The 258,787-nt window shown below is 37.5% G+C and overlaps 1 long non-coding RNA gene across 3 annotated transcripts; it reads right to left on the bottom strand.

Moving 5' to 3' along the window:
• Positions 1-37,123: 37,123 nt before the first annotated feature.
• Positions 37,124-205,022, bottom strand: LOC118147328 (uncharacterized). Of its 3 annotated transcripts, none has more exons than XR_013526108.1 (5): positions 182,572-182,644; positions 179,560-179,643; positions 157,114-157,194; positions 140,622-140,740; positions 37,124-37,516 (listed from the first exon to the last, which is right to left on the bottom strand). It is a non-coding gene; the product is annotated as an uncharacterized LOC118147328 (long non-coding RNA). The 3 variants fall into 3 exon arrangements; XR_013526107.1 differs by lacking the exons at positions 37,124-37,516; positions 182,572-182,644 and adding exons at positions 86,685-86,991; positions 204,812-205,022; XR_013526105.1 differs by lacking the exon at positions 37,124-37,516 and adding an exon at positions 86,685-86,991.
• Between the last annotated feature and the right edge of the window lie 53,765 nt (positions 205,023-258,787).

The raw sequence follows: 258,787 nt of genomic DNA, 5'->3' as shown, positions 1-258,787 counted from the left end.
AATGTTTGCTTTTAAACTGTGACATTTACACAGTATGTCTGGCCATTTTTTGTTTTCTCCACAGCTATAGAGAAATGTTGAAAATGTGTGAAGGGGAAAAAGGAAATGCCACAGGCAAAGTGATCTGGTGTTTTCCAGAACAACTTCTTCATTTTTTTCCTCACTTTATTATGATGCATTTAATACTTACAAAATAATCAACGTGTGAGCTATGAGTCAGAATAATAAACATATTACCTAGGAAAATACCTTTCAGAATAGTTGCTTCAATCCTTGAAATGTCGGTAATTTTTCCTGATTCCATTTCCCTTCCTTACTCAGAGGTAACCACTATCTTTGTTTTTATTCCCCTGCTTTTCTTCATAGAATTACCACATATGTATATGTCCCTAAACAGCATATTGTTTAGTTTTGTTCTTTTTGGGCTTTATGAAAATGGTGCTACACTGTATATGTTCCTGTGAAATTTGCTTTTCTCAGACAACAGTTCTTTCTAAAATTCCAATAAGAGTGTTTGTGGCTGTCATTCCTTCATTGTATTGCTGCATAGTATTCCATTATATGGGAAATCTATTATTAAACTAACTACCCTCCTGTCAATGTAGATCTAGAGTGTTTACAGGCTTTTTTGTTATGAATTGCCATAAATATAAACCTGCTGTACACATTTCCTGTGATTCTTTAAGTTATTGTGTCCAATAGGATAACCACTAGATACGTAACTATTCAGCACTTGAAATGTGGCAAGCTGGGATTGTTATGTGCTCTACATATAAAATACACATCAGCTGCTAAAGACTCAGAACAGAAAAGGAAAATATCTAATTAATATTTTTTATACTGATTACATGTTGAAATGATACTTTGGTTATATTGGGTTAAATTAAGTATATTATTGAGAGTAAGTTCACTTTTTTCACTATTTTGAATGTATCTACGGAGATTTTTAAATTTCTTGTGTGGCTTGTATTAAATTTCTATTGGACAGGGCTGATTTAGGGTATGGATAATGTATTCTTAGGAGTGGAACTCCTGAATCCAAGGGTAATCGTAATCAGTTTTACAAGATGAGGTTAATTTTACTTTCAAATGGTTGCACTAATTTAAATTCTCATTATTAGTGTATAATCCTCATTGTTCCACATTCTTTTCATATTTGGTATTATCTGATTTTTAAATTTTTGTCATATTGGTGATTGTAAATTATATTTCATTTGGCTTATTTGAAATTCTCTGACTACCATTTCAGGTAGATTTTTTTCCCACATATTAGTAATTTATTTTTCTTCTTCTGGAAAATGCTTCTTAATATATTTTGACCATGTTTATGTGAGTTTTTTTGCCTCTTGTTGAATTTTTGTAGATATTTTTAAATGGAATCTTTGTTCTAATCTTCCTCACAGTTTATGGCTTGTATTTTCACTTTCTTTCTGGAATATTTTGATGAGCAAAAGTTCTTAATATTAAAGCAGTTGTTAAAATTTTTTAAAACTAATGAAATATTTTCCTTTTGTGATCAATCCTTGTTTCTCTAGCCCAAAGTAATAAATATATGGTTCAAAATTTTACCTTCTACATTTAAGTCTATAATCCATTAGAAATTGCTCTGTGTATGTGTCTTGGAAGTATAATTTCAAATTTTCCATATGAATAGCCAATTTTTGACATCATGTATTAAATAGTCCCTTGTCTTTTGACATGTAATGCTTCATCCATAAATATAGTAAAATACGTCTATGTAAGGTTTTGTTTCTTGTTTATCTTTTCTGTTCTAGTGTTATATTTATCAGCAAATTCCCATTGCTTCACTTATTATAATTTTATGATCCATCTCTTTCTCTAGTAGAGCCAGAACCCCTTCCTTAAGAGTATTAGTTCTTCTTGGCCTTTGGTCTGTCACATAGATGTTAAAATGAGCTTACTGATTTATTTTAAAAACGTCTTGAGATTTTGATGAAATTGCATTCAAACTATGTGTCAATTTAGGGTTAATTTATGTCTTCATGGTATTTAATCTTCTAACCCAAAGTCATCGTATATCACCGACCTCCAAGTTCACTTATTAGTTCTTCTTTAGTGTCTTTAAAGCAAGTTTTATAATTTTTCTCAACAAATGACTTATCTATCTTTTATTAATTGTATTCTTAGGTAAAATATATATGTTATAGTACTGTTTTTACTATAAGGATATCTTTCTAAAACTGTATTTTCTAACTATTGTTAGAGAAATGAAATAATTTTATACCAATATTTTTATCTAATTATATTTTTAAACTCTTACTAACATTTTGTCTGTAGACTCTTTTTAGTTTTCACTGTAAATAATGATATAATTTTTAAATAATGAGGTGTTGTATCTTTTATGCTAATCCTATACATTTAACTTTTTTATTCCTATTTACTGAGATCACTAAGATCTCCCATACAATGCCTAATAGAATACGTTCAATAGTAAGCATCCTTACCTTATTTTTTATTTTAAAGTGACAGTTCCCCCATTTGAATATCCAGTGGCTCAAGGCTGTAGATTTTTGGTGGATACAGTCAGGTTAGGAACTGTTCAGTCTTTTATCACTTTGTTGGAAATTGTTATTAGAAATAAATGTTGAATTTTCTTCAGTTATTTTCTCCATCACTAATATGATCATTTGGTTTTTCCCCTTTTAATGTTAATATGGTAAATATGTCAGTAGATATTCTAATGCTATATTAGTTTTGCAGCCCTGTGAAAAATCCAGTTTGATCTTTACGTTATTTCATTTTCAAACAATGCTAAAGGTAATTTGCTGTTACTTTGTTTAAGGTTTTTGCATCGATATCCAGTTATCCAGTTCTTATCCTACTTAGCCTATCAACTGCATTTGATGAATTTGGTCACTCTCCTTTTCCTCCTGCATATCTGGTTACTCCTCAGTCAGCATTACTACCTCCTCCTTAGCTTCCTAACTCCACTAGTGAGTCAGCCCCCGAATCAGTCCTTGGATCTCTTTTCTTTTCTATCTACACACACTCTCTTGGTAATGTCACCAACTTGCATAGCTTTATAAACCAGCCATTGACTGATGACTGTCAAATATATAATCTCTAACCTGTGCCACTCCTCTGAATTCCAGACTTTTATATTGAACTGCCTATATGATATCTCTCCTGCATGTCTAATTGACATCCAAACGTTGATCTATCCAAAATGGAGCTTCTGTTCCTCCCACAGCCTCTCCTTTTAGGAGATGACAATCCATCTTTCTGGTTGCTTGGACCAAAAACCTTGGCATCTTGCTTGACTTTAATACTTTGCATTCAATCTGTCAGCAAATCCCATGGACTCTCCTTCACAATAAATCCGGAACCCAGCCATTTCTCATCACTTTGACTGCTACCACCCAGTTCCAAGCCACTGTGATTTCTCACTTATGTTTTGTAATAGCTTCCTAACTTGTCTCCTGGCATTTGTTTTGCCTTTTCAGTCTATTGGCATCATAAATGTCAGAGTGGTATTTTGAAAATACAAATCGGCCAAATTCTCTTCCAATATTACATTATATTTTAAAACTCTTACTAATGTTTTGTCCATAGACTCTTTCTGGTTTTCATTGTAAATAATGATATAATTTTTAAATAATGAGGTGTTGTGTCTTTCATGCTAATCTTTATACATTTTCCTTTTTTATTCTTATCTACTAAGATCACTAAGACCTTTTATACAATGCCTAATATAATATGTCCAGGCCGCTCTCTCACTCATAGTAAAAAATGAACATTTCTTATAATATCTTTGGTGTCCACCTGATCTGGCATCCCATAGCTCTTTAATCTTATTGCCCGCTGTGCTCCTTCAGTATCATTCTGCTTCAGCTACATCACCCACCTTAGTGAAACTATCTAGGCATCCATCAATCCCAGGCCTTTCTTGTTTTCTGTTTCATCTGCTTGGAATGCTTTCCCTCCAGGAAACACATGGCTCCTTCCATGACCTCTTCCTGGTCTTCACTGAACTCTTTCTTTCTCCATGCCATACCTATCTAAAATTGATACTCTTTTCCGCTATACTCCCTCTCCCCATTTATGGTTTTATTTATTTTCCTTATTATTTATCATAATTTAATATACTATGTGTTTTATTTACTTATTTATTGTCTTCTTCCAGCAGAATGTAAGCTCCACGAGGTACGGGTCTCTGTTAACATTGGTAAAAATTACATGTGTGCCTGAAAACTAAGTGTTAGTTACAACATTCTTCATATTCATATTCTTCATTCTTCATATTCATTAATTAGTCTGGCTAATATTTAAATCTTCTCTATGCTTATTAATTTTTTGTCTATTTGATTTATATATCACTGAATATGTTAATATCTCCCACAAATAGAAGGATTTGCCAGTTTTTCCTCATAGTTCTTTCAGTTTTTGTGCTATATTTTTTGGGATATCTTAGGGTAGTACAAATTTAGAATTATTACATCTCTCAGGAAAACTGAACCTTTTTTTCATTACGATGTAATCTTTAACTCTGGTTTTACATGTATTTGTGGGAAAGCCTATTTTGACTGGTATGATATAGAAATACCACATAGATATCCAGGCTAATTTGCCTCATATATTTATTTCATCCCTTTATTTCAACATTTCTGCTTCTTTATTGTGAGGTTGTTTCATCTAAAGGGTGTATATTCCTTGAATTTTTGTAATCAAGTCTGACAGTTCATGCCATTTACCCAGAGTTCAGTCTATTCTCACTTACTGCAATTTCTAAAATATTTTATTTTTACCACCTAATTTTTAAGCTTTCTATTTGTGTACCTGTGTCTCAGATTTTCATCCTTTCTTACGTTATTTGAATTGATTTATTCCCCCATTCCATTATCTCCTCTTCCTCATACATATTTGGAAGAGATACACTCTACTTCTATTTTTAATTTTAAAAATTCTAACATCCGCACTTTATGTACTTAAATGTAAATTTAATTAAGAGTTTTTTCTTTCCTTCAAAAGTATAAAAACTATAGAATAATTTTCTATTTATTATAAGATAAAGTTATAGAGAGAATGTGTGGACTGTGAAAGAGATATGAAGGAATAAGAAGGTTTCCACTGACTCTCTCTCTACTATATTTTTCTACTTCTCTTCTATATTTTTCTCCATAGAATTTATCATCCTTTGACTTTGTTGTTTATTGCCTGCCTTACTCCTCTAACATGCAAATTTCACAGGGACAAATTTTTTTAACAGTTTGTTTACTCTTGTTTATTCAATGCATCATTTAGTTTTTGCTTGTAAGTGCTCAGCAAATATAGTTACTTTTATGAATGCTTCAGTTGCAAACACATACTTCAAACCTACCTGATATTGTTGCTTAGCCTTTAAACTCTTACTTATTCTTAACATCACTAATGACATTCCTTGGAAGCTTTAGTATAGGTCTGTGGATAGCAAAGTCTCCAGAGGCACCTGCTCATGTGAGGCAGGAACTTGAATATCTGGAAGGAGGGATGAGGAGCTGGACAGTGGTGCTATGGGGGTCACAGACAAAACAGGACAGTGGGACCCAAACACTTCCATGATAATGTTAGTACTTTAACACCTCCAGGAGGAGGTGCCATAGAAACCCCTGTTACAGCTGCATTTCTGACTGTACATGTGTTTAAATTTTGGGCCCCACAGATCCTATGGCATTGCTCACTAAGCCTTTATTCTACTTGGCTGTCAGAATGCCATCCAATCCCTACCAGTTGGCTCTGGCAAGAAAGTTTGTTTATTCAAATAGCAAAGAAGAAAAATATCTCTTGCTGCCTCTCCCTCCTCCATTTGTTTTCTCCATGTGTCTACTTACTTGTTTCTCAAAGGTAGGGAGAGGGATAGGCTTGCCTTTTCCAGCACTCCCTGAAGGTCCTGAAACCACTTCTAAAAGGGGAAGTCCAATGGATAAATATATTTGCATAGTTCACATAGATTATTAGAAATTGTTAATTTTATTTTTAAATATTTATTTTTCCACACTCTGCTTGTCAGCATGACTACTGATGTTTCTTTGAGTGGCAGGGCCGCATTTGACCCAGGCAAAGAGATAAAGCTGTGTGGTCAATGAGCCACATGTTTACAGCCTTTTGCAGAAATGGCTATAGCCTTTGGGTGTTTCTTTCCCCAGGGGTTACTCCTGCTGCCTAATCCCCACTGACAATTGAACTCATAAGAATTATTTCCCAGGTCTTAGTTGTGAGCATCAAGGAGGCAGCCAAGGTTGTCTAGGCAATCCCCTCCTAGCTTTATAATAAGGGATTGTTTCCATCTTCAGAGCTGCTTCTAAACTTAAGGAAAGCACTCATAATTTATCTGAGTGCTAAGAGTCAAAGGTTCATTGAGTCATAGAGTATTTCAGCTTTCAGACTGATATTTTGGCAGTGGATATCCTACCTCTGGGAACTGGGAAACAGAAGAGAGCGTGTGCTTCCCTGATCTCTTTGTCTTGTTTTTGTGTATGCATATGCAATTCCTTCCCTAGTCATTTGGTTCCAGGATGTTCCAGAAGGAAGAAATATCAGAAGCCGTTATGCATTTAATTTTTCTCTTTTAAGAAAATTCAATTTTGCTACACTCTGAATAAAAGAAACAAATGCATGCGGTGGAGATGAGAATAATTATAAATAGTAAGTAAGCAAATAGCTGTGAGTCATAGAGGAAACTCATAAATGTGTTGACCATGGATGTAAGGTAGTAACTTGAGAGGTACAGTAGACCTAGCTAGAATTTGCAGAAATTTTGTTGAATATAGATCCAAATGATGGTATAAAAAAAAGTGTGACTTGTTGATGAAGGATGATGGAAAGAAAAGGAAATGTCAAAAATCCCCAAAGCACAAACTATGTCACCTCCAGATTGATAGCTATGCCATATCTGAACCGTTATGTATCCCTATTCTGGCCCATGTGTCCTCTGTCCAAAACACACACTCTTAACTGCTTAGAGTGCTATTGACCACTTACCGTGTAGCCAAATAAAAATTGGGAGTTAGTCTTAGCAAGAAAAGGTCATCACTTTCTGTTGTCCCTTTTCTTTGTTTTCTAGTCCCCAGATGGTTATTATAACATTCAGTTTCATTGCATTTCTTTCCCTATTTCCTCAGTAAGGAGTTTGGGGAGGGAGTCTCCGGAGTCAAGACAAATAGGAGACTGGAAGTTCTATGAGGCTAAATGTATCATATGTGAAAGTTGTGGATGTTAGACATGCAGTCCTCAGAAACGTACCTGCTCATGCCTGCTTTGTCTAGCTCAGCAGAGTTGTGGACTATGGATGAGGGGTTAGTCTACCCTGATGTCCTCTTTTCTCTGGATATTGTTCTTTCTCCATTCTATTCTGTGATCCTAGTAGGACTTTCTATCATAGCACCCAGTCTCATTGGCCATTGGAATAGACATGTGACCAAGATCAGCAATTTTCTTATAGTATCCATAGTGCCTGGTTGAACTGCCTCTGCATTTTTTAACAGAAAACTATGAACTGAGGTTTCCTCAGTTAGATGATACCACTTTCTGTAGAAGGACGGAATAAAATCAGAGAAAGTAGATTTAAAAGCTGGATGTACATGTAAATTATCGTATCAGCATCAACTTCTTATTCTAGTTCACATTGGTCCCAGAGCTGCCCTTGTTCCCTTAGTGACACTTTTGTTTCTGTGAGCCCATCCAGTCAAATGGGACAATAAGACCCTTTTAGTGTGAACCACTTTCCATTGAGTTTCTGTTACATAAAGATTCCTGAAAAAATATAAATCACTCATTAGAAGTAGAGTATTATCAGGTCCTAGAATTTGGAACTGTTTGACTTTAGGTAGTGTATGATTGATAAGACTGCCTTCTTGTTGGGTGGAATGTGATTTTACTGTTATTTGATTCCATACCAGATGGGTGAATGCTTGCCTTTCATCTCTCGGTGTCATGTATCAATTAAACATACCAAGACAGAGCCATTAAGGACTTGGGAAACTCTTGTAGGTTTATTAGAGAGTGTTGTTTTTTTTCTTAGTTATCTGGGAGTCCAAGTGAAGAAACAAATCTTATTGGTAGCTGACATGACTAAAAAGTATAAAAGAAATAGCATTCAGTATTGTTGGGATAAGCCCTTTCCACCTGTCCCCAGCACCCTTCTTGGTCCTGTCCAAACTCCATCACCTGCATGAATTGTTTCCTAACTACTCCAGCCCACACCTTTATTTATTTATGGGTTTATTCTTCAAATATTTACTTAGCACTGCGCATAAGAAATTGGGCAACATGCCGACATTTCTACTGCCTCTATTGTTTCTAGGACATGGTCTTTTAATAACACAGTTTCTTTACCAATGTTGCCGTTTAAGAACATAATGAAACCTGAAATCAGTGGCAGCTGAATGAAGGAGTTCTGGCCTTGTGATAGTCCTATGAATTCAAAAGAACCACAAAAAGCAAGATACAGATTCGGCAATATTAATTGAGTACCTACTATGTAAATTTGACATGACTTCTGCCCTCAGGGAGTTCTTAGATTCTGGGAGAATTGTTAGATTCACACATGGGGGTCATTGTGAATTATCAGGAAAACTGCCTTTTGGGTTTTTCTTCACAGGGATTATATTTTCATTCTCTCCTAAAAGCAAATCAGGCCAAGAAACTGATGATATATTCTGAACATTTGGGCAAATGACAAAGCCACAAAATCACTATGTGAACAGAAAGAAACATTTTTTGCTGCTGAATAAAACTTATTTGTGGGGTTGGTATTCAACTCTCGCTACTATACATTTCCTAGTTCTCTGTGTTCTTACAATAAGACGACCAACAGTCCATTCCAATGACCAAATAAATTTGTAAGTTTACTGTTATTCATTCATTTATTTGTTCATCAAGTGTTTATTAACTCATGTTATGTGGCAAGTTGTATGTCAGGTGAACCACAGGCAGCACAGAACTGAGAGTGAGGAAACTTAAATGACCAATCCTGTTTTGCAGCTGAGTGACTGTGTGGTCCTGGGTGAATCATAGAAATGCTTTGAATCTCAATTTATTTATTTGTGCTTCACAATTATGTAATTAGCCAGGAACATACATGAAATAGATATCTGTGAGTTCAAAATGATATAAATAAATGGTCAAATAAGTGGGGGAAAAGAGGCAGATTAGAATAATTTTAAATAACAAATGTAGAAAGACTTAGATAAAATTATCCTTAGATGATTGCTGCAGACAAGATCCACAAGTAAATGCTAAAACTTTACATGGGATATTTGCATAGCCTCAAAGTATCTCCCTCCTAGTATTTATTAAATAGATTGGTGATTTTAACATGTCTACAGATTCTTTCATAGTCCTTTTTTCAGGAGGTGGACCTTAATTCCTCTCTCCTACAGTGTTTGCTGGACTCAGGCTCCCTCTAATAAAGGACATAGGAAAGATAACACTTTTAGGTGGAGAAACCCAGCAGATACCACCGCAACTAAGTGATATGGTTAACGTCACCAGTACTGTCATACTACATTGTGTAGCCCCTGAAGAAGAAGGCTTCATTAATGAAATGAATAAGATACATTACTTTTGTGGTATGTTTTCCCAAAATCTATAACTTAACCCCACTCTAATCCTGAGAAAACATTAGACAAAACCAAATGGAGGAATATTCTGCAAATACCCAACTAGTTCTTTTCAAAGGTGTCACAGTCATGAAAAACAAAAACTGTCAATAAAAAATAAAAAAATAAGAAACTGTCACAGATTGGAGAAGATTAAAGAAAATGCAATGTAGTATTCTATATTGACTCCTAGAACAGAAAAAGGATTAGTGGAAACCAGAAAATTTTGTGAAATCCGAATAAAGCCTGTAGTTTAACTAATAGTAAGTACAGCATCAACATTTATTTCTTAGTTTTGATAAATGTTTCCTAGTTACATAAGTGTTAATATTGGGGGAAGCAGGGTGAAGGGTTGATGTGAATTCTCTAAATTATCTTTGGAACTTTTCTGGAAATCTAAATTTATATAAAAATAAAAAGTTTAAAAAATATTGTATATTACAAAGTTGTTTAAGGAACCTCTTAAATAATATTTGAAAATGCCTAGAAAAGATCTAGTATCATACTTAAATATAAAACAGCATTTTTCTTTTTTTATTAGAATTTAAGTTCTGGGGTACATGTGCAGAATGTGCAGGTCTGTTCCATAGTTATACACATGACACAGTGGTTTGCTGGATCTATTACCCCATCATCTACATTAGGTATTTCTCCTAATGCTATCTCTCCCTCAGCTCCCCACCCCAGAACAGGCCCCAGTGTGGGTTGTTGTTCCGCTCCCTGTGCCCATGTGTTCCCACTGTTCAACTCCCACTTATTAGAGAGAACATGCAATGTTTGGGTTTTCTGTTCTTATGTTAGTTTGCTGAGAATGCTGGTTTCCGGCTTCAACCATGCCCTCAAAAGGACATGAACTCATCCTTTTTTTGAATATGTGCCACATTTTCTTTATCCAGTCTATCATTGATTGGCATTTGGGGTTGGTTCCAAGTCTTTGCTATTGTGAACAGTGCAATAAACATACATGTGCATGTGTCTTTATAACAGAATGATTCATAATCCTTTGGGTATATACCAAGTAATGGGAATGCTGTGTCAAATGGTATTTCTAGTTCTAGATCCTTGAGGAGTTGCCATACCATCTTCCACAGTGGTTGAACTTACACTTCGACCAGCAGTGTAAGAGTATTCCTATTTCTCCACATCCTCTCCAGCATATGTTGTCTCCTGACTTTTTAATGAATGCTATTCTAACTGGCATGAGATGGCATCTCATTGTGGTTTTAATTTGCATTTCTTTAATGACCAAAGATTATGAGGTTTTTTTTCAGCTGTTTGTTGGCTGCATAAATGCCTTCTTTTGAGAAGTGTCTGTTCACATCCTTTGCCCACTTTTTGATGGGATTGTTTGTTTTGTTCTTATAATTTTGTTTAAAGTTTTGTAGATTTTGGATATTAGCCCTTTGTCAGATGAATAGATTGCTAAAATTTTCTCCCATTCTGGAGTGAGCTTGTTCACTCTTATGATAGTTTCTTTTGCTGTGCAGAGCTCTTTAGTCTAATTAGATCCCATTTGTTTATTTTTGCTTCCTTGACATCACTTTTGGTGTTTTGGTCATGAAGTCCTTGCCTATGCCTATATCCTGAATGGTACTGCCTAGGTTTTCTTCTAGGGTTTTTATGGTATTGGGTCTCATGTTTAAATCTTTAATCCATCTGGAATTAACTTTTGTATGAAGTGTAAGGAAAGTTTCAGCTTTCTGCTTATGGCTAGCCAGTTTTCCAAACACTATTTATTAAATAGGGAATTATTTCCCCATTATTGTTTTTGTCAGGTTTGTCAAAGATCAGATAGTTGTAGATGTGTGGTGTTATTTCTGAGGCTTCTGTTCTGTTCCATTGATCTATATCTCTGTTTTGGTACCAGTACCATGATGTTTTGATTACTGTAGCCTTGTAGTATAGTTTGAAGTCAGGTAGCCTGATGTCGTCAGCTTTTTTTTTTGCTTTGGATTGTCTTTGATATGCAGGCTCTTTTTTGATTCCGTATGAAATTTAAGGTGTTTTTTTCAAATTCTATGAAGAAAGTCAATGGTAGCTTTCCAAATTCTATGAAGAAAGTCAATAGTGATAGCACTGAATCTATAGATTACTTTGGGCAGTATGGCCATTTTCACAATATTGATTCTTCTTCACCATGAGCATCGAATGCTTTTCCATTTATTTGTGTCTTCTCTTATTTCCTTACGCAGTGGTTTGTAGTTCTTTTTGAAGAGGTCCTTCACATCCCTTGTTAGCTGTTTTCCTGGGTATTTTATTCTCTTTGTAGCAATTGTGAATGGGAGTTCATTCATGATTTGACTCTGTTTGTCTATTATTGGTGTATAGGAATGCTTGTGATTTTTGCACATTGACTTTGTATCCTGAGACCTTGCTGAAATTGTTTATCAGCTTACAGAGATTTTGGGCTGAGATGATGGGGTCTTCTAAATTTACAATCATGTCATCTGCAAATAGAGACAATTTGACTTCCTCTTTTCCTAATTCAATACCCTTTATTTCTTTATCTTGCCTGGTTTCCCTGGCTAGAACTTTCAATGCTGTGTTGAATAGGAATGGTGAGAGAGGGCATCCTTGCCTTGTGCCAGTTTTCTAAGGGAATGCTTCCAGTGTTTGCTCATTCAGTATGATATTGGTTGTGGGTTTGTCATAAATGGGACTTAATATTTTGAGATGGTTTCCATCAATACCTAGTTTGCTGAGAGTTTTTAGCTAGAAGGGCCGTTGAATTTTGTGGAAGGCCTTCTCTGCACCTATTGAGATAACCATGTGGTTTTTGCCATTGGTTCTGTTTATATGATAGATTATGTTTATTGATTTGTGTTGTTGAACCAGCCTTGTATCCCAGGGATGAAGCCAACTTGATTGTGATGGATAAGATGTGCTGCTGGATTTTACATCAATGTTCATCAGGGATATTGGCCTGAAATTTTCTGTTTTAGTTGTGTCTCTGCCAGGTTTTGGTATCAGGATGGTGCTGGCCTCATAAAATGAGTTAGGGAGGACTCCTTCTTTTCCTATTGTTTGGAATAGTTTCAGAAGGACTGGTATCAGCTTCTCTTTGTACCTCTGGTAGAATTTGGCTGTGAATCCCTCTGGTCCTGGGCTTTTTTTGACTGGTAGGCTATTAATTGCTGCCTCAATTTCAAACCTTGTTATTTGTCTGTTCAGGGATTTGACTTCTTCCTGGTTTTGTCTTGGGAGGTTGTAAGTGTCCCGGAACTTATTCATTTCTTCTAGATTTTCTGGTTTACTTGCACAGAGGTGTTTATAGTATTTTCTGATGGTAGTTTGTTTTTCTGTGGGATTTGTGGTGATATCCCCTTTATAATTTTTTATTGCATCTATTTGATTATTCTTTTTTCTTTATAGTCTGGCTAGTCGTCTATCTGTTTCATTGATCTTTTCATAAAACCAGCTCCTGGATTCACTGATTTTTATGAAAGATTTTTTGTGTCTCTCCTTCAGTTCTGCTCTATTCTTAGTTATTTCTCATCTTCTGCTAGCTTTTGAATTTGTTTGTTCTTGTTCCTCTAATCTTTTAATTGTGATGTTAGGGTGTCGATTTTCTGTCTTTCCTCTTTTCTCTTGTGGGCATTTAGTGCAATAAATTTCCTTCTAGACACTGCTTTAAATGTGTCCCAGAGATTCTGGTACATTGTGTCTTCATTCTCATTTGTTTCTAAATACATCTTTATTTCTGCCTTCATTTCATTATTTATCCAGTAATAATTCAGGAGCAGGTTGTTCAATTTCCATGTAGTTGTGCGATTTTGAGTGCATTTCTTATCATGAGTTCTAATTTGATTGCACAGTGGTCTGAGAGACTGTTATGATTTTTGTTCTTTTGTATTTGCTAAGGAGTGTTTTATATCCAATTATGTGGTTACTTTTAGAATAAGTGTGGTATGGTGTTGAGAAGAATGTATATTCTGTTGATTTGGGGTGGAGAGTTCTGTAGATGTCTATTAGGTCTGCTTGGTCCAGATCTGAGTTCAAGTCCTGCATATCCTTGTTAATTTTCTGTCTCATTGATCTAATATGGACAGTGGGGTGTTAAAGTCTCCCCCTATCATTGTGTGGGAGTTTAAGTCTCTTTGTAGGTGTCTAAAAACTTCCTTTATGAATCTGGGTGCTCCTATATTGGGTGCACATGTATTTAGGATATTTAGCTCTTCTTGTTGTATTGATCCCTTTACTGTTATGTAATGCCCTTCTTTGTCTCATTTTATCTTTATTGGTTTAATGTCTGTTCTATTAGAGACTAGGATTGCAACCCCTGCTTTTTTTCTTCTTTTCATTTGCTTGTCAAATATTCCTCCATGCCATTATTTTGAGCCTATGCCTGAGAAGGGTCTCCTGAATACAGCACACCAATGGGTCTTGACTCTTGAATACAGCACACCACTGGGTCTTGACTCTTTATCCAATTTGCCAGTCTGTTTCTTAATTGGGGCATCCAGCCCATTTATATTTAAGGTTAATATTGTTATGTGGGAATTTGATCCTGCCATTATGGTGCTAGCTGGTTATTCTGCCTGCTAGTTGATACAGTTTCTTCATACGATGGTCTTTACAATTTGGTATGTTTTTGCAGTGGCTGGTACCAGTTATTCCTTTCCGTGTTTAGTGTTTCCTTCAGGAGCTCTTGTAAGGCAAACCTGGTGGTGACAAAATCTCTCAGCAGTTGTTTGTCCATAAAGGATTTTATTTCTCCTTCACTTATGAAGCTTAGTTTGTCTGGATATGAAACTCAGGGCTGAAAATTCTTTTCTTTAAGAAGGTTGATTATTGGCTCCCACTCTCTTCTGGCTTATAGGGTTTCTTCCAAGAGATCCACTCTGAGTCTGATGGGATTACCTTTGTGGGTAACCTGACCTTTCCCACTGGCTACCCTTAGCAATTTTTCCTTCATTTCAACCAGAGTGAATCTTGGATGTGTCTTGGGTTGCTCTTCTCAGAAAGTATCTTTGTGTTGTTCTCTGTATTTCCTGAATTTGAATGTTGTCTTGCCTTGCTAGACTGGGTAATTTCTCCTGGATAATATCCTGAAGAATGTTTTCCAACTTGGTTTCATTCTCCCTTTCACTTTAAGGTACACCGATCAAATGTAGATTTGGTCTTTTCACTTAATCCCATATTTCCTGGAGGCTTTGTTCATTTCTTTTCACTCTTCCTTTCTCTAATCTCATCTTCTTGCTTCAGTTGATCTTCAGTTTCTGATATCCTGTCTTCTGCTTGATTGATTCAGCTATCAAAACTTGTATATGCTTGATGAAGTTCTTGTGCTGTATATTTCAGCTCCATCAGGTCATTTATGTTCTTCTCTAAACTGGTTATTCTAGTTAGCATTTCATCTAACCTGTTTTTAAGGTTCTTAGCTTCCTTGCATTGGGTTAGAACATACTCCTTTAGCTTAGAGAAGTTTGTTATTACCCACCTGCTTCTGTTAGTTCATCAAACTCATTCTCTGTCCAGTTTTGTTCCCTTGCTAGCAAGAGTTGTGATCCCTTGGAGAAGAGACATTCTGGCTTTTAGAATTTTCAGCCTTTTTGCACTGGATTATTTCCATCTTCATGGATTTACCTACCTTTGGTCTTTGAAGTAGGTGACCTTTGGATGGGGTTTCTGAGTGGACATCCTTTCTGTTGATGTTGAAATTATTTCTTTTTGTTTGTTAGTTTTCCTTTCAATAGGCCCCTCTGCTGCAGGTCTGCTGGAGTTTTCTTGAGGTACAGTACAGACTCTGCTTGCTTGGGCATCACCAGTGGGGGCTGCAGAACAGGGAAGATTGCTGATGTTTCTTCCTCTGGTGGCTTAATCCCAGAAGGGTATCCACAAGATGCTAGCCAGAGCTCTCCTGTACGAGGTGTCTGTTGGCCACTTTTGGGAGGTGTCTCCCAGTCAGGATACATGGGGTTCACGGACCCACTTGAGGAGGCAGTCTGTCCCTTATCAGAGCTTGAAGGTTGTGCTAGGAGATCCGCTGCTCTCTTCAGAGCTGCCAGGCAGGGCTGTTTACATCTGCTGAAGCTGTACCCACAATCACCCCTTTTCCCAGGTACTCTGTCCCAGGAAGGTGGGGGCTTTATTTAGAAGTCCCTGAGGGGCTGCTGCCCTTTTTCTGAGATGCCCTGTCCAAGGAGGAGGGAGTCTAGTGAAACAGTCTGCCTGCAGAGGCATTGCTGAGCTTCTGTGGGCTCTGCCCAGTTCTAACTTCACAGCAACTTTGTTTACACTGTGATGTTAAAACTGCCTATTCGAGCCTCAGCAGTGGCAGATGCTCCTCCCTGCACCAAGCTTGAACATCCCAGGTTGAACTCATACTGCTGTGCTGGCTGTGAGAATTTCAGGGCAATAGATCTTAGCTAGCTGGTCTTGATTGGGGTGGGACCTACTGAGTCAGATCACTTGGCTCCCTGGCTTCAGTCCTGTTTCCTGGGGAGTGAATGGTTCTGTTTTGCTGGCATTCCAGGTGCCACTGGGGTATGAAAAAAAAACTGCTGTGGCTAGCTTGGTGTCTTCCCAAACAGCCATCTAGTTTTGTGCTAGAAACTGAGGGCCCTAGTGTTGTAGGCATTGGAGGGAATCTCCTGGTCTGTGGGTTGTGAAGACCATGGGAAAAGCTCAGTGCTGGGCTGGAATATAGGGAACCATCCCTAATGGCTTCCCTTGGCTAGGAGAGGGATTTTTTTGACCCCTTGTACTTCTCCAGTGAGGCCCCCACCTTGCTTTGGCTCACCCTCCTTGGGCTGCATCCACTGTCCATCCAGTCTCAATAAAATGAACCAGGTACCTCAGTTGGAAATGCAGAGATCACTGCCTTCTATGTCAATCTTGCTGGGAGCTGCATACTGAAGCTGTTCCTATTTGGCTATCTTGCCAGCAATCCAGTTTTTTTCTTTTTCTTATGGGGAAATAGAAAGAGTAGACAGCCAGGATGGCTGCTGGAAAAAAGAAATAAAGGAAAATATTTTAAATGACATTCTTACAGGTCCAAAACCATTTTATGACTCCTGCTTATTAGAATGTCAGCTCCGTGAAGGGAGATGACTTTGTTTTGTTGAGGGCTGTATACCCAGCCCTGGAGCAGTGCCTGGCACACAGCAAGTGCTCCATATACATTGTTGAAGAATGAATGAATAAATAAATTAATTAATGCTGTTCTATATAGGTCACTAGGTGAGGCAGTATTGGAATGTGACAGCAGCAGTGAGGAGAGATTATAAACCCACCAAATTATGCTTAGGATGTGGGAGAATAATCTGGTAGGGGTGAGGGGTGAGGTTTAGGTCAGAGCAAGATGAGGGTTATTAAAAAACAGGAAGAGTGCGTGAGCGAGATATTTTGGGAGAAGCCGGACTAAAAACAGCCAGAAGAAAAAACAACAGTTAAAATGCAGAACTTGAGGTGACTCAGCATCTGGAGCAGCTCTCCTTTGGCCTTTTCCAGAAGTCAGACTGCTCCTTTCTAAGTTCTCAGTTCCTCATATGATGAACTCAAGGGTATTCTCCCCTCCACAGAAGACCCCACTACTGGAGGTATGGAAAAACTGCTATCTGAATATAAACAAAACCCTCTTGTTACAATTAGACAGGGATATGCCCAGGTACACAACACCCTTCATCCCAGTACAATTAGGAATATGGATTTACGCCCCAAAATGGGTTCCAGCTCCTCAAAGAAAGCATCTTCCGCACTCATTTGGGGATGAGGTGGAGGGTATATTTCACCTGCCTTCACGTAGTTGTCTAAATTGCAGAGATTGCTATATTCTTTCAGAGTTGGGGTATGCCGTTTAGTATAGCAAAACAAAGTGCAAGCAAGAGGAATAAAAGCAGAGTCCTGAGTCTTAGACAGGCAGTTCCTTAATTGCAGGGAACATTTCAACCGTGTTTTCTAGTTCGCAACTGTTTACCAGCGCTGGGGAGCTCATTCTGCAGGTCAGCCACTGGGCAGGTCCTGGCTGTAGTGTTTCTTGGTGAGGGGGACTCTGTCCCCTACAGAGTCCATGGCAAGACCACAGTGGCTTTGGTACCATTATCAGAGGCCCCGCAGAGCACTGTATCACCATCTCTCTCCATTTATGTAAGACAGAATAATTAGCGTTCTTTGCCTTCGTCAGATTGATTTCATTTCTGAGGCTGAGCTCTATAATGTAAGCTAAGGCCTGCTTCCAGGCTATGACCATTAATGTTGAGTTGCAGTTTCCAGCAGAAAGTTTTTCTGAGAGTTGGTAGCTCAGCTGTTTCATTTCATAATGGGTGGGAATGTGGCAGGCGGGCTGTCAAACCTGATGCAAATGATATTTTATAAAAAGTGGTTTAAATTGGCTGAAGCTGTTTTTAGACTGATCAGTTAAAAAATATGTAGGGCATCTTTCTGACTTGCAGGAACACAGCTCCCAAGAATTGGATTTTTCATCACATACTTTGTGAGAGGTTTGTAGGTGGGCACGGGCTCCTCAGAAAAAGCAGATGAGGACTTGTTAATGTAGGAACATGTAAATTGGGTTCAGGCTGCCCTCCGTTAATTGAAAGGGTTATGTGAGCTAAGAAGGGAGAAAAGGAAAGCTGTATTGGAAGGAATACACTTGCATGCCCTAGAGAAATAAGCCTTGTACTTGGTTCTCCCCAGGCTATTAGAAGAGTTGCAGGAATTCTGCCCCAAGACACAAGAGGCAGTGTTTCTTTAGCTCCTGGGATTACAATTGCTCTCATTTTTGGCAGGACCTGAAGAAGCAAGTGATGTTTTGACCCCTGATAAACAGACTTCAAGAGTAGCACTGGCCGGGCGCAGTGGCTCAAGCCTGTAATCCCAGTAATTTGGGAGGCCGAGGCAGGTGGATCACGAGGTCAAGAGATCAAGACCAACCTGGTCAACACGGTGAAACCTTGTCGCTACTAAAAATACAAAAAAATTAGCTGGGCATGGTGGCGCACGCCTGTAATCCCAGCTATTCAGGAGGCTGAGGCAAAAGATTTGCTTGAACCCAGGTGGCGGAGGTTGCGGTGAGCTGGGATCATGCCATTGCTCTCCAGCCTGGGTAACAAGAACGAAATTCCGTCTCAAAATAAATAAATAAATAAAAGAGTAGCAGCAGCAACTGTGGAAGGTTACCTTTCTGAGTTTTGCAAAGAATAGTGCTCTTGAGATAAGCAGAAATTCAAAATTCCACTGAGGAACTTTGGAATTTTTTTTTGAGACAGATTCTTGCTCTGTCACCCAGGCTGGAGTGCAATGTTGTGATCTTGGCTCACTACAACCTCCACCTCTCTGGTTCAAGTGATTCTCATGCCTCAGCCTTCCAAGTAGCTGGGATTACAGGCGCCTGCCACCATGCCCAGCTAATTTTTGTATTTTTTAGTAAAGATGAGGTTTCACCATGTTGGTCAGGCTGGTATTGGACTCTTGACCACAGGTGATCCACCCACCTCAACCTCCCAACGTGCTGGGATTACAGGCGTAAGCCACTGCGTCCAGCCTCTAATTTGTTTTATATTAATATCGGGGCTATCTAAATGCCTTTCTTCTCCTCCTTTCTACTCAAATCCTACTCTCAGCCATTTTCCTGGGTCTGGGCCAGTCTAGATACAGCATGCATACTTTATCTTGACCTGCCAACTCAAGAGACACGCTGCTGAACAGAATGCAACTACTGCTTTGCCACTCTTATTAAGTCTGTGGAATTCGGCTCTTAGGAGCCCATAGCTTGTATGTAAATTTAGATGAGATGCAAAATATGGAACATACATATATTTGGCTTCACATAAAGTAAATGTTGGAAGTTTGTGTGGAAATGGTTAATATGTAAATGTCTACAAAATCTCCCTCCTCTTTCCTATTCTCAGAAATTCTGTGTTGTTTTATTTGGTTTTGCTCTGTTTCTTTCATGGATTCTTTCTAGGACTTAGAGGATGGAGAATTTGAGAGGCAGAGGAAGAGAGGACCAGAGGGAGATAAAAATAAAGTTTTAAGGGTGGCTTCAGGTGGTTTTGTGGAGAGGTGTGAGAGCAAGGGCAGAATATGCAGCTTGCAGGCTGCAGAGGGAAGTTTTTCATTTAAAAATTTTAGGAATGTTGCTATTGATTGCAATCTTTTGCATTGTGTTAGGTGTTAAAGAAAAAAATAAGCATTGGAGCTGAACTACTTTTTAATTACTTTGGTTGCATGGACCATGTTTTTGCTTTTAACTGCAATCCCATTTTGCTGCCAAGGCACGTGGATCATGTCCACGTGTCTACTGTCTTCCTTCCTTCAACTTATGTTAGGCAGAGTAAACGTTGTGGTTTGAGACTTAGAGAAAGGAGAAGTTTATTTGGGAAGATAAAAGATGGGAACAATTTATAGAAGTTTGGGTGTTCACTGTGATGGTAACCATGGGTACAAGAAGTATCGGGAGAAAAGACTAACACACAGGAGCTTCAGTAGATCCAGTTTCCTGCCATAGCTGATCTCCTGTGTGTCTGGCATTGCAGCGTATCCAAATGCTGGCCTCAGCCTTCTTGGTGTTTCTTTATGTTCTATTGCAACACTCTTACTTGCTTCCTTTAGGCTGTTCTCTCTCATTCTTGCACTTCTTCCTCAGTTCTGGTTACTTATCTGTCTTGGCTCATGCTATCACCATCACTTGGAAACATATTCTCAAGAACGTAAGCTCCAGTGATCTATACAACTTTTTCAGGTTCCCAAGTCCTCATGATCTTTCTATATTCATTGTACTCCTTTAAGTACTGACTATTTTACACAGTTTAATAATTAGAATTATCAGATGTGAGAGTTGAATGGGCCTTTAGAGACCATATCTAGCCATCTCCTTTCATTTGTCAGATGAGACAACTGAGCTTGGAATATATGTTAACATGTTTATGAGTTGAAAGTTGCTGTAGAAATAGTATTTATTATTCTTTGAGTGGTAGAGCTGCATCCAGAAGCTCAGTCCCCTGACTCCTTTCTGCTCTGTTATATCAAGCTGCCTCTACTAAATTGCTCTCATTCTATGTAAGCCTTGTCTGCCCAGCTTGCGGTGAGAGAACATTTAGAAGGAAGCCTCATCTAGCACCTACCATGTGACAGCCACATTTATTACCAATACTCTGTCAGATAATATATAATTCTTATTTTTACAAATGAGGACAATAAACTTCAGAGAGGTTTAAACATTTTCCCAAGGTGACACAGAAATCTAAAGAATCAGCATTCAACTGTAGACTTATGTAACTCAAAAGCGGTGTGTCTCCTTTTTCTTTCCTCTTTATCATGTTCCTTGAGGTCACAATGATTTTTCTCCTTTTGTTTCTCTCAACATTTATGTCATTTTTGGCCATAATATATTATAAACCTCAATCTTCTACTTCATTGATGGCTGAGTCCTCCACGGAAAGTCTCTATGAACCTTTTTTTTTTTTTAATGAACAATTTCCAAGGAGGATTCATTTCACAAATTCTAACAGTCCATAATCATTTAAAAAATCATCAACAGATTAAAATAACTTCATGTGCTATGGCTCTCTGGAGAAAGATATGAGAATTTGGCTCATGCTTTGTACTCTTTAGTTGAAAGTTACTCTTGAAATATAAAGGACAATTCATCTTACTTTATAATGGGTGAATTCTGCATGATGATTGGCAAGCACAGAAATGAGGTCGGGAGCTTTAACAGCTAACACTGATTGGAAGATGAGTTGCTACCTGCTCCATCACAAGAGCGTAGATACTGACAACCTCCCTTCTGCACAGTGTGTAAATGGCAATGACCCGTGAATGGTGGGCTTTGGTCAGCTCAAGGGGTTTCCTGCTTTCCAGTGTCATTTTTCTTTTCTTTTGAGACAGAGTCTCACTCTGTCATCCAGGCTGGAGTGCAGTGGTGCTGCACTCTCAGCTTGCTGCAATCTCTGCCTCCTGGGTTCTAGCGATTCTCTTGCCTCAGCTTCCCGAGTAGCTGGGATTACAGGCATGTGCCACCACACTCAGTTAACTTTGTATTTTTAATAGAGACAAGGTTTTGCCATGTTGACCAGGCTGGTCTCGAACACCTTACCTCAGGTAATCCACCCATCTTGGCCTCCCAAAGTGCTAGGATTACAGGTGTGAGCCACCATGCCCAGCCTCTGGTATCATTGTTCCTCTCCTTCAGAGGACCTTCTTACTGAGCCTGGACATTTTTTCCCTGGATCCCGCCAGTTGGCTTCATGAGATGAGATGCACCACGTGACACCTTATCCTGAGGCAGCCATAAAGAGGTATTAATGTTTCTGTTCTAGGCCAAACCTACACTTTAAGAGGGTTGTTAGAGGTGATGCCTTTAATCCTAAAGACTGAGTGTAATTTTGGATTCTTGGTAGAATGAGAGGCTAGTGAGAGGCTAGTTGTTTTTGGATGAGTCTGTAATTAAGCAGAGGAAAGGGAAGGAATATGTATTTTAGGCCACAGTATCCATTGATTACTGTACATTGAAAATATACCCTAATTTGTAATAAAGTAATAGTGGCTGTGAGCTAAGTGGAAAATGTCCAAATTAGGGGGCATTTAACATCTGATGAGAGTCATTTTGAGTCATCCTTTGTCCTGCTTGCAGACCGTACTCTATGTGACTTCGGCCTCTTTTTGTCATTTTCCTAGGTAGGTATCACTGCTACTGATGAGTAGCAGCTACACATTCACCTGGCCTCTTATCCTTGCCTTATTTTCTTTTATTCTTTCTGTGGCAATGACTAGTGAGTGATTTAACCTCAAATGGTAATCTACACATTCAGGAAGGGCCCTCAGGCGTTCAATATACATAACAGGGTACCCTTCATTCAATTTTATCTGTCACCCATCTTTTCACCTAATGGTATGAGAGTCTATTTGCCAGACAATTGCAGTTTGGACTATGATTTTGAATAATATCTCTGGCAAATGGGTTTCTTCAGCCTCTGGGAATAGCATCTCCTTATAGCTCCCCTGATGCCCTAGTGTTTATTCTTTTCACTGCCAAAGTGCTCTCCCATTCATCTGAACCGTCAACTTTCCCAATAGCCTGTCTTTTAAAATAGCAACCATTGTCTCTCCATGTCACCTGAGGACAGAAAGGTATAAAGTACATTTTCTGCTTCTATAGCATGCAGCTGCTAGGAGAGGAGTTCTTGACCAGGGCACTTCTCTATCTAAAGTGATATTGTAGAATCTTGGCTAATTAGAGAAAATTGGGTAGCATGATGGCTAATGCATTCTCCTTCTTTAGGTTGGAGGGTTTGTCCCTTGACATTCCGTCACCAACCATTTATTTATGCCTATAGTGTCTATCTTGGGTGCTGAGGGGCTCTGAAGCAACTTAAAACATATCCTTGCCCTTAAGAAGTTTATGCCTGTAATCCCAGTAATCCTAGCACTTTGAGAGGTGAAGGCAGGTGGATCACGAGATCAGGAGATCGAGACCATCCTGTCCAACATGGTAAAATCCCGTCCAGGTGTGGTGGCGCATGTCTGTAGTCCCAGCTGCCTGGGAGGCTTGTGAGGCTGAGGCAGGGAAATCGCTTGAACCCAGAAGGCGGAGGTTACACCAATATCTGAGCTGAGATATCACCACTGCACTCCAGCCTGGAGACAGAGGATGACTCCATCTCAAAAAAAAAAAAAAAAGTTTACAATTGAATTCATCTATTCAAGAATATGTGTAGGCTACCTATTATACACAACACATATGTCAGGGTATTAAGTGAGTAATATGTGGGCTTATTGAGGGATCACATGTAGTAAGATTAGTTATACACAAAACATACAATACCTTATGCAGTAAATGACACAATAGTGTATTACAAATGTTCAGAGGTAAGGATTACTTAGCTGTCTTGCATATACACCACATTTTTCATGTACAATGTCAAACTTATTTTGCTTTCATCTTTCCTACCCCAATTTGCTCCTCCTTTTGTCTTCTTCAAATAATGTCAATCAAGCCAATGGGACTAAAATATCAATCTTTTCCATCTTTCTCTTTTACTTTCCCTTTTTAATCCAATTTCGTCAATTTTATATTACACTTGTCGCACGAGATAGTTTCCTTCTTCTCTTCATTACCCTCCCCTTCTCCAAGGGTGTTCTCTTTTCATCTGTAATTAGGGTTCTTAGAATGATTTTTCAGTGATTATCTGTATATATGGTTATGGTTCTGTGGGCCACACAGTCTCTGTCACAGCTACTCAGCTTTGCCATAGTAGTGCAACACAGGCATACCTAACACGTAAACAAATCAACGTGGCTGTGTTCCAATAAAATCTTTTTATGAACACATATAGTTTACATTTGTTCTTCCTTTGTTGTTTTAAAGTTAAAAATGTAAAAACCATTATTAGCTCGCAGGTCATACATAACAAATGGCAGGCCAAGTTTGGTCTACAGGATAATTCCTGGCATACAGAGCCTTGATCCCTCCTAAATTCCCCAATGACTCAGTACTTTCAGTTTTTCATCTTCTCCCCAATCCTTTGTTTCTGCCACAAAAGACCATTAGCCTGTATCTGTGCATGCCATATGTGTTTATATTTCTATGCCAATGATTTTTAACCCTAGGTGCCACATGGGCAAGAATATCCAATAGTGAATCACCGAGAATCTTCTCAGATCCCTGATACTGACCCAGGAGACTGTGTTTCCTGTTTCAGAAAGCTACATCCCTGTGAACATCCCATTGTTACCTCCCAAATTATCAAGAACAGTAAAGGGTCTGAGATTTTTATCCCTTTTGCATTCACCCACGATCAGGAATTTGTAAAACTTTCTCCCATTCGGACTTTATTCTTAAAACAACCTGCTGAGATTTCTAGTGAATGTCCATGCATTATTTTGAGGCTTTTATGAATTCAGTTATGCCAAGAGTTCCTTTTCCTTGCCTTTATGTACTCCTGCAGAGTTACTAATACACAGGTCCTATCGTTAAGGAGTTTAAACTCATTTACTAGTATTTTGGAGTTCCTGGTGATAGCTTGTCACTTCATTTTACCGCAGGAATTGTGGGTTCTTGGTTTTCTAGATGATCTGCTTTTATGGGAGAATTTGAGGAGACTCAACAACTATGATGCTGTGTAGTCTTCTCAGAGTCCCGTCATTCTTTTCTTTCACTTCTAAAATCTATTGCCCTTCATTATTTTTTATTCTCTGAAGTTTACGTTCAGCCTCAAGACCTTGCTTAAAACATTTCTTATTTTCTTTTGTTCCATTTCTAGTTTCTACCCAGGCATCTTTCCCAGAATATGAACATTTTATAAGGTGCTATAATATGAAATGTCATAAATGATATCTTAATTAACTAAAATTCAGTACCACCTGAAGTTATTATTCATTTTATACTAAACCTTCTCTTTTAGGAATGAATTAAGTAATTTTCTATAATGTGTTTCTCTATCATTCAATGAAAGCTAAAAAGTAGCCTAATAACAATGACAGAAAAAACTGTCAAGTTATACTTTATGGTGAGTATTAGTGTCTTTAGCTATTTGTAAAGTTAATGAATGGCCAAATCACCTTTGAAAGGCCATTGAAACAGAGAAATACCATGGTTTTTCTGGCTTTTTATCTAGCTATTGGAACCTAATTTATATGCAGAAGCATGTAGATTCTGTCAAGCCTCATTGATTTCTTGAAGATACAAAAATACTGAATATTTATATCATAAAGTCCTCTTTTAAAATATAAGCTTCTATAATATTATGTTTTTATGTTGTAAAATCTCTGAAGATATGCTGAGTCCAGTGTAGCTATCTATTCTGAATAAGATGAGGCTTTATTAGAAGTATGACCTGTGTGAATATTATATTAGTGTTCGTTGGTGCTATAACAATTTACCACAAACTTAGTAGATTAAGACAACACAAATTTACTGTATCACAGTTTCGATTGGTCAGATGCTTGAGTGGGCATGACTGGACCTTTTGCTAAAGTTTGACAAAGCCTAACTCAGGTGTTGGCAGAGCTGCATTCCTTACTGGCACTTCTGAGGAGGAATATGCTTCAGAGCTCATTCGGTTTATTTCTTGAATTCAGTTTCTTGCAGGTCTTTGAACTCAGGTCATTGTAATTCTGCTGGTTGTCAGCCAAGGACTGGTATTTGCTCCTAGAAGCCACCTGGATTCTTTCATGTTTTCCAAGTAGTTCTAAACATGGCAGGCTGAGTCTCTCCCCTGATTTGAACCTCTATGACTTCTTATTCCGCTTTTCTCTTGTCTCCGGCTAAACGGCATTCTCTGCTTTTAAGGACTCGTGATTAGATTTGGCCACCAGATAATCCAGGAAAGTCTTCCTGTTTTAACATTAGTAACCTTAATTATATTTGCAAACTTACTCTTGCTGTGTGATATATTCTGATACCAGGGTTTTGGCATGGACTTCTTTGGAGTAACATGCTGTACAATATTGCTACTATCTTTATTTCTTCATGGCTAGAAAACCTGTTGGGACAAGAATAATAATTAACAACATGAAAATAACTTATTTATCATGACACAAGAATCTTCACATCACCTTCTCTTCATCATCCTCATGAACATTCCATTTCAGACTGTGTGTCTGATGTAGATTAGATAGTTAATAGGTATAGCATAGGTACCAAGGAAGGCCTTTATAGAAACCATTGGTTGGTCAATGTTTTCTGTAAAGGCCACAGACAACTCTACACATATAGTTTCTTTTCAAAACCTCTTACATCTTTGTTATCAAAAGAAAGGATGGAATATCAAATTCCCCTGGCAAATGACAGAGAAATTTGTTCCTAATTACCCTAGGGAATAAAAATAATGGCTAAAATGTATTGTGCCCTTAATATTTACTAGACTGTTTGATTCTGGTAATAAATTCTTCACATTTATGATCATATTTGATACTCACAACAACTCTGTTAAGTAGATATTATTCCCTCCAGTATAGAGATAACGGAGACATGAAAGAAGTTCAGAAATATGCTCAAAACTAGTAAGTGGCAGAGTTAAGATTTTAAAATCCAGATGTAAATTCCATGCTGTTTAGAAAAACAGTATTTTTTTTTTATTAAAGTTATACATGAAAATATTTTAAAGAGTTATATAAGACTTGTTGCTTACATAACTTTGCAGGGACATGGTTGAAGATGGAAACCATCATTCTTAGCAAACTAACACAGAAACACAAAACTGAACACCACATCTTCTCACTCATAAGTGGGAGTTGAACAATGAAAACACATGGACACAGGGAGGGGAACAACACACACTGGGGCCTGTCAGGGGGTGGGAGGTTAGGGGAGGGATGGCATTAGGAGAAATACCTAATGTAGATATGTAGATGATGGGTTGATGGGTGCAGCAAACCACCATGGCACGTGTACACCTATGTATCAAACCTGCACGTTCTGTGCTTGTATCCCAGAACTTAAAGTATAATAATAAAAAAAGCAGAAAGCCTTTGCCCACATGACCACCCTGTTCAACTCTGAAAGCTTTTTTAAAAAGCCCCCATTTTACACTCCTGTTGGAGAAATTCTCTCAACTTTTTAAAAACTATTCTATTAAAATTTTAAATGCATTTGATCACAGTTTTAATTTTCAAAAGTTTTTTTTCTTTAAATGTTCCTTCTCTATAGCACATTGTTCTCAGTTCTCTGAGGATATTAAAGATATATTTGTATATTATTTTCTTCTTTTCTCCAAGTTGCTCTTCTCTGTTTATTTCTGTTTCTGCCTTTCAAGTAGAGATTTTTCTTAGTTTTCTACTGATTCATGGCTCTGTTCCTATTGAAGAGGATAGAAGCTGTGTCTGCATGGACTGGTAAATTGTGGGCTTTATTGCATAGTATTATCATGAGACATTTTGTGGGCTTTATTGAGTGGTGTTATAATAGGGAATAACTCATGTTACAGTTAGTCTTTTTCACATTTCTACTCTGACCAGTGCTAACTGTCCTCCAGATCAGAGATTCTCCTCTCTGGAGGATAAATCTCTAGTCTTCTTATAAGAAGGACATTCACTAAGTCAGAGAGATGATCTTGGAATCTAATCACTTTGTAACCGAACTTGGAACTGATCCACTTGCAGTCCCACTTTACCCCCACTTCTGGGGAACAGAAGGTAATTGATAATAGATGATGCCCCTTTCTGAGCCTTTCATGGTATTCTGCAGTATGCATCTGGTTGCTTTTAACGTTCTTTTCTTCATTTAAAATTTAACTTTTTGGTTTTGCTTCCTTGCTTTCCTACTTTCACAGTGTTTTGCCACTGCCTCCTCTCCTTGTCTTTATGAGTTTATGTCTTGTGAAAATTCCTTTTCTACCACTTCAGGAAGTGATAGACTAGGAGCAGAGGGGAACACTTGTACTCACTCACTCTGCCATCTGCCATCTTTCACTGGCATCTGAGCCAATTGCATTATTGACCCAGGCCTGTTATCCTCTCATACCCTACCTACTCAGTTGACATTGGCAGTCTGAATTGTTCAATTAGATGAACAAACAAGGATAAAGGGTAAGGGTAAGAAGAAAGGCCCTTACTTACTCCAGGGCCTTGTAGAATACACTGGTGTTGAGTGCAGATTTTCAGATGCAAATATCGACACTCACACTTTCCTCCCCAACAACGGCCTTTAGAAGTAGCTGTAATGCTACCACTCCTCTAAGTTTAGGAAAGGCTCATACAAGGAGAATGAATATTGTGGTCAAGTGTTCTCTATGCTCTTTAAGGAAGAGAACGAGAGTCATGACTAATTGTGTCTCCTCAAGAAGAAAGAAAGCTAATTACATGTATACATCTAGTCTAAGCATTAAAGCAAGGTATCCAAGTTTTTCTCTCCTCAGCAGGAACATGCCATTAAAAAGTTACCAGGGATTCTGAAGGGAGATTGGAAATTGATGTGTTACAGTAATCAGTGGAAAAAGTTTAATGGAAAAGCTTTAGTTCCTTTGAATCTGTACTTTTTCTTGAGCTGATTAGTCATTTAATAACTGCTCTCTAAGCACAAGCTCCAGGCCAGGAGGAATGTGAGGCCCATGGTGTGAGAACTAAAAAGAGATAGAGAGTAGCATCTACCAGAGTGCTCAGAACATTTTGGGCCTTGCTAATCTTTTATCAAATTCAGAACGTGAGCGTTTTTCCCAAATAGCATGCTGTCTAAACAGTGTAGCAAAGGCCTTCTGTGAAACTGCATAGATGAAACAAAGATTTAGATAGTTCTAAAAAATTAGAGCAATAATAGGATAAAAGTTAATTGCTAGCATGATTCTTCCTATGCATGCCTAAAAAAGTTGACCAAGTTGGGGGGAGAATAATTGTCCATGGAAATGTTACATAAAATATTCAAGGCACTGAGTACTGTCTTGTATGGCTAGAGATGACAGGATTACATACGATGACCCTTGAACAACATGGATTTGAACTGCATAATTCACTTATATGCAGATTATTTTTTAATAAATACATTGGAAGATTCTTTGGAGATTTGTGACAATTCAAAAACATTAGCAGATGAACTTCATAGTCACATATGTCCTGATCATATAAAATAAACATAGATACTAGTCATTTTATCATTTATTACCATAAGATATATACAGATCTATTATCAAAAAGTTAAGTTTATCAAAACTTAGGCACACAAACACTTATAGACTGTACATGGTGCCATTCACAGTCAAGAGAAATATGAACAAATGTAAAGATGCTTTATTAAATCATAACCACATAAAATTCACTGTACATAATGTGCTATAATAATAATTTTGTAGCCACCTCCTGTTTCTATTGTGGTGAACTCAAGTTAGCTCAAGTATGTGCTTAAAATGCTGTGTGAAGCTAATCATCTCCTTATGAGCAATGTCTCCAGTAAAAAGTTTTTGCATATTTTTCATCTTTGTTTAGTACAAACATAAACCTTAAATAACAAACACCATGGTACCCATACAAAGTGCCACTAGTGATGTTAGAAGTGCTCCCAAGAAGCAGAAAAAAGTGCTTTACAAGAAAAAGTTGAATTGTTTCACATTACAAGAAAAGGTTGAATTTTTAAAATATATATTTTATTGCATTTTAGGTTTTTGGTACATGTGAAGAACATGCAAGATTGTTGCATAGCTACATACATGGCAATGTGGTTTGCTGCCTTCCTCCCCATCACCCATATCTGGCATTTCTCCCCATGCTATCCCTCCCCAACTCCCCACCCCACCATGTCTCTCTCCTAGTTCCCCTGTACAGACCCCAGTGTGTGATGCTCCCCGCCCTGTGTCCATGTGTTCTCATTGTTCAACACCTGCCTATGAGTGAGACCAGGTGGTGTTTGATTTTCTGTTCTGGTGTCAGTGTGCTTAGAATGATAGTTTCCAGGTTCATCCATGTCCCTACAAAGGACATGAACCCATCATTTTTATGGCTGCATAGTATTCCATGGTGTACATGTGCCACATTTTCCCTGTACAGTCTGTCATTGATGCGCATTTGGGTAGGTTCCAGGTCTTTGCTATTGTAAACAGTGCCGCAATGAACATTCATGTGCATGTGTCCTAATAATAGAACGATTTATAATCCTTTGGATGTATATCCAGTAATGGGATTGCTGGGTCAAATGGAATTTCTATTTCTAGGTCCTTGAGGAATCATCACACTGTCTTCCACAATGGTTGAACTAATTTACACTCCCACCAACAGTGTAAAAGTGTTCCTATTTCTCCACATCCTCTCCAGCATCTGTTGTCTCCAGATTTTTTTAATGATCACCATTCTAACTGGAATGAGATGATATCTCAAGGTAGTTTTGATCTGCATTTCTCTAATGACCAGTGATGAGCATTTTTTCATATGTTTCTTGGCCTCATATATGTCTTCTTTTGTATAGTGTCTGTTCATATCTTTTGCCAACTTTTGAATGAGCTTGTTTTTTTTCTTGTAAATCTGTTTTAGTTCTTTGTAGATTCTGAATATTAGCCCTTTATCAGATGGGTAGACTGCAAAAAATTTTTCCCATTCTGTTGGTTTCTGGTTAACTCTAATGATTGTTTCTTTTGCTGTGCAGAAAATCCAGAGTTTAATTAGGTTCCTTTTGTCTATTTTGGCTTTTGTTGCCAATGCTTTAGTGTTTTAGTCATGAAGTCCTTGCCTATGCCTCTGTCCTGAATGGTTTTGCCTAGGTTTTCTTCTAGGGTTTTTATTGTGTTAGGTCTTATGTTTAAGTCTTTAATCCATCTGGAGTTAATTTTAGTGTAAGGTGTCAGGAAGGGGTCCAGTTTCTGCTTTCTGCACATGGCTAGCCAGTTTTCCCAACACCATTTATTAAACAGGGAATCCTTTCCCCATTGCTTGTTTTTATGAGATCTGTCAAAGATCAGATGCTTGTAGACCTGTGGTATTGCCTGAGGCCTCTGTTCTGTTTTATTGGTCTATATCTCTGTTTTGGTACCAGTACCCTGCCATGCTGTTTTGATTACTGTAGCATAGTAGTATAGTTTAAAGTCAGGTAGTGTGATACCTCCAGCTTTGTTCTTTTTGCTTAGGATTGTCTTGGCTATGTGGGCTCTCTTTTGGTTCCATATGAAGTTTAAGGTGTTTTTTTCCAGTTCTGTGAAGAAGGTCATTGGTAGCTTGATGGTGATAGTGTTGAATCTGAAAGTTACTTTGGGCAGTATGGCCATTTTCACAATATTGATTCTTCCTAACCATGAGCATGGAATGTTTCTCCATCTGTGTGTTCTCTCTTATTTTGTTGAGCAGTGGTTTGTAGTTCTCCTTGAAGAGGTTCTTTACATTCTTTGTTAGTTGTATTCCTAGGTATTTTATTCTCTTTGGAGCAATTGTGAATGGCAGTTCATTCTTGATGTGGCTCTCTTTCAGTCTGTTATTGGTGTATAGGAATGCTTGTGATTTTTGCACATTGATTTTGTATCTTGAGACTTTGCTGAAGTTGCTTATCAATTTCAGGAGATTTTGGGCTGAGACAATGGGGTCTTCTAGATATACAATCATGTCGTCTGCAAACAGAGAAAATTTGACTTCCTTCTTTCCTAATTGAATACCCTTTATTTCTTTTTCTTGCCTGATTGCTCTGGCTAGAATGTCCAATATCATATTGAATAGGAGTGGTGAGAGAGGGCATCCTTGTCTAGTGCCAGATCTCAAAGGGAATGCTTCCAGTTTTTGCCCATTCAGTATGATATTGGCTGTGGGTTTCTCATAAATAGCTTTTATTATTTTAAGATATGTTCTGTCAACACCTGGTTTATTGAGAGTTTTTAGCATAAAGGGCTGTTGAATTTTGTCAAAAGCCTTCTCTGCATCTATTGAGATAATCAAGTGGTTTTTGTCTTTGGTTCTGTTTATGTGGTAAATTACATTTATGGACTTGAGTATGTTGAACCAGCCTTGCAACCCCAGGATGAAGCCTACTTGATCATGATGGATAAGCTTTCTGATGTGCTGTTGCAACCAGTTTGCCAGTATTTTATTGAAGATTTTTGTATCTATGTTCATCATGGATATTGGCCTGAAGTTTTCTTTTCTTGTTGAGTCTCTGCTGGGTGTTGGTATCAGGATGATGTTGGTCTCTTAAAATGATTTGGAAAGGATTCCCTCTTTTTGGACTGTTTGGAATAGTTTCAGAAGGTGTGGTACCAGCTCCTCTTAATATGTCTGGTAGAATTTGGCTGTAAACCCATCTGGACCTGGGTCTTTTTTGATTGGTAGACTATTAATTCCTGCCTCAACTTCAGCCCTTGTTATTGGTCTATTCAGGGTTTTTACTTCTTCCAGGTTTAGGCTTGGGAGGATACAAGTGTCCAGGAATTTATCCATTTCTTCCAGGTTACTAGTTTATGTGCATGGAGTTACTTCTAGTAATCTCTGATGGTGGTTTGTATTTCTGTGGAATTTGTGGTGATATCCCCTTTGTTGTTTATTGCATCTATTTGGTTATTCTCTCTTTTCTTTTTTATTAATCTGGCTACTGGTCTGTCCATTATGTTGATCTTTTCAAAAAACCAGCTCCTGGATTTATTGCTTTTTCGAAGGGTTTTTTTTTTCTGTGTGTCTCTATCTCCTTCAGTTCTGCTCTGATCTTAGTTCTTGTCTTCTGCCAGATTTTGAGTTTTTTGTTCTTGCTCCTCTAGCTCTTTAAATTTTGACAATAGGATGTCAATTTTAGATATTTCCTTGCTTCTCATGTGAACATTTATTGCTATATATTTTCCTCTAGACACTGCTTTAAATGTGTCCCAGAGATTCTGGTATGAGATTCTGGTGTTTTCGTTCTTGTTGGTTTCAAAGAACATCTTTATATCTGCCTTCATTTCATTGTTTATCCAGTCAACATTCAATAGCCAGTTGTTCAGTTTCCATGATGCTGTGCAGTTCTGAGTTAGTTTCTGAATTCTGAGCTCTACCTTGATTGCACTGTGGTCTGAGAGATTGTTTGTTATGATTTCCTTTCTTTTGCATTTGCTGAGGAGTGATTTACTTCCAATTATGTGGTCAATTTTAGAGTAGGTGTGATGTGGTACTTAGAAGAATGTATGTTCTGTGGATTTGGGGTGGAGATTTCTGTAGATGTCTATTAGGTTTGCTTGGTCCAGGTCTGAGTTCAAGTCCTAGATATCCTTGTTAGTTTTCTGTCTTGTTGATCTGCCTAATATTGACAGTGGAGTGTTAAAGTCTCCCACTATTATTGTGTGGGAGTCTAAGTCTCTTTGTAAGTCATTAAGAACTTGCTGTATGTATCTGGGTGCTCCTGTATTGGGTGTGTATATATATTTAGGATCGTTAGCTCTTCTTATTGCATTGATCCTTTTACCATTATGTACTGTCCTTGTCTCTTTTGATCTTTGTTGGTTTAAAGTATATTTTATCAGAGACTAGGATTGCAACTCCTGCTTTTTTTTTGCCCTCCATTTGCTTGGTAAATATTCCTCCATCCCTTTATTTTGAGCCTGTGTGTATCCATGCATGTAAGAAGGGTTTCCTGGATACAGCAAACCGATGGGTTTTGGCTTTTTATCCAATTTGCCAGTCTGTGTCTTTTGATTGGGGCATTTAGCCCATTTACATTTAGGTTTAATATTGTTATTTGTGAATTCGATCCTGCCATTTTGATGCTAGCTGGTTTTTTCGCCTGTTACTTGATGCAGTTTCTTCATTGTGTTGATGTTCTTTATGATTTGGTGTGTTTTTGGAGTGGATGGTACTGGTTTTTCCTTTCTATGTTTAGTGCTTCTTTCAGGAGCTCTTATAAAGCAGGCCTAGTGATGATAAAATCTCTGAGTAATTGCTTGTTTGTAAAAGATTTTATATCTCCTTTGCTTATGAAACTTAGTTTGTTTGGATATGAAATTCTAGGTTGAAAGTTCTTTTTTTTAAGGATGCTGAATATTGGCCCCCACTCTCTTCTGACTTGTAGGGTTTCTGCTGAGAGATCTGCTGTGAGTCTGATGGGCTTCCCTTTGTGGGTAACCCAACCTTTCTCTCTGGCTTCCCTTAGCATTTTTTTTTTCATTTCAACACTGGTGAATGTGATGATTATGTGCCTTGGGGTTGCTCTTCTTGAGGAACATATTTGTGATGTCCTCTGTATTTACTTGACTTGAATATTGGCCGGCCTTGCTAGGTTGGGGAAGTTTTCCTGGGTAATATCCTGAAGAGTGTTTTCCAGATTGGATTCATTCTCTCCGTCACATTCAGGTACACCTCTCAATCATAGATTAGTTCGCGACCGCTCACCCTCCACGCTGTTGCTGGGAGGTGCAATCCAGAGCTGTTCTGACTCAGCCATCATGGATCCCCTCCAGTTGAATTGTTTGATATGCACCGTAGATTGAGATCTGCATTTGTGGTTGCTCATCATTTCAAGATAAAGGAATTCAGCGTAAGGACCATTACACATAAAACAAAACCAGGAAATTAATAAAGCCATTGCTGTAGCTACACCAGCAGGCACAAAGGCCTTGCAGTTTTTGCAAAATACCTTTTTAATCTCATATTAAAAATTCATGTTGGTGCTGGATTGCTATAAGAAAGGTACAGACTCTAGGAATAGACTCTAATATGATTTGAGAAAATGTGAATTTATTGTATGACAACTAAAAGCCAAAGCAAAGTGAAGAATCTAAAGCTGGAAGATTTGATGAGGGCAAAGCATGGTTTAATTTTTTTTTTTTTTTTAGATGGAGTCTCACTCTGTTGCCTGGCAGGAGTACAGTCATCTCGGCTCACTGCAACTTCTGTCTACTGGGCGCAAGTGATTCTTCTGCCTCAGCCTCCATAGTAGCCTATAGGTATGTGCCACCACGCCCAGTTAATTTTTGTATTTTTAGTAGAGATGGGGTTTCACCATGCTGGCCAGGTCTCAATCTCCTGACATCATGAACTGCCTGCCTCGGCCTCCCAAAGTGGGGTATTACAGGCATGAGCCACTATGCCTGGCTGGTTTAATATTTGTGTAAAGAGATTTGGCTTAAGAAAATTGTCACAATAACAGGAAAAGCAGCTTCTGCTGACCAAGAGGCAGCAAGGTTCCTAGATGCCATTTAAGGAAATCATTGAGGAGAAGGAATATCTGCCTGAACAAGTTTTTAAGGCAGATAGAAGTGCCCAATTTTTTTTTATTGCATCTTAGATTTTGGGGTACATGTGCAGAACATGCAAGGATAGTGCCCAATTTTTGATAAAAGCAAGACAAAAGGCATTTATTAGAAAAGAAAGGCATAAGCACCACGATTTATGGCAGGAAGGGGTTAGCTAACTGCCCTTATCTATAAAGCTGCTAGCAACTCAGCCTTAAGGGAAAGAGATAAACGCCAGCTTCCAATCTTTCAGTTGTACAACAAGAAGGCCCGGACAACAAGAACTGTTTTTCTGGATTGGTGTCATTGATGCTCTGTTCCTGAAGTCAGGAAGCACTTTGCCAAAAGAAACTGCCTTTTAAAGTTGATTTGATCCTACACAATGTCCCAGCCACTCAGAACTCCATGAGTTTAACCCAACATTAATGAAGATTACTTTTAGAACATGCATCCTTCTATGACATGGGCCCTGAAACTAAAGCAAACAGCAGATAAAACATTAGTACCTACAGAAACATTTTTAGAGAAATGAAAAAGCAAAACATCAGGCAGAAATTATGATGTATTTCCATAAAGCTACAGGGAGTGTGCCTGCCTCTCCTGCTTCCCCTTTCTACCTCCTCCACTTCTTCCATCTCTGCCACCCTTGAGACAGTAAGACCAATTCCTCCTCTTTCTCAGACTGCTCAACGGAAATGACAAGGATGAAGACCTTTATGATGTTTCACTTTCACTTAATGAATAGTAAATATATTTTCTCTTATTATTTTCTTAATAACATTTTCTTTTCTCTAGCTTACTTTATTGTAAGATACAGTATATAACATATATATGTTAATAGACTGTTTATTAAATTGATCAAGCTTCTAATCAACAGTAGACTCCTAGTAAGTTTTGGGAACCCCTAACTCCTGCATTGTTCAAGGGTTGACTATATTTGGAATCTCAAAATTTTTTTATGAATGAACAAGGGCAAAAAAAAAAAATTGTATCTTAAAGCATTCATTTCTAACTAATTTTTCCTACTTTTTCTTAATGAAATGGGGATAAAACATTGGTATACCAGGCTTATAACAATTATATACAAGGCATTTCTGAATAAACTGTTTTGATTAGATTAACTGTATTGTTCAGCCAAAACCCCACTAATATAACAGGTTTGAGTGGCCTTTGGAAATCTTAAATGCTTTGACTTCAACTTTGGTGAAATCAATGTATTCATGTAGTTGTCTTGTTATCATGTGAATACAGTGATAATTTAGGGCTTAATTTACAAGAATAATATAAGGTGCCTGAGAAATTTTATACCGTGAATCTTGTGATAATTTTAGTCTTGAAAAATATATGCCATTGCTCAAAGGAAAATATTTAAACTGGTTTAATATGAGTGGCAGACATTGTTTATTGGCACGTAATCTACATCCACCATTCTACTGGTAATACTTTTATCAGACCCTCTTTTTAGCTGGGCTCAAGGGAAAGTCTTCCCATGGAAGATCTCCAAGACGTGTTAGAAGTCAGTCTGCCTCTGCTGCAGCTGAGGTAGAAGAGCCAACCATGGTTGCAGTAGGGTTGTACTTCCTGTTTAGTCCTTTGGTGGCACCAGCAGCAAGTATCGTCCTTTGGGCTCTTGCAAGGGCACTGGAAGCTGCTTGATCTCCGGGCAATATCACCCTCTCTCTTATGCATCCTTAGAACTTCCAACATGTTTCTAACTTCTTGCATAGTTAAATTTCAAAAATTTAATTATGGAGAGTTAAATTTTTCTCTCTGTAAGCTATACACACTGTTTTCTGTTTACCTCCCTGAATACTGGCTGATAAAAACCAGAATTCCTTAAAACTATAGAAAAGTGTTTTTCTATGATTTCTGGGTGTGGGCTTGATGCTCTAGTTTCTCTAGCTATTGGTCTTCTAAAGAAATTGGTCTTTTTGAAGGTCATATATTTAAATACACAGATATTATTTTTATGTAATCAAATAGTCTTCAATCTTATGCTAGTTTATATTGTATATAGATATACCACACTTTATCTACTTTCCTACTGTATAAGATATATAGTTAAGCATTCTTGATTTAGTTATCTGTTGTAGCATAATAAATTACCATCAAATTTAGTGGCTTAAAACAATATTTGTTATTCCACAGTTTCTGTGGGTCAGAAATTCAACATGGCCTAGTTGGGTCCATTCTTTCTCTGGGATTCTTTCAAGGCTGCAATCGAGGTATTGTCTGAGGCTGTAGTTGCTGGCAGGATTCAGTTCCTCATAAACAAATGGACCAAGTGCCTCACTTCCTCATTGGTTATTATCCAGAAGCTGCTCTCAGTTTCTTGCCACATGGGTTTCTTCATAGGAGCGCTCACAAAATGGTGGCTGGCTTCATGACAGAAAGCAAGAGAGGAGAGAAGAGGAGAAAAGAGAAGAGAAGAGAGAAAGAGAGGTGTCACACTCTTTTATAGCCGAATCTTGTAAGTGACATCTCATCCCTTTTTTCATATTGTATTTGGTAGAAGCCAGTCACCACGTGCAGCCCATCTTCAAGAGAGGAGGGATTACACAAGCACTTGAATGACAGTAGTCAGGGATTGTTTCAGCCATTTCAGAAGGTGCCAGCAACGTTACTTTCCTAAATAAATGGTCAATTTCTTGCTTTCTCCTTTAGTTAAATATTGATGAAAGTTGGGCTTGTGTATGGTATAGAGACAATCTATTTAGTTTCAGTGACTGAACACATAAACTTATAAGCAGTAATAACAGACAGCAGAGCAAATAAAGACACCTTTCCTTTTTTACCCTAGAATATACATTTATGTCTTGTGATTGCAGTTAAAACATCATTAGTTTTTAGTAAAATCACCACATCAATAAATCACCTTAGCTATTACCAGTTTATCTGAGAGATTTTCTTTTGTTACAAAGGAAACTTAGGATCTTCAAGTCAAACTTCACTCTGGGATTAATCCTCTAATGGCTATAGAAACAGAAAATGTGCCACCTGCAGACTTTTTGATGAACCGATCTCCATTTCTGCTGGGCGTGGATATGTCTGTTTTTAAAGGGATCTTTTAAAATTGCATCATGCTTGCACTTCAGTCTCTTCCCTAAATCCTAATAAATAGCAAAGTGCTCTCTTTGGATGGGGGCACGTTTCTACAGTCAAAGATGTTCACATGGAACCCCCATGCTATCTCTTAGAAGTCCTGCCAATGCTTTCATCATTTCAAATCTAAAAAGGGCTTAAAGTGACTTCGTTAAAACCCTCTCTATGAAAGCTAAAATCCTTCAATAAGTCAGAATGAGATGTACAGCTATATAAAGACACAAGAGTTACATGATCTTCCAGGTAGGAAATGTCTTACCTATGTTTTACAGTATTATGTTTGAAGAAGAAAGTTTTAATATAAATTTGATATATCAGAGTATCACCACACACATTTTAATTATACACATAAAAATTTGGTGCACGCATTTGCCCTGCATGAATGCAGAGACAGGATTATGTAGGCAGTTTAATTTGAAGAGCAGTGGGCAAACCAATACCCTAAAATATCTGTAGGGTAGTTCCCTCTTATCTGCTGGAAATATGTACTAAGACCCCCCAGTGGATTCCTGAAACCAGGGATAGTACCAAACCTTGTATATATACTTATGTTTTTCAATCTGTTAACCAACATGGCTACTAAGTGACCAGTGGACAGGGAGGTTATACAGTGTGGATGTGCTGGACAAAGAGAAAATTCATGTGGGCTGGGGAGGAGACAGAGCAGGAGGGTGTGAGATTTTATCATGCTCTTCAGAATGGTGCACAATTTACAATTTATAAATTATTTATTTCTGTAATTTTCCGTTTAATATCTCTAGACCATGGATGACCATGGATAACAAACCATAGAAAATGAAATTGGGTGAGGGGGGAATACTGTACTTCCAGTTTCTGTTATTTAAGAGGCAGCCCTCTGGATGAATTTACTGTCTCCTTTGCAAATGCAAATGCCTCTGGAAAAAGAAAACAAGTAGTAAGTGATTTTCAGAATCTAGTATCTTGGGGTAATTTCATCATTTTCTTTTCCCTGTAGGACTATTCTTGACAGATGGCAGAAGGTGAAGGGAAGGGAGCTGATTGCTTTCCTGAGACAACGAAGAGTGAGACTCATAGGGAAGGTAGGTCATTAGAGGTAGATGGCACACTAGAGGGAGATGAGTCAGGCATTTGTTTCTGTGTTGGATACTGTGTTAGGTGTGATATACACATTGCATATTTCAATCCCACATCTGTCTTGCATGGCTAGACGGGGTAGAGCTGGGGTTCAAGTTCAGCTCTGACTCTAAAGGCTGTGCTCTTTTCATCACACTTTCTCAGAATAATTCTGCATGTGACGTGTGAAGCCCCAACGATAGAACTGGCAACTTATTTTGTTAAGTGTATGTAAGTTAAAGTCAGAGTGAGAAAGCCATCCCACATTAGAAATAAAATGTTTGCATTACTGGCTTAGAGAAGAAAGAAAAGCTACTCACATTTGGATCCATTTCCCTTTCCCAGGGAAAATAATTTGTTTGGTTGTTGTAGATTTTCTGTCTTGCATGGTCTAGGTCATTTGGCATAGATGGCTCAGGGAATGGTGAGGGGCCACATTTGCTTCTGTGCCTCCTCACCTTCCTGCAATTGTCAGACCAAACTATGTCCTCAGAGGCAGAAGCAAACAATAATTGATGCTTATATAATAATCCTGAGACATCAATCAAATGTCAAGTTGTGTTCATTGGCTTATATACAAGAAGGCAAAAATATGCATCCCATGTTTCAGAAATAATTTTGTTTACTTTTCTAAACATTGGTGCCTAAATACATCAATGTTAACTCATGCTTTGACATATTGCTTAATTATAAAAAATGTCTACAAGGCACTTGGCTTGATTCTCATCCTCAAAGATTACTACTTTTGCTCGTTTAAAAAGTATTTATCAGAGGTGGCTGGCAAGATGGCCCAATAGAAACAGCTCTGGTATGCAGCTCCCAGCGAGACTGATGCAGAAGGCAAGTGATTTCCGCATTTCAGCTGAGGTTCATCTCATTGGGACTGGTTGGAAAATGAGTGCAGCCCAAGGAGGGCAAGCTGAAAGAGGGTGGGTTGCTGCCTCATCCGGGAAGTGCAAGGGTCTGGGGAATTCCCTCTTCTAGCCAAGAGAAGCCATTAGGGACTGTTCCCTCCACTCTGGTGCAGATACCGTGCTTTTCCCATAGTCTTCACAACCCACACACCCGGAGAATCCCTCCAGTGCCTGCAACACTAGGAGCCTGTGTTTCCTGCACAAAACTGGGCAGTTGTTTGGGAAGACACTGAGCTAGCCACAGCAGCTTTTGTATTCATACCCTAGTGGCCCCTGGAAACACCAGCAAGACAGAACCATTCACTCCCCAGGAAAGGGGTCTGAAGCCAGGGAGCCAAGTGATCTGGCTTAGCGGGTCCCCCTGTGATGAAGACTAGCAAACTAAGATCCACTGGTTTGAAATTCTCACAGCCAGCACAGCAGCCTGAGTTTGACCTGGGATTTCCGAGCTAGGTTGGGAGAGGGGCTCCACCATTGCTGAGGCTGAAGTAGGCATTTTTAACATCACAGTTGGGAAGTTTGAACTGGAAACAGCCCATGGAAGCTCATCAAGGCTTCTGAAGGCAGACTGTGTCACTAGACTCCCAGCTTGCTGGGCAGGGTATCTCTGAAAAAAAGCAGCAGCCCATCAGGGACTTCTAAATAAAGCTCACATATTCCTGGGACAGAGCAGCTGGGAAGAGGGGTGGTTGTGGGTACAGCTTCAGCAGTATTAAATGTCCCAACTGTGCAGCTCTGAAGAGAGTAGTGGATCTCCCAGCATAGTGTTAGAGCACTGATGAGGAACAGACTTCCTCCTCAAGTGGCTTCCTGCTCTCTGTTTATCCTGACTGGGAGACACTTCCCAGAAGCAGCCAACAGATACCTCATACAGGAGAGCTCTGGCTGGTATCTGGCAGGTACTCTTCTGGGACGAAGCTACCAGAGGAATGAACAGGCAGTAATCTTTGCTATTGTGCAGTGAGCCCTTGCTGGTGATTCCCAGGCAAGCAGGATATAAACTGGACCTCAAGCAAACTCCAGCAGACCTGCAGCTGAGGGGCCTGACTGTTAGAAGAAAACCTAACAAACAGAAAGAATTAGTTTTGACATCAACAGAAAAGATATCCATTCAGAGAGCCCATCCATAGGTCACTGACTTTAAAGACCAAAGGTAGATAAATCCATAAAGATGGGAAGAAAATAGCACAAAAAGAGGCTGAAAATTCCAAAAACCAGAACACCTCTTCTCCTCCAAAGGATCACAACTCCTTGCCAGCAAGGGAACAAAACTGGACAGAGAAGAAATTTGATGAATTGACAGAAGCAGGCTTCAGAAGTTGGGTAATAACAAACTTCTCCTACCTAAAGGACCATGATCTAAGCAAATGCAAGGAAGCTAAGAACTTTGAAAAAAAAAAAAAAAAAAGGTTAGATGAAATGCTGACTAGAATAACCAGTTTAGAGAACAACATAATTGACCTGATGGAGTTGAAAAAAACAGCATGAGAACTTCATGAAGCATACACAAGTTTCAATAGCCAAATTGATTAAGTGGAAAAAAGGATATCAGAGACTGAAGATCAACTGAATGAAATAAAATGAGAAGATAAGTCTCCAAGAAATACGGGATTATGTGAAAAGTCCAAATCTACATTTGATGAGTGTGAAAGTGAAGGGGAGACCAAGTTGGCAAACACTCTTCAGGATATTATTCAGGAGAAATTCCCCAGCCCAGCAAGGCAGGCCAACATTCAAATTCAGGAAATACAGAGAACACCACAAAGATACTCCTCAAGAACAGCAACCCCAAGACATGTAATCATCATATTCACCAATGTTGAGATGAAGGAAAAAATGCTAAGGGCAGCCAGAGAGAAAGGTTACCCACAAAGGGAAGCCCTTCAGACTCACAGCAGAAACCCTATCAGCCAGAAGAGAGTTGGTGGGGGGGTGGGGGAAGCAATATTTAAAATCCTTAAGGGAAAGAATTTTCAACCCAGAATTTCATATCCAGACAAACTAAGCTTCATAAGCAAAGGAGAAATATAATCTTTTATGGACAAGCAAATGCTGAGAGATTTTGTCGCCACCAGACCTGCTTACAAGAGCTCCTGAGGAAGCACTGAACATGGAAGGGAACAACTGGTACCAGCCACTGCCAAAACAGCACTTGTAAAGACCATCTACACTATGAAGACACTACATCAACTAACAGGGAAAATAACCAGCTGGCATCATAATGGCAGGATCAAATTCCCACATAACAATATGAACCTTAAATGTAAATGGGCTAAATGCCTCAATTAAAATACAGAGACAGGCAAATTGGATAGAGTCAAGACCCATCTCACATACAAAGACACACATAGGTTCAAAGAATAAGGATTGGAGGAAGATTTACTAAGCAAATGGAAAGCAAAAAAAAAAAAAAAAAAAAAAAGGCAAAGGTTGCAATCCTAGTCTCCAATAGAACAGACTTTAAAGTAACAAAGATCAAAAGAGATAAAGAAGGGCATTACATAATGGTAAAGGGATCAATGCAACAAGAAGAGCTAGCTATCCTAAATATATGTGCACCCAATATAGGAGTACCCAGATGCATAAAGCAAGTTCTTAGCTACCCACAAAGAGACTTGGACTCCCACAAAATAATAGTAGGGGACTTTAACACCCCACGGTCAATGTTAGACCAAAGAAACAGAAAATTTATAAGGCTATCCAGGACTTAAACTCAGATCTGGACCAGGTGAACTTAATAGACATCTACAGAACTCTCCATCCAACATCAACAGAATATACATTCTTATTAGCACCACATAGCACTTATTCTAAAATCCACCACATAATTGGAAGTAAACACTCCTCAGCAAATGCAAAAAAATGGAAATCATAACATTGCCTCTCAGACCAGAGTGAAATCAAATTAGGACTCAGGATTAAGAAACTCACTCAAAACCATACAACTACATGGAAACTGAACAACCAGCTCCTTAATTACTATTGAATAAATAATGAAATGAAGGCAGAAATAAAGATGTTCTTTGAAAACAATGAGAACCCAGACACAATGTACCAGAATCTCTGGGACATTTTTAAAGCAGTGTGTAGAGGAAAATGTATGGCACTAAATGCCCACAAGAGAAAGGAGGAAAGATCTAAAATCCATACCCTAATGTCACAATTAAAAGAACTAGAGACACAAGAACAAACATATTCAAAATCCAGCAGAAGACAAAAACTAAGATCAGAGCAGAACTGAAGGAGATAGAGACACAAAAAACCTTTCAAAAAATCAATCTAGTAGCTGGATTTTTAAAAAATATATCAAAAAAATAGATAAACCACTAGTCAGACTAATGAAAAAAAGAGAGAGGAATAAAATAGATGCAATAAAAAAATGATTAAGGAGATATCACCACTGATCCCACAGAAATACAAACTACCATCAGAGAATACTATAAACACATCTATGCAAATAAACTAGAAAATGTAGAAGAAATGGATAAATTCCTGGACAAATACACTCAAGACTAAACCAGGAAGAAGACAAATCCCTGAATAGAACAATACAAGGTCTAAAACTTAGGCAGTAATTAATAGGCTACCAACCAAAAAAAGTCCAGGATCAGATGGGTTGACAGTCAAATTCTGCCAAGGTATAAAGAGGAGACCAACATCATCCTGATGCCAAAACCTGGCAGAGAACCACTGAAAAGAAAATTTCAGGCCAATATCCCTGATGAACATTAATGCTAAAATCCTTAATAAAATACTGGCAAATCGAATCCAACAGTACATCAAAAAGTTTATCCATCATGATTTTGTTGGCTTCATCCCTGGGATGCAAGGCTGGTTCAACATACGCAAGTCAACAAATGGTAATCCATCACATAAACAGAACCAAAGACAAAAACCACATGATTATCTCAATAGATGAAGAGAAGTCCTTCAACAGCCCTTTATGCTAAAAAAAAAATCTCAATAAACTAGATATTGATGGAATGTATTTCCAAAAAAATAAGAGCTATTTATGACAAACCCACAGCCAATATCATATTGAATGGGTAAAAACTGTAAGCATTCCCTTTGAGAAGTAGCACAAGACAAGGATGCCCTCTCACTACTCCTGTTCAACACAGTATTGGAAGTTCTGGCCAGGGCGATCAGGCTGGAGAAAGAAGTGCAGGCTATTGAAACAAGAAGATAGGACGTCAAATTGTCCCTGTTTGCAGATGACATGATTGTATATTTAGAAAATTCCACTGTCTCAGCCTAAAATCTCCTTAAGTTGATAAGCAATTTTAGCAAAGCCTCAGGATACAAAATCAATGTGCAAAAATCACAAGCATTCCTATACACAATAATAGACAAACAGAGAGGCAAATCACAAATAAACTCCCATTCACAATTGCTACAAAGAGAATAAAATGCCTAGGAAAACAACTAACAAGAAATGTGAAGGACCTCTTCAAGGAGAACTACAGACCACTGCTCAGTGAAATAAGAGAGGACACATACAGATGAGAAACATTCCATGCTCATGGTTAGGAAGAATCAATATCATGAAAATGGCCATACTGCCCAAAGTAATTTATAGATTCAGTGTTATCCCCTTAAAGCTACCATTGACTGTCTTCACAGAATTGGAAAAAAAAAAAACAAAACACTAAATTTCATATGGAACCCAAAAAAAAGCCCACATAGCCAAGATAATCTTAAGCAAAAGAACAAAGCTGGAAGCATCATGCCACTTGACCTCAAACTATACTACAAGGCTACGGTAATCAAAACAACATGGTACTGGTACCAAAACAGATCTAGAGACCAATAGAACAGAACAGAGGCCTCAGAAATAATGCCACACATCTAAAACCATCTGATTTTTGACAAACCAGACAAAAACGAGCAGTGGGGAAATGATTCCCTATTTAATAAATGGTGTTGGGAAAACTGGCTAGCCATATGCAGAAAGCTGAAACTGGATCCCTTCCTTACATCTTATACAAAAATTAACTCGAGATGTATTAAAAATTTAAATGTAAGACCTAAAACCATAAAGAAAGAATACCTAGGCAATATCATTCAGGACGTAGGCATGGGCAAGGCCTTCATGAGTAAAACACCAAAAACAGTGGCAATAAATGCTACAATGGACAAATGGAATCTCATTAAAGTAAAAAAGAAACTATCATTACAATGAATAGGCAACCTACAGAATAGGAGAAAATTTTTGCAATCTATCCATCTGACAAAGGGCTAATATCCAGAATCTACAAAAAAACATAAGCAAGTTTACAAGAAAAATACAACCCCATAAAAAAGTGGGCTAAGGATATAAATAGTCACTTCTCAAAAGGAGACATTTATGCAGCCAACATATGAAAAAAACTCATTATCACTGATCATTAGAGAAATGCAAATTAAAACCACAATGAGATACCATCTCATGCCAGTTAGAATAGTGATCATTAAAAAATTAAGGGACAGAGAACCAATCCCAGATGGCCAAATAGGAACAGCTCTGGATCGCAGTTCCCAGAGAAAACCCAGAGGGTGAGTGATAACAGCATTTCCAAACAAATTTTTACTGCCAACGGACCAGGAGATTCCCAGGCAGAAAAGCACCACAAGCCTCCAGTGTGGCTGTTTCAGCTGACACAGCATGTCTCTGCACAAAAACTCACACAAATATGGGCACCTTTTCAACTGGCAAATGGAACTCGTGGGAGACAGAGTTGCCTGTGCAACTTAAAAAATAAAAGGGGGGAGTGAAACAGGGAGCCAGGTGATCTGTCTCGACTGGTCCCACTGCCACAAAGACCTGAATCTTTGTAATCTAAAACGCTCTGGATTGAGAGTGTCACAGTCAGCACAGCTGGACCTGGGATGGTCCACCTCTGTTGGGGAAGGGCATCCACCATTATGGAGGCAGTCAGCCACTACTGAGGCAATCTGCCATTACCGAGGCAGTTCTAACTATACCCCTATAAACAAAACTGCAAGGAGGTTCACACAGCAGCTGGGCAGAGCCCACAGCAGTTCAGCAACACCTCTGCTGGAAGATTGTGAGTAGGCTACCTCTTCACTGTGCAGGGCATCTCTGAAAAAAAGGCAGCAGGATGACAGAAACTTATAAATAAAGCCCCACCCTCCCAGGACAGAACGCCTGGGAAAAAAAGGTGGTTATGAGTTCCACTGCAGCAGACTTAAATGTACCTGCCCAGTAGCTGTGAATGGAACAACAGAGCTCACAGCTCAGCACTTGAGCTCCTATAAGGGACAGACTGTATCCTCAAGCAGCTCCCTGACCCCCATATATCCAAAGAGTCACCTCATAAAGGAGAGCTCAGGCTGACATCTGGCGGGTATCCTTCTGGGACAAAGATAGCAGAAGAAGAAATTGCCAGCAACCCTTCCAGTTCTGCAGCCACTGCAGGTGATCCCCAGGCAAGCAGGGTCTGGAGTAGACCTCCAGCAGTCCTGTAGCAGAGGGGCCTGACTGTTCGAAGGAAAACTAAGAAACAAATAGAAATAACTTCATCATTAACAAACAGGACATCCACTCAGAACCCATATGAAAGTCATCAACTACAAAGACCACCGGTAGATAAATCCACAAAGATGGGAAGACACCAGCACAAAAGGGATGAAAACACCCAAAACCAGAACACCTCTCCTCCTCCAAGGGATCACAACTCCTCACCAGCAAGGGAATGAGACTGGATGGAGAATGAGTGTGATGAATTGAAAGAAACAGGCTCCAGAAGGTGGGTAATAAGAAACTTCTCTAAGCTAAAAGAACATGTTCTAACCCAATACAAAGAAACTGAGAACCTTGAAAAAAGGTTTGATGAAATGCTAATGAGAATAAAGAGCTTAGAGATGATATAAATGAATTGACGGAGCTGAAAAACAGAACATGAGAACTTCGTGAAGTGTAGACAAGTTTCAATAGCCAAATTAACCAAGCAGAAGAAAGGATATCAGAGATTGAAGATTAACTCAATGAAATAAAATGAGAAGGCAAGATTAGAGAAAAAAGAATAAGGGAAAATGAACAAAGCCTTCAAGAAATATGGGATTCTGTTAAAAGACCTAATCTACGTCTGAGAGGTGTAACTAAATGTGATAGAGGGAATGAATCCAAGCTGGAAAACACTCTTCAGGATATTATCCAGGACAACTTCCCCAACCTAGCAAGGCAGGCCAATATTCAAGTCTAGGAAATACAGAGAACACCACAAAGATATTCCTCAAGAAGAGGAACCCCAAGGCACACAATCTTCAGATTCACCAGGGTTGAAATGAAGGAAAAAATGCTAAGGGCAGCTGGAGAGAAAGGGCAGGTTACCCACAAAGGGAAGCCCATCAGACTCACAGCAGATCTCTCAGCAGAAACCCTACAAGCCAGAAGAGAATGGGGGCCAATATTCAACATCCTTAAAGAAAAGAACTTTCAATCTAGAATTCCATATCCACCCAAACTAAGTTTCATAAGAGAAGGAGAAATAAAAGCCTTTACAAAGAAGCAATTGCTCAGAGATTTCATCACCACCAGGCCTGCTTTATAAGACCTCCTGAAAGAAGCACTAAACATAGAAAGGAACAACCAGTACCCGCTACTCCAAAAACTTACCAAATGGTAAAGAGCATTGATACAATGAAGAAATTGGATCCACTAATGGGCAAAACAAGCAGCTAGCATCAAAATGGCAGGATAAAATTCACACATAACAATATCAACTTTAAATGTAAATGGGCTACATGCCCCAATCAAAAGACACAGACTGGCTAATTGGATAAAAGTCAAAACCCATTGGTGTGCTGTATCAAGGAAACCCATCTCACATGCAAGGATACATATAGGCTCAAAATAAAGGGATGGAGGAAGATTTACTAAGCAAATGGAGAGCAAAAAAAGCAGGAGTTGCAATCGTAGTCTCTGATAAAATAGACTTGAAATCAACACAGATCAAAAGAGACAAAGAAAGACATTACATAATGGTAAAAGGATGAATGCAACAAGAAGAGCTAATGATCCTAAATATATACACACCCAATAAAGGAGCACTCAGATACATAAAGCAAGTTCTTAATGACTTACAAAGAGACTTAGACTCTTACACAATAATAGTGGGAGACTTTAACACTCCACTGTCAATATTAGACAGATAAACGAGACAGAAGATTAACAAGGATATCCAGGACTTGAAATCGGATCTAGACCAAGCAAACCTAACAGACAGTTACAGAAGTCTCCACCCCAAATCCACAGTATATACATTCTTCTCAGCACACCACACCACACCTACTCTAAAATTGACCACATAATTGGAAGTAAATCACTTGCCAGCAAATGCAAAAGAACAGAAATCATAACAAGCAGTCTCTCAGACCATAGTGCAATCAAGTTAGAACACAGAACTCAGAAACTAACTCAGAACCACACAACTTCATGGAAAATGAACAACTGGCTCTTGAATGTTGACTGGATAAACAATGAAATGAATACAAAAATAAAGATGTTCTTTGAAACCAACGAGAACGAAGACACCAGAATCTCATACCAGAATCTCTGGGACATATTTAAAGTAGTGTCTAGAGGAAAATATATACCTATATATACCCATATGAGAAGCAAGGAAAGATCTAAAATTGGCACCCTATTGTCAAAATATAAAGAGCTAGAGGAGCAAGATCAAAAAAACTCAAAACCTAACAGAAGACAAGAAATAAATAAGGTCAGAGCAGAACTGAAAGAAATAGAGACACCAAAAACCCTTCAAAAAATCAATAAATCCAGGAGCTGGTTTTTTGAAAAGATCAACAAAATAGACAGACTGCTAGCCAGATTAATTAAAAAGAAAAGAGAGTAATCACATAGATGCAATACAAAATGATAAAGGGGCTATCACCACAGATTCCACAAAAATACAAGCCATCGAAGATTACTACAAACAGCTGTATGCACATAAACCAGTGAACCTGGAAGAAATGAATAAATTCCTGGACACTTGCATCCTCTGAAGCCTAAATCAGGAAGAAGTCAAAAACCTGAATAGACCCATAACAAGGGCTGAAGTTGAGGCAGGAATTAATAGTCTACTGACCAATAAAACCCATGTCCAGATGCGTTCACAGCCGAATTCTACCAGACATATTAAGAGGAGCTGGTACCACACCTTCTGAAATTATTCCAAACAATCCAAAAAGAGGGAATCCTTTTCAAATCATTTTATGAGACCAACATCATCCTGATACCAACATCCAGCAGAGACTCAACAAGAAAAGAAAACTTCAGGCCAATATCCATGATGAACATAGATGCAAAAATCTTCAATAAAATACTGGCAAACTGGTTGCAACAGCACATCAGAAAGCTTATCCATCACGATCAAGTAGGCTTCATCCTGGGGTTGCAAGGCTGGTTCAACATACTCAAGTCCATAAATGTAATTTACCACATAAACAGAACCAAAGACAAAAATCACTTGATTATCTCAATAGATGCAGAGAAGGCCTTTGACAAAACTCAACAGCTCTATATGCTAAAAACTCTCAGTAAACTAGGTATTGATGGAACATATCTCAAAATAATAAAGCCATTTATGACAAACCCACAGCCAATATCATACTGAATGGGAAAAACTGGAAGCATTCCCTTTGAAATCTGGCACTAGACAAGCATGTCCTCTTTCACCACTCCTATTCAGTATAGTATTGGAAATTCTAGCCAGAGAAATCAGGCAAGAAAAAGAAATAAAGGGTATTCAATTAGGAAAGGAGGAAGTCAAATTGTCTCTATTAGCAGATGACATGATTGCATATTTAGAAGACCCCATCATCTCAGCCCCAAATCTCCTGATACTGATAAGAAACTAAAGCAAAGTTGTGGGATACAAAATCAATGTGCAAAAATCGCAAGCATTCCTATACACCAATAACAGACTTAAAGAGAGCCAAATCAAGAATGAACTGCCATTCACAATTGCTCCAAAGAGAATAAAATACCTAGGAATACAACTAACAAAGGATGTAAAAGGACCTCTTCAAGGAAAACTACAAAGCACTGCTCAACAAAATAAGAGAAGATACAAACAGATGGAAAAACATTCCATGCTCATGGTTAGGAAGAATCAATAGTGTGAAAATGGCCATACTGTCCAAACTAATTTATAGATTCAATGCTCTCCCCATCAAGCTTCTGATGACCTTCTTCACAGAACTGGAAAAAACCACCTTAAACTTCATATGGAACCAAAAGAGAGCCCACATATCCAAGTCAACTCTAAGCAAAAAGAGCAAAGCTGGAGGTATCAGGCTACCTGACTTCAAAGTATACTACAAGGCTACAGTAATCAAAACATCATGGTACTGGTACCAAAACAGAAATATAGACCAATGGAACAGAACAGAGGCCTCATAGGCAATGCCACAGATCTGCAAGCATCTGAGTTTGACAAACCTAAGAAAAACAAGCAATGGAGAAAGGATTCCCAGTTTAATAAATGGTGTTGGGAAAACTGGCTAGCCATGTGAAGAAAGCAGAAACTGGACCCCTTCCTGACACCTTACACTAAAATTAACTCCAGATGGATTAAAGAGTTAAACATAAGACCTAACACCATCAAAACCTTAGAAGAAAACCTAGGCAAAACCATTCAGGACATAGGCATAGGCAAGGATTTCATGACTAAAATACCAAAAGCATTGGCAACAAAAGCCAAAATAGACAAATGGGATCTAAGTAAACTCCAGAGCGTCTGCACAGCAAAAGAAACAATCATTAGAGTGAACCAGCAACCAACAGAATGGGAAAAATTTTTTGCAATGTACCCATCTGACAAAGGGCTAATATCCAGAATCTAAAAACAACTAAAACAGATTTACAAGAAAAAAAAGCTCATTCAAAAGTGGGTGAAGTATATGAACAGACAGTTTTCAAAAGAAGACATATATGAGCCCAACAAACATATGAAAAAATGCTCATCATCACTGGTCTTTAGAGAAATGCAAATCAAAACCACACTGAGATATCATCTCAGGCCAGTTAGAATGGCGATCATTAAAAAATCTGGAGACAACAGATGATGGAGAGGATGTGGAGAAATAAGAACACTTTTTCACTGTTAGTAGGAGTGTAAATTAGTTCGACTATTGTGGAAGACAGTGTGGAGATTCCTCAAGGACCTAGAAATAGAAATTCCATTTGACCCAGCAATCCCATTACTGAGTATATATCCAAAGGATTATAAATCAGTCTATTATAAGGACACATGCACACGAATGTTCATTGCAGCACTGTTCACAATAGTAAAGACCTGGAACCAACCCAAATGCCCATCAATGATAGACTGGACAGGGAAAATGTGGCACCTATACACCATGGAATACTATGCAGCCATAAAAAAACGATGAGTTTGTGTCCTTTGTAGAGACATGGATGAACCTGGAAACCATCATTCTAAGCAAACTGACACAAGAACAGAAAATCAAACATGGCATGTTTTCACTCATAGGCTGGTTTTGAACAATGAGAACACATGGACACAGGGAGGGGAGTATCACACACTGGGGTCTGTGTGGGGGGTGAGGAGTTGGGGAGGGATGCCAGATATAGGTGATAGGGAGGAAAGCAGCAAACCACATTGCCATGTATGTACCTATGCAACAATCCTGCATGTTCTTCACATGTACCCCAAAACCTAAGATGCAATAAAATATAAAAAAAATCAAGGGACAACAGATGCTGGAGAGAATGTATTGAAATGGGAATGCTTTTACACTGTTGGTGGGAGTGTAAATTAGTTCAGCCATTGTGGAAGACAGTATCTCAATTCCTCAAGGATCTAGAACTAGAAATTCCATTTGACCCAGCAATCCCATTACTGGGCATATACCCAAAGGATTATAAATCATATTATAAAGACATATGTACAGGTATATTTATTGCAGTACTGTTTACAATAGCAAAGACTTGGAACCAACTCAAATGTCCAGCAGTGATAGACAGATAAAGAAAATGTGGCACATATATACAATGGAAAACTATGCAGCCATAAAAAGGATGAGTTCATGTCCTTTGTAAGGACATGGATAAAGCTGGAAACCATCATTCTCAGCAAACTGACACAAGAACAAAAACCAAACACTGCATGTTCTTACTCCTAAGTGGGTGTTGAACAATGAGAACACATGGACACAGGGAGGGGAACATCACACACTGGGGCCTGTCAGGAGTTGTGGACCTAGGGGAGGGATAGTATTATGAGAAATACCTACCACAGATGACGGGGTGATGGATGCAGCAAACCACCATGGGATGCGTATACCTATGTAACAAACCTGCACATTCTGTACATGTACCCAATAACTTAAAGTATAATTTTTTAAAAAAGTATTTATCAGGCACCTATTGGATTCTAAACAGAGGTGTAGAGGCTAGAAATAAAGCAGTGAACAAAGTCATCTGAGACAAGAAGAAAAATAAGGCAAAAAGTTAAAAAAGGCTAGATATGGTGTGCAGACTTCTAGCACTATAGGATTGCGGGGAGGAAGACCAGGAGAGCAAGCAGAGAAGAAAACCAGAGTGTAGGGGAAAATTGGGCTTGGAGAACTTTTCACTTGGTGAAATAGAGACAGATTTTAATTTCCAGAAAGTTCAAAATGTAAACTTAAAAAGAAATCTAACTTATTGTTTCATAATGGCTCATTCACACATCCATCTCCACAGGTAGATCAGTTTGCTACCATCCATCCATCCATCATCCATCTATCCATCTATCCATCATCCATCCATCATCCATCTATCCATCTATCCATCTATCCATCCATCCATCATCCATCATCCATCCATCCATCCATCCATCCATCATCCATCCATACAACCATCCACCTATACATTCATTCTTTCAATAAATACTTGAGTGCCTACTATATGCAGGACAAAAGGTTGAGTTCTGTTAATATAACAGAGAATAAAAAGGGAAAACCTGCCTCTCATTGAAAGATTTACATGTAACCAAGTGCTACAGAGGAAAATAACAAAGGATTATTTGACAGAATACCTACCTATTGGAAGGCTTATTTTAGGAGGTGGCATTCATGCTTGAAACATGACACATGACAAGGGGTAGCTAAGTGAAGACATAAGATAAATGCATTGCACACTCAGCATCGAGCCTTCATTGAGAACAAAGGTGAGGATGGGATTGGCATATTTAAGAGGGGAAACAAGGCCAGTGGGGCAGATACATTGGGAGTCAGGGTGGCAATCATACGGGATTGGAGAATGGGGCAGGAATCAGACTGCTGTTGTTTTGTGAGTCATGTTAAGGGGCTTAGATTTTTATTCTAAATGCAGAGGTAGTCACTGAGTGGTTTTAAGCAGGCGGTGATCCAATTTATGTTTATAAATATCATTTGGCTACTGTGTAGAGAATGGATTGAAAAGGGAAGAGAGTGATGAGAGACTTCATGGAGGCTTTAGCTACAGGCCAGGTGAGGACATCACAAGGTTTTCACCTGGCAAAAGTCACATCATAAAAGTAGAGTCCATAGTCTAACTTGCTTCCATTTATCTGAAGCACTTTTTAAATTCAGAGATCAACTGAGCAGTGGGAATTGGCTTTTCTGGAGATCATTCTGACCCAATAAATATTCAAAGTCAGTGTCTAACCCACACTGGGGTCTTCATTCCTGGCTGTCCAATACTACTTCTCTTCTTTTGTCCTCCTCCTCCTCCCCCTCCTTCTCTTTGTTGTTATTATTTTTTTTGTCCTCCTTGATTCCACCAAATAACATTTTTTATCTCATGCTACATCTACTCCCTCATATTCCAACTCAAACATATTTTCAGACATCCTAGTCAAGTCAAAGGGTAGAGACTAACCATGGTATGTACTATGCACAGAGCAGGACAGGAAATAGTTCTTATATGATCAATGAGATTATATCACATTCACCATATAACAACATGCATAAGAAAACAGCTAAGTGATGAGAATTATGATTGCCAAAGGAGGGTGAAGTCAATGGGTGAACTAGGAGGTAAGAGGAGGCAGTTGTTATAGACAGGAGGAAGGTTGGCCTTGAAACTGTCTTATATCAATCATGGACCAAGTACAGGGCCTATGAGAAAAGAGAAGCAAATCCTGATCTACTTTAAGGGCATCTACACCAAAGGGAGGCATGGGAGTGGATGTCTAGGACACAAATTCCCTAGACTGTGTCTTAGTCTCTAACCCTCATCATGAAGGCCTGATCTTTATGATCTCATCTAAACTGAATCACCTTCCATGGGCCCCATATCCAGATACCACCATTATATTGGGGGTTACAGCTTCAACATAGAAATTTGCGAGGGACACCATTTAGTCTGTAGCAGGTTGTGTCAGGTCCTCTAGGACATGTCACAGCCCTTTATACTTTCTTTTCACAATAATTGTGAAATATGCATATACATTATGTGATTATACTTGTTACATAAAATGTAATATTTATATTTATTTGTACAACTATTTAATTCATGTCTGTCTCTTCCATGAAACTAAACTCTATCAACACAGTGACTGAGTTCTTTGCTCATTATTCTATATCTAACAGTTTAAATGATAGGTACTCTACCCATATTTGCCTAATGAATATGTTTAAATATGAAGCATAATATAAATTTGTATTAAAAAACATTTTGTGGTTCTTCATTAATATTTTACTCTTTACATGTGTTATAATTCATGTATTTCATTGCTAAGAAGCATTGAAAACACTGCCCTATAGAACTACCCAGGAATTCCTCTCTCTATAAACTCTTCTATCATTTGCATTAATGGCAAATGGACAAGAATTTAAAGTGTTACATAAAACCCTCCATAGCTTATATTTGATAGCTTCTATTATAAAAATCACTTTTAGTCCTCTGGGCTAGAAAACCCTAGCCAGGCACACAGGACCCCCCTACAATCTTGTTTCAATCTACTCTAACTTTCTCACTTGTTCTCCTTCAGTCTGCTGACTCCTCTGGAGACTGTCTGCTGGGTTACCTGTTTCAGAAACATGCCCTACAATGTTGTCTTTGCTGCCCTCCTAACCCTAGTGATTGCATTCCATGCTGAGCTTTCCCCAAACTTCACATCCATAATTCTATTTAATTTTCTCAATGATCCTATGAAATAGATATTGTTATACAAATTTTAGCTGAAGAAATTGTAGGTCAGAGAAGTGAAATAACTCACCCGAGATAATGACATGGCTAATAAGTGGCAGACCCGAATCTCTACCCTAAAGCCTGTATCCCCAACATAATAGCTTCACTTTTGAAAGAAAGTCTCCACCCAAGTCTACCGAAATATTTGAGGCCCAAAGTGGATCACATTTCCTCTATAAAGCTGTTGCTATACACTTTAGTTCAGTGAGTCATCTCTTTTTAAAAACAGTAAAACTTACCATATGTACCTCATGTACTAGAACTTCTTTTAAATTCTTACATATAAATTACCTTATTCAGTGCTCTCATTGACCTTATGAATTCGGATAACACTTTAACAGACAAGAAGCTGGTTTCAAAGTGACGGAGTCATTTCATTGAAGCTCTCAGAGTTAGAATAGTTCAGAGAAAGGGTTTAAACCCAGATCTGTCTGATCCTCGATCTAGAGCTTTTACCCTCTTGTATAACATCCCGCTTTAGCAGTACCACCTGCCCCATCAGGCCTGGCTGGTTATGGGATAACATTGAGCATTTAAGTCATTAATGTCTAGAAAAATTTAAATAATGACAAAGGATGACCAACACAAACAACACAGATTCACGTTAAAGAGTATAAACTAAGTGTTCCTATTAATTTGCTATTGGTACTATAACTACCACAAACAAGGGGACTTACATTGTCACCCAGTTGTTATCTTACAGTTCTGGAAGTTAGAAGTCCTAAAAGCAAGGTGTTGGCAGGGCACAGTCCTTCTGGAGACTCGAGGAGCGAATCTGTTTGTTTGCCTTTTCTGGCTTCTAGGAGCTGCCGACATTCCTTGGATTATGGTTTTATTATCTATCTTCAAAGTCAGCAGTGTATTATCTTCTAATCACTTTCTCTGTCTCTGACCTTTATGCCTTTTTCCTAAAAGGATTCTGATTATTTTGGGCTCATTTGAATAGTCCAGGATAATCTCCTTATCTCAGAATTCTCTGCTTAATCACATTTTCAAAGCCCCTTTTGCCAGATAAGGTAACATATTTATGTTTTGGGGATTAGGACGTGAACATCTTCGGGGTACCACAGCAGTGGTGGTGTATAGGGCATTCTGCTTCAATGGCTAAGGAAAAAGAGTTATGGACTTTTTTTTTGGATCCATATAATGGCATTGTTATTTTAGGGAAACAGAATAACATGAATAATTGGAATATTCCACAGGAAAAATAAAGAGCTATAATGGTGAGATTTTAGGCACTGCTACCTGCAACATTTTCCAAAAAAAATTCCTGTTGTATTAACTCAGAACACCAACCCAGGAAAAATACTCAGAGAAATTTCTCAATAATTCCTTGCTAGGGATATAGGTGTGGTGATCACACATCCTCTTCATGAACCTCGTGTTGGAGTGCTAGGAGTGGAGATGTGGCCAAATAGCAGGGCTGGGTCTGCTTAGCACCGCTCCAGCTGAAATGGGCACACCCATTTTTTAAGTTGTAGAGGTGTGACATCCAAGGGACTGACCTACTTGTCCAAGTTTTCACTGAAAATAGGTTGAATGGTTGGAACTAAATCCGTGGTTACTCAACTCTCAGTCCAGTGCTCTTTTCCAGCTGACTCACTGAAATCAAGAAATGTTTTAAAATGCAATGGAGAGAAAAGAGGTGTGAGCTAGGAGCGAACAGAACAGAGTACAGAAAGAGGACTTGTGTGGGGAGTTACTGGAACACCAGATTTCTTTCTGTGCTTCAGTTCTAAATAGGGCCCCACCTTCCATAATCTCCTCTTGGTTCCTTTTTCCTCTCCAAGAAAATGACAGTCTTTGGTGGGGCCCATGGTATTAATGCTTCGCACAGGAAAGGCTAGAGTTGATGGAGGAGTACAGCAAATGCTTTTGCTCTCACCTCAGTCCTGTTTGAGTTGTTCACATGACTTGGAAGTAAAATGGTTAGAGGGGCAGACAAGTTTCTTCAGCCAAAGAAAATGTTTCTGTTTGTTATATAGGATGTATCATGGTATCCAATTTCCACATGATTAATATTTTTGAAAGCTGGACTCTAAACCTAAGGTTACTTTACCCTTTGTAATTCTGCAGTACAAGCAAAATGCAGAATACTGATTTTTGTTTTTTTGAGGTTTCTATATCAAGCACTCAGAACAAAGATATAGATGTAATTCTAGCATCTTGCAAATAGAGATGCAAATAGTAAAAGAAAGAGATGGCAGGCATTTGCAGAGCAACCTAAAGGAAATAAATCTCTTAAAAGAATATTTGGGTAGTTAATTTTAACTACAGGAGGTGTTCTTGGAGTTGGGTATCTGATTATTGCATTTAAGATCTTGATATTCACATTTGGTGAAATGGGTAAGATAACACTTGAACAATGTTGGTTTAACAAAATGTATTTAAGTCTTAAGAAGCTACACATTAACAATTTCCACTCTGGAAGACAGTTATGGCTACAGCATAAGATTTGCTCCAGACTGTACAATGTTTCCTAGATATATTTATTTTATCCACACTGACACATTATGTCTTATTCATCCATAATGACATGGCAGAGCTGATGGGCTTCCCATTCCAAGTGAATTTGCCTTGAAAAGGAGTCTGAAGGGAATGATAGTCTACTGTAAGTATTGCAGAATCACAGGTAACAATGGAGAAGATATTTGGGAGAAACAGGATTTTCTCCTGCAAACTCTATCTTATATCCTGGTATCCTGGTATTACATTCTTCCTTACCACCAAAAGGAATTTAAATGTTCATTTCTCTCAGTGTAATATGTAAGTACTTTTCTAATGCCTCAAATGCTGGAATGCATTCTGATCTGTTAACAGTTGACTTGGGAATGGACTACCAAAGATTGATCAGCTATCATTTTCCAGTGCTAGGGCCAGGGCCGAATCAGCAGCCTAACGACCTACGAGCAGCTAGAACATCTGGAACGACATCAGAGGTGTAAAGAAAACAATTTCTCATGGCCAGGTCTCAGACTAATTCAAACACAAACAAATTCGAACTGATGATAAATTCACTTTGGCTCTCACTCTTGTGTTAGAAGCATCAAGTCTCTGCCAGGACAACTAGTATGGCTGAAGGGAGAAAGTTAAAACAGCAATTAGATGGCACTAATATGGCTCCAATAAAATCTCTCTCCTGGTTTGGAGTCTCTGCCTGCCAGGGCTCTTGGCCACCTTCCCAGGGCTTAATTGCATTTTGCAAGTAGCCATGGCACACTTGCCACTGTATCTCCGTAACTAATTTCAAACACAGTCCTCATATCCAATTCAGTAAAAATGAGCTGAAATACCTCTGACAGAAAAACGAAAGTGTTATCTAGTTTAAAGATTGGTTCAATTAAGAGAATAGGTGGTTCTGGAGGGGAAAGAATAAGGGGGCAAAATAGACAAATCATAGCCTTGAATTCTCAAATTTTCAGTAAAGCACTGTAGAGGAGTGGTAAATGATAAGATTTGAGACATGGCCATTGTTTAATGTTTATGTACATTTTTAGGTGGAAAGGATTTTAAATGTGATTTGACCTTGTGGTAATTGGGGGGCATTAGGGCTTAGCAGAAAGCACACTCTTATTCTGGCGACAACTGGCTTTAAGCCAGATAAACTGAGTTTTGTCTCCTCTGTGCTAGTTACTAAGTATATGAACTTGGAGAAGCTCCTTGAAAATGCCATATCTGCCTGGCATGGTGGCTCACGCCTGTAATCCCAGCACTTTGGGAGGCTGAGGCAGACAGATCACCTGAGGTCGGGAGTTCGAGACCAGCCTGACCAACATGGAGAAACCCCATCTCTACTAAAAAAATGCAGAATTAGCTGGGTGTGGTGGTGCATGCCTGTAATCCCAGCTACTTGGGAGACTGAGGCAGGGGAATCCCTTGAACCCAGAAGGCAGAGGTTGCAGTGAGCTGAGATTGTACTACTGCAGTCCAGCCTGGCAGCTGAGCAAGACTCCATCTCGAAAAAAAAAAAAAAAAAAAAGAGAGAGAAAAATGCCACATCTCCATTTTCTCACCAACATATTGAGGATGAAAAAAATGTCTCATCTAATCTGTGGGGCTGGTTTCTAAAATACTTATGAAATTACAAAGTAAGTTTAAGGTCTTATATTAAAATCTAACTAGTAAATATTTTCAGTATTTCTTGCAAAATAAATACATGTCCATCTACTGCAGTCATCTATAGAATGATGAGGAAAGCTGGAGGAAGGTAAAGAAAATGGATGAGTTTTATGGAAGACAACGACATGGCCAAGGTAAGCACATTGGGAATTCACCTCTTTGTGCCAATTCTAGTAGAATAGGCAACTCTTATTTTTCCATTAGTCAACAGTGCAGCTAAATGGAGCTGCAAGTTTACCAGTTGACAACATCTATTGAGAACTTATGGTATATTTAACACGATACTACCCATTGTGGGAATTACAGAACATTCTAGTTTCTTTCTTTAAGGAGATTATAATCTAGCTGAAGAAATAAGACCCAGACAGTATGTCATAAAATGAGAAAATATATAGTAATAATTAAGTTTACATTTCAAGAGCAGTAAGAGTTAAAGTCCTAAAGAGAAAGAAAAAAAATTAAAAGAAGATTTAAAGAGGCATCATAGAGAAGATAGGATCTGAATAGGACCTAAAAATATAGTTATGATTTGAAAATAGAAAATATGTAAAATATGAAATATTTAAAATATGAAAAGCTTAGATATTTCAGTGGAGGAAAACAGAGTGAGTAAAAGTATAGAGGAGAGAATAAGGATGATGGAAAGAGAGGTGGCTATATTAAATAAAATGTGACTTATAAACTTTGTTTATAGCTCCTATGTAAGCAGATATGGGGAAGTTTCCTATCCAAAAGGCATTGGCTCTTAAAGACCTATACCAAACACCGACTATGTAATTCATGAATGTCTGAATCTTCCTAAAAGATAACAGGAAGGATGGATAAAAAACTGACCTGAACATAGAATATTTCAAATGCAAATGAACAGATGAAAATTAAAAGACCAAATCTAAAAAGAGCAAGAATCAACTGTCAAAGTCAAGTTAAAGAAGCAAGAGTTCAAAGTTCTGAAATCAAGGTCTAATGAGTTCAAGTAAGAGCAGAATCTTCAGAGAGACGGGGAGGTCCTGAGTCTTTGTCTTCAAGGCCAGCTAATCATCGTAACTTGCATTTATGAGCCAAAGTAAGATATTTGAGAGTCTGACTCAAAGACCTGGGGTGGAGCTGGGAGGCCATTAGGTTAATAATAGCTCTCAATAATCAAATTTCTCATTGCAACATTAACCCTTTAAGATCCAAGACACAGGAAGAATGTTTTTATGCTCACAGAACCCAAAAAAACCATAAAGCCTGAAAGATGCCTTATATAGTCTTATTGTATTTCAGATGCATTGTGAATACTAGTATGTTTGGAGGAATCTATGGAAAGATTTAACTCTAATAGTCCAGAAGAAAACAATATTTAAAGTATGTTTTGGAGCATCAAACTTTGACTTCCAACAGTTACAGGGAAATGTTAATCCCTATAATCTCCCAGATCATTTGAGATAATGGGAGACCTTTAGGGAGAAAAACAGAATTTTACAAAGCAGAGTGTCTGCCATGAGTGTCTACAGGGTAGCCTTAGATAGATTCAGAAATTCTGTGCAGCTTTGTCCAGAGAGACCAGCATCGTTACGTGGAGTCTATCAATGCTTTTGCAAAGGTAATGCTTACCGTACTTTGGTCTTCTTACAGCAACCTCAACCTGAAGACCAAGTTTGGCAGAGGTAAAAAGGAATAAATTCAGGGAAATAGTTGTGACAAAGCCTATTTGCTTTATTAACAAATGTAGAGAAGACAAGTCAGAATCTATGAATTAGACTGTTACATAAAATAATGATCTGGATTTAATTAATCTGCGTAACCTTTCACCCTTGATACCTTTGGCTCTATCTTAGCCGTAAAAAACCAAAGAATAGATGAGCAGCCAACACATCAATTGAATTAACATGTGAAAAAAAAAATCTAGATTCTTACTGCATGCCTTAAACCAAAATAAATTCCAGATGGACTGAAGTTTTAAATATAAATAATAGAAGCTTGAGAGCAATAGAAGGAGTGGGTAAATAATTATGTTATACTTGGTAAAGGAGAACTGCCTAGCCATATCTCCCAAAACAAAGCTCATAAGGGAAAATAGTGATACATTTGATAACATAAATATTTTGAATTTGCCAAGGCAAATAAACTCACAGAGACAATAAAAAGGCAAGTCACAGTCTGGAAAAGCATTTATGATACATGTAAGAAATTGATTTTCTTAACATTCATATATATTCATATATATATATATGAGATTATAAAGATTTTTCTTAATATTTAAATAAATTGTATAGGCCAATGACAAATGATAGCCCTAGAAGCAAAAATAAAATAAATCAAAAGAGATAATATTGTCACTAGTGATCAAATAAATGCTAATTAACAATAAAATCATATTAAGGCTTTGAGATTATAAAAGAAAAATATCTTGTGTTAATAAAGGTATGGTAAAAAGACAATTTCATATACTGAAACAATAATGGTTGGATTTTATTTAGTAAGTGCTGTGTGTCAGATCCCACTTTACATATGTATGTATATTTTCTCATCTTCAGAACAACAATACAATATGATATTTTACCTATTTTTCAGATGTACGCATTAAGGAAAGTTCCAGAAATTGCCCAGTGCCTTCAAGCAGATGAGGTTGAGCTAATATTTGGACCCAGAAGCTACTAAGAGGCCATGTTTATAGCTTTCATCACTCAAAAGCTACTTTCAGTTGTGGAAAATATAAATGGGTAATGCCTTTCTAAGAGACAATTTGGCAAAAATCAATTTAATTACGAAGGTTGTTATACATTTAACCCACAAATTCTTCTTTTTGGAATATAATTATGTGAGAAAAATATAAAATTACATGTGCAGAAATATTTGTTATAGTATGGAGCATAGTGAGAAGATAATGAAGATATGAACAAATTAGGAAATGGCATGTAAATGTAAAGAACAGCTATAGTGGAATATTATGTAGATATTAAAAATGATGTTGAAATATATTTAATGATCAGAGACACACATTTTGAGTTCCAAAGCCTGGCATAAGCAGTCCCTGTATTCAAATTGCTGCCAAGTCCGATTACAAGCCCTTTTGATGGTATTGACATTCTTATTACTAGCATTTATAGAGCTCTCTATGTACTAAGCATTTATAAACAAAAAAGTATTTTCATTGCCATGGACTTTATATTCTAGTGGAAGGGACTGACTAGAATAGAATAAAAAGGAAATATACAGTGTAGATAAGGACTAAAGAGAAAAACATAAAGCATATGCAACATTGGTAAGGACAACTAAAATTGACAGAGAATGACCAGGGGCTCACAGAGAGACAGCTCACAAAAAAGAGCTCATAAAAAAGTCGACTTTTTAGCAAACAACACAAATCACAAGAGGAAATGGAAATACAGCGTCATACTAATTTTCCTGAGTTCTGACACCTAGTTAGAACAAAAGGTAGAACACAAGTACTCTGACCCTACTATGCTATAAATGGAAACTTCAAAAGAATATTATCTAATTGATTAGTACTACTTATCTATGGATGTTGAGACATGCTGATTCTTTTGAAAACTACCATGTTTGCTGATGTATAGGATGCATGTTGTCTTTTTAGTGATGCTTTACATGATCATTACCTTGGTGAAGAAACAGAAGAGTGGCCTATTGGACAATTTTTGAGTAGATTTCAAGGCACACTAAATCTGACTCACATCTTTGGCTTCTGCTGTAGTTGCTGTACTCCAGCTCCATATTTTCATTTTTATAATGATAACATTTATCTCCTAGGTACGAAGTCTCCAGAGTGGCTTCTCCTGTGGGCTGCTGGTACAATCACACCACTATGACTAAAGCCACTGGATTTCCGCTTTCTATGCTCTCTACTCCTCAGGGCCCATGTTGAATTAATGGCCAAACTGAATCACTTTTACTTTCATCATCTTCACACATATGTCCTCTGTTTTCCATTGTCATGACCATGGTCTATTTAGGCTTTAAATTTCTCTCTCTCTCTCTCTTTCCCTGAGATAGGCGTGGCACCAATCTCTCTATTCTCTCATAATTTATCCAGGAAACCACCTTCAGACCGTCCAGTTAACAGCTCAATTCTCACCAAACCTAATCAGATCATCCTCCTGATCTTGTTCATTCGATGTGGCGCCAGTTCCCAGCGTTAGTGTAAATTCCTCATTGTGACACTCATGACTAGAAGTGGCTGACATTTTTCACTTATATTTTACTTTCCATTGTATATGTTTCATAGCCCAGCCATGCAACAGATAACAATGCTCGCCAACTAATCTCCTGTCTCCCACTTTATGCAGCTTTTTGCCATTGAGCAGGCCATATGGCTCGTTCCGGTTAATTGGCTGTTAGCAGAAAGAACATACGTTATTTCTGTGCCAGAGCCTAGAAGAACAGGTGTGAGTTCTCCATGCTTCTTTATTCTCTTTCTGAAGCAACAGGAAAACTGCACGTTTTGGATCCTGCAGCTACAAAGTGGTGGAATCTGAGATCTCATTGATCGATGATGAATATAACATGTGAGCAAAAAACAAACATTGATGTACGTTGGTGTGTTGTGCTACTGGGAGTTTGAAGTTAATTCGTTACTACACATAATCTAGCCTCTTTAAACTAGTACATCAAGCAAAGTGGATGAACTCACCAATTCCTGCACCACGTTGTGATTTCCCTCATTCTTACCATTGCCTTTGTGTATCTCTCCACTGAGAACATTTTTCTCTGAATGATCAATTCCTCCATCCCCACAATGCCTTATTCTAGTTATTGACATTTTTACTCACCCTTCCAGAACCATCTCTGACATTAATCACGTCTAGGTATTTGCCCAATCAGATGTCATTTAACTTTTTTCTAATCATAAGGAGGCTTGATAGTTAACTTTTTTATTGCTATTCACAAATTCTGTCTCATCTTATGGTTACTGGTATACTTATTTTTCCTCTCTGTTAGAAAGAAGGTCCTTCAGAGGGCCTGAGTTATACTTACATGTCTCACCTGCACAGGCCTTTGTATCTAGGTTTCCTGGAAAATATTTGTGAAACTGAGTTGAAGACTCAGAGTGTTCAATATAATTTTCAAAAATTCTACCCTAGTAACTATTTTTTATATTTAGAGAACTATCACCTACACATTGATTTTTATGCAGATTCTATTACTTTCCTGTTTCCATCCTGACATGGTGAACTCTTTTTTCACTATTGTCTTCTCTGGGCCTAGCATGTTGCTTGGCACAAAATCAAGTGCTAGAAAACTTATGGGTGAATAAAGAAGGATTCAGTACATAAAACCCTGCTGTATTAAAAATTGCATTAGCTAACACCTTATTGCCTACAAGATGTCTACAGCTGAAAAGAGCATTTGAGATATAAAATTAGAGTTTTAGAAGTAATAGTGACTTCAGAATATGAAAAATGAAAACTAAATTTAGAAGAGGGTGTTATATTTTATAAAGGATTCTCATGTATGTTCTCTCAGTTGATTGTTGAAATCATTGGCTGCAGTAAGCAGATATTAACCCCACTTTAGAGATGAAAAAACTAAATCATAGAAAGCTTCAGTGACTTGCATAAGGTCAAACAGCTGGTTAAAAACTTTCTCAGGTCTCTTAATTCCAGGTCCACTTCTCTGCATTCTACTTGTTATTACCTTTATCTAAGTTCAAGACAAGGGACATCTTTAGGATCGACGTCATGCCTGTGTAATGTGATATCTTGGCAGCAGAGGCTAGGTAAGTACTGTAGCTGAAGAAGGCATATATGTACGCTCACACACGCACACAAACGTAATTATACAAGCCTCCTCCAGTCTGGGCCAAAATAGAATTAATCCTGTGTTCGTTGCCGGTGAACGCGGAATCCTTCCATCTCAGTGTTGTGTTTAAGAATAAGTCAGTTTACATGCTCTGTAATTGAATGTCAGGAAATATGAAAATATATTGTTTTATTGCTACTGTTCATTGATTTATCGAAGTGATTTATTGTCGATGGACATGCAGTACAACAAATCACTTCGCTGACACCATCAACTGCCTTAACTAGGTTGTCAGTTCACGACATTAAAGGTAATGGATAGTGATTATTTTACAGTAATGGGTTTAATCAGCACTTTGAATGACTTAGCCGTCATGTCAGAGGAGAGCCAACTCATCATTTATCAAGGCAGCATTTTGTTTACCAACATCATCTATAATTCACTTGATTGTTGACAATCATCAGCAAATACCTCTCAGGCAAAGCCTTATCAGAGATGGAAATCTGCACAGCTGCAGCATGCTATGTTACCCCAAAGGGCTGCCTGAACAGACACAGGCAGGGAGGCATGCTCTTACCCTGGCCCAGAGAGGTAGCTTCCACCAACTGGACTTTTAGTCTTTTCAGAGGGTAGGATTCTTTATGTTTCCATCTCCTCAACCCCCTGATCCCAGAGGATCTTCAGTAATGCAGAAAGGTTTCAGGTACAAAATCTATGAAGGTAGGAAGATAAGAGGCACATGATCTTGTGTTAAGCTTGAGTCGTTCAATGTAGCTAAATACATCATCCTGGCTCTGCCACTTGTCACAGTAGAAGCCTGAGCTGACCCTCTAATGAAATATCAGACATGTTTGGGCAGGTTTGGTGACCCAATGGGACAGACATAGGAGTCTGTTTTCATAAGAGATTTTACAGCTTCCTACAGGAAAGCTCAACAAAATGCTAGGACTTCTTTTAACTCTTTGAGCACCTGAAATTTATCTCTAGGGGGAAAAACACATGCATTCAATGTTCTACATATAATTTTAGTGATTTTTCCCTAAAGTCTAGCCCTGGGCAGTAAGGTAAAGTAATTAGGACTTGGATTCTGGAGGGAAGCACACTTGGCTAGCACATCTGCTTTGCCTGTTGCCAGTTGTGAGACCTTGGGCAAGTGACTAAACACCTTTCAGTTTCACTCTTTACTGGGCATGTTATGCAGCGCATGCACAAATCATACTCTCTTTGGTGCTGAAGGGAGAAGGAAAGTGTGGAGACAGGCTCGCCTGGGAATCACAAAGGAGATATTCCAGAAATTGGAGCCTGAAGAGTTGAAGATAACTTTGCCTACTTCACCATGTAATTGGGGGCTGGCCTGGATAAGCAGTCTTTTATCTACACAAATCCCAAGGAAAGAGGATCACGTCCAGGAAGGAGGGACTGTTGAGAATGGCCACTATGATGCTGAAATTACCATCACATTCCTGTGCCAGGATCAGGAGACAAACATGTACTGACCCCTGAAGGAATGGCATCCTCTGACCCCTGGAATAGTGGCAGGGATTTTTTTAAAAAGGTGAAAAAGAGACCGCTAAATCCCGGTAGAAGAAAGCGATGATGCCGCTCGCGTAACAGCATGCACTTTATTAAACATTTCTTTCCACCTATTTCATCATCTGCAAAAAGCTAGAAAATATTCAGATTTAAACAACCAGTGTAAAAAAGAGAGGCCAATAAAGTAAACTTTTATTGCTTTTGAAACACCCCCATTTCTTTATACCTTTATATGATGCAACACTAGTTGTCTGTCTCCGCCCTGGCTCCAGGAAATATTAACTTGAAAGTTTTCCCTCTGCCAAAACCATTTTGTCTTATCTCTGGATTATAAGCAGGACACTCAGGAAGGAGGTAGAGAAGAATAAGGGGTCAAAATGAGTTTGTTCACGAGTAAAAGCTGCTAGTGCAGAGATGTTTCCTCATTTACTAAACTCCTTCCTGCCACAGGCTCCTCAGAAGTCTCCAAAATGAGAGTACGCCCACTCAAACACCAGTACATTCCACTGGGAAGGAATGTCCCTTAACAAAAGCAATGTCACAGGTCAGAAGATATGAGAAGTTCTCATAATCAAGAAGTATATACTACTTTCTCTCCTGCTGCAAGGGAAAGGATGGAAGCTGGGCTTATTAGTCCCTTCTCATGATGCTAATAAAGACATACCCACAACTGGGTAATTTATAAAGGAAAGAGATTTAATGCTCTCACAGTTCCACATGGCTGGTGAGGCCTCACAATTATGGCAGAAGGTAAAGAAGAGCAAAGGCACATCTTACATGATGGCAGCCAAGAGAGGGTGTGTAGGGGAACTGTCCTTTATAAAACCATCAGATCTCATGAGACTTATACACTATCATGAGAACAGCATGGGAAAAACTCAACCCTATGATTCAATTAGCTCCCACCAGATCTCTCCCAAGACACATGTGGATTATGAGAGCTACAATTCAAGATGAGATTTGGGTGGGGACACAGCCAAACCATAGGACTGGGATTGCCCTTTTTCTCTGAAAATCCAAATGCTCCATTAATTAAAATTTGAAGAAATTTAAATAACCAAAGTTTTCTGTTCAAGTGCTACACACAAAGCTCAGAGGTTCTGAGAGATTTCAAATAGTCATCACTGTTTTGAGAGGCTGCACATACATAAGAAAAGCCACAACATAACCAGGTGATCAAACAGATTTACAAAGAGGAGATATTAGTGTGGGCTGAACAAGCCTTTGGAACAAAGCGGGCCTGGAGGAAACAATCGACTACAAAAAAGGTGAGGAGAATCAAGAAGACAGAAGCTGCATCAGCAAAGCTTTGAAGATGGAATGTTTTGAAGAATAAGGTGATCCTCCTGAGGATAACTTGATTTGGCCACAAGTATGTGTATTTAAATTACTTCCTGAAAGCATGTTAATATTACTGTAACTTTTGATGAATAACACATGACTCGTATCTAATTTTCCATCCTTCAGAATTGACTGGAATGGTGCAGTAGAGCAAAGTTGTGACAAATGGCAGTGTTGCAAATTTCCTTTCGGAAGAATGAGGGCGTGACCATTGTCTCCAAGTGGTACTTTTGCTATCAAACATGGATTGTTTAGACATTTTAACAATTGGACCATTCTACATTTTGGACAGGATATGTTAACAGTTTTTTTCTGAACTAACTATAAACTTTTAATAGAAATATAATGCATCCTATATATATTCATTATAGATTTTTAAATGAAGATTAAAAAATGAAGAAAAAAATATTTGTAACCTCCCTCTTTTCTCTCCCAAAGATAAATATTTTTACGTATTTATTTCAGACTGTATGTGAGAGAACGGATGTGTATTAGAATATGATGATAAAGGATATGCAATGTGTGGTAGATTGTATGTTTCCCAGTGTGTCAACCCTCCATGGAAGCTATCCCCTAGTAGAGTGTCCCTTCCCACGCTGACTCTGAGGTTAGCTGTGTGACTTGCTTAAATCAATAGGACATCAGCAAACAGAAGACTTGGTCAGCTCCAGATCTAGTTTTCTTGAGAATAAAAGACCACATTTATAGAAAAGTCCAGTCCTCCCACTTGTCCCAGATGAGCCAGGCCTCGAGTACCCTGTGGCCGCATTGCATAGCACTGCTGCATGAGTCATCCCACGAGAATCCCACAGAATGGCTTCTTAGTCAACCAACAAATTATGAGATATGATATATTGTTATTTTAAATCACCAAATGTTAGAGTGTGACTGATGCAGTGTTTTAAACCTGATTTCTCATTTAGTGTACTGTGAACATTTGTTTTTGCTCTTAAGTAGAATTCAGAAAGCTAATTTTTAAAATAATTTTATCACATTCCATTACAACATGTACCATAACCTGTTTAACTAATGTCTCATTGTTTGACATGCTTACAATTAATTTTTAATACCCCATTGGTGACTCCCTAATGCCACTTCCACTATGTCAACTTATTTTAAAACAAGCTTATATATAATTACCTTCTAAGCTCTTTGAGAACAGTAGCTATGAATAAATAAGCGTTTCTCCCTCTTAAGCTCTTCCACTGTGCAAGGCAAATAGTGCTCAAAATATTTTTTGAATAAAAAAATGAATAAATATCCTTATAAATTAGTTAGAAAAATAGCATTTAAGAATAGCCTATACATTTTAATACAATGTTACATTCAGGCAAAAAATTATAGAGAAAGCTTGCTGTTGGTAGACTCTTTTCTCCCACTTCAAAGTTTCATGCTGTCCAAAACACTAAGAAATGAGCATTTCTATGAATTCATTGTTGTGGCATGAAAACCTATTAATCCCCTGCCCCATTCTTTCAATGTCTTGTTTAGAGTGGAGGTGACAACCAGCTAGCACAGTGAAAACATTTCTACTAAATTGATACTCTGCTCTGTTTACCATCCCCAACAATGTGTATGTTCATGAAGAAATAGTTTGTATTTCCTCAAATCGTACTACATTTACCCATGTTCTGACATTTATGACAAGAAAATACTTCGAGACATTTACTTTTTTAGAGTTTTTGTTTCTTTAGTTCACTCTGTAAATAAGGATAATTCAGAGATGGGCTCATTGTGTTTCTCAATAAATTACTGTCTATCATTAAAGTTAATCCAATATTCAATTTAGGTTCAAATTGAAATGTTTTAAATAGGTAAAAGAATCAAGATGACAATTCTTTTCCCATTAACCTTTAGGGCAGTTTCTTTTATATTGTTTCCTTTGGATAAGGGAAAGTACATTGTAATCTTGATTTTAAATTAGGGTTTAAAGCATATTTAATCCCCAGGTTAAAGCATATTAGTCACATTTAAGAGAAAATGAACAACCTTAAAGATGTCAGCTTTGGACTGAAACCACAGTGGAAATAAGCTATTTGGATAACACTATCTAAGAGGTACCAAAACTTCAAAAGATATCCTTACAGTTTCAAACTCTGACCCAGAAAACCCTTTTCTTCACTGCTTTTCATGGTGAACCATTTTGAATATCTACTCGTTTTACTTTACTTTCCCACAATGTCATTTTCTCCCTTTGAGAGGCAGGCCCCGGAGTGGGAATGAAGGCTCAAAAGGAAAAACTAATTGAGCACGGCTTGTTGCCACCTTAAATAGAATCTATTACCAAATTTTACAGCTAACAAAACTGAGACTTTGGTGATCACAGAAGCAATCAGTTACAGAGCCGACACTCAGACCTCTCTAGATCCAAAGTGCATTCTTTCTTAAACTGAGCAATCAGAAAGCTTAGATTCTAGTTATGGTTCTTGCAATCCTTGTAAAGTTTTGAGAAGATACATAGGCTTCAGCTTCCTTATCAGCAACATAGAGATTAAAAAACCTTTCGTTCCTATTCATGAGGATAACCTCCCCTTTCCTACTTATTTCATGAGTCTAGTATGATATGGTTGAGAATATGTTTTAAAAATGGAAACATCATATGGAAATACATTGCCTTAAGTTCCAGGTTCTGAATGATGGGGAACATTTTGGCCATTGCTTTGCATTATGGCAGGTCAATTGATTTTTTAGTGGAAGTTTGCAACTTCCCGCCTGCAAAATGGGGATATGGCCTTTGCTCAGGTCTCTTAATCCTGTATGTTAAAAAGGTGTTTAAAAAACCTTTGGGTTTCTTTCAATGATACTGCTTGTTTATAGAACCTTTTTTTAAAATGGCAAATACTAGTTTAACATTCCAGCACTTGGAACTTTCTTCTCTCCAGAGGCAATATTCACTTAGACAAATAACATGCTTCTATGAGATTGAACTATATGCTCTTGCTGTGTTTATAGGGCAAAAAGGGTTAAATGCCAGAAATTTCATATAATTCAGCCTAGCATCTCAAATTATTATTTTTCTGTAATATTTTACATGTCAACCTCCCTCCAATTCTTCCTTCCTTCCTTCTTTCCCTCCCTCTCTCCCTCTTTCCCTTCCTTCCCTCCCTTCTTTCTTTCCTTCCTTCCTCTTTTTTTCTTCTTCTTTTCTTTTTTCTATATTTCTCTTTCTTTCCTGTCTCTCTCTTTCTCTCCCCACCCCACCCTTCCGCCAGGCTGCCATGCAGTGGCATGAACACAACTCCCTGCAGTCTTGAATCCCAGGGCTCAAGCAGTCCTCCGGCCTCGGCCTCCCAAAGTGTTATTACAGGTGTGAGGCACCACACTCAGCCCATGTTTACCTTTTAATATGTAAACCTATATCTATTCTGCTTCCCCAAAGATAAATAATATCATATCTTTTACTGTTAACAGATATTATAGAGTAATAACATTTTCTTTTTCTTCTGCAACCTAGAATGCTGACTCACCAGATGATACAGCTAAGAAGCTTGATACAGATGATACAGTCATGAGTAAATACTGTATCCCCGTTTTGCAAATGGAGATTTGTGGCATTTCAGTGCTTGGGGTAAGAGAAAGCAATGCAGACCATTCCTAGGAAGAAAGAAGAATAGGAAAAGGAGGACATTGTGACCTGGGTCAGGTAGGAAAGAGAGAAGGGGTACCAAGAGGATTCCAGGGACTTTTCTCTAGGGAATCACTTTCTGTAGGAATGGAGTTCTGATTGTTGAGAAGATAGCCATTGAGAATAGGAAAGCCCAAACTATGAAAATGTCAGGGCCTCTCTCCCCAAATCCCATTTTTTCACTTACTGCATGTATTACATCATTCTCATGGTGGAAACAAAGGTTAATGATTTTACTGTGATTTGTAATCTTCAGATTTAAAGTTTACACATTATATGCTTTTTTCATATTTTTTCTACAACTTAGTTCTCAAAACTGATGTTAGAGTATAATACTAGAATGCCCAGTGAGGTAGGTATTTCTAGATATGTCTGTGAAACAATGCCTAGGAGAGTGGAGTGCATCTGAAACTGTGGGAGAGGTCCTGAATGGCAGCTGTAACCTCTGTAAAGGCAGTAGTGGTTACCCACAGTCATTTCATGAAAGGTGAATTTACTACACGTTACAAAGCAAAGATCTTGGGAGGAAATAAATGGAAAAAAATGGGTGATCCATTTTTTTTTCTTTTATTTCTTCTCCCAGTTGATTATGTGTTGGATACTGCTGGACTGTTTTTCACTCACAGGCATTGCCTGTATAACATTAATGACTGCAAAAATGATATCAAACACATGTTGAGCACCTTTTATATGACAGGTTCTCCAGGCAAAGATGAACATGTATTCTTACAAAATTCTTGCATGAGAGGTAAGTTCCCCCATTTTGCAGAAGAAAAACATCTAAATTTAGAGAAGTTAATTATGTGCATTTTGGAGGTGCAGAACCAAGACTTGTATCATGACCTGTCTGACGCCAAAGGCAGAATCTTCAAAACAACCCTCTGTGACCTGTAGGTCATACCACTCTGATAAGCCTATAAAAGGAGAGAAGGAAGAATCTGGCTGCACGGTTCCATGACTTAGGAAAGAAAGATGGGAGCCAATGCAGGTAGGGAGGCAAGAGTTGTGAAATAGCCAAGTATTCTTACAGTTTATGTATAGAAATAAATCTCCACATCCCTACAGCCATTGTATCAGATAGTCATCTTCATTTATCCCAGATTAACTGCCTGTCAATCTCCAGGTGATCCTCTGTTCTTCCTTTTAGAAATCTAAACAATTTTTGAGTCCAATAAAATAGAGATAAACACAAACCTTCATGCTCTTTCTCTTAAAATTGGAAACATTGGCATTAAAACTTAAATATTTCACTGGTCTTCACTGGCCGAATATTTCTTCTCCTACATTGATTTTGCTCACCTTGAAGATGAATTTGAAAGTAGATTAATATTGTTAGAACTTATGTTACTATGGTGACCCAGGATAGAAGGTATGAGATTTCCTCCCTTCAGAGCTCGATATTGAGAAGTCTGCCTATTTGTCCCTGTCTTTTACAAAAGCTCATGGTGTGATAGAAGGGATAACGTGTGGGAAGAAGCATTATTACAGACACATTGAAAGAAATGCAGCTTTAGAACTGGTCATTCTCTGCTTCTGAAAGGTCCAGCTGCAGATAACTCTGTAGCTCATGTTCAAAGACTAATAAAGTCTTGGATGGTTTGAAATCTGACAATTGTACTGAGTTATTTATTTATGGATGTCTGAAGTATACCCACAGGTCTCATCTCTTTTCTGTCCCTATTCATCCCTAAGTAATATCAGTCTCAGTTTTAAAATACACCATATTAAAATGGCTCCTAAACTTTTATCTCCATCCAGAAATCTCCCCTGAACTTCACTTTAACCCAAATGCTCTTTGACTAGTGTTGTCAGGTGAAATACAAGATGCTCAGTTAAATCTGAATTTCAGATGAACAATACGTTATGTTTAATGTATGTCACAAACATTGTATTTACTTATGCTTAAAGATTTTCATTGTGTATCTGACATTCAGATCTAACTGGGCATCCTCTATTTCATTTGATAAATCTAGTAATGCTAATCTTCAGCCAAAGACCTCTACTTGGATAACTAACAAATGCTCGTAGCTTAGGATGTTGAAAGTGGAACTCCCACATTTGCTCACCCAAACATGCTTCTCTCACTGTCTTTCTTACATCTGTGAATGACAACTACATTATTCTGATTACTCAGACCAAAACTCTTGACTCTTCTCCTTTTTTTTGTACTATATTGAATCTAAATATAAATGGTTTTGATTCTACCTTTATCTGTCTAAAATCCACTTTTTTTTTTTTTTAGATAGAGTTTCGCTCTTGTTACCAAGGCTGGAGTTCAATGGCACGATCTCGGCTCACCGCAACCTCCGTCTCCTGGGTTCAAGCAATTCTCCTGCCTCAGCCTCCTGAGTACCTGGGACTACAGGCGCCCGCCACCACGCCCAGCTAACTTTTGTACTTTTAGTAGAGACGGGGTTTTCACCATGTTGACCAGGATGGTCTCGATCTCTTGACCCTGTGATCCACCTGCCTCGGCCTCCCAAAGTGCTGGGATTACAGGTGTGAGCCACCGCGCCCAGCCCAAATCCAATCACTTTTACTGCATTCATTGCTACTACCTTGAACCAAGCCACTGCCATCATCTGCTGGACTATTAAGAGTCCCCTTCCTTTTGCCCCTGTAGTGCTTTTTCCACACTGAAGCCAGGGTGATTCTTTTAAACCAGAGCACATCAAAGAGCTCTAATTGTGAGTAAAAGCCAAGGTCCTTAAAATTGTCTACAAGGCTTTCTGTGCCCAGCTCCTCCACCACCGCCATTGCTTTAGCCTCTCCTTCCTCATCTGCCAATGTTCTTCTATTGACTTGCTCTGTGCCCTCTGTGCTGAATGGGGAGGAGTGGGGGGAGGTGAGGTGGGGGGTGGGGCAATCTACTCATTGTTCCTCAAACCCAACAAGTCTTTGCTCTGCATTCTTCTTTATCTGGAAGTAACCTTTCTCCTCATATCCATGGCTTGCTCCCTTACAATGCCCTTCAGGTTTTCAAATATCTTATTAAAGAAGCCCTCCTTCCTCTTCCACCCCTCAACATTCACCATTTCAGTTATGTATGTTGTTTTTTTTTTTTTCATATATGTTCATCACCTGACATATATTTGCTTTTTTTTTTATTTTCAAGCGTGTGACGATAACCTCAATGAGGGTAGGAACGTTTTGTGGTAGCCCCAGAACTCAGGACAGTGCACAGCTCAAAGCTGGTATTCCAGGAAAATGAGTTGATTACATGAATGAAATCAACAATTGCTTTGCAGCAGTCAGATGCAGAAAAAATCCCACATGAAGGTTAAATGGGCATATTAATGTGTGTGTAAATTGGAATATGCACATTTGTGTATTTAGACATATAGGAATAAACGTCTCTGTGTTTAGGTGTGGGTCTCACATAATCTCGGTATGCTTCATGAGAAGAATACCATCAAACATGCCTTTCCTTCTCTGCTCTTAAATCTGGTGTTACTATCAGAAATCCATTTGTGCCTCTGTCTAAAGCTTTATGTGTCTATAGTTGGATTTATTTTTTCTTTTTGCTTACTTTTCTAGAGGAAACCTTAGTGAGTTATTTTCCTTAGTCTTTTAGGTAATGCCTCCCTGAGTCATATATTGTGCAATGATAACTGTTTATCTCTCTCTCCCTCTTTCTCCTGGCATCCATTTGATTTCTGTTAATCACATTCCCATTATCCTCTAATTATGGAAAATTGTTATATTAAATATAATTTCTATGGGTAGCCACAGGGTGGCATTCATGTTCTTTGCTATCATTTTAATGACTGAGATTACAAGGTCACTTTGAGTAGATAAATAGCCTATACATGCTTCCCAGTGAGGTTCACATTCTGATTTTTCATATTAACACTTGCAAATTGCAGAACTTATTATGCTTTCCCACCCATACCTCATTTTGCTTCCAGCACCTTCAGTTCTTTCCTGCACCTATCCAAGATGACTCTATCAGGTGGCTTTGTTTTAATATTCACCTCAGTCAAAGAGAATCTAATGAAAGCCAGAGCTGACACTGCCTCGGTATTCATTTCAACTCAGCCATCATGGGAAGATTTGCCAGAAGCCTTTAGCACAGGGCTCCTACTGAATGCTTGCTGGTAAACACTAAACTGAATAGCAAGTAGGATCACTCACCCCAACAGGCTTGTGCCAGTCAAGGTGGACTCTCCAGATGAGTTCTTAAGGCACTAAAGCCATCTACTGAATATTTAAACATCACTTTGATTATCAGAACACACACACACACACACACACAAGTGTTTACATGGGATGTTCAGCTTTGATAAAGCATTTGGAATGTATTTTAGAGATGCAGAACTTATTCCTTTTGCTCTAGAGTGGGGGGCATTCTATTTATTCATTCATTCATTCATTTAGGTAATCTAATTATCCTTCACTTCACTTATGGTGAGTTCATACATAATTACATATTTTATCAAATATTTTTTCCATTTAAGAGATGAGGAAAGTAAATTAACAATTAGTTAACAATTAATTGAAGGCAACACTGAGAGAAAACTACAGAGGTGAAATAAACATAAAGGACTTTTGACTAATTATTGTTTTGCTTTTCACTCCCCACAGTTGTTACCAGAGTGATGTAAACACCTCTTGCCCCCAGGTACCGTATAGCTTGAAATATCACCATTTTCTCACTATCTTGCATGGAATTCTTGTAAAAGGGGCTCTCCCAGCTTTCCTCACTCCAACTTCTTCTCCATCTAGTCCACTCTACATTCCCTTTCTGGAACCATCTAACTAAAACTCTGCTGTCATTTTTTTTTCTCACTCAGAAAAGTAGAATATCATACAAAACTCAACTGTATTTTTACTCCTCATTCACCATTTAAAATTGATTTGCCAAAAATTTCTTTCTCCCTTTCTGAATAAACATCTTAGTGATCCTCTATGAATTTTCTGGGTACTTATAGGTAATAGAAAGTCCTATGCTTTCCTTAAGTCACAAATATAAACTCAATACAGAAACCAGGATATCCATCCCAGTATATTAAGTAGACTTTAATCTACATTTAATAGAAATGCTTCTCTCCTTTCACCTATAGCTAAGCTTCCTGCCTTCAAGGAGTGGAGTGCAATCCGATTCACTTTTTTTTTTTTTTGAGATGGAGTTTCTCTTTTGTTGCCCAAGCTGGAGTGCAGTGGCATGATCTCGACTCACTGCAACCTCCCCATCCCAGGTTCAAGCAATTCTCCTGCCTCAGCATCCCAAGTAGCTGAGATTACAGGTGTGTGTCACCATGCCTAGCTAATTTTTTTTGGTATTTTTAGTAGAAACAAGATTTCACCATGTTGGCTAGGCTGGTCTCAAACTCCTGACTACAGGTGATCCACCCACATTAGCCTCCCAAAGTGGTAGGATTACAGGTGTGAGCCACCACACCCAGCCTCAGATTCACCTATCTTACTTGCTCACATTTTCTCTTAGTTGCAAGATGCTCTTAATGTTTTTCAGGATAGTGCATGAAAGAAGAGAAGTAGTGGAACTAAAAGTTCTTATTGACTGGTGTAAGAAGATAGCTTTACTTTCCCAGGCCTGGAAGATTCATAAAGGCAACTCTCTAATGGCATTTGTGGGTTCTCTAGATGCTCCTTGGCTTGGTCCTCTATTTTAACTCACAGCTCCAGATGCCCCTCAGTTTCTGTCTTTTTTTTTTTTTAAAGTTGTCCACTCTAAACCCTCTGCTGAAATGCCATTGTCCCAAAAGCAAATCTTTTGACCCAGGATTATTTAAAACACGATCACGGGCTCAAATTCTCACCATAGTTCCATATCTGGCCCCCAGGATTCCTGCATCTTTGACCATCGGTGGGGAACAGTAGTTACTCCCTCAAGAATTTTACTCTGCTCCCATGAGATGCATTAGCTGGCCTCTCATCCCTGGAATCTTTCAGACTAAGTCGGCATCCTTCCTTTGTATTTTCTAGCTGCAGAGAATGTTTTTCAAATTCTGACTAGTCTCATAGATGGCTTCTCTAGTTTTGAAATTAAGGCTCCCTCCTCGAAAATCCATTGCTTTGTTGCATTTCGTGCAACATGTTTTTGTCTTCCTTGTGGACCAGTTGTCAAACTGACTTTCTAGAATCTTTTTGGAAATCTGATCTTTTGTCACCTCACTTTTAATTTAATACCTATTTTTTGGCCTTTAAATTTTAATCCCAGTACATATATATATTTTAAAAGATTATTTAGATTCCAAATTGTGAAACTGGTAGTTCAACCTAGCCATCTCACTGAAGATAAAACATAAAGCAACTTGGAAACTCAAAACTCTGAAAAGTGATACAGCATATTTGAAAAGAATCCAATATAAATTCTTAAACTAGAAATGTAGTAAGCAAAATTATAAACTCAGTGGATTTAACAATATATGAAACATAAAGAGAAAATTAGTGGAATGAGATACAGACTGAATAAAAAATCTATAAAGAAATACAAAGAGACAAAAAAATGGAAAATCTGGGAGACTGGGTAAGAGAAAGACGACCCAGTAGGGGCTAATACATGCTTGAGACAAAGGGAAGAGAGAATAGGACAACCACATATATTTGAAGTGCTAATGTTTAAAAACTCTCCAAAACTGATGAAAGATCTCGATCTATAGATGAAAAAAATTCAACAAGATAGTAAAAAATATTTTAAAAGTTAATACCTAAACAAATCATGATAAAATTACAGAAAACAATAGAAGACAACATTTTAAAAATAACCAGAAGGTAAGGTGGTCAAAAGATTTCCTTCAAAAGGTCAATATTTTGACTGAAATCTGATCTCTCAAAAGCACTGCAGCTTTTGAAAATTAGAATAAGGCAATGCAGTAATATTGAAATGGTGGAGTAAAGTAACTGAAAACATAAAATTTGAGCCCTGTGACATACCCTTTAATAATAAAGGTGAACAAGACAACTAAATGCACTGTTTGATTTGGGACTAATTCTGGATCAGAGAAAAACATGTTATAAAGGATACTATTAGACTGGACAAGGAAAATGTGGCACATATACACCATGGAATACTATGCAGCCATAAAAAACAATGAGTTCATGTCCTTTGTGGGGACATGGACGAATCTGGAAACTATCATTCTCAGCAAACTGACACAAGAACAGAAAATCAAATGCTGCATGTTCTCACTCAGGCAGTTGTTGAACAATGAAAACACATGGACACGGGGAAGGAAGCGTCACACACTGGGGGGTGTTGTGGGGGGGCTAGGGGTGGGATAGTGGGGGGTGGGGAAGGATAACATGGGGAGAAATGTCAGATATAGGTTACGGGGGGATGGAGGCAGCAAACCCCCTTGCCATGTATGTACCTATGCAACAATCCTGCATGATCAGCACGTGTACCCCAGAACCCAAAGATTAAAAAAAAGGATACTATTGATACCTTGCAAATACTTGAGTATGTACATTAGATCCTTGCTACTCACAGTACCGTCTGAGGATATGCCTCACCTGTGAGTTTGTTAAATTATGAGCATAATCACAGGCATCATTCCAGACCTACTGGATCATTTTCATATTTTAACAAGATCCCCAAATGGTTTGTATGTACATTAAAGTTTAGGCAGCACTGTAATAATTATATTTTATTTATGTCAAATGTCCTGAATTTGATGAGTAAGAAAATGCAATATACTGGAAAATGTCTCTGCTCTCTTGAGGTGTCTGCTGATATATTTAGAGTTGAAGGATCATGATGTTTGCAACTGAATCTAAAATAGTTAATCAAAATGATGAATGACAATAAGTAAAAATATATAGTAATAAGAAAATGCATTGTTACTGTGAGAGACAGTGTAAATATGGCAAAATGTTTCTAATTGGTGAATGTAGGTGAAGAGACAGGTGTTCATTGTGCTACTTTTGCTATGTGGAAAATAGCTTTGGAAGACAGTTTGGACAACATATTCATTAGGATTGAAGATACACATAATGCATACCCCAACATTCCACTGCTAAATGTGTATCCAAGAAAAATGTTTGTGCAGGTCTACTAAGACCCGCATGCAGGAATATTCAAAGCAGTTATTATTTTCCATAATCACAATCTGAAAACACTCAAAGTTCCATCAACAATGCAATGAATAAACTGTGACATATATAATGGACTATTATAGAATATTACCAAGCAGTGGAAGTAAATTATCTATAATTACAGATAATATTCATGATTCTTATAAATATAATATTGAATGCAAGAAACGAGAGCTAAAAGAATGTATACTGTATTTTATTTCAGTGTGTAATTTTATTTCAGCTGACAGAGGCATAAGTAAGTGCTAAAAGTATAAATAAAAGCTAGCAATTTATCAATGCACATGTCAAGATAGTGGTTACCTGTAAGAGAGAAGGAGATGGTTGCAACTGTGGAGGAGCATGTTTAAATTTTATATTATGGGGAAGAGTCTAACTTTTGACCTGGGGGGTGGTTCTATGGATATTTGCTTTATATTAATTCATTGAGCTGAACATTTATGTTTTCTGTATTTTCTGTATATGTGTTTCATTTCAGACAAAAGAAAGTTTTAAAAAAATAAGAAAAAATATGATTACTCTGGTTGGTATGTGGGAAATGTACTTGAAGAGATAAGAACAAAAATGGGCAGATAGGAGGAACTTGTCATATTCTATGAGATAGATGGTGATGACAGGTACCAGTGAGGTAGCAGGAACAGTAGAAAGAAGCGGATAGATTCCAGACAGTCTGGAGATAGTCAATGAGACTTGTCAGTGGAATGCATGTGCAGACTCAACCTCTCACCTCCAAAAAACTGTATAAAGAATAGCAGCTTGGTTTTTGGATGGAGTAACTATGCAGATGATGGGACCATTGACTGAAATGGAGAACAAAGAAGAAACAGTTTTGAAAGAAGAAATCAATAGTGTATTCTGGGATGCAGAGAGAGAAGACAATGAGATCAAGACCAAACCTTGGGGCATTCAGGTGAATATGCTATCATAAAAGCAAAAATAAAAGTATGTTTTGAGAAGGAGGAATTCGTTGAGCAAGATGAAGATGAGCAAGTGTCTTTTGATTTTGGCAAGATGATGATTATTAGTAATTGTATTACAATAAGAGCAGTTTCTGTCGAGACATAGGTAAGAACAGTAGCCTCCTTGAACTGGGTAAAAAAGACACTGGAAATGAGGAAGTCAAGAAATCAAGAATTGCAAACTCTTAAGATATATTACTGTGAAACTGAAAAGATAAGTAGTGTTGTATGATAGGTAGAGTGCAACATAGGGTCATTTTTTTTTAATAAAAAAGAAACAAGGACACATTTCTAGTTGATGAGAATAATCCAATGAAAGGAAAATTATGATGCAGAAGAAGGATGGAATGCTTCTAAGAATGAAGGATGAAATCCTTGAGTACAAAAGAGAATAGAATACAGGTGATAGTGAGCATTTATTATGTGGTAGTCATGGCTCAAAGAGCTAGAAGTATACAGCATAAAAATTCATTTTCTGCCTTTAAGGTCAGCATAGAGCAAACTAACAATTGTAACATAGTATGCTGTTAAAATACAGGAACTCTTGGAATTACTCTAGGATTACAGAGCTCAGCCTTGGAAATGGGATGGGGAAGATGTTCTCAAGGAACTGAAAGGATGCATCTAATCTAACCAGGCGTAACAGGGATAAGTAAACGTTCTTTCACAAATTCACCACTGCTAAACTTATCAGAGCATCCCTTCCTCCAAACACGCACATCTGAACCTTCGCCTACATCAAAGCATCTGTCATTTGTCTCACATGTCGTGCTATGTTGTTACGCATGTGCTGTTCGTTTTCTGTGAAATGCTTTTTCCTGCCTTGTGAATGTCTGCATATCTCAAAACTCAGCTTAAAGGCCAATTATTCTGTAGTTTGCTTTCTAATTCTACAGGCAGAAAAAATTGCTTTTGGCCCTGGGCTCCCGTGGCACTTTCAGAGTGCCTTCATGTCATGGGTGATTTGTGACATTTTAGGGAGTACCAAACCATGGTTAAGCATGTGGACATGGTAGCTATGCCATTTCCTAGCTGTGTCATGTTAGGAAAGTTCCTCCATCTCTCTGTGTCCCAGTTTTTCCCTTTCTAAAATGGGGATAATCAAACCAACCTACTGCGGTGGAAGTGAGAGAGATATGAAAAGAGGAAGAAGATGCAGAAGATGTAGAAACAAGGGACACCCAGGGGGAGAATTCCAGACCCTGAGGGTTTGCTTGGAGGTCTGTCTTCCTTCCTTGGCCAGCCTTGCCCAGCTTTCCTAGAGAAGAGATGAATATATGTGCTGGAGGGAAAACTGGTCCCGGTTTCTATCTTTGAAAACATAACTGCATTGCCTATGAATTATGTGAATTATGTGTGATTCTAGAAATGAAACCAATTTTATTTTTGACAAGGTCTTTTTTGTCTTCTGCATTCTCTCCCTTATTTTTTTAAGTGCACTGTCCATTTTGCCAATTTGTTCCCATAGAAACCACTGAAAATTTATAGCTTGTTTAAGTGGATCTGAGAAGAGGCACAGGTTGTTGCGGGTATTAAATTAGTTTACAATTCAAAGCACTTAAAGTGGTGTCCGGCAAGTGAAAATACGCTCACTAAATCTTAGCTATTATTATGATAACTATGTTTTTCCACTGTGTTGATAAAAATATCTCTTATTTATTTTTATTTATTCTTTGCATCCTGCCACTCCTCTGCCACCCACCGACTTGCTCTTAAATGACATAAAGGAGCACAATAGAGACATACAGAAGAAACAAATGAGCGGGTTTCCCTCTCCATTACCCAACAGGTTTTTATAGCAAGGCTGTTTTCTTGGTGTCTCCTTTGGGCTTAGCATAGATTTGGACATAAAGCACACAGGGCATAGTGTTATTTTAATAATTTTTATAAGTACTTGACTGTAAAGATTTTTTAAATAGCAGAAATATCAGGGGCAGTGCATTAAATCCTTAACACTTCAGTGCAACTGCTAACAAATCAAAGGTTGGCAGAATAAAATATGAAGCTAAAAAAGTTGAGTTTCCTTGTTACGGAATCTTTTCTCAGCATCCATGACCATAGTCAGTCATTTAGTCTCTGCCTAAACCCCAAATTGGTTATCAGGAAACCTTTCTGGGGAGAATTTGAACACTGGGTGCCAGAGAGGAAGTAAGAGACAAAGAGGAGACAGGGACAGAAAAGATGGAAGGAGGAGACACCCAGGACAAAAATTTCAGATTCCTGTGGGTTTGCCTGCGGGTCCTGCCCTGCTTGGCCAGCCTCAGCCAGCTTCCCCGGAGAAGGAGTAATATATGCACTGGAGGGAAAATTGGTCCTGATTTCTATCTTTTGAAATCATAAGTGTGATGACAGTGACATCTCTGTGATTTTGGAAAGAAACATGGTTTTATTTTTTGACAAGTTCCTTTTGGTCCTTTGCATTCTCTCCTTTTGTTTGTTAAGTGCACTGTCCATTTTGCCTATTTGTTTCCATGGACACCATTGACAATTGACAGGTTGTTTAAATGGATCTGAGAAGAGGGAGTAGTAATAAATAAAGCTCTGACATGGCTATAAATAGCGAGCGTGCTCTGGACTTTCATCCTCCACCTCTCTACTTACCATTTAGCAAATCAACTCTTACAGTAATAATGTAAAAACAATTTGACTTTTTTTCCTCTGTGACTGGCAGGAGGAAGTTAAATAATCCTTATCTCTTTGGATATTTCAATGAAAGTGGTGGCCAATCTAAGGAGAAAATGGCATTCTCGAAGGTATCTATGGATTATTAGCTGGTGTCTGGCCCACACACAGCTGTTAGCACTTATTCTTTCTCAGAGTAACTAGGGAAACTATGGCTCCTAATATGATTTCCAACAGCAAGGAAGAAAGAACTGAGGATTTTGTCATTTTCACTGATAGTGAAAAGGGGTAGAGGGAGCAGAGAAGAAATGGTTGCTGAGAAAGACAACAGACAGATGCCAAAAGTAGGAGGCTGAAACCCACAAGGGCAATCTCTGGCACTGCAGGGAGAACATCTCCATAGCATCCACAACAGAGGGGGCAGAGAAGAGCAGGGGCCTGGGCCACCAGAGACTAAGGCTGGCTCAAAGGAAGACGGTTGCCTTTATTCAGAGAAGTGCTGCTCAGATTTAAATTAAGAGGGAGAAAGTAAGGGAGGGTTGTGACTCATAAAAAATTTTAAAAGGAAAGGGAAGTGAGCTGAAAGAACAAAAAGAAATGAATACAGTAGACATAGACATAGAGAGATAGAAATTCAAAGCTACGTTCAAGGAAAACAAAATCAGTATTTTCCAAAGGTACATCTTACAAGATTGACTCATGCAAAATTACTGATTGTCTGTCTGCCATTTTTCCAGCATTCTGCTAGGCACACTGAGGGAAAAAACATATAAAGGTCAAAATCTCTACCCTCCAACATTTGCAATGGATGAAGGAAAGCTAGAAAAACAAGTTTCTCTATCAAATATCATAGGTCTTTTCTGTTAGGGAAGAAAGTGACAGCTCAAACAGAAGTTGGTAGTTGTAATTTGGGTGAAGCTGGACAGCCCTTGAGAATGTAGCCATTCTTGTTGCTGTTGATTAGTGCTGAATCAGTTTCAACCTAGAATGTCAAAATGCCTCCTGCTCAAATCCTTTGGAAAATAAGGAAGTTGAAGAAAATGTTTTACAATTTCTGACACGGTAATGAGTCAAGCAGGTTAGCTTTACAATCAAGTCCGTTCCCAGCCTTGAGCCAGGTATTTGCTCTAAGGCTTAGTTTGAATTTTATCTACTAAGACCCAGGAGGTAGGAGAACTGGAGAACCAAGAAGAGGCTACCAGGCTGAACAGCTTAGAGCTCTACTCACAAGTTGGATATTCCGATTGGCTCGGTGTAGAAGAGGGGTGGAATCTTGTCTGACTCCTCTTGCACCCCCATACACAGAGATTAGAATTTTTAGGCAGAGTGGAGATGGCACTTTTACAATTTAGAGTGCTGCAAACCACCATGGCACGTCTATACATATGTAACAAACCCGCACATTCTGCATATGTACCCCAGAACTTAAAGTATAATAATAAAAGTAGACTTGTGGCTGATAAACCTAATCAAAAGGAATCTTAAATAGTGGAATCTGGAGTGCCAAAAAAGAATAAACCTTGCACCACACATGTCACCATCAATTTGTGAAACTTGCCTTATAAGGCATTCTATGGAAAATAAAAACAGTTTAGTGTGCTGAAATACATAGAGTTTGATGGGGTATTTTAAAGAATAGCAAAGTACTCAATCTATGTATCAATTCAAATAGCCTGGAATTGTCCTGTGATGATATGATGTAAGGTGCTCTGAATAAATCAGGTTAACAGAATAACTGATTGGAAAAATTAGATAGAACTAAAGGTCCAATTAGGGGTCTAATAGGAAGCAAGAGAAACTTTTCAAAAAAAGCTGGTAAATATGGGCCACACCTTTGAGAATCTCAAGGAATGAGTCGAGTAGACCAAGTAGATAAAGTATCCAGCAAATGATATATTTCTGTACAAGATGCTGAGAAACCTACTGACAACCTTATCAGTTAGACAGAAGAGACGAAAACAGATGAATAGCCAGATAAATATTGCATATAGTAATTATGCACCAGCTATAAATATGATAAGTTGATGTTTTCTGCCTCCAGGGAAGTGCAGTTAAAATTGGGATAGAGATTTTGATGAGAGGGGAATCAGAATTCAGAGAACCCGAGTTCAGAATTTTAAATAGCCCTGGAGATTGGGTCATCATCATAAAACATTATAGACCACCAAGGAGAACTTTATTTTCTCACGTCACTCCTATGAGGTTTGCACTTGAAGAGGTTAAGATTCTTTTCTGCCTTTTTGTTTCTAGCAGTAGGATTCCCTGGGCTATGATGTCCATTTGTGTTAAAGTATTTAGCCACAGGCAATCTGGTCTGGTTGCTTTTTCTTCGCTTAGATGCTGCACTGAAGTAATAATAAGATTAGCTCGAAGACACCAAAAATCTTGACCCCCGTCTTTGCTGAAAGTTGTTCTCTAATGTTAGGAAAGTGTAAATTCCAAAGCTCAATCCTGTGATATAGACAGAAAAAAGAAGCCTAAGCATACCTCAGAAAGATATCTCTGCTAGTGATTTATGTTTTCTGCTTTGTAAGCTGTGATAGAAATATGGTCTTAGATATGAGGATCATGTGTAATATCCTAGTGCTCAAAATATATATCCCCAGTGCAAGCTTTCCCCACTCTGAGTTGCTGTAGTTTTGGTTAACTGTTTTCTTTCTTTTATTCCTGAAAAATCTGTTTCCTGGTATATGACACATACAGGTCAATATGATCCTAGGAAGTGGCTGTTCTCCCTCCATGTTGATAAGGAAAACAAGTAAGGGAAGCAATTCCCAATGGTATGCTTTGATGCAAATTAGTCCAGAGCTTGTAGGGGCGGGGAACTTGGACTCTTTACCTCATGCTTGCATTGTGCATTCTTGTGCATCTCTCTTCTGGAATTCTTCCTTAACATGAAAGTGCTCAGGACACATTTCTACTTTAAAATATTACCTGGGGCTGGGCACAGTGGCTCCTGCCTATAATCCAGGCACTTTGGGAGGTCGAGGCAGGTGGACCAGCCTGGCCAACCTGGTGAAACCCAGTCTCTACTGAAAATATAAAATTTTGCCAGGTGTAGTGGCACTTGCCTGTAATCCCAGCTACTCAGGAGGCTGAGGAAGGAGAATCACTTGAACCCAAGAGGCACAGCTTTCAGTGAGCTGAGATTGCATAATTGCACTCCAGCCTAGGCGACAGAGGGAGACTCCATCTCAATAAAATAAAATAAAATAAAATAAACATAAAATAAAGTATCACCTGAGTTTCTTATCACTTGCTAGTTTGAGTCTAGATTTCCTAGCATAGCATCCAAAGCCTTTTGTAATATGACCCCAAAGATGCAAAGCTTCTCTATTCCTGTGTGATCACTGATGGTACATCACTAGAACTACACCCAGACCACCACACTTTCATTTCTTTTTGCCTTTGAATAGTCTGCCTTCTCTGTTTGGAGTTTCACTATTTTGTTCTCTGTATCGTGTTTCCTCTCCAAAACTTCTTCTTGACATGCTCATTCTCACAAATCCAGCTTAGAAGTCATCTCTGCGAAGTCTTCTTGAGTAACTCTCTTGATCCTAATGCAAAAAAAATGATATCTTTTTGCTTGTCTCTTTTGTTACAAATTGGTTCATTCAATATCAAGGATGGTGTCTCCTTAACTTCTATATTCTCCAGTGCCCAGAAGAGTGCTTAATGCTTAGCACATACTAAGTACCAGTAGAAAAGAAAAGAGAAAGTAACAGATAGATACTAGTGAAATACAAATATCGGTGAAAAGAGTACTACCTTAAAATTGCATAACTATCTTTTGACTACACAATCATATTTTAATTTACATAATTACCAGATTCACTTTGTTACTGGAAAATAAAACTATTGAAACTCAAAAGTAAATCACAAAATTCAATCTTTTTTGTTAATCTATGGAACTTCAGATTACATGATATGGATCATTGTTGTGATTATCTATTTCTGCATAACAAGCCACCTTACTGCCTAGATGCTTAAAATAAAAATTTATTGTTTTATTTAAAATGTTCTAGTCAAGAATTCAGGAAAAATTTTACTGGCTGATTGGTCTCTATAGTTGAGAGTGTAGGATCTCCATATACGTGGGCATTTTGGTGGTCCTTGGCTTCTTTCTATCTCTCCACATGACATCGTACACTCCAGGGCCTCTTAACATAGCCTGGAGTTCTCACGTGATGATTTCTGAGTAGTTATACTTCTTACCTGGTGGCTGGTCTCCCACAGGCAGGAAGTAGGTGTTGCCAGGCCACTGAAGGACTATCTGTAGAACTGGCACTGGTTGCTTCCTGCACATATTTTTGCTCTAAACAGTAACTAAGTCTATCAAGTTCAATCCCTCTTAATAGGATATGGTGAAGTCACATTGAAGAAAAGCATATAAGATGGAACATGATGTTGTGGCTATGTATGAGAAATACAGCCAATGACACAATTAATATATATTTGATAAATCAGTGCCTAAAGGTCCCTGTCATAAACCTCAATTAACCCTCTAGAAATGTTCACTGTCTCTCACTCTCACCAAGTGTAATCCAGTATAAGCTTCTTTCTGTAGCGTCTCTGCCATAGAGGTGGAATCTCTGAGGAAGAAAAAGAAATCCAAGCCTGCTGTTCTTCACCTTGATGTTTCGATTGCATATATATTATGAAGTATACTACAGAATACAAGTAAGATTCAGTTTTGCTTCATATTGAGTATTCACCCTTGCATAACTAATTTTCCCGCAAGGTAGCTTTAGGTCAATTCATGAGTAATAGAGCCTCAGGGTTAAATAGAAATAGGAGTGTTACCGCATGTTTTCCCTCATAAGTTGGAGTTGATCAATGAGAACACATGGACACAGGGAGGGGAACATCACACACCGGGGCCTGTCCGTGGGGTGGGGGACTAGGGGGAGGATAGCATTAGGGGAAATACCTAATGTAGATGACAAGTTGATGAGTGTAGCAAACCACCATGGCCTGTGTAACCTGTAACAAACCTGCATGTTCTGTACATGTATCCCAGAACTTAAAGTATAATCAAAAAAAATTTTTTTAATAAAGAAATAGTAGTGTTAGAGACCTATCCCTAGCCTTTGAGGCTGACAGCAAATAGAGTAAGGTTTTTTAAGCTGTCAGTTGTGATCCTATTAATGAGCCATGAAATCAGTTTAGTGGGTTGGGGCCAGTAGTTAAAAAAAAAAAAAAAAAGAGAACAGAATAGAATACAAAGCGTTAGTTTTATATACATAAGTATGTATAGGTGTGTTTTTGTGCGTGTGTATGAGTGTGAGAACTGGATTACAATGTGATCTCTATTTCTAACTATGAGCCACAGTCAAAAATGTTTTAAAGCCACTAAAATAGAGCATCTGTGTCCTCTCGTGAACCCTCCCTTGGTACCACTTTCAAAGGCAAAACATGGGACTAAAGGGACCATTGGTTTGATCCAGCATGGCATTTCTGATGTTCTTATAAAAAATATTCTGTTTGGGGCCCAGAATGACAAATAGCTCAGAGTCCAATAGAAACATCGTTTTCTAAGAGAAGAGATTGCTTTACAGACAGTGTGCAGCAAAATAAATATCTCACCTCAACAGCTTGTGCCCTCTATCACCAATAAAGAGTTTTTATATAAGATTTTTTCTCTTTCTTTTTTCAAACTTACATTTGGTTGAATAGATTTCCCAAGAGCTGAATTCTTCACCTCTCCAATGTTTCTGACCCTTGACAAGCTACAAGAGATGGTTCCGGCTAGACCCTGAAGTACTGAAAATGCCTAGTTGTGCAGTGACAGCCATGTCTGATTGGATTGCTTGACTCTGCACCACTCTCAGCTCAAGTATGGGGGTCTTCACATAGCGCTATTTATTTAGTCTCTTCTCTGCCATCTGATGCTCAGTCTCCTTCTTTCCTGCTAAATATTTTACCACTCCTATCTTATCTACACCTATAAAGGCAGAATGTTTTATTTTAGTGCCTATTTCTGACTCTCCAAATTAGGCCCCTTTAAGATCATAATTTGTTATGAATAGTAAATAGAGTTTATAAGTTCCTTTTCAAATATGTGGTTTCACTTCATAATCAGAACAATCTTGTGTGCTGGTTATTACATTTTCATTTTAAAGTTGGAGAAGTTGAGACTCAAAGAGGCAATGCTTCTTGTCCAAGGTCATACAAATATATTAAGCAGCAGACCTAAGACTTGAGTTTTGGCTCCAAATCCTATACCATGCTGCCTTCGGCCAGAAAGAAATACATCTGAGCTAACTTTCCGGACTTGTGAATTTCCTGGACTTTATTTTTAGGTTTCTTTCCTAAGGATGCCTTTAGGGCATTCAACCATTTATTAATCCAGCTCTCAAAATCAGGAGATAGTTTAGATTTTGCCCTACTTCTAGAAGTTGATGTCACTGCCAAAAAAAAAAATAAATAAAAGTGATATTAAGGAAAGTATATCATGAAAGCCAAGCAGAGATAGTTCACATAGAGAGATGTACCTTGTTTGTTTTGGGCCTGCCAGACTTTTAGACCTCTGTTCTTTAATTTGATTTTTTTTTTTTTTGGATATGGAGTCTCAAAACTCTGTTGCCCTGATTGAAATGCAGTGGCATGATCTTGGCTTACTGAAAGCTCTACTTCCAAGGTTTAAGCAATTCTCCTGCCTCAATCTCCTGAGTTCCTGTGACTACAGGAGCATGCCATCATGCCTGGCTAACTTCTGTGTTATTAGTTAAGACAGGGTTTCACTATGTTGGCTAGGTTGGTCTCGAACTCCTGACCTCAGGTGATCCACCTGCCTTGGCCTCCCAAAGTGCTGGGATTACGGGCATGAGCGATGGCACCCAGCCTTAATTTGAGAATGTGGTGAATGAGACCCTAAAACATTGGTATATATCTTAGTCCATTGTGCTGCTATTACAAAATACCCAAGACTGGTAATTTATAAAGAACAGAAATTTAACTCCTTACAGTTCTGGATGCTGGAGGTCCAAGACACCAGCAGCCATGCATGGTGTCTGGTGAGGACCCATTCCTTACATGGTGCCATTTAGCAGTTTGTATATATGGCAGGAGGAATAGAAGGGCAAAGGTGGATGAATACTGTGTCCTTTCATGGTGGAAGAGCAGAAGAGAGTGAACCCATTCTTCCTCAAGCTTTATAATGTGGTCCCTAATTTCATTCATGAGGTGCCACCCTCCTAACTTAATCACTTCCTAAAGGCCCCACCTCTTTATACTCTTATATTGGTGATTACGTTGTAATATATACACTATGGGGGACACATTCAGACCATAGCATTCCAACCCCCCACCCCACCCAACAAACTTTGCAGATGCTGATGGATATTGCCAATATCTCTCCTTTGGCCTCTAGAGGGAACACTGCTTTTATTGGAGTTACTTTTAAAATACAGACTAGGTCTTCCAACTGCTGCTGTTGCTGCTGCAGAAAAGAGACAGTTCCTAAAGACCAAATACCCAAATCAGACTCCGAGTCCCTTGGTGGATGATTTCCTTACCTAGCTCCCCTGCTGTTCATCACATGACGATAACTAGCCTACCTTATTCTTGTTTTCCATCAATTACTAAAAATCTCCTGAACTGTCTACACTTTAGAATTCAAACTCAGCAAAATTCCCCATATCCAGAAAGAGCTGTTGCTACCCCTAAGAAAAATGGTTAATGCTTGCCTTACATCTGTGTAACCAAATAGGCTTTGCAAATCATTCTTTCCTAGAACAAAGAGATTCTCTGCCCTAAAGGCTAACCCCAGAAGCAGAAATGACTTATGTCTTTTAAAATGGCAATTTGTTTTGTTTTTTGTTTCTTTGCTCTCAGAAATTGGTTGGCCCAGTCTTTGCTGGATACTCAATTATGCAGAGCATTTTACATCTTGCCACTGCAATTGTCCATAAATTCACAATCTTCCCAACTGTTAGCCAGTTGTTTTTATATTTGTAAGTTGAGTGAAGTTGGAAACACCAATTTCCCTAAAATTTGGGTCATGAAGAAAGCACATGTGTTCCTGTAAGCCAATAAGCACTAATCTTCAACCCCTTACCTTCCTGAAACTTTCCTTTACGTTTTCATTTGATGTTAGTTTTGACTCATCTCCTATCTCATATACATAGCCTCCATCTTGTATCCTCAGTAAGGTGCAGAGCATGTTGGCCAAAGGTCAGAGGCACACTGTTCCTTTTCTACTGTGTCTTCCTCCAAAATTCTGGAGCCTAAAGATAAGTTGGGAAGGCAGCTTTTTAGTACTCCCGCCTAGTCTAAGTTCTGTCTGCCTTAGGCCTGGAATTCCATCAGTAGGCCAGTAATCTTGCTCAGCTGTATATATTGATCAGATTACCAAAATAACAGCGGAATTGCCAATTCATTTCTGTCAACTTTGTTCCTTGCTCAGGGCATACCAACTGGAAGGGGTCCAAATTGTCTTTCCTAACATTTATTGTGAAGGACAGCTGTCTCTGTAACTTCCAAGATCCCCTCTTTCCAGCTGAGCTGGGATCCTCGGCCAAACTCCCATATGCACTTACACCAGCTAGTGTTAATTTGCTGACAGCTGACGTTTCTCACTGCCAATCATTTATGGTAGCATAGCCTATTTGGTTAAGAAATAATAGGTCTTAGGAAAGGAGGAGAAATAAGACTGAGAGACGAAAAAAATTGTGATTCTAAAATTATTTTAAAAAGCAGTAACTAAAATGACTAAACACATAAAGGCCAGGCTTTTGAATTATACTTGTAGTATGTCTGTTTGATTCATGTATTTCTCTCTCTCTCTCTCTCTCTCACACACACACACACACACACGGCAAACACACGGCAAACACAAAAAGTCTTGTCATAACACAAGGCCACTAAACCCACCTTTGTGATTCACAAAGCAAATTCAATATTACCACAACATTCTTCCTTGCTTACCTGGCATCCATCATGATTCTCATTAGGCTTGTAGCCTTTCGTGAGATTTACTAATATGAATGAGGACTAGATTGGTAGACGACAGATTATAAGTCCTTTCTCCCTTCCCTTCCCTTCCCTTCCCTCCCTTCCCTTCCACTCCTCCTTTCCCTTCACTCCCCTCCTCCCTTCCCTTCACTTCTCTCCTCCCTTCTTTTCCTTCCCTCCTCCCTTCCCTTTCCTCCTCCCCTCCCCTCCCCTTCCCTTCTTTTCCTTCTGTCCCTTTCTGCTTTTAGAAAATTTTCATTAAACACCTACCATTCATGTTGTACTATATAAACTATATTACATTTTGCCACTGAATGTTCAACAAAGGGCCTGGGACCTGTGAGCGTGGTATATGCTGAACAAATGCTGAATGCAAGGATAAGATTCCCAACAAAGCCACAAGAGGATCTACACTTAGTGTGCATGGGCACACGTGTATGTGTGTGTGTGTATCTGTATATTTTAATATGGAAGATTTAGGGAGCAGTGATTTGTTTTCTGCCTTGCTTTGACTACGTCTATAATGGCTACTGCAGAGAGAGCTGTAAGCCACTGTCAGGGAAGAGAAATACTTTAGATGGAAGATGAGCAATAAAGACAGGGAGGTTTACTGCTCACAACTTACACAACTATAGACCCCCAAACAAGAAGCTACTTCATGGCCCCAAGCTTTCTAGTTGTTTTTCAAGTAAAGTGGAATGAATAAGCTTCTAACATTCCCTTTTTAAGAGCTGTTTCTCAATTTGGAATTAGTATTTCTTTTATTACAATCAAGGGAACATATATCAGGATAAGGTAGTTTGTCCAATTCTACTACAATACCACAGCCAGTAGGTCTGTGAGGGAAAGTGGACCCAAATCCAAATCTGTCCAAGTTCCCAACTTGGAAAAGTAAATTTAAGCCACAATCTTTCAAACTTCTACTTTACCTAAGATTATGGTAGCTACAGAGGAAATAAAACACTGATATTCTCTACCCCTGAGACTTTTTTTTTCCTTGTGGTGAGCTTGGCTCAATTTAGATTGAAGAATTGTCTTTTATCTTTCGGGCTTGTAAATAGTAATATGTAATCTGATTGGTTCAGCTGTCAATACTTTTACATTTCTTCCCTGATAGCATAGTTGCACATATGCCCCAAAGTTTGAGATCTTATTGCTAATTTGCCAGATTTATTGGGTTATTTTTTTATTACACTCTTCAGGGGCAAAAGTAGAAAAAAAAATCCAATTTCTGATGCAGCTTTAATCTAGTGAATACTGCTGGGAACTAATAGAAATGCAGCCATAAATTCAACATGCACAAAGAGTGCTGGATGGGGGATGGAGACAGAAAGGAGATTTGCTCATGTCAGACTTAGAAAGCTGGCATCCACATTTCTCAGTGACAAGGGATACAATATGACAGCCAGTTACAGAGGTGCACAAATGGCAGGGGATTTTGTGGCTAATCCATTTATGTTCTTGGGTCTGCAACAATTATTACACGAGCTTGATATTATGTTCTTTAATTATGAAGCTTCAGGTCCCAGAGTGCCCAAGGAGCCGTCCTACTTCTGAAAAGACTCAGGTCAAGTGGCTGCTATTGTCATCTAGACCTGCAATCTTGGGTAGCTCTCTTCAGTAATCCTGGCTATGAGGTGATTGTGAAGGCAAAAGACAAGTCATCCTGCTCAGTGGCCTCAGAACCTGCTTTTTTGCTTTCAGTATCTACAGTGCCTAGAACTGTGCCTGGATAAAGAAGACATGAAGTACACATTTGTTGAACTGAATCTCTCTTAATGTCTAGTAGGGGCTGCTGCTGTAACCTTACCCTAATGAGTTCCACACATATTCACTCACTGAGAGAATCCCCAGAAAAATGAGTACTATAATGATTAAGAGTACTATTATAGTTTGAACTATGATTTGTCAACTTGACTGGGTCTTTACACAGATACCAGATAATTGGTAAAACATTATTTCTGGGTGTGTCTGTGAGGGTGTTTCTGGAATAGATTAGTCTTCAAATCAGTAGATTGAATAAAGATGATCCAATCCCACTCCTTTAGGTGGGCAGACACCATCTAATTTACTGATGGCCAAATTAAAACAAAAAGGTAGAGAAAGGTTAAATTTTATCTATCTTTCCTTAACCTGAAATGTCCATCTTCTGCAACCCTCAGACATCTAGAGACACTTGTGGCCCCTCCTGGTTCTTGGTCTTTTGGCCTCAGACTGTTTAGAGCATCAGCTCCCCTGGTTCAGTCCTTTGGACTCAGGCTGAATTATACCACTGGCTTTTCTGGTTCTCCAGCTTGCAGATGGTATGTTGTGGGACTTCCTGGCCTCCATAATTGTGTAAGTCGATTTCCATAATAAATCTGTATATGTGTGTATGCTGTGTGGTTCTGTTTCTCTGGAAAACCCTGACTACTATAAGTACTATTTAATTTCCCATTTTCTCTAACTGGGCTGGAAGAAGTAGAAAAACAGATTCTCTTTTAGTCTTCTCTATCAGAGCTTTACATGAGTCCTGGTGAATTGCAGAATCTTCAAAAATGCTATTGCTTTTATAGAATGTTTTTAAATAGCCTTTTCCAGTCCTGATCCTTAATCTACTCATTGAAATCATGCCTCTGGCCATCTTTAAAAGTCCTAAATCTACACCAAGGAAGCTAAGTTTCTAACGTTCATGTCTAGAACACCCAGATGTAGTGAGAGAATATGCCGTTCTGAGGCAGTTCCCAGATGCTCCCTGCGATTGCACCCCTGTTCCTGAGCACAAGCTCTGTCTAGAACTCCAGACTCTGCTGGTTACTGCCTCTTAGTTCCACAGCACTCGGCCCAGGCTCATGTTTCCTGAGAACCTTTCAGTGTACTGCACTCTGGGATAGGCACCATTTCCTTGTACTCCTATAAATTTCTTTGTGTTCACGAACTCTATTACTTGCTTCTCTGATTAAGCTGTTGACTTTAGTTTCCCTTACACACATATACATACACAGAATTGTAAACTCTTTAAAAGCAGGTCATGAATTTTATTCATCTCTATTGCCTGGGGATGCAACACATATTTTTGAATAAAAAAGTGAAACTGTTCCAAAGACATTATCCACTATGATTAGGCAAATGAAAATATGGTAGAAGAAGATAAAGAGTGGAAAGGCTGCTTTGGGTACCTGTTGGATTGATCTGATTTGTAAAGTCACTAAAGTCCTAGGTGAAGGATGGGCTGGGCTCTCTAGTCACTGGGATGATGCCTTCCCTTCTTCCAAAAACTGTTCCATTCCTGTGAGAAGAATGGAACAGTTCTGGTCACTTTCCTGAGCATAAAGACAGATACTCCCCCAGATTATTCTGTACACAAGAGGCTTAAGGATCAGTATATGCAAGGCCAGACTCACAATAAAGGGCAGCACAGCATCCTTTAGCTCTCAGTCCCACTTTACCACCCTGAGTGCATAGCTGCACTGGATCTGTCCAGATGGGCTGACGACCACTAATGGGAAAAGAAGGTATAGTGAATTTCATAGAAGAAAACAACTTTACAACCCTGAGGGAAAAGATAATACTGTTCCCACAAGCATATTAATACCTATTGAGCCTCTCATTCAGATCTGTGTGAGGTATTATTCTATAAGTTATGTGAGGTTGCATAGACAGGCAATGGTAAAAGATATATGACTAGTTCCTTCTCTCCTGGGGTCCTGAGCTTACAATATGGCCAAAGACAAGAAATAGTACAGAGCGACATATGGTGACATATTTATTGAAAGGTGAATAAAATCAAGTATCATAAATGTACATTCATTAAATTACTATGAGAAGATCTGATGAAAAAAGTCAATAATGAATGAAGTTATCAGGAGTTGAGAGGGGGAGTTCCAAGGACATTACAGCCCTTCAGGCTTTCTTTGATTCTTACCATTAGGCTTTCTCATATATGCCTCCGATCTTCAAAGTTATCAATTATCTGACATCTGGCTCATAGCTGCTCTCTCTACCCCACTGCCTGCCATGTTTTAGGGTGATTTCAAGGTCTGTGTGAGCAACTTTCTTCAAACCTTTTACTCTTTGCTTCTTAATCTCCTCAATCTTAGTGATTTTCATATCTACTCATCTTCAGAAATGCTTGTGTAGAAACACTGGGGTGCCACAGCCTTCAGACATTGAGTAGAGGAGAAGGAGTCAGCAAAGGACAGTGCAATAGCAAGAAAACCAGGAAGGCATGGTATCACAGTAGAAGAAAAAAACGTTTTTGGAGACACAGTGGTGTCAATGCTAATGACAGATTAAGAAAATGAGAGAAAAAATGGCTGTTGGGTTTATTAATATGTTTGAGGTCAAAAGACAAAGTTACAACAAATTTAAATATTCAAATTGTTATTTATTTGTCATTCTAGAATAAGGCAACACCTCATTCTATAAAATAGAATGATTTTTCTGATGAGCTGACCAGAGGAGGTTGGTTTTACAGACCCAAAAGGGCAGAGGAAAGCGGAAATAGAGAACAAATAGCTGATTGGTCATTTCCAAGTTACTTTTCTTGTAAAGGCTGAAGCAGAGGAGACTTCCTTATCACACCCAATAAAACTGGCCTGTTTAGGGATTTGGCTATTATTTCTCTCTCTCCTGATTTCTTGGAAGGTCAGTTAAACAATTTTGTTTCTGCTTGGTGGCATGGAACTTCCGCATGCATGATTCCATTTTGGTTTGGTCTATTGGGAGCTCAGTCCAAACCAATGGCCTCCTGTAAATTTTATTTAACACTGATACTCTTGTCAAGTACAACTTAAAGCCTTCAGAATGATATGCTGAGCCAAGCAAACCTCTGAGTAAATGCTCCTAGGAAGGTGCTACTGACTGGAGGCAGAGGAAACAGGAGGAAATGAGCCAGCTTGTTCACCATGGGGAGTATGATTTTTGACAAACTGAAATGACGAATCAATTGAAGAACAGATCCCAGGAGATCATACTGAAGTCTTTAGATAATACTCTAAACATGCTGGAGGGAAGTTAAGTAGCCTAAGAAGGTCAGGATGACTAAAACAAGTGTTAATTGGGTAGAGACAGGTAGATAGTAGAACCAAACTGGAGTTCAAATGAGGACTAAAACTGAAACTAAATATTTCCTGAACATATGCTGGTCATTGCTCATTAAATAAAGAGGAACAGAAAATTGGATTAGGAAAACAACTTTAGGATGAGAAAGGGATATATAGAAAGGAAGAAAAAGTTTTGAGGTGACAGAGGAATTCAATTGTTAATACTAGACTCTGAAAGGGTTTTGTCACAAGGCAGAACAAATGGATGGAATGTATGTAATTTCCTTAGCTGACCACAACCCTGTGTTCAGACTTTCAGTGTTATGTAGAGAAATAAGAGAGATTAATTAAAGCACTCTGCCTAAACAGAGCAGAAGAGTCACATTCTTTCCTGAGTTATAATTAGACCCACAAGTACAGTGTTGCTTTGGGCTAACTATTGCATTCTCTGAGCCTCAATACATTTATATGTAAACTGAGGGGTAATTTACTCAGTAAGTCACAGGAAGCCAGTTACTTTCTCATCTTTTCACTGACCTGCCTGCCAGAAGGAAGATAATTATCAAACTGGCCAAACCTAGAACAAACTTTGTTCCAGTGAGGCATATATACATTGCAATGGAGCTGTGGGCCCAGCAGAAGGGAGCTTGAAATAGCAATATCCAGAAAAGAGGTGCTGCTGAGACTCCATCTTTAGCCTCATGCATTATGCCTTTGTTTTAAAAGAGGCACAAATCTAAGGAAGGAACTGGAACAATTTGCTCTGGGCTGGTGACAAATCCTGTGGGCTGGTTCATGGCAAAAGGAGTTGCTATGTCGTTGTCAGTTCCCTCCTCTCTCTTTTCTGATGTGTCAGGACAATACAAAGACTTCTTGTTTTAACTTATGTGATCCTTTATTAAACATGAATTGGAAACCTACTGTGTTCTGGAAATAGAAAAATAAACTTGGATGTCATGGTCTCTGCCCTTGAGGAATTCCCAGTCCAGTGAGGAGGATAAATATACATAAAGGAGAGTTAAAATAACTGCAGGTCCTATAACACCTGTATAGTTCACAATGTGGGTATCTCTCCATACTCCAGTCCACCTGGCCTGTATGGACACTATAGCTAATTGACTCTTGGGAATTGTCTTGTTAACTTTGCCCACATCTGTGTCTTCACTGGACTCTTTAACATTGTGAGTTTGCCATCTGTAATTCTGGAAGAATTTTCAGACTGATATAAGTAGCAAACATTTTAAAGTACCTACTTTAAGTCATGAATAATCCACAAGGCAGGTTATTAGTGTCATTTCACAAATAAGTAAACTGAGGCTCTGAGAGTTCACATATTTGAACTGAGAGGTCAAATAAATTATCTGATTCAGTATATTTCAGAATCATTTGGAAGATTTTTTAAAGAGTGCTGGTCTTTACCCCCCTGATTCATTAGGTCTGGGGCAAACCCTTAGAATCTGCATTTCTAACAAGTTTCCAGATGATACTATAGTAGTCTGGGGACCACACTTTGGGAACCACGGCTCTAGTGTTGAAAGTGCCTTCACAAAAATTAAAAAACAAAATGATAAGATTATGACAGTGAAAGAGATCTGACCTACAAAACTCTATCTTGCCTTTACCTCCATATTGCCCTAGGTCATTCCTGAACATGGGCTAAGCTGACGTTAGGAGAAATTTAGTTTATAGTTAAATGATAATAGCCCTTCCCAAAACTACTTTTGTATAACTAATGAAACATGACTAGGTTAGGAGAATGAGAGGGGCCTCAATTCTGCAGTTGTAGCTAAACAATTACCAGCCTTGATTCTGGAGGTCACAAGATTTGCAACTTCCCAGTTACTCCTGTAAATAACATCACTATTGAAGAACCTAAGATCGACCTTTTAAGATGTCTTTTCAGGCTTTTGCATTTCTGACTATGACTCCACTCAGACCAGCAACTCTTCTGTGGCTCCCACTAAAAGGTGGACTCAGTGCATGAGGACTGTTTTCCACACCTCCATGATTTCATCCCCAACTAGTCAGAAGCACTCACTCCCTAGCCTCCTGCCTGTCAAACTATCCTTGAAAAATCCTAGCCTCTGAATTTTGAGGGAGGCTGATTTGCATAATAATAAAACTCCCGTTTCACGTTTTACCAGTTCTCTGTGTATCAAATTCTTCCTCCATTGCAAGTCTCTCATCTTAATAAATCAGGACTATCTGGGCAGTGGGCAAGAAGAACCCATTGGGTTGTTAGAGTATTTGTTAATATCTGGCACAATGGTTTATGAGACCAAGTCTGTCTGCCTGTGATAACTATGTCCTTTCTACTATGCCATACTTTCTCTTCTTTCGTAAGTATTGTTCTTAATGTTTCTTTTATGGAAGCTTAGCTTAACAACAACAAGAAGTTACATGGTATTAATTTTAGCAAAGAGGGACATTCTACTGCCTTTTCAAATGGAATTGCCATACATTCCAGGATGCCTAGGATAGTTCTGTTTTTTGTCTATTAGTCTGGCATATGCATATTAGTTTTCTGTTTTCCCTCCAATAAGTGTTCAAGGTTGGGTAACACATTATAGGGCCATTCTACTTTCAGAGATTCACAGCTCGACAACTCACATTCACATTTAAAGACTCCAGAAAGTACTTGAAAAGGTTTTCAAACTTTATTTAACCCTGTGTTCTCAAATTTATGTACATATGGGACCCTTTTATTCTATGCAGGTTAACATATGCAGGTTAAAAATGCATATAGGTCAGCATTCAACAAAGTATTAACCTTTTAATACTTTGTTGAATGCTGACCTACATGCATTTTTTTTGTGTTATCTTTTTACGTATGTGTACAGCTAAAAGGTGGACCCATAAGCATTATTTCTGACACTCTATATCCTTCTATGGCACCTTGCTGGGTGCATGCCAGGCTCCCAGTCAACGTTTGTTAATTAAAATTGATTTAGGCAAAAATAAATCCCATATTTTTTTGAGTAGAAACATTATGGGACAGGAAGAAATTTCAGTGTTACTCACACTCTACAGAAATGTGAGCTGTGAACAAAGCATTACATCTGGGGGAAAGCAAACCTAAGGGGCCATATCATCTTTCAATTCAGCTTTAATCTTCTGAGATGAGATAGGCAAATAAGAGCTTCCTCACCCCAATGGGCTTATGATTATGAAACTCATCACCCTAGAAACTTCCTCTTTTAGTAAGCCAATGAGAGAGAAAGGAGTCTCAGCTTTGGACATATCTGTATCCATGCTGGTTCTTGGGTGACTTTTTTATTTACCACCTGACTGTTGACTGATAGGCGGAGACAAAGGGCAAGGAATGCTATAGACATCACACATTTGGGGTTAGAATGGACTTTGTTCACTGACATTATTCATTAAAATAAACGAATAAATCTCCTACTCATATAGAGCTTGCTAAGTGTCTGGTACTCTGAAGAACTGTTACATATACATGCATACACACACACACACACACACCCCCCTCAGCCTTATCCTATTTATAAAAGTGGATTTGTAAAACATTTCATATGTTGTATAATTACTATACACATGAGCCAGTTGTATTTGCAAAGACAGAAATCTTTCTTGGTCCCAAGTCTACTTCTTAATACCCAATAGACAATTCTCAAATGGCTGTCCAAATGCCAAGGCCTAATTCTACAGCCTTTCCAAAAATCCACATTCTCTTTAAAGATGAACATAACTAACCACTTTACTTTGGTTAACTTTCTTAACCTCATGAATAGACTTATACACCCTTCCTTCAACTGCTGTCTGGGCTGATAACCCTTCCATATGGAAGGAGGAAATCCTGGGCTAAGCTCGAATGTATCACTTACGTTATATTGAAATTGTCTGTTTACAACATCTGTCTCCAGTGAGTGCCAGACAGGGATGGTGTATTACTCATTTATGCACTTAGTGTGATCAGGGTCTAATGTAGTACCTGACACATAATTTCTGTTCATTGAATATGTGTTGAATCCAACTGAGCTTTCTATAAGGGGTCTCATCTGCCATTGAACTCCTAGAACACATATTTCAACAGGGATGAAATGCTCCCTTAAGAAGGTGAATAGAGATACTTAAAAAGTGATGATAACCCAGGAGGTGGAGGTTGTGGTGAGCTGAGATCACGCATTGCACTACAGCCATGGTAACAAGAGTGAAACTGTCTGAAAAAAAAAAGTGATAATGTAGAAATTAAAATGATTGTATCTATCAAAGGGCCACAGTACATAAACAGATGTACAATATATTTTGGAATTACAGTTTCATGGCAGAGTGTGATTTTTTTTTAGTAAAATGATTGAAAAGGCTGCTTGGTCAGTGATTGTTAAAAAAAAGGTTGAGAAACACTGCACCTGAATAGTGGTTCTAGAAAAATGGTTGAGAGGTCTTCTCTCCAAAACCAGCTTGAGAGTTTGCTAAAATGTCGATTACAGGCTCCACTGCAGATTTCCTGCCTCACTCACTTGGAAGGGGACACAGACTGACACAGCAGGTGCTCAATAAATGTCTGCTAAATGTTTACTCTACGAACTTCCCGTTTTCAGAACAATGACAGGACATCTTTCTTGTAAAGATTCTTTCTTGTCAAGTAAGGTTTGCATCTTGCTGACTGTTTTATATTCATTGCATTCATTACTCAAGGAAAATAAAATAGTCTTAGTTGATCTATTGACAATGGAACAGCATCCACATTGTGGGAAAAATTATGCTTACTCAACTTTGCCTGGATTAAAATGTCAAGCTGGGATAGACACCACATTCTCAGGCCCCGCTGTAACTTCAGAACGTGTGGTAGGAAAGAAATCTAAAATTGCTTTCTTTCTATCCTCACCCAGAGGTCACTACTTCTCGAAGTTCCTACTTGCCCAGTTACCACATGGCTTAACTGCTCCAAAGGGCCCCAGCTGAGCCAGGGAAATCAGCTTTCTAAAAGCATTACAAACTTGTGTGAATCACAAAGAGACACACTGAGAGTCTCTTCAGAGGAGTAGGAGATTATGAGCTGCTTCTTTTCTATCTCCAGTTATTAATATTCCTGCCAAGGCTAGCAGTACCTTCTTGCTTTTCTCCCTTGAGTGAGCTCTTTCATCTCCTTCTTCTTCAACTCTAGTTTTTCCTTCTGCTGTATACCTTGATCTATTTATTTCCTTCATTCCCATTCAGTGTGTCTGCTTTCCTTTGGGTAATTAGCCTGAATTATTTAATAGTTGTTCCATTTTTTTTCCTGTTCATTTTATCCCCTTGTTTTCGTTCCTTCTTGGTTTGTCTGGGTTTTCTTCTGCCCACATATGCAACTCATCCAGCATTCCTTCTCTTTCTAAACCATAAAGCATGGTGGATTGCATCTGAACACCAGAGGAGACGTAGCCCTAGGTGGGCAGTTAGGGGAGGAGCATGCACCAGTGACTGGCTTTTAGGAAATAACTGATTTGATTGTTTTTCGGGGAGCAGAGTAGGCAGTCTATAATTGGTAATAAAGATTCCTCTTTCCATCATCTTGCTAGATTGCACAGAATTTGGGTTCACTGTGTCTGCAGTTTCAAACTTTTTTACTTAGCTTTACTCCTGGCAAATCTGGGTCAAAGTAAAAGGGAAAGTACTTTCGTTTTTAAGAATAATTCTATTGTAACTTTTTGACATTTTTATGTTTGTCGACAGCTAGGAAAGTAGTTTTCAAAAGGAGGAAATCCTTTTTCCACATGGCTCCACACAAATATACACACCCTCATACGCATCTGGGAAACTCGTGACATTAGATTAAGTTAAGCCTTTGGTAATCTCTTCCTAAATGTTGTCTTTCCTTTCAGGAGCCTACTCATGGAAGGCACCCAGTGTATCCTCTAGGCTTCTCTCTCCAAATTGGAAGAAAAGAATACCATAGGATAAAAATGGCTAGGTATGGAATGAGAGCCTCCTACCAAGGAAGACTGCAATTAAGAAGCACAGAAAGGGAGCCTAAACTACTATAAGCATTTCAATGTTCTGGTGATCCAGTTGGGAAGAGACTTTAGGGGTAGTGACAGGTCACACAGATATTCCCTAAATCCTTGCTGTTATTTTCTTCTCCTTAAGCAGTACACAGAGGAGGAAGCGGCCCTGGGCATTTTGATATCCTTTGTCAATTGCTGCTTAGACTCCTCTTTGGCCTAACTTTGTGATAGGGATGCTACCCAATTGGGTACTTGCTTCATCCAAGTTGGCATTCCTTCTGTGGCCATTTACATCTATTTAATCAAGTATGAAGCTTATCCATTCAACCAATATTTTCTCAGTCCCTATATGCAAAGCAAAATGAAAGTTTCACTGAGTAACACAGATAAAAACAAAATCTAGTCTTGTGTCTCTGCGTTCCTGACCAAGTGTCTGTCCTCTAGTAGGAGAGAAAATGTATTCCAGTATTCACTAAATTATTGTGTCTTTAGAACAGTAAAGCCACATGGTGGTGTTATTGAGTATTTGCGGGGATAATGAGTTCCAGGATGAAACAAATGTGGGAAACATAAAACAACACTGGGAAAATCATAGGGAAGTTAAAAAAAAAAACGGTTTTTCACTGCAAGGTCTTGCAGTGAAATCTTTGACTTGCTAATGACATAGGAGCTGATTCTTCCAGAGTGTTTCCAGACTTTATCTTGGGATAGGCTGCCTAGTCCAATGTGGATAGTGGTTAAGTATTACAAGAGGGACATTACAAATTTGGTTTGAGTGAGTAGATTATTTTGATGCCTGGAAAATCAGCAACTCCAGAGAGGGTTGTATTTCAGTTGAACTCTTAAAAGATGGGTAGAATTTGGAACTGAAATTTGTGAGGGCCCAACATGTAGAAGAAGGGCACCTGAAGATAAAATTAAAGAGGCAGAAAACTTTACACAGATGTGAAGGATTAGGTGAGGTAGACAGAAGAATAGCTTATCGAAAGTCAACGGTGGTGGATGAAGGCTGAAAAGATAAACTAAAATTCTGGAAGATTTGACTCAGATGCAGAAGCCTGTTTGTGCGTGTGCATTTGTGTGTGTGCGCGCGCGCATGTGTGTATTGTTTTCCAGGAAAAATGATAAGCACTTCCTCTTAATAGTGTAAACAATCCTCCAGGAACAATGATCAGCACAGTTTAAAAGTGTAGTCAATGAAAAGAGACTTAGTAGTTTGTGTCCTTGAACAAGGTGTTCAGATGGTACTGATCCTCTATTTTCCATCTGAAAACAATGTAGGGGATCATAATGACTCCTGGGATTATTGTGGACACTAAATGAATGTTCCATGTCATATGTTCAGTATAGCATCTGATCTATATATGTGTGTGTGTGTGTATTCTCTCTATATATACAACCTAGTGAATATTAGTTGCTTGAGTTCATATTTTCTGTGAAGGGAAGAAAAGTATAAACAAAGACTATAAGTATTTTTTTAAAATGTAAAACACTGGTCAATTTTATCTGCTTTGAGCAGTATTTGTTAATTCGTTCATTTGCAAAGATTTCCTGTGACCCAGATTTACATTTATACTTACAAATTATAAATACGGAAATCTGAACTTGTCATGTCTCATTTTCTGTCTTTTGAAATTTTACTTTTGGTAATATCCACTCCAACCTTAGTGGGTTTGTGGTAAATATTTAACAAATAGCTCTCTTATATGTCCTATGACACACACACACACACACAAATGTGTGTACACACACACAAATGTGTGCACACACACGCACACACACACAAGATTATGAATCTTACTGACATAAGGGTTGTGTGGCACATGATTTACAAATCATAGTAAAATAACCAGTATTCTTTATGGTAAATTCCATAAAGCCAATTGATTAGCATAGAATGTTTTTGTTGAATTCTTTTATCTGTAGACAACCTATGGTTGTAATTGATGAACAAGTATACTTCCAACCTAAATATTGATTGAAATTTCTCTTTACGTAAGAGAAAGATGGAAGTAAAACAATGAAAATGCATATAAAAATTTGTTTATCAATGACATAAGAAACTGTTGAGTCAGATAAAGTTTTTGAATATTGAAAGAATATTTCCTCAAGTTTTTGTGCCACTAAAAATGTGAAAACAAGAGAATGACACACATAAGTAAATGTGCATTGTTACTATTTTCTCCATCACTTTAAAAAATCTAGACAATCAACAAAACAATGAACTAAACTTTGATTTTAAGGTTTGCTAGTTTCTGTGATATAGGTACTCCCACCATGGCCAATTTGAATAAAAGTAAAACATAGTGAGTTAATAGGAAGTGATGGGTTTTAAGAATTTGTTTTAAATATAATTTACTTGTAAATGTACAGAATTTAATTTGAAATAATGACTGTGTTTAACAACTGACTTTCATAATTCCTAAAAATTTAATAGTCAGATATTGAGGGTAATCAGATATCGAGAGTTTTTGCTAAAACTGAATTTTATAAGGAAGTACACAGATAGGTCTAGGAGAAGGTTCTGGAGTCTGACTAGTTTGGCCAACAAAAGAAGCTTTGTCACATTGAATTAGCTGGAGTTGGCATTTATGTTTATGGTACTGGGAAAATGTTCTCATTGTGTGATGTTGGAATAGCCCTCTCTGCCGCTCTTCCCTCAGAAATTTCTTGCATTGTGAAAGAAAGATTTTCTGCTTTGATTTTCCAGCACAGACCTGCCTCCACTAGCACTATTTTAATTTGGATCTACAACACCCCTCAATCCTGCCTGCTCTAATCTCATCACAGTATGTTCCAATAACATTTCTTGGCTCATCTTTTTGCTACTTGGCATCAGCACTTTTAAAATGAATGCTGTATTTCATGGAGAGGCACATGATCAAGTACTAGTTAAAACATCACAACTATGGTCACTGTTTTAGGGGTACTCAGCATTTAGATTTCTGCAACAAATTTCATGCATGGAGATTTAGCCATTTCACTTGCGTTATAATTTTGCTTAATGATTAACCTGTAGTTCCAATTTATGTCATTAAAATGTATCCTTTCCAGAAAATGTCAATGATAACCTGCCATGATTTATTCTTAGGACCTTCTCAAAGATGCTATATGCAAATGAGGAACAACTGAGTTTGAGGGCATCATTTCTCCAATTTGATACTTTTTATAAAGCTGCATCACTCTTTTTATAATGCAAAAGTCACTGAGGCCAAATGGCGGATTTTTCAAAACCATTCTGAAAGCATAGAAATACAATTGTCTGTATACCAACCACATCCTGCTGCGGTTAGAGTTAATTCTCATGACTAAAAATGGAGATATGAGTAGCAATTGCATAGGTGTGGCTATCCACAGCACATTTAAATTATGGAAATATTAGTCCCCAGGTTAAAATACCTCTGTATTTCACCCAGACTGCTCTTCAAAATGATACAGTGGGTTACTGGGACCAGGATTCTTTAGGTGGCTGTCCCACGTGCAGGACAATATTTAAAGGTATATTTCTGTATCTAGACTACTTCCACTGGAATCTGCTGATCTGTGTTTTTATTTCTTAGAACATACTTGTGTTTTTCAATTTAAACTGTTTTTTTTTTTTTTTCTTTTCAGTCCACTATAACAAGGGCTTTTCTGCATTGTCATTCCAAACTACAAGACAGTGGTTATTTATGTCACTGGCAGCTTGTCAATGCCTCTCATGTGTTTAGGGTTCTTTTCGTTTCCCTCTTCCCATCTTATGCAAAGACAAATGTTATCCCTCATCTTAAAGGTTAATATGGGTGGTAAAATCCCATGATGTCAAAGGCAGTGCAGTAATTTTTATGAGCATTAATGCCTGCATCTTTTACAGAGTACAGCAGGGATGAGTTTGTTCATCACCACACGCAGGTTGAGAAAATTAGGACAAGTGCAGCTTTATCATTTCCCAAAGAAACAGAAATGCTTTCTCAAATGTTCCTCTGAGAAGGATGCGCTGAATGTTAAAAATACAGATATCCAATTACCAAATGAAAACTGAGCTATATATTCACTGCATTCTTCATCTAAAAACTTCCATACATAAGAATCTTGCCATCTTTTCAAACTTTTTCTCCTTCCTTTCTTCCTCCTTCCAGGTATCCTTCAGGGCAAGTAAGTGATTTGTCTATTGGCAGTTCAATAAGCTTTTCATAAAATGGAACCAATTGTTAACAAAGAAATATGCTTAAGGTTCCCTCTGGGACTCAATGCTAAGGCATGGGTGGTGTAAATATAATATATATTGTGCAATGGTGTAAATATAATACTCAAATGTTAGAGCCAAGTATTTACCCATCTCCTTGAATGATTTTTTTCTGACCTATCAATTGTCTTTGCAGAAATAAAACAACAGCCACTATAAAAATGGAAAATATTGAATACTTGTTTTGTTTTTGAGACAGAGTTTCACTGTTGTTACCCAGGCTGGAGTGCAATGGCATGGTCTCTGCTTATTGCAACCTCTGCCTCCTGGGTTCAAGCGATTTTCCTGCCTCAGCCTCCTGAGTAACTGGGATTACAGGCATGTGCCACCACGCTCAGCTAATTTCTTGTATTTTTAGTAGGTTTTCTAGACAGGGTTTCTCCATGTTGGTCAAGATGGTCTCGAACTCCTGATCTTGTGATGCGCCCACCTCAGCCTTCCAAAGTGTTAGGATTACAGGCGTGAGCCACAGCGCCTGGCCTGAATACTCACCTTAAATCTATTTCTCTCAATCTCCATAACCAAACTCATCTGTATTATTGTAATAACTTTCTAGTTTGTTTGTTTACTGTTTACATTTGTTGTTTATGAAAGATTGGTTTCTCTCTGATCACAGCGTAATTGAATGACATGGGGTTGTTGTGCACTGGTGCATAGAGGTTCCTCCACCATGTCTATAGCTGTACACATTTCACTGTGCAGATATTCTATGGTTTGCTTAACTGGTCCTTATTTGTAGCTATCCGACTTATTTTCAATCAATTATTGTTACAAAAATGCTATAATTTTACATACACATAATTTCATACAGATATAAATTTCCCCAAATAAGGTTGTTGGGTTAAAGGGAAACTGTATGCTTTGTGTTGAATTGTGGCTCTAGAAAGATATGTTCAAGTCCTAACATTTGGAACCTGTGAATGTGGCTTTAGTTAGAAATAGGATCTCCGAAGATGTAATCAAGTTAAGATGAGGATGTACTGCGTTAGGGTGAGCCATAATTCAATGACTGATGCCCTAATAAGAAGAGAGAAAACTGGACAGAGATACACAGGAAAAAGCACTGTGTGAATATGAAGGCAAAGGCTAGAGTGATGCATCTACTAACTAAGGAAGAACAAAGATTTCCAGCAATCACCGGAGGCAAGGAAGTAAGGGGCAAGGAAGGATTCTTCCCAAGCACCTTGATTTCAGACTTCTAGCCTCCAGAATGTGAAATAATAAATTTCTGTTGTTTTAAGCTACCAAATTTATGGCACTCGGTTATGGCAGCCCTAGGAAACTAACACAATGCCTATGTAATTTTGATTATGCTCCATGGACACGGTATCATACTGTTCTCTCACCAGCAAAGCATGGCAATGGTTCCTGTCCTTCAACCTCACCAGCAGAGGATAATGTTAATCTTCTGGATAACTTATCATCTATCTATCAGGTAGGCATCAGGGCAATTTTCATTAGTGAGTTTTAATTTATCATCAGTGTAGTTTTAACTTATATTTTCCTTCTTATGAGTGTTTTGTCATATGTTTAAGGGCTATTAATATCTCCTTTTCTGGGAATTCACCATTTATATTTTTTGTCATTTTTCTCATTGGCTATTGTTGTTTTGTTTCAATTCGTAATTATATTAGAGGACTAATACTTTGCGGCATATTTTGTAAATATCTTTCCCAGTTTATCATTTGTCCTTTGAAATACCAATTCACTAAATTTTTATTTACGCTAATTTATTAATAGTTTTTCTGGTTTCTGGAATTTGAATTGTAGTTAGGAAAGATTTTCCTACTCCTAGTTTATAAAGGAATTCATCTATGATCTTTTATTTTTTTATCTTCATCAAAGCAGTTCATTGGAAATTTTGAAAGGATAAAGTTGGATTCAACTTTATCTTTTTCCAGATGGCACATAGTTTATTTCAACACCATTTATGCTTGAAATGTTACCTTTATCATATACTGAATTCTCATATATGTTTGGATCTATTTCTGGAAATTCTATTTTGTTATATTGGCCTGACTTTCTATTCATGTGCCAATAGAAACCTGCCTTACTTTGTGAAGTTCTGAAATATGTTTTAATATGTAAGCCATCTAGTCAATTTCACTATTAACTCTCTCTAATGAACCTACTCCGATTAAGCCTCCATCTACATCACTTTACCCAAACTGCAGCCATCAAGATTTCCAATGAACCCCATGTGGCTAAGACAAATGGTTGCTACTCAGTCCTCAACTAACTAGATTAGTCAGTGATGTTTGACACAGTTGAAGAGTTCCTCCTGAAAATACTCTCTTCAGTTAGTCTTCTCTCTTGGTTCTCTTACTACTTCACTGGTTGTTTCTTCTTAATCTCCTTGCACATTCTTTTCATTTCTCTGACCTGTGCATGCTCTATAAGCCCCATGGCTTAGTCTTCTGACATCTCTATTCTTTCCATACTCATTTTCTGAATGATCCCATTTAGGGATAATCCATTAATTACCATCTGTATCCTAAAGACTGCCATAGTTTGTATCTTTAACCAGGTCCTCTTCCATGAACTCTAGATTGTTTATTTGATGTTTCTACTTGTACTTAAAAATTACTCTCTTCAAGTCTCAATTCATGGTTTCCCTCTACCAAATATGTGCTTATTTTTTTAAAGAAACCAAAAATCTTAATTCTTCTTTCCCTTTCACAACTCACATCTATTACATCAGCAAATTATGTCCGTTCTAACTTGCAAAATATTTCTGGAGCCCATTCTCTTCTCAGCGTCTTCACTGCAATGCTCTGGTGAAAGCCCCAGCTTCTTTTGAAAGGATTTCTGCAATACTCTCCCTGCCTGGTCTCTGCCTCTCCACGTAGTCTACTCTTTCCACTGCAGTCAGATAGATTCTTTGTAAGTTGTAAGTCAGATCATGTTGCTTTCCTGCTTAAAATTCACCACAGGAGTATCCATCTCACTTAGAGCTAAGGAAAGGCCAAAGTCTTTGCCATGACCCAAAGGCCCTAAGACAATGTGAGCTTCACAATGATCTGATCTCCTTCCACACTTTCATATTCATTTCCAGCTGCAATGCCTCCTGGTTGTTCCTCACACCTGCCACTACTCTTTAATATTTTATTTCATGAAATCCTCACAAACCTACCATGTCAGGATTACCATCCTCACTTTGCAGATGATAAAGGGACACACAGAGAATACTATTCTTCCCAAGTCTGTATCATTAGTAGAAGAAAAAGGCCTCTGATAGGGGTTGGCTCTGTGTCCCCACTCAAATCTCATTTTGAATTGTTAATTCCTCAAATCCACACATGTCAAGGGCAGGACAAGGTGGAGATAATTGGATCATGGGGGTGGTTTCCCCATGCTGTTCTTGTAATAGTGAGTTCTCATGAGATCTGATGGTTTTATGAGCACCTGGCATGTTCCCGGCTTGCACTCACTCTGTCCTGCTGCCCTGTGAAGAAGGTGCCTGCTTCTACTTTGTCTTCTGCCATGATTGTAAGTTTCCAGAGGGATTCCCCAACAATACAGAACTGTGAGTCCATTAAACCTCTTTTCCTTATAAATTACCTAGTCTTGAGTATTTCTTCATAGCAGTGTTAGAATGGACTCATAAATTACCTAGTCTTGAGTATTTCTTCATAGCAGTGTTAGAATGGACTCCTCTAACCCACATACCTTTGGACGTTAATTCTAAATACTTTACTTTCTTTTTTTATGGGGTGGTGGGACAAGGTCTCCTCTCTGTTGACCTGGCTGGAATGCAGTGGTGTGATCACAGCTCACTGTAGCCTTGTCCTACTTCGGTCAAGCAATTCTCCCACCTCAATTTCCTAAGTAGCTAGAACTACCAGCATGTGCCACCAAGCTAAACTAATATTTGTGTGTGTGTATGTGTATATATATGTGTGTGTGTGTGTGTGTGTATTTATATATATTATATGTTATATATAAATACATATATATATTTATAAATACATATTTATATATATATATATATATATATATATATATATATATATATATATATATACATATACCTAAAAGAGGAAGTATTAGTGATTTTGGTAAGATGAGGATTATATGCAATAAAATATGAGAAGATGTCGTCGCAGAGGAAAACTTACTATAGCAGAAGTAAAGAGGTACTAAAAGCTTGTTTTTTAATACAGGAATTCATTTCTAGATCTCTTCCTCTCTATTGTGGGGCATTTTAATTCAGCGCCCATATGTGAATAAACTAATTTGCCTTTACATGGTACCCTTGTCATCACCTCCATTGTCAGATCAGACAGTCAGCATGTGGAGAAAGGTGAAAACATTTTTATCCCGGCTCATGAAGCTTAAAAAACTGTTTTCATTTCTTAAGTTTAGAAGGTTTGTCTAGCAATTCACCTCCCTAATTCTGCTTATAGTCAGGATAAAAGTTAAGTTGCTCCAAAAGATAATGGTATGCCTGTAAGCTACCATCACAGTATCAATTCCATCAGCAGGTCAAGGGGACAGCACATTGGTTCCCGACTCTGAGTCTATCCATGCTGTTACACCAACATTCCTGCATCCTCCTCACCTCAGGCAACTCTTCCATAGCTTCTCCAGGGTTAGGCAGGTGGCTGTGGCATCATCTACATGGGTTTAGTGCTGCTCCTGCCATTTCCTTGTGACATCATCTGCTCTGTCTATAGTTGGTGCTCCTCTCTCCCAAGACCTGACTCTACAGACTAGGGGGTAAGCCTTCTCCAACTTTCTCTGATCTGTTACCACTAGTCTCCTACAGTGCTATTCATGCTAACATTCTTTATTTTACTTATTCACGACAGATTGTTTTTTTCTTTCTAGGAACCTGAAGAGTTTTACTAGAGACTACGATAGAAGCTAATTTGATAGAGTATAATGTATTACTGCTCCATGCTTCTGTGGGAGAAATAAAACTACTCAACTTTGAGAGTACACAAGAATTGCTGCATTTTTTTTTGTTTCTTTTCAAGCAGATTAAATCTAACTCAGAACCTCAATCCCCATACATAACAAAAAATGTAAGCTTACTTTTCATTGGGAGCCCTCCATGAACTGAAATAACCCAGGTTTCTCATTTGGAGATTTTGTATGATTAAAAGAGTACCTAGGTCCTGCTTTCTGAGATCTCATGGCTGCCAAATAGATAGTCAGGGAGCTGCTTTTCTATGCAGTATGATGTGACTGGAAGCCCTGGGGATGAGCAAATATTTAATAAAAGTATATGTAGGCCAGGTGCAGTGGCTTACACCTGTAATTCCAGGACTTTGAGAGGCTGAGGCGGGCGGATAACCTGAGGTCAGGAGTTGGAGACCAGCCTGACCAACATGGAGAAACCCTATCTCTATTAAAAATACAAAACTAGTCAGCCATGGTGATGCATGCCTGTAATCCCAGCTTCTCTGGAGGCTGATGCAGGAGAATAACTTGGACCAGGTAGGCGGAGGTTGCGGTGAGCTGAGATCACACCATTGCACTCCAGCGTGGGCAAGAAGAGTGAAACTCTATCTCAAAAAAGAAAAAAAATAAGTATAAAATTATATGTAAAATAATAAATGAAACAATGAGTAGATAATTCCAGATGCTCTTTCCTATTATCACTGTGATCTGCGATCCCCACTTTCCTTTGGAATCAGTTCAAATTCCCTGCATCTCTGCTGTAGTCTGCACAGTGGTAAATGACACAGTAAGAGAGGATCAGAGAGCTCTGTGCTTTACCTGTCATAGTCTGCTACCCTGGTAGGTAGGTGGGGCCCACTATTTCTCCCACTTTACAGAGATACAGAGATTTTAAGTAACTGGTGCAAGGTTGCACAGAGATTAAATAGCAAAGCCAGGATTTGAGCCCAGATGCTGTGGTGCCAGAGTTCACCCTCTGAACACATGCCATTAATCTCACATAAGCCCAGGAAGTTGTCAGTCTTCTGACTCCTACTTTACAATGGCAGAACTGAGGCAGGTGTGATCTCTTTCTCTTGCTTATGATTACTCAGCTATGAGAGGGAGAATAGAGTCCAGACCCGAGCCTAGACCTTCCAATCAGATAGCCCTCGTTTTGGTTTCTTTGTAATCCTTGCTGCTATAGACTGGTTGTTTAAACAAACAAAATTTATATGTTAAATCCTAATCTTCAATGGGATCATATTTGGAGGCCGGGCCTTTGGGGGTTGATTAGATTATGAGGGTAGAGGCCTCATAAAAGGGATTAGTGTTCTCATAAAAGAGACTGAGACAGCCTGCTTGCTTTCCTTGCTATGTGAGGACACAGTAAAAAGACTGCAGTCTATGAACCAGGACACTGTGCCAGTGCCTTGATATTGGACTTCTCAGCTTCCAGAACTGTGAGAAATCAATGTCTGTTGTTTATAAGTCATCCAGTCTGCAGATTTTGTTATAGCAGCCCAAACAGGCTGAGATACCTGTATTTCTCTTAGTTGAGAGGGTAATGGGGCACTCTGTCTGCTGTGTATCTCAGAGCTCCCTCTTACAGGCAGAGATGAGCCCAGGTGGGAGCAGTGGGGCTAGGAAATGTGCACAGTGGAGGAGCCCAAGGGAATCGAGTGATTAAGGTCATCTGTGCCCCAGGCATGCTTCACCACGACCCTATTTCTTAGCATTTATAATCAGACACAAGCCAACAAGATGTAGACAAATACCCAGAGAGATGGAGACATCCCTTGTAGAGCACACCAAGAGAGAATACTCTGTCTCAAGCCAGGCTAAAAATATACTCTGTTTACAGCACACACCCTCCCTCCTTCCTGCTGCAGTATCTCAGAAACAGAGGCAGAATTTAATCATCTCATCCTCCGAGGTGAGGGTCTCTATGGTTTAATATGCACACATCACAGATTTCAAGTTTTGCTGCTGAAATTCAGTCTTCAACAGAAACCTAGCTGTCTCTTTGACTTGAAATGTGTTCTAAAATGTATAATAAAGGTCTATTGAAACCAATAAAGAATCTCCAGAAAATGCTGGTTTAACCCACACAGCCAATTCTCTTTTTCATAAATTCAATTTGTATTATTTGGTTGAAGAGGCTGTTCTCTGAGCCCTGACATAAGTGAGCACTGAGGCTGCTGACACTCAGTCCAGAGTTTGTATGGAAAAAAATCTCTGGGGGGAAAAATCATGTATAATAATTGATCTCATTTGTTAGGTTTGTCAGGCCGGGCCTAGCTCCAGTCTTCTGCACGCTTTTCCTCTCCACAGCTGAAAGCTCTTTATCAACAGGGTTGGTCCGTCCACAATCCCTGGATCCAAGAAACTCCAGCCCACTTCTGGTTGGGATGGGAGTGTGTGTGTAGTGGAGAGGGCTTGGCGGTGGAAGGAGACTGCTTCTGGAGTGTGCCCAGTTCTCATAAATAAACCCATGTCATTTGTTTTTGAAAACTAGTCCTCACATTGCATCTTGATTCTAGCACAGAACTCCCAGCTCCTTATGCTCAAGTCCCTGTTTGCCTTTCTGTTTAGTTCCCTAAATCTTCACAGAATGGAGAAACCCACCTGCTTATGCTAATCCTTCTATTCACCAAATCCAGGGTTTCTCAACCTTGGCACTATTTGTATTGAAGGCCTGATAACTGTATTGTGAGAGCTATCCTGTGCACTGCAAGCTATTTAGCAACATCCTGGCCCCTACCCACTAGACACCAGTAGCATCATTATTCCAGTCATGACAGTCAAAAAATTGTCTTCAGATATTGGCAAATGTTCCCTGGAGGAAGCAAAGCAAATTGGTGCTGGTTAAGAAATACAGTTGTGGCTGGGCACAGTGGCTCACGCCTGTAATCCCAGCACTTTGGGAGGCTAAGGTGGGCAGATCACAAGGTCAGGGGTTTGAGACCAGCTTGGTCAATACAGTGAAACCCCATCTCTACTAAAAATACAAAAAATGAGTTGGGCGTGGTGGCTTATGCCTGTAATCTCAGCTACTCAGGAGGCTGAGGCAGGAGAATCACTTGAACCCAGGAGGCAGAGGCTGCGGTGAGCTGAGATCATGCCATTGCAGTCCCGTCTGGGCAACAAGAGTGAAACTCCATCTCAAAAAAAAAAAAGAAAAAAGAAAAAAGAAATAGTTAAGTGCACCGCCTTTGCACCCCATTGTAGTTCCCAGCAATTGCCAAGAGACTTCCATGACCTCAGGGCTGACCAATACAAATATAATGTAAGCCTTGAATGTGCATCACCAATGTCATTTTCAATTCTCTAGTTACTGGGCCTGGTGGCTCACATTTGTAATTTCAGCAGTTTAGGAGGCCAAGGCAAGAGGATCACTTGAGCTCAGGAGTTTGAGACCAGTCTGGACAACACAGTGAGATCTCGTCTCTAGAAAAAAACATTAGCTATGTATGGCGGCTCACGCTTGTAATTCCACCCACTCTGGAGGTTGAGGCAGAAGGAATGCTTGAGGCAAGGATGATGAAGCTGCAGTGAACTCTGACCACACCATTGCACTTGAGCCTACGTGACAGAGTGAGACCCTGTCTCAAAATCAAACAAATATAAACAAGTAAACAAATTTTCTAGTAAATACATTAGCAAAGCATAAAGGAACAGGTAAAATTTATTTTAATGTTATATTTTATTTTACCCAACACATCCAAATTATTATTCCTATTTCTATTTGCAATTCTTTAACACCTGGTGTATATTTTACATTTACAGCATACCTCAATTTGGATTAGCCACATTACAAGTGCTGAGTAGCCACATATGGCCAGTGGCTACTGTATGGGCAGCACTAACGTAGATTTCTAAAATACCCATTCCTCTTCAATTCATTCTGAAAATCAGAATCTTAAAGTGATAAGCCCCAATAAGCATGGGACTTTGGTGTCAGCAGTACCTGGTTTGAATATTTCTATGTCTGATTCTGACACTGTGAGCTTAAAATAATTGATGTCTTTGAACCCCAGCTTTAATATTTGTGTTAGGGAAATAATAATGGTTGCTCTTTATAGAGCTGTTATGAAAGTGACATGACATAATGTACCCAGTGCCTGTTACAGAGCAGTCACTTAAGAAGTGGGATAGCTCTGTTTTCTGAACCTGTGCTATCATCAGATAATTTGAGTATTCAGTTCCCCTAGTCTAGCTTCTTGCTTGAAGCAACACTCATGCTCCATCTTTTGGACACAATGCCCTGTGCCGAATTGGACACTCAGGGTGCATGCAAAAGACTGCATCATCCCAAAGAATTCAAGATTATTCTTTCTTGTTCCTGTCTCCTTGCTGTTAATTAAGCCATGGTTAGCTGTGTCTAAGAAAAATAGCAATTAAAAAAATTACTGAACTTTCTATTTTTATTTAAACTGATATTTGCTCTTGTTACTACAAATCAAGTAACACAAGGTAAAAAAAAAAAATCTTGAATGCATCTTCTCCATCAAGCAGGGTCACCTGTACAGAACAACCTATTAAGCCACAGCAACAGTGCTGTATTTCTGGCAGATTTCCTTTGCAAAGACACACAGTCAACATTTTGGCTAGTGTTAAGAAGAAAACAAATGGCTGGACCAATTTGGCTACATGGTTAACTAATCCACCCATTTTGTGTTCTAATGAATGGAATGCATAAAAGATATAAAGTTAGTATCATATCAAAGATAAAAGTATACCTTTAAAAAGTATAGCTATTACATTTTCATATACATTTAGTTCACAACTCATATCCGGGAGTTGTGGGGTCAAATGCTTATGATAGGAAGCTTATAGTCTTTCTGTGCAGTATTTATTTCTTCATAGTTTTCCTACCTGTGCAGGGGAATTCCTCCTTCCTTCTGTGTCAATCCCTTTTCACTTGTGTGCAAACATGAACTTCTCAGCACAATGTGCTAATTAAAACACCCATTTTGCTTGAGTTGTCTTTGTCGGGGGCTTAAAGAAGGCTTGTGTTTCTCCTGGATCGCCATGAGGTTATTGTGAGAAACGTATCAGGATTAGTTGAGAGACATATTCTAAGTGTTTACCATGTGTCAGGCACTGGGGTTAGCCAGATGATTAAAGGACAGTTTGTACTCTCAAGGACTTCAGGGTCCAGGAGGAAGCAGCATGTAAATAAATGATCAAAAGCGGATATGCAACTCATAATGTACAGGCCATTGGGAGCACAAACCGAGGAGCAACTTTTTATTCATTCACATCTTTATTGAGCACCAAGTATGGGATAGATGGGCACAGGGTGGTAAGGAAAAGTGACAGAAAAGATAAAAGATCAAAGGTAAGAAAGGCAAATATTCTGGCTTCTTTTTTCTTTGTAAAATTGTTCCTTTTTCCAGGAAGAAAATAGTGAAAGAAATCTTTTGATCTCTGTGTTCCACCACATACATAATTTTTAGATTATCCCTTTTCTAACAGCTATTTGATTCTGAATTTATGTGTGTACTCAATTAAACCAGAGAGTCCTCCCACCCTCCCCCAAAAAACCCTAATGATTTACTTGAACATTTAAGGCTACTATTAATACTAATTTCCCTGGCCAAATTAATAAAGAGGGGACTCTGGTTAATAGAGTTGCATGTATGCAAAATATAATTTGATAATCCACTTTCAGTTACATAAGACAATCAACTTAACTTTAAATCTCTCTTAAAATTACTTTATTCTCTTTTTGCTAAATTAAAGTGTTCTTCAATATCTTGGAGGGTCTTAGAATCTTTACCATACATAAAACTGCTAATAATAACTTTACAATAGAAATGTGGACTTCTAATAGACACTTAGAATATGTCTCTTTAGAAACGAATTATATCCTAGATAAAGCCTTTATATAGCAAGCTTTTCCTCTTCAAATTTGTTTTTAATTTAGTCTCACAGTAGTCCTATGAGGCTGAAACATTATTACAGTATTATTTTTCTCATTTTACAGACAGATCAACAGACTACAAAAAGATTAAGTGACTTGCCTGGGGTTATATAAAATAACTTGACTGGCAAAGCCAGGACTGTAGCACAGGTTTCCTGAGCCTCAGTCTCTGAGCCTAATCAGAGAATTTCTACTTATTTTACCTAAAATTTGTCTAACTTTTTATTGATTCTTCGGCAAATTTCTATCCTTTAAATATTCTAATACCATTCCTATTTACCTATTAGTTGAGAAACTTCAGAGTTTGAGGTAATCAGTCATTGACTACCTATTAGGTATAGGATGGCTACTTACAGAACAGGCAGAAAAACTGCTTTTCTCAAGAAACTTGGAATGTAAATATCAATGTATAAGATTATGTTCGCATGGGTTAGACTAATTATAATGCCTAGCATGAAACCTGTTAGTTGTCATAACCAATGAGAGTATTATGGTTGGAATTCGCCTCACAGTTATTCCATCTTCGGTCCTAGAGTTGATGTGATACTGGCAAGAGGACAAATAGACCAATGGAACGGAGTAAAGTGTTCAAAAATATACTCATGTCCACAGTCATCTGATATATAGCAAATATGTCATTATAATTCAGGAAGGAAAAGATGGTCTTTTCAGTAAATGGTGCTTACATGGGTTACATGGATACTCACATGTGAAATAAATATAACTTGACTTCTGCCTTATACAATAGACAGAATAATTTGGGATTAACTATGGACCTAAGTGTGAAAGGCAAAGCAATAAAGCAGCTAGATGACGTAGGAGAATGGCTTGGTGTCTTTAGGGAGGCCCAATCTAATCACACAGGTCCTTAAAAGTGGAAAAGAAAGGAAGAAGAGTGGTCAGAAAGATGAGACCAGAGAGGGGCTCAATCCACCATTGCTGGCTTTGAAGATGGAAGGAGGGGGCTTTGAGCCAATGACTATGGCAGCTTGCCAGGTGGAACAGACAAGGAAACAGATTCTTAGAACATCCAGAAAGCAGTGTAGCCCCAATGACAGTTTTATTTTAACAAACCGAGACTTGTGTCCGACTTCTAACCTAAAGAAATATAAAGTTATAAATGTCTGTTATTTGAAGACACTAAGTTTGTGGTAATTTATTATGGCCACTATACAAAACTAAAAAACAAAAAGGAATTTAAAAACAAAACACTCCTATTCCCCCTTAATGAGAATATTAAAAGTGACAGTTACCTGCTTCATTTAAGCCTATTTACTCTATCCCTGGAGAGCTCACAGAACTCCATTTTACTACCATTCATCTTGTTTTACCTTATATTTCTACTGGATTGTGAGTTATCTGTAGGCATCTTTATATATTCCATTGTATACATGCCAGGCACTGTACAGGTGTACATTTTATATACTAGGTGCTCTATGCATGTTTGTAAATTAAATTAAATTGAATGATTTATCTGCATGAGAGGCAGCGAACAGGAAAGACATGATTCCACTAATGTGTTCGCTTAGCCTGCTTAGCAAGCTTTCCACTGCAAAGATGTATTAATGCTAGTAGTTCTGAATAATGAAGCTGAGCCTGTTTAAAACAGCAGGCTGGCATCAGATGAAACATTTCCATATCATTCTACATTAAATAAAACATTTACCATTTTATGCTTCTTTCCTGGTAATTTTGCCTTGTCCTTCACATTAGTGATTTGTTCCACATGGCCACTCATTTAGGATAATAGCAGTCCAAGAGGTGTGACAAACGGAGACAGGGCCATACCTGATCACCAGTATTCCATTATGCTTCCTTGAGCTGTAGGCGTGGTAAAACTGTCTGTATCTTAAAACAAAAGAACTGTGCTTGAGTCTACATATTAGGAATTCAATGGCTGCAGTAGCAGTGATCGCATTATATAGCAAGTGGACAGACATGGCTATAAAGGGAGACCACAGTCAAAATGAAGTGTTTTTCTGTGTCCAGTCAAACAACAAATATTTTCCAGCACCTATTTGATGTGTGGCCCTGTGATAAGTTCTGTAAGGGGATAGGAGGGAGAGAAGAAAGGTGCTGTGTACTTCACAAATATATAATACAGTGGGGAAAGAAAACATTTAGGAAAAGGAACACAAGGGTGAAACCAGTATATGTAATAAAAATTCAGAGCAGGGAGAGAGCATTTCCCCAGGAAGGCTTTGGAGAGTTGGTAGGAATAAAGGTAGTAGTAACATTTAACCATTAAGTTGGACAGCTAAAGATGTATGGTGTTGATATGTGCAGAGAACACTCTAGGAAACGCTCTCAGCCCTATCTGTCTCTAGCAGGGTTTGTCAAGCTCTGCTCTATTGACCTTCCAGTCTGTGTAGCTCTTTGTTGGGGAAGGGGGTGGAGTATTGTAGGATGTTTAGCAGCATCTTTTGCCCCTGCCAGCTAGATGCCAGTTACTTTACCTCTCTTTGAAGTTATGACAACCAGAAGTGCCTGAGAAGCAAAACTGCCCCCAGTGGAGAACCACTGTGCTGGAGTAAAAGTTCACAGAGAGGAGACGTGAGAGTTGCATGCCATGTCAAAGAGGTGGGAATTTCATTCTAAAGGTAATAAGGAAGCACTGAAAACATTTATTCTGGAGAATGGCAAGCTCAAAATTGTTGTTTGAAGGCAATTTATTTGACAGAAGCACCCAAGAAAAATTGGAGGGAGGTGTTGGAGAGAAAAGAAGAACAACCTAAATGCTGTCACAGTACTCCAAGCATAAAATGATGAGGTTTGGTAGCAGCAGAACTAGAGAGCACTCAGGGGCTACAGGTCTTCTTTGCGTTTTTAGATTTTATTTTAAGTTCAGGAGGTACATGTGTATATTTGTTACTTGAGCATATTGCATACTGGTGGGAATTGGGCCTCTATTGTACCCATTACCCAGATAGTGAACATTGTACTTGATAGGTAATTTTTCAACCCTCAACCCCTTCTTCCATTCTCCCTACTTTTGGAGTCCGTAGGGTCTATTATTCTCCTCTGTATGTCCATGTGTACACATTGTTTAGCTCCCACTTATAAGTGACAGTGTGAGGGATTTAAGTTTGATTTTTCTGTTTCTGAGTTAGTTCCCATAGGATAACAGCTCCATGCTGCAAAGGACATGATTCATTCTTTTCATGGCTTCACAGTATTCCATGGTATATATCTACCATGTTTTCTTTATTCAGTCAACCACTGATGGACACTGAACCACCGTAGGTTGGTTCCATGACTGCTATTGCAAATAGTGCTGTGATGAACATATGCGGGCAGATGCCTTTTATTTCTATAATAATTTTATTCCCTTTGGTAAGTACCCAGTAGTAGGATTGCTGGGTTGAATGGTAGTTCTATTTTTAGTTCTTTGAGAAATCTCCATACTGTTTTCCATGGAGGTTGAACAAATTTACATTCCCACCAACAGTGTCTAAGTGTTTTTCCCCACATCTACACCAACATCAGCCACAGACAACAAGAGCTACAGATACTATTAATGCCCTACCACTTCAAAGTACTTTTATATTTAGATAAGCCTTTCAATATCATATTTTATATGAATACTGAGTTCTCTGAATGACTTTTCCTTACAGGAAAATGAAGCAGCAGAACTTCCTGGACCTGCATGTAAGCTTCCCTGAAGAGAGGAACAGCCACAAGCAGCATCTAAAGCAATCTATAGCTTGGGAACCTTGGCTAGGAAGGATTCACAGATTGCTGATTAGAGAAAAGCTGTGTAGCAGCATAGAATCAGGCATGTGGTGCAAACTTCCCTGGGACCATCTTTCAGGCCCATGGAGAGAAACTAGCAGCAACTTCCAAGCCACTGGAAGCCTCTAAAACAATACATTTTCACTTTCACTCCATTCTGCCTATACATTTAAAACTCATATCCAAATATGGTAAGACAGTTTTAACAGGATTTTTTATAGTGAAATAGCAATGAAAGGAAAAGAAGGGGACTATATCATTGGTTCTCCATTCCATGGCCATTTTTGAAGCTCACTGAACCCAGCTTAGAATTTTGGAAAACCTGTTATTTGGCTGAGCTCCATGGAAGGTCACTTCCTGCATGTTTTAAAAGCAACACTGAAACTCAATAGACAAGTGTCCATATTTAGGCTACAATGATATAATTAATGAGGTTTCCTGAATTGAGTAAAAATTACATAAGGGCAATGACCACATCATATATTGTTATTCTCTACATCTTTACACAGTAAGATATGGGCAAATAACAGCTTACACTTGTCACCTGCCTAAAGTTAAATTCACTGTTACTCATCAGAAAAAATGACATGTGAAAAGAATAAAGTTCTTGATACCACAGGTTGAGGAAGTGTTCTACCCAAGAGACATACGATGTATTACCTTGGAACACAGGCTCAGGAATCAAATTGGGTTCAATTCCTGCATTCACACTTTTATGTGTATGAATGTGGGAGATTTGTTCACTCTCAGTGCCCCAGTTCCCTTCTCTCTTGTTATAAAACGGGGCTAAAATAGCATCTACCTTACAGGAAAATTATAAATAATTAAGGGATTTATATATACATATATGCTTGACAGATGAAAACTGTTAGAATGGTGAAGACAAATTAAATATAAAGTAAATGTTTATATATATATTTAGGTTTCAAAACAATTTATATATATATAATTAGTATTTTAAATATGCTGGCTATATAAAGGGACCCCCTAGAAAATCCTTTGGTATTATAACGAATCACCTTATAATGTACTATTTAGTGGTAGTGGATACATATTAATTTACTGAAAACAGACAGTTCTAATAAATCATGGATCATCTAGGAGTCAGCAAAGGGTATGAAAGCAAGGTTTGGGGTCAGACCTCAGCTGTGACACTGATTCTCTCTATGATCGTGCTCTCTTGAGCCTCATGTCCTTACCTATGACAAGAATATGATAACCACATCCCTTATTAGGAAAATTAATGTGTATAAGTCACTGCAGGGTTTGGGACATAGAGAAGTTTAGTGTCTTACCAACCTGTCTCAAGAAAAGAGACTTTGGTCTGTTTGACTACATATGTCTCTCCTAATCTTAAAAAACATGGGAGAGAGATCCAAGATGGCCGACTAGCAGCAGCTTGGGGTTGCAGCTCCCAGTGAGGTGCAGGGAGTGAGTGGACGCCAGACTTCCAGACGAATTTTTGTTGCTTATGGACCAGGAGATTCCCAGCGGAGGAGCCCCATGGGTCACCAGTGCTACTCTTGGCCAGTGTAGCTGTTTTGCCGGCGTCCTGATGTGGCAGTTCTCAGGGTGGAGTATGCAGGACTGAGTGCCCTTTAGGTTGGTGTTTGGAGCTCCGAGAAGGCAGAGTCACCCATTCAGCTGATTGGAGGGGGACTGAAGCTGGGAGCCAGACTAGGAGATTCCTGGGCAGAAAAGTGCCACAAATCTCAGCACCGCTGTTTCAACCGACACAGTCACTGCACAGGAAATTGTATAGATCCCAGCACCTTTTTGGTGGGCGACTGGGGCACCTGGGAGAGAATTGACCGTTCAATTAGGAAAAGAAGAAAAGGGGGCTCTGAGGCAGGGAGCCAGGTGATTGGGCTCAGCTGGTCCCACCCCAACAAAAAAACAGCAATTGGAAACGCTGACAGTTGAGAGTTTCACAGCAAGCACAACTGAACCCGGGAAGGTCCAGCTCTGTGGGGGAGGGGCATCTGCCAAAGGAAAACAAAGAAGCAGAAATAACATCACCACCAACAAGCTGGTCTTCCACTCAGAGACCCAATCTGAAAGTCAGCAATTACAAAGATGACAGGTGGATAAACCCAGAAAGATGGGAAGAAACTAGCACAAAAAGGCTGAAAACATCCAAAATCAGAATGCCTCTCCTCCTTCTGAGGATCATAGCTCCTCATCAGCAAGGGAACAAGGCCTGATAGAGAATGAGTGTGATGAATTGTCAGAATCAGGCTTCGGAAGGTGAATAATAAGAAACTTCTGTGAGCTAAATGTTCTAACCCAATGCAAAGAAACTAAGAACCTTGAAAAAAGGTTTCATGAAATGCTAATGAGAATAGACAATTTAGAGAGGAATATAAGTGAATTAATGGAGCTGAAAAACGCAACACGAGAACTTTGCGAAGTATGCACACATTTTAACAGTAGAATTGACCAAGCAGAAGAAAGGATATCAGAGGTCAAAGACCAACGCAATGAAATAAAACGAGAAGATAAGATTAGAGAAAAAAGGATAAAAAGGAATGAGCAAAGTCTCCAAGAAATATGGGACTATATGAAAAGACCTAATCTATGTTTGATAGGTGTACCTGAATGTGACAAAGAGAATGAATCCAAGCTGGAAAATACTCTTCAGGATATTATTCAGGAAAACTTTCCCAACCTAGCAAGGCATGACAATATTCAACTCCAGGTAATACAGAGAACACCAGAAAGATAATCCTGAAGAAGAGCAATCCCAAGGCACATAATCGTCAGATTCACCAGGGTTGAAATGAAGGAGAAAATGCTAAGGGTAGCCAGAGATAAAGATCAGGTTACCTACAATGGGAAACCTATGAGACTCACAGCAGATCTCTCAGCAGAAACCCTACAAGCCAGAAGAGAGTGGGGGCCAATATTCAACATCCTTTAAGAAAAGAACTTTCAACCCAGAATTTCATATCCAGCCAAACTAAGCTTCACAAGTGAAGGAAAAATAAAATCTTTTGTGAACAAGCAAGTACTTAGAGATTTCATCACCACCAGGCCTGCTTTACAAGAGCTTCTGAAAGAAGCATTACACATAGAAAGGAACAACTAGTATCAGCCTTTCCAAAAATATACCAAAAAGTAAAGAGCATCAACATAATGAAGAATTTACATCAACTAATGGGCAAAACAGCCAGCTAGCATCAAATGGCAGTATTAAAGTCACATATATTATTATTAATCCTAAATTTAAATCGACTAAATCCCCCAATCAAAAGACACAGACAGGCAAATTGGATAAAAAGCTCAAACCCATTGGTATGCTGCATCCAGACCCATCTCACATGCAAGGATACACAAAGTCTCAAAACAAAGGGACGGAGGAAGATTTATCAACCAAATGGAGAGCAAAAATAAATATATATATAAATAAAAAGCAGGAGTTGCCATTCTTGCCTCTGATAAAATAGACTTTAAAGCAACAAAAATCAAAAGAGGCAAAGAAAGATGTTACATAATGGTAAAAGGATCCATGTAACAAGAAGAGCTAATGATCCTAAATATATACGCACCCAATACATGAGCACTCAGATACATAAGACAAGTTCTTAATGACTTATAAAGAGACTTAGACTCCCACACAATAATAGTGGGGGACTTTAACATCACATTGTCAATATTAGATCAATGAGACAGAAAATTAACAAGGATATCCAGGACTTGAACTCAGACCCGGAACAAGTAAACTTAACAAACATATATAGAACTCTCCACCTCAAATACACGAAACATACATTCTCATCAGTACCACATCACACCTACTCTAAAAGTGACTACATAATTGGAAGTAAATCACTCCTCAGCAATTGCATAGCATTTCACAGGTTTAAATGAAATATTGGTTGGCTGCTTGTTAGTTTCTTCCCTTATTCCTTCCTGTCTCCATTGTTAAGCATAATCATCGGCATAAAAGAGGTTTTCAATACCCATTTTTAGACTGCATTCTCGCCTGGGCAATAAAGCAACACTCCCGTTCTCTCTCTCTCTTTCCCTTCCTCTTTCTCTCTTTCATTAAAAAAAAAAAGAAAAAAAAACAAAAAAAAAAAATCTAAGAACTACTGGTAGAAAAGTTCTTATTCTCCATATAAATGCAAAAATATTTCCATCTCAGTGACAATCAATCTCAAATGCATGTCTCTCAATCACCTTTACTTTTTCCATCATATACATCAAGTAAATGGGCCTGATTCAAGTGGGCTACAAAGCTTGCTAGGGAAAGGAGCAGCTAAAACATTAGAGAATAAAGTTCTGCATTGTGATTTCTGAGGAAGAGCCGTATTTGCTTTGCAGCAATCACTTCCACAGCCCATGAAACTCATTTTTTTATTGACTATGGAATGTAGACATACCGTCAAAGGATTTAAATCAATTTTTGCAATCGCTTTCTTGAACTATCATTACCTCAACAAGATTCATAGCTGTAGCTGATTTGGAGAGAATTGTGACTAAAATATCAGAGCTGCAGCTCTTATGGAAAAAATTCTCTCTGTAGATTGTTATTTTTCTGACACTTAAAAGCCTAATGCCAGAAAGAAATGAAATCTCATTTTACATCTGCCTGTTTAAATGTGAGCTTTTAACTATCATAATTCCTAAGCCTGGCTTCACACGTATCACCTTACTCCAAACAGAACATTGGGATTAATGGCCTGGTATTAAAAGCAGAAACAAAAAGCAATTGCTTTGGGAGGCACTTAAGTACAGTAATACCTAGCAGAAGAAACGGGTTTGATACACAGTTGAAAAGCTAGTTTTGCATTAGTTATCAATGCAATAGTGTTGAAAAGTAATAGAACATTCTTCTATTTACTGGCATTCTGAAACTATGGATGCAATTTATTGTTTAACACTTGAAAAATTGGATTCATTTTCTGAATCATTGAAAATCAATGGAAAAGACCAATTTAGATATCTCTCCAACTTCACTCTTTGCTAAATACTAAACTTCTTGACAGGTGGGATTCCGTGTAATGTTATTAGCCCTCATAAGAGCCACAATACTCAACTGACACAGGTCCTCACTATGCCTGCGCAAGGAAGTAGGCAGGAACTGGGGACACACAGAGGAAGAAGAAATGATTCCTGCCCTCAGGTACCAGTAGGAAAGGGTCAAACCGATGCCTTAAAGTACAAGTAATAGAAAATTGATGTCTAATCCTAGACTAATTGGAAAACAAGTGGACTACTGGCTCCCTTCTCTAGATATTGGAACTGCCACAAAAGGGATAAGGAGGGAAATGGGTTCCAGAATAATTTTATCAGACACAATTAAAATACTGTCATACACTTTGAGAGTAAGATGATTTGACCTCTGGATGTTTGTTTGGTGGAGGGGAACTGAAATTGGGCTGAAAACCAAGAGAAGGATGTGGGAATATAGAATAGACTGCAACATGAGATGAGGAGGTGGACATTGAGGGTTATCAGAAATCATTTCCTAATCATTCTCTTTCCCCTCTTTTATATTGAGTTGAGTAGATCATCGCATGCCTAATAGCTACTATGGGAGAGAGAAGTAGCAGATCTGGTCCAGTACCAACCATATATAGCAAGCTCATATCAGCATGGAAATTAGCTGATGGATAGATGCTATACCCAGGACCACAGGCATGCTGTTCTGATGCAGACCACCCTTTACCCTGCTTGCTAGTATCTCTATCTACAACCAATGGAACCAATTGAATAAAAGATTGGTGAAGGACCCCAGAAAAGAGTAGTGTCTGAGATTGAGGTATTAGGAGATTTTCTGGAGTCAAGAGATGCCTATGGGAAAGGTGAGTGATGTAAAAAGGAACGGTTAAAATGTAATCTCAACTAGCAGGCTAGAAAACTGAGTTGACAAACTATCACAGGAGACATCAAGAAGAGAAAGATAAAAAAATTCCGCCATGAGCACAAAACTCTAGAATCCTCAGAGAAACAATCATAACTGGTGAATATTATCATCTATCTATCTAACCACTTAACTTCTCTGGCAATTGTCCTGAGTGCTTACAACAAATGAGGAAGTGTTCATTAGTGAAACACTAGTCGTGTACATACTACTCTGGTCAGGTGTGGCCAAGAAGACAGGGCTCTATCTCTCCTCAGCTCCCAATCAAGGGATGTGGTGTCTCACTTGGAGGGGCAGGACGCTAGCAGTTCTCATTACTGCTAGTTTTAAGTTGCAGAGGCTAATGTCCTGCTAAGTATGGTTTAGAAGCTAGGGGTTCTCTTCCACCCATCTCACACTTGAAAAGTGGAGGCTCTATCCCAGGTGTGTTAGGCTGAAAATGTTGGGCCTAATTTCTGTTGCCCCAGCTTGTTTATAGGGCCTACATTCCACACTGGGTTAGGTAAGCTAAAGAAACCATAGTCTAGTGCCTACACCCAGCACCCAGCTAGTAAAGCAGGCTGCCATATGAGAGAAGCTAGCCACTGATTCTACCCTTAACTCCAGGGCTGTGTGGTCCAGGGATTCTTATCAAATAGGATAAACACAAAATGAACTACAAATAGGATAAAAACAAAGGGATCCATACCCAGACATATGATGGTAAAAATGGTGAAATTCAAAGACAGAGAGAAATTTTGAAAGCAACAAGAGAAAAACGATCCCTTTCAAACAAGGAAGATTTAATAAACTTAACAGCTGACTTCTCATCAGAAACAATGGAGGCCAAATTGCAGTAAATGACATATTCAAGGACTGATAAGAAATAAACTGAACGAAGAATCTTATCTCCAGCAAAGTAAAAGTGTACTGAGCAGCTAAGAAGAAAACAAATCATTCCTTCAGATCTACTTTATTAAAAAACACTAAAGGAAGTTCATCAGGCTTAAAGCAAGTAAACCTAGATGGAAATTCACATCCAAATGAAAAAATAAGAAGCAAAGGTAATTACATAGTTCTACAACATTATATATATACATACACACATTATATATAATATATATACACATGTGTATATATATAACATAGAAATTATATATACATTATACATATATACATGTATACATATTATACATATATACATACATGTGTATATATACAATGTGTAGAAATTATATATACACATTATATATATATATATACACAAAAATATATATGCATACACACAAACACATATATTTCTTCTCTTTTCTTAACTGATTTAAAAATAATTTTTACAAAGGCTGTCACTTCTCCCCTCTCTTTCTCCCTCTCCCACCATGTGACATACTGACTCCCCTTTCCTACTGCTATGACTAAAACTTTCCTGAGGCCTCACCAGAAGCTGAGCAGATGCCAGTATCATGCTTGTATAACCTGCAGAATCATGAGCCAAAATAAACCTATTTTCTCTATAAATTACCCAGACTCAGGTTTTCCTTATAATGATGCAAAATGAAATAGGACTAATACAGTCAATGAGTGAGTGTTGAGTCAATATGAAAGTTTAGAACATTACTGTATGCTGCTATAGATTTTGTAAACACTGTACACTTAGACTACACTAAATTTATGAAGAAATGATTTTCTTTCCTCAATAATTAAACTTAGCTTACTGTAACATTTTTACTTCATAGGCTTTTAAAATTTTATATTAGTCTACTCTTGTACTGCTGTAAAGAACTAGCTGAGACTAGGTTTATTCATAAATTTATGAATAAAAGAGGTTTAATTGACTCATAGTTCTACAGGCTGTACAGGCATCATGTCTGAGAGGCCTCAGGAAACTTACAATCTTTGTGGAAGGGGATGGAAGCACATGTTACCAAGGTGAAGCATGAGAGGGGGAGAGAGAGAGAGAGAGAGAGAGAGAGAGAGAGAGAGAGAGAGAGAGAGAGAGAGAGAGCAAAGTGCCACACAATTTTTTTTTTTGAGACGGAGTTTCGCTCTTGTTACTCAGGCTGGAGTGCAATGGCGCGATCTCAGCTCACCCCAACCTCCGCCTCCTGGGTTCAGGCAATTCTCCTGCCTCAGCCTCCCGAGTAGCTGGGATTACAGGCATGCACCACCATGCCCAGCTAATTTTTGTATTTTTAGTAGAGACGGGGTTTCACCATGTTGACCAGGATGGTCTCGATCTCTTGACCTCGTGATCCACCCACCTCAGCCTCCCAAAATGCTGGGATTACAGGCGTGAGCTACCGCGCCCGGCCCAGTGCCACACACTTTTAAACAACCAAATCTCATGAGAACTCACTCAATATCACCAGAACAGCAAGGATGAAATCAACTCCCATGATTTAATCATGACCAGTCAGGGCCCTCACCCAACATTAGGAATTACAGTTTGACATGAAATTTGGGTGGGGACACAGAGCCAAACCATATCAAATTTAAATTTTTTTCACTATTTTATAATAATACTTAGCTTAATAAACACATTGTGTAACTATACAAAAATATTTTATTTCTTTATATCCTTTTTCTATAAGCTTTTTTCTGTTTTTTATTTTTTTTTAATTGCTAAACTTTTTTGTTAAAAAACTAAGACAAACACACACATTAGCCTAGGCCAAATAGGGTCAGGAAAATCAGTATCACTGCCTTTTACCTCCACATCTTGTTCACTGAAAGGTCTTAAGAGCAATAACATGCTTGGAGATATTATCACCTATGATAAAAATGCCTTTATCTGGAATATCTCCTAAACAGTCTGCCTGAGGCTGTTTTACAGTTAACTTTTTTTCTTATAAGTACAAGGAGTATACTCTAAAATAACAATAAAACATATAGTAAATACATAAATCAGCAACATAGTCATTTATTTTCATTATCAAGTAATATGTACTGCACATAATTATATGTGCTTTGCTTTCACACAACTGGCTGTATAGTGGGTTTATTTACACCAACATCACCATGAACATGAGTAATGTGTTGCTGTGCTACATTATGGTGACTATGAAATCACTAGGCAATGGGAATTCTTCAACTATATTATTGTGGGACCACTGTCACATATGTAGTTTATTGTTGGCCAAAATATTATTTGCTGTGTGTAACTATATTTATATACATGTATTTAAATATTTAAATTGAGTTTGTCAATTGTACTGTTCAAATATTAATTACCCTATCTTATTTTTCTCTGCTTTATCTAACAGTCACCAAGAAGGAGATACTATAATTATAATTGCTGATTTACCTGTCTCCCCATAATTTTGTCAATTGTCACTTTATGCAATTTGGATCTATTATGAGGCTACATATATATGATTTTTGATTTATTCTCTTGTCCCATTTATAAGCATAAAACAGTGTATACTGTTATATGTCTATATAATATAAATCATTTCATTTTAAATTTGCAAGAAATATTTTGTTTTTGATATGCCCTGTATACTTTTTCTATTCTTATATTTTCATACTTTCTAAGTGTATCTCTGGTATTCAACATGTTTCGGTATTTTTTACATTAATTAAAATTCTATTATACAGTCTATAGTACTTTATCCACAAACTCAAAATTTCAATATTTCTGAAAACTGAAAGCTTTTTCATAACTTATGCAGCAGCGGAACCAAACTATCTTGAATTAATGGTGGCAAAATCAAAATTAAACTGTCAAGGAATTGTTTCCAGTAAAATAAAGAAACATTGCTCCTATACAGTTCTATTTCTCTTCCATTGTTTTTTCTTTATGTTAGTGTTGTTAAGGATATAACATCAATACCTGTTCCAAACCCAAAAATACTCTGTTATAAATACTTTATATCATTTTGTGACTATTAAATAAGCTGAGAAAAGAAAGGAAAGCAAGGATATATTTATAGACTTTGTTATATTAATCTTATTTACTATGTCTATTCTCTTCATTTGTTCTTGTGGATTCAAATTACTGTCTTGTATTATTTTCTTCCTCCAATAGAGCTTGTTCTCACCAACCTTTTTTGTGCTAGTATTGTCAAATATATTGCATTTCTGTATGTTACAGACCAAACAATCTAATTATATACATTTTTAAACAACCAGATTTCATGTGAATTCATAGAGTAAGAATTCACTCATTACCATGGAACAACACCAAGCTATTCATTAGAGATCTGTCCCAATGATACAAACATCCCCTACAGGGCACACCTCCAACATTAGAGGCTACATTTCAACATGAGATATGGAGGGGATGAAAAATATCCAAACCAAATTATTGACTCACCCAGAGCAACTTCCAGTCCTGCAAGCTTCATTTATAATAAGTACCCAATGGGTATACCATTAAAAAACATCTTTCATACTGTATTTTTACTCTACTTTTACTATGTGTAGCTATGTTTATATAAAAAATAGCTACCATTGTGTTACAATTGCCCACAGTATTCAGAAGAGTCACATGCTGTACAGGTCTGTTGCCTAGAAGCACTAGGATTTACCATATAGGTGTACAGTAGGCTCCACCACCCAGCTTTGTGTAAGTACACCCTGTGATGTTTGCACAATGGTGAAATCACCTAATGACACATTCTCAGAATATATCCCTGTCATTAATATTCAGAATCTATAAGGAACTTAAATCAACAAGGAAAAAAAAACAAACAATACTATTAAAAAACGAGCAAAGGACATGAACAGACACTTCTCAAAAAAAAAGATACATATAGCCCAAACCATGAAAACATATTCAACATCACTAATCATCAGAGGAATGCAAATTAAAATCACAATGATATACCATCTCATACAAGTCAGAATGGCTATTACTAAACAGTAAAAAATAATAGATGTTGGAAAGGATGTAGAAAAAAGGGAATGCTTATGTACTCTTGGTGGGAATGTAAATTTATTCAACTCCTATGGATGACAATGGAGAATTCTCAAAGAACTAAAAATAGAACTACCATTCAACCTAGCAATCTCACTACTGGGCATCTACCCAAAGAAAAATAAATTGTTTTATCAAAAAGATACCTGCACTCCTTTGTTTGTCACAGCACAATTCACAATAGGAAAGTGTCCACCAACAGTGGAAATGGATCAAAATAATGTGGTACCTATACACCATGGAATGCTACACAACCATAGATAAAATGAAATTGTGTTCTTTGCAGCAACATGGATGGAGCTACCATAATTCTGAGTAGAAAACAATATGCAGAAACAGAAAGCCAAATACTGCATCTTCTCACTTATAAGTGGGAGCTAAACAATGGGTACACATGGATATAAAAGTGAAAACAATAGACACTGGAGACTGCAAAGGAAGGAGGGAGGGAAGAAAGGTTGAAAAACTACCTGTTGGGTACTATGTTCACTACTTGGGTGACAGATACACTAGAAGCCCAAACCCCACCATTACATAACATATCCATGGAAAGAACCTGCACATTTACCTTCTTAACTTACAATGGAAAAGGAATAAAGTACACTAAAAATGGTACTATACGTGGGTAACTATAAACAATTTATAAAATAAAAAACAAAACAATGAAATTCTTCACAATAAAAAGAACACATCCCTATTGTCAAGTGTATAGAATTTAAAATTAATACCATGAAAACTTCTTATATATATATACATACATATAAAATGAATCAAAATTGATGATACATTTGGCCACATGTTAAGGGACAGAAAAGAAACACATCAAAATATATAAGTTGCTGATAATTTTCTAGTTCTTGCATCAGATGGAGGGCTCCAAAGTGTCTGTTATATATAAATAAATGAATATGTAAATAAGCAGACAAGAAACCAAACCAACCAATAAAAGTAGGTTATGCATAGAAAAATAGTTATAGTGTGTTATGATCCGAGGATTAGAATTAATCAAAATTTCTGTATCTGAAGTACAAAAAAGTAGAACATCAGGGAAGACAGGAGAGAAGGAAGTGCCAGGTATCCCTAGCTCATCTAGACTCGGACAACAATTTTACTGGTAGACTCTGTTGAATGTGACTATTTTGGATAAAGTCTATCAAAGGCTTGTAGCTTCCAGAACAAGGCATGGACACTGAATCATGGTTGATTTTAATCAAGTTCAGCTTTTTGTGCATAATAGCTACTTATCTCTTTGTCCAACTCTGTGTCAGGCAGCCATGCTTGTGTTCCTAGAACAGCTTACCCACAGTTTGTAGGAGTCATTGTGGTCAATAAGGATCTTGTCCTCTGCATATTGGAGATGTGTTTTCTAATTACCGATTGCTGCTTTTGATCATGGAAGTGCAGACATTAGAGGCAGGCTGCCATTGCTACAATGCCCTCTGCTATTTTTACAACATTCTCTGGCTGAAGTAGATTCCAGAAGATATAAAAGGCCAGTGCCTATGTTTTGTTTCATTTTTCTCTTTATTCTCTTTTGGAAATAAAACATTTAAAGACTAGGACATTCCAAACCAACCATATATAATAGGGAATTTAGAGAGTTACCACATATGTCTAGGAAGGAAGAGAGGTTCAGAAAACCTTAATTATACATCTCAGGCTGATGCCTGGCACAGAGACATCCTCCAACAATCAGCAACAAATAGACAACAAAACAAAACAGTAAAGTCTGGGAAAATGCAGGAACCTTTTCTTCTAAAATTAGAAATAACAAGACAGGGATGCTTCCTTTCACCACTTCAGTTCAGTGTAGAAGTTCTAGCCAGTACAATTAGGCAAGAAAAAAAAAGGAAGACATCAAACTAAAGTAGAAGAAGTAAAAATTATTTCTGTTTGCTGGTGACATGATCTTATATATAGAAAACTAAAGATGTTACAGAGGAAAAATATTGGAACTAATAAATGAATTCAGAAAGCAGCAGGATACAAACCCCACAAACAAATACCATTTGTGTTTCTATCCACTAGCAATAAATAATCCAAAAAAGGAAATAAAGAAAACAATTTCAGTTACAATAGCATCTAAATGAATAAAATACACTGCTGGAAGAAATTAAAGAAAAAAATGAATAAATAAAAAGACATTTCATGTTCATGGGTTGAAAGACTTTATATTGTTAAGATGTCAATGCAACCCAAAGCAATCTACAGATTCAATGCAATTCCTATCAAAATCTCAACATCTTCTTGAAGAAACAGCAAACTTCAATCTAAAATTCATATGAAATATTAAAGGACTTCAAATAGCTAAAACAATCTTGAAAATGATTAAAGTTGGATTACTAATACTTCTAGATTTCAAAATTAAGTAGTAAGCTAAAGCAATCAAAGCAATGTGGTTTTAAGATAAAGGCAGACATATATACAAATAGAATAGAAAGTCCAGAAATTGACCCTCATTGCATATGGTCAGATGATTTTTGACAAGGGTGCCAGATTCAGCAGAGAAATTATAGCCTTTTTAATAAATGGTGCTGGGAAAAATGGAAATCTTTATGCACAAGAATGAACCTTTATATACAAACTTACACAAATATTAACTCAAAACGTATCACAGACTTAAATGTAAAAGCTAAAATTATAAAACTTTAGAAGAAAGAGTATGAAAAGAGTTTTCTAACATTGGATTTGGCCATGGTTTCTTGGTTACGACACCAAAGATAGGCAACCAAAGGAAAAATAAACAAATCAGACTTCGTCAAAATCTAGATTTTTTTTTTGCATCAACAAAGTAAAAATGCAACCCACAGAATGGGAGGAAATATTTGCATCACACATCTGGCAAGGCAGAATATATATAGAACTCCGAAAACTCAACAACAACAAAATAAACAACCCAATTCATAAATAGGCAAAAGACCTAAAGAAACATTTATCCAGAGAAGGTACACAGATAGCCAATAAGCACATATAAAATATCAATATGCTCAACATCACAGGTATTTAGGAAAATGCAAATTGAAACAACTGTGTTGTGAGATACCACTTCACAACCATTATGGCTACTAAGGGAACAGAAAATAACAAGTGTTGGCACGGATGCAGAAAAAATGAAAACCCTGCACATTGCTGGCAGGAAAGTAAAATGGTACAATTGCTGCAACAAACAGCAAAAATAGACAAGACCCAAATGTCCATAATCAATAATCAAAATATGATGTATATATATGCAGTAGATATATATACCCTAAACAAGGAGATTCTGTTACATGCTATGACATGGATGAAATGTGAAGCCATTATGATAAATGAAATGTCAGACACAAAAGAAGAAATATGTGATTCTGCTTTTATAAGGTACCTACATTAGTCAAATTCACAGGGACAGAAAGTAGAGTTATCATCAGGGGCATAAGGAGGGGAAAAATGGGAAGTTATTGTTTAATGGATACAGTTTCAGTATAAAATGGTAAAAAAATTCTGGAAATAGATAATGGTGATGCTTTCACAACAATGTGAATGTATTCAATGCTCTTGAACTGCACTGTTAAAAATGGTTACATGATAAATTTCATGCTATATATATTTTACCATAATTTTTTTAAAAAAGAAAAATATGTAAGCCTAAATTTTCAGAAATGAGCAACATAAAGAACACATTCCTTAATTCAATGCTATAAAATTTTAAATTATAACAAAAGCATAACAAAAATTTCTATATCTTGAAATCAAAAAGCCTTCATACCAAGTAACACTTTAAGAAAGAAAATTGAAATAAAAAATACATAGGGCTGAATGACAGTTAAAACGCTAAATGTCAAACTTTTCAGAATAAAGCTAAAGTAGTTATTGGCTATTGGTTTGAATTCATACATTAGAAAAGTGGCAAACAACAATAGCAGCAAAATACTGAAAAAGCAAATGATCTAAGCTTTGTACTAAACTAGAAAGATAGCAAAGGAAGGAAAAAATATTAAAGTTAAGGGTATTAACTTTAATATTTTAAAAAAAGAAATACGAAATATCTCACAAAGATGATTAATAAATTAAGAAACTGGTCCTTTAGAAGATTAATGTGATAGAAAAATTTTTGCAAGACTTAAAGGAAACAAAAAGTTGATACAAATAAGTATTTAGAGTACTAAAATGTATATATAGAAATATCTATAAAGTTTGAATAACACCATGATTTATTTGAAAAATAGAATATAAACAAACTTCTAGAATAAATATGAAATAATATTTAAAGAAAATATGAATAGACCTATAAACATTTATGGAATTTAAATGAAAATCACAACATTTATTTACAAAAGACTTAAACCCAGATAACTTTATGGTTGAGCTCTATAAAATTTACAAAAATAATCCTTTTTTAATGAAGGTTTTTACCAGAATAAAGATAAAGAAGGCAACCTGAACAAGTAAAAAAATTAATCTAGTAAAACAAAAGTAAAGTCAATTTTACAGATATCTATAAATGACAAAATCCTAAATGAAATATTAAGTACCTGAGGATAAATGTTCACATATATATCATAATCAAGAGGGGTTTGTCTGAAGAATGCAAGTCAGAAAATGTGGTAGACATTATTTTCCCCATTAAAAGATAAAGGAGAAAAACACACAATTATGCTAATCAATACACATAAAGCAAGTTCAAAAGCTATTATTATTTTTAAAAAACCCAACTCATAAACTTTTAGGAAACTGGAAATAGGTGGTAATTTTCTTATCATGATAAAGATTATCCAATGCAGGCCTGTAGCAAGTATCACATTTAGTGAAAAAACTGTAAACATCATCTTTAAAGTGAAACTATGACAAGTAATTGAACAAAGCAGTACATAAAGGCCTGGCTCTTTTGACCCACGAGAGGGCAATTCTGATTAGGAGTCCACATTTTAGAACTCCTTGTTGAGACGACTGGGGCTCTGTTGGATCTGCATAGCAGTTTCAATTTCTCTCCTTCCCTTATGCTGAGACCTCCTCTTTCCTTTCATACACGTTGATTCCCCCAATAAACACCTTGAATACTTTTTTTTTTTTTTGAGACAGAGTTACGTTCTTGTTGCCCAAGCTGGAGTGCAGTGGGGCAACCTTGGAGATCACCATAACCTCTGCCTTCTGGGTTCAAGCAATTCTCCTGCCTCAGCCTCCCGAGTAGCTGGAATTATAGGCATGTGCCACCACGCCTAGCTAATTTTGTATTTTTAGTATAGGTGGGGTTTCTCCATGTTGGTCAGACTGATCTTGAACTCCTGACCTCAGGTGATCTGCCCACCTCGGCCTCCCAAAGTACTGGGATTATAGGAGTGAGCCACCAGGCCCAGCTGAATTCTTAACTCTATCCCAGAATCTTCTGCAGATGATCCCAAAAGAAACAAATATATGCTCAATGACATAGAAAACATAATGAAATAAATAAGTGTGTTTAGAAATATTGCTAATTAGAGGATCAGTATTTTTTAAAAATCAATTTTCTGGCTATGTTGGACTAGCAATTTACAGATTGAATTTCTCACCAATAACAACTAAGAAGGCAGGATAAAATATGGAAAACATATGTTTGAAAGAAAGAGAGAATTGGAAAGACAGTAATAAATCAAGAGGCCAGGATAAGCCAACTTCCCCTTTGTTGCATTTGCAAATTCATTATTAGTACAACCAGTGAGACGAAGGAGCAGTGCATAAAGTAGCTGTTACGAGTCAGAGAATCTTAACAGAAATTTTAGCAGTCCCACTTTAGGGGAAAAGAGAAATCACATATAAACATCTATTTACTAAGGTAGAGTTAAAGAAACTGTGTGCCACGAACCCAAGAATCAATCAATAGGTAATAAAATAAAATAGAAAGCCTAGGATCAAGCCTATATCTAAAGAGGACACCAGTGTATAAAACAGGCATCACATATTAGTGGGGTAAAGAATGGGTTTCTGAAGAAATGATGTTGGAAAAATAGGTTTGCTGTACTGAAAATCATAAAAACAAAATTTTACTTTTATTTCCCAACTGAACTCCAAATGGATTAGAAACCAAAATGTGTAACTCTAAGTTAACTTAAGAAAAATATAAAAAATTGTGTCATCTTGGAATAATAAAGAAATTTTTAAAGAATACACCAAAAACTACTTTCAAGGAGAAAAACTGATAAATTTTCACAAATTCAAATTGCACAGTTCTCTTTACTGAACTATATAATAGACAAAGTTACTGATTATGTGACAAGAGTTGAAGGTGGTATTTGTTTCATTTAAACAGACAAGTGATTGATAGCTGTAATATAAAACACCGCCTGGAAATAAGTAAATGACAGAAAACCCAATAGAAATTTAGGGAAAGCATATGAACAAGGAAGTCACAGAAAGAGACCAAATGACAAACATGTAATGATGAAAATATTGATAATAATAGTAATGAATAATACTATTGGATTAGTCCATTTCACAATGCTATAAAGATACTGGGTGATTTATAAAAGAAAAAGGTTTAATTGACTCACAGTTCCACATGGCTAGAGAGGCCTCAGGAAACTTACAATCATGGCAGAAGGTGAAGGGGATGCAAGGCGTGTGTTACATGACAGCAGGAGAGACAGAAAGTGAAGGGAGAACTGCAAAACACTTTTCCAACCATCAGCTCTCCTGAGAACTGCCTCACCATCACGAGAACAGCATGGGAAAATCGTCCCTGTGATCCAATCACTTCCCACCAGGTCCCTCCCCCTCAATTACAGGAATGACAATTTGAGATGAGATTTGGGTAAGGGGACAGAGTCAAACCATATTGATTATGTTCCTATGAACAAAGTACATATATTAATTTTACATATATTAATCTATAAAGCACTCATCACAATCCTCTGAAGTAAGTACTATCATAGATAAGTACCTGTCTTCATTAATATCCTTATTAGATACTACTTTACAAAAATTGTATTAGAAAAAATGAAAGAAAATTCATTTTCTTTCACGAAAGGAGACCAAGTGTTGAGAATATGAGGAAGTAGGAATGCTAATGTAGTCCTGTGGAAGTTTTTAATTGAAGGATATATTCTTGAGAACAATGGGTCAGCACTCAGTGTAAGTAAATATGTGATACCCTATGAGCTAGTGTCACTATCTCTCATTTATATCCCAGCTCCACAGTGAGACCTGCGCAATGAGGTACATTTCATAATTGCTTACGGTAAAAGTAGGATAAGAACACAGGTAATCCTCACTATAAAACAAGAAAAATGTAATATGCGCATGTGGTAGAATACCATACAGTTAAGGAATTAGACATATATATGCCATCCTGGAAGAAAGTTGAAAACAGCAGGAAATACGTATGCAATACCTATCATGGGAACCAAATACATACATATAACACCAGTTTTAAGTTCACATGTATATCTAAACATATATGTTAAGATGAGTTTGACAATTAGGTACTCAAAACAGTAGAGCTTGAGCAGGCAGGAAAATAGGAAAAGTGACAGGAAATGACAAAGGGGTGCTGCATTTAAGAGACAGAATAAATATTGTGCTATTATTTTGAGTATATCATAAATTCAGTTTTTAAAATAAACATTAGGGCCTAAGTGAAAAAAGAAGGAAGGAAGAAAAGGAAAGAAGGAATGAAGGAAGGAAGGGGCAAGAAAGGAAAGAAAGGAGTTAGGGAGTGAGGAAGGAAATCCCATCACAAATCAATTTAAACAGGAAAGTTTTATCTCACATACTTGGAAGACAATCCAGTGGCTCTGTCTCCATGTCACTGAGTGTCCCCTGGGATGCTCTACTCTGTATGATATTCATCCTCAGGCTGGCAGCAAGACAGTTGCAGCAGTTCCAGTCCCACCTGTACCCAACAACATTCAGAGAGAGAGAGAGAGATGATAGTTTTCAGAGGCTCTTTTGGGGAAAGAATGCTCCCCAAATACCATAGTAGACCTCAACTCCAGTTCCATTGGCCCAAATTTGGTCACATGTTCTTTCCTGAAACAATCACTGGTAAGGTGATTAACCAATTTTATTCCTAAAGAACTGGTTTTACCAATAGATCTAGAAGTGGAGCTGGCTCCCCTAAGGCTGTGGTTCTCAACTGGGAGCCGTTTTGCCTTTCAGGGGACAATTGGCAATGTCTAGAGACATTTAAAAAAAATACCTCACAACAGGGGGTCAGCTGCTATTGGCATCTAGTGGATAGAGATGAGAGATGCTGCTAAATATATTGCAATGCACAGTATTAAGCCCCCAAAACAAAGAGTTACCAAGTCCATAATGTCAGTATTTCTGCCCTAAGACATACAGCCTCTAGAATTGCTGAAGAATATAAATGGAATCTCTAGATAAGAAGAACAAATGATAAACAATTATTTTCAAATAAAATGTTATGGAATTTCAAATACAAGGGGAAAGACTCCAGTGGGACAAAAAAATGTTTTACTCCATTTGATGGAGGTGATGGATAGATGAATATTTTCAAAGCTATTTAGAAGATAATTAAGGCCACCATGTCTGATGTTCTACAGATGTCAGTTTGTACCTCAGCCTTGAAATATTCTAGCTATATACATTTGGCAAATTATTTAATCCTTCTGTAAATTTGCTAGATACAGCATCAAAATATAGAATTCAGTTGCATTTCTCTATATAACAATAAATAAATCAAATATGACATTTAATCAAAGTATGATTTATAATAACATCCAAGAAAATCCTATAATCATATCTAGAAAAATATGTATAAGACTTCTACCTAGGAAGTTAAAATAATTAATAGTAAATTAAGATAATTAAATAAGTGAAAGAATATACTAATGTCATGGTTTGGAAGACTCAAAAGTAAACAGATTAAATGGAATTCCAAAAAGAAATGCTACCCTGTTCTCTCTTAGGTGATCTGTAGTTTTTACCCTTGACTTCCTTTGGGATATATTATCTATAAAATGGGAACACTGTCTATCTTATAGTGATGGTGGTGGTAGGTTTAAATGAGATAATCATGCAAAGATATCACCATACTGTCTGTGATACATTAAAAATCAACAAATGCTAGACATGATTATAATTATTAGACATTAGAATAAAGACACTGCACTAAAAATGATTCTTGAAAGAGGGAGAATTTTTCCAGGCTTTCAATGACAGATGAAGAGCATTGCAAATAATACGTTAATTCTAGGCAAAATCCTGAGCCATGAAGTAATATTCATTAAGGGAACTATTAGTATTTTTGTTGGGTTGAAGCTAAGGTTGACTGGTTAGTAGTGTCACCTGTAAGAGGTTGAGGGGGTGAGCAGAGGGTACAGCAACTACCTTCCCACACTCTTAAATTGCTATTTGGCTTTATTTTATTTTAAATGAATGGCCTCCTTTTCCTTTCAAAACTCGATTCTAAGTCATCTCTGATATCCTTGCATTTTCAAAACTGACAGAGGATTATCTGGGGAGCTGGTTTAATTCGGAGATAGGGTGGTGACTGTAAGGAAAATTACATATTTTCTAAATAAAATCAAGCCTTAATTCTGTAAACTTGGTGATGGAAAGAGGTGTTGCCCATGGTATCAAAGTCCATATCAAGAGATCAAATGGGGCAGGTAAAATCTTGGGGTGATCTGTAATTTCCAACTCACTGACCCCTTCTCACATGGAAATGCTTCAAGGGATCCAGAGGTATTATTTGGAGCCCAGATGGAGAGAAGAATGAGAAACCAAGAGACTGAATTAAGCCCAGTGAATTGTTTGGCTTTAAGAGGACCAGAAAAGGATGTAGATTTTTTAAAGAAACATAAGATCACCTATAAGAATAGCTTTTTAAAGCATTTAATGGGGGAAAAATAAATTACTAGATAGAGATTAACCTTTTTCATTTTTCTATAAAATTCTACATTGCAAGGATGAACAAAATGTGGAAAAATGCAGCAGAATGGACATTATCTTGTATTTTATTCCAGGAGAGTAGAGATTACAAATTTCAGAGCTAAAGAAAAAGACATTTATCCCGCCAGCTCTGGGGTGGGAGGCAATATGCTTTATACTTCATTTCTATTCTAACCATCAGGTCTCCAACAGTTTCCCCTTAAAATACAAAAATGAAAATAAATTGCATTCAAATGCACAATGAAAGATAAGAAAGATCTGGTTTGTTTTTGCTATTTCTTTATAGTTCAAATATGTCTAAGTCTCTATTTTTCAGAATGACAAGTGCTCACGGCCTAAGATGTAGTCAGTCTGTGTCTCCCAGACAGTTTAGCCACCAGCAAGTCGCTGTACTGCATTTTGAGAGTAAAATGAAGTCAGGTCGGGGGCAGGCAAGGTCTTGCCAGCATTCTCGTACAGACTACACAGGGGACAAAACACACAACCTGATTGGGGTTAGAATCCACATTCACTCCATGGCATGATGAAATCACATATTATCCTCTGGGGTCCTTGCAGAGATACTCCAAAGAATTGCATGCTCCACTCTGTTCTCACCACTCTGTAAACATCAAGTCCAACCTACTATAACATTGGAAAAAGTCAAGAATTTTGACTCCTTTGAAATATGTCTTCCTGTAAGCTTCACAGCAGGTGGTTGTTACTCAGGGGCTATTCCAGAGTATACATATTGGAGGAAGTACACTCACACTGTGTGTACAAGGGGGATTCTGTGCTGCTTTTGATAGTACTGATTCATATTCAAAGGCTATGCCTCCTGTGCCTCCCCAGGGATAGGACCCGTGTTTCTGTTTTTGTTTTGGAAACACTAATAATTGCTATACAATTTTTTGCAGCATCTTTGTACCACCTAAACTGGTGTTCCCTTAAAACATTCTTCCTCCCTCCTTTATCAATTTTTCCTCTTTTTTATAAATAAAATTTTAAAGAAAGAAATTATGTCACTATATTACTTGACAATAGAAAGTAAATTTTAAAAAATGAAAACAAAAACTGTTACTAACTTTCAGCCAGATTCAGCTGCCTACCAAAATCTAAGCCTGCAACTTGACCTTTTTTTAATCAAAAAGGAAATTAGTAAATGTTCCTGAAATTTTAATCTCCAAAGAATCTCATCTCTGATGTAATTAGAGGGAATGGAAAGACAATATATATATATATATTTAACAATGTGACTCAGTGTTGGCCAATGCCCTGTCCATGTGACACAAAAAAGTTCCTATCTGGTAGCACCAGAACAGAAAATCACTGAACTAAGAACATTTTTACAAAATCATGGTCTCAGGGTCAGCTCATGACAAATCTGCTTGTTCACGCAGCAAATATTCATTGCACATATACTCTGTGCTTGTCACTATTCTAGATGCTGGTGATATGGTGGAAAACAAAACCCACAAAATCTCTCTTCTCGTGAAATTACACTGTATGAGTAAAAGTTGAAAATACACAAATAAGTTATAAGAAAGATACATAGCAAGTCAGGAGGAGATCCACGTTATAGAAAATAACAAAGTAAGTATTGAGGATAGAGTGCTGGGGTGGCTGTAATGGGAAAGAGTGCCTCTAGCATCAGGAACAATAAGTACAAAGTGAACAGTGATGGGGACACTGGCTGGAACAGAGTAGATGAGGATGGTAGAGTGAGGAGTGGCGGAGTAAATGGTAGAGATGAGGAGAGAGAGGAAACATGAAACTGAAACATGGACAAATCATGCACAGCCATGCAGGCCACTTTGGCTTCTACTCTGCAGAGTGGAATAACAAGTTGACTGAAAATTGCTTGACTGCCCAGTATCTCCTTGCAGCACTTTTCTCCCTTTTATTAGTGTATTTCCACTTCTATTTTCCCTCAGGTGGTCTGCGGTTTTAACTCTTACTTTCCTATGTGATCGTGTTCTCAGGAACAGATCTGAAAAGCATACTCAAGATGAAATGAAGGTCTATTATCTCTCAAAAGTTGGTGGGGGGCATTGCTTTAATGCAATTTCTCTTCTGATTGGATTCATGCTGAGTTAGTTAGGTTAATGCTCTGTTTTTGTGTCCCAGTGCAGAGTCGAAGAACAAAACCCTTTTTCAATTTCTATTTTACATATCCACACTTGGGTACATGGATTAGTTATCTAACCAGAAGGACAAGGGAAAAACTGTAAGGAAAAATGTGCAGAAAAGGCATGTTAAAATAGCTTCAAATGTATGCAGAAATATAAGCTTGGGAAAACTATATAAGATGAGTCAGAGTTGAGCTATAAACTTTGTGATTTCTAGGTTGGAACAAGGAAGATCCTTGCAGATAATAGTTTTCCATGGATTTAAGCAGTGAAAGAGCTGGCTACAGAGTATGGTGGCTTAAAGAGAGTTGAAAGTCTCCCCTGGTTGCCAAATACATCTCATATTCTATTATAATACAGGGAAATTGTATAGAAGAAATTGATTATCAAATGTAGGTTTATCTGGGAGTAGTGGCTTAATACCAATTAAGTAATTTATACCATAGCTGGACTTAATCTATGTGATTATTTTATCCTCTAGTAGGAGATAAGACCCAGCATGTATTATTTCAGGAACAGAAGAAAGGGGGGAGTTAAGGGAAGTTTCAAAAAATAAGACTTTACCTATGTGGGGCTTTCTACTGAAAAGCCATGACTAAAGCAAGTGTGTGTGTGTGTGTGTGTGTGTGTGTGTATGTGTGTGTGTGCGTGCGCGCACATGCATGTGTGTGTAGAAAAATAAGAACCATACAGTGATAGGGTCTTGCTTATTTTCTCAGCTCTGAAAACAGCACCTAGCACATAGTAAGTGCTCAAAATACATTTTTGAATTAATTTACTGAATAAACAAACAGGGAAATGTGAGAGGGAGAAAGTAGGATATAAATACCTCTAGGGTACAGAGTTTTTGATCAAGGAGAAACACGACTACCTGAAGAAACTTTCTGAAGACAGGAATGCTGAAGTGTGGTAGCAAAGGGTGATAAAACAAAACGGATAGGGACAGTATAAGGATAGATGTCATCTTTACAATCTGTCCCAGATAATAGAAAACACTTTGTCTATCAGCTAGACATGACATTGACACTAAGAGTCCAAAGGTGGGTCGAACCTAGGGAGTCCTCTATCTCCCCATTGCCTCAGAGTAAATAATGGGCTGTGATCTTGTTTCAAGAGAGTGTTTTTGTGGCTCAAGATTCATATGGATTTAAGAAATTGTTCATGTTTGCAGAAACAGAGAGAAGAAGAGAAATCCATTAGAAATATGCTTTGGTAGTATTTTTTAAACGTTGAGGAAACAGCACTGTTCTAGAATTCTAGTATTATAAATGGGCTGACCACTCTATCAGGCAAATCTAAATTTGCACGATGCTCATCATCTGTATACTGGGGAAACCATCTGAATTGCCTGGGGACCTTTTAAAAATATAGGTCTCCAGGCCCACCGATTTATAGCTGCTGAATTATAACTTGTTTCTGGTTTTAAGTTGAATCCCTCCATATATTTCTGAAGTTGGCATCCTGGGAATAGGAAGCTACCTGGATAAAAGTCAGAGCCACCTTTGCCAAATCTCTGAGACTTTCACATTTTATCTTTCTCCCTTGAAAAATAGAAGCACTAATAGCAACTCTCCTTATATGCAATACTAGAATGTCCCATACACAATATACAGTTAGTGTACAGTTATACCTTGTCATGCACCATCTCTATAACCTTGGTTCCATTGTTCTCTTAGTTATTAATGTGTTTGGTATAAATGACCACCTATCTCAAGGGACAAGATGTAAAGGTTAAAAGCTTGGACTTTGGAATCAGGTATTCCAAATACTACACTGTCCAGCAAATGCTGGACAATTTATTCAAGGTCCCTGAAGCTGGCTTCTGTGTGTGTGTGTGTGTGTGTGTGTGTGTGTGTGTGTAGGTTTTTTTCCCTCACCTGAAAAAGGAGGACAACATTCATACTTGTATCACAGTGTTAGGAAGAGGATTAAGATAGTTATGGTGCCCTGGAAGCACTCAGTATCATGACCAGCCAGAACAAGAGCTCAAATTTTGCATTCACTGCCGTTGCATTGGTATTCGAAACCACAGTCACAGTGTGAGATGAAATTGTGTTTTAGGTATGAAAGGAACGTACAACAAGAGGGATCAGTAGGGAAGTTACGATTGGAGACAATTTTAAGTGTAGGGCCAGAAACCTAAGTTTCTGAAAATAATATGTTTAAGGTCAGGTGATAGGGGACAGGGAGTTTGGCTATGCATTTAGATATAAGCAGCCTATAGTGAAGTTCATCTCGAGAAGATATTCTCAAAATCTGCTCAAAATATTGAAATTTTAAAGAACCCATAAAGCAAGGCCAAGCATGGCTAAATAACTTGCCTGAGGTCTCAGAGTTAGTGGCAGACTTAAGATGAGCTGAATTCTAATATGTTGCACAGATGTTTAACATAGTCCAAATGAGTAAGAAATAACTATAGCAAAAGTAGTTACTGAACGTATCCACATTTGTGCTCCACATCCATAATTTTTAAGCCTGCTGACCTGCCACCCTATACCAACTTGGTCTCTTTGTTTGGTTTACAGCATATGACAGTAACTGCAATATGGGGAGAGGGATGTCGGTAGAGATTTATCAGAATCAGGAGAGGGAATACCATGCTGTTGAGGTGTGTTAGAGCATAAAAAGTTAAGAACCACTGTTTTATGTCTTTCCATTTTTTTTCAGTAACCCATTATTTTGTGCCTTGAATGTAATTTCATGCCTGCCCTTAGTACCCGAAGAATGATGTTTGTGTGCGCTAATGAATCCTGGACTGACATGCCCACCAGGATGGGCATAGTGCAGAATGCTGGGAGGCCAGGCTGGGTAGTCACTGGAGCATTTGAGATGCAAATCCAGTCCACATTCTGAGAAGGAAAAAGCAAGTTCTGTGGGGGTGACATCTGGAATTTACTGCCTTGACACTCCAGTTGACCGTGTTGCCTGAAGAGGAGAATAAGAGCCCTGCTTCTGGTTCTGAAGGCAGCTGTCAGTAAAGAACCAAGCTGGAAAGAGTTGGAAAATAGACACTCCTGAGACTGGCCTGTCTCTGTGTCTGTTTTCCAGCTCTTCCCAGGTGGAATGAAAGAGAAAAGCATAGAGGAATCATTATTCAAATAAAGAGCCAGAGTCATACCTGAACTGCAGCAGCTGAGCAACAAATGGCAGTGGGCAGTCCTTGCGAACGGTCTACACAAATCATGACAAGCACCCTTTATGAGAGCTATGCGGAGAGAAAGACCAGTGCACGTGCAGGGCTTACTTCACCATGGCACTTCCTCTGCCCCTCATCTCCATCTCAGATCTGTTTTCAGGCCTTTATTCCTTAAGAAGCAACTAACAACAATACGAACAGCTAACAGATTTTAGCAATTGCTGTGCTGAGCCCTTTGCATGCAAGATGATCTCCCTTGGAAGACACCATTTTAAACCTTCATTCACAAACAAAGGAACTGAGGCTTCAACAGGATAATTCCTGAGAGTAGGTTGTGGATATGGGGAGGGAAATTGACGTGTGAAGGTGAAGAGACATTAAAAGGTCTGAAAGTGGTTTGTGTGAGCTGTTTGTAGGAGGTGCTTACTGCCTTTTCTGCTAGAAATGTGTTGGTTAAAACAAAGAAAATATGAATAAACTGTGGACCTTAATCATCATGTATCAATATTGGTTTATTAATTATAACAAACATACCATAGTAATGTAAGACGTTTATAGTATTAGGAATTGGGTGAAGGGTTTATGGGAACTCTTTGTCCTATCTTTACAGTGTTTTTGTAAATCTTACAATGGTCTAAAACATAGCTATTTTTAAAAAATAAGCATGGTCCCTGATCCCATAATCATTATGGTGTGCTGGAAAAGATATACTGGTTGCTGAAAAGGAGTAGAGGTGGTTGAATCAGGGGGCTATTCAATACTACTTCAAGAGATTATGGCACTTTGGATTAGAGTGATGTGCTATAGATGTAGAAAAGAATGGATTTCAGATTTATTTAGAAGGAAAAAGAGCTGAAATGGTGAATGTTTGAAAATAGCATTAGTTCAGACTTGTGCAGGCTGATGAAGGGTGGTGATATTGAGAAGATACGAAAGGGGCTTATGATTCCTGGGATGATCATGATTTAGATATATTTATATACATATATATAAGTATATATATAAAATATATAATATACACATATTTTTAATTCCGTCATATAAAATGGAGCTAGGTAAGAAAAGGAGTCCTTTCTACCATGGATTTCCCCTTTCCAAGACTCTGGAGCAGTGCTGAGGAACTAAAAGGCCAAGATGGCAATTTGCAAACCACTGAACCACAATAAGCCACCTCTTCAGGAGGCCATTAAGTCCTCATTATTAAAGACAGCCACGATATTCAATGCCCTCTCTTTATGGGAGGGGTCTGGCAGGGAGGTAGATGTGATGCAGAATATGTGTTTGTGTAGACAGCATATGACATGGCTGGAATATGGAAGGAGTCATGGGAGATCCCAAATCTCCCATGTGGACTCTATGGAAGCAAATGAGGCTTCAGCTACTACTAGTACCTTTCAGGGAGAAAGATATGGGAGTTTACAGTGACCATGTGGCATTTACATGAGCACACCTACTTGCTTGCAATATCATGTAAAATGTTGGAATACCATTTTTAAAAAAGAAGACTTTAAAAAGAGAATATCATCTAAGAGAGAAATAAGTTAGTTGTAAACATTTGGAAAGATAAACTAACTATCTAGCACAATCATAGGCTTTGGCCTTATTTCTCAAAACAGAGTTTTTAAGATAAAGATCCAATCATTAGCATTTTAGATTTATGATATTCATTAGACTATAAGAGAAGGTTTATTTCTCAGAACAGAATGAATCAAAGACAGCTTTCAGGCAAAGACTAGGCAAGCATATTAGTTTCAAACAACAATGACACCCTATGGCAACAGATAAATCAATAAAAGTTTTCTTAGGATAAATTCTTATATTATGCTTAATTAGCTCATATATATTAAAAGTGTTTTTATGTTACAGATACAGTGAATGTGCTTTAAGTGCAAGAATGATTTAAAGCACCCCAGGGTGAGGAAAATGTAGAATGTAGCAAAGGCAATGGGTGTGAGGTCATCCATTAACCTCCTTACATAAACAGGCTGCTTCATGCATTCACAGAGCCAGTTTGCTGTGTATATATATGGTTAGGGGACACAGCAGTATCAGATGCCCTGTCTTCCCCTAGCTGATACCCCTCACAGAACTTTAGCATACACAGGCATGACAGTGGTCCCTCTCTAGTGTTTCTGGCTAGAAAAGTTCTACCCATGGCCCCTGCCAGAAAGGAAACTTTGCTCAGGATCTTCCACCGATTGGACCAAGAGTGGACACCTTCCTCAAGAGCGGTGTCCTCAAGAACACCTGTGGACTTACTGATTAGCCTATAAGGCTAATCAGTAAGTCCACAGGTGTTCTGGTACAAGTCATTGTAAGAATGGTAAGAACAATGGCATGGGTTATAAGGTCAGGTGCCTACAGAATTTTCATAGCCAAATTTTAGAAGATTTTCTAGTTAAAAATTAGAAGACATAAAAACAGATCCAATTCTAAACCTGGAAACTTGAATCATCAAAAGCCAGGTTAGCAAAGCACAAATTGATAATGATCCTTTTGCATACTACATTTCACACAAAACATTTTGGTTCCCTCTAGGTAGGCCTATGTGCTGGCTGCAGATGTAATATTGACTTCTTAAACTCAGAAATTTATATTGCTCTTTGTTCTCAAGTATCATCCAAGGCAGTTTGAATTCTAGATCTACCTTATGAGGTTACTGCTCTTCCCCCCATCCCCAAATTGAGATAATGATCTCTGAAAGAGGTAGAAGTGATGTTCCTCTAGGAAAAAAAAGGAAAAACACCTGAGGACTCATTATAACCCAGTGGCACAATCATGTCCAATAACAATTTTAGGCCTCAGGCAAACGTTTGCAAAAGTTCATCTCCTTGGCAAAAAAATTATCTCCAGTGGATAAGACTTTCCTGTATATATATCTTGTACCTCTAAATGATTGAATTTTAGCGCTAACAGGATATCTCATTTGTTTCTATCCTTGTTTGTTTGAGATAACTAAAGCACTGATATGATTTTACTCAGGCATTTAGGGGCAGAGGAAAAACTACATTCCAGGTTTCTAACTCTCTCCTGATGGGTGATCTTTCACACCACTACACTGTCTCTAAGGCCAGCTCTCTTAGTTCTACAGGGCACCATGCATCAGCTTCATTCGACCCCATACTATTGTGCATGCCAGAAATTACTCCTGCCTTAGTTTAGTTGAACTCCTCCCTCTGACAAGGAGCACTTATGTAGACACGGTTCCAGGATCTCCCATCTCAACCAAATATGATGTTCTTAACCTGGATTAGTCTTTCTTTCTTTAGCTTCAAGGATTACAAACCTCTTTAAATTTTACGCACAGTTTTTGTCTAAGTACCCCTGTGTAAAGAACCCATGATTTTCATTACAGATATTAAGAACCATGGCTTTAAAATGCATTGTAAGCCTAACTTTTGGCTCTTCCAAATGTAATGAATGGTACGCCTCCCACTATAGTCTACTAGGAGTCTCTGCATTGATTAGGTTTGACAAAACCTTTACAGAGAAATAGAGATATTATTACATGGTGCATCAGTTGCCATTGGAGTATCTGTCTCCAAATATTTCTTGCAAATATGTCCTGTTTCTTGCTTGATTCTTATGGTAGATGGGACCTTGTTCCCTGATGAAAATGTATAATAGGCATAGGAGGTAAAGGAGAAAGCAGCACCAGAAGCTCATGTATCCACAAAGTTTGAATCAGACTTGTCTAATAAACGTCTGAGAAGCCTTTCCTGGTAACTCTCAGAAAGCAACAAATCGAATCTATTTTCTCTAACGATAAAACTTGATGCGTTCTACAGAACACAGCTAATTTTTATTTTTGGGCAAGACAGTCCTTCTGCACAATTTGTTAACAACACAAAATGATAGCACTTAAGACATGCAAGGCTAATCTTCAGTCCTCTCATATGGCAGGGGAGATAACTGATACCCAAGTCACTCCTCACTGAGCAGCTACATATCTTACCCTCCTTAGTAAAACCTGAGGACCAAATAAGGGAATTACCAATTAATATTTTGAGTTTAATACCAACCCTTACAGTGTTCACTTTAGTCAAATCATGAGGCTACATTCAGAAAATGGACAACTTGTTTGGACCAGAGGAAAGGGTGAGAATGGATTTGTGCAGGATGAGTTCTACAAACTCCCTGTGCCCTGACACTTCTCACACATCAGTCCCAATGTAGAAGCAGTGTCTGCACTACGTTTAGGAAGCATTACAATCACTTACTGTGCATCATTAATTTCTAGTAAGTATTTGTTGAATACATACTAAAGGCCAAGTGACATGCTAAATGTTAAAGATAATGCATATAAAACAAAATCAAAACCAAACAAAAATTACAATCTTCGCATCCAAAAGTTTATAATCTAGTAATGGTATTTATGCCTGCTATTTATTGAACACTTACTATGTGGTAGGGACTTCCTTAGCAATTTCAGCTTTTTATCTCATTTAATTTTCTTAATACTATGAAACAGTTTAGGAGCAAAACTTGTTAGGCAAATTGACCTTGACTACATGTTGAGGTTTTTAAAAAATTTGTTAACAAAGAAACTAACAAAGAGAAATAGGAGAGCGGAAATTAAGTTAATGATGAAGGAGAAAATTTATATGTTCCACAGTTGGGGTCCCTAACCCCAGGGGCACAGTCAGGTACCAGTATGTGGCCTGTTAGGAATCAGGTTGCACAGCAGGATGTGAGCAGTGGGTGATACAGTGAAGCTGAGCCCCACCTCCTGTCAGATCAGTGGCAGCATTAGGTTCTCATAGGAGTGCAAACCCTCCTGTGAATTGCACATGTGAGGGATCTAGGTTGTATTCTCCTTATGAGAATCTAATGATAAATGTAATGTAACTGAATCATCCTGAAACCATCCCACCCCTACTCCTGTCAATGGAAAAACTGTTTTCCACAAAACCAGTGCATGATGCCAGAAAGATTGGGGACTGCTCTTCTACAGCAATGTTTCTTATTGTGTAGTCTAGGTCTTAGTATCAGTCTGTAAACTGTGACTTGTTTAAGACCAGGTAAGTTTAAAAATTGAGACAAAGTTTAGAAACTTTAATAGAAGTGTGACATTGCTGTGACATTCAGTGATTCATTGATGGTCTCATCTCATTGAACAGGATATAGATCATTCGTGTGTTTCTGGACTTACACGGTGAATTGTTTGTAGTGGAGTGTAGGTAAACTGACTTTCAAGAAAAAGCAGCAAACCACAACCAAAAAACCTCACTTTGAGTTGTAGCCTGGGCCAATTTATAACGTAAATACTCCCACATGGTTGATTTCAAGCTCCCAATGTGATAGAGGAAACAGAAAATTTAGCAATCAGCATTTCTGAGCCAGCACAAGCTGACTTCAACACATCATTGGGTGGTATGAGCTGTATACTCGTCCTGCATGATAGGACCACTATAATGCATGACAGATTAGATGAAAAAGAACTTATCTTTCAGAATCACAAGGTACAAATGACTGGCTAATTGGACATGTTGTGAATTCTTCCTGTTTTTATTAGTAGGTCTAACTTAACCCTGGACATAATGGTTTAGGGCCATCTTAACAAAGATGCCAGGTGTGAAGATGAAAATTTAGCACATTTATCAGGATCCATTCCCCTACTTTCTCCCTGGTCATTTTATGACAGCTTTTTATTTTTATTTTTACATTAGTTTCCACTGTTTACTTCATTATAACTCAGTAGGGAGTTTTCACTGTAGAGCCAGGAAGTAGACTAATTGGAGGTCAGTGGTCTCTTTCAATCCAGAGATTCATGACCTTCAATTCTGTTAATTTTTTCTTTTTTCTTATTTCGGTAATTTCCTCTCCTCTATTTTTTTCCATACTGTTGTTCTTCCAGAACGACAGCTTTCTTGCCATTTTTTTTCTCTTATTTTCTATCTCTGAGAGTTTCTTTTCTACTTTTACATAGATTTCCTCCACGATGTATCTCAACATCTCTATTGATTTTAAAAATTCAGCTAGTATATTTTGATTTCCAGTAGCTCTTGATCTCTGTTCTTTGATTTAAAAATAGCATACCATTCTTCTTTCAAGAATGTGATGTTTCCTATTATTTCTCTGAAGATTCTCCATTAGTCTCATTAATTTTTATTTCTTCTGAGTTTATTTTTTTCTGTGTATTATAAAAAGTCTCTCATGTTGGAAGCTTTTTAAACTTTTGGTGATTCACCAATGCTTGATCTTGTTTTAGAGTGTGGCTCTAGAGATCCAGTTGGAACCACCGGGTGTATTTGCAGGGATTATCAACTAGTGAGCTCCTCTGTGGGGCAATGAGGAAGAACTGGCTATCATGATAAAGAGGCCTACAAATGTCAAATCTGCAAGGTTTATCCTCTGGTTCAGTTTCTCTAGAAAAAATCATCCTGTACTTTCCTGCCTGAGGAATAATACTGGGTCTCAGTGTTCTTGGATCTGAAGGGCACGAGGTCCCTGGTGGTTTTCTCCATTTCCTGCATAGGTTTTCACTTAATACCCTTGTTTTCAATGTGGTATCTTTTTTTGCCTTCCTATGTAACTGTATCAGTGGACTGAAGTCCCCCTTTAGTTCTATTTCTTTTCATAATATGTCTCTGATCTCCCTCCTGGATTAGAGAGTTGTTTGTGTAAGATGACCTGGGGGGAACACAAGATTAAGCCTGCCCAACAGGCTTTTAACTACCTTTGATTTCTGGGATTCTGTAGCACAAATTTATGGGCATCCCCATCTACAGTGGCTTAAGGTTCAGCCTTCTCCGTTTTAGTAGTTCTTCTATTTGCTTTTCATTAAACAAAATTTGACATCTCATATATTTTATTAAAAAAATCTTTCCCATTAAATATTTTCTCATTTTTCTTGTGGATTCATGCTTCTTTCTGTACTTTTCCTCTTGGTTTTAGAAGAATATCAATAAAAATATGTTTAGTTCCAACATGTTACCAAAAGTAGGGTGCTTTTAAGAATAAGTTGTAATTCTTATGTCATAAGACCTTGACCAGCTTATGAAAATCAGCCAACTTTGTACTTCATTTTCAGATAGATATTATTAAGTCATGGGGTTCTACCAGCTTAATTGCTGAAAATTAGTTCTCTACAGAGCTTTTCCATGATTTCTTAAGGTACTGTTTATTTGAGATCTGAAAACCTACAGTAACCAAAACAGTATAGTACTGGTATGAAAACAAACACAGACCAATGTAACAGAATAGAAAACCTTGACATAAAGCCACAAACCTCCAACTAACGGATGTTTTACAAATTCAACAAAAATAAGCAATGGGGAAAGGTCTAATCATTAAACAATGATGCAATAACTGGCTATCCATATACCAAAAAATTAAATTGAAACCCTACTTATTACCATACAAAAGATTAAATCAAGACAGATTAAATACTTAAATAAAAGATGTTAAGCTATAAAAGTTCTAGAAGAAAACCTGTGAAATATCCTTCTGCACATCACCCTTAGCAAAGAATTTATGACCAAGTTATCAAAAGCAATTATAACAAAATATTGACCAGTAGGACCTCATTAAAAGCTTCTGCACAGCAAAATAAATTGTCAACAGAGTACAGAATGGGAGAAAATATTCACAAACTTGCATCCAGTGAAAGGTCTAATATCCAGAATCCATAAGGAACTTAAATCAATGAGCAAAAAACAGCCCCATTAAAAAGTGGGCAAAGGACATGAACAGATACTTCTTGAAAGAAGAGATACATACAACAACAAATGTGAAAAAATGCTCAACATCACTAATCAGCAGAGAAATGCAAATTAAAATCATAATGACACACCATCTCACACTAGTCAGAATGGTTATTATTAAAAAGTCAAAAAGTAACAGATGCTGATGAGGATGTGGAAATAGGGAATGTTTATATACCAGTTGTGGAAACGTAAATTAGTTCAGCCACCGTGGAAAGCAGTTTGGACATTTCTCAAAAAACTAAAAACAGAACTACCATTCAATCCAGCAATCCCATTACTGGGCATATACCTAAAGAAAAATAAATTGTTTTATTAAAAAGATACCTGTACTTGTATGTTTATTGCAGCACCATTCACAATAGCAAAGTCATTGAATCTACCTAGGTGCCCATCCACAGTGAATTGGATTAAAAAAATGGGATATGTATACATCATGGAATACTATTCAGCCACAAAAAGGAATGAGATCATGTCCTTGCAGCAACATGGATGCAGCTGGAGAGCATTATCCTAAGCAACTTAACACAAAAACAGAAAACCAAATACCTCATGTTCCCACTTATGTAGGACCTGAACATTGGGTACACATGGACATAAAGATGAGAATAGCAGACATTGAGGGGGGAGGCAGGGGGACAAGGAATTGAAAACTACCTGTTGGGTACTGTGCTCACTACCTGACAGGTTCAACTGTACCCCAGACCTCAGCATCACACACTATATCACCCATATGACAAACCACATGTATCCCTGAATCTAAAAAACAAAGAGTTGAAATTTAAAAATAATATAAATAAAATCTTAAAATGATCTGGAAACCTTGTTTTACAACGAAATCTCTATTCTGATTGCCAGCTGTTGTTCTGAGAAGGCAATGTGGTAGGCAAAGCAGGCCTCTGCCAGGCAATGACTGGCCTCCTCACTCTGGCTGTGGAGATGACTGCGATCCACTCTAATGTTCCCAAGACATACGTCATGCTCTCCCTAACTCTCCATACACAATTGCAACCAGTGAAATATGTTGAAAGATATCATGATTTAAGTCTTAGATATGACAGAGCTACAACAAAGAAAAAATTATCTCAAAAAGCTCACAAATCTAAACCTCAAAAGGTGCAGTTCTACACCTCTGGTGTGCCATTATTGGGTTAGGGCCAGTTCACTCCCTACTTCTAATCAGTTCCAGTATTTCAGAGTCCAGTGGAAATTGACCCACATTTCCCAGAGAGGATATTTTCCTTCAATATTTAAAGACAGCCTGATTTCTCATTCTGTAATTAATCTCCCCTTTTATGATTAACATTCATTTCAGGGGAAGCCCCATCAGTGTCACTCTAACTAGAGTGTGGTCTGACTTCACAGATAGGTTTCCACAGATTGAGCTACTCAGACTTACCCCATGCCTATGCAGAACACCAGCTAGCCAGTTCACACTGCATTTGGCCAGGCTCATCAGATCCTTTTCTGAATCTTCACTCTAAATAAGGAAAGCCAGGATAAAACTTTCAGTATCCTCTTGCAATAACTCTCTCTCTCTGCTTCAGATAAAAACAAATAAATTTGTTTTGCCCTAATTTTATTTTAAAATTTGTTTTGCCCCAATAAATTTGCCCCAATTTTAAAAAAGGGGCCAAACACACTTCAGCAAAGAATAAAGAAGGATGGCAGATAAACACATGAAAAATACATATAAAAACTTTGGTAACTGAAGAAATGTACATAGAAACAACATGGCTACCATCTCTTATCCACTGCAATATCTAAGATTCAAACAATAGCAGTAACATCAGCTGATAAAATCAGGTGCTTACAAGATTGCAGAACACTGGATTTCTAATACTTCACCAGTGGAAATGTAAAATGGTATCACCACTCTGGATAACAGGCAGTCTCCTATAAAATTATTATAAATCTACACTCAGCATATGTTGTCATAGCCGTCATACTCACAGGATTTTACCCAAGAGAGCTGAAACTATCCATACAAAATCTGAACATGAACGTCTGTAGCAGCTTTAGTCATAATTGCCCAAAGGTGAAAATACTCCAAATGTCCATCAACTAGTGAGTGATTAAAAGTATCAGATACATATCTACAGAGAGAGTACTTAACAATAAAAAGCAGTAAAAAGGAGCATGCGACGGATATAGGTAACAACATAGATGAATCTCAAAAATATTGTGCTAAGTGAAAGTAGCCTGACATGAATGCCTGCATGATGCTGTGTAACTTCATTTATATAACTTTCCAGAAAAGGCAAAACTACAGGAACAGGATAGATGAGATGTCAGTGGTTGTCAGCAACTGGGAAAGGAAAGGAAATTGATTTCTAAAGGACATGAGGAAACTTTGTGGAATGACAGAAATATACTGTATTTTGATGGCAATGGTGGTTACATGGCTATACATATTTGAAAGCAAATACTTCAGCCCTAATCTAGCAGCTTGAAATGAATGTAGCCCAGAACAGCTTGACTACAGCCTCATGAGGGGCCTTGAGCTAGAACCACTAGCCAAAGCGCCCTCAGTTTCTTGACCAAGAGAAACCGTAAGATAATAAATTGTTCTAAGCTGCTAAATTTGGGGGTAATTTGTAATGCAACCATAGATTAATATATTAAATATATTAATATAGTATCACACATTAAATTTATCTGTGTTATATTAACATATTTATTACATACTATATAATGTTATATATTAATATATTATTCTAATATATATTATCTTTTTTTTTTTGAGACAAGGTCTCACTCAGTTGCCCAGGCTGGAGTGCAGTGGCATCATCCTGGCTCACTGACACCTCAACCTCCTGGGTTCAAGTGATTCTCCCACCTCAGCCTCCTGAGTAGCTGGGACTACAGGTGCATACCACCATGGCAGGCTAATTTTTGTGTTTTTTGTTAAAGGGGGGTTTCATCATGTTGGGCAGGCTGACCTTAAGTGATTCACCCACCTTGGCCTCCCAAAGAGCTGGGATTACAGGTGTGAGCCACTGCACCCAGCCTTATATTATATATTGTCTAATATTAGTTAAGTAGTAGACATGTCAGACTATGTTGGATTTTTAAGTCATATATATGTATTAACCATTTTTTTGTTATAGCTTATCTACTGGCCTATCTACCTATCTTTATTCCAACATAATCTCCATGGGTTTAGATCCTCTGAAAAATATACACACTGACCTTTTATAAACAGAATACTTTTGGTCTGAGTCTGAAATATTATAATTTGTATTATTTTAGTTTGCTTCTTTTCCATGACCGTCTTTTATATGATTAACCTAAGAAAGAGGCTTGTCACAATGATTCCTTACATAATTAAGAGAGGGGTTTTCTTCAAAATGCAGTATAGTATTTGGCATAAAACACTATAGTTTTAAACTAGTCATAATTTTTAAATGGCAGTACATTTATTTAATCATTGTTTTGTGAGCATCACTTCTGTGTCAGACACCAAGCCAGACATAGAGGTTATACTGCTATAGACATTAATGTCATCTCCACCTCCATGAGACTTGTGGTCTAGAAGGGAAGAGAAACATTAAAGGAATAAGCCAACAGTTGAACATCATTGTGATTAGATGCCATGAAGGAGACAGGTAGGATTCAAATTTTTCAGTTTAAAAATTACTTACGGTTTTTATCAGAAATTTCTGTATAGAGGAAAACATTAGTTGGTTCATGAATATAAAACATTGCTGTTTTGACCAAAAAAAAAAAAAAAAGAAAAATTTAAAAAGATTTAGAGAAGGCCAGGCGTGGTGGCTCACGCCTGTAATCCCAGCATTTTGGGAGGCCGAGGCGGGTGGATCACGAGGTCAAGATATCGAGACCATCCTGGTCAACATGGTGAAACCCCGTCTCTACTAAAAATACAAAACATTAGCTGGGCATGGCGGCGCGTGCCTGTAATCCCAGCTACTCAGGAGGCTGAGGCAGGAGAATTGCCTGAACCCAGGAGGTTGCAGTGAGCCGGGATCGCGCCATTGCACTCCAGCCTGGGTAACAAGAGCGAAACTCGGTCTCAAAAAAAAAAAAAAAAAAAAAAAATTAAAAAAAAGATTTAGAGAAAAAAGTGAAAGTTACTCCAGAAGCCTTGTGTCCTTTTGAATCTCCTTTGCCCATAGAAGCGTTCCTTCCTTTTTTTTTTTTGATATTTAGTTTGCAAACTCCATTTTATTAGTAGTTTGCGGTTTTTCTAAATTAGTTCACAAATCTGGTACATACTGGCAGTTAAAACTGGTTATCGCTTTGACAATCAGAAGCCTCTGGTATAACACAGTCTCCATGAAAACATATTGTAAAACAGGGAGAATACACAGTAATAATCTCTTTGAAAACAGTGGTTGCAAACATCCATGTTTCTAAGAAAATATAATTTTACATATATATGTATTTTAAGCACGCTATACCTCTTACATAAATTCAGACAGTAGAAGGAGTGTGCAATCATAATGCTTATTTTATGAAAACAGTGAAAATAATTAGGACCTAAATGCTGTTTAGTAATTAGAGTCCTCTTGTATTGGATGTAGATTATAAAGATATTTTCCCTAATTTGCAACTATCCTGGTCAGAAAGAGCTGAAAAGTTGGTCAGTAAGTAGAATTGCCATTACCAAGTAAGTTTAAAACAAATTCTTTAAATTTAAAAATGTAAACATTGTGAAGTGTTCCAGTCCCCCCAGCTAATTTAGGGAACTGAGCAAGAAGAGTCTTCAGTTTTTAAATGACTTTTGTTTTTGGAGATGGGGGTCCTGCTCTGTCACCTAGGCTAGAGGGCAGTGGTATAATCAGCTCACTGCAACCTCAAATTCCTGGGCTTAAGTGATCTTCCCACCTTGACCTTCTGAGTAGCTGGGACTACAGGTGTGCACCACCATGCCCATTACTTTTATAATAAAATTTCTTTGTAGAGACAGAGCCTTGCTATGTTGCCCAGGCTGGTCTTGAACTCCTAGGCTCAAGCCATCCTCCTGTCCCAGGCTCCCAAAGTGCTGGGATTTCAGGCATGAGCCACCACACCCAGACTTAAATGAAGATTTTATAAACTAAACTTATTTTTGTGAGATGGTCATTTTGTTTTAACCTAACATGGTTTAGAGATTATTTTATGAACTCTAAGCATTCTGGTTCCACACTTTTTTGAGTGGGAGAAACTGGTTCTGTGGCTGACCCTACAACTGAGATTCCTCACAAGCAGCAGCTGTTACATTGTGACCTACATCCTGCCCCACACTTCCACAGGCTGAATTAGGTATGTTGATCTTTCTGTTAGCAGCCACATGGGTCTGCTATCAGCAACCAGCAGCCATTTCTAAGGGCCCTGAATGGTCTTCAAGTTGTTTATGAGGTTGATGTGAGCTGAAGCAGGATGGTGAGAAATCAAAGAGGTGGCTGCCCTGGGACTGAGCTGCTGTTGTCTAGGCAACTTTATTAAAAACCTTCTGTTCCTGGGAAAAGGAAGCCTAAATTAACTCTTGAGTTCTTAGAATTAAGACTTTTAATTTCGTATTGGTCTTTGGCATTTAAGAACTTTCTACTCTTTCTTTTTTTTTTTTTTTTTTTTTTTTTAGAGACGGAGTTTCGCTCTTGTTACCCAGGCTGGAGTGCAATGGCGCGATCTCGGCTCACTGCAGCCTCTGCCTCCTGGGTTCAGGCAATTCTCCTGCCTCAGCCTCCCGAGTAGCTGAGATTATAGGCACGCACCACCATGCCCAGCTAATTTTTTGTATTTTTAGTAGAGACGGGGTTTCACCATGTTGACCAGGATGGTCTCGATCTCTTGACCTCGTGATCCACCCGCCTCGGCCTCCCAAAGTGCTGGGATTACAGGCTTGAGCCACCAGGCCCGGCCACTTTCTACTCTTTCTAATGGAGTTATTTTTACCTTGCTCCGGGTCCTAACATATTTATCAAGTTGTATTGGTTTTAAAGATCTCTTAATCCTTCATATACAATTTAAAACAGTCTTTTATGATTCAGATGCTGGTATATTTATAGAAATAGCTCTAACTTCAAATTCAAAGATCAAGTTCTGATTTAACCTCCAATTCTAAGACTTTTCATACAAAGAAAAACCCAGAGAATGTGATTTTTTTAAAAAAGCATGTTTCTTCACCTAAGTATAATGTAAAAAAATCATATGCATTCCCTAAGTTTTAGCAGTGGCAGCCTCACATTTATAAATTATAGCATGCCATGAGTTATGTGCTGCATTGGAAAACAACATATCTTCTTTCAATATTTCCAACATGGAGACTTTCTTCTCCAGTGTTGGAACAGGAAGCTATTTGTTCAGTTGAGCAGGAGACCATAATACTTGATCTTTTATGTAAATATTTACTGTGCACCAGGGACTGTGTTAGGAACTTTGAAGGTATGAACTCATTTAATCCTTGTCACAACCCTAGGAGATAAATGTACTTGTATCCTTATTTTATAGATAATGAAATTGAGACAGAGAGGTTAAGCCCAAGGTCACACATGAGTATGATTTGGAGTCAGGACTAAAATTGAGGCATTCAGGCTCCAGAGTCTATGCTCATTGTTCAGGACTTCCCAAAGTGGCCAGCTGTGCTTAGAAGTTATGGTAGAAAAAGTTGCTACTTTTAAGTACTGGAATACACTTAGCCACTAAAAGCTCATGCGAAGAGAGGTGTATACAGGGACTAAGACCAAATTATAAAATTGCAGGTCAGATTCATATCTCCCAGCTCAGTTTATTTAGGGCATCTTCCCATTGAACTGTTGAGTAAAATGGTAGGCTGGATTGTCAGCATTATTAAATTTTCTCCTCCTCTCTCTCTTCCTTGACAAAGCATAGGCTCTGGAGTCCGCTTTGAGTCTTGGCTTTATTCTATGGTTTGTCTTTTTTTATTAGTCCATTATCTTTTTGATTTTCACATCTATGAAATGAGTCTGCTATTTCTACTGCAAAATATAAAGGAGGTAGAATATGTGAATGTTATGGAAAATATAAAACACAAATAATTTCAGGAACTGATTTTTGCTATCTATATGTGGAGAAGGTGCCCACTTATCTGGTGAAATTTGAAATCTTCCAAGAATGTCTTCCTTTCTTTTAATATATCTCAGTTTTTAAAAATCAGTGCTTGAAACCCCACTATTAGTGAGCAACTGTTTTAAGTGTTGAAGATTTTAAAGAACTGATTTTTTTATAAGGCCAATACCAATGACAGGCATAATTCTTAAACCTATTCTGCCACTGCATTGGGGATTTTTCAACAAATACTAGACTGGCCCTGTAAGAGACAATCAGTCACCAAACAGGAAGAGGGCAATAAGAAATATATACTTTATGGGTAGTACATTGCTGCTAAATCCCAGCCTTGAATTATTTGAAAGCCAGATCTGTGTTTCTTCATTAATAACATCACTGTGATAATCTTTATAATTCTCCTATTGCAAATTTGATTGTAACATTCTCATTATAATCATATTTCTGTTCATTTACTATGTATAGGTGCATACTGAGCACATACTCTGTGCTGTGCACTGTTTAAGATGGAGCACATACAAGGGTGGGTAATAAGACAAGGTCTAGTGAGAAAAAGGGACCATAGCAGGTGACTATTGCAAAGTATGATGAGGGATAAGGGAGGTGACAAGTGCAGGATGCCCTGGAACCACACTGGAGGAAAATCTAACACTGCCTTTGAAGGTCTGGAATACTTTCTCAGACGAAATGATATCTATTGTAAGAACAGAAGCAAAACAAAGAATTAGTCAGGCAAAGCTATGGAAGAAGGGGAAGTGGAAGATTGATGTTTCAGGAATGGTTCATTCAGTGTTTCTGAGTTGAAATAGAGCAATACAGATTCAGAGAACTGAAAGTTTCCAAATGACTTAAGCATAGAATGTAAAGATAAGAAATTTGATTAAAAAGGTTAATAAAGATAAGGCCAGTGAAGACCTGGTAACTCAAAGAGATTTGAATTTTACCATTATTATTATTATTATTATTTTTTGAGATGGAATCTTACTCTGTTGCTAGGCTGGAATGCAGTGGTGCAATCTCGGCTCACTGCAACCTCCGCCGGGTTCAAGCAATTCTTCCGCCTAGGCCTCCGGAGTAGCTGGGACCACAGGCGCGTGCCATCACACCCAGCTAATTTTTGTATTTTTAGTAGAGACGGGGTTTCACCATGGCCAGGATGGTCTTGATCTCTTGATCTCATGAACCACCCGCCTTGGCCTCCTAAAGTGTTGGGAATACAGGCGTGAGCCACTGTGCCCAGCCTACCATTATTTTTATGAGTATTGATCTAGGAGGCCAGATTAGGTTTTGCATGGTTCATGGTTCCAAAGGCTTTCTGATCTCATCTTCTACCATTCCCTCCCGCCTACCCAGCCACTGTGCTGTAGCCAGGTGCATTCTCGTGTAATCACCCTGCAGTGGTGTTCTATCAGTCTTGCCCCTTCCCCAACCCATTTCCTTCAGGCCTTTGCTGAAATACCAACTTCTCAGTTAGACCTTCTACCTTCCTCTGAAATTAAGACCAGTCTCCCTCCCTAACCTTCTCTACCTGTACTCCTCCTACTGACTTCCCCTCTCCATTGTATTTGCCACCTTTTGATAAAATTTGTAATTTATTTGTTTATTTACCTGTTCCTCCACTCCACCTCCAGTTAAAAAGGAAGTTAAAAATGTAACCTCCATGAGGGCAAGGACTTCTTTTACTATGTCCCCTGGATCTAGAACACTCCCAGGAACATGGTATGAGGTAAAATATGTATACTTGCTAGATGAAAGAAGAAAAGATTTTTGGAATGGTCACTTTAGCTTCAATGTGGAGAAAGGATTGGTGGCAGGCCTGAATCAGGAAGGCCAGCTGGAAGCTTCGAGAGAAATTGAGACAAGGGATGGTGGTGAACTATACCATAGACTTAAAAACAGTCTTCAAAAGTGAAATCAATAGGGCTTAGTAATTCATTGGGAATGGTGGTAGCAGTAGAGTTGGTGATAGTGTAATAAGGAGGAAGAAATACTTAATAGTGACATCCCAGTATGACAGATTGATTATTTGTAGAGAAATATTTACGTCATCCCCATTAATGTTGGATTTGGTGCTGAGGCTCATTTTGGCTAATGGAATATTAACAAAAGCTGTATATGTCCTTGTGCAGTTTTGCGTGGCTCTTGCACTTCAATAACCCGGTATCTGAAGGAAACGCTCAGGGTAGTCATTTGCCGTTTTAGCCTGGGGCCCAGAAGATATACCTGTGGAGCAGACCTGCTTCCAACTCATAACTTGAGCCACACTCGTGGATCTCTAACATGAAGCAGAGCCGCCCAGCCAAGTTCACACAAGATTAGCCAAGTGAAAATCAGCCTTTAGACCTACAGGCATGAGATTAAATGCTTGTATAAACCAATGAGTTTAGAAATAGTTGTTATACAGATCATTTTTGCAACAGCTGAGTAATACACCCAAGGTTCTGGCTTAGGTACTTAGTAGATAGTTGGTGCCTTCTACAGATACAGGAAATCTACAAAAAGGAGCGGGTTTAGAGAAAATATTCAGTTTAAATTTGGACAGACTAGGTTGAAAGTGCTTCTGTGGCATCCAAGTGCTTTTGTCATTAGGTAGATGGATAATTTGGTCTGTAGCCTAGGAGTAAGAACTGACTGAGAACGATGTTTGGCAATCATTACAAAATAGCACATGATGGAAGCAATGAAACACAGTATAGAAGGAGAAAAGACCCTAGGACAGAGACCAGAGACACAGGTCACTTTATAAAGGATATGCAAAGCTCTTTTGAGCTGAAGTGCCCAAAGTTGGATTTTCTATGCAGGTTGAAGGCAGCAGGGTATAGACTGAGAGCACATGTTCCACTGTTCTGGTTTGGGGGCTAAATTCAGCAAGTGTGTCTTAGGTCCAGGGAGTAGTTACACCTCACAACTTCTCCGAGTTTGATTATGTCCTGTTGGTCATATATGCCACAGCTCTCAACAGATATAACAATAAGCACAAAGGACTGAGAAGGCCACTTCATATTGCCTTTTTCTAGGCTATATGCAAAGGCCATTTCTGAACTCCTCGTTATGGAAACACGTAACAAGTTGCAAGTTCCTTCTGATTATTGAGAAGGACAAGGAAGGGCAGAAGTGTTCTTCTCTGCTCAATGATCCATGCAGTTTGAACAATATCCATCGCAGGCAAATTCAAGGCAGAGGTAAGTTGAGATGTATAGCTCAGCAGCTCTCATAAATGAATTTAGTTCAGGTTGAATTAAGGTGATCTGGGAAAATGTGTTCCAAAACGATTCTCTTCAGTATTGGGGACACCAAATCATTGTGAAAAATGGTTTAGCACTTTTGGTAAATGTTTCTATTATGGCCTCATAATTCTATAGAAGTTAGACTAGGGACCTCTAATGTGCTTATTGAAATGGTGAGCACTAAATGCTATTTAATATTTGCTGTCCCTTTTCTGAAGGCAAAAAGATCTCTTCATTATGTTTTTGCTGACTGTTCTCAGCTCTCTAGTGAATGAGTGGAAAGACCATATTTTCCAGGCAGGGAACAAAACAGTCTGTTAAAGCTAGAAATTACAAATGATTGTTCTTGGTGAATAAGGGTGATGGCACTTGAAAGAGACAGGGGCTTTTTCTGCTGGAGAATTCTATAAGCAACATTTTCAGATGTTATGGAAAAGGTCAGGTGCCATATTTCTCTCACTGTTTACTTATCAACCTAGGCCAAATTCAACTTAGAACTGTCTGAATCCCTCTTCATAATGTGTTGCAGGGATCGAGGAGATGTCAAGGCAGCCAGGGGAGGTTTCAGGGCATGGCACACATCTGGAAAAGAACTAAAGAAGTATGATTTAACTGGCGACTGAAGGGGAAGGGATTAGATATCTACATTCGGTATAATTGGGAATCATTAAGTATTTCAAACATTTGGAAAGCATGAAAAGATTGATCTTTGGAAAAGATCACTTGGGTAACTGATTGAAAGGAAGAAAAAGTTTGTAAAAGTGAATCAGTTAGGACCCTATTGCAATTGAGTTGTCCAGGTAAGAGAAACTGATAGGTTGTATTAATGTAAAGGTGGTGGTTATGTATATAAAATGATGTATTTGAAACATAATCAATAGGTAATCTAGGCAGGACTTGAAAACAGATGCAGAACAAAGAAGGAAATTGTAAGAATCATTTCAGGAGGCTGACCAAACTCTGGAAGAGGTCCAGTTTCTACTATTTAGTTAGGGTGCAAAGTGGGAGAAGTTGGTACAGAAAGATTATTGATTTGGTTTTGGACATTTTAAGAATAAGGTATTATTAAGACATCAAGGTGTAGATGTCAAGTATACAGATGAATATATTGGTCCAAACTGTAGAAGGTAGTCTGGCCTGGAGATAAAGATTGGTGAGTATTTTGCATTGGTGGCAATTAAAGCTAAAGGCATGAATATATTCTTGTAGGGGGAGGATACTGAGTAAAGGTCTTGGACAGGACTGAGGGCCTAAAAAATGTAATGCTTAGAAAAGGGAGTGAGCAGTGAGAAGGAGAAGAAACAGAACAATGAGATACCTCAGAAGCAGTGAGATATCTCATTCAATTAGTGTTCTATGAGTGTTGTAAGAAGGGGGAAGTTGAGTTATATCAATTAAGATCAACATTGAGACACATCCCCTGGATTCGGTAACATGGAATCATTTTGTGAAGCAACAAAGAAAAGAAAGGAAAGCACATTTGAGTGGAATATGGATGAGTACATGTAACATCTTATGAAATTTGACTCTGAAGGAAAAGAGAGAGACAGGGTAATAGATGAATCAGGAGGGAAATGGCATGTCAAAAGGGGTTTTTGTTTACTTGTTCTTTATATGGGAGACATTTAATCATGTTTAAAAGTAAATGGGTTAAGAATGACAATAGTATAGTGGGAAAAAGGATTTCCATTATTTCTAAATAATGGAAATTATTTAAAAAGTGGTATACTTCAAGGGTCTAGCAAGCGCTAAGGTAGAGCAGGGCGTGTGCTGAAGATGTAATGGCAGTGTAGGTCACTGGAGGAGGAGAGGGTCAAGGAAATCAGTGGTCAGGGTGTTGGGCAGGGAATTCATGTGGATGATAAAGTGCTCAGATTTATAGCAGGACTTGGAGTGGAGAGAAGGGCTGTGGACAAAGTGCCAAAGTCTATAACTCATAAGGGAGCACAATCAAGCATGTGCTAAAGACAGCAGTGAGGAAGGGACAGAGTGGTATTGCTGTATAGCCTAGAAATCAAAGCAGCAGAAATTTTCATTAAAGGCTCAAAGAAATGGAAGAGAGTAAGGAAGACACTTCCACCTTTGAAGCCTAAAGTCACTATTGAGAGGGCTGTACGAGAAGTAGGATCTTCAAGGAAGGTGCATGTTCAGTTAAAACCAGGCATCCTGGGATGCTCAAGGGTGAGATTGGATTTTGGGGTTATTTTTGCTATATGTGAAATAGCAGACCCACTGCTTACTATGAAAGGATTAGCATTCCAAAAATAATAATTATAAAATTATAAGATTATTCCAAAACTAATCTTATAAAATTGCTAAATACTTAAATACTAAAACCAGCAACACATAGTAAATTTTAAAATATTAATTTCTCTAAACTTATCTAAATTTGCATTTGGTCAATTCAAATTGAGGTTTTAAATTAACGTATCCTATTTCTCTGTATACTACACTTCAGAAACAAGTTGTTTCTGTCTGGGATATTAATGATCTTGCTATTTTCTTAATACTGAAAATAATTATAATCACATTTTCCTTAAGCATTATACATGGCATATCTAATTGTACAGCTGAAGAACTTCATCAAACAGCCATTCTAACAAAGAAAGCATAGCTTTTATTTGAATGGGGATTTCCAGTGCACTCAATGCCAATGTGCATGGTGGACTGTGATGTAAAAACGCAAGGTTGGGCTTCACCCTGAAGGCAGTGGGTCTTCTACATGGATACAGTTTGGTAGATGTCCAATGGCTCCCTACAGCTGCACACAATAATTAGAACCTCAAGAACTCCTACCAACTCAACCAAGTAGGAGGATTGAAAGCCAAAGTGTTAGCACCCAGATGGGCATACTTTTCATTATTGTTACTTCTATATCTATCTGTATTCATTTTTCTTCCTTGGAATGTACTCAGCTCTATTCTGGGGAGCTTAGAGAATCTTATCCTCTCATCAGAAAGTTGATGAAGGAATGAGAGATACTGAAGAGTGGGCAATTTTAATTAGAGACATTTGAATAACATGGAAACTGAGGACAGAATTTATAAAATGAGTTACTTGTTGAACGAGAGCTTTCTGGATCTCAATTTTCCAGTTAGCTTTAGGCCTTAGCATATCATATAGTGTCATTTTCATTTCCATTTAAATGCCTAGAAGTGCTTTATTCATAGACACCTATGTTGCCAACTATCTTTTTAGAAACTGGCTCCAATTTTTTCCCCTCTCTCCAATACATAACAAGCATGTATGCTATAAATTGCCAAAAAAGAAACAGGCACCCATCCCCACAGGATTAGCTCTAAAAAGCCACAATCATCGCAGCCAGTGATACAAACTTCTATTCCTAATTGGCTATGGGGAGTAGGGATATGGTTCTTGAGACCTGAAAGTCACACAGACACTAGAGAAATGAAGAGAATGGTAATTTTCCAATGTCCCTGATTAGAGCCATCTGTGCTTCCCCAGTGTGGTTCCCCTAATGTATTCTAATGCAAAATATCCTCTCCCCTTGTTTATTTTGGAACACAGCTGTTGTCTTAATTGAGCCTAACAGAGAATGGAAATACTGTTGCTTTCCCTCCCCTTCTCCAAACCAGCAGTTTGTGGGATTTGAGGGAGATGGAGGGGAATCATCTTTGCTGCTGGGAATCTACATGTTTGTTTTAATTTTCCTAATTTATTTTGTTTAAATAAAGAGGGATGGAATATATATGTATAATGTGTGCACATACATGTGTGTATCTGACTTCTCTTGGAATTTGAACTTTGGATATATGCTTTTCCCTGAAGTCTTTTGATAGATTTTTTTTTTTTTTTTGCCCATATTGTCATCACATGATACATTCAGTGTTTCAAGATGGACTTTCAAAACTTTTTTTTTACTAGCATTTATCTTTTCCAAATGGAAGGAGATACAATAATAAAGACTGGTTGGTTTGCTCTTTTCCCACTTCCTACCCACTCCACCTGCCCAATTCTCCCACCCCAAAGTCACTACATGCTGCTTTGAGCAAGTTAAACTATTTCAAATTCTATTGTTGTTTTGCAATTTACTTATATCATTACAGGATACTTCAGACTTCTGAAATTTAGGTTTTGTGGGCATAAAACATATACAATCTTATGGGTTCTCATGAATGAAAAGAATGCAACTTTTAAAAACTAACCAGTAGCACAAAATGTAATTTACAATTTTAGGAAAAAATCCAGAATATTCTTATTAAGTCCCAAAAACAGCTCTATAGAAACTTTTTCCTATAAGTTTCACTTCACACCTTTTACTTGTTCATTAGATAATGAGTTTTTAATGATTTTCTGTTGGGAGAATATAAAGACAATTCAGTCTTTCCTACAGGTTTTTAAAATGATTATAGTTAGTGTGATACATAAAAAGTGTGACTTCACACACAATCATACTTACTCTTTCTAGCCTGGCTACAAATTTGGGCCGTAAAATAAAGAAATTCCAAAAAATTTATACTGTATGAGTTTCAGCAAAAAAAGAAAAAATAAAATATACAAGGTTTCCTACACAATGTAACTGGTTCTGGAGTTGACCTCCTGCCATAAACTATAATACTGGACAAAATATATGAGACTGACATTGGTATTAGGAACAACTGCAATTCCTGAGAGAAAAAACATCACATAAAATGTGCCTCACATTCACCATGGCTTTCTGATTGGGGCTGGTTTCCTGAATCTGGCAAGAGATAGAGTGTCCAAGAAAAAGCATAATGACTGCTATTCCTGAGGTGAGAAGGTAGAGATGGAACCAGGGAGCGTTGAAGCCCATGGAACTTTCTGGGTGGGATATAGGAAAGGACAGAATTCTACATATGAGGGACCATTGAAATCTGTGTAGAGTTTCCCTTAGGACCTTAGTGAAGGCTTGGGCTGTGTATGTATGGGGTAAGACTACCAGAAGAGAACAGCCACAATGGAGTGAAAAGTGAAATAATGATACCAAGGGTAACAGAATGCTGGCACAAATAGGTGCTCTAGCCCAGTCAGAATGGCAAAATCCTGTAAAGATCCAGTCTTTTATCTAAGACACTAGCAAGGGCATACCTTTGCAGTAAGAACACCCTAGAATAGGGGCAACTCCAATGAAACTTAAAACCAAATCTCAACAGGATCATAGTTGCCAAACTATTAACTTCCTTGTCCCCAAAACAAAACAAAATTAGCAGCAGCTCAATACTCTTCAAGTTGAGATTTGGGTGGGGCATAGCCAAACTGTATTGTATCATTCCACCCCTGGCCTCTCCAAATCTCTTGTCCTCACATTTCAAAACCAATCATGCCTCCCCAACAGACCCCCAGAGTTTTAACTCATTCAGCATTAACCCAAAAGTCCACAGTCCAAAGTCTTATCTGAGACAAGGCAAGTCCCTTCTGCCTATGAGTTTGTAAAATCAAATGCAAGCTAGTTACTTCCTAGATACAATGTGGGTACAGGTATTGGGTATACACAGCCATTCCAAATGAGAGAAATGGCCAAAACAAAGGTATTACAGTCCTCATGTAAGTCTGAAATCCAGCAGGGCAGTCAAATTTTAAAGCTTCAAAATTATCTCCTTTGACTCCATGTCTCACATCCAGGTCACACTGATACAAGAGGTGGGTTCCCATAGTCTTGAGCAGCTCCACCCCTGTGGCTTTGCAGGATACAGCCTCCCTCCCAGATGCTTTCATGGGCTGGTGTTGAGTGTCTGTGGCTTTTCCAGGTGCATGGTACAATTGTTGGTGGATATACCATTCTGGGGTCTGGAGGATGGTGGCCCTCTTTTCATAGCTCCACTAGACTGTGTTCCAGTAGGGACTCTGTGTGGGGGCTCCGAGCCCACATTTCCCTTCTGCACTGCCTGGCAGAGGCTCTCCATGAGGGCCCTGGTCCTCCAGCAAACTTTTGCCTGGGCATCCAGAAGTATCAATATATCGTCTCAAATCTAGGCAGAGGTTCCCAAACTTGAATTCTTGACTTCTGTGCACCTGCAGGCCCAATACCACATGTAAGGCACCAAGGCTTAGGGCTTCCATACTCTGAAGCATCAGCCTGAGCTGTACATTGGCCCCTTTCAGTCATGGATGGAAATGCTGGGACACAGGACACCAAGTTCCTATGCTGCACACAGCCTGGGGACCCTAGGCCCAGCCCATGAAATCACTTTTTTCTCCTGGGTCTCCAGGCCTGTGATGGGAGGGGCTCCTGTGAAGGTCTCTGTTATGGCCTGGAGATATTTCCCCCATGGTCTTGGGAATTAACACTAGGCTCCTTGGTACTTATGTAAATTTCTGCAGCCAGCTTGAATTTCTCCTCAGAAAATGGGTTTCTCTTTTCTATTACATAGTCAGGCTGCTCATTTTCTAAACTTTTATGCTCTGCTTCCCTTATAAAACTGAATGTCTTTAACAGCACCCAACTCACATCTTGAATGTTTTGCTGCTTGGAAATTTCTTCCACCAGATAACCTAAATTATCTCCCTCAAATTCAAAGTTCTGCAAATCTCTGGGGCAGGGGCAAAATGCCGCAAATCTGTTTGCTAAAACATAACAAGAGTCACCTTTGCTTCCGTTTCCAACAAGTTCCACATCTCCATCTGAGACCATCTCTGCCTGGACCTTATTGTCCATATTCCTATCAGCATTTTTGGCAAAGCCATTCAACAAGTCTCTAGGAAGTTCCAAATCTTCCCACATTTTCCTACCTTATTCTGAGCCCTCCAAACGGTGCCTATTACCCAATCTCTGCCTATTACCTGTTCCAAAGTTGCTTTCACATTTTCAGGTATCTTTTCAGCAACACCCCACTCTCCAGGTACCAATTTATTGTATCAGTTTATCTTCATGCTGCTGATAAAGATATACTCAAAACCATAAACAAAAAGAGATTTAATTGGACTTACAGTTCTTTGTGGCTAGGGAGGCCTAAGAATCATGGTGGGAGGTGAAAGGCACTTCTTACATGGTGCAGCAAGAGAAAAATGAGGAGGAAGCAAAAGTGAAAACTCCTGATAAACCCATCAGATCTCGGGAGACTTACTCACTATTACGAGAATAGCATGGGAAAGACTTGCCCCCAGGATTGAATTACCTCTCTCTTCGTCCCTCCCATAACACATGAAAATTGTGGGAGATAGAATTCATGTTGAGATTTGGGTGGGGACACAGCCAAACCATATCACCAAGTATAAAGATGAGTTGAAAAGAGTAAAATATAAACTGGCTACAATATTAATTATATGTAGACTTTGATAAGAATACAATCACTAAAAAGTAATAAAAAGAGATAGAACCAAAAACTAAAAAGTCAATATGGGAAATAAAATGGAATACAATGGATGCTTAACCCAAAGACACCTGTAAATAGTGTAAAATAGTGTAAAAAGAATGACATGGATAGAAAAACTATCAAATTGTTACACTTAAATCTGACCATATCAATATTACATTAAATGTAGTAAACTAAATACTTCAATTAAAGTCAGATATTGCTAGACTAGATAAAATAGCAAGGCCCAAACATATATAAGGGAAACACCTTAAATATAATGACAGAGATTATCTGAAATATTTTGGAAAATAATATGCCAAATAATAGTGTAAGAAAAAGAATATCACACATAAATATGACCACTTCATAATGACAAAGAGGCTAATCCAATGAAAAGACAAAATAATTATACATTTGTATGTAACTAAAAACAGAACTTCAATATTTTTAAAGCAAACATTGACAAAATTAATGGAAGAAATAAGTCAATCTACAACCATGTCGGGAAATTTTATTTTTGGTAATTGTTAAATTACCTATTTAATTTTGGTAATTGTTAAATGAACAGTCAGATGAATTCGTTGTCAAAAGGATATAGGGGATCTGAACAATACAATCAACTCAGTGGATCTGATTCACATATACAGAGTACTAAACCCAGCAATTAGAAAGCACAGAACACACATTTGTTTAAAGTCTCAACATTCTCGAAGATAATTCTTGTAGACTATGTTCTTTAACCACAATATGATTAAATTAAAATTAATAGCAATAAGATACCTGCAGATTTATCAAGTAATTAGTAATTATAAAACACTTCTTTTTTTTTTTTTTTTTTTTTCCTGAGACAGAGTCTTGCTCTGTTGCCAGGCTGGAGTGCAGGAGGTGAGATCTTGGCTCACTGCAACCTCCAACTGACTGGTTCAGGCGATTCTCCTGCCTCAGCCTCCCTAGCAGCTGGGATTACAGGCATGTACCAGCACACCCAGATAATTTTTGTATTTTTAGTAGCAACAGGGTTTGACCATGTTGGCCTGGATGATGTCCATCTCCTGACCCCATGATGCAGCCACCTTGGCTTCCCAAAGTGCTAGGATTACAGGCATGAGCCACCGTGCCCAGTCAAAACACTTCTAAATAACTCATGAGTCAAAGAATAAATCACTTGGGAAGTCAGAAAAATTTTCAAAATGAATGATAATGCAAATATAGCTTTTCACAATTTGTGGGATGCAGTTTAAGCAGTTTTAGAGCTGTGTGTATAGCTATAAATGAATATTTTAAAAAAGAAAATAAGTTTAAAATTAGTAACCTATATTTGTACATTAGAAAGCTAAGAAAGCAAAGGAAATTCAAATCAAAGTAATCAGAATAAAGATAAGAATAAAAAACAAAGTAGAAAAATAAAGTCAACAAAAATAAAATTAGGTACTTTGAAAAGATTACCAAAATTGACAAATTCAAGCATATCTTAACAGGAAGAAAAGAGAAAAAATACATGTTGCCCATGTGAGATGAAATAAATAATCCACTACAGATTTCAGAGCCCTAAGAAAAGAACGGTAAAAATATTGTGAATAACTTTTTCAATAAATTTAATAAAACAGATGGAATGGAAAAGTTACTTGAAAGCCCTTCTTGCTAATATTTATAAAGGTGAAACAGAAAATATGACTATTATATTTAGGACTGAAATTGAATCCATAATCAAAATCTTTCCTGTTACTATAACTTCCCATGTAATATAACATTATTTCATTAGTAAACTTCATCAAACATATAAAGAAACAAAAGAAATCTTAAACTCTTCAGATAAAGGAAAAAAAGGAATACCTACCCATATTTTTTTTATTATACCAAAAACTGTCAAAGCATTATAATAAAAGAAATCAATACCTCTTATAAACATAAAAAATCCTAAAAATTGTAGAAAATTGAATCCAACAATATATAAAAGTTAAAATGTCATGCTCTGTCAAGTGGATGGATATAATACAAACATTTCTAATAATATAAAAATTTCACATTATTAGTCAACATTAATCTTTCTAAGTTAACAGAATAAAAGAGGAAAAAAAGCCTATTATTGTCTCAATAGAAACAGTAAAAGCGTGTTACAAAACTCACTTAGGATACACATTTTTAGCAAATTAAAAATAAAAAGAACTCCCTCCATTTCATAAAAGGGATCTATGGATATATTGAATGTTTTTCCCTAAGACTGGGAAATAGCAACAATGATCATTCTTAACTATTTTATCTAGTATTATCTTGGATATTCCAGTGTTTATAATAAGGCAAGGTAAGGGGTAAAGACTAGACACATATTTTCTATATGTTCTTTCATATAAAAAATATTAAATAATGTCTCAAAATTATGAAAATTAATAAGCAAATCTGATGTTATAATATACATAAATGAATAAACAATTGGCAAATAAGGTTCTTATAATAACATCAAATATCACATTCTTAACAAACAACAAAATATGTCCAAAACCTCTGTAATGAAAACTATAAAATACTGCCGAGAGACTTTAAGGACCACTTAAACAGTAGAGAGATACACCTTTTTTGTCAATTAGAAGATACTGTCAAAATATCAATTATTTTCAAATTGACCTATGCAATTCCAGTCAAAATCCAGGTAGGCATCTTAAAGAATAATGGGAGCTAATGAAAAACTAAATTGCTCTGCATAAGTAGAAATCTTCTGTTAAGAAGAAAAAGCAGCAAGAAACTGATGAAAAATGACAACTGACACTAAATCTTGTTTTCCATGACACCATAGAGGTGATGGGGCCTAAGGTAAACTGAAGAGCAGACCTGTCTCAGAAGGGTCACACCTACTGACTTAGTGTTTCTTGATATGTGGAAATGGTAGTAGCCAATATTAGGAGTTTCTGAATTTCAAAAAAAGCTAGAAATTATTTATGTGAAAGTTTCTAATTTTAATTTTCAGAATAACTCAACCCACTTTTTTCTCACCATGAGAATGGGAAAGATTAGATGTCTGAGAATCTGAGGTTCATATTGCATCATTGTGTGTTCCGGTATAGACTTTAAGAGATGGTGGGTCTGCAAAGAAAATAGTTACTGGAGGATAGAGTTGAGTTGGAATGTAAAGATCTAAGCTCATGATTTTTAATATGTATTTAATACTTTCTATGATTCAGGTAGTAAATTTAGGAACTATTTGTATTTTAGAAAAGAAAACTGAGTCTTCAAAAAGTAGCACATACGGGGAGGAGCTGGCATTTAAACTCAAATTTGCATGACTTTTGAGCATAAACTGTCAGCCACAAAACCTTTTCTCCCCCATACTTAGTAGGTATCTAGAAAAAGTCCAAGTTAAGGAAGCAGCCCAAGTATGGGGTGGAAGTTAGAACTCAGCGCAAAGCACACCTCTCATCTTATTTGTGTTGTTTCCTCCCAATTGCCACCAACAAGAAGAGCACAGCTTGGTATTATCATGTCAGAACCTAGACAATCAGCACAGTTACTCTTCGCATTGAGAACATCCTCCAGGAATGTCATTCACTGTTTATGACTTATCACTGTCTCTGCAAGCAAAGCTCATATTCTCAGCTGACCTCAGTGAGCATAGTAATTTTCAGACATGGAACTAATAATCCACTTGAGCGTTTGTGAGTCCAGTGGAGTGAACTGCATTATCCACTCCTGTGTGTGATTAAAGTCAGAACAAGAAGGCAGGCTCAGGAGGCATAGTGAAGCCCAGGTATGCAAAGGGGAAAACTGGTTATGTTTTCTGGCTTGCCAGCCTCCCAGGTCTTCCACCTCCATCACTTCCTGGGAACCTCCACCACCTTTGCAAGGATCCTAATGTGATTCAGGGGATGAAGACCCAAGGATACAGAATATTGTTCCAAATAAAGATGGATCCTTGTCCTCAGAGAGCCAAGGGGACACTCCTGCTCCCAGAGGGCTCTAACCAGATAAACAGTTGAGTTGGTATTTATTAGTACAGCATGATGGTAGGAAATCCATAGACAAATGTGGATGCTTAGCCAACTCCAGCAAGCATGGGCTTTCCAAGATGCACTGCTGATACCTTCCTTTCTTTAATGCCTCTCTCCATCCTTGTCTGCACCAATCCCTTTATTCTCCCAAGTCTTACATGGGAAATATCAGGAACAAAGGCAAAGGAAAAATAGTCATGAGATGTTTGAAAAGTGCCACTAAGCGGATGACTGTTGAGTGTGTTTGTTCAAGGCAATTTTTAAAAACAATGTTAATTCTGTGGACTAGTCTTCAGAACATTCACAGCTAGTGGGTAGAAGACATACTGCTGTAATATAACAAATGCCACACAGAGATGTATACCCAGTGCTTTCCTCATCCCCACCCTCCAATTGGCTGCAGGTAAAAATAATCATACTCTGGAAAGCCTCAGACATTGAAGTTGGGGGCAGGGCAAGACAGCTTGAGCTCTGCGCATGCCAAGAGGACCATTTTCCAGCCCCACACCCTATTCTGTTGTGCAATGCAAACTCATCTATAATCTCCTGCCTAAACTGGAGCAGTTTTAATGGTAGGACTTTATTCCCTGTGGTTAGTACATTTAGACTTTCACTGACATGAGATGCCTTCTCTTGGTTCAGCCAAGCAGAGGCATCTCACTGGTTGATTGGCATGTGCCTTAACAGGAGAGTGGCTAACATCCTGGATAGCAAAGGAGTGATGCCTGACTTGCAGACATTTCACCTTGATGGAGGGTCCGATGCTTTGCTGGTTCAACTATTCCTGTTTTGTAGAAGAGCTGAGCTTCCCAATCAGAAGAGTCTGAGTCTGAATCACAATAATGAATGTCCTTGGGCACCTTACTTAAACTCACCAAGTCTTAATTCCTTCACATCTAAAGTTAGGACAATAAGACTTGCACTACTTAAATCATAAGAGATGTGGTGAGTAGTTAATGAAACCATGCCCACAATCTGCTTAGCACAGGGTCTAAAACCTAGTGAATTTTCAATAAATGTTACTTATTGCACCAACTGCCGCCCAGTCACATATAATAGATGTTCATTAAACACTGTGCAAAAGCAGCAAGGGAAATAGACAAAATGAGAACATGCAAATGCGCATCCTTTAAAGCCAAAGTTACATTTATAAATCAAACTCATTGCATATTTTATTCTCGAAACTACCTTTCCTGGGACAGAAAGACTATATGGTACACTGGCAGGAAACAGAGAGACTATATGGTACATTGGCAGGAAACCTGGCTTGGCTCTGACTCCTGCTTTGTAAAGAATGGAAACTTAAGCTTTAGTTGTGCGGAATCTGTGAGATCTGCCACCTCTGGATGCACAAACACAAAACACAACCACATAATGCAGTGTGGAAATTAAGTATGATACGCTATATCAGTTCTGGGCACATTAGCAGATATTGAAAATGGTTTCACAGTTAGACATTTTCAATGGATGATAAATAGGGTTAATGGATTGTGACTGAAATACTCCTGCCCTCTTAAATCTTCCAGGAAGCTTTTAAAACTCGTAAATACATATTCTTCATGATGGCTTGCTAAAGTCTGCTCTGATTCAATTTCAACCTGCTTAGGACTGTGCAAAACGCAAAAACCTGCTTGCTGAAACATCCAAACCTTGGCACTTAAAAAAAAAATTGAAAATGATGCTTTAAATCATTAAGCTTTCTAGCATTTTTTGACATCCTATACATTAGCATTGGCCTGGTGTTCATCTTTTAGAATAGAATCCAAGCAGAGTATTTTGTTTGCCTGTTTATCTCTGGAAGTTTCGGAATGCTCAGGTGTGTTCCTTGGATTTATTTATGTAATGATCCACATAATGTGGAAAGTCAAGGAGAGATTTTGAGCCACAGATCTTGTCATCTTGTAGGATGCAAGGTCCCCCACTTTAAGACACTTAGCCATGAGTGAACCAAGCTCACTTGAGTCAAAGGAGGAATAGGACAGACAGCACTGTCACACCATGTGATGTTACCTATCATTGTTTCCTGAGTATAACTAAAAAGGCTCACAAATATATTCCATGATGAGCATTATGATAGTTATTTTTTTTTTTAATTTTTTATTGCATTTTAGGTTTTGGGGTACATGAGCAGAACATGCAAGACAGTTGCATAGGTACACACATGGCAGTGTGTTTTGCTTCCTTTCTCCCCTTCACCCACATTTGGCATTTCTCCCCAGGCTATCCCTCCCCACCTCCCCCTCCCACTGGCCCTCCCCTTTTCCCCCCAATAGACCCCATTGTTTAGTACTCCCCACCCTGTGTCCATGTGTTCTCATTTTTCATCACCCACCTATGAGTGAGAATATGCAGCGTTTCATTTTCTGTTCTTGTGTCAGTTTGCTGAGGATGATGTTCTCCAGATCCATCCATGTCCCTACAAACGACACAAACTCATCATTTCTGATTGCTGCATAATATTCCATGGTGTATATGTGTAAATTAGTTCAACCATTGTAGAAGACAGTGTGGCAATTCCTCAAGGCCTTAGAAATAGAAATTCCATTTGACCCAGCAATCCCATTACTGGGTATATATCCAAAGGACTATAAATCGTTCTACTATAAGGACACATGTACACGAATGTTCATTGCAGCACTGTTTACAATAGCAAAGACCTGGAATCAACCCAAATGCCCATTGATAATAGACTGGATTGGAAAAATGTGGCACATATACACTATGATAGTTATTTTTACCAAAACATTCAGTAGTTATCTGCTGTGTTGCCCTCTAGTGATAAGAAATCATCAATGGCAAGAAACCGGTGGCAGTGGCATCTCAGCAGGATAGATCAAACACCGGGAACAAAGAAGAAATCAGAGGCAGCTGCAGTTTGCCATGGAGCTGGTGAGCCCAAGATGGAAGAGTTGTATGGAAAGAACAGTGAAGCATGAGAACTATTAAGACAGGAAAGAGAATTCAAACTGAGACTGGATAGGTGTGTCTTACTTCCCGAAACTTTCTAAAGCATATTACCTTTGAGGCAAAAAGGGAAGAAAGCCATTATCTTTTAACCCATATCCTGGAGATTATAGAAGTTTTTTTTACTGGAAGACCAACATAGCGGTGCTGTACAGAAGGATGCTTTAATTTGTGTGGAAACTCTGCGTTCAAGCCACTTTCCAGCTAGATGGGTTTTTTGTTTCTGTTTTTTAAACATTTTTTTTGGTCTTGAGATTTTAATTGTATCTTTTGAAAAGGGGGACATTCAAATCTGCCTCATAAGATTTCTTTTCTATATTCAGTGAGATATAAATATTTTAGAAACTTCAATTCTATATGTGTCAATTATTATTAACACAATCATTAATTTCTCATTAGGAGATAATCCAACAAGACAGAGTTTCTCCTTCAAAGGAGCTCAAGTCCAGAGACATGAGTACCGATTCCTGGTGGATGGACTGGAGAAGCAAGTTCACCTAAGTCATGCTTTCATCTTATTTCAGTGTAGCCTCCACAGCATCCATAATAGTAAATTAACTAAAATCAATATTTCTAAAATGATTTGCTAACAGTAATGGTGAATAAAATATTGTTTTTTTTTCCTTAGGAATATTCTCAAAAGATTTAAGAGATTTAGAAGAAATGAGTCCTGGGGACCAAGCATTATACAGATTGGAAGTGGTTCCACTTTTTTATTTTTTGTTCAAAAACACTTAACATCTCTGCCAACCTGGGGAACAGATAAAGAATTATCAGTGCTTTGTTTAACCTAGACTTGACTACAAAACAAAACAGAAAATTACTATTTATTCTTATTCTCATTTTATAAAGGCAAGATCATTTTAACACCCTTCCTTCAATGTTGGAAGGACATAATGACGGTGTTTTCATTTTTTTAAATAGCATTGAGGAAAGCACACTTAAAGAAAAGTTAAACACTGCCAATACTGGTAATGTCTGCATACCTGTGCTTGAAAACAGTTTACATAAATGGTTCTGGGTACATCGGTCTTCTAAGACATCTCCCAAACCCAATTATTTCTTGCCTACTTCTCTCCTATAAGTAGCTACATCATCTCAGAAGCAATAAGGACAGATGAGACTATAAAATTTATATTTTTAGAAGCTTGTAACCCTTGTTTTGGCACTTCCTGGAATAACTGATTGCTCACTGCACCAGGCATTTGACAGCCACACTTTCCCCCATGCATGTCTTTCATCACATAGAAAGCAAACCACTCAGGATAATGGAATAAAGTACCACATTAGGATCTGTAAGCATATGTGTATTTATTCATAACAATCTTGAAAATAATTTAAGGCATTTAAATCAATTGCACATGTATTCACCATATAATTTAATTAGTGATTATAGAAGGTACATAAGAGCTTCTATTACACTGTTTCTATTACAAATAATTACAAACAAAAAAATACTTGCACCATTAGGAATGGTATTCTCTTTGTAGACTGTAGGAGGGCAATTTGTTTAAAAGCTTCACTGATGTCATAGATGTAATAGCTATTTGTCATTTCAGCAAAATGCTGTAGGTATATCTCTGTTAAAGGAAACACTGTCACTGTAGTGCTTCACATGATATAAATATACATAATGAAGCCAATGGAGTTAGGCAATCACAATCTACTTAAATGGTCTGATTTTAAAATCAAATGGAATTTGGAAAAAGGAGGGGGAAATATTAACCTCAATTTTTTATATTTACCATAATAATATCCACCACCATTTAGTATATACTCATTTGCTCCTGGGCAGGGTACTAGATTTAACATATTTGATGCCTCCAGTTCTTACGAATAACTTTAATTCTTACAAGTAATCTTAACGTTACTCATCAGGAAAGTAAAACTCAGGCAGTACTTTAGGTCCATTGTACAGGGTCAAGTTAGATGCATCAGAATGTAAAGTTGTATAAAAATGTCGATATTATTTCCACTATAGCACATCACTAAGGTATAGTACTTTAGTGTAAATAATAAGTGAAAAATCCACTGTGACCTGCTTTTGCATTTCCTTTTAACCCAAAAGAGGCTAAATTATACACTGCTAGGTGCAGATGATCCCATGAACAGTTATATAAATTCAGATCTATTCACTGTTTCTAAATTTCATTGCAAATATTTTTGACTGCTTTAGTGAAAGCAAACAAAAAATGAATTCCTGTCTCAACAACATTCATAAGAAAAAATGAAAGACATTTTTTCTTCTTCCACAGTCAGAGACCAAACATAATCAAAAGACCTTCTGAACACTTAAAATATAAGATCAAAGGGAGAACCTCTTTCATGCAAACTAATACTGAACTTGACTGAGACAGTCAGCAACTTGACTGAGACAGACCTTAGTATTGCACTTTTTTCTCTCCCTCTTTTTCTTCCTCCTTCTTCCTCTCCTTCACTTTTTTTCTTTCTTTCTAAAAAAAAAAAAGAATCCCCTTAGCTTTTCTTCATCTAAGAATATCTTTCTTTTGCTTTCATAAAAAAAAAGTATTGCACTTTTTCCCAGCACTTCTGTTAACATTCTGCAGAACAATTACAGTGGACACAGAAATGTGCTATCCAGATACCTTTGTAAGGAAGGACTTCTTGCTCCAGCTATCAGCTCTTTTAGGGTTTGCCTCAGCCACAGAGAGATTTACCCAAGGGTCTGCCTCTTCCAGTGGTCGGGAGGGGAGTGGCTCCATATCCAATAGCTTACCGAAGTGCTAGTGTAAATGCCTAGCCATTCTGGTCAAAGGTAAGATAGCTTTGACCTGCTGCATATAATTCCAAGACTCTCCATGAGGCTGAATAAGGTTTTATTGTGCTTGAATGGCAGTTTGACTTTTCCTCTGCTTAATCCCTCTTCATCTCCCTCCGTTCCATGGGGTTGATCTCAAAATACCTTAAACACCAAGCCCCACTTCAGAACTGTTTCTAGAGAATCCTACATGTGAACTTGTAACCAGGAGTGGTCTGAGAAAACAAGGAATAAGATGGGATTTTGAAGCCAGGTAATTTACTACCCAGCAGGCAATGGAGACTCTGCTATTGGTGGTAGGGGAAGCACAGAGGGTTTCCATCACCAGATGTTAGTGAATTGTTTAAATTCCTTTCAATACTGAACCAGGATGATGTATTGGTGAAAAAGAATGCAATGTCTGGTGTAATTTACCAGGTGTATGAGAAAACCAGAGGAAGTAGGAACTATATTGAGATGAGATAGGATGACTATTGATTGCTTAGCTCCACTGGTATCTACCACCCTCCCCCTAAAAAATAAAAGTAAGTTATAAATGGCTACCAGGCAAATGAAGGCCAATTTTACAGTGAGATTCCTTGGTAGGTTATAAGGATTCTCTTATCTTTTGAAGTTGGGATGAGGCAGAGAAAGTTGTAGGCAGGACAAGGACTTACAGTCACAGTGGTCAATCTGTGACTAATCAGAGGAGGTTAACTGCTCAACCAAGGCACGTCTATTACTCCAAGGTCAAGACACTGTCTGGGAAATATATGGACGATGGATATCATTCTATTCTGTTAATTGGGACACATGAGCAAGAAGTGGATAGCACTCTGGAGGCCTCAGTAAAACACATAATCTTCAGAAGATAGGAGATGTATCTTAGGAAGATTCAGGGCCCTGCCAAATCAGTAACATTTTTAGTCAGCTAGTGTTCAAGGGTATTTTACAGTATCTCATACAAGTAAGAGGTAAGTTATTGCACATTGTACCTCCACTGTGAAGAAGGAAGGACAACACCTGGAGGCCTCTTCAGGTTCTGGAGGTAACATGTCCTACACTCAGGAATATAGCTAAAACCCAAACAACTGATGGCATGAAAAGCTGCCAGTTTTGAGCAAAACCCAGAGTAAGAAAAGACTGCACAGCAGGTCAAGATTGTGCCACTTGGGGTGTATGACCAGACTCTATGGTAATGGGAGCACCAGTGGTAATGTCACATGCAACTATGGAGACCCAGGTAGGAATCTTCCAGTGAAGATTCCTGGGGTTCTAAAGTGAGGCCAAGTCATCAACAATATCAATTTTATGTTGACTCCCAGTTTGCTATCTCATCCTGCTAGAAAAGGAATATCTAGTGATGAGACACTAAATGACCATGCATCTGGATTTCTTATCATGAGCTGAGTTCGTTCAAATCCTCCAAGTCATAAGGTGAAGCAGGCCTGGTGTTGCATCATAAGATGGGAAGAGTACTTGAATATATTTCGTATAAAGTATTTTTGTCATGAATGGGGCACAAGCAAACTGGTAACCCTAACTCCCATGTTGTCACAATGGTGCAACAGAGCTTCTTCCTCAGCTCATATATATGGTCATAAGAAGAATTATTTAAGATCGGGTAAGAGAAGAACAAAAAGCCTAAGTTTGGTTTGCAGATATGTGAACTTAGTATGTGAGTGTAAGCCACACAGACAGCAGCTGCACAGCAGTCTTGCTTAGAAGTGGCCTTGAAGGTCAGTGGTAAAGGTAAACATCTCAAGGGCTGGAGTAAGGAAACTGATTTTCATCTTTTGTAGAAAGAGAAGTGGCTTGAGATTAGCATATACATAAACTCATGGAAGGGGTAAAAGGTCTGGTCAGCTGGCCAGGAGCTTAAAAAAAGAGACTGGGAATTTGGGGAACAAGATCTGAGCTAGAGGGATGTGGAAAAACAAATCAAGGCATGAGCATGAAGTGGGATCTCTGTGTTAATACCCACAAAAGAGTACTCAGCAGGGAAGAGGCAATATGTTACTGTGTAGACAGAATGACTTGACCCTTTTTACCAGTCAGCCTCCGTCATTGCCCACCCCAGGGCTGGCCCAATAAGCATATGAATGGAGTGGTCAGGGTTGGAGAGACTGAGGCTGTTCAGGGGCCTAAAAGCATGAGCTTCTGTTTATAAAGGCTGATGTGGTTATTTTGCTGCTGAGTGTCCACCTGCCAGCAACAGAGATGAACACTGAGACCCCAATGTAATGATATTCCTCAAGGAGAGCAACTAGCCACCTGATAGCAACTTGACTATGTTGGAACAGTTCCAACCTGGAAGGACCGAGTATTTGTTCTAATAGTAATGGATACATATGTCAGGTATAAGTTTGCTTTTCTGACTGTGGCATAAGTCAGCACCAGTTTTTCAGAGGCTTATATTTAATCTGCCCAAATAAAATCTTAAATACAACCATGATGTCAGACCACAGGACTCATCTTAAAGTAAATGTTGGAGTGGGCCCATTAGCATGGGATACATTGGTAAATCACATACTATACCATCCAGGAGCTGCTTTACAAATAAATAATTGGAATCATCTGTGAAGGTCAGCAGAGATGCTACCTAAGGGTAAGAGAGATTGAGAATAAATAGCAGAGGGAGGGGAAAAAAAAGTATGAGTTGTGGATTTGAGCATATACACAGTATCAGGGACTGCTGTTTGTGAAACTAACTTTCATCTTCAAAGATTCATCCAGAAAGAGGGGACCACTGGAATGCTGGAGAAGTGCTTCCTGAAGGAATATGACGTGTGTTTGAGCAACACAAAGGGACGCCACTGTGAGAGACAGAGATGTGCTGACCAGATGCCTTTTCAAGGAAGAAATTTTTGCCCTAGCTATTAACACCTTCAGGGTTTGCCTTGGCTACAGAATTTTGCCTCTTACAAAGCCTGAACCTTCCCAAGGCAGCCCATATGCAATGAATGATGGAAGAGAAAGTACAATGGCCTGGCTCATGAAGACAAATGCAAGACAGTTCTGATGAGCTACATTAAACACAAACCTTCCGAAGAGGTAGACTGAAGATTTGTTCAGCTTTTCCCTCAGCCCATTCTGCTGCCTCACTTCCTTTCAGAGCGATTGATCCCTAACCTCCAAACTCAGTTCTAAGCATCTGCTTCCGGAAATGTTACCCATGACAAAACTGTTATATAAAACACTGAAGTGGGAAAAGTTGTACTAGAAGATTGTAAGAATGAATTGTGTTCTTAATAATCAATCCCTTAAAAATAATAAGTATCTTAAGATTATTACAGCCAATTTCTATTTAAAACCCTTTCACTGAATTTTATTTTAATTAGGTACATGTGGATTAAAATAAGTTTAATCTTTTTGAAAGGAAGAAAGAAAACACTGTATACTTCCATGCAAGATACTACAAGTCTGGAGACTAATATAAGGACTTTTATGGCAGTATGGGTTGCCATGTTGACTGTAAGTGGCTTAGAATCCTACTGAAGGACAAGAAATACCTGAAAAAAATAATCAGAATTACAGTTATAGTACAATGGTCATAAGGCAGTACACGGTTAACTTCTAAATGAGGGAGTAGAGCAAATATATGCTGTAGGAGCTGGAGTCAAAGGGAGGACACTCAAAAGACTTAAAACATTAAAAGTAAGAAAATCATAACCTCAGACAGAAGTGTTTGGAACCTCTGGAAAAATAGAGGGCTTTCAGCTGAATTGGCCCCTCCCTTTCAAATACAACTGCTCCTGCATAAAAGATCAAAATGCTTGAAAATTTATTGGAAAACTGCACATTTGTAAGGCACAGAACAGTATTGTAGAGATAGCATTTGCTATGTGCTGAATTGTGTTCCCCCCAAAGTTTATACGTTGGAGCTCTAATCCCCAGTGTGCATGAATTTGGAAATTGGGTTTTTACAGGATAATTAAGGTTAAAGGAGGTCATGAGTGTGGGGTCTTATTTGATAGGATAGGAAGCTTTATAAGAGGAAGAGTGAGATCTTTCCCTCCCCTTGATGGCATAGAGAAAAAGCCATGTAGGACCTGAAGGGTAGGGGCCTAAAGCAAGCCCAGGGAAGAGTCCCTACCAGGAACCAAACTGGCCTCAGCACCTTGGCCTTGGACTTCCCCGTGTCCCACAGAATTATGGGAAATAAATTTCTGTTGTTTAAGCCACCCATTTTACGATGTTTTCTTATGGCAGCCCGAGCTGACTAAGACAGAAGTTGTCCTAAAGGGAGAGGCGGCCTCTTCCCTGTCAGAGTTTATTTTCTGCCAGAAACAGAAAACACTGGCAAGACCCATGTCAAGAAGGGAAATGTTCCAAACGCATGTGTTGTATATGAGTAGGAGAAGAGAAAGAGAAAATACACACATATAGCCCACTTTATTTTCGTTTGATATACCAAGTTTATTTGATTATATTTTAATCCTTTAATTCAGTAAGTACAAAATAAGCTCATTGTGTGAGAGACATAAAGAAAGGAAAATATTCTTTAAGCAGCAACAAGACCCTACAGAGAATGTATGGTGGTTTGGAGGGTAGGGCTAGCGTAGGGGGAAAATTGATGATATAATCTCTTGATTTAAGTAAGAAAGAGCAATTAAAATGAACAGAAGCCACAGCGCCTAAATGCAGGGCTGCATTTACATAGAAACAAGAACATTTCATGTTCAAGAAATGTCAGTTTTCTATAAATACGGAGGTTCAGGCATTACCAGCAGAATTATTCATCATACTATGATTCAAAACAAGATGAATATACTGGGCCAGCATTCGGACTCCAATCCCAAAAAAGGCCTTTAATGCATTTTTCAAAATGTCTTTGTCCATTCAAAAATAGAAGTTTGCTGAGCATCAAATAAGGTCAGAAAGAAAATGCACAGATTTCTTTCCCAGTTCAAGTGAGTAAGGACTAGTTACCAAAAACATTTGGGGCATTTAACTGACTTGCATAAATTCTCATTTTTAATTTATTATAATAAATCTAAAATGTGGTAGTGGAAGAATATTAGTATCTGAGCTCTCATTCTAATTTTCTGATTCCCATCCAGGCTTCAACATTTTCTCTTTTTTCTTTCTATAATCTACCTCTCTATGTCATATTCATTCTTCAAGTCCAAACTGAGATTCTCAGTTCTTCCACAAAAGTATTATGATTTGCTTTTAGGAATTTTTAGGGGACCGTGTGTGTGTGTGTGTGTGTGTGTGTGTGTGTGTGTTCAAATACAAATGTGGACTCTTGTATCTTGCTCAGGATTTAGTGTACACTTTAAAATGTAAATTTCATTCCCAATCTTCACTTTCCGGATTTGTTTAATGTATTGTTTCTTTCATTATTTCCTTACTACCATCACCTTTATTCTCTCAGTCTGGAGCTCCAATTAGACACATTATATTTATTTTGAATATATGATCTGGGATTTCTAAATTTTTCTCTTATGTTTCATCTCATCTCCATTTGACTCCACTTTTGCTACCAGGTCACCAATTTTGTCTTCAACAGTGATCATTCTAATAAGTTAGTTCAGTTATAAACACATATTTATATTTACTTTTCAAACACATCTTCTTATTTTCTATTATTTTGTCATAGCTTGCTAAGTTTATATTATGTATAAATTATTTTCTCTGATCTGAGATTCAATAGAATTGTTTCTAAAATCTTCCTCTGGCATCTCAATTATTTTTCTTCCAGGAACAGTCTTTGTGCTCTTTATTTAAAGGTTTTGGCTTTACTCAAATGAGCGGTGGTTCTTGGTGGTGTTTGTTCATACTGATGCTTGTACTGGATTAATGGAGCCACATGGCATGATGTGTTCCTGAATTTCTTCTACTCTTTTCTTCTATAGATGTCTACCCTGAATGGAAAGGCTTAAATAAGTTCTGAGTGTGTAGTCAGGTTATTTCAACCAACATCCTGTTCTTTAGGCACATGGCATGGAATTTCCTCAGGTTTAGATCTACTTATTCCAAAGAGATTTATTCTGGTGGTAGAGAAATTTCATATGTTTCTCTCATCAGTAGAGCTATTGCTGTGTCTCTCATAAGAATTGGGAGTTGTCCCTCAGATTGAGTCTGAGCCCTCCCCTGGTGGTCAACATATTTTCTTCACGTTTTGGATTTTAGCCTGGGGTAAAATGGTTTTATGTTCACTGCTCAGCGCGTGCACGTGCATGTGTGTGTGTGTGTGTGTGTGTAGAGGTCAAATAGCACAATTACTTTAAACATAATTCTTTAATATTAAAAAGTTCTGATGGATGGCTCCAGGGACACTTTTTATATTTTTATGTTTTGTTTCACGTATTTACTTTGAGCTTGGTATTTCTCTGTGTCTGTGATTGTCTTCATGATAATTTTCACTTGCTTTTGTGTTATGCTGTGATTTACTGAGTTTCATCAAGTCTGATCCATCTGCTTTTTATGTCAAGACTCTCCTAAATGTCTTCAATTTTCTTGTTTTCCATCTGTTATGAACCATGCCTTCATCTCAATCTGATATGAAAATGTATATTTTTATAATTTATTTTATTTACTTTATTGACTGGACAAACATAAATGAGAAAATACATCTTTATTCTCCACTAAAATGTTAATATCTAGGTATATGTGAAAAATAGCAAAAAGGAGGCAATTTTTTTATTACTTTTATGCAGAATTAGATCTTGGCCATATCTTAAAGCTACATGGAACCTCAGGTTGTTCATTACTGGCTTAAGATGGTTACACTCCCAGGGGTATTTGCATTTTAATAGGGAACTCTTGTAGCACAAAAGCCTTTAAGACCAAAAGAAATTAATCTCTAAAAGTGAAATTTGAGATATTATGACAAAGCTCTTGGGGCAAAAGAGAGTGAGGAATTTTTAAATGGCAGAATTTCTCTTTACTTTCAAATTACATGATGACTATCATAAGACAAGCTTTAGTAGGGAAAAGCAGGAAATCCTATGACCCCCATATTTCCCACAGGATGTAAAATTTATTTTTAAATAGTCAAAGATATTAAAGGACTGTCAAAAGCACACCAAATTATTTACATATTTTGAAAAACATACACCATGGCTCTTTTAATTTTTATATAGTGTATCACTGTATGAAATGATACTTTGAACTATTATCTAGTTCATATAATCTTCTTTCTTCTAAAACTCACCAAAGAGTTTATTCAGATGATTTATATTAAGTGTGCAATATTAAATGGCACCATGCAATATAAAATGACATCCACACCCATGTAAACTGATACAGTGCTGCATGTGACTTCATGTATTTTAGAAAATTAATAATAATTAATTTCCCAGAGTTAGGCAAACTTCCAAAGTGCCAAATGCCCACAAATGAGGCTGAATCCATGATTCTAAAGCATATGATTAAAACTAGACTTTTCCATTAAGACACAGTGGATCAGATAAACGACAGGTTTAAAGTTATTATAGACTCTAAGTTACCCATTACTTGTTCTTTTCTCTTTGATTAAACCATATACAAGAGTAATACATCTTAGGTTTCCTTTTCTCCTTATATTCTTATACATTTTACTCCTGAACCTGGCAAACAAGTAGAAATGGTGAAAAGCACCCTCTAACCCTAGCACTTGTTGTGATTACAGAAGATAAGTTCCTCACTTTGTATTTTGATTGAAGAAATAAGAGAAAACATTGAGTTGTGAAACAGCAGGAAAGAGAGATAAATAACATTTCTGTCCCTAGTCAGAGAAACTTAAAATAGAATTGTGACTCCAACGCAACTAGAACAATTGCTTAGTGAGAATATATACATGTTGTTTTGTAAAATGATAAACATTTTTCCTTTCATTTAAGCAACATAATTGTCTTTATTAAAAAACCCAGTTAGGAACTGGGGAAAGATGCTTTTTCTCCTCATTATGAAATAAATATAGACTGGAGTATTTAAATATCTTACTCACTAAATGGAAGAAAAACATATAAAAAGTTGTATATCCTCAAGTACTTATAAAGACAAACATTTTGGGTCATCTTAGGCAACCTGTTGTCTGAACTCTCTGAGTCTTAATCATATCACTTTCATATCTATATTAATTAAGCCACAATAATTACGATTTTACTCTATCAAGTAGCCATTTTCTTAGAAAACTCTCCTCTTCATGAATAAATGAAACATTTTTACCATCAAACAATTAAGTACAAGATTTTGGGACTGTTTTTTCTTTTTAGCTTAGAAGAACTGTCTATCTGGCTTTTTGCTTTTAAGAAGCATTATTCCAGGCTGCTGTGGAAATAGTAGATGTCATAGATAAGAAGAAACTCTTTAAGTCATGTGTCACAGAAAGAGCAGGTGCGCCCTCAAGGAAAAAAATATCTTGTTTTCATGCAATTATCTTTTTTAATAAAAATAAATGAAGGAGAAAAACTCACAAGACCATATCAATATCACCATCTTCTCTCTTTCTCCCTCTCCCAATCATTTTCCCTGAAAATAAAGCAGCTCTTTAACCTCTTCAATTCTTGAATCATCTACTAAGTAAGCACTCACCAGGATAAGTACTGAAATCTGGAAAGAATCCTACTGATTGAGTTTCAAAAGCAGCCATTCAACCTTATAAGAGTAACTTCTTTTTAATTAAGAACTGAACAGTAGGTAGATTACAAGAGGCTGGTAGAACAGATAAAAGAAGGCATTAGAAATGCAAAGAGACTCTTAGATAATAGATATGAGAAAGCATTCTAAATATACTGGCCTTAAATGCATTTTATGCTATAATTCGAGAGATCAGATGAGGAGAAAATTAGAACATTATAGTCCAGAATAAGAAATTAAGATACTTAGAGAAGAGGCTGAAGTATTTGATAACTGTACTCTTACTCTTTTACAGAAAAGAGAACAATGGGAAGATCGAAGTGGTTTGAAGAAAAGAGTAGAAACAGTAGAATCCCTGGAAACCAGTTGGCTGAAACGGAGAAATTTAAGTGTCATCACTCAATAAGCCAAATCTGTGAGTGGTGTGAGTTGTAAAGTGTTGAGGATTAAACTCTTCGTTTATGCTGTGCATGTTAAATAATCCCAGCTTTCCTCATTCTTCTCCCATCAAGAATTCTTTCTCTTTTTCTACAGTATTTATTTATATTGTAACATTCTTCATCTTCTAACTCATCTCTTCATACTCATCCTTCTTTTTTCAGTCAATAGTATTAAAAGAAAAGAGAGGGACGATTAAAAGGAGTCAGTTTGTCACCCACTGGGTGCTTCCAGTATACACTTCAGGCTGGACCTGAAGAGTAGCATGTATGTTTTTAAAAATATAAACATGTAAGTTTTAAATTCTTGTGTATTATGCAAGTCAGAAAAAAAGAAAGAATGTCTAGAGTGGTTAGGAAACACCAATGGAAGAAGATGGACTGAAATTTGTTTTGAAAGGTAGAGAAGACAAGTGGTAAGCAGAGGGACAGGAGGGTAAATCAAGGAAGTTGAAGATCAAAGGCATAATGAAAGGAGTATGAGGTATTCTTCGAAGGAAGCCTAGGCTGAACTTCCAGAAATGTAAATCAGATCACGACCCTCCTTTGCTTAACAATCTTCAATGATTTCTCATTGTAAATAGAATAGAATGCAAATCACTTATATGACCCTCAAGACCCTGTATGATCTAGTTGATGTAGTTCCAACCCAGTGCTGAGGTATCATCTATTATTTCTTTCTTGTTCATTCCAGTGCAGCCATTGGCCTTGTTTTTGTTTAAATTATTGATTTGTTTAATTGATACATTGTAATTGTATATATTTATGGAATATGTGTTTCTGATGTTTCAATACGTATCTATATAGTATCATTACCTAATCAGGGTAGTTTGTGTATTCATCACCTCATGCCTTTATTATTTTTTTGTGGTGAGAACTTTCAAAAGCTTCTCTTCTAGCTATTTTTAATATACAATATTTTTATTCTTAACCATATCAACCCTTCTGTGAAGTAGAACATTAGAATTTATTCCTCCAATCCAATTTTAACTTTGTAGCTGTTGAAACATCTCTCCCTGTCTTTCTCTCTCCCTTCTCTTCCCCAGTTCTGGTAACCACTGTTCTACTCTGTTTCTATTATATCAACTTTTTCTTTTGTTCTTCTCTAGATTCTACATATAAGTGGGATTATGCAGAATTTGTCTTTCCACGTCTGGCTTTTTTCACTTAACATGATGTCTCCAAATCCATCCACATTGTCACAAATGACAGAATTTTATTCTTTTATGGCTAAATAGTATTCCACTGTGTATATATACCATATTTTCTTTACCATATGCATCCACTGATGGACACTTAGGTTGATTCCATATTTTGGCTATGGTGAATAGTATTGCAATAAACACAGAATGGATGAATGTGCTGATATCTCTTTGACATAATGATTTTGTTTCCTTGGATATATATTCAGTAAAGTGGGATTGCTGGATCATATGGTAGTTCTATTTTTAATTTTTTGAGAACTCTCCATACTATTTTATGTATCAGCTGTATGTTTACATTAGAATCCTGTCAAAAGTGTGTAAGTTTTCCCTTTTCCCCATATTTCCCCATATACTTGCCAATAATTATATTATTTTGTCTTTTTGATAATGGCCATTTTAATTAGGATGAAGTAATAACTCATCATGATTTTTATTTGCATTTCACTGATGATTAATTATGTTGAGAAATGTTCACATACCTGCCAGCTATTTGCATGTCTTTTGATAAGTGTCTGGTAAGATTTTTTGCCCATTTTCCAATCAGGTTTTTTTTTTTCTGGAGTTAACTGCCATATATATTTTGGATACTAATTGCCCGATGTATACTTTTCAAATATTTTCTCCCATTCTGCAAGTTGTCTCTTTATCCGTTGATAGTTTCCCTTACTGTTCAAAAGTTTTTAGTTTGATGTAATTCCATTCATCTGTTTTTGCCCTTGTTGCCTCTGCTTTTGAGGTCTTATTTTGAAAAATCCTTCCCAGTCCAATGTTGTAAATCATTTTCCCTATTTTATTATAGTAGTTTTATAGCTTAAAGTTTTACATTTAACTCTTTAGTCATCTTGAGTTGATTTCTGTATATGGTCAGAGTTAGGGGTCTAATCTCATCCTTCTACATACATGTGGATATATAATTTTCTCAGCATAAATTATGGAAGAGACTGTTTTTTTCCTTAATGTGTGTTCCTGACAGGTCTGTTGAAAAATCAATCGGCTGAGTTTCATAAGTGAAATAGAAAGAAAATCCTTTTTAGACAAGCAAATGCTGAAAGAACTTATTACTGCAAGAGCTGCCTTATAAGAGCTCCTAAAAGGAACAGTAAATATGGAAAGGAAAGACCATAACACACTTAAGTACACAGACCAATGACACTATAAAGCAACCATACAAACAAGTCTGCATAATAACCAGGTAACATCATAATGGCAGAATCAAATCCACACATACCAATACTAACCTTTAATGTAAACAAGCTAAATGTCCCCCAATTAAAAGGAACATAGTGGCAAGCTGGAAAAAGCAGCAAGACCAAATGATATGCTATCTTCAAGATATCCATCTCATATGCAGTGACATCCAAGGCTGAAATTAAAGGGATGGAGAAAGATCTACTAAGCAAATGGAAATCAGAAAAAAGCAATCTTAATTACAGACAAAACAGACTTCAAACCAACAAAGATAAAAAAGACAAAGAAGGCATTACATAATGGTAAAGGGTTCAATTCAACAAAAAGAGCTAACTATCCTAAATATCTCTGTACAGAGAAGCACCCAGATTCATAAAGCAAGTTCATAGAGACCTATGAAGAAATTTAGATTACTGTAGAATAATAGTGGGAAATTTCAACACTCCACTGACACTAGTAGACACATCATTGAGGTGGAAACTTAACAGATATTCAGGACCTGAACTCAACACTTGACAAAATGGACCTAATAAATATCTACAGAAACTTCCATCCTAAAACAACAGAATATACATACTTCTCATCATGACATGGCACATACTCTAAAATAGACCACACAATTGGACATAAAACAATTCTCAGCTAATTAAAAAACAAAAACAAAAAGACACAAAATCATACCAACCACACTCTTGGACCACAACAGAATAAAAATAAATTCAACACAAAGAAATTCTCTCAAAACCATACATTTACATGGAATTTAAACAACCTGTTCCTGAATGACTTTTGGGCAAATAATGAAATTAAGGAGAAGATAAAGAAATTCTTTGAAACTAATTAGAATGAAATTACAACATACCAGAATCTTTGGGACACAAGTAAAGCAGTGTTATGAGGGAAATTTATAGCACTAAATGCCCACATCAAAAAGTTAGAAATATCTCAAATTAATAACCTGACATCACGACTAGAAAAACTAGACAAGTAAGAGCAAACCAACCCCAGAGCTAGCAGAAGACAAGACATAACCAAAATCAGAGCTAAACTGAAGGAGATTGAGACATGAAAAACCATTCAAAAGATCAATGAATCCAGGAGTTTTTCTTTGAAAAAGCAAATAAGATAGATCAAGTTGGATGAATAAAGACAAGAGAGAAGATCTAAACAAACACGATTAGAAATGACAAATGGGACATTACAACAGAAACACAAATAATAAAGACTACTATGGATACCTCTATACACATGAACGAGACAAACCAGAATAAATAAATTCCTGGAAATATGCACTTTCCCAAGACTGTATCAGGAAGAAACTGAATCCCTGAACAGACCAATAACAAATTTTGAAATCGAGGCAGTGATAAATAGCCTACCAACAAGAAGCAGCCCAGGAACAGATGGATTCATAGCAAAATTCAACTAAATGTACAGTAAAGAGCTGGTACCATTCCTCCTGAAACTATTGCATAAAATTGAGAAGGAAGAATTCCTTTCCAACTCATTCTGAGGCTGGCATTATACTATTACCAAAACCTGGTTCAGATACAACAAAAAAAGAAGACTTCAGGCCAATATCCTTGATGAACAGGGATGTAAAAATACTCGACAAAACACTAGCAAACTGCATCCAACAGCACATCAAAAAGCTTATCCACCATGATCAAGTAGCCCTTATCTCTTGAGATGCAAGGTGGGTTCAACACACATAAATCAATAAATATGATTTACCCCATAAACAGAACTAAAGACAAAAACCACATGATTACCACAATATATGCAGAAATAGCTTTTGATAAAATACAACATTCTTTCATGTTAAAACCCCTCAATAAACTAGTTAATGAAGGAACATACTTCAAAATAATAAGAGCCATCTATGAGAAACCCATAGCCAACATTATGCTGAATAGACAAAAGCTGGAAGCATTCCCTTTGAAAACCAGCACAAGACAAGGATGTTCTTTCTCACCACTACTATTCAATACAGTGTTAGAAGTCCTGGTCAGAGTGATCAGGCAAGAGAAAGAAATAAAGGGCATCCCAATAGGAAGAGGAAATCAAAATATTCCTGTTTGCCTATGACATGATCCAATATCTCAAAAACCCTATAGTCTCACCCTAAATCTCCTTAAGCTAATAACTTCAACAAAGTTTCAGGATACAAAATCAATGTTTAAAAATTAGTAGAATTTCTATAAACCAACAACATCCAAGCTGTGAGACAAATCAGGAATGCAATCCCATTCAGAATTGCCACAAGAAGAATAAAATACCTAGGAATACAGCTAATCAGGGAAGTGAAAGACCTTTACCACAAGAATTACAAAACAATGCTCAAGGAAATCAGAGGTGGCACAGACAAATAGAAAACATTCCATGTTGATGGATAGGAACAATCAATATTGTTAAAATGGCCATACCACTCAAAGCAATTTACAGATTCAATGTTAATCCTACCAAAATACCAATGACATTATTGACAGAACTGGAGATATGTATTTTAAAATTGATATGGAACCAAAAAAGATCCTGAATAGCCAAGTTAATCCTAAACAAAAAGAACAAAGCTGGAGGTATTACAATACCTGACTTCAAGCTATACTACAGGGCGACAGTACCCCAAACAGCATGGTACTGGTATAAAAACAGATATATAGACCAATGGAACAGAATAGACAGCCCAGAAATAATGCCACTTACCTACAACCACCTGATCTTCAACAAAACTGACAAAAACATGCAATGGAGAAAGGACTCCCTATTCAGTAAATGGTGCTGGGATAAATGGCTAGCCATAAACAGAAGATTGAAACTGGACCCCTTCCTTACATTATATACAAACGTCAACTCAAGATGGATTAAAGACCTAAATGTAAAACATGAAACTATAAAAACCTTGGGAAGATGACAAAAGCAATTGCAACAAATGCAAAAGTTAACAAATGGAATCTAATTAAACTAAATAGCTCTGCATAGCAAAAGAAACTATCAACAGAGTAAACAGATAACCTACAGAATGGGAGAAAATACTTGCAAATTATGTATCTGATAAAAGTTGAATATCCCTATAAGGAACTTAAACATACTGATAACAAAAAAAAGTACATGAACAGACATTTTTTTCAAAAGAAGACATACATGCAGCCAACAATTATATGAAAAAAAAGAAATGTAAATCAAATCAAAATGAGATACCACCTATTATGGCTATTATTAAAAAGTTAAAAACAAAATGCTTGCAAGGTTGTGGAGAAAAAGGAATACTTATACAGTCAGTAGGAGTGTAAATTAGTTCAACCATTGTGGAAAGCAGTGTAGTGGCTCCTCAAAAACCTAAAAACTGAAGTCCTATTTAACCCAGGAATCTCAATACCAAGTGTATACCCAAAGGAGTATAAATCATTCTATTATAAAGACACATGCACACATATGTTCATTACAGCACTAATTACAATAGCAAAGATGTGGAAATCAACCTAAATGCCCATCAATGGTAGACTGGATAAAGAAAATGGGCTACATACACACCATGGAACACTACATATCAAAAAAAAAAAAAAAAAGATCATGTCCTTTGAACATGGATGGGGCTGGAGGTCATTATCGTTAGCGAACTAAGACAGGAACAGAAAATCAAATATCACATGTTCTCACTTAAAAATAGGAGCTAAATACTAAATAATGAGAACCAGTGGGTACAAAGAGGGCAACAACAGACATTGGGGCCTACTTGAGGGAGGAGAATAGGAAGAAGCAGAGGATCAGCAAAAATAACTATTCTGTAGTATGTTTAGCATACAGGTGACAAAATGATCTGTACAACAAACCCCCATGACACAAGTTTACCTATATAACAGACCTGCACATATGCCCCTAAAAGTATAATACAAATTAAAAAAAATCATTTGGCTGTAGGTACATGAATTTATTTCTGGGCTTTTAATTTTCTTTCATTGGTTTATGTGTTTGTTTTATGCCAGTACCATAATGTTTTGTTTACTATAACTTTGTTGTATATTTTGAAGTCAAGTACCATGATGCTTTGAGCTTTGTTCCTTTGGTCTAGGATTGTTTTGGCTATTTCAGGGTCTTTAGTGGTTCTATACAAATGTTAGGACTTCTTTTTTTCTATTTCTGTAAAGAATGTAATTGAATGTTTTGATAGAGATTGCATTAAACTATATATTGCATTGGGTAGTGTGGCCATTTTTACAATAATAATTTTCCAGTCCATGAATATAGAATATTTGTGTCCTCTTCCATTTTTTTAATTAAAGTTTTAAATGTAGTGATCTTTTTCTTCCTTGGTTAAGTTTATTTCTAGTTATCTTATTTCTTTGTAGCTATTAAAAATATAATTTTTGACTTCTCCTTGAGGTAGTTTGCAATTGGTATATAGAAATGTTGCTGATTTGTGTATATTGATTTTGTATTCTGAACTTTATTGAATTTGCTTGTTACTTTGAACAGTTTTTCAGTGAAGGTTTTAGAGTTTCCTATATATAAAATCATGTCATCTGCAAATGGACCGTTTGACACCCTCCTTTCCAATTTGGATGCTTTTTCTTTGTTTCTTTTACCTAATTGTTCTGGATAGGACTTCCAGGACTATTGAATAAAAGTGGTGGGAGTGAGCATCCTTGCCTTGTCTCTGATCTTAGAGGAAAAATTTTCAGATTTCCCATTCAGTATGCTGCTACCTATAGAATTGTTATATATAGCCTTTATTGTGTTAAGGTATATACCTTCTATGCCTATTTTATTGAGAGTTTTTATTATAAGGAATGTTGAACTTTGTCAAATACTTTTTCTGCATCTACTGAAATGATGCTATATGGCTTTTGTCTTCCTGTTAATGCGGAATATTACATTTATTGGTTTCCATATGTTAAATCATACTTGCATCCCTGTGAATGAATTTCACTTGATTATATAAATCCTTTTAATATGCTATTGAATTCATTTTGTATTTTTTTAGACATTTTGCATGTATGTTCATCTGAAAAACTGGCCTGCAGTTTTTTTTTTAAGGTTGTGCAATTGTCCTTGTGTCCAGTTTTAGAGTTGAAGTAATGCTGGACTCATAAAATGAGTTTGGAAGTATTCTCTTTCCTTTGGTTTTCTGGAATACTTTGAGAATAACTGGTGTTAGTTCTTTAAGTATTTGTTGAACTTCAGCAGTTTATCCATCAGGCCCTGGAATTTTCTTTGATGGAAGACTTTTTCTTACTGATTCATTTCCTTACTCATTATTGGTCTGCTCATATTTTCCACTTCTTCAAATTTAAGGTTGCACGTGTCCAACATTTTGTCCCTTTCTTCTGTTACCAAATTTGGTGGCAGACAGTTGTTCATAACACTCTCACAATTCTTTGTATTTTTTTTTAAATTTTTTATTGCATTTTAGGTTTTGGGGTACATGTGCAGAACATGCAAGACAGTTGCATAGGTACACACATGGCAGTGTGTTTTGCTTCCTTTCTCCCCTTCACCCACATTTGGCATTTCTCCCCAGGCTATCCCTCTCTACCTCCCCCTCCCACTGGCCCTCTCCTTGTCCCCCCAATAGACCCCAGTGTTTAGTACTCCCCTCTCTGTGTCCATGTGTTCTCATTTTTCATCACCCGCCTATGAGTGAGAATATGCGGTGTTTCATTTTCTGTTCTTGTGTCAGTTTGCTGAGAATGATGTTCTCCAGATTCATCCATGTCCCTACAAACGACACAAACTCATCATTTATGATTGCTGCATAATATTCCATGGTGTATATCTTTGTATTTTTTTTGTATTTTACTGTAATGTCTCCTTTTGTATCTGTGATTTCATTTATGTGGGTCTTCTATCTGATCTTTAATTTTCTGGGCAACACCAAGTTGTTTCCACCTTATAGTTATATATTAGACTTTTCCTCTTACTGGAATGTTCTTCCTTCCACCCATCTTTGCATGCCTGGCTTCCTGGTATCTGTCAAGTCTCATTTCAAATATGACCTCCTAGGCAAGCCTTCTTCCACCATTTCTGTCAGTTTCACTCTATCCCATTAATTTTACTTTCTTCTTAGCAGTTATTATGCTTAAAATTTAGCAGCTTGTATCATAGTGTTTAACAGTGTCTCCTTCATCACTCCAAATTCAGGTAGAGGATGGGCAGGAGAGAATAGATCTTTTTTTTGAAATCTTGCCCAGTGTTGTATCTCTAGCATCTAGCCCAGGTTCTAGCTTGGTGCCATAGTCTGTGAACTGTTTCTTACCAGTTTTCCAAAATATAAACCAACACAGAGCATTCTCCTAAGAAAAAAGAAAATCAGCTAAACCAAACAATGTTCCTGGTGACTTATTTGGTTTATATTTGGACACAAACTTCCTTTCTGCCCATGGACCTCTAACAGTTTTTGGACTGCTATGGTCCACCGACTACACCTTGAGTAGCATTGATCTAGTTTCTAAGAGGGGCTGGAAGATTTCATTCCATCAAAAGCTAAAAGATAACAAAATGTAAGAGGTTTAATAAAATACTTGATAGTTTTAATAGATTGTTTATATTTCAGGTATTATAATCAGTTATAACTTCTTAGTAAAACGAATTGCTTGCATTTAGCTTGTGAGAAGTAGGGTGGTGTCATCAGAAAAGTCTATTAATAGCTATTAGAGCCAGGTGAGAATAGAGCGTGAGAGGAAAGGCCAACCCACTAAAGCAGCAGATAAAGCTTAATACCAGAAGTCCTATTAGAAAGTAGGACAGACATGGAATGTTCTAATGACAACTAAGGAGAGCGTTATTTCATCTTCCCAGAGAGATCAGCATACAGTACACCAAATAGAAAAAGAACTCTAAACTCGAAGAGGTTAGTGGGCTTGAAAAACACCTTTCTATACCTACATAATCAGAGGCGGTGAAGATTTCCATGAACAAAAATAAAAAGCTTAAGATTCCAATAAATCAATAAATTCAGTTGTTATAATAACTTGCATTTATGGAGTAGTGCCTATGTACTAAGTACTGTGGCATATCCATTATGTCAATGAATGTCCTCTGCCATTCTTTAGGGCAGATACATCTGTTATTCACTTTAATTGAGGCTTAAATATGTAGCAAGTAGCAGAACCAGTATTTACACAAAAGAGTCTTAAATGAGAGTCTATGCTCCTAAAATTTATGCATACAGCCTTCCTATGTAAGAAGCTTAATCTGAAATAGTCACAGTAAAAAAGAAGTCAGAGAAGGAGTCAAGAGAAAGATTCTAAATACCAGGTCATGGATGAGATATGAGATTGAATGCAGGGTGATAAGTGCTGAAAAATAGCTGTTTACCAGAAGACCCACGAAGCCTAAATGTCTAAAGTTAGGGATTATTTTCTTTGGTTCTTGAAAGCTTTTCCTGTTACCAAGATCTCATAATAACAAGGGAGAAATAAAAAGTTCTGAAATTTGCCCCCTACTGTATCAGAATCTCTGAATTTGTGAATCCGCATTTTTAAAATGCTCCCCATGTGATTCTGATGAACAGACAAATTTGGAAACCATTGCCTCAAGCTAATCCTTTATGAAAAAATGGTTGGGAGTTTACTCAATGACAGACTGGTGGTGTTTGGACAGTGAGAAAAAGGTAGGAAAAAAGAAAGCATTAAATAGAAACAACATGATTTTTCCTTGCCAAGAAGAATTTTTTTTAAACACTTTATCTCTTTCAGGGCACTGAGGGACTTTGCAGCAGACTGACCCAATGTACTAAATAGAAGAAGAATTGCATATTGGATGGGTCCTACTTTGTCTCTTGGAGAAACAGGTGTCTTGGGGATAGAAAACTCAAATGAATACAGTATCATCCTGTGGACAGACAGCTGGAAGACAACAGTAAGTGTCCTAAAGAGAATGAACATGGTTCACAAGTGAGTTCTTCATATCAAAATCACATATATTAGGAACTTTTTTTTCTAATGATGAATTGATATTCTGCCTGCTACTTTTGCATGTCACTGTGACTCTTACACTTATACAATGGAAAATGGAACTACATGGCAGGAATCCTTGGAAGATTGTATTAGTCTGTTTTCACATTGCTATAAAGAACTACCTGAGACTGGGTAATTTATGAAGAAAAGATGTTTAATTGACTCATAGTTCTGCAGGCTTAGCAGGAAGCATGACTAAAAGGTCTCAAGAAACTTACAATCTGGTAGAAGGCAAAGGGGAAGCAAAGACCTTGACCTTCTTCACATAACGGTAGGAGAGAGACACTGAGGGTGAACTGCCACACACTTTTAAAGCATAAGATGTCATGAGAACTCCCCTACTATCACGAGAACAGCATGGGGAAAATCGTGCCCCTGATCCAATCCCCTTCCACAAGGTCCCTACCCTAACATGTGGGGGTTACAATTCGACATGAGATTTGGGTGGTGTATTAGTCTGTTCTCACATTGCTATAAGGAAATAACCAAGACTGGATAACTTACAAAAAAAAAAAGTGGTTTAATTGACTCACAGTTATGCATGGCTGGAAAGGACTCAGGAAACAGAACCATGGTGGAAAGTGAAGGGGAAGAAAGGCACCTTCTTTACACGGTGGAAAAATGGAGTGAGTATAAGCAGGAGAAATGCCAGCTGCTTATAAAGCCATTAGATCTCATGAGACTCAGAAACTATCAGGAAAACAGCATGGAAGAAACTACCTCCACAATCTAGTTACCTCCACCCTGGGTCCCACCCGTAGCACCTAGAGATTATGGGGATTATGAGGATTATAATTTAAGATGAGATTTTGAGTGGGGATACAGCTAAACCATATCAAACATAAACAAATACTGGGAAAATCTCAGAAAGCAAGTAGGTCTCAAATTGAGGCTCAGCTTCGTGTTCTTCTCTATGCCCATTTGTGGCCCTGAGTACAGCTGATTTTTTTTTTTTTTTTTTTTTGAGACGGAGTCTCACTCTGTCACCAGGCTGGAGTACAATGACACGATCTTGGCTCACTGCAACCTCCGCCTCCTGGGTTCAAGCAATTCTCCTGCGTTAGCCTCCTGATGGGACTACAGGCACCTGCCACCACGCCCAACTAATTTTTGTATTTTTAGTAGAGACGGGGTTTTACCATTTTGGCCAGGCTTGTAGCGAATTCCTGACCTTGTGATCCACCTGCCTCTGCCTCCCAAAGCGTTGGGATTACAGGCAGGAGCCACTGCATCCGGCCTGAGTACAGCTGATTTTCTATCAACCTATGCCCACTGGTCAGGTGTATCTGTTAAAATATGCCATGAGACTCATAATGCCTTATCTAACATTGGCAATATCCATTATATTCAAGTATTGTTTTCAAGTTAATTTAACCTATAAGAGATCAGGAGGAGCAGCAAGACTATTTTAAGAAAAGTCCACATTATAATGAAATATGAATTATCCTTTATCTGTAGCTCTTAATGCAGTACAGAAGACACTAGTTCATTTGTATCATTAGATAATGATGATGCTGGTAATAACGCTTCATATTTGACATAAGTGAATCCTAAATTGAAGTCTTAGAGAAACAGTGAAAATACCTGTATTTTTTACTGAATTTCAGAGTATTTACACAAAATTTATTGATTACTTAACTCATAACCATAAAAGTAGAAACAAGAGGAAGCTTATGCCAGATGTTTGCCTAGGATTGGCACATATTTATTGGAAGATTATGAGAGTTATTGAGAGCAAGTCTAGCTATCATCTGTTTAATTTTTTTAAAATTATAAGTATCAGAAAAGTTTACTTGATTTAGAAGATTTTAAAATGTCATTATTTGCACAGTACATGCAAGCAAGAAGATTTAACTGTCACTAGTTTCTAAGAAAGTGTAACATTAGGTTACACAAGTGTGGGGGAAACAAAGACATTTTCATTCATTAAATGTGTGAATTCACTATCATGTTGCATGATATTGAATGTATGAAATGTGAGATTCATAATATTAGCATGTGTTAAATTCAGGTATTTATATTTGGATACTCACATGAAATCCATGTGCACAGTCAGTGCTTTCAGCAAAATGGTGAGAAAATATATCTAATTTATTTTAAATAATTGATATATTTGCTTCATTACAGGTGAGAAAGTAGAGGAAAGTACATGAGAAGAAAGACTGAAGAAAAATAATAAATATTTGTAAACCTGAAATTGGTTTGAGGTTTGGCACAAGTGCAAGATAGAGTTTAAGATCATTTCTTATTTCATCTAAACAAATCTTCTTAGGCTAGGTGATAATATATAAGGGGATATAATCTATAAAATCTTTTAAGTCGGAGAGGGTGCCAAGATGGCAGAGAGAAGCCAGAACCGGAACGCAGCTCCCAGCGCATGAGACACAGAGGGCTAGAGGACTTCAGGATTCCAAACGAGGTGCTGGGTTGGTTTTTATGGAACTGATAGGGCTCTGAAAATAGGCCCAGGGAAGGAGTCGTGGGGCGGGGAGAGGGGCATCCCCACCTGAAACGTGCAGCTGGCTCGGACTGTTGGGGGACTTAACCGTTTTGGTGCTCTGAATAGGATTCTGTGCTTTCCTCATCCCTCCTGCAACCCATGGTCCACGAGAGCCCTGCCAGACAGTGGGGCGCTGAGCATAGCCGATGCAAATCTGAGGAGCGGCTACCACCAGGGGAGGCAAGTTGTCACAGGGACCTGGGCCAGAGTTTGGACTAACGCCAGCGGGATGGACTGCCCCACAGAGGGAGGCAGAGTTGAAAGCAGGGAAACGTCATAACGCCTGGCAGGCCCCACCTCCACAGAACTCAAACTGACGCCCTCGCTGGAGAGCTTGGCAGCAAATACACCAGCTTGACCCCAAGCAGGAAGATCCAGCTGGGGAAGGAGAGATGCCATTGGGAAGGTGGGGCCAATCTCACCTGCAAACAGACTCCAGGGAAGGACCACCACCCAGCAACCTGACTGAATCCTAGAGAGCCTAGCAATGCCCTCTACAGGCCAAAAAGGATACAGGTACAACCTCAACAAAAAGTACACTCAGAGACTCTTGAAATCACCAACTTCAAAGATTAAAAGGAGATAAATCCACAAAGATGGAAAACACCAGTGCAAAAAGGATGAAATCATCAAAGAACAGAACAATTCTCCTCCCAGGGATCACAACTTCTCACCATCAAGGGAACAAAAACAGACAGAATGAATCTGACCAATTGACAGAAGCAGGCTTCAGAAGGTGGGTAATAACGAAGTTCTCTGAGTTAAAAGCCCATGTTCTAACCCAATGCAAAGAAACTAAGAACCTTGAAAAAAGGTTTGACGAAACACTAACTAGAATAACCAGCTTAGAGAAGAACATAAACGACTTGACGGAGCTGAAAAACACAGCACGAGAACTTTGTGAGGTATACACAAGTTTCAACTGAATCTATCAAGCAGAAGAAAGGATATCAGAGATAGAAGATCAGATCGATGAAATAAAATGAGAAGGCAAGATTAGAGAAAAAAGAGTGAAAGACAATGAACAAAGCCTCCAAGAACTATGGGATTATGTGAAAACACCTAATCTACATCAGTGTACCTGAATGTGATGGGGAGAATGAATCCAAGTTGGAAAACACTTTTAAAGACGTTATCCAAGAGAACTTTCCCAGCCTAACAAGGCAAGCCAACATTCAAATCCAGGAAAAACTGAGAACACCACAAAGATATTCCTTGAGAAAAGCAACCCCAAGGCACATAGTTGTCAGATTCACTAGGGTTGAAATGAAGGAAAAAATCCTAAGGGCAGCCAGAAAGAAAGGTCAAGTCACCCAAAAAGGAAAGACCATCAGACTCACAGTGGATCTCTCAGCAGAAACCTTGCAATCTAGAAAGGAATGGGGGCCAATATGCAACATCCTTAGAAAAAAGAACTTTCAACCCAGAATTTCATATCTGGCCAAAGTAAGCTTCATAAGTGAAGCAGAAATAAAATCCTTTATGGACAAGCAATTGCTGAGAGATTTCGTCACTACAAGACCGGCCTTACAAGAGCCACTGAAGGAAGTACTAAACAGGGGAAGGAATAACCAGTACCAGCCACTGCAAAAACATACCAAATGGTAAAGAACAATGATGCAATGAAGAAGCCACATCAACCAACAGGCAAAACAACCAGCCAGTAACAAAATGGCAGGATCAAATTCAAACACAGCAATATTAACATTGAATGTAAAATGCCTAAATGCCCCAAGCAAAAGACACAGACTGGCAAACTGGATAAAAACTCAAGATCCATCGGTGTGCTGCAAAGACTCACATAGACTCAAAATAAAGGGTTGGAAGATTTACCAAGCAAATGGAGAGCAAAAATAAAAAGCAGGGGTAGCAATCCTAGTCTCTGATAAAATGGACTTTAAACCAACAAAGATAAAAAGAGACAAAGAAGGGCATTACATAATGGTAAAAGGATCAATGCAACAAGAAGAGCTAACTATCCTAAACATATATGCACCTATTGCAGGAACACCCAGATACATAAAGCAAGTTCTCAAAGACCTACAAAGAGATGTAGACTTTTGCAAAATAATAGTGGGAGACTTCGACACTCCACTGACAATATTGGACAGGTCAATGAGACAGAAAGTCAACAAGGATATCCAGGACTTGGATGCAGATTTGGACCAAATGGACCTAATGGACATTTACAGGACACTCCAGCCCAAATCCACAGATTACACATTCTTCTCAGCACCCTGCACTTACTCCAAAATTGACCACATAATTGGAAGTAAATCACTCCTCAGCAAATGGAAAAGAATGGAAATCATAACAAACAGTCTCTCAGACCACAGCATAATCAAATTAGAACTCAGAATTAAGAAAAGCACTCAAAACCTACAATCAGATGGAAACTGAACAACTTGCGCCTGAATGATGAATAGATAAACAAGGAAATGAAGGAAGAAATAAAAATGTTTGGTGGGAGTGTAAATTAGTTCAACCATTGTGGAAGACAGTGTGGCAATTCCTCAAGGCCTTAGAAATAGAAATTCCATTTGACCCAGCAATCCCATTACTGGGTATATATCCAAAAGACTATAAATCGTTCTACTATAAGGACACATGTACACGAATGTTCATTGCAGCACTGTTTACAATAGCAAAGACCTGGAATCAACCCAAATGCCCATTGATAATAGACTGGATTAGAAAAATGTGGCACATATACACCATGGAATATTATGCAGCAATCAGAAATGATGAGTTTGTGTCATTTGTAGGGACATGGATGAAACTGGAGAACATCATCCTCAGCAAACTGACACAAGAACAGAAAATGAAACACCGCATATTCTCACTTATAGGCGGGTGATGAAAAATGAGAACACATGGACACAGAAAGGGGAGTACTAAACACTGGGGTCTATTGGGGGGAAAAGGGGAGGGCCAGTGGGAGGGGGAGGTGGGGAGGGATAGCCTGGGGAGAAATGCCAAATGTGGGTGAAGGGGAGAAGGAAAGCAAAGCACACTGCCATGTGTGTACCTATGCAACTGTCTTGCATGCTCTGCTCATGTACCCCAAAACCTAAAATCCAATAAAAGAAAAAATGTTCTTTGAAACCAACGAGAATGAAGACACAATGTACCAGATCCTATAGGACACATTTAAAGCAGTGTCTAGAGGGAAATTTATAGCAATAAAGGCCCACATGAGAAACAAGGAAAGACCTAAAATTGACACCCTGTCATCAAAATTGAAATAGCTAGAGGAGCAAGGTAAAAAAAAAAAAAAAAAAAAAAAAAACCTCAAAAGAAGGCAGAAGACAAGAAATAATTAAGATCAGAGAAGAACTAAAAGAGAGAGAGACACCAAAAAACCTTCAAAAAAATCAATAAATCCAGGAGCTGGTTTTTTAAAAAGATCAACAAAATAGACAGATGGCTAGCTAGACTACAAAAAAGAAGAGAGAGAAGAATCGAATAGATGTAATAAAAAACAATAAAGGGGAGATCACCACTGATTCCTCAGAAATACAAACTACCATCAGAGATTACTACAAACAACTCTATGCCCATAAACCAGTAAATATGGAAGAAATAGATAAACTCCTGGACACTTGCACACTCCCAGGACTAAGCCAAGAAGAAGTTGAAACCCTGAATAGACCAATAAAAGGTCTGAAGTCAAGGCAGCAATTAATAGCCTATAGACCAAAAAAAGTCCAGGTCCAGATCAGTTCATAGCTTAATTCTACCAGACATACAAAGAGGAGCTGGTACCATTCCTGTTTAAACTATTCCAAACAATATAAAAAGAGGGAATCTTCCCTAACTCTTTCTATGGGACCAACATCATCCTGATACCAAAATCTGCCAGAGACACAACTAAAAAAGAGAACTACAGGCCAATATCCATGATGAATATTGATGCAAAAATCTTCAATAAAATACTGGCAAACAGAAATCCAACAGCACATCAAAAAGCTTATCTACCATGATCAAGTAGGCTTCATCCTGGAGATGCAAGTCTGGTTCAACATATGCAAATCTAAAAACATAATTCACCACATAAACAGAACCAAATACAAAAACCACATGATTATCTCAATAGATGCAGAGAAGGCCTTTGACAAAATTCAACAGCTCTTTATGCTAAAAACTCTCAATAAACTAGGTATGGATGGAACATAACAAAAAACAATAAAAGCTATGTATGACTAACCCACAGCCAATATCATACTGAATGGGCAAAAATTAGAAGCATTCCCTTTAAAAACTGGTACTAGAGAAGGATGCCCTCTCTCACCACTCCTATTCCATGTAGTATTGGAAGTTCTAGCCAGAGCAATTAGGCAAGAAAAAGAAATAAAGGGCATTCAATTAGGAAAAGAAGAAGTCAAATTGTCCCCATTTGCAGATAACGTGATCGTATATTTAGAAGACCTCATTGTCTCAGCCCAAAATCTCCTTAAGCGGATAAGCAACTTTGGCAAAGTCTCAGGATATAAAATCAATATGCAGATATCACAAGCATTCCTGTACATCAATAACAGACAAACAGAGAGCCAAATCATGAACAAACTCACATTTACAAGTACTACAAAGAGAATAAAATACCTAGGAATACAACTGACAAAAGAGGTAAAAGATCTCTTTAAGGAGAACTACAAACCAGTGATCAAGGAAATAAGAGAGGACACAAACAGATGGAAAAACATTCCATGCTCATGGTTAGGAAGACTCAATATTGTGAAAATGGCCATACGACCCAAAGTCATTTATAGATTCAATGCTATCCCCATCAAACTACCATTGACCTTCTTCGCATAACTGGAAAAAAATCACTTTAAACTTTATATAGAACCAAAAGAGAGCCTCCATAGCCAAGACAATCCTAAGCAAAAAGAACAAGCTGGAGGCATCATGCTACCTGACTTCAAACTATACTACAAGGCTACAGTAATCAAAACAGCATGGTACTGGTATGAAAACAGAGATGTAGACCAATGGAACAGAGCAGAGACCTCGGAAGCAATGCCACACATCTACAACCATCTGATCTTTGATAAACTGGACAAAAACAAGCAATGGGGAAAGGATTCCCTGTTTAATAAATGGTGTTGGGAAAACTGGTTAGCCATAGACAGGAAGCTGAAACTGTACCCCTTCCTTACACCTTATACAAAAATTAACTCCAGATTGATTAAAGATTTAAGCATAAGAATTAACACCATAAGAATCCTAGAAGAAAACCTAGGCAAAACCATTCAGGACATAGACACAGGCAAGGACTTCATGACTAAAACACCAAAAGCAATGGCAACAAAAGCCAAAATAGACAAATGGGACCTAATTGAACTTAAGAGCTTCTGTACAGCAAAAGAAACAATCATTAGAATAAACTGGCAACCAACAGAATGGTAAAAACTTTTTTGCAATCTACCCAGCTGACAAAGGGCTAATATCTATAATCTACAAAGAACTAAAGCAGATTTACAAGAAAAAAGCAAACAAACCCATTCAAAAGTGGGCAAAGGATATGAATGGACACTTTTCAAAAGAAGATATATATGAGGCCAACAAACATATGAAAAAATGCTCATAATCATTGGTCATTAGAGAAATACAAATCAAAACCACATTGAGATACCATCTCATGTGAGTTAGAATCGTAATCATTAAAAAAATCTGGACACAGCAGATGCTGGAGAGGATATGGAGAAAAAGGAACACTTTTACACTGTTCGTGGGAGTGTAAATTAGTTCAACTGTTATGGAAGACAATGTGGTAATTCCTCAAGGATCTAGAAATAGAAATTCCATTTGACCCAGCAATCCCATTACTGGGTATATACCCAAAGGATTATAAATCATTCTGTTATAAAGACACATGCACACTTATGTTTATTGCAGGACTATTCACAATAGCAAAGACTTGGAACCAACCCAAATGCCCATCAATGATAAACTGGATAAAGAAAATGTGGCACTTATACACCATAAAATACTATGCAGCCACAAAAAAGGATGAGTTGATGTCCTTTGCAGAGACATGGATGAACCTAGAAACCATCATTCTCAGCAAACTGACACAAGAACAGAAAACCAAACACTGCATGTTTTCACTCATAGGCAGTTGATGAATAATGAGAACACTTGGGCACAGGGAAGGTAACAACACTCAAAGGGCTAGGTGTATGGGTGGAGGGGAGGGGAGGGGAGGGACAACACCAGGAGAAATGCCTGATGTAGGCTACCAGGGGTCAGGGCGATGGAGATGGCAAACCACCATGGTATGTATGTACCTATGCAACCATCCTGCAGGATGCAGGAAGTGCATATGTACCCCAGAGCCCAAATATAATTAAAAAATAAAATAAAATAAAAATGTTTTACATCACTTAACTCCTTCACCCAGATGCATTTAGTGTGGCTGGAATGCTCTGTTCAGGAAATGAAGGTTTCTAAATTGTGAATGGTTTATCAGAGGGTGAATCTTTCCAAAGAGAGAGGACTGGGGATGTGAGGAAAGGTTCTGGCTGGCAGCAATAGCAGACTGTGTCACACTTCCAACAGCAGCAGGAGAATAAAATCTAAAAACGAAATGTGTTTTTGAGGGATGCATCCTCTTTGTCTTTTCCCCAGAGGTGCTCTCTTCCCATCGATTTACCATACTCTCTTGGCTTGGATGACCACAATGAGGATGAGACATAGAAAGAAAAACTAAGTCTTTGAGTCACTTAATAAAATGATTAATTATTAGTGATGCTTAATGTTTTCATTCTTACTGCTTTATACAGAATTTCAGGAAAGATTTTGGAGGAGATAGATCTCTGATCCTTGCATCTGATTTCATAAGCAGACATCTCTCCCAGAACCTATTTGGGAGCAAGGAGAGAAATGGAGTCAAAGGTGAAAGCAAGCATGAAGATGATTTATTCCAGCAAAACTTGGGCAATGTATCCCCGTCACCCTGTTAGCTGTCAAAAATGCCACCGGCCTTTTATTTAGTTGTTTCAGTACATACTTTTGAAAATCATCAATCTTTGGAATTGGCACTTTAATTAAAACCTAAAGGGAAGTGGTTGGTATGAATTTGTGCACAGGTTTAAGTGCACATGTGTGCATTTATATGCTCTTGGAGTTTGTGTGTGTGCCTCTATGTTAAAATATTTTTAATACATATACACTTCCTAATGTCTTTATACTTTATGCACTTAGAGTTTATTTAAAGCCATATTTATGGTTTTGAGAAACCTATTTATAATCACACTGAGCTACATAAAAAATTATAATATGTAAATGCATTCTTTGAAGAAGACCTATTGTAAATCCCATAAAAACATTTATTCTAAAAACAAATATTTATTTCTAAGCAAAATATATACATATATATATTCAAAAACCCTCAAATATTTGTTCTAAAGGTAGGTTATTCTGGATAATCTAACTTTTTGTAATTCTTAGGCCTTTTTTGGTAACATTTTAAGTTTTAAACAAGAAACCTCTGTATAACAGTAATGACTAAGGTCAGGCAAAAGAACAGTTAGAGATGAAGACCCTCTCAAATGGCCCAGTGTCTAGAAAACCAATGTCTTAGGTCTCTCTACCTTTGGGAGAACTCTGGTTAGATTTTCCACAAAGAGCTTTCACTTAGCAAGATGATAATATTTTTGATTTCCTTTTTGTCTTCCTTATCAGTGGCATTCTTCATCTTGGGCCTGACTCACTCTCTTCTGCTATCCCTGGTTAACCAGTCAGACCCTTCTCATCTGGTTCCCAAATGGGTGCACACTTTTCTAAGATGAACTTCTCTCTATAAACCCCAAACTCCATGAGAAACTTCCTTTCCAGGAATTGTCTTTAGCTAATATCCATGTGAATAATGCTAATCACTGTAAGAGTCTGATGAAGTATTACAAGGGGAATTTCCTTAGCTAGGGAAGAGCCATGATCCAGACAAGAGATGGTCTAAAGGAATGTCTGAGTCCAACAACATGATCAGTGAGACACATAAAGAGAAAAAATAACCAAGCTCCTTTCCTCCAAACAGCTCACACTCTGATTGAGTTATCCCTCCACAGTGCAAAGAAATATGTGATGCTTTTTCAATAGTGCAAAAAAAGTATGTGATTGTCAAGACTGTATTCTAATTTACATAAACTGAAAGTCCAAGCTGACTCTTTGTCCTGACTGTTTAGTGTGCACACCATGAAAATTCATCCGTCAGGACCCATGTCTGCTCTAAGGGACCCTTGTTTGACAAGCCATAATTGCCTTACAGATTGACCCCTAAAACTGGTTATTCTGAAGAGGAAAGTTCCAGGCTAGTCACTTTAGTTTCTTGAGTCAGTAACAAACTAAGAGGGATATTGTAATAGCTAAGAGAAGAATCATCTGCAACTAGGGTCTTCTGGACAACAGAATATTACAAAGGTAGGGATATTTGATATTTTAGGAACACCACCAGAAAAAGCAACTCTGAACAGCAATGAAATAATCAATGGTTCCGCTTTGCTGTGCATGCCAAGGCTGAATATAGAAAAAAAAATATATGTATGTTGTATTTCTAGAGTCTCCATTCTTTGTCTCACAGCGATGGATTATCTTTGGCAAACTGTGGCATCTTGGCAATTGTCACCTTGCATACAGATGCAGATAGTTATGGGTTGGTGAAGATAAAATAGAGGCGCTGTGAGAATGGCTTGCGTGAAAATAGGATAGGACAAGTGCTTTTCAGAGTCACAAGAGTGAGGGGACAAACCTTGTATAAGGCCCAGAAGAGACTATTGCAGGGGCTCTGCTGCATTAATTTGCTCGGGATGTCACAACAAAATATTATGCCACTGATTTGGTGTCTTAAACAACAGAAATTAGACTTTTCATGCTTCTGGAGGCTACAAGTTCAAGACCAAAGTGCTGGCAGGGCTGGTTTCTTCTGTGGTCTCTCGCCTTGGCTTGCAGATGGCTGCCCTCTTGCTGTCTCCTCATGCGGTTGTCTCTATGCACACATGCTCCCATTGCCTCTATGTCCTAATCTCTTCTTGACAAAAACACCAGTCAGATTGGATTTACGTCTCCCCTAATGGCTTTGTCTTAATTTGATCACCTCTTTAAAGATGCTTTCTCCATATACAGTTACATTATGAGATACTGGAGGTTAGCAATTTAACATAGAATTTTGTAAAGACAAAAGTCAGCCCTTAACACCCACATTACCATGTACTACAACATGTTATTGTCAAATCCAGAGATTAGCTGGGTCTCAGTTAACTATGCAAATGATCAAAGCTCTGAGGCTGATTTTTGTTTGTTTTCAGCATTTTAGCCATAATGGCTCCAGGCTGACATATCTGGGATTTTATTCCATGTATTTACTGTTTCTACCCATTATGCTACCTCTACTTCCAGTTTTATTACACAACTATTAATAACCACCTCTGTAGTATATCTCTGTCCTCAAATGTTGGTGGACATTTGATATTTGGTTTAGATCAGAAATCACAAATTAAATCCCTACAGGGAATGAGTAGACAGCACAAATGATAAAGTTGGCCCAGCACAGGCTAATATGAGTGTTGAGACGTATGGTGAACTGGAAATCAGAAAGCACATAGCCCGTCTAAAGGGAGAAGTGCTGCTGATCCCTACTTGTTTGGAGCCATGTGGAAATTCTGGTAGTGCTAGGTTTTCTGATTGTTCTGATGAAGTTGGGAATATAGATTTTAATTGAATACTTATATATTTTTTAATTTTTGAACTATTTCAAATAAAATACTGTGTTGCCCCCAGTCTATATTCCTTTATAAATATTGTATCTTACATCTACAGGTGAGCCAGTTAGATAGAGAAAGGTTGTATCTCAGAAAGTGAGAAATCATCCAAGCCATCCGAATCAATGCAAAAGGCCTCATGGAAGTGGGGGTGCTTGCGCTGGGTTTCAATCATGAGTTAAAAAGTGACTTCTAGTTTTAGGATGTGGTAAAGGCAGAAGCACGTGTTACATTTAGGAAATAGTGAGGACTAACTCTTAATTGAGAGTGAAAACTATCCTTCTATAATGTTAAACCAATGGGCATTCATAGTTTGGTGTCATTTCTGGTTGCATTTCCTAACTTTGTGATCTTTGCCTAATCAAGAACAGTAGGTGAGAGAAGAAGGGAGCACTAAGAAGGACTCTGTACAGAGTAGAAGTTCACAGGCGTTTTTCTTTCCTATTAAGGGCCATCATATGATCTCTGCAAGTTCTCAGCCTGTGGTAGCATGAAAGCAGCCATAGAGAAATGAGTGTGGTTGTGCCCCAATGACATTTTACTTACAAAAGAGGTAGTAGGCAAGACTTGAGGGAAAAGAGACACTAATGTAGACTAAGGTAAGAGAGGAAGGAAGCAGCATCCAGAGAGAGGCCCTAAGTAGTGCCGAGCACAACTCTGGACACTCTCAAAATGACCAATATAGTTTTTTGAAACTCTATGGAAGTGTAAGAAGTGAAGGAACCAGTGTGGTAGAGAGATGATGGATAGACGGCTTTTTAAAATGCAGATGGAAGTGAGGGGCACTATATGAAAAAAATAATATCCAAATGAAAGGAGACACCAAGCCTATCTGAGGAGGCCAGATGGAAGAAGAAAAACCAGAGCATGGAGGTCAAACCATTCAGAAACACGTCAAACACTGGAGCAGAGAGGAGCCAGTGGTGTAATAGTAGGTGATGATGTAAGCCCACTGCAAAAAAAGAGCTCATAAAGGGGACATGGACTCTTATTTTACTACGACTACTTCTTTGAACAAGGAGTTCATCAACTTCATTAACCAAGCCCTGTTTTTTTCTTTCAGCAGCAGCCCCAAATTTCTTTCTTCATCTCTAATCAACTATTCCAGCCCTGACAGGCAACCAGGAAAATGAGAAATGATGAGGGCACATGAGCCTCTGTTGGTGTTTCTGTGCTTCTCCCTCAGCACCAGGCACATTTGCCATCTCTCCTTATTTTTGAAAGCTTTGTCTATTCCAGTGAGGTATGAATGATCCCACAGGCACAGTATGGAGTCTGCAGAGTATTAAGCCTTGCAGATGTCATTAAGGCAAAGTTCCCAGCTGAAGTAATGAATGCAGCCAGCAGGAGACTCAGAGAATTGAGTTTATTGAGGGGACTGTTGCAGTCTTATTATCTAGTTTAACAATTTGGGGATCACCAAATCACATATCATCATAACTCTCTTCTTGCCAATGTTTTCCCCTTCTCTTTCGAGACCTGCCACTGAATCATTTCACAGTATGCCTTAATGACAGTGGATATGGGATGCACTGTGGTTTTATAATAAAGCTGCAGCTGCCAGGCTTGTCTAAAGAATTATGAGGTCTCTTTTTCAAGCATAGTGAAATGAATATCCCATCAAAAATAACACCTTGGATTTAAAATAAGGGTGCTTGGATACAACTTGCAAGAACCAAATTCTCTTTTAGTTTTTCCTCTGGAGTAATTCTTAAGCCCTGAGACAATGCCCTTGGTGTAAAGTACAATATGAGGTGTTCACTGGCTTAGGGTAAAACTGACTGTCCTTGTCGTCTCCATCTTCCACAAGCCCAGCTGATATTTTATTAACAACCCTGTGCAGGCAGCACCTGGCTCAGTGCCTTGCACATAAGAGTTGCTCAGTAAGTGGGAGGCAGGTTTGGGGGATGAATAATTTCTGATTTCCCTTGTGTTTCACAGGTCTTGGGAGGAAGCCAGTTAATGTCCTCTTCTCTTGTTATTTACTTTGCAAACTACCCTTAGAATTGGGATACGTTCCAGAGAAAGCTTTTTATTTAGCAACATGAAAACCAGGCAACCTACTTTTTTGTTCTCAAATTTGAACCACTGCTATGAAAATATTTTGAATTGATAGACAACTGGAACTTATTTTCTGTACACCAAGCTATAGGCTATCAACTTAAACTTGAGGGTTTTTTTTTTTTTTTAGTGAGGCTAGTTAATATCTGTTCTATGACCAGTACTGATCACAACTTTATAGTTACACGAGGACCATCACGTGGTTGGACGTTTTCTCATTCTGAGAAGCAGAGATAGGCTCTTTTTGAGCATACATTCTCCATGTTTCTCCTTTGTCTTCTCTCTGCTGTTTCTGCTAATAATTAAAACTTATGAAATTCAGGACTAAATCCAATAGTTAAATAATTTATTGTATATTTAACAGACAAGCTGTACTCTTCACTTACTGAAGGTACAATTAAAAATACATAAAATTTTAATTCATATAATGTTTAATTGGTAGGTTTGAAACCAATTACAGTACCAGTGTACTCTTTCCCCAGTTTTAACTCCTACATTAGTTTTCATTAAAAATGTTAAATTAAAAGAAATTGCCATTAAGTATCAGAGAAAGCTGTCACTGAACCTAGCAGGTGGTATCTGTTAGCAAAGCTACGATCACTTAGGAAAATTCTTCCAATGGAATCATGTCTTGATAACTGCCGTTAAGCAACAACAACCCCACTGCCCCCAGCACATACATCCTGCAATATCCTATACTAAAAGCTAAAGCATATATCCAAGACAGAAATTGGAAAGTCTTAACAAATAAAAAAAGTAATGAAATAAATACCAGTTAACAATTACACGGCAATAAAATTGGCAACCTTTGGAAAAGACAAATAATGTTCCCTAAGACCCACGATTACCCATCTTAAAATTTTAAATGCTGCTGGGTAGTATCTTCTATACTCTTGATTTTCTTTCTTTCCCAGAAGGTCTTTCACATTTCAGAAAAAGGAAAACAGTCAAGGTCATTAATAATATCGAACCCCTAGTCTGAGGCATGAAAGTGATTTCTGCCCCTTTCTGTTTCAGTATATCTCAGGAACGGGCTATAATTACTATTAATGGTCTGAATCAAAGAAATTCTAAAAACTGTAATACTCTCTTTTTGTCTTATTCTTTTTCTCAAATTTCTATATTCTCTGTACTTCTTTATACAAAGGAAGAAAAAATATTTTGAAAAAAATATTTTGTACTGGAGGGTGAGGAAGGTGGCACACTCTTTACGGTGATAATATTAAAAATTCTTTTAGCCATTTTGAAGTATACGTTATTGATTATAGTTACCCTACTGTGTAATAGAACACCCAGAACTTACCCCTCCTATCTAATTATCTTTGTACCTGCTAACTTCTTCTCATCCTCCTCTCGCCCCTCCCCAGCCTCTGATAACCACTATTCTACTCTACTTTCTATGAAATCAATTTTTTAAGATTTCACATATGAGTGAGATCATGCAGTATTTATCCTTTCATGCTTGACTTATTTCACTTAATATAAAGCTTGCCAGTTCCATCCATGTTTTTATAAGTGGTAGACTTCTCTTATGGCTAAATAGTATACACGTTTGTATATATACCACATTTCCTTTATCCTTTTATCCACTGGTGGACATTTAGATTGATTCCATATCTTGGCTATTATGAAGAGAGCTGCAATAGACATGGCAGTGAGAAGTGCAGGTATCTCTTTGACATGCAAATTTTATTTTTTGGATATATACACAGTAGGATTGTTAGGGCCTGTAGTAGTTCTATTTAAATTTTTTTCAGATGTCTCCACACTTTCGTCTATAATGGCTATACTAATGTTCATTCCCACCAACAGGGTATAACAATTCCCCACATTCTTGCTAGCATTTATTATTTTTTGTCTTTTTGATAGGCATTTTAACTGCAGTGAGGTAACATCTCATTGTGATTTTGATTTTGATTTCCCAGATTAGTAATGTTGAGCATTTTTTCATATACCTGCTACCCATTTCTATGTCTTCTTTCACAAAATGTCTATTCGGATACATTTCCCTTTTTTTAATTGAATTTTGCTGTTGGGTTAATTCTTTATATATTCTAGTTATTAATTCCTTGTCTAATACATAATTTATGAATATTTTCTCTCATTCTGTAGGTTGTTTCTTGATTCTGTTGATTGTTTCCTTTGCTGTGCAAGAGTCTTTTTTGATGTAATCCTATTTGCCTATTTTTCCTTTAGACGCCTGTGCTTTTGAGGCTTCACTAAAAAAAAAAAAAAAAAGAAATCCTGTGGCTCATATTTGTAATCTCAGCACTTTGGGGCAGAGGTGGGCAGGTCACCTGAGGTCAGGAGTTTAAGACCAGCCTAACATGATGAAACCCCATTTCTACTAAAAATACAAAAAATTAGCCAGGCGTGGTGGCATGTGCCTATAATCTCAGCTACTCAGGAGGCTGAGGCAGGAAAATAGCTTGAATCCGGGAGGTGGAGGTAGTGGTGAGCCAAGATCACACCATCGCACTCTAGCCGGGGTGACGAGAGCAAAATTCTGTCTCAAAGAAAAAACATCCTTGCCCAATCCAATGTCATCAAGCATTTTGTCTGTTTTATTCTAGTAGTTTCATAGTTTTGGGCTTTACATTTGAATTTTAATTCATTTTAAGTTGATTTTTTGAAAGTGGTGAAAGATATTGGTCCAGTTTCATTCTTTTGCATGTGGATATCCTAGTTTCTCAGAACTATTTATTGAAGGTACTGAATATGTGCTCTTGGAGCCTTTGTTGAAAGTCGGCTGTAATTGTGTGGATTTTTTTCCTGGATTCTATCTTTTTAGTACTTCTTCTAGTCATTCAACACAGACTCTCTAGAACCTCCTGATAAATTCATTTAAAATATATAGTATTAGATCTATGAGGAGAACGGGGATTAGGATCCCTTAGTCTAAGCAGTGTGTGGTGACGCTCACTGGATCTGCTATTACATTTTCATGATAGCAGGTGCCCACCAGACTGGGGAATTGGACTAGATCTATAAGTTTCTTTTCACTAAAATTCTACATTATATTCTGACTTTATGTATTATATAATAAAAAATGTTTTAAAAATGAGACACCACATCACCCCTGCCATAGCTTGGCCTGGCCTACCACTTCTTAAACAATCTGAATTTTGCTCTTAGTTGAGCTTTTTGCTAATTATATGCCCTCTTGTTCTATTCCTTCATACTAACTTTGAAAACATCTGTGCATTTTTCCTAGAATTGTGATTGGGTTTTGTTTTGTTTTTTGTGTTTTGATTGACAAACTATGTAACTGGGCAAGGAAAATAGAAGTTTGCCCAAGTTTTGAGTAATCTTCCTCAACCCAATTTTTCTCCATAAGCACTATTATATTTAGTGATCAGTTTTGTGGATTGTAAGATTTTTCAGGAATGCATATATTGTGTTATGTTATGACTTGTAGTTTCAATAAAACTCAACTGGTGCCAACAGGCTTATAAAAATGCATTGGATTTCTGCCTCAAAACCTTTAGAAACTCTTCTTTATCCCTGGCATTCGAAGATTTCATGATTTGCCTTTTTGTGGGCTTTTTTCATTCATTTTGTCGTGCACTCAGTGGGTACTACTTTTTATCTAGAGTTATCGGCTTTCACTTTAGGAAAATTTTCTTGTATGATTTCTTTGATAATTCTCCTCTTATCTTTTTTTCTAGGACATCAATGAATACAGTGAAAATGGATGAAGATTTAAACGAAACTTCCTCAGTTATATAATCCAAACTACAAAAATAGAAGTCAAAGGAGATGCCAGGTGTTAGCCTAAGAGTTGGCAGATATTTTTAAAGTGCTGTGAGGTGTATTGCAAGTCTTGCCATTATCTGTTTACATTTTTCAAAAGCTAAAAGTCATCGAAATAACCAAAATAACTCAGACCATTTCAAAAGCTCATTATTTGCATAGTGTGTTTATTTGAGCAAGAGGAAAGTCTAACTGCTAAGAGTTGCTAGGAAAGGAAAAAATGTGGACTATATGTATAAAGAAAGGAATGAGAAGGTTGCACACAGGTAGTATGCTCTCCACCAGCCAGTGCTGCCATCCCTAGTTGCTGGGAATATGGGCTGATATATAACAACATCCCCTTTCCTAGAAAATTTTCTGGACAACCAGGAGCTTCCTCTCCTCAGGTGCTATGCAACCACCCCCTGGAGTTCAGAATTTAGATGTTAACTGATATCAAGGTTTAAAGGCTAAATGCTTGCATCAAAGTGAATTGATTCAGTGGTACAATGTGTACTCTAGATTTTTCACTATGAGACCAGACTTAAAGAAGTCTCTGAGACCAGATTCTTGTGTAGGTTTTTTTATCTTGCCTATCCTGCATTCCTCCACTCTCCTGAAGGCTTTCCCTCAATCTGTCACTTGAACAAGAATCCCCTCCCAGGCTCTGCTTCTGAGGTACCTGACTTAAGACCACAATTCTACTTTTTTAAATTCAAAGAGCTTTTCCCCACTACTGATTACTCTTGTTTGTAGTGTCCTGTTCTTGTTACATGAATGTGGAAATTTTAAAGATCTCGTTCTGTCTACTGCATAGTTTCTATTTTCTTTTTATATGGTTGCTTTGATCTCTGTTTCACAATGAAGGGTTTTCTCAAATGACTCGTGACTTTTGGCTATTCATTCCTATTTAAGGTAAGGATACCATAATTACTTTGGAAGCTATATTAGTCAGGGTTCTCCAGAGAGACAAAATCAACAGGATAATGTGAAAATTATCAGAATAAAAATGGAGTCACTTGTGTTAATTCAAAATAAAACAAAACAGAACTCTGACAAATAGAGCCAGGGAAGACTGTGAAGAGAGTTCTCATATAATAACAAAAAACTCTGAAAAAATTACTTGCACAAAGGTCATTGCAACCTTACACAAAAAATATTTTTGTAAGTACATCTGACTAGCAACTGCCTGACCAACCTTGGTCTGGCTTCACTCTTGTTATTGATCTTCGTAGCTATGGAAAACAATTTTAAATCAATATATGATCCTTCTCAACTTTCTTTTAAAAGCCTTTGGCTTCCTTTGCCTCCCTGAAGATGCACACAGTTTACTGTGGCAATTGTATTCCCACTGCAATGCCATACTCCCATAATAAGTACTTTTTATTTTAGAGAGCCTCTCTTTGCTTGTTATTTAGATTGATGATAGACAGTAGATAGAATGATTGATAATAGATGAGAGGGAATTTATTTAGGGGATTGACTCATGCAATTATGGAGGCTAAGAAGTCCCACAGTTGGCCACCTGCAAGCTGGAGACCAAGTAAAGCTGGTAGTGTGGCTCATTCCAAAGCCCAAAGCATCAGAACCATGGAAGCTGATGGTGTAACTCTCAGTTCAATGTCAAAGACCTGAGAACCCAGGGGACAGCTAGTGCAAGTGTCACAGTCCAAAGGCAAGAGAACCTGGAGTTCTGATGTCCAAAGGCAGAAGAAGAAAGAGATCCAGCTCCAGGACAGAGTGTGTGTGAACACATTCACCTTTCCTCTGCCTTTTTGTTCTATCTGGGTCCCCAACTGGATGTTATCTGTCACATTGAGGGTGGATCTTCCCCATCAAGTTCACTGACTCACAGTCCAATCTATTCCAATCTCCTTCAGAAACACCCTCACAGACATCCAGAAAAGATGCTTTATCAGCTATCTGGTTATCCCTTAGAGTAGTAAAGTTGACATTTAAAATTTACCATCACAGAACCTATGTGTGAATGGCAGACTCCTCCTTGGTGGACATTACTTGTAAACAACTTTAGTGGGCACTGGCTTATCACTAGGCATACCAAATTGCTTGTCTTTGGGGTGGTTCAGCTTCTCTGGAGAAGTGCTCCTTTTTGCTTACCTAGATTGTGGAAGCTCGCCTGCCTGACAGATATTCTGAAGGGCCTACTGAATCATTATTCAGGGGACAGCTTTCATTTTGTCCCCTTCTTACAGTCTGCTTATCCTTGCCCATTTTAAGCATAATATATTTGTCTCCCAAAAGTCTCTAATTTTATTTTCCTAGGAAACAAACCTACCATCTCCTGGTAAGAGTCAGAGTAAGTAAAGGGTAATCACAGCTCCAATTGTTACAGGAACTTTTATATAAGCCCCTTACTTTTATAGCTTTATCCCTTTATGGCAGCATCCCAATAGCCCTGCTAATTCTCATCAGCACACATGTGTTTATAATAGATTTTTGACAATATTTTGTTTAAAAACTTATGTAGTGCTATCTGCTAGTGCAGGTTTAAGCACTCTATAAATACAACTTTTTTCAATATCACAACAATCTATGAGATAATATTATCTTTGTTTTATAAATGAGGCAACTGAGTGAAGGGTAACTTGCCCAAGGTCACGTAGCCACCAAATGTTTGATTTCAGGCAGTTTGCCTCTAAATTTTTGTTCTTAGTTTGCTGTATTGTTCCCCTAAGGTTGGCTCACTTGCCATTTTGCCAAATCTTCATTATGACATGGGGTTAAAAATGTCCGAGTTTACTGAAGGTGGAATTTCTGTTTCTAATGTTGTTCTAGGGTAAATTACAAGAGAAGGGGCTTACCGTGATCTTTAAGTTGCTCCTGTGGTTAAAGTTTTAGGGTAGACATAATTATTTTCCCTACAGACTTAAACATCTGGTTAAAACGGCAGGATTATTAGAATAGTACAACATGGAAAAAGAAGAGTAAAGCCATCTGCTTGCATTGATTAATTCCTCAGGGATTTTTATATCCTCTTTGAGTCTGGGCAATTCACCTGACTCTTTAAAAACCAATTTTCATGAATCTATAGTTATACTAATAAACTATGCATTTAAAGAGTACAATGAGTTTTGACCAAAAAATGGTGAAACCTTTAAAACCTAGATGATGAATATATGTATCATATCAGTATTCTCTTCACTCCCCTTTGCAATCCCTCCCTTTTACTCTCTTCCCTAACTGTCCTCTGCCCAAGCCAACATCCCCTTCAACCAAAATCCATCTCCCAGAATTTTCTGTCACTACCAATTCGTTTGAATTTTTCTATAATTTTATTAAAATGGAATTATGGAATCACAAAGCATGTATTTTTTAAATTTGTTTTCTTTTTCTCAGAACAATTACTTTGAGAGCCATCTATGTTTTTAGGATTTATTTGCTTATTTTTAATTTTCATACATTTAGTGTGTAAGTTTTGTTACATGAATATATTGCATAGTGATGAAGTCTGTGCTTTCAGTATAACCATCCTGCAAATAGTGTACATTGCACTCATTGGATAATTTATTCCTCACCTCCATCCCACCCTCCCACCTTTTCTCGTCTCCAATGTCTGTTATTCCATTCTCATTGCTGACTAGTGTCTCATTATATGGATATGCCACATTTGTTTATCTATTCCCTTGTAGACAGATATTTGGTTTATTTGCAATTTCAAGCTTTACAAACTAAGCTGCTATGAACATTTGTGTAGAAGTGTTTGTATAAGCACATGCTTTTATTTCACTTGGTTAAACATATGGGAGTGGAGTGGCTGAATCATTGGGTAAAAATACAATTAACTTCTTTAAAAAGTACCAGACTTCTGTAATGTGTTTATACAACTTCATATTTCCATCAGTAATGTATGTGCATTCCAGTTTCTCTACACCCTCATTAACATTTTGTATGGTCAGTCTTAATCTTAGATATCCTAAAAGGGGTATAGTAGTATTTCATTGAGGTTGTATTTTGCATTTCTCTAATGACTAGTAACATTGAGCACCTTTTCATGTGTTTGTCATCTGTGTCTTTTTTGGTGACGTGATGGTTGACTTTTTGCCACCTACTATTTATTTTCCACGTTGAGATTAGAGAGTTGTTCTTTATATATTCTGGACAAAAATCTTTTATCAGATGTATGCCGTGCAAATGTTTTCCTTCAGTCTGCAATTTGTTTTTTTCATTTATCTTAACAGCGACATTCAAAGAGCAGTTCTCAATTTTGATGAAGTCAAATTTACAAACTTTTATTTGTCCCATTGAAGGGTAGGTTCAGAGTTGTACTTAAATCACAACCTAGTGCATTCCCCACAAATTCTCTCTCTCAGAAGTAAGATTTCCACTTAACCTATCCTAAATAAAAAGATGCATTCTCTCATCCCAAGGGATCCAGAAAGAGCTCCTAAGTTTCACCTTCAAGAACATTTTTACTAGTGAATTCACCTTACAGTAAATTTTAGAGGCGAATTTTGGGGAAATCTCATTAAGGACTTTGTTCTACACAGTTTTGAGTCTCTTCTTAGGTTCTAACTAATTCTACATTTTCTCCCCTTTTCTACAGGCTATAAGAATTCAATTCACTTTCCTCTACTTTGGAAGTTCTTAAAAGCCACTCTACTTTCTGGGTTTATTTCCTAGCAAGCCTGCCTACAGAGTAAGAAGCCAAGTTTCTGTTTTCCCTTTCTTAACGTCCTGAGGATAGGCTCACAGACCCTTTTTAATTTAAGAAGTTTAGTACTAATCACTGTGGGAAAACAGATGGTAATAGCAAAAATAACATTACCAGGAAAGTTACAAAGGTTCTAAAAATTTTACAAAATTCTTCCAGTTTGTTATCTGGTTTATGGTTCTTGGCTCCCTCTAAAAGGCTAACAATCAGCCTGTTGTCTCTTGTAGGTGGGGCTTCTCATCCACCTCTAACAAAGTTTATTTTCTTCCACACATGCTATTCTTTCTAATCAGAGAATGCACTATGCCCTGAAGATTCAATAAAAGAAAACACTATATTCCCTTAAGAAGCTGGAAATTTGTTTCTCTGTAGGCATTCCAATTTGGTGATAGCCATAGTCCTGACCAAGAATGATTCCTTTTATTTACAGATTTGGGAGTTACCTAGTGGAATCCATACTAGAAAGTCCTGGGAGATAAGAAAAATCCAGATACAAAAATCTCATTTAGTGAGTTTCTAGAGACTAGAAAAATAAACTTTCAGTTTCCAGAAATTAGTAGCTAGATTCTGGGGATTTCATCCTTAGAGAACCTCGAGAGGAAGAGGAAGAGGAAGAGGAAGAGGAAGAGGAGAGGGAGAGAGAGAGAGAGAGAGAGAGAGAGAGAGAGAGAGAGAGAGAGAGAAATGATAGCTAGTCAGGGGTTAAGACTGTCAGAAATTATACATAGCAACAAAAATATTCCACTCAGTAGAGTGGAGAGTTATACTCCAATGGCTGGAGTTGGAAATGAAGTGTTGACTTGAGCCAGTGAGAGAAGCCAGAAATGAGGCCATAACACTGGAAAGCTGAGTTCATATGATAACGCGAATTGAGCAGGGGTGAACGCAGAAGTCATTTGGTGGCACTGACTGTAAAGAGTAGGATCAGAGGGTCATGCCAGCAGCATGGTGAAATATTCTGAAGTCTTTCCACATTTGGCTACATCTGGTTCTAACTTCTCTTTCACCTAGTTTGCCTTAAAGGTGACCTTCTTTGTCAACTGTCTACTCTTATGGTCTCCATTCACTTGAATCTGTTGTATGAGTTCATGGATCATTACAGGTGGCAGAAAAACTGAGTGATCCTCTAGTTCAACCCTCCCATTTGACACATAATAAGATACTTTATGAAAAGCAAACACAATGAGACACATATGACATTGTGATGATTCCAATGAGCACCCAACCAGATGTCAACAAGCCTTGAGGAGATTCTTCAAGACCTTTCTACGTCATGGATTCATCCTATATAATACCTGCCTTCCCTTTGTAATTTCATAGTTCAAAGATCAAATCAGATGATGCTTATGAAAGCTCTTTACAAATTATGAAGACTGCAGGGAAATAAAACCCAAGACTCAGATAGTGATACATGCATGTTTAAAATTACAGACTGGATAATCCTAGAAAACAGAATTTAGAGAATTTGGGGAAGCTTGTCTGTAGCACATATTTAAAAAGGAATGAGCAGTAATTATCTATCAGCTAAGGAAAAGAACACAATAGTAACAAGAACAATTGCCATTTACTGAATGCGTATTGTGTTCTTGGTATTGCCATCTAATCTTATTCTCACAATGACCGTATACATTATTACCTCTGTTTTACAAAAGAGGAAACTGAGACTTTGAGAAGCTAGGAAAATCCTCCAAGTTCAAGCAATTAGGAGCTGATGCACGAATTGGAACTTTTCAGTCTGACTGTAAGCCCATATTGTTAACTGTCCACATGACCTTACGTCAATAAGAAAAACAGAACTTCTTGGAGGTGGTTTGGTTCATGCACGCTCACGTGCACGTGCGCGCACACACACACACACACACATTTTTTTTCTCGGAGATGAAGTCTCACACTGTCACCCAGGCTGGAGTGCAGTGGCATACTCTCAGTGCACCTTCTTCCTCCCAGGTTCATGTGCTTCCACTAGGCTTTTTTTTTTTTTTTTTTTTTAGTATAGATGTGTTTTCACCATGTTGGCCAGGCTGGTCTCGAACTCCTGACCTCAGGTGATTCCCCCACGGCCTCCCAAAGGGTGGCATATGTTTTAAAATGATGGTCATCATGTTCAGCCTACTGCTTCTGAGCAAGCATAAGTCTGATTTCATGACTTACTCAGTGATTTCTGAGTAGGGGGTGTTAAGTACTTAGGACCGTGATGCCCCAGGAGAAGGTGAGTGCTTCAAAGAACAAAGCAGGCTCTCCAGGGGAGATCTCAGTCAAGGGCTGAACAAATTATCCAATTGCCCACCAAACACACATTTAAGGGGAAAAAAGCAGTTATTTCTTCTGACCTACTGTTTGGAAAATGGGATGTGAAGTTGCTTCATTAAAAGGGGAGAGTGGAATCTTCTACGTTGCTGATAATGCTTTAGTGAGAGCTGCAGAGGCACTGGCCCCACTCAAACAAGAGAATTAACTTAAGCTTGGGAGGCATTTTACTGGATTGGATAGACAGAGAAAACCACTTTTCTTCAAGCTACTCACTCCCATGCAGAAACTTCTCAGCATCAAAATTCTGACTATCTAAGACCCAGACAGATATTCTAAGGGAAAACAGCAACTACTTTAAGATTCCTGTGTGAATAGAATCAAGAAGCATGAGAAATTTCAGCCAGGTGGGTTTTAGTTTTCTAAGAGAAGAAGCCAGAAGTAATAGATTTAGACAAAACTTGTTTAGATCCAACTACTAGAGTTATCAAAAGGAAATAGAACTGAATCTCCTGGCGGCCTGGAGAATTCAGCTTGGTGACCCCACCTTAGAGTGCTTGTATATACTGAACGAGTTAACTTAGTGATTCTAAACCAAAGGCTATTTTGCCCTCTAGGGGGCAAGGTTTGGAGACATTTTTGATTGTCATAACGAAGAGAGTGCTACTGGCACCTAGTGAGTAGAGATCAAGAATGCTACTAAACATTCTATAATACCTTGCAACAAACACACCAAAGAATTATCCAGCTCAAAATTTCAACAGTGCTGAGATTGAGAAACCTTATGAGAGTACAAAAATGACACTCTGAGGGCAGTACCTAGTACTTAGTCACTCGTGGTGTCAGCTATTGCTTTTATTACTTCAGAGACAGCATAACACAGAACCACTCTGCTGAGGACGCTGCTCCTGCTGCTGCTATAACCAAGCAATCAACTCTCCAATTGTCCCAGCTGTTCAGCTCATCATCTGGCTGTAACTACTCCTGCTTCCAGGAACAGAGTCCTGCAAAGTTTCTGATTCTTGGCATCATCAGCTCTTGGGTCAAAGTCTAGTGTTGAAGTAACTAATTGGTGAAATGCAGATTCCTGATTGTGCTTGAGCTAAAGGCAGAATGGCAAGGAGAGCATCTAACATTTTTGGCTTCTGTAACGGGAGATTGGACCTGCTTCGCACCAAACTTCATAATGAGGTGATTCCCCAAACAAAGGAAGAAATTCAGTTAGACAAAAAGAATAAGAAATTTCCATTACACTGAGATAGTACAGTCAGTGATTTGTAAAGTGATAGAGATTATTATGAAAATTACTGAGAGAAAGGAAAACAGTTATTTTCTATGTTGTTCTAAAACATTAGGGAGTTTGTACTGAGAAATATAACTAAGAGAGAGTGCCACCATTCAACACATTTGTTCTTAATCTGAATTTACACTGAAATTATTAGTACTGAAGTTATTCTTAACATTTCAATTATGAAGCTGCCCCTTCTAGCCTATATTTTAGTGACTTTTCTGCAGTATTTGACACCCTTGACTCTACTGTTTAAAATTCTTTATTCTGTTGATTTTTGCAATATCCTTGTTGAATTTTTTTGTCTGGATTCTTCTTTGCCTGTATCTTAACTCCTGAAGTCATTTAGGGTTTAATTCTTAGTTTTCTTCATATTCTGCATATTCTGTAATAGCTATTGTCAATGTCCTGAATTCTACGTCAGCTAAGGCTGAATGATACTTACATTTAGGGCCTAGCTGCAGATCTCTCCACGAAATACTAACCCATTTAGCCACCTACCTGCTAATCATCTCTACTTGATTATGTCAAGGATAGCCTATCTAGAATTGACACTATTATCTTTCTCCTTCATCCTTTTCCCCCATGTTTTCTATCTTATTTTGTGTTGCCAATATTTGCTAAAACACCAAAATAAGTGGAAAATATTTTAGATGCTTATTCTCCCTTATGCCCATATTCAATTAGTAATTAGGTTCTTTTGACCCTATGTATCTAATATACTATATTTTCTCCTTCTCCAACCAAAATTACTTGTTTATGTGTCTTGTAATTACATTAGATAATAAATTTCATAAAATCAGGTAAACTTTTAATTTTATTTTCACAGCACTGAGGGCTGAGACTGCCTATAGTAACATGACTTAAATTTTAAAGATAAAACTGTAAACTAATAAATAATTTTCCTATTTGTTTCAGGAAACTGTTGCAGACCAACTTATCCAGGCAACCAGTTTGCTCATCTGGGAAGACAGTTCTCTTACTGGACAATATTATTCTCTCTTGGGCAAACAGTTAAATTTTCAGGCAACTGTTTTCTCACAAAGAGCCTTATGTCTATCTTGAATTATTATGTCATGAATTTTGCCTAATCTTGACAACTATACACCTTAAAGACCCGCCTCAAACAATTTGAATCCAGTCCCCCAAACCCTATAAATACCATTCTCTGATGTCTCCTTTTGAGACTGATAAAACCCTGTCAATCTGGGTTTCTCCCTCTGCAATATGTTTAATAAATTCTGCTTTGCCAAACAACAGGTTTATGGTGGATGTTATAGAGAAGCCAACGATGAGAAGGTCAAAACACAATCTTTGACACCTAACAGAAGCACAATTAAACTTTTTTTCATTAGGTAACTAGGCAGTAACTCAGGTAGGAAGTTATATGAGAAATATGGAGGAAAGGGAGAATAAGAAGGTATTAGTCAAAAGGAAAAAAATTGAGTATACAAGAGTCCTAGAAATCCACTAAAAGACTAAGGGAACAGAAGTTACCCTGAAATAGAAGAAGCTTAGAGCTCCATGAGATTGTTACTTTATGAGGTCGGCCAATCAACTGTGCACACATATGTGTTAGCCTCTATAAGGTGTCACATAGCAGGGACGTGAGACTATCTGATAGATCTCACAATAAACAGCTTCAATTTTTTCAGTATTTTCTTTTCCTATAGAAAACGCTTTTTCTGTATTTCTAGTCTAGGCTGAAGCTCAAGATTTGCCTGTATGGGCTAATGGGAGGTAAACATATATTCATTTAAACCTTCAGTGAGTGTTTAGTATTTGCTATGTAAAAACACCATTCTAGTCTCTAGTAACATTGAGATGAATACAAAGGGGGCTGAAAAACTAAGGGTTTATTTTATCAAAGAGAAGCAAATGAAGGAAATAACATTTTACAGCTACACAATTCTAAAAGGGCTCATTTATGTTCATAAATTTTCAGGTTATCTTCTGTTGACCCTCAAAAGAACCTATAGAAGGCAAAATCATCTTCAAAGAAGGTTCTCTTTACTTCACATGGACTCATAACTAACTTAGTTAAGTACCCAAGTCTAGAAAGCATTGTCAATTGCATTTTTGTTGCAGAGCAAAAACAACTTTGTTGTTGTTTAAAGGAGTGGAACACTGAGTAATTCTTGAAATGGAAAATGACTCTGCATATATCATTTAGTATAATTATGGCCTTCACCAAAAACTGTATCTGTCAAGCCAAATAATTAATAAAGCTCTCCAGTGTGGTAAATCCAAAATGCTCTTGGTCATTTACTTCAGTATGTGACAGCTTCTACTGTCAGTAAATACTTCTTAGCGACAAATGTTAAATCTTCCTCATTATGTGAATACTAGGTCTTATTTTCATGTTCTTGATTCAATAAAGATGAAGACAATCTGGCTATTCAGGAAAGAAAAATGTTAGAGGCTTACATTAATTAAACCATTGGCATATTTGTTGAGGTTCATAAGGCACTGAAATATACCCTATAAAATGAAACATACCTGCAACACAACAGAAAAGTAACAATGCCAAGTTATATAAAGGCCAAGAGGCTCAGGAGAAAAAGAGCAATGAGAAGTGAAGGCCAACACAGAATGTGGGAGAGAATGAAACGTGTGAGCCTTGAACAGAATAGAAAGATGGGCAAAAATCAAAGGTTGGGGAGGGAAGGAAAGCAGCATGAAGAAAGGATGACTGATGATTATTTTCAGGGTAAAAATTAACTTTTTATTTATTTATTTATTTATTTATTGTATTTATTTTTTGAGACAGTCTCACTGTTTCCCAGGCTGGAGTACAATGGCTTGCTCTTGGCTCACCGCAACCTCCACCTCCCAGGTTCAAGCAATTCTCCTGCCTCAGCCTCCCAGGTAGCTGGGATTACAGGTGTGCACCATTACGCCCAGATAATTTTTGTATTTTTAAGTAGAGACGGAGTTTCACCATGTTGGTCAGGCTGGTCTCGAACCCCTGACCTCGTGATCCACCCGCCTCAGCCTCCCAAAGTGTTGGGATTACAGGCGTGAGCCAGGGTGCCCGGCTAACTTTATTTATTCTTAACATCAGAGATCTATATGCTACTTAAAGATATTTATTAAATAATTATGAGTAATGCTTATTAAAATATAAATACATTTAAGATAGAAAGAACAACAAAAATCACCTCTAATTACCCCATTCCCTCCAGTTCCTATTGATGTTTTAGTCATGTTTAATTTCATACTTATGGGTATTTTAAAAGGCACATTTTTATCTAAATATAGACTTGATTGTGAACTTTTAAATTATTGCATATGATTTTTTATGTTAATTATACATTTATTTTATTTGAGCAAGTATATATACAAACCAAAGTTGTATTTAATACTTAATACATAGTTTGATCTTTGAATAACCTTATATTTAGAATTTTTATAAATTGGTTTGATTAAAGATGGCTGATCACTAACAGCTCAGGATTGTAGCTCCCAGTGAAAGCTCAGAGAAGGAGAGGACGCCACACTTTCAGACGAATTTTTGTCACTCACGGACCAGCAGATTTCTAGTGGAGGAGCCCCACGGGTTGCCAGCGTGACTCTTGTGGCTGGCACAGCGGTTTTGCCGGCGCCTTGGCGCGGCAGCTCTTCATGCAGAGTAAACGGGACTGGTTCCCCTACTGACTGGTGTTTGGAGCTCCGGGAAGGCAGAGCCGCTTGTTGAGGACTCAAGAAGGAAGCCAGACTGGAGATTCCCGGGCAGAAGAGCACCATCAGTCTTATCACTGCATTTTGGCTGGCGAAGTGGGTTGCTTGAATCCCAGCACTGGGAATCAATAAATGGGACGTCGACTCAGAAACCTAATTAGAAAGGCGGTAATTGTAAAGACGACAGATGGATAAATTTATAATAAAGGGAAGAAACCAGCCTAAGAAGGCCGAGCATACTCAAAATCAGAACCCCTCTCCCTCTACAGGGGATTGCAGTTCCTCATCAGCAACGGAACAAGCCCTGATGGAAAAGGACTGTGTTCCATTATCTGAAGTAGGCTTCAGAAGGTGGATAAGAAACTTCTGGGAATTAAAAGAACTTGTTCTAACCCAATGTAAAGAAACTAAGAACTTTGAAAAAAGGTTTGACGAAATGCTGAAAAGAATAGACAATATAGAGAGGAATATAAATGAACTAATGGAGTTGAAAAATATAACACGAGAACTCAGTGAAATATGCACAAGTTTAAATAGCAGAATGGATCAAGCAGAAGAAAGGATATCAGAGGTCGAAGACCAACTTAATGAAATAAAATGACAAGACAAGAATAGAGAAAAAAGGATGAAAAGGAATGAGCAAAGTCTCCAAGAAATATGGGACTATGTGAAAAGACCCAATCTACGTTTGACTGGTGTACCTGAATGTGATGGAGAGAATGAATCCAAGCTGGAAAATACTCTTCAGGATATTATCCAGGAAAATTTTCCCAATCTAGCAAAGCAGGACACTATTCAACCCCAGGTAATACAGAGACCACCACAAAGATATTCCTCAAGAAGAGCAACCCCAAGGCACATAATTGTTAGATTCACCAGGATAGAAACAAAGTAGAAAATACTAAGGGCAGCCAGAGAGAAAGACCAGGTTACCCATAAAGGGAAGTCTATTAGACTTACAGCAGATCTCTCAGCAGAAACCCTACAAGCCAGAAGAGAGTGGGGGCCAATATTCAACATACTTAAAGAACAGAACTTTCAGCCTAGAATCTCATATCCTGCCAAACTAAGCTTCACAATTGAAGGAAAAATAAAATCTTTTATGAACAAGCAAGTATTCAGAGATTTTTTACCACCAGGCCTGCTTTACAAGAACTTCTGAAAGAAGCATTATACATAGAAAGGAACAACCAGTATTAGCCTTTCTAAAAATATACCAAAAAGTAAAGAACATCAACATAAAGAAGAATTTACATCAATGAATGGATAAAATAGCCAGTTAACATCAAATGGCAGTAACCCTAAATTTAAATCGACTAAATCCTCCAGTCAAAAGATACAGCCAAAACCTAACAGTATATCCAAAGATACACAAAGACTCAAAACAAAGGGTTGGAGAAAAATTTACCAATCAAATGGAGATCAGAAATATATAAATAAACAAAAAGCAGGAGTTGCAATTCTCACATTTGATAAAATAGATTTCAAAGCAACAAAGATACAGTGGTAAAAGGATCAATGCAACAATAATAGATCTTAATACCCAGATACATAGGACCCATAATGAGATTTTGACTCAGTGAGACAGAAAATTAATAAGGATATCCAGGACTTCAACTCAGATCCAGAACAAGTAAACTCAATAAATATTTATAGAGTTCTCCATTTTAAATACACAAAATATTGATCAGCCATTATTAATACCCATTTTTAGAATGAAGCAATATTCCTGTTCTCTCTCCCTTTTTCTTCCTTTCTTCTTCTCCTTCTCTCCTTTTTTTTACTTTTCAACATCCTAGTTCCTCACCTCTACTCAATACATTCCTCTGAACACCTGATTCCTTGTGATTCTCCCGTCCCACTGAAACCTCCAATCCATCAAAAAGAAAAAAAATTATTTTGATACTAACATCTTTGTACATAATACTCGTTTCCTGTTGTATAGTCACTGAGAATGGAGTGAAATGAAGTGGACAAAACACAGAATTTGGAGTTAAATAGAACTGGTTTTGATCTTCAGTTCTACCAGTTACAGCTTGTAATTTTAAGCAATGTGTCTTACTTCTCTTGAGTCTTGGTTTCCTAAAATATAAATTAAGCATCACTATGGTTACTTTGTAGTACTATTCTGAGAATGAGAATTAATAACTGCAAAGTGTAATGTGCTTAGAACATTCCCTGACACACAATGAATGCTCACTAAATAACAATTATTATCAATATTATTATTGGTATTAAACCTGATATTATATGGTTCTCTGTAGGAATAATGGGAAATATCCCAGGGTGGGGGATAGGATTAGGAAAATGTCATAAAGGAAAATGTGAAAAATAAATTTGAAGTGAAGTTTGTAGCTTGACTTAGTAGGATGTGAGTATCTATTCAAATTCTACCTTTTCATTTCTCAATAATCAAGATTGTTTTATGATGGTAGAGCAAGAGAGCATTTTAATGAAAGCAATCTTCTGAGAAAATCAATAATTAATCTTGTATTTTTTCCCAGGTTAAATAACTTTCATATTAACCTTTCCCTATCACATTTCACATATTCCACATTAATCCTTTGATTCTGCCTGTAGCTTTCCACTCATGTAGATTAACTTCTATTTAAATCTTTGAGATGATTCCCTTAGATCCTATTCCCTACTCAAACATAGATAACTCAGTTTGGCACAGAAAATAAAAAATTGGAGTTGCCTAACTACACATCAGAAAAACAAACAAACAAAAAAAAACAGGAACAAAGATTCTATACCAGAATGCCAATTGCAAATCTTGGTCTAGCAAAATAAATTAAATAGCTGAGTCTTGAAAGGTGACTGCACAAAACACCCGGGAAGATATTTTATCACCGAAATCTTAATATATATATTTTTGCATTCATGTAAGTTCTTCAAAGATTTATTCTCTCAATTACCAATCAAAAGAGCTCATAAAAGGAGAACCAGTGGACCAGGCAGGATTAGAGCTGCCTGGGAAGATAGATGCACTGGCTATAGCATCTCAGCTTTAAACAACCTCACTTGCTGCTCATTCCTGGACCAAGTGACAGCCAACAGAGTGGTTCGTGATTAATCATTTGCATTTTTTTTTAAAGTTCCAAGCCCTGCTTCTTAGGTTTTAATTAAGATTGAGACTAAATGTCTTAAGTCTAGTTTATAAGAAGTCAGATACTTGGTTCCTTCAAGGAAAAACAAAGAACAAAAACTAGTAACATACTAAAACCTAAGAAACAGTCTTTAAAAACCCATTGAAATGTGTTTTCTTTCCAGAAAATTAAAACACACACATGCGCACACACACACAGATACATACACACACAAACAGAAGAGGAAGATGACCATACTCTGATTTTGGCACCTTTACTGAAATCTGTAAATATTGTTATTACTTGCTTGGGATTGGATTTCTTTCTTTTCCTTCCTAGGAATGATTGGTAGTTGTAAACAGTATTTGTTTGTTGAGTTTTCATAATTTTTTTTTTTTTTGAGATGGAGTTTCGCTCTTGTTACCCAGGCTGGAGTGCAATGGCATGATCTTGGCTCACCGCAACCTTTGCCTCCTGGGTTCAAGCAATTCTCCTGCCTCAGCCTCCTGAGTAGCTGGGATTACAGGCACATGCCACCACGCCCAGCTAATTTTTTGTATTTTTAGTAGAGACGGGGTTTCACCATGTTGACTAGGATGGTCTCGATTTCTTGACCTCGTGATCCACCCGCCTCGGCCTCCCAAAGTGCTGGGATTACAGGCGTGAGCCACCGCGCCCAGCCCTCATAATATTCTTAATAAGAGCCTTGAATGGCCTTGCCTTCCCCCATCAATTGCTTTTCCATGAATATGCCACACACGTCAATATATTAAAACAATATGAGCTTAGAAAATTAGCATCTAGAATTCACTTAAAATATTTTCATAAAAGCACTTTTCTTAATATTGAAATAGAACTATATAATTTTCTTTTTAAAGTCTTTTTCTGTTAAAGATGTGTCCTAAAATTTTACATGTTTTTTTCTGCCCTCTAGTCTATTTGGCCACCCATTATTAATTATTTATAAATGCACAATTACATATGATAAGGAAACTTCCATTTAAAGGCATTCAATGTTAAATTCCTTCATAATGCCTATACTTAATAAGGTAAAAGGAGTTGGATAAAAGATATGGGAACAGGGCATTGGCTATGTAATGAGGGTGAGTGGGGGCAAGGAGTTGGGGGGTTGGAATATTTGAAAGGAGCCATGGTTAGGGTACATGTCAACACACTGTGTAAACCAAAAGTAAAATTCTAAGCCCCCAAAGCTGATGGATCCCCATCTCAGCTAAGGGCATTCCAAAGTAAACCTGAAAAACTAGTTCAAGCCACATTGGCAAGGGATGGTTGAACACACCTCATCATACCCTCCCTTTGGAATTTAGGCACAGCTGACCAGCATTAATATTAAAACAGAGATCTTAAGAGTGATAAAACAGACTCTGTGTAGTAGTAAGATACCAAATTCCAATGTGACCCAAATATAACTTCACATGTCAGATAGCAGGCCCTTAAGGAAACTGAAGTATTTTTACCCCCAAATATGTTTCATTGAAATATTTTGAAATGGGCCTGCAAAGCTGTCTCTAATGGGGGAAATCTGCAAATTGCTGAAACTGTATCCCTTCCTTACACTATACAAAAATTAACTCCAGATGAATTAAAGATTTAAACATAAGACCTAACACCATAAAAACCCTAGAAGAAAACCTAGATAATTATTACTCAGGACATAGACATAGGCAAGGACTTCATGACTAAAATACCAAAAGCAGTGGAAACAAAAGCCAAAATAGACAAATGGGATCTAATTAAACTTAAGAGCTTCTGCAGAACAGAAGAATCTGTCCTAAGAGTGAATCGGCAACCAACAGAATGGGAAAATTTTTTTTAATGTATCCATCTGACAAAGCATAATAGAATCTACAAAGACCTTAACCAAATTTACAAGAAAAAAAATAAACAACTCCATCAAAAAGTAGTCAAAGGTTATAAACAGACACTTCTCAAAAGAAGACATTTATGCAGCCAAAAAACATATGAATAAAAGCTCATCATCACTGGTCATTAGAGAAATATAAATCAAAACCACATTGAGATACCATCTCATGCCAGTTAGAATGGTGATCATTAAAAAGTCAGGAGACAACAGATGCTGAAGAGGATGTAGAGATATAGGAATGAGTTTGCACTGTGAGTGGGAGTGTAAATTAGTTCAACCATTGTGGAAAACAATGTGGTGATTCCCCAAGGAACTAGAAATAGAAATTCCATTTGACCCAGCAATCCCATTACTGGGTATATACCCAAAGGATTATACATCGTTCTATTATAAAGACACATGAACACATATGTTTATTGTAGCACTGTTTACTATAGCAAAGACTTGGAACCAACCCAAATGCCCAAGGATAGACTAGATAAAGAAAATGTGGCACATATACACCACGGAATACTATGCAGCCATAAAAAGGATGAGTTCATGTCCTTTGCAGGAACATGGTTAAAGCTAGAAACCATCATTCTCAGGAAACAGACAAAAGAACAGAAAACCAAACACTGCATGTTCTCACTCATAAGTGAACATGGACACAGGGAGGGGAACATCACACACTGGGGCGTGTTGGAGGGTGGCGGGCTAGGGGAGGGATAGCAGGGGGTCAGGGGATGGGGGTGAGATAGGATTAGGAGAAATACCTAGTGTAGATGACAGGTTGATAGATGCAGCAAACCACCATGGCACCTGTATACCTATGTAACAAACCTATACGTTCTGCCCATGTACTCCAAACCTTAAAGTATATTAAAAAACACAAATTTCTTCCTTTCCAGGTTTCTTCCCTCATCCAGGAGACAATTAAGGGTCTGGCACCTTTTTAGGTCTGATAAGAGCTCTGAAGCCTGCTACTTGGAGTCTTCATCTGCATAATAAAAACCTAGGTCTCCACTACCCCTTATCTAGACACTCCTTTCTATAGAGTCCAGGTCTTTAGATAATAACTTAACTCTTTCAACCAATTGCCAATCAGAAAATCTTTGAATCCACCTGTGACCTGGAAGCCCCTGCTTTGAATTGTCCCATCTTTCCATCATTCTAGATAGAACCAATGTACACCTTACACGTATTGATTGATGTCTGCCTGTAAAACTTCTACCCTCCTGAAATACATAAAATCAACCTGTAAACCAACCATGGGCACATTTTCTAGGACCTCTTGGCTCATGGGTCATGATCCTTAAGTTTGGCAAAGAATAAATTTCTTCAAATATTTTATGGAGTTTGACTTTTTGTTGACAACTGTTTCATTGTTTTTCACTTTTATTATCACACCTAAAGCAATTTTTTGCCTTCTTATACTTTTTCCCTACGTAATTGCTGTCCCCACTCCCCTTACAGCTATTTTTATGCTATATGTACATCTGTGTTCTATACGTAAAAGTTTATTTTTACTCCCCCACTCCATCTTCTCTCCCTTATGAGTGATATTGTTCCCAATGAGAGTTTACTGTGTTAAAGTGACAGGTTGGGCAAATGATGTGGTAGAAGAGAAATTTTATATATCATAAAGGATTGGCAGGAGTCAGGATTGAAGGGTTAACTGAATGGAAAACATCAGAGCCAAAGTCCTTTGTTTTGTAGTTATGTAAAATAGGACACATCTTTTAGGAGGTACTACTAGGTGCTATATTGGCAATGTGAGGTCAAATCAGGTTTGTGTTCACTGTTGTCCATGGATGTCTTTCCCATTACGCCCATATGTGATTCATTTATTCATTCTGCTAATACTTATTCATCAATTTCTATGTTGTATGTTAAAGAGGTGTCTATCACCTGTCCATAGAAAAGTGAATTACTTGCTATAAAATTAGAATTATGTCATGCACTAGTATTGCTATACAGTTTTTCAAATAATTCTACTCATTAGGCTTCTGCTGGTCTCTTTTCATATGATCCGAGTCAATTATTGCAGAGATTGCTTCATAGTGTTATATATCAAGTTTTAATTCCTATACTTGGACAGTTTCTGAGTATAGGAAGGGTTCCTTAAAGAGATTCCTTAAGGAGTAAGAAGTATGCTTCAGGTTTGGTGTGTTATCAGATGAATTGCATCTCTCAAAAGGGTATGTTGAAGTCCAAATGCCCAGTACCTCAAAATGTGATATTATATGGAGATAGTCGTTGGAGAGATATACAAAATAAAAAAGTCCTTAGGGTGGACCCTCATCTAATACAAATAATGCCCTTAGAAAAAGGAGGAATTTGGACACTTCATCAGTCTGGTAAGGATTTGACTGTAAAACACCACAGGCTAGGTGGTATTAAGTAACAAATTTATGTGGAGGCCAGTAGTCCAAGATCAAGGCGCCCTCAGGGTTGGTGTCTGTAAGACCTCTCTTCCTGGCTTGATGATGGCCAGCTTCCAGCAGAGTCCTCATTTGGCTTTCGTTTTGTGCATACACCAAAAGAGGCCTCAGGCGATCTCTGGTGTCTTTCTTTTCTTCTAAGGACACCAATTCTATCAGATTAAGGCCCCACACTTATAACCTCATTTAAGATTAATTACTTAGTTATAGGCTCTACCTTCAAACAGAGTCACACTAGTGTGAGGGCTTCAACATATGAACTTTGGAGGGACACTATTCAGTTCCTGACAGATACAGGGACTAATGCAGACAAATGAAGTGACACAAAGAGAAGACAGTCATCTCCTAGCCAAGGAGAGAGGCTTGGAACATATCCTTCACTCACAGCCCTCACAGGGAACCAACACTACCAACCTGTTGATTTCAGACCTCTAGCCTCCAGAACTGAGACAATACGTTTCTGCTGTTTAAGGCATCCAGCTTGTGGTACTCTGTGATAGCAGAAGCCTAGCAAACTAACACAGTGATTCTCTCATGGTCTCATGAAGTAGAAGCAGTTTATGCTAGCCTCATGATCATTAGCCTGAGACACTGGAGGTCTAGCTCAAAGGAGGAAAAGGAAAACTACTAAAGCCAAAGTCTTCTGTAACAAATTTTGAAACCAAATATCAGACTAATAATTGGCCCATTATTCTACCTTAGGCAAAAGTACCCATACACAGACTTTGCTGTTGCCAATCCACAGGAGCAGCAAAGGCCATTGGAGCATTTGCTGTTAGAGTGAATGGAAACTGTGGCAATGATGGGATTCAGGACACACTACCCTAAAATATGGCACCTTGGTATTTTGGGAAACAGAAGCAGGAAAGCCACTTGGACCTTCCCTTTCCTCTTCTCCCCAGAAGCAGATCATAGCACTCTCATCTGACAGGTGCCCTCCCTACATCTCAAGGAAAGGAACATTCTTTCTCCAAAGACACAGTGATACAGAGAAGAGTCAGAAACAAGCAGGCTTGCTAAATCCACCTCCCTAAGTTTATTACCATTAGATTACAGCCCCTCTGTCCAGTCAGACTTCTCTATGACCTCTTCATCAAACCTAAGCATAAAAATACACAGGTTTACCTGTTTCTTTAATCTTCATTTCTGAAATCTCCTGGGTCACATAAAATCACATAAAACGCAAAGAAAAGTGTATGCTTTCCTTTTGTCAATCTGTCTTTAGTAATAGAGGCAGCAGCCATGAAATTAGCAATGGGTGAGAAAAAGAAAGCATTTCTCTCCTATATATAGAAGCTTATATTGAAAAGTAACATAGGGACCTATATGGCCATGGTGGAGAAGAAAGGACAGTGTGAAGGATGAGGATGCATGAGTGAAGAAGGAGTTAGAGATAAGGTTGATTTAAGGATGCAAATGAAGATAAAGAATCTTTGGGATGGAGAAGTGAACAAGGGTCTTGAGAAGTAATGAATTCATTGAAGGGATGATAACAAGAAAAAAATCTATGTGTAGAAATTCGCCAGAGAACATAGGGAACCCATGAAGGAGACTGGTTTGGATTGGAGAAATGTGAGATCAGTAAGTGAAACTTCCTGTTGCATATTCACAAAGAAGTTTATTTACCTCTTTCAAGGGCAAAAGGTCTCAGCTGCTGATTAGGTGAAATTACTGAAATTCTTGGTCTCCTTTTAGCAAATTGTGACTCTTCCTGCTTTCGTACACTTTTTGGCTAAGAGACAACCCCTCTAACACTACATCATGGAGCCAGATTTGACTGATGTGATACTGAAAAACTGACCTACATAAGTTCAAAAATTTAAAAAGGAAATATAATGTATTTTAGCCATCTTAATACAACTCATCTTTTCATGATAATCTTTACAGATCTTCTAATTTTTCTGTGTCTGATACAAAATATTTTTCTTAGCTTGTCCTCTCTCTGTCTAAAATATTGTCAAAGACCCACATGTCTCCATCTGATTGTGCTGCTGAACAGAAAATTTTTCCTCTATTCCACACTCAAAGTAGCTTTTTTTATGGCGGTGGTTGCATTATGATATAATGAAAGTTGTTTACTTTTGCTCAAGTAAGAGGAAAAAAAAAATGGAGTGAAATCAACTGTGATTTTTTTAATGCTAGCTTTTCCTATTTAGAAGATTGTTACTGATGATACGGCAGAAAACATATTGCTGTACTAACAAGGTCACTCAGTCACAAAATCCTATTAATGTGGAAAATGACAAAACCAAGCTGTGTGGTGACAAATAAGGCAAATTCTCACCTTGTATTCTTAAGATTCCTTGTTCAAAATCACACGGATGGCAGGAAAGCCGAGAAGAAATTCAAGAGGTGTGCATGACTCTACAAAAACAGAATTCACATATCATCAGTAATGACTTTTATAATTTTAGTTTTTACTTTTTGAAAAAATTATGGTAGCAAAGTAAATCAGGGAATGCAGTTTCAAATTTATGTTCATATAAAAGACTTACCTTCAGAAGTATAAAGAAACCTGCTGAGTAGAAGATTTCAAAATAAACAATATACATTTATAATATAACTGACGTGTTTACTTTTTTTTAGAATTAAAGGCACCAAAAAGTCATTTGCATTTCGAATGATAGTAAATGCATTTCAGATTTAGTTGTCAATTTAATGAAGCCTCAAATATTGATTTTAGCAAAACAGTAAGTAGGAAATAAAAATAGAAAGGATTATTATAATTGTATCGTAGAGGGAGTAACGATGGTCACTTCAGTCAATGAGAAACTGACTTTAGTGGTGATGTCTAGGCGAATAAAATTAAAGATTGCCTTGATTTAGCTAAAGCAGGAAAAGAAATCTTGTGAGTTTATGGCTTCATAAATTGTTCTGAATGCTTAACATCCCATGAAGAAGCACCAAACACTGAAGCTACTTCATTCAAGAATACAAAACCAGTAGACCCAGGCAAAAGCCTTGTTATTCAGATTGAGCATCTTGTTATCCATGTTTGCATTGCTGAAAGGTCTGTTTTGACTCTTCTCAAAGCTTTTTCAGTTAGACATTACAGACCATTTTACTTCTGTGTTTTAAACACCTACGAGTCTGACGTGACTTCATAGCTAAATGAAACCTTTGTGTATAAGATTATTTAAATGCTTTATGACCTTTTGATTAACACAGATAAATTACACACATGTGGGAGAATAGTTTATTCTATTATTTATTGTTGGAAACGTAACTGTTTGGCTCCAAATACTTTCATTTCTCATTGGAAAATGTTAGGACAATTAAAGTTAGAATGTTTTGTTAGCTGTAAGGTTGACAAAGTAAAATTACACAAAATTGAAAGTTTTACATAGATTGCCCAGTCAATGGGATGTCGTGACTTACCCCACAAAAAATTATACCTACAACAGTCCTGTCTCTCCATATTCCTTTAGAATTTCTCAAATAAGAAAGAAAAGCATAGTGTTACAGCTTTGATTATCTTATGTATGTTTCTGCATCAGTTATTGATATAATTACTTTGTTTTAGGGAATAGAAAGGGTGTAATACATCTTTTTAACAGGACTCTTGCTATCACTCCTATCTGTAGCATTCATACCATGATATTCAACTTCTCTGGGTCTAATCTCTAGAGTCATGTGTACTTACATGAACACCAGTTCAGCCAGTAATGACTTTCTCTCTTTGTTGGCTTAGGCCACTCACTTGCCTTTATTTTTGATCCCATTGTTTTCATTTTTCAAAGGTATATATCCTGTGATTCCAGCTTACTATAAAACCTTAATGATCAAGATTTTCAACTTATACACATGCTCTTTTTCATGTACAAGACAGCAGACACTAGATATACTACACAGTCTTCTCAGAAAAAATGTCAATCATCCATCAATTTTTGTTTCAGTTACCGGGATGCATCAGGATAATGTTGGTATTTTAAAAATAAAGGTCTCTAACTTTCTAATTCCATTCAGTTTTTCCCCATTGGATCTGATTTGTATTTTTTTAAGCTTACTTTTTAACCTACTGTTAACATGTTTTTATTATAGTATCTCTTTAACAAGTGATAGATTACTAAATATAAGTTAACATATGCTTATAAATGGTTTAATAATCAGTTAAAAACTTCTTTGTTGACCATTGTGATAAATTATTTTGAATTTGGTTTCTATTTCCAATGAATTCAAACTATGAGGAGAGAGGATGCTAGAGACATGCAAAAATTCCAGATTAAGAAACAATAATATATGAGTAAGAACAGATGATTGTACTAAATGTATTCAGCCCAAGAGGAGAAGGATGGCCTCACTGTGACATGTAAAATGGGCCATGAAGAAAGGTGGAATTTAGCTAATTTGGGGAAAGACAATTTATAGAATGGAATTAACATAAGCCAAAGAAATAAATTAGGAAAGAACATATTTAAGAATTACCGAATTAGAACCATCCCCAAAGAGCTGAGGGTAGATAGAAGTGGTTAAATAATGACATTAGGTATTTCAATAATAATCTATTCAAACTAACTGTAAATTGTGGATAGAAAAACTATAAACTGATAAATAATTAGTTGTTGAATGTGTTTAAGAAGAACAATATTGTAGGTAAAACTATTATAAAAATGGGAAAAACAATATTAGAACTGAGGAAGTACATAAAAAAAATCAGATATGAAAGAACTTATTTCAATAAAAATAAGATACCATCTGCTCAACAAAAAAAGTGAAATTATGAAGTTGCAAAAATTAAATAGGAGATATATCAGCACAGAAATAAATTTATAGATTAAATTGAAAAAATATACAATAGGAACCCTATATATATATGTGTGTGTGTGTGTGTGTATACATGTGTATATATGTATGTGTGTGCATGTACATATATATATATAAAATTTTATGAGTTTTATATATATACATAGAGATAGCAATTCAGATCAGTTAGAAAGATTATTTAATGACTACTGTTAGGCAACTGGCTGATCCACTAGAAAAATAGTTAGATTTTATTTTTTCATACCATATATCATGTGGAGAAAAAAAATTTTTTAAATGAATACATGAAATTGCTAAGAAAAATACAGACAAATATTTGTACATTTCTGGTATGCAAAAAGGCATTCAGAGAATGACTCAATTTCTCCAAAGAGCTAATAAAAATTTTATTAAAACAAGCAAGCAAACAAAAAGTAATGAAGTCTATTTATTTAAAAAACAATAGAACAAAATCTGCTTTTTATGTATGATTGAGAAAGTAAAAAAACGTTATAACCACTTCTTTTCAATTACTAAAAATCTAGCTGTATGGCATCAACATGCAACACATACATGCACACACAGATATTTTTTCCTTTAGGTTTTGAAATGTATGAGTGAACGTTTGTGTGTATATGTGCAATTGTCCACACACAAATACATAAACACCTATGTATGTATCTCTAAAGTTTTTAGTTACCACTAAAAGGAAATGATTGTGATATAAATAGAAGGGGAATGTTTGAAAGGATATTAGATGGATTGCAGATTTCCTAGTAGGGTGGACAATAAAAGGAATCAAGGCAGGCTAAGTGGTATAAACCATAACCCAAATCCTGTTTAGAAGCCTTTTTTACTACCATTACTGCCTCTGGAGGTGCTCTCACTGTGATTGCTGGAATGAATTCTCCTGTGGCCTGGCTTCTTTGTGTCACATCTGATTAGACAAACCTGTATTTTGGATCCTAGCCTTGGCTATCAGGGGACTGAGGGAAAACAGCTATTTGATTTCAATTTCTATAGCAGAAGGCAACCATCATACACATAACAGATTTATCCCTCAAAAACAAGAAGAATGAACCATGGATTTGCAGATATGCACATGCATGCTGTGTGTGTGTCTCTGTGTGTTTAGATTACATTTATTTTGCTATGTGTAACATGATACTGCCACTATGTTCGTTTAAAATATCTTATATACTGATTTGGTAAGTATTTATTGAATAAACACCAAATACCTATTTGTGTTGCATACAAAAGGTTTTTTTTGCCCATTCAGAAATGTATAGTCTAAGAGATAAGATTAGTCTACGTGGAATATCTAAGGAACACTAAGAAAATATATATACATTTTGCAGCTGATAGTTGCTGCTGAAAACTAGAAAAGACACATATTTAAGTAATTGGAATAGATGAGAGGCTTCATATTAAAAATACTGATTTAAAATGGACTTTGAAAAATGGATAGTATTTATTCCATGTTGCCTATATATCAGTATGTTCGTGTAGATATGCATATGTGGAAAGGCATGTTTTTATTAATTATGAATATATTTTCATACAAAGGATACACTTGGGTAGTGAGTTAATTGCTTAATAAAGTGTATATAGATCATTTTGTGGGTGGATTTAATTTTTCTCAAATAATCCTTTTACTTTTGTAATAATGCCCTATAATAACAATTCCAATTATTTTCTAAAGTTTTGATCAAGTATATATACATAAAGAATAGTGTACAAGTTACAAGTAGGCACATCTTAATGAATTTTCACAAAGTGATCACACCATATAATCACCACACAGATTAAGAAATATGACATTTCCAGCATTCTACAAACACTGCTTTTCTCTGTCCAATCACAGTCTTCAACAGGAACATCCATTACCATAGGCTTGCCTTCTTTAGAAGGTTATGTAACTGGGATCATACAGAATGTATTATTTTGTTCTAGCTTCTTTCACTCAGCATTGTATTCCTGAGATTCACGCAAGTTACACCAAAGTGTTTTCCCCCTTCATTGCTATGTAGTCTATTGCATGAATGTGTTACAATTTATCCATTTTAATTTCATTGTGAATTTTAGCAATTTGGTTTCCTGAACATTCTTTGTTTGGCAAACATTTAGGAGTGAAATTTCTAGTCATAAGATATACCTGTAGTAAGTTGTTAGTAGATTTCACCAACTGGCTCACGAAAGTAATGACTCCAATTTACACCTCCTTCTACTGTGTATGAGGATTCTGGTTCTCCATATTCTTGCCAATGCTTAATATTACCAGTTTATTTTTGTGTGAGATTGTTTAATATTTGCCATTCTGATTTTTGTATAGCAGCTTCTCACTGTCGTATTACCCTGGATTACTTAGAGGATTGATAAATTAAAAAGCCTTTTAATATGTTCTTTGGACATTTATATATCCTTTACTTTTTTAATGAAACACCTGTTCAAGTCATTTGATCACTTTGCTACTTGGTTGCCTGTTACTGACTTATAGTTATTTTTATATTCTAGATGAGTTTCTTCTCTGCTCTCCAGCTATCTATGTTAAAAATATTTTCTATTTACCTTTTCAGTCTCTAAACTATCTTTTAATTAACAAATATTGTAATTTTATCCAGGTCCAATTCATCAAATGTTTTAATGTTTCACATTTTGGGTTGTGCATTGGGGTATGCATTTTAGGTTGTGTGTTGGGCATGTGTTCTGTTTAAAACACTATGGTTATCCAATTGAGCAAACATCAATTACTCATAAAATCGTAATCTCACCAACGAACTGTAGTGAAACATTTTTCATAAATCATATGACCACATTTCTGTAGGTCTCTTTTTAGTTTCTCTATTCTATTTCAGTGGTCAACTTATATATCCTTGCTGGTCTAGAAAACTACCAGCCTCTCCAGATGGCAAATGATTGACTTTTAGGCAAAAGATGAAATCCAGAGCATTCCCAGGGAAAGTGGTCTCAAGTGGTCTAAAGATAATGCCCAAAGAATGTTAATACAGTCTCTTTATTTTTGTTTTATTTTGGGGGAATGGAGTCTCACTCTGTCACCCAGGCTAGAGTACAGTGGTGGATCTCAGCTCACTGCAACCTCCGCCTCCTGGGTTCAAGCAATTCTCCTGCCTCAGCCTCCTGAGGAGCTGAGATTACAGGTGTGTGCCATCAAACCTGGCTAACTTTTGGATTTTCAGAAGAGACAGGGTTTTGCCATGTTGCCCAGGCTGGTCTCAAACTCCTGACCTAAAGTGATTCACTTTGCCTCACCCTGCCAAAGTGTTAGGATTACAGGCATGAGCCACTGTGCCGAGCCAATAGTCATTTTCTCACTTCTTTCCTCCAATCAATCACTCTCTCATAAAATTATGCCATTTTCTTCATTATCATAACTAATAGTTCAGGCTTTCAGTTCTTACCTAGGTCATTTTAAACTACCTACTGCTTTTTTTATCTCTGTTTTCACAATTTTAACAGAATAATCAGTTCCCTCTTCAAGTCCTTCCAATGAATTCCTTTCATAAAATATGGGCCAGCATCTGCCTATGAAAAGCAGGGACATTGCTTACATTACTGTTTAATCTCACTTTTTTTCCTCTTGCATTAATTTGCCAGCACAGTCAAAAGTGGTTGCCCAACGCTTAAGGTTGTAGTTTCACAAATCTGTGTCTTTACCCTTGCATTGCTCTGTAGGGAATTTTCCACTCACTTTCTGACAAGCTCTTTTTCATTCTTAAAGTCTCAGCTCAAATTAAATATTCTATATGAAGCTGTTTCTCATTGCTACCTGACAGAAGTTAATCATTTACTTCTCTTTACAGGGTGCTGATATTATTTCTACTATATCTTTGTATGCATCTTCATATCCCAATATCCAGCAAAATTAGGTCCTTGGTAAGTGTTGGGTGAATTGGATCAGAATAATGAATTTAGATTTCCCCTAACATCATTTACTCCTCTCCACACAAAAACACCAAAAACAAAACAAAATGTGTATTATAATTAAATGTTAAACATTAAAGTTTACACATAGTACAATAAAATAAAATTGATATTAAATCTCATAATACAGAAAGCACAAAAACAAAAAAGAATGCCTCTATAAAAATACTACAAAAGATTTTTAAAAACTTTTTGAAAGTACACTAAACCTCCACATACCCATTAATCAGATAAAAAAATTATCAATATCTTGTCATATTTGTTTCTTTTTATATTTTTTCCTTTGCTGAAGAATTTAAAAGCAAATCAAAGATGACAATGTATTTCACATTTACATGTATTATAATTTTTTAAAAAATGGACATTTTTGTATAAAGCTCTACTGTCACCATAACTAACAGAGTAAGCAATTTTTGGTGTCATTCAATATCCAGTCAATAATGAGATTTCCATAATTTCAAAAATGCCTTATTAAGGTTGGTTTATTTGGATCAAAAATCAAATAAATTCACTCATTGTATTTTTCTTTATCTGTCTTGCAATTCAGATACTTTCATTCCTTCTGTTGTTCATCTAATTCTGTTATTTAACTCCCTCATGCTATTGAGTTTTGCAAAAACTGGATTAGTGATATTTTACTTTCTAGATTTGTTTATTTGCTTCTTTTTGTTGTCATTTAACTAACTTCCATTTATCTACTCTAAATTAAGTTAGCTGTGAATCTTAATTAGATTTAATTTCAAGGTTTTTATTTCATTTGCTTGTTTTCCGAGAGTGTTTTACAGATGATGTGTGTAGTATTTCATCACATCTCAGGACCTTAGTTGACTGCTTAATTCACCTTTAGTGATGCTAAGACCCATGATTGGAGATAGGTCTTGGCAACCTAATCTTATCAGATGAAGTATCTCTTAACCTTTCATCTGAAGCTTTTGTTAATTTAAAATCATTGCCTGTATTCACTATTTTTTTTTCCACTAGCAGTTGCAAAACAGATTTTCCACTTTATTATTTCTTCCACATTTGTGCTGGAATTTTTAAGCAAAGAGGAACTTTCCCCTCAGCCCCAAGAGATATTTGATTATCTTGAAATACAGTGTATGTAGGAAAGGCAGGATAATGACTTTCTTTTCAATAGTCAGTGTTCAGAGTTGTTGCCTTAGTTACATCCTATGACACTTACTGAGGCATGTTTTTTTCTTTCTCTTTTTTAAACTCAAAATAATTGAGAACTCATTTTTATATATTTAAATCAGTTGCACTCATCAGATTTTTAGTGCTCAAGTAGCTCCTCCTTTGGCCAAAGGAGCATTTCAATGTGTCTCCCATTTTCTTGAGACAGCCCATTATTCTCGAAGACATCCTTGTTTTCTGGCACAAGAAATTTTAGCCTTTAATCCTATACATTCCAGCCTAGACTTGAAATCAGCCTTTTCTCCAAGAAGCCCTGGGTGCTAAGTTATTTATTATTAAAGTGTTATCACTGATTCTAGGCTTCTAAGTGGACAAAGCTGGCAAATACATAGTCTTGAAAATAAGACAAAATATTTGAGAGTCTATACTGGTATTTCTAATTCATATTCAATATTACAGTATTTTTACATAATTTATGTGATTGTATCCTTATATCTATTTTGTTTTATACTTAAACTTCTGGCTCCTAAAAACAGTAGCATGATTTTCAACTTGCATTTTCTATAATAGGTTAAAATGATAGTATTACTATAACTACTAATAATTAAACTACATAATTAAATTTAGCATATAAAATTATGTAAAAATAGAATAACATGTCTCCTATAAGACTGTATAGTTCAAATCCTGTCATCTAAAGTTACTTGAAATAGCTCATTTCTGTGAGTTTATATTATAACTAGTACAGAAACTCTCAAGTATGAAAGAAGAATAAAGGCATTTTCTGGGTAAAATAACTCGGGAAATTTACCTACCATGTTTTTTATGTTAAGAAATTTCTTGAAGATTTCCTCCAGTAAGAAAAATTAAAATAAACCAAGAAAGATTTAGGAATCCAAAAATATGCCTTAACTTTAAGAGCATAAGAAAGAGACTTCCCCAAATGGCATACAGCTGGGATCCTAGAGATCAGCCAGCCCAGACTGCAAAGGGTCACCAGGCCTTAGGAAGATAGCTGAAACAAAACTATATATTCTATGGACAATTGTAACATAATGCTTGAGACAGTGAAATAAAGATATAAAAAAAGGTATTATATAGAAGAAATAGAGAAGAACAATTGGAAAACTCAAAGTTCTATAAGAAAGGAAGCAAGTTCAGAGAACACTCACTGGCTCTGCAGTGAAACTTCCCAAGCTAATAACTTGATTTCACTTAACGATTTCTAACTTCTTGCATCAATATGTTTACAAAGCACAGAAGATTTAATTGTGCTCATGGAGAAGAACATACATATTAGCAACACTGTAAAGAAATTTAGGAGACAAAGGGGGAAAGCGAAAACAGGTACATTAAATATATCCTCATTCTACAAATAAAGTCAAGAGGTACGCTTCATGAAATAAACAATTGAAGATTTTAGTGTCCTATTCAAATTTACAAAGGATGTTTATAATAATAAAGAACTGAAGCAGAAACTATTAAAATCTGTGGTCTTTGTGGGAGCAGAAGACTGAGTACCACCAGGAAATGTAACTTACTTTTTTATTAAGTGTATTAGTTCATTTTCATACTACTATAAAGAACTGCCCAGGAGTGGGTAATTGATAAAGGAGATTTAATTGACTTACAGTTCAACATGGCTGGGGAAGCCTAAGGAAACTTACCATGATGGTGGAAGGTGGAGGAGAAGAAAGGCACTTTCTTCACAAGATGCCAGGAAGGAGAAATACGGAGAGAAGGAAGACTCCCATATAACACCATCAGATCTCCCGAGAACTCGCTCCCTATCATGAGAAAAGCATCAGGAAAACCAACGAAATGATTCAATTACCTCCACCTGGTCCCACCCTTGACAGGTGGGGATCATGAGGATTACAATTCAAGGTAAGATTTTGAGTGGGAACACAGTCAAACCATATCAGCAAGCCATCTTGTAGTAATAGATTAATCATGTGCATGGAATACATTGATTAAAAATATATACTATTAATATTTACAGTAGAAGTGTTAAATGGCAGAATGACCACTTCAGAAAATGTATCTCACAGTATCAGGCTGGTGAAAATCTCCCAGGATGTCAATTAAAGGATAAATTTTTGAAAGTAGGGAAAGAATGGATGGTCCATATGAAGGCAGGAAAATCAAAATACTATCTGTGAGTAATTGGTGTGCCTAAATGAATAAGAATAAATGATATCAATAAAATAGAAGCTGTATTCAAAGCTTGAAGAAAAATTTTCATACCTCATATAACTCTCAATCAAAAGAAAAAATGGCTTATTCTACAAGAAGTAAGTTTTACAAAAAGTAAACTACAGATCTGAATAAAGATCCAATATTAAAAATACAGATCTGAATAAAGTTATGAAATTTTAAAATGAGAGTGAGATTACAACATCCTGTCAGGCCTTTTTTTTTTAAGTTGACTTATAGAGACAAAGACACTGGGATATTGGAGGACCCCTTTCCTAACGTTTGACTAATATATGAGCACCTATATAGAGCTGGGTAAACAAAAATAGTGATACAAGAATTTGAGATGGAAACAAATTGTTTTCATATGAAGAGGTCACAGAGAAATATTTAAGAATTAACAAAGTATTTTTTCCAATGAATATCACATTCTGAAAGAAGCATATGAAGGGAAGGTAGGACAGGTATGGCACTGACATTGAAAGCAAGGGTTTGAAACCATATCTCCCATTCACATTTTGATCCATCTTAATTCCTGGTTCCATGTGGCTGATTTTGTATGTCTAAAACTTCTAGCTTTCTGCCAGAAGCAAACACAATTCCTCTCTGCAAAACAATAACATCATATTAAGGCACCACTTATTTTAAGGAACTTTAATACAGAGTATTAAACACAAGATTAGAGGTAGCTGGAATTTAGCATGAAGACTCACACACACACACACACACACACACACACACACACACACTGAGAGATAGGGACAGAGAAAAAGAGAGAAATGTAAGAGACATACAGGCCACAGTAAAAAGGTCTAACATATATGAAACAAGAATGTCAGAATGAGGGCAGAAAAAAAATAGGAAGACTAGTATTTGAAGAAATAACAGCTGTTTATTTACTAAAACTTACAAAAAATATCAAGCCATAGAACTAGGAATGCTAAATGAAATAAATATAAAGAAAAGAAAGCTTGAGCAGAGCATAGTAAAACTACCAAAAAGCCAAAGTACAAGAGAAAATCTTTAAAAGGCCAGAAAAAAGACATAATACCTAAAAAGAAGTGATAAGCATATTGACTGACTTTCTAAAAAGAATTAACAACCAAATAAGAAGACGATATTCTCAAAGTAGCTGATAGAAAAGAGCTGTCAATCTAGAAGTCTACGCCCAGCAAACATACCCTATAAAAATGAGGATGACATCTTCAGAGACTCTAATAGAATCATTAGAATTAATTACCACCAAGTTTGCAACAAAGAAAATACACTTCTGGTAGAATAAAAGACCTCTGATAGAAACTTTGAGGTGTAAGAATTAATACAAAAGAATAAGGGTAAATTTGAATCATTTTAAAAGAATGTCAAATTTATAAAATTAAATAATTAATAATAGTTTTGTTAAGTGTTGAGGGAACTAAAATTCCACAAGCCATCACTATTATTGGAATAAAGTGGACCCTTAGTTCCTGAGACAGCCAATTTCTTCTTTATATTTATTCTGATATGTAGCCATTAAGGACCTCGCATTCTAAGTTTTGTCTCTCTGTATTCTTAATTCTGTAGAAAACTCTTATTTTCAGGCCCTCAGACACATCTTCTAGGGCACCCGTAGGTGCCCTAAGGAGAATAGTAGTCCCAAATGCTATGTATCTTCACTGTCTTAGTAGCTGTCCAAATTGTTTATTTATTTATTTATTTTTTAAATTTGGCTTTTCTTTTCTGGGTGTTTTCTGCAAGCACTTTTGGCCAAAATTACATAGTCTGCAACTACCAAAAATGGCTTAGGTACACTTAAAACTTAAAAATTACCCTCTTTGTTATTAAAATTTCTCCTTTCCAAATAAATAGAAGGTGAAATAAATATAGCTTACAAACACCAAAAGATATAAAACCACAGAAACAAAAAGACATACAAAAGAATAAAACATAAAATACATTAGGTAGGAAAAAGGCAAATATAATGGAATAATCAATATACATTGAAAAATTTATAAAAAAAAGATGAGCAGATAGGATTAAACATTAAATCCAACTAAATATTATTTTCAGGATGTATATATAGGAGAGTAATTCAGAAAGTTCATAAGAAAATAATGAATAAAGCATACATTGCAACCCAAAGGATGACTTAAAATATTTTTTCTTAAAATAAAAAATATGATTAAAAATAAAACATTAAAAAGATTAAATATTTGCATTTTTCACTTATGATTTCTCTATAATGAAATTGTTATAAACTAAATGTTTGTCTCTCCTTGAAATCAACACAAATGCCCATCAATGATAGACTGGAATAAAGAAAATGTGGCACATATACACCATGGAATACTAACACCATGGAATACTATGCAGCTGTAAAAAAGGATGCCTTCATGTCCTTTGCAGAGACATGGATGAAACTGAAAACCATCATTCTCAGCAAACTGACTCAAGAACAGAAAACCACACACCAAATGTTCTCACTCATAAATGGGTGTTGAACAATGAAAACACTTGGACACAGGGAGGGGAACATGACACACCAGAGCATGGGGGATGGGGGACTAGGGGAGGAATAGCAGGGCGTTGGGGGATTGGGGAGGGATAGCATTAGGAGAAATACCTACTGTAGATGACGGGGTAATGGATGCAGCAAACCGCCACAATGGCACATGTATGCCCTTGTAACAAACCTGCATGATTTGCATATGTACCCTAGAAATTAAAGTATAATAAATTTTTTAAAGTCACAGTAAACAATTTATTGAAGGTATTATGAGACAATCTGGGAAATACAGATTTTGACCGTTTTTAACATTACTACTTGCATGTTAAATGTCTTGGGTATGATAGTGACCTTGTGTTTATGGTTCTTAGAAGATACATGCTGAGGTATTTAGGGTTGAAGTGCCGTTACAATGTGAGGACTAAGCTCTGATTATTTTCATCTTTCCCAGCTTCCTATGTAAGAGGGCTGGGGAGTCATGCCCTACAAATCTTAAAGTCTCATCAGATGAGTTTTATTTAATCCTGTATGTTGTGACTTTCCAGCCTGACTATGTCATAACATTACGAGACAAGGAAGAAAAGAAAAACATTTTACACAACCCCACAAAAAAATAAAAGAAACTCTAATCCCTACTGTGACGGTATTAAGAGGTGGGGCCTTTGGGGTGATTAGTTTACACAAGTGGATTTCTCATTAATGGAATCAGCGCCTTTAAGAAAGAAAACCCAGAGAACTCTCTTGCTCTTTTTCCACCAGGTTAGGATACAAAGAAAAGTTGGTAGTCTGCACCCTAGAAAAAAGCCCTCACCAGAACCATGCTGGTACTCTGATCTGGAACTTTCAGCCTGCAGAACTGTGAGGAAAAACATTTGTTGTATAAGCCACCTGGTCATGATTAATGTTATAGCAGCCCAAGCTGATTTAAGAGTGATCAAGACAAAACGTTAACTAGTACATGATATAACTATGCTGAAATACTTAAGGAAAAAATATTTGCAGGCTGAAAAAAAAGGAATTAATTTAATTGTAACCTAATTTTTTTTTTTTTTTTAAATGGAGTCTTGCTTTGTTAGGCTGGAGTGTAGTGGCACAATCTTGGCTCAGCGCAACCTCTGCTTTCTGGGTTCAAGCAATTCTGTCTCAGCCTCCTGAGCAGCTGGGATTACAGGCACCCACCACCAAGGCCTGCTAATTTTTGTATTTTCAGTAGATACAGGGACATGGTTTCACCATGTTGGCCAGTCTGCTCTGGCACTCCTGACCTCAAGTGATCTTCCCTCCTTGGCCTTCCAAAGTGCTGGGGTTACTGGCTTGAGCCACCACACCTAGCCACTGTAACCTAAAGTTAAAAGGAAGATTTTTAACATGCTTTTCTCTGTCTTTGCCTGGGAAAATAAAAGTCCAACACAAAAAGGATATGGAGTAGTAATTCTAAAACCTCAGAGGGTGTGGGCATCACCTGGAGAGCTCTAAATGTGCAGATGGTTGGCTTTGCCTTTACAGATTTGGTGTCAATTGGTTTAGGGTGAGTCCCAGGCATTGCTGGTTTATAAAAGCCTCCCAGGAGATTGCAATGTACAGACAGAATTGAGAGCTAATGAAGTTGAGGTAAATAAGCTGAAAGTGATTTTCATGAATTTAATAGCACACAATATTGTCAACTGTTTATCACACAGAGTATATCTTTTTAAAAGAATACTTACAAATTATTTACAAAAAGTACTCACATTCAAAGTCACAAAGAGTCTTCAGTCAAATCTATAATGTTAAAATGGCATAGTCTAGATTCTCTAATCACAATATAACACGTTGAAAACAAAATATAAAGCACACTTTAACAACTAAATCCAAGGCAAAAATCAAACTAACACAATATTTAGAAAATAGAATAAGGATGAATTATAAGGATTTTAATTATTGTTGTAATTATTATGATAATATGTAAAATGTATGACTATAATTTTCCTCAGAGAAAAATTAACACAACAACCTAGTAATAAAATAATTATTTTATTCCAAAATCAGACAGAGTGGAAAGGAAAGCATTAAAGCAGCTAGCTTGTGATTTATTTCCTTTAGTGGAGGTATACATCCAGAGCAGAAAAAGGGTGATCTGGTTAATCTCCTTGTAAACTAGTCTTCTGGATAAACAGAACAAAAGTTCCCCTTAGGGGAACATTACTAGATAATGGGCTACTTTTTTAATTGCATTTTAGGTTTTTGGGTACATGTAAAGAATGTGCAAGATTGTTGCATGGGTACACACATGGCAGTGTGATTTGCTGCCTTCCTCCCCATCACCTATATCTGGCATTTCTCCCCATGCTCTCTCTCCCCAACTCCCCACCCCCCACTGTCCCTCCCCTATTTCCCACCAACAGACCCCAGTGTATGATGCTACTTAAAGTAAAATATATATATATATTTGGAAATATGAGATATGGCTCACTGCAAAATGGCAAATAAGCTATGTAACTCTCTGGGTATAAAATAGAGATTTAAAAATTATTATTTATTTATTTTTTAACCTAACTTCAATGCTCCTCTTGCTATGTAAAGTCACTTGGAACACTCTTTAGAGACCTCATCTATTATTCTGGACTAGAGTTCATGTTTGATGTGAAAAGACAGCATGTGAGAATCACTCTCAATGTCTCAGATTGTTTTTGGCTTTGTCTGAACACTTTGGAGTTCCTGTATTTTTGATACTGTTGGCAAGGTTTGATCCTGAGTAAGATCTGTGACTTTGGGGAGTCTGATTCGGCAATCTGATTATTAGTTTTAGCTCGGAAAATAAAGAGAAAAATAAATGAATGTTGTCTCCACGATTTTAGAGAGAGGATAATACAGCAAATGTAAATAATGTAGTGAAAATAATTGATAAAGATAAAAATCAGAAATTGATCCATATGAAAATAGAAATTAGTTGTACTGATAAATCCAATAGTCATTTTATGTGGAAATAATCAAATTAATAAATAGTCTATTTGTTTAGAAATTCCCATCAGGTATTTTTCAGGCAGTTCCCTCCTTTCTGCCCCTCAAATTTTGTCTGTGTCAGCTTGCCCAGGATTTAATCATTCCCTCTTCACTTCTGCAAGTCTATCAAGCTCTGATGGGGCTACCTCTGTGTTATGAGCTGGATAGTTCCTCCATACAGTCAACTCAGACTAGCATAGGGCTCACTCCACTTCCGTACTTTTGCTCTTAGCATTTACTCCTTTTGTCCAGTGTTGTAAGAGTTGTTTCATTTCCTTTGTCCAGTGTTATAGTTGTTTATTAAGGGAAGACAGATCTGGTTCCATTTACTTATTCACAGCAGGAAAAAGTATATTTAAAAGCAAAAATAAAGACAGACAGAAAGAAAAAGAGTAAAAAAGAGCAAGACAAAAAAAATCCAAAAAGGAGAAGAAAAAGAGAGAGAATGAATACTCAAATTCAGTAAAGAGTAAAGGATAAAATTTTACTTTCAAATACACATAGTGGAATGATAAATGCTCTTGCAAACATAAAAAAAGAATTAAGTTGATTTAAATAGTCACAAATTTTGCAAACATCAACAAAATAGATAATCCACTAGTTTATAAAGAAACAGAAAAAATGTTAAATTTAAAAAGAAAGAGAGAATATAATAACTAATATGTGAAAAATCTTCTAAGTATACACAAACACACTTTTTATAATTATACATTTAAAATATGGATAAAATTAATTTCTAAAAAAAATTACAAATTTCCAAAATAAAAGTAATAATCTTGGACAAGATTGTATACATTCTAAAAAATAAAACTAAAAACCTAGGAAGGCCTATTTTTCAAATTTAATTTGATTATGTATATATATACTTTTTTTGAGACAGGGTTTTGCTCTTTGTTGCCCAGGCTGGAGTGTAATGGCACAATCTCAGCTCACTGTAGCCTCCTTAGTAGCTGGGATTACAAATGCCCACCACCCCACTGGGCTCATTTTTTTGTATTTAGAAGAGATGGGGTTTCACCATGTTGGCCAGGCTGGTCTTGAACTCCTCACCTCAGGTGAAACATCTGCCTTGGCCTCCCAAAGGGCCAGGATTATAGGCATGAGCCACCGTGCCCAGCTGACCTAATTGTTTTACTTGACAAAAGTTACATATATTATGATGTAAAACATGTTTTGATATATGCATTCATTGTGGAATGGCTAATTCAAGTTAACTAACATATGCATTATTGTGCATAATTTTTTCCTGTGGTAAGAACACTTAAAGTCTGCTTTCTTAGTGATTCTCAAGCCTAGAATATATTGTTATAGACAAAGGATATGAATCAGTAAATTGAAGCGATAACTGCATTTCTATGTTCATAGCATTATTTACAATAGCCAAGATACAGAATCAACCTAGTTTCCATCAGTGAATGAATGGATAAAGAAACATACATACATAATATATACAAATAAATGTATATATATGTGTGTGTGTATATATATATATATATATATATAAACACACAATGATATATATACACAATGGAATACTGTTAAATATTCAAAAAGAAGGGATGTTATCATTTATAACCACACAACGAATCTGAAGGACACTATATTAAGTGACATAAGCCAGGCACAGCAGAAAGACAAAGTGTATGACCTCCCTTATATATGGA

The sequence above is a fragment of the Callithrix jacchus genome, chromosome 14 (assembly GCF_049354715.1).
Source record: "Callithrix jacchus isolate 240 chromosome 14, calJac240_pri, whole genome shotgun sequence".
NCBI classification, from domain to species: Eukaryota; Metazoa; Chordata; class Mammalia; order Primates; family Cebidae; genus Callithrix; species Callithrix jacchus.
The sequence above is the reverse complement of the archived record's forward strand: the minus strand, read 5'-3'. Positions and strand labels throughout refer to the sequence as shown.